Source organism: Cherax quadricarinatus, unplaced genomic scaffold (genome assembly GCF_038502225.1).
Source record: "Cherax quadricarinatus isolate ZL_2023a unplaced genomic scaffold, ASM3850222v1 Contig126, whole genome shotgun sequence".
Lineage (NCBI taxonomy): Eukaryota > Metazoa > Arthropoda > Malacostraca > Decapoda > Parastacidae > Cherax > Cherax quadricarinatus.
In genome coordinates, this window is record NW_027195152.1 from 16233 (window position 1) to 304590 (window position 288358).

General features: G+C 42.8%; 1 protein-coding gene across 2 annotated transcripts; it reads left to right on the forward strand.

The window, feature by feature from the left end:
* The first annotated feature begins 46336 nt into the window (after positions 1–46336).
* LOC128700450 (uncharacterized) lies at positions 46337–162343 on the forward strand. 2 transcript variants are annotated; one of them, XM_070080064.1, is made up of 5 exons: positions 46338–49495; positions 84738–84904; positions 113202–113346; positions 150010–150201; positions 161383–162343. In XM_070080064.1, the coding sequence occupies exons 1-5, from the start codon at positions 46845–46847 to the stop codon at positions 161417–161419; spliced, it is 3192 nt and encodes a 1063-aa protein (XP_069936165.1). In that variant the 5' UTR covers positions 46338–46844; the 3' UTR covers positions 161420–162343. The 2 variants fall into 2 exon arrangements, with proteins under 2 accessions (XP_069936166.1, XP_069936165.1); XM_070080065.1 differs by lacking the exon at positions 150010–150201 and having other exon boundaries at positions 46337–49495.
* The last annotated feature ends 126015 nt before the right edge of the window (positions 162344–288358 follow it).

A 288358-nucleotide genomic window follows, 5' to 3' on the forward strand; every position in this document is an offset into this window, starting at 1 on the left:
GGTTTTTTCGATAATACAAAGACTCCATTTCCTCGGATCAAGTTTTTCTCGAAATCAAAGTCTCCATCTCCTTGGATCAAGTTTTTCTCGATAATACAAAGACTCCATCTCCTTGGATCAAAGTTTTTTCTCGATAATACAAAGACTCCATCTCCTCGGATCAAATTTTTGAGGTTCCCCCTCCCACTGTCACCCCCACCCCAATTTTTTTCGAATTTCATTTTCTTATGATCTCCTCGGATCAAGTTTTCTGGATTATCCCCTCTGGGGGTAAGATTCAAAATGGACTCCCACTTTCACCCATCCCAAAATTTTTCCTCCATCTCCTTGGATCAAGTTTTTCTCGATAATACAAAGACTCCATCTCCTTGGATCAAAGTTTTTCTCGATAATACAAAGACTCCATCTCCTTGGATCAAGTTTTTGGATTCCCCCCTCTCAGGGCAAGCATTCAAATGAACTCCTCCTATGGGGCATGATACTTTCTCTTACTACAGGTCTAAACATGTGTGACGTCACCCCACCTGTGTTTACTCGGCGGTCAGTGACGTCACATGATGACCTCACACATACAGGCTGATTCTTGTCGACTTCCCCCTATGTCAGTGACGTCACGTGATGACCCCGCACACAGGCTGAATCTTGTCGACTTCCCCATCTCAGTATTACACATTTCATATACAACATAGGGAAAACATTTTCACTCTTAACCCAGGGTAACCCAAATAATTTCACATTTTTTCGTTAATACCCACATCAATCCACAATTTCTTTACAAAAGATTCACTCTCCTCAAGTCTAGATATTTTTCTCGTTTTAACTATTTCATCTCAGGTCACTCCCCACGAAGTAACCTTCTCTCTCCTTCTCCCCACCCTTCCAAACCCTCACACTCCCACCAACACCTCACAATTTTCACTCATAACCCACAATTTTTCTCGTTTCAACTATTTCATCAGAAAAAGTCACCACAACACTTATAACCACTTTTCGATTAATTCACTCGTCCCAATTTTACATATTACGAAGTTAATACGCACACACACCTCACTTTACTTTTAATACCTTCAAAACACGCTCATAAATCATTTGAATACTCACAAAAATACCTTTGAACATTTTCCAAACAACACTGAAACACTTCCGAGAAAACATTTTGAGTACTCCCAAATACACCACTGAATACTACTAAAGCACCACTGAATACAGTCAAAACACCACCAAAATCACCGGTAGTCTGGTGGCTAAAGCTCCCGCTTCTCACACGGAGGGCCCGGGTTCGATTCCCGGCGGGTGGAAATTCCGACACGTTTCCTTACACCTGTTGTCCTGTTCACCTAGCAGCAAATAGGTACCTGGGTGTTAGTCGACTGGTGTGGGTCGCATCCTGGGAGACAAGATTAAGGACCCCAATGGAAATAAGTTAGACAGTCCTCAATGACGCACTTACTTTCTTGGGTTATCCTGGGTGGCTAACCCTCCGGGGTTAAAAATCCGAACGAAATCTTATGTTATCTATGATCAACATAACAGACTAACACCAATTTTCACACAAATTCCCTCAAATCACTATAACCAAGACGATTACCAATTTCTATGAGTACACTCACCTCCAACTAAGATATAACATGAACGCAAAAAAAAACATGAACACTTACAACAGTCACTTATTTTTCGGTATCTCTAGTTCGACAACAACACCCACAACCCACAACACCCACAACCCACAACACCCACAACCCACAACACCCACAACCCACACATTTTTCTCGTTTTAACTAATTTCATCAGAAAAAGTCACAACACCCACAACCCACAACACCCACAACCCACAAATTTTTCTCGTTTTAACTAATTTCATCAGAAAAAGTCACAACAACACCCACAACTTACAACACCCACATCCCACAACACCCACAACAACAACCCACAACTTACAATCACTTTTCAGCATCTCTAGTTCGACAACACCCACAACCCACATCACCCACAACCCACAACACCCACAACCCACAACACCCACAACCCACAACACCCACAACCCACAATTTTTTGTTCTCGTTTTAACTAATTTCATCAGAAAAAGTCACAACAACAACCCACTTATAACATCTTTTCGATATCTCTAGTTCGACAACAACACCCACAACCCCCATCACCCACAACCCAAAACACCCACAACCCACAACACCCACAACCCACAATTTTTTGTTCTCGTTTTAACTAATTTTATCAGAAAAAGTCACAACAACAACCCACTTATAACATCTTTTCGGTATCTCTAGTTCGACAACAACACCCACAACCCACAACACCCCACAACACCCACAACCCACAATTTTTTCTCGTTTTAACGAATTTCATCAGAAAAAGTCAAAACATCACCCACACCCCACAACACCCACAACCCACAACACCCACAACCCACAATTTTTTCACGTTTTAATTAATTTCATCAGAAAAAGTCACAACACCCACAACCCACAACACCCACAACCCACAATTTTTTGTTCTCGTTTTAACTAATTTCATCAGAAAAACTCACAACAACAACCCACTTATAACATCTTTTCGATATATCTAGTTCGACAACACCCACAATCCACATCACCCACAACCCAAAACACCCACAACCCACAACACCCACAACCCACAATTTTTTGTTCTCGTTTTAACTAATTTTATCAGAAAAAGTCACAACAACCCACTTATAACATCTTTTCGGTATCTCTAGTTCGACATCACCCACAACCCACAACACCCACAACCCACATCACCATCAACCCACAATTTTTTTCTCGTTTTAACTAATTTCATCAGAAAAAGTCACAACAACCCACTTATAACATCTTTTCGATATCTCTAGTTCGACAACAACACCCACAACCCACATCACCCACAACCCACAACACCCACAACCCACAACACCCACAACCCACAACACCCCACAACACCCACAACAACAACCCGCAACACCCACAACCCACAACACTTACCAATTTATTCACAATTTTTCCTCTTTCGATACAATTTTTCCCCTTCTTTTAATTGAATCTTAAAATGTAATACACATTCCTCCCTACATTATTAAAATTCTAATAAAATCCTCTCCATACTCATCTCTTTGTATCCACATAAATTGATAATATACTCACAACAACTAATCATCTCACTACCCAACTACTGCGACATGTTTCTACACCCTCCATTCTTTTTCCAATGCATCATAACTTTTCACTTCTATAATTTCTTTTAAAATATTCACACATTACCTTTATTTTCAGTAAAATCCCCCTCCCCCTCCATATTTCATTAAATTTCTAATACAACCCTCCCCAAACCCCTCTCCATCTCACCCACATTTCTTCACATCCACTCATCAGTCTCCCAACTCTTTAAAACAAACACAAAAATCACATTTCACATCCACAAATGCATCTCATCACCCATCTCAAATCCACTAAAATCACTGTATCCAAGATATTCACAAAACTCTATGACCACCTAACACACACACACACACACACAAACACACACACACACACACACACACACACACACACATGACGGAAGGAATAGACTCTGAGGTGTCCCTGTTTGCAGATGACGTGAAGTTGATGAGAAGAATTCACTCGATCGAAGACCAGGCAGAACTACAAAGGGATCTGGACAGGCTGCAGACCTGGTCCAGCAATTGGCTCCTGGAGTTCGATCCCACCAAGTGCAAAGTCATGAAGATTGGGGAAGGGCAAAGAAGGCCGCAGACGGAGTACAGTCTAGGGGGTCAGAGACTACAAACCTCACTCAAGGAAAAAGATCTTGGGGTGAGTATAACACCAGGCACATCTCCTGAAGCGCACATCAACCAAATAACTGCTGCAGCATATGGGCGCCTAGCAAACCTCAGAACAGCATTCCGACATCTTAATAAAGAATCATTCAGGACCCTGTACACCGTGTATGTTAGGCCCATATTGGAGTATGCGGCACCAGTTTGGAACCCACACCTAGCCAAGCACGTGAAGAAACTAGAGAATGTGCAAAGGTTTGCAACAAGACTAGTCCCAGAGCTAAGAGGTATGTCCTACGAGGAGAGGTTAAGGGAAATCAACCTGACGACACTGGAGGACAGGAGAGATAGGGGGGACATGATAACGACATACAAAATACTGAGAGGAATTGACAAGGTGGACAAAGACAGGATGTTCCAGAGATTGGACACAGTAACAAGGGGACACAGTTGGAAGCTGAAGACACAGATGAATCACAGGGATGTTAGGAAGTATTTCTTCAGCCACAGAGTAGTCAGTAAGTGTAATAGTTTGGGAAGCGATGTAGTGGAGGCAGGATCCATACATAGCTTTAAGCAGAGGTATGATAAAGCTCACGGCTCAGGGAGAGTGACCTAGTAGCGATCAGTGAAGAGGCGGGGCCAGGAGCTCGGACTCGACCCCCGCAACCTCAACTAGGTGAGTACACACACACACACACACACACACACACACACACACACACACACACACACAAACACACACACACACACACACACACACACACACACACACAAACACACACACACACACACACACACACACACACACCTCACTTTACTTTGAACACCTTCAAAACACTCTCATACATCATTTGAGACCACCTTTGCTCAATATCTCTTAAGAAATATTCACTCATCCACAACCTTTATCATCTCACTACAGAACAACCCCAAGATTACTTCGAACACTCTCATAAATCATTTGATTACTCACATAAACACCTTTGAACATTTCCAAACAACACTGAAGCACTTCTAAAATATCATTTTGAATACTCCCAAATAAGATTTATCATCTCTAATTTATCTACACTTACACATTTCATTAACTGAAATTACAACTCATCCACCATACTACTCCCTCAGCCTCCAGACTTTACAACATTATCACAAAAACTAACTCATACACTTATGACATGAGACATTTTACCAAAACTAACACAAACACACCCACACACACCACACTTTACTTTGTACAACACCAAAAACATCATCAAAACTCCTTTGAATACTCCCAAAACACCACTGAATACTACCAAAACAGCACCGATTACTGCCCAAACAACACTAAAAATCACCAGAAACTAAGATCAACACCACCAACTAACACCCATTTTATAGAAATCCCCTCAAATCACTATAACCAAGAAGATCCCACTCACCTCAAAACCGCTAAGATCGCAGAAAACACTCATTTTTATAAACATTCACACAAAAAATCACAATCACCAACTCCATACAATATCTAATACACTCCTCTCACTACCACCAACACATACCAGCACAGATAGGGATACCTCCCATGACATCACACTCCATCCTGCGTTTACTTGGCGATCAGCGACGTCACACCCCACTTTTACTTCATTTAACTTAACGAGAGGAAGTTACTTGTTTCAACCTGTTATATCTCCAATATCTAAGATCACCACAATCAAGACGTTTACCAAATTCTATAACCCCTCCACTAAGATCACACATTTTTGTACACATTCTCTTAAAACAACATCATAACGAAGATCACTAAAACTATCTATACTTTTACTAAGATCACATAACATTTTATCTTCTCTAACTCACCCACCTATTCACATTCTCATTCACACTTACACATTTCATTAACCGAAATTACATCTCATCCACCAAACTCCTCCCTCATTCTCCAGACTTTACAACATTAGCACAAAAAAAAAAACTAACTCATACACTTATGACATGAGATAATACCATAACTAACACACTGACTAACTTTGAACCAACTCTGAACATCACCAAAACACCACTGATCATCTTCAAAAAATACTCTGCACATCATTTGAACACCTTCAAAAAAAAAAAAACATCAAAACACTACTGATTACTACCAAATCAGCACTGAATACTACCAAGACACCGTCAAAATCACCAGAATCAAAGTTTAGCATCACCAGCTAACATCCATTTCATAGAAATTCCCTCAAATCACTATAACCAAGAACTCCCTCCCCATGGGCGCAAAAAAAAAGAAAAACTTGAACACAAACCTAATACGCAAACACTTAGTACATGATCACCATCAACTGAAAACATATCTTGTACACACATAAATCTAAGACAACCACCAACAACAATCACCCATGTTCACTTACCTCAAAAATCACTAATATCACAGAAAACACTCATTTTTATAAACATTCACACAAAAAATCATATTTGACAATATCTAAGCGCACTCACGTCACTACCACCAACACACGATGTCACACCTCACAGGTCCGGCGAGGTCACCTCCTGTGACGTCACACTCCCATCTGTGTTTACTTGGTGGTTAGTAACATCACACCCAACCCACCTTGTTTCAACCTGTTGTACCCTACATTATCTAAGAACACTATATCCAAGACGATTACCAGATTTTATGACCCCACCACTAATATCACAGAAAACACTCATTTTTATAATTATTCACACAAAAATCACGATCACCAATTCCATATCATGTTTACCTTCATCTATCAACACTCATGACCAAGATCACCAAAAATCTAAGATCATGCATCTCAAAACTACTATGATCACTGAAAACACTTATTTTTTAAACATTCGCACAAAAATAAGACATACACAAAAATACCAAGACACTTCCACTATCATCTATAACATAACATGTGCACTGTAACACATCACCATCACAAAAAAAAAAAATAACAATAATACACAGACATTCACAACTTATACATTTCAAACACAAATTTAATACATGAGACATACACACCAAATCTAAGACATTCACCTCCAACTAAGACACACACATCTTAACTAAGATATACACCAAAACCTATACTTGACATATTTGCGGTATGAATATTCATACCGCATTTATCATTTCTCACCTATGTTGCATATCACATTCCTCATCCACATCTTCCCTGAAACATCCTTCCTTATTCATCCGTATATCACCTAGAGATGTTTTAACCCCGACGACCCATCACGACGTAGGAGCCAGAGCAACCATCACCACTCCAACACCACCTACTACACTCTGGCTCCTAATGTCATGATGGGACGTTGGGGTTGAAACATCTCTAGGTGATATACGGATGAATAAGGAAGGATGTTTCAGGGATGATGTGGATGAGGAATGTGATATGTAGCATAGGTGAGAAATGATAAATGCGGTATGAATATTCATACCGCAATATGTCAAGTACAGGTTTTGGTGTATGTCTTAGTTAAGGTGAGTATGTCTTAGTTGGAGGTGAATGTCTTAGATTTGGTGTGTATGCCTCATGTCTTAAATTTGTGTTTGAAATGTATAAGTTGTGGGTGTCTGTGTATTATTTTTTTTTTTTGTGATGGTGATGTGTTATAGTGCTCATGTTACGTTATAGATGTTGGTGGGAGTGTCTTGGTATTTTTGTGTATGTCTTATTTTTGTGTGAATGTTTAAAAATAAGTGTTTTCAGTGATCATAGTAGTTTTGAGATGCATGATCTTAGATTTTTGGTGATCTTGGTCATGAGTGTTGAAAGATGATGGTAAACATGATATGGAATTGGTGATCGTGATTTTTGTGTGAATAATTATAAAAATTAGTGTTTTCTGTGATATTAGTGATGGGGTCATAAAATTTGGTAATCGTCTTGGATATAGTGTTCTTAGATAATGTAGGGTGTGATGTTACTAACCACCGGCGGTCAGTGACGTCACTGGAGGTGACCTCGCCGGGGCTGTGAGGTGTGACATCGTGTATTGGTGGTAGTGAGGTGAGTGCGCTTAGATATTGTCAAATATGATTTTTTGTGCGAATGTTTATAAAAAATGAGTGTCTTCTGTGATATTAGTGATTTTTGAGGTAAGTGAACATGGGCGATTGTTGTTGGTGGTTGTCTTAGATTTATGTGTGTACATGATATGTTTTCAGTTGATGGTGATCATGTACTAAGTGTCTGCGTATTAGGTTTGTGTTCAAGTTTTTTTTTTTTTTTTTTTGCGCCCATGGGGAGGGAGTTCTTGGTTATAGTGATTTGAGGGAATTTCTATGAAATGGATGTTAGCTGGTGATGCTAAACTTAGATTCTGGTGATTTTGACGGTGTTTTGGTAGTAATCAGTGGTGATTTGGAAGTAATCAGTAGTGTTTTGGGAGTATTCGGAGGGGTTTGGTGTTTTTTTTGAAGGTGTTCAAATGATGTGCAGAGTATTTTTTGAAGATGATCAGTGGTGTTTTGGTGATGTTCAGAGATGGTTCAAAGTTAGTCAGTGTGTTAGTTATGGTATTATCTCATGTCATAAGTGTATGAGTTAGTTTTTTTTGTGCTAATGTTGTAAAGTCTGGAGAATGAGGGAGGAGTTTGGTGGATGAGATGTAATTTCGGTTAATGAAATGTGTAAGTGTGAATGAGAATGTAAATTGGTGGGTGAGTTAGAGAAGATAAAATGTTATGTGATCTTAGTAAAAGTATAGATAGTTTTAGTGATCTTCGTTATGATGTTGTTTTAAGAGAATGTGTACAAAAATGTGTGATCTTAGTGGAGGGGTTATAGAATTTGGTAAACGTCTTGATTGTGGTGATCTTAGATATTGGAGATATAACAGGTTGAAACAAGTAACTTCCTCTCGTTAAGTTAAATGAAGTAAAAGTGGGGTGTGACGTCGCTGATCGCCAAGTAAACGCAGGATGGATCTGTGCTGGTATGTTGGTGGTAGTGAGAGGAGTGTATTAGATATTGTATGGAGTTGGTGATTGTGATTTTTTGTGTGAATGTTTATAAAAATGAGTGTTTTCTGCGATCTTAGCGGATTTGAAGTGAGTGGGATCATCTTGGTTATAGTGATTTGAGGGGATTTCTATAAAATGGGTGTTAGTTGGTGGTGTTGATCTTAGTTTCTGGTGATTTTTAGTGTTGTTTGGGCAGTATTCGGTGCTGTTTTGGTAGTAATCAGTGGTGTTTTGGGAGTATTCAAAAGGAGTTTGATGATGTTTTTGAATGTGTTCAAATGATGTTTTTGGAGTAATCAAAGGTAATTGATGTTGTTTTTGGTGTTGTACAAAGTAAAGTGTGGTGTGTGTGGGTGTGTTTGTGTTAGTTTTGGTAAAATGTCTCATGTCATAAGTGTATGAGTTAGTTTTTGTGATAATGTTGTTGTAAAGTCTGGAGGCTGAGGGAGTATAAGGCGGATGGATGAGTTGTAATTTAATGAAATATGTAAGTGTAGATAAATTAGAGATGATAAATCTTATTTGCGAGTATTCAAAATATTTTGGAAGTGCTTCAGTGTTGTTTTGGAAATGATCAAAGGTGTTTATGTGAGTAATCAAATGATTTATGAGAGTGTTCGAAGTAATCTTGGGGTTGTTCTGTAGTGAGATGATAAAGCTTGTGGATGAGAAAAGGTGGTCTCAAATGATGTATCAGAGCGTTTTGAAGGTGTTCAAAGTAAAGTGCGGTGTGTGTGTATGTGTATATGTGTGTGTGTGTGTGTGTGTGTGTGTGTGTGTGTGTGTGTGTGTGTGTGTGTGTGTGTGTGTGTGTGTGTGTGTTAAGTGGTCATAGAGTTTTGTGAATATCTTGGATACAGTGATTTTAGTGGATTTGAGATGGGTGATGAGATGCATTTGTGGATGTGAAATGTGATTTTTGTGTGTGTTCAGAAGAGGTGTGTTGGGAGATGGGTGAGTGGATGTGAAGAAATGTGGGTGAGATGGAGAGGGTATGGGGAGGGTTGTATTAAAAATTTAATGAAATATGGAGGGGGAGGGGGATTTTACTGAAAATAAAGGTAATGTGTGAATATTTTAAAAAGAAATTATAGAATTGAAAAGTTATGATATATTGGAAAAGAATGGAGGGTGTTGAAACATGTCGCAATAGTTGGGTAGTGAGATTAGTTGTTGTGAGTATAATATCAATTTATGTGGATACAAGGAGATGGGTATGGAGAGGATTATATTAGAATTTTAGTAATTTTAGTAATTTTAGTAATGTATTACATTTAAGATTCAATAAAAAGAAGGGGGAAAAATTTGTATCGAATAAATTGTGAATAAATTGGTAGGTGATGAGGGTTGTGGGTATTGTTGTCGAACTAGAGGTGCTGAAAAAGATGTTATAAGTGGGTTGTTGTTGTGACTTTTTCTGATGAAATTAGTTAAAACGAGAAAAAATTGTGGGTTGTGGGGTGTTGTGGGGTGTGGGTGTTGTGGGTGTTGTGGGTTGTGGGTGCTGTTGTCGAACTAGAGATGCTGAAAAAGTGATTATAAGTGGGTTGTTGTGACTTTCTGATGAAATTAGATAAAACGAGAAAAAATTGTGGGGTGTGGGTGATGTGGGTTGTGGGGGTTGTGGGATGTGGGTGTTGTTGTCGAACTAGAGATACCGAAAAAGTGGTTATAAGTTGTGGGTAGTTGTTGTGGGGGGTGTGGGTGATGTGGGATGTGGGTGTTGTGGGATGTGGGTGTTGTGGGTTGTGGGTGTTGTTGTCGAACTAGAGATGCTGAAAAGTGGTTATAAGTTGTGGGTTGTTGATGTGACTTTTTCTGATGAAATTAGTTAAAACGAGAAAAAAGTCATTCTGTTTCGCTCCATTCTCTCTACATGTCCGAACCACTTCAACAACCCTTCCTCAGCCCTCTGGACAACAGTTTTGGTAATCCCGCACCTCCTCCTAACTTCCAAACTACGAATTCTCTGCATTATATTCACACCCCACATTGCCCTCAGACATGACATCTCCACTGCCTCCAGCCTTCTCCTCGCTGCAACATTCATCACCCACGCTTCACACCCATATAAGAGCGTTGGTAAAACTATACTCTCATACATTCCCCTCTTTGCCTCCAAGGACAAAGTTCTTTGTCTCCACAGACTCCTAAGTGCACCACTCACTCTTTTTCCCTCATCAATTCTATGATTCACCTCATCTTTCATAGACCCATCCGCTGACACGTCCACTCCCAAATATCTGAATACGTTCACCTCCTCCATACTCTCTCCCTCCAATCTGATATTCAATCTTTCATCACCTAATCTTTTTGTTATCCTCATAACCTTACTCTTTCCTGTATTCACCTTTAATTTTCTTCTTTTGCACACCCTACCAAATTCATCCACCAATCTCTGCAACTTCTCTTCAGAATCTCCCAAGAGCACAGTGTCATCAGCAAAGAGCAGCTGTGACAACTCCCACTTTGTGTGTGATTCTTTATCTTTTAACTCCACGCCTCTTGCCAAGACCCTCGCATTTACTTCTCTTACAACCCCATCTATAAATATATTAAACAACCACGGTGACATCACACATCCTTGTCTAAGGCCTACTTTTACTGGGAAAAAATTTCCCTCTTTCCTACATACTCTAACTTGAGCCTCACTATCCTCGTAAAAACTCTTCACTGCTTTCAGTAACCTACCTCCTACACCATACACTTGCAACATCTGCCACATTGCCCCCCTATCCACCCTGTCATACGCCTTTTCCAAATCCATAAATGCCACAAAGACCTCTTTAGCCTTATCTAAATACTGTTCACTTATATGTTTCACTGTAAACACCTGGTCCACACACCCCCTACCTTTCCTAAAGCCTCCTTGTTCATCTGCTATCCTATTCTCCGTCTTACTCTTAATTCTTTCAATTATAACTCTACCATACACTTTACCAGGTACACTCAACAGACTTATCCCCCTATAATTTTTGCACTCTCTTTTATCCCCTTTGCCTTTATACAAAGGAACTATGCATGCTCTCTGCCAATCCCTAGGTACCTTACCCTCTTCCATACATTTATTAAATAATTGCACCAACCACTCCAAAACTATATCCCCACCTGCTTTTAACATTTCTATCTTTATCCCATCAATCCCGGCTGCCTTACCCCCTTTCATTTTACCTACTGCCTCACGAACTTCCCCCACACTCACAACTGGCTCTTCCTCACTCCTACAAGATGTTATTCCTCCTTGCCCTATACACGAAATCACAGCTTCCCTATCTTCATCAACATTTAACAATTCCTCAAAATATTCCTTCCATCTTCCCAATACCTCTAACTCTCCATTTAATAACTCTCCTCTCCTATTTTTAACTGACAAATCCATTTGTTCTCTAGGCTTTCTTAACTTGTTAATCTCACTCCAAAACTTTTTCTTATTTTCAACAAAATTTGTTGATAACATCTCACCCACTCTCTCATTTGCTCTCTTTTTACATTGCTTCACCACTCTCTTAACTTCTCTCTTTTTCTCCATATACTCTTCCCTCCTTGCATCACTTCTACTTTGTAAAAACTTCTCATATGCTAACTTTTTCTCCCTTACTACTCTCTTTACATCATCATTCCACCAATCGCTCCTCTTCCCTCCTGCACCCACTTTCCTGTAACCACAAACTTCTGCTGAACACTCTAACACTACATTTTTAAACCTACCCCATACCTCTTCGACCCCATTGCCTATGCTCTCATTAGCCCATCTATCCTCCAATAGCTGTTTATATCTTACCCTAACTGCCTCCTCTTTTAGTTTGTAAACCTTCACCTCTCTCTTCCCTGATGCTTCTATTCTCCTTGTATCCCATCTACCTTTTACTCTCAGTGTAGCTACAACTAGAAAGTGATCTGATATATATGTGGCCCCTCTATAAACATGTACATCCTGAAGTCTACTCAACAGTCTTTTATCTACCAATACATAATCCAACAAACTACTGTCATTTCGCCCTACATCATATCGTGTATACTTATTTATCCTCTTTTTCTTAAAATATGTATTACCTATAACTAAACCCCTTTCTATACAAAGTTCAATCAAAGGGCTCCCATTATCATTTACACCTGGCACCCCAAACTTACCTACCACACCCTCTCTAAAAGTTTCTCCTACTTTAGCATTCAAGTCCCCTACCACAATTACTCTCTCACTTGGTTCAAAGGCTCCTATACATTCACTTAACATCTCCCAAAATCTCTCTCTCTCCTCTGCATTCCTCTCTTCTCCAGGTGCATACACGCTTATTATGACCCACTTCTCGCATCCAACCTTTACTTTAATCCACATAATTCTTGAATTTACACATTCATATTCTCTTTTCTCCTTCCATAACTGATCATTTAACATTACTGCTACCCCTTCCTTTGCTCTAACTCTCTCAGATACTCCAGATTTAATCCCATTTATTTCCCCCCACTGAAACTCTCCTACCCCCTTCAGCTTTGTTTCGCTTAGGGCCAGGACATCCAACTTCTTTTCATTCATAACATCAGCAATCATCTGTTTCTTGTCATCCGCACTACATCCACGCACATTCAAGCATCCCAGTTTTATAACGTTTTTCTTCTTCTCTTTTTTAGTAATTGTATACAGGAGAAGGGGTTACTAGCCCATTGCTCCCGGCATTTTAGTCGCCTCATACGACACGCATGGCTTACGGAGGAAAGATTCTTTTCCACTTCCCCATGGACAATAGAAGAAATAAAAAAGAACAAGAGCTATTTAGAAAAAGGAGAAAAAACCTAGATGTATGTATATATATATATGCATGTGCGTGTCTGTGAAGTGTGACCAAAGTGTAAGTAGGAGTAGCAAGATATCCCTGTTATCTTAGCGTGTTTATGAGACAGAAAAAGAAACCAGCAATCCTACCATCATGCAAAACAGTTACAGGTTTTTGTTTCACAGTCATCTGGCAGGACGGTAGTACTTCCCTGGGTGGTTGCTGTCTACCAACCTACTACCTTGGAGGGATGAGTTGTAATTTAATGAAATGTGTAAGTGCAGATAAATTAGAGATGTCAAATCTTATTTGGGAGTATTCAAAATGATATTTTGGAAGTGTTTCAGTGATGTTCGGAAATGTTCAAAGGTATTTTTGTGAGTATTCAAATGATTTATGAGAGTACTTATGAAGGTGTTCAAAGTAAAGTGCGGTGTGTGTGTGTGTATTAACTTTGTAATATGTAAAATTGTGACTAGTGAATTAATGGAAAAGTGGTTATAAGTGTTGTGGTGACTTTTTCTGATGAAATAGTTAAAACGAGAAAAATGTCTAGACTTATGTTGTATTTTGTAAAGAAATTGTGGATTGTTGTGGGCATTAACGAAAAAAATGTGAAATTATTTGGGTTATCCTGGGTTAAGAGTGAAAATGTTTTCCCTATGTTGTATATGAAATCTGTACGGGGAAGTCGACAAGATTCAGCCTGTGTGCGGGGTCATCACGTGATGTCACTGACATAGGGGGAAGTCGACAAGATTCAGCCTGTATGTGTGAGGTCATCACGTGACGTCACTGACCGCCGAGTAAACACAGGTGGGGTGACGTCACACTTGTTTAGACCTGTAGTAAGAGAAAGTACCATGCCCCATAGGAGGAGTTCATTTGAATGCTTACCCCCCCCAGAGGGGAGAATCCAAAAAACCTCGATCCAAGGAAATGGAGGAGAAAAACTTGATGCAAGGAGATGGAGACTTTGATTTCGAGAAAAATTTGATCCGAGGAATTGGAGCAAGGAATTTGGGGGTGGAAGGAGGGGTACCCAAAAACTTGATCCAAGGAGATGGAGTCTTTGTATTATCGAGAAAAAAATTGGGATGGGGGGTGAAAGTGGGAGTCCATTTTGAATGCTTACCTCCAGAGGGGGGAATCCAAAAAACTTAATCCGAGGAAGTAGAGTCTTTGTAATATCGAGAAAACCTTGATCCAAGGAATTGGAGCAGGAATATTTGGGGTGAAAGTGGGAGTCCATTTTGAATGCTTACCCCCAGAGGGGGGAATCCAAAAAACTTGATCCGAGGAGATGGAGTCTTTGATATCGAGAAAAACTTGATCCGAGGAGATGGAGACTTTGATTTCGAGAAAAATTTGATCCGAGGAATTGGAGTCTTTGTATTATCGAGAAAAAAAAATTGGGGATGGGGGTGAAAGTGGGAGGGGGGAACCTCAAAAACTTGATCCGAGGAGATGGAGACCACAACAAAATGAAATTCAAAAAAAATTTGGGATGGGGGTGAAAGTGGGAGGGGGAACAATCTCTTACATGAATAAATAGAGCATTGGAATCTTGTCCAGTTCTAATGCTATATTTATGTTGTTTTAATCTTAGTTCGAGATTTTTACCAGTTTGACCGGTAAAATTTGTAAAATTTGCGATAAAGTTTATTACGGTCAAACTGGTAAAAATCTCGAACTAAGATTAAAACAACATAAATATAGCATTAGAACTGGACAAGATTCCAATGCTCTATTTATTCATGTAAGAGATTTTAACCATCCAATTGATTTTCAAAAAGTTGAGAAAGTAGTATCAAGCAAGTCCATGGTCGACAGGAATATAATTGAGACAATAATATGAATATTTCCTTTGGTTTATATAAATTAGATATATTTATAATTAATGGAATTTGGGAAGACTGGACAAAGAAATAGCTTGGGGGTGAGTTGTGCAGGACCTATCCAAGTTGGCTCGCTGCGCGTCACGTGTTTAACCATCTGATAGTGAGGTGCGCGGACCCCTTATATAGCTTGGATGCTTCACTTTCATAGTTCCTTGATAATGTGAGTAGTCACGCGCTTGGAATTTCTCTATTCTTTCAGAGTGGTTGTTTTATATATATATATATATATATATATATATATATATATATATATATATATATATATATATATATATACATATATATATATACATATGATGTGTGATGTCACTGTGGTTGTTTAATATATTTATAGATGGGGTTGTAAGAGAAGTAAATGCGAGGGTCTTGGCAAGAGGCGAATCACACACAAAGTGGGAGTTGTCACAGCTGCTGTTTGCTGATGACACTGTGCTCTTGGGAGATTCTGAAGAGAAGCTGCAGAGATTGGTGGATGAATTTGGTAGGGTGTGCAAAAGAAGAAAATTAAAGGTGAATACAGGAAAGAGTAAGGTTATGAGGATAAAAAGATTAGGGATGGATTGGATATCAGATTGGAGGGAGAGAGTATGGAGGAGGTGAATGTATTCAGATATTTGGGAGTGGACGGGTCAGCGGATGGGTGAAAGATGAGGGAATCATAGAATTGATGAGGGGAGTGAGACTTAGGGTCTGTGGAGACAAAGAACTTTGTCCTTGGAGGCAAAGAGGGGAATGTATGAGAGTATAGTTTTACCAACGCTCTTATATGGGTGTGAAGCGTGGGTGATGAATGTTGCAGCGAGGAGAAGGCTGGAGGCAGTGGAGATGTCATGTCTGAGGGCAATGTGTGGTGTGAATATAATGCAGAGTCGTAGTTTGGAAGTTAGGAGGAAGTGCATTACTGTTGTCCAGAGGGCTGAGGAAGGGTTGTTGAGACATGTAGAGAGAATGGAGCGAAACAGAATGGAGTGTATCAGTCTGTAGTGGAAGGAAGGCTCGGCCTAGGAAGGGTTGGAGGGAGGGGGTAAAGGAGGTTTTGTGTGCGAGGGGCTTGGACTTCCAGCAGGCATGCTCGTGTTTGATAGTGAATGGAGACAAATGGTTTTTAATACTTGACGTGCTGTTGGAGTGTGAGCAGTAACATTTATGAAATTCAGGGAAACCGGCAGGCCGACTTGAGTCCTGGAGATGGGAAGTACAGTGCCTGCACTCTGAAGGAATGGTGTTAATGTTGCAGCTGTAGTGTAAAGCACCCTTCTGGCAAGACAGTGATGGAGCGAATGATTGAAACTTTTTCGGGCCACCCTGCCTTGGTGGGAATCGGCCAGTGTATATATATATATATATATATATATATATATATATATATATATATATATATATATATATATATATATATATTTATGTATGCCAAGTGAGTGTAAAACGAAAGCCTGTAATTGTTTTACATGATGGTAGGATTACTGGTGTCCATTTTTCTGTCTCATAAACATGCAAGGTTTCAGGTACATGTTGCTACTTCTACTTACACTTAGGTCACAGTACACATACATGTACAAGCATATATATATACACACCATTCTGGGTTTTCTTCTATTTTCTTTCTAGTTCTTGTTCTTGTTTATTTCATCTTATCTCCATGGGGAAGTGGAACAGAATTCTTCCTCCGTAAGCCATGCGCGTTGTAAGAGGTGACTAAAATGCTGGGAGCAAGGGGCTGGGAACCCCTTCTCCTGTATTTATTACTAAATGTAAAAGGAGAAATTTTCCTTTTTCCTTTTGGGCCACCCTGCCTCGGCGGGATACGGCTGGTGTGTTGAAAGAAAGAATATATATATATATATATATATATATATATATATATATATATATATATATATATATAAGGTAGTAGGTTGGTAGACAGCAACCACCCAGGGAGGTACTACCGTACTGCCTAGTCACATTTACAATTCACACAGTGTGACTTTGTAAATGGTCCAAGTCTGACCAAAACGTCGTCGTAAGCTCCTCTTATATTGCGTATTATCTGTGTATTGTTCCAGTCACAGTATTGTGCCTTTTTGTTATTAAAATGAATGTAAAACGGAAGCCTGTAATTGTTTTATATGATGGTAGGATTGCTGGTGTCTTTTTTCTGTCTGACAAACATACAAGATTTCAGGTACGTCTTGCTACTTCTACTTACACTTAGGTCACACTACACCTGAATTTACATGTTTATGTTTACAAGCTCATCTATTTTATCTATATTGTTCTTATTTTGTTACTATTCCTTTCATATCCATGAGGAAGTGGAATAAGAATCTTTCCTCCGTGAGTCATGCGTGTTATAAATGTCAACTAAAATGCTGGAGCAATGGGCTAGTAACCCCTTTTCCCCTATAGCTTACTACAAAGAAAAAGAAGAAAATCATGAAAGTAGGATGTTTGAATGTGCATAGACGTAGTGTGAATAAGAAAGAGATGATTGTGGATGTTGTGAATAAAAAGAAGCTGAATGTCTTGGCTCTAATTGAAACAAAGCTGAAGGGGGTAGGAGAGTTTCAGTGAGGAGAAATGAATGGGATTAGGTCAGGGGTTAGAGCTAAGGAAGGGTAGCAATAATGTTGAAAGGATAAGCTATGGCAGGAAAAGAAAGGATATTAATGTATGAATTCAAGGATTAAGTGGAGTAAAATAAAGGTTGGACGTGAAAAGTGGGCTATAGTAAGTGTTTATGCACCTGAAGAAGTGAGAAGTGTAAAGGAAACAGATTTTTTGAAATGAGTGAGTGTGTGGGGAGTTTTGAACCAAGTGAGAGAGCACTTGTGGTTGAGGATCTCAATCCTAAAGTGGATAAAAATGTCGTAGAGGGAGTAATAGATAAATTTGGGATGCCAGGGGTATATGAAAATAGGGAACCTTTAATTGAACTATGTATATGTGAAGGCTTACTCAGCCCTGTAACAACTTCAGACAGTATTACCAAGGCTGGCTCCTCCTCAGGAAAATTAGTGAATAGAAAAAGAAATAATAACAGACAAACATAAACACTTTATTATGTAGAAAATATAAAATATAAAACACTTAAATATGAAATATTAATCCTACATTAAAGAAAATGAAAAATGAAAAATATAAAAGATAACTGAATTCAACGCTAATTTAAAACTTGGGTGTCTGGTGTTGGTGACACTGTGTTGTTGAAATCGTAGCCATTGCTGATGATGGGGGGGTCGCAGGTGTTGGTTACAACCCATCGGTTCGTTCTTCACAGTATAGCCATGAGTATTATATTCCGATGACAGGAAAGCAGGTTCTTTACCACTGCAATGATGAGGGGTTATGTCCTGCAATTTCATACAGGTGCACAGGTAATTAAATCCAAAAAGGGGAAGTCTCAGGACGTTAGTCCATCTCCATCAGTTCTACTCGTTGATTGGCAGGTGACCCTCTCTGTCATCCAAGCTGGAAAGATAGACAGGTTACCCACTGCTTAAGAAATCACTCTCCATGATAAGTACAATACCTAAAAGATGTGGTGATTATTACAACAGTCAACCTAGAGCAAGACTGAAAGGACTAAGTTTATTATTGGTCAAAAGTGAAGCTTTCAACCAATAAATCCACTAGAATAAAAGGCAGACATGTACTTACAGTAGTGCTGGGAGCTGTGAGTCTAGTGATTACTGTTTGGACTGGAGCCCCACACGTCACCTTTCGGGGGGGGGGGAGGGATAGCCGGAGCTAGACTGACCCTACCTTAACAAGTAGCCGGCAATGAAACTATTGTTACTATATACACCCTCGCTACTCCTATCTATTGAAATTTTCCCTCACACTCCCCCATACCAAGACTTATAATCAAGGAGTATAAGAAGAACAGGCAAGGAAAAAGTTCTAACATATGGAAGTCGCGTAAGGCAACAAATCTTCTACTGACTGTCACGACTTAACCAGTCAGAGAAGTAATTGGATGAACCATTGATATACACAATATGGAACTTAAAAGCCTGGAGTGCCAATGTCCACCTCAAGAGGCGACTGTTGGTTCCCTTAAAAGTTTCTAGGTATATCAAATGTTTGTGGTCCATTTCTAAAATGAATTCTTTTCCCAGCAAATAAAATTTAAGTTTGGAGATTCCCAACACAAGGGCCAAACATTCCTTTTCTATGGTGGAGTATCTCGTTTCTGCGGGAAGGAGTTTCCAACTTAGGAAGCATACAGGGAAGGGAGTACCATCATGGTATTGTAGTAGCACTGCACCTAAGCCAGTATTGGAGGCATCAGTTCTTAAACAAAATGTTTTATTAATATCTGAAATCTTAAGTATAGGGTCTTTCGAAAAGATACTTTTAATCTCATTAAACTTTTCCTGAGCTACGTCGGAAAGTTCAAGAGGTTCCTTCACAGACTTTTTAAGGAAGTCGGATAAGATGCCTGTAAGATCAGTAAGGTTTGGGATAAACCGTGCATAAAAATTTACAGAGCCAAGAAAGCTATGCATTAGCTTCTTGGTTTTGGGGAATTTAAATTCTAATAAAGCTTTGATTTTACTGGAGAGAGGCTGCAGAGAGTTATTAGAAAGTATCAGTCCAAGATATCTAATCTTGTTATACCCAAGAAAGCATTTCTTCGTCTTGGCAGTGAGGCCACGTGAGCGTAACCTACGCAAAACTGATGTTAATGTTTGGATATGTTCGCCCCACGTGGATGTCATTACGTAAATGTTATCAAAATAAACAAACATTTGGCATATTACCCAAGACCTTTCTCATCAGTCTCACGTAGGTAGCACAGGCAGTTACCAAACCGAAGGGCATAGTTCTATATTGCATCAGTCCTTCGGTAATATTTCTTAAGGATGTTGATATGATAAAGCTTAGGTTTCCCCTTGACTTCTATGAGGTAGTCAACTTTCCCACAAATTTTTAATACTTTATATGGACCTTTCCATGCTACTAATAATTTATTTGACTTGATCGGCAAAAGTACAAGAACTTCATCCGCTATTTTAAAACTTCTCCTCTGACTTTTGGAATCAAAATAGGTTTTGTACTGGTCCATTGACAAGCTTAGGTTTTTCGAAACTATGTCAGAGGTCTCCTCAAGTTTGGATCTAAGGTCAAGGAGAAACTGGTAAGAAGACTGAACCTCAGCACTCACCTCCTCATTAGTCCATAAGTTATGAAGGATGGACAATGGGCCTCTGGCCTGTCTACCATAGAAAAGTTCAAAAGGTGAAAACCCCAAAGAGTCAGTGGGAACTTCCCTCATGGCAAACAAAGCACAGGGTAGATAACGATGCCACTCCTTAGGTTTAAGGGAGCAAAGTTTCCTTAAAATGGACTTGAGAATCGAATGCTGGCGATCAATCCTCCCATTACAGCTGGGATGATAGGGTGTGGTGAAGAGAGGCTTCACTCCCTGAAGTTGGTATAGATGTTGCATTAAGTCAGATGTGAATTGTCTCCCACGGTCAGACAAAATTTCTCTAGGGATGCCCACTCTGGAGAAGATGGACAAAAGGGCTTCAGCCACCTCTGTAGTGGTTATGGTCTTTAAGGGTATGGCTTCAGGGAAACTCGAAGCATAATCAACTAATGTTAATATATATCTATGTCCCCCAGATGAAAGTGGAGATAAAGGACCAACGATGTCAATAGCTACTCTTTCAAAAGGTACTGTAAAGACTGGCATTTTGACCATAGGTACTCGCCTGGTACCTCGGGAGGATGACAGTTGGCAAACTTTACACGATCTACAATAGGTAGTGATATCTGAGGACATTTTTGGCCAAAAATAGGTTTCCCTAATTTTATTTAAGGTTTTACGATGCGAGAAATGTCCGGCCACTGGCAGGTCATGAGCCATTTTAAGAACAGTCTCTCTGCATTGACTTGGAACAACTAAGATGGAATAGTCTGTCTCATCTGAATTTAATTTGAATACTGACTTGTACAAGATACCTTTTATACATTCAAATTTATATGAAAAGTTTTTCCTTTGGATAACTTGATTTTGTTTAGCGGCATTATGGCAATTCTGAAGAGAAGGGCAATTGCGTTGAAAATTGACAAAGGAGTCCTTCGATATATCTAAAGGCTTAAAGTCAGGGAAAACCAAAGGATGGATAGTAGGAGAAGCCTGGGCTTTGGTCTGAGCCCTAGTCAAGACATTTATGGTATCGGAAGTGATATCTTCACTTTCATCTAACAAGTGAACCGGTGATCCTACTACCTCGCTTTCGAGAGTATTGTCACTGGTTTTTAATCCCACATGAATCTCACGAGACATTGTCTCATCTGAACTTTCGAGGGACTTCTCTGACTCTACAGAAAGAGGATCTGAAACATCTATGTCCATCTTTGGTGATGAAAGGTCAACCTCAGAAGGAAGAATGGCAACTTTTATATTACCTATTAGTACGGAGCAAGAAGTGATGGGAGCTAGTACGGCTTCAGACCAACCTGTGAACCATTTAGACCTAATGTAACAACGGATGGTAGGAAAAGTGTCCGTACGGCCCAAGTAGTTTGAAAGTATAGCAGAGGAATGAGTTTCTTTAAGGTTAGGGAACAGCTTATCAGAAATGACTATACATGTGCATCCAGTGTCTCGTAAAATGGTAGATACATTAAGTCCATTAACCGTTCCTGAACAGAAGGGTGCTTGGTCATTACAGTCTTTAAAACATCTTCCAACTTTTTGGACCTTCTTAGAAGGACAATCTGGACGTTTATGTCCCTTAACACCACACAAATGACAAACTGGAATAAAAGAAGCCATTTTACTTTCCTCTAGAGGCTTTGATTTCTTAAGGTCTGATGAACCCTTGCCCTTAGCGTTCGATTCCTTTAGGTCTTTATAGGAATTGTGAGCCTTAGCATACAGGTCAGCAGCCTCAGCAACTTCCTCAGCTTTAATCAGGTTATGTTCTCTGATGAATGTTCGTATCTGATGGGGAAGAGCTGTCAGGAACTGGTCAGCAACCATGAAGTCTCTAAGAGATTCATAACTGCGATCAATTCCTGAACTCTCTATCCAAAAGTCGAACAAATGAAAGAGTGTTACCTGTAACTGCTGAAAGTTCTGGCCAGGCTGTAAGGTGGCATACCTGAAATCTTTCCTGTAAGAATTAGTTGTTTTTTGATATGCTTTAAGGATTGCCTTCTTCAGTAGGTTATAATTACATATGATATCCTGCGACAAAGTTGCATAGATATTCAAGGCTGTACCAGAAAATAACATTCCTAACCTAGGTGTCAGCAGGCCATTCACAGAGAGTAGCGGTATTTTCAAACCTGATAATGTATGAAGTTATGTCTTCCCCCTCTGTGAAGGGAGGTAAATTAGGTGTTGGAATATGTGCACTAGCTGCATGATGTTTAATTACTCCTTCCTCTAATTGTTGTTGTGTAAGAGCTAACTTTTTAATCTCTAATTCAAGGCGAGATTTTTCGAGCTTGCGATCCTTTTCTCTCTCTATTAACTCAAGTTCTCTAGCTTTTTCCTCATGTATTTTAGCCTGTTCCTCACGTTCCCTAGCTCTTTCTTCTCGATCAAGTCTATCACGCTCTTTTTTGTCTTCTCTTTCTCTTTCTGTCTTTCTTGGGTTTCTCTCTCAATTCTCTCTCTCTCCTTTTTCTCCTGTCTTTCAAGGTTCTCTTTCTCCTATTTCTCTTCTCTTTCGATTCTCTCTCTCTCCTTTTTCTCTTCTCTTTCGATTCTCTCTCTCTCCTTTTTCTCTTCTCTTTCGATTCTCTCTCTCTCCTTTTCTTTTTCTCTTTCCCTTTCTGTCTCTCTTCTCTCTCAATTCTCTCTCTTTCAAGTCTTTACTGGATCTTAGCACTAATGAAAAATTCTAAATTTTTCCATTATTCCTAACTTACTTCCAGCGTTCATCCAAAACTGGTATTCCTCCATACTTGCAAGAATAACTTAAACTATCAGGGGAAATGAAACTGGTATTAAAGAAAATGGAGGGTTCAATTCCTGCTCCACTCAAACTGTAAATAAACCAGAGGGCTCGATCCCTGCTTCAATTAAACAATATGTATTAATTAAAACAAAGGGTTCTATGCCGGCTCCGAGCAAACAGTAAGTAGAATGGGGTCACTTGACCATCCAATCTTCTCACCAACAAATCAAGAGTGTCCTATGACAGTTCCCTTGATATAATAAAGAGCTCAATGAAACAAATTGTCACTGGAAAATCTCGGGTCCCTAGAGTCTAATCCTCCAAAGTGTTTCAAGCTCACACAAAAATAGATGGCAGAATTAACTAGTATTCCTGCCTTGACTTGACTTACAATAAATTGAGACCATAACAATCACCAAATCTTTTAAATACCTATACTGTAGTCCTACCATAGAGAATGGTTACTCATGGCTGGTGGTAACCGTCTGTGGTATGCGGCGTTGAAGCTGAAATGGTAGATTCGAGATGGAGTTGAATTTTGATTCAGTAGAGTTGATCCTGGCAAGCTCGCCACTTGTGAAGGCTTACTCAGCCCTGTAACAACTTCAGACAGTATTACCATGGCTGGCTCCTCCTCAGGAAAATTAGTGAATAGAAAAAGAAATAATAACAGACAAACATAAACACTTTATTATATAGAAAATAGAAAATATAAAACACTTAAATATGAAATGTTAATCCTACATTAAAGAAAATGAAAAATGAAAAATATAAATGATAACTGAATTCAACGCTAATTTAAAACTTGGGTGTCTGGTGTTGGTGACACTGTGTTGTTGAAATCATAGCCGTTGCTGATGATGGGGGGGGGTTCGCAGGTGTTGTTTACAACCCACTGGTTCGTTCTTCACAGTATAGCCGTGAGTATTATATCCCAATGACAGGAAAGCAGATTCTTTACCTCTGCAATGATGAGGAGTTACGTCCTGCAATTTCATACAGGTGCACAGGTAATTAAATCCAAAAAGGGGAAGTCTCAGGACGTTAGTCCATCTCCATCAGTTCTACTCGTTGATTGGCAGGTGACCCTCTCTGTCATCCAAGCTGGAAAGATAGACAGGTTACCCACTGCTTAAGAAATCACTCTCCATGATAAGTACAATACCTAAAAGATGTGGTGATTATTACAACAGTCAACCTAAAGCAAGACTGAAAGGACTAAGTTTATTATTGGTCAAAAGTGAAGCTTTCAACCAATAAATCCACTAGAATACAAGGCAGGCATGTACTTACAGTAGTGCTGGGAGCTGTGAGTCTAGTGATTACTGTTTGGACTGGAGCCCCACACGTCACCTTTCGGGGGTGGGGGGGAAGAAGGAGGGGAAGGGATAGCAGTAGCTAGACTGACCCTACGTTAACAAGCAGCCGGCAATGAAACTATCACTTTCGGGGAGGGGGAAAAAAGGCGGGAATAGCGGGAGCTTGACTTACCCTACCTTAACAAGTAGCCGGCAATGAAACTATTGTTACTATATACTCCCTCGCTACTCCTATCTACTGAACTTTTTCCTCAGAGTATAGAAAGAGGTTTGGTAATAATTAATACATATTTTATGAAAACGAGGATAAATAAGTATACAAGACATGATATAGCATATAATGAATGTAGTTTGTTAGATTATGTATTGGTGGATAAAATGTTGATGGATAGGCTCCAGGATGTACATGTTTATAGAGGGGCAACTGACATATCACCTCATTATCAAGTTGTAGCTACAGTTAGAGTAAGAGGTAGGTGGGATAAAAGGAAAATGGAAACATTAAGTAAGCAAGAGGGGACAGTTTATAAACTAAGGAAGAAGTTAGGGTGAGATACAAGCAGCTATTGGCAGAAAGGTGGGCTAGAGCAAGTATGGGTAGTGGGTGGGGGGGTTGAAGAGGGATTGGATAGTTTTAAAAATGCAGTATTAGAATGTGGGGCAGAATTTTGTGGCTATAGGAGGGTGGGTGCAGGAGGAAAGCGAAGTGATTGGTGGAATGATGAAATAAAGGGTGCAATAAAAGAGAAAAAGGTAGCTTATGATAGGTTTTTACAAAGTAGAAGTGATATAAGAAGGGCAGAGTATATGGAAAGTAAGAGAAAGGTGAAGAGAGTGGTGAGAGAGTGCAAAAAAAGCAAATAATAGAGTGGGAGAGGCACTCTCAAGAGATTTTGCTGAGAATAAGGAATAAATTTGGAGTGAAATAAACAAATTAAGAAATCCTTGGGGACGAATGAATTTGTCAATTAAAAACAGAGTAGTGGAGTTAGCAGATGGTGAGATGGAGGTTTTGGGAAGATGGCGGGAATATTTTGAGGAACTTTTAAATGTCAATGATGAAAGGGAGGCAATAATTTCATGCACTGGCCGGGAAGGTATAACATCTTTTAGGAGTGAAGACAAGCAGGATGTGAGTGTGGGGAAGGTGCATGAGGCATTACATAGAATGAAAGGGGGTAAAGCAGCTGGAACTGACAGGATCATGACAGAAATGTTAAAGCCAGGGAGAGATACGGCATTGAAGTGGCTGGTATTTTTGTTTCATAAATGTATGAAAGAGGGGAAGGTACCTAGGGGACAAAAGAGATTGTAAAAATTATAGGGGAATAAATTTACTGAGTATACTAGGTAAAGTGTATGGCTGGGTTATTATTGAAAGAATTAGAGGTAAGACAGAAGGCATCATTGCAGATGAGCAATGAGGCTTTAAAATGGGTAGGGGATGTGTAGATCAGGTATTTTCATTGAAGCATATATGTGAGCAGTATTTAGATAAAGGTAGGGAAGCTTTCAATGCATTTATGGATTTAGAAAAGGCATGTGATAGAGTGGATAGGGGAGCAATGTGGTAGGTGTTGCAAGTGTATGGAATAGGTAATAAGTTACTAAATGCTGTAAAGAGTTTTTATGAGGATAGTGAGGCTGAGGTTAGGGTGTGTAGGAGAGAGGGATATTACTTCCCGGTAAAAGTAGGTCTGTTGCCTTAGGTAACAGAGAGTTTGCGTCAATGGGGAGTTGGGGTGCTTCACGAGTGGTGTTCTGCAGGGGTCAGTGTTAGGCCCTTTGTTGTTCACAATTTATATAAACGACATTTATGAGGGAATATATAAGGACAAAAACAAGTTTGCTGATGACATCAAAATAGGTCGCCTAATTCATGTAAATGAGCACATTACAGCACTCCAAGAAGATTTGAATAGACTGACGCAGTGGTCAGAGAAGTGGCAGATGTAGTTTAATATAGACAAATGCAAAGTTCTAAACATATGACAAGAAAATACTCATGCCACATATAAACTTAATAATGTAGATCTTAATATTACTGACTGCAAAAAGGATTTGGGAGTTCTGGTTAGCAGTAATATAAAACCAAGACAAAAGTGCATAAGTGTTCGCAGTAAAGCTAACAGAATTCTTGGCCTCATATCAAGGAGTATAAGTAGTAGAAGTCCTCAGGTTGTTCTTTAACTTTATATATCTTTGGTTAGGCCTCATTTAGAATATGCTGCACAGTTTGGTCACCATATTACAGAATGGATATATATGCACTGGAAAACATGCAAAGGAAGATGACAAAGTTGATCCCATATATCAGGAATCTTCCCTATGAGGATAGACTGAGGCCCTGAATCTGCACTCTCTAGAAAGGCACAGAATTAGGGGGGATCTCTTCTTTAAGTGGATGTGACCTGACCTGACAAGGTAGGTTATTGGTTTGACCTGACTAGGTAGGTCATTGGTTTAAGCCGGGAGATGACTTGGACCTGCCTCGCACGGCCCAGTAGGACTGCTCAGTGTTCCTCCTTTCTTATGTTCTATCTGCATTTTACTCTCACTGTAGCTACATCTATAACGTGATTTGATATATCTGTGGCCCCTCTATAAACATGTAAATCCTGAAGCCAAGTAAAGGATTACCTGGTACTCGACACAGCAATCTGAGTATGTTGTAAGTAATACCATCCTCACCAGGCGACGTGGAGTTGCCCTTAGTTAGTGCTGCATCAAGTTCATAATTAGTGAAAGGAATGTTGCAGTCATCTGCCTTGCTGAGCATAAAGCAAACAAGTCTCTCCCTTGCATCATATTTGTCCATTAATTTCGCCTGTGTGGTACTAGGAAGACTGTCATAGCTAGATGTAGCAGCCCAAGCACTGACTAACTCATTCGCCCTATGTAAGGGATGAGGGTGGGCAGATCGCGCACCCTTGCACAGAAGCCCTCCAAACTTTCCTCAGCACTGGTGAACATCCTTCCAGATGGATCGAAAAAAACTGGAACCGACCTCCGCATGAACCAGCTACATGATCTATGTCAAGTTAGACAACAGAGACATTTCCTTGCTCCATGGGATATTATCCCATTCCAAACTACCATTCCTCCATTTCCCCCCAAAACTCTTCTTAAATCACAACCAAAGCTTCGTCTTGAAGCCAAACATGATGCCTTAAGCTGTATTGATAACTTAGTCACACAGAACACTCTTTCACAAATTATTTACGTTGATGGTTCTGTTCACCAGTCCACTGGTGCAGCTGGTAGTGCTGCTGTTGTCATACAGTGATGGCTCTCATAAAGAAATTGGAGCACGCATCAACAGCTGGGCCTCTACCCTTCAAACAGAACTGTTTGCCATACTCTGCACTCAAATGGTTCCATGTATCTAAGGTTGACACTTTAATTGTAACTGATTCTCTGTCATCCATAAATGCTTTCAACTCATTAAGTATAAATTGTGGCATGCTTGTGTCAGAAGCCAGACATAGGTATGGTAAGATTGTGGACAGTGGAGTCAGAGTGCACATGCTGTGGATTCCATCTCACATTGGTCTTCAGATGCATCATAGAACTGATAAATTGGCTAAGCTGTATGCTCTCAAAGAGGGAGTAGATTATAATCTTGGGTTGTCAGTTAGCAGTTTGAGAACAATAATACGAAAAGAACTTTATTGACTTAAGACTTAGGGAGATTGACACAAGTCAGTCCATCTATCATCATTCCATCATGCAGGAGGAGCCACATGTCTATGGTGCATCCAACAAGATAAGCAGACTCTTGGATGTCACTACCGCCCGGCTCCGGCAGGGTTACAAGTATCTTCGGCAGGTTAAAATCACCACCACCAGATGTAGACCAAACGAAATGTAAACTTTGCCAGATGGACTATTGTCACACCTTGCGTCATTATGTACTGGAGTGTGATCAAATTTATAAATATTGAAACAACTCACTCAGAAATGTTCAAGAAATGGCAAAGTATTTTATCCACAGTGGTATATTACAGACCATTCTGGAGAAATACCCTGACTTTGCTAGCTGTAAATAATGCATTACCATGTGTGTGTGTGTGTGTGTGTGTGTGTGTGTGTGTGTGTGTGTGTGTGTGTGTGTGTGTGTGTGTGTACTCACCTATTTGTACTCACCTATTTGTGGTTGCAGGGGTCGAGTCTTAGCTCCTGGCCCCGCCTCTTCACCAGTTGCTACTGGGCCCTCTCTCTCCCCGCTCCATGAGCTTTATCAAATCTCGTTTTAAAACTGTGTATGGTTCCTGCCTCCACTACGTCATTTTCTAGGCTATTCCACTGCCTTACAACTCTATGACTGAAGAAATACTTCCTAATATCTCTCTGACTCATTTGTGTCTTCAGCTTCCAATTGTGGCCTCTTGTTTCTGTGTCCCCTCCCTGGAACATCCTGTCTTTGTCCACCTTGTCTATTCCACGCAGTATTTTATATGTAGTTATTATGTCTCCCCTGACCCTCCTGTCCTCCAGTGTCGTCAGGCCGATTTCCCTTAATCTTTCTTCATAGGACATTCCCCTTAGCTCTGGAACTAACCTTGTGGCAAACCTTTGTACTTTCTCTAGTTTCTTGACGTGCTTTATCAAGTGCGGGTTCCAAACAGGTGCTGCATACTCCAGTATGGGCCTGACATACACGGTGTACAGTGTCTTGAACGATTCCTTACTAAGGTGTCGGAATGCTGTTCTCAGGTTTGCCAGGCGCCCATATGCTGCAGCAGTTATCTGATTGATGTGTGCTTCGGGAGACATGCTCGGTGTTATACTCACCCCAAGATCTTTCTCCTTGAGTGAGGTTTGCAGTCTTTGGCCACCTAGCCTATACTCTGTCTGTGGTCTTCTGTGCCCTTCCCCTATCTTCATGACTTTGCATTTGGCAGGATTAAATTCGAGAAGCCATTTGCTGGACCAGGTGTCCAGTCTGTCCAGGTCTCTTTGAAGTCCTGCCTGGTCCTCATCAGATTTAATTCTCCTCATTAACTTCACATCATCTGAAAACAGGGACACTTCTGAGTCTAACCCTTCCATCATGTCGTTCACATATACCAAAAATAGCACTGGTCCTAGGACCGACCCCTGTGGGACCCCGCTCGTCACAGGTGCCCACTGTGATACAACATTACGTACCATGACTCGTTGTTGCCTCCCTGTCAGGTATTCTCTGATCCATTGCAGTGCCCTTCCTGTTATATGCGCCTGATGCTCTAGCTTCTGCACTAATCTCTTGTGAGGAACTGTGTCAAAGGTCTTCTTGCAGTCCAAGAAGATGCAATCAACCCACCCCTCTCTCTCGTGTCTTACTTCTGTTATTTTATCATAAAACTCCAGACGGTTTGTGACACAGGATTTGCCTTCCGTGAATCCGTGCTGGTTGGCATTTATACTCTTGTTCAGTTCCAGGTGCTCCACCACTCTCCTCCTGATATTCTTCTCCATAATTTTGCATACTATACACGTCAATGACACAGGTCTATAGTTTAGTGCCTCTTTTATGTCTCCTTTTTTAAAAATGGGAACTACATTTGCCGTCTTCCATACCTCAGGTAGTTGCCCAGTTTCCAGTGTGTGTGTGTGTGTGTGTGTGTGTGTGTGTGTGTGTGTGTGTGTGTGTGTGTGTGTGTGTGTGTGTGTGTGTGTGTGGGTGTGTGTGTGTGTGGGTGGGTGTGTGTGTGCGTGTGTGTGGGTGTGCGTCCTTGTGTGTATGCATATATTTGTACGCTCGTGTGCATATGTCTGTGCGTGCGCCCTCGTGTGTGTGTGTGTGTGTGTGTGTGTGTGTGTGTGTGTGTGTGTGTGTGTGTGTGTGTGTGTGTGTGTGTGTGTGTGTGTGCGCGCGCGCTCGTGTGGGTGTATGACCCACTTAATATTTGTATTTATAACTCATTACAATTGTGACCAGGTGTGGACGTATCAGTGGTTCATTACTTTGTAATTTGTTCATGACTGTAACTATGTATAGGAGTGAAGCTGATTCATTACCTCTGTAACTTGCCATGATTGTGACGAGATCTACCTGGAGTTCATTACCTTTGTAACTAGTTCAGCTATCATAACTTTGGGGTCCAGTCCCAGGACCCATTATGTACCTTTGTAATCTTTTGACTACTGCCCACAGGATGGGTATGGGGTGACTACCACCCACAGGATGGGTATGGGGTGACTACCACCCACAGGATGGGTATGGGGTGACTACCGCCCACAGGATGGGTATGGGGTGACTACCGTCCACAGGATGGGTATGGGGTGACTACCCCCCACAGGATGGGTATGAGGTGCATAATAAGGATATTAAACTAACTACCCAACAGTTTTTTATCTACCAATATATAGTCCAACAAACTACTGTTATTACGTTCTACATCGTATCTTGTATACTTAATTATCCTTTTTTCCTAAAATATATATTACCTATAACACTGATCTTCATTTGAAATGCTTTTAATTTTTACTTTTATTCATGGCTGCCATCTTACATATTCTTGAGCTGCTGACTGTAAATGCCTAAACCATGATGCTCTGTTACGTAATGATTATAAATAAAATACAAATTAATGATAATAAAAAACGTGAATTTTTAGTTAATTGTTAATTTATTAAAATTAGGCAAGTAATCATGGAAAAAGCACATTGTATTAGTTTTAAGAACATGTGAATATCCTGATGGAACCGCTCTCCTTGTTCCTCACAGTAGTCCCCTCAATTGTTGGGAAAATAGTCAAGATGTGAGTGCAAAAAGTGCATCTTCACACTCATTCTAGACCCAAGTTGCTGGAAACTTGAAATCAAGTCTTGGATCATTTTTCATATTCTGGGGAGCGTCTGTTTCCCAGGAGGTTGTGGACAATCTGCTTGAATGAAAACCAGGCATTTACCTCGACACCTGTTAATGCTTCATCAAAAATGCTTGTCCTTCATCAATTCCCGAATCTGAGGGTTAACAAAGATTCCTGCCTTTAGCTTGCCTTCACTTATAAGAGAAAACTTTGACTCCAGGTACTTATAAAGCAGTTCCATTCTTGTTCAAGGCCTTCACAAAATTTTTCATAACCCCTAATTTGTTGTGGAGTGGTGGCAGCTAGTGGCACACTTTTCACGTTGTGATTCCGAGTAAGAAGCTGGTTCTTGGTGGCCAATCTTTTTGTTCATAGTGCTGGCTGTCTGCCCTACTATCCCAAAGACACAAACAACAGGGATTCTTGGTGTGTCCGCCTTAAAGACCTAGTAGCAGAGCAATAACTTTTAAATCACCACAAATGAGAAAATTGTGGTACTTGATTGCAGATATTAGTGTCTTAATATTTGCGTAAGTTTCTGACAATTGGACACTATGGCAAAATGGCAAGCATTTTATTTGGTAATATACCACTTTCTCATTTATTACGTTATACGAAAAGAGAAAAGTAACATTTCCGTATAACTTGACAACCTGATGTGAAAGAGATGAATAAAAAACGCAGCGAATCACTATTTTTTATATATATACCGAAAAAGATACCTTAGAGTCAATAAAAAAATCATACAAACCAGTGTATTCAAACCTCTTTCTATACAAAGCTCAAAGGCTTCCCATTATCATTTACACCTGGCACCCCAAACTCACCTACCACACCCTCTCTAAAAGTTTCTCCTACTTCAGCATTTATGTCCCCTACCACAATTACTCTCTCACTTGGTTCAAAAGTTCATACACACTCGCTTAACATCTCCCAAAATTTCTGTCTCTCCTTTACACTCCTCTTTTCTCCAGGTGCATACACATTTATTATGATCCACATTTCGCATCCGATTCTTATTTTAATCCACATAATCCTTGAATTTATACATTTATATTCTCTCTTCTCCTTCCATAACTGGTCCTTCAACATTACCGCTACCCCTTCCTTAGCTCTAACTCACTCATTTATTTCCCCCACCGAAACTCCCCTACCTCCTTCAACTTTGTTTTGCTTAGAGCCAGGACATTCAACTTCTTTTCATTCATTACAAACATTCATTCATAGCAATCATCTCTTTCTTGTCATTTGCACTACATCCATGCATATTTGCACTACATCCATGCATATTTGCACTACATCCACGCACATTTGCACTACATCCACGCACATTTGCACTACATCCACGCACATTTGCACTACATCCACGCACATTTGCACTACATCCACGCACATTTGCACTACATCCACGCACATTTGCACTACATCCACGCACATTTGCACTACATCCACGCACATTTGCACTACATCCACGCACATTTGCACTACATCCACGCACATTTGCACTACATCCACGCACATTTGCACTACATCCACGCACATTTGCACTACATCCACGCACATTTGCACTACATCCACGCACATTTGCACTACATCCACGCACATTTGCACTACATCCACGCACATTTGCACTACATCCACGCACATTTGCACTACATCCACGCACATTTGCACTACATCCACGCACATTTGCACTACATCCACGCACATTTGCACTACATCCACGCACATTTGCACTACATCCACGCACATTTGCACTACATCCACGCACATTTGCACTACATCCACGCACATTTGCACTACATCCACGCACATTTGCACTACATCCACGCACATTTGCACTACATCCACGCACATTTGCACTACATCCACGCACATTTGCACTACATCCACGCACATTTGCACTACATCCACGCACATTTGCACTACATCCACGCACATTTGCACTACATCCACGCACATTTGCACTACATCCACGCACATTCAAATATCACAGCTTATAAAAAAAATCTTCTTTTATTTAGAAGCTTATACATGAGAAGGATTACTAGCCCATTGCTGGCGGCAGTTTAGTCGCCTCCTACAATACGTATGACTTACGGAGACTAGACGAAATAAAGAACAAGAACTGTTAAGAAATGAGAAGAAAAACCTAGATGAGTGTTTATATATATGCATGTGCACGTGTGTACTCACCTAGTTGTACTCACCTAGTTGAGGTTGCGGGGGTCGAGTCCGAGCTCCTGGCCCCGCCTCTTCACTGATCGCTACTAGGTCACTCTCCCTGAGCCGTGAGCTTTCTCATACCTCTGCTTAAAGCTATGTATGGATCCTGCCTCCACTACATCGCTTCCCAAACTATTCCACTTACTGACTACTCTGTGGCTGAAGAAATACTTCCTAACATCCCTGTGATTCATCTGTGTCTTCAGCTTCCAACTGTGTCCCCTTGTTACTGTGTCCAATCTCTGGAACATCCTGTCTTTGTCCACCTTGTCAATTCCTCTCAGTATTTTGTATGTCGTTATCATGTCCCCCCTATCTCTCCTGTCCTCCAGTGTCGTCAGGTTGATTTCCCTTAACCTCTCCTCGTAGGACATACATCTTAGCTCTGGGACTAGTCTTGTTGCAAACCTTTGCACTTTCTCTAGTTTCTTCACGTGCTCGGCTAGATGTGGGTTCCAAACTGGTGCCGCATACTCCAATATGGGCCTAACATACACGGTGTACAGGGTCCTGAATGATTCCTTATTAAGATGTCGGAATGCTGTTCTGAGGTTTGCTAGGCGCCCATATGCTGCAGCAGTTATTTGGTTGATGTGCGCTTCAGGAGATGTGCCTGGTGTTATACTCACCCCAAGATCTTTTTCATTGAGTGAGGTTTGTAGTCTCTGGCCCCCTAGACTGTACTCCGTCTGCGGTCTTCTTTGCCCTTCCCCAATCTTCATGACTTTGCACTTGGTGGGATTGAACTCCAGGAGCCAATTGCTGGACCAGGTCTGCAGCCTGTCCAGATCCCTTTGTAGTTCTGCCTGGTCTTCGATCGAGTGAATTCTTCTCATCAACTTCACGTCATCTGCAAACAGGGACACCTCAGAGTCTATTCCTTCCGTCATGTCGTTCACAAATACCAGAAACAGCACTGGTCATAGGACTGACCCCTGCGGGACCCCGCTGGTCACAGGTGCCCACTCTGACACCTCGCCACGTACCATGACTCGCTGCTGTCTACCTGACAAGTATTCCCTGATCCATTGTAGTGCCTTCCCTGTTATCCCTGCTTGGTCCTCCAGATTTTGCACTGATCTCTTGTGTGGAACTGTGTCAAACGCCTTCTTACAGTCCAAGAAAATGCAATCCACCCACCCCTCTGTCTCTTGTCTTACTGCTGTCACCATGTCATAGAACTCCAGTAGGTTTGTGACACAGGATTTCCCGTCCCTGAAACCATGTTGGCTGCTGTTGGTGAGATCGTTCCTTTCTAGGTGTCCCACCACTCTTCTCCTGATAATCCTCTCCATGTGTGTAGTGTGACCTAAGTGTAAGTAGAAGTAGAAAGCTATATCTGTTATCCCGAGTATTTATAAGATAGAAAAGGGACACCAGCGATCCTACCATCAATTAAAACAATTACAAGTTTCCGTTTCACACTCAAGCAAGGAAGCGAAAATTTGTGTATGCAATAATTTCGCAGAAATTATTCTGAACCTAACGAAAAAATAATGTATTTCACTGTGTTTGTTTATGATTAAATTATTCTAAACTTAATCTAAAATACATTTAGTACGATTAGGCTAAATTAAATTGCACTTGTTAAAATAAGGTTAGGTAAGCTTTCTAAGGATCTTTTGGAAAAAAATTATTAATTTTTACATTAACATAAATGAAAAATATATATTTAAACATACATGAGAAAATTTTAGGAAGGACTTAATTTTAAATTAATTCTTGCTAATTGGCCAGTTTTCTCTATTCAGCACATCATATATATATATATATATATATATATATATATATATATATATATATATATATATATATATATATAGATATGCATCTTTTACAGAGATAAGTTTTACAGGCTAACAGCTGTTACCCTCTCTTACTTCATTTTACAGCCCAGCTCTATCTAAACTATAGTACTACCCTGCAGGGTCAGCCGTTGTAACAAAACATGCACAGTCTTTTCTCCAGTACCGGGGATCGAACCACCGACCACCATTGTGTGAGTATCGTAGGGGTTCTTAAATGGAGATATCGAGGGTTGAAGGTAGACACACTTGTTGGATGGTAACGATATATTGTCAGACTGTGATGATGGGAGGTGGAGCCCAGCCTTCTGCCTTGTCCTAGCCTATGTCAAACGCTGACTGAGGAGGAGGCAGAGGTACGAATGTACACATGCGCATCCCGTGACGTCACACAGACAGTCACAGGCCTAGGGATCTCCTATCTAAAGCACATGGATGATACTAATATCCTGTACAACACAGGGATCAGCAACTATGCTGACAGCTCGGTCATGTTACGTATGTCGTCTCGACATACACTACTATCTTATAGGCTGAACAGGCAGGTGGTTCTGGGCTGATTCTATACAATAATAAATTCATATATAACTTAGAACTAAGGGATGGTATCATAATGGATGTTAACAAAATGAATTTTACGTAATGGGTGTTAACGTAATCACTTTTAAAGTAATGATTTTTAACGTAATGCATTACAAACTATAAGAACAAATCATTGTACAATATGGATGGAATTGATCGATCGATCTGTATTCATGCACTCTACGGATTCTGAGGAAGAATAAATATTTAATTATATACAAGGTGAAATTAACAGCAAAGGTATCTGGTGCACTCAGACTATTACTGTCAAATTCTCAGAATATGAAGGGAACGTGAATACGAAAAAAAAAAATTCTGAAAATCTAATCAGTAAATAACAAAAACAGTTGACAATTTACTTCATCTCGGACATCTAGTTATACAGACTATGTACATTTAAACCCAATTCTGCGAGGGTGAGGTTTACATATGCAGAATGGTTATCATCTCTGGGAGGATCGAATTCCTCTGCAATGGCTAACACATGCCTTGACTGATGGAGATCTGAATGAGTATCTACAAAAGATACTTGTGGGTTTCTCATTACTTGTCGAGTACGCAAGGAGTAATGACATTCAGGTTGGTTATCTGACTGAGCATTTAAGGTAGAGGGTACAGAGTCAAGAGGATTTTCAGCATCAGTCTCATTAGTCTGGGTAGCAATATCATCAACATCGCATACTAATTTCATACAGTCTAAATGCGATTCTTTGTACTTACCAGTACTAATTTCTCTAACCTTATACTTATTACCAGAGATATGTTCTACAACTCGATAAGGTCCGACAAACTTTTGATCGAGCTTAGGCATTGCGGATGTTTTGTTGAAATTTGTCAGCATTACTCTCGAACCTACTTTGACTTTTGATGGCTTAGCATGGCTATTAGTTACTCTAGTAAATTCTGCTGTTGATTTATGAAGTGTTTCACGGATTCTTCTAAAAACACTGAGCCATGCTGGTACGAGTTGCTACGAAATCATCAGGGTTGTAATTAGGTTTCGGAGTGGAATATAACAACTCATAGGGTAAACGCTTGTCTACACCATACAATGCATAATGTGGAGTATCACCTATGGAACCATTGTAAGCAGAATTTATGGCACATTGAACATCTGGTATGACTTCATCCCAAGTTTCACTATTGGGGTTGATAGTGGCTCTCAGGACATCAAGTACTTTCTTATTGGTTCGTTCGGCTAACCCATTGCTGGCAGGATGATGAGGAACAATGGTGGATTTAGAGATCTTGTATAAAGTACACAAATTTTCAAGAATCTCATTACAGAATTCACCTCCATTATCTGTTACTAAGGACTTTGGGGTGGTATGCCTGCAGATAATGCGTTCTTTAAACGCTTTAGCTACTGTCTCTGCAGTCTTATCTGCAATAGGAACTAACTCACAATATCTGGTGAAATGGTCTACCATAACACACAGATGTTTGTTGCCTTGGAGGGAACATTTAAAATTGGTTAACAAGTCAAGGGCAACTCTTTCCCACGGTTCCCTAGTGGTTGGGTACACTTCGATTGGATTAGGACCATTGACATTCCCTTTATGTTGCATACAGACACTACATTTCTTAACATACTCGGAAATGTCAGTTGCCATACGTGGCTAAAAGTATTTCATTCTGGCTTGTTTCACAGAACGATCCATACCAGGGAGTGCAACACCTGGTGCATCATGAACTAGCTGTAGAGCTACGTTTACTAGTGACTGTGGAATTACTAACTGGTACACTCTTCTGCTTGGAGTACCCAACTCGGCTGTTCGATACAGTAATTCATGGCTCATTACAAAGTCACTAATGGGTGCTGGTGGCTTCACAGTAAGAATAAGATCTTCCTGGAGCAGGAATCGAATCACACCAGACCACATGGGATCTGTTCTTTGGGCATTTCTGACATCCTCGACAGTAAATGGAGGATCTGCAGTAACTACACTAAAGTGTCACGATAAAGCATCTGCGACTACATTTGATTTGCCAGATAAATGTTCAAAAGTGGGATTAAACTCTTGGATAGTCAAGGTCTATCTGGTTAACCTTCCAGTAGGCTGTTTGTTCTGGAATAAAGGTATCAGTGGTGCATGGTCTGTCAAGACATGAACAGGGTACTGGTAAATAATGTCTCGGAAGTGCTTTAAAGACCATACTATTGCTAAAGCTTCTTGCTCCGTTACTGTATAATTACATTCAGCCTTCGTAAGGACTCGGCTAGCAAATGCAACTGCGTTGTACTTGCCATCAGTTTTCTGGGCTAGTACGGCACCTATGCCAATTGAACTAGCATCAGTTGTCAGATAGAAGGGCTTAGAAAAATCTGGGAATTTCAAAATTGGAGCAGATGTTAACTTTTCTTTTAGAGTTTGGAATGCTCTTTCTTGACGGAAGGTCCAAACGAAAGGAGCATCTTTCTTAAGCAATTCAGTTAACGGAGCTGCTATTGAAGAAAAATTTGCAATGAAAGATCTGTAGAAACCTGCTAAGCCTACAAAGGATCTTACAGCATCAGTAGTTTTGGGAGTTGGAAAATTTAGTACTGCCGTTACTTTACTTTGATCAGTCGTAACCCCTCTAGGAGTGACTATGTGACCAAGAAACTTAATTTCTGATCTGACATTTGGACAGTTTGATCTTTAAATTGGCTTCTTCAAGCTTGCCAAGTACTATATCAAGTCTTTTCAGGTGTGTATCCACATCTTCAGACATGACGATTACGTCGACTAAGTACATCATAAGTGCTTTACCTGTAAGACCTCTAAAGATATTGGTCATGAGTCTAGAGAACGTGATAGGTGAGGATCGTAATCCAAAAGCCATTTGTAGGAAGTGATAATGACCTGTGGGAGTAGAGAATGCGGTTAACTCTTGGCTGTCCTCGTAAAGACGGACTTGCCAAAACCCTTGTAACAAGTCCAGGGTCGAGAAGACTTTGTTATCTCCGATATTGCGTAAAAGGTCACCTAGTACAGGAAGTGGGAGTTCCGGGGGTCAACGCCCCCGCGGCCCGGTCTGTGAAGCGATCTGGAATGGTTTTCGCATTTAACTTCCTAAAGTCAATCACCGGGCGCCAAGTGCCGTCCTTCTTAGGCACTAGGATCAAGGGCACATTCCAGGGTGTTTGCTATGTGCAATAGCTCCATCATTGAGCATTTGATTGATCAGTTCCTCTGCGACAGCAACTTGGGAATAAGGCATTCTGTACGCAGGTATATAGATAGGTCTAGCACCAGGTTCAAGTGGAATACAATGGGACAATAAGTTCGTTATACCAATCTTCTCACCTGGTAAGGCAATGGCGTTACGACGTTTGTTCAACAAAGTCAACAAACGCTTGACTTCGTCTGGGAAGTCAGTGGGAGCTAAGTCTTTCTCCTCAACTGGTGGAATGGATTGATCCAGCAGAGTGGATGAGGTCTCCACTGTTGAAATAGCACCGACCCACTGGTCAGGTGGCACGTCATCCTGTACTTGAACAGGGTAAGGATAGTGAACTAGGTCAACGAGATTGGTATTTGCTCTGAGACGAACACTGTAACACAAAGAGTTAGCAAGGAATAAATGGATCTTACTCTCTCTTACAATGTGTACCTGGAGTTTACCTGGAGAGAGTTCCGGGGGTCAACGCCCCCGCGGCCTGGTCTGTGACCAGGCCTCCTGGTGGATCAGAGCCTGATCAACCAGGCTGTTGCTGCTGGCTGCACGCAAACCAACGTACGAGCCACAGCCCGGCTGGTCAGGAACTGACTTTAGGTGCTTGTCAAGTGCCAGCTTGAAGACTGCCAGGGGTCTGTTGGTAATCCCCCTTATGTATGCTGGGAGGCAGTTGACACTTATTGTATGGTCTCTTAACGTGCTAGTGACACCCCTGCTTTTCATTGGGGGGATGTTGCATCGTCTGCCAAGTCTTTTGCTTACGTAGTGAGTGATTTTCGTGTGCAAGTTCGGTACTAGTCCCTCTAGGATTTTCCAGGTGTATATAATCATGTATCTCTCCCACCTGTGTTCCAGGGAATACAGTTTTAGGAACCTCAAGCGCTCCCAGTAATTGAGGTGTTTTATCTCCGTTATGCACACCGTGAAGGTTCTCTGTACATTTTCTAGGTCAGCAATTTCACCTGCCTTGAAAGGTGGTGTTAGTGTGCAGCAATATTCCAGCCTAGATAGAACAAGTGACCTGAAGAGTGTCATCATGGGCTTGGCCTCCCTAGTTTTGAAGGTTCTCATTATCCATCCTGTCATTTTTCTAGCAGATGCGATTGATACAATGTTATGGTCCTTGAAGGTGAGATCCTCCGACATGATCACTCCCAGGTCTTTGATGTTGGTGTTTCGCTCTATTTTGTGGCCAGAATTTGTTTTGTAATCTGATGAAGATTTAATTTCCTCGTGTTTACCATATCTGAGTAATTGAAATTTCTCATCGTTGAACTTCGTATTGTTTTCTGTAGCCCACTGAAAGATTTGGTTGATGTCCACCTGGAGCCTTGCAGTGTCTGCAATGGAAGACACTGTCATGCAGATTCGGGTGTCATCTGCAAAGGAAGACACGGTGCTCTGGCTGACATACTTATCTATGTCGGATATGAGGATGAGGAACAAGATGGGAGCGAGTACTGTGCCTTGTGGAACAGAGCTTTTCACTGTAGCTGCCTCGGACTTTACTCTGTTGACGACTACTCTCTGTGTTCTGTTAGTGAGGAAATTATAGATCCATCGACCGTCTTTTCCTGTTATTCCTTTAGCACGCATTTTGTGCGCTATTACGCCATGGTCACACTTGTCGAAGGCTTTTGCAAAGTCTGTATATATTACATCTGCATTCTTTTTGTCTTCTAGTGCATTTAGGACCTTGTCGTAGTGATCCAATAGTTGAGACAGACAGGAGCGACCTGTTCTAAACCCATGTTGCCCTGGGTTGTGTAACTGATGGGTTTCTAGATGGGTTGTGATCTTCCTTCTTAGGACCCTTTCAAAGATTTTTATGATATGGGATGTTAGTGCTATCGGTCTGTAGTTCTTTGCTGATGCTTTACTGCCCCCTTTGTGGAGTGGGGCTATGTCTGTTGTTTTTAGTAACTGTGGGACGACCCCCGTGTCCATGCTCCCTCTCCATAGGATGGAAAAGGCTCGTGATAGGGGCTTCTTGCAGTTCTTGATGAACACGGAAGGAAGGTTCAACAAATAAACTCTTGACCTTGCAGGAATCACTGTCAACTAGGACGTTATCACCATCTGGAACATTAGGAACAACAACAGACACTCTAGTGAGAGCACTAGCTGCAACAGAGATGTCTGTCTGCAGACGGCATGTGACATCAACAGGAGATGGGATTACTAGTTTCAAATAATCGTTTTCCGACAAGGCGTCCCCTGTGGAGAAACTACTACTTGGACTAGCAGACATTGCAGGGATAGGCAGAGCACTCAAAGCAGTCTGAGCGTCCTCGGTCACTTGAGGCAATACACTATCTTGCATATCTGAAGGTGTAGGTGGAACACAGATGTGAGTGACAGAGTTACCAGTGCGTGACCGCTTGGGTACGCTACTGGAGAATGCATTGGCTTGTAAGGACTTAATCCGTACATCATACTCTGCAGCAGTATGACAGATTTCTGATCCAAGCTGGTAACCCCAGAATGGAACGATCAAGTCGATAATTTGGGCATGCCATTGGTACGGGTCGAGCACAATGCGTAAGTCTCGCATGGAAGCAAATTCCAGTAGAAGGTCACCACGGAAAGTAATCTGGTAGACAACAAGAAAAGCAGCAGTAAAGTCTCTTCCTTGGATAGTAAAGGTGAGCAAAGTCTGCCCTCGGACTCACAGAAGAGAACCAGCTACTCCACTAAGGGAGGTTACAGTAGTTGGTTCAACGAGGAGGACACGTCGTAACTGCTTCTCTTTAAACAAGCTAGACCTAATGATATTAACTTGTGCACCAGAGTCCATGAACACATGAACAGGCCCATTATGGACAGATGCTTGTACTAAAGGACCAATCATTTCATTAGGAGTTATATGCAAACAGAAAGGTGGGTTGTCATCGGAGAAGGCATTTTCTACTTCATCCCCAAATTCCTCTACGTCAAAGACGTGTGAAGCAGCATCAACAGCAGGGTTGTCATTCTCAAGGCTGGCTAAGGCTTCATAGGAATTTTGGACTGGGATGGTGTACTCGTTAACACCTACTACTGTCACGACTGGACGAGTAGACTTGGGTGCTCGGATTCCCCCGAATTGGAAGAATGAGCCTGGTTCTGGTTAGTTTGTGAACCATGACATCTGTTTCCTCCCTTGGCTCTGCAGTTGGAATGGCCACTGAAAGATCTAGAGTACTGCAGGTTGTAGAGAGCATTGCACTCAGATGTGTCATGTCCATGAATTCTATGATAAGTATAGTAGGGAAGATCTGACTGGTGCTCATCATCAGTACGATGCTTCTTAGGGTGACTATCATGACAATTGGCCACGGTAACCACAATTGTAGCAAGTTCTTTGACTGTGGGTACTGTACATACTACGGGTGCTACGGGAATGATGGCTCTTAACACTAGCTTTGGATGATGGACGTGAGTGATTAAGGTTGGGAGTTTTGGTAGTAGCACAAACTAGAGGAGGTACAGGAGTAGACAAAGTGGTTGGTGTAGACTTACGATAAGGGAAGGTTCCCTCGGGACACAAATATCGTACATGGATTAGAGCTGCAAGCGGTCCCATAGTAGCATCTAGCGGACTTGAATTGTACACATACATAGATGTCGGTGGCATTAGTTGTTTAATAACTCTGAATGCGGCTAATTTGGCAAACCCATCAAGGGCTGGTTTATCGTTATCTTTAAGGTACTTGGAATTTTGACCTGCTTTAACGAATGAGGACACTAGGTTATTAAGACGAAGAGCAAACTCATCTAATGACTCTTCTGGTCTCGGAGCTGTGCAAACTAATTCTTTGAGAACGACAAACGGATTGGTTTCTTGCACCGGTTCGAGATAGTTGCAAATTAACTGTTCATAATCTTACCACCTGGTTAGATCTTGAAAGTCCTTCATACAAATTAAGTTAAATACATGTGAGGCTGCTGGAGAACGGGCTAGACTCTCCTTTCCGATACTGATTAAACAACTCTCAGATGGAAGACCATCAACTGAAGCATCAGCTCTGGCTCGAACAGTGGTAAACCAACCTTCTAGGTTGTCTGGATTACCTTTGAACAATGGCATAGCGTCATACGGATCACGACAGAAATTACGCAGGCTAGAAGTCTGAGTATGTCTATCGTTTGATAAGGAGTTACTCGAATTCTGGGCTGACGCATTAGTGGTTGTACTAGCAGCATGTGCTGAGGCATCGCTTGAGAAAACTTGAGACATGTTTGCAAAATGTAAAACAAGAATTTAGAGAAACAAAGGAAAACATAACTGAGGAACACACAACACAGTGAACTTAAATGGGAAAAAAAATGGTTAACGATTCTGCATAAGTAATTAAAAATTGACAGGTCACACAGTAAGCAAAGAACTCACAGTCACAGAGAAAATGCTTATCTGAACAAACAACACTTTGAAAATCAAGAGAACTTGTACTTTACTCAAATCTAATTTGCTCAACTTTTACTTTAAATTGAATAAATGGCACAGTGAGTTGTCTTTACTTTCAATGCAATAAGGAAACACACAATAAAATGATAAAATGGACTCAATAAAGCTTGTGCAAAATAAAACAAACTGGGACACAATTCACTGGAATAAAATAAAATGGCTCAGAAAGAATAAAATATTATGCACAGAACAGAGCATATGAAACTGCACTGAAATAAACTGTAGCAATATTGCAAATGACAATTGCTAATTAAAAAGTACTGCACAACACTGCATAAAATTTCTGCAAGAAAAACTTTAATGGCAACACAATATTTGCACACGAATTATTGCAAAATGAGTCAATGTGCAATATTAAAAATTATTACACACACAAGAAAAGAAATATATCAAGGAATGAACTGGGGGAACACTTTGACTCTTAACTGCACTCAAGCAACACTTACAAGCAAAAGAACAATTTACTCTAAAAGAAGAACTTAAAAATTGCACTAAGAGTGAATTTGTTCAATGAAACACGAAAAATAATAGGTGTTAAAACACAGAACAAAAAAATTTGAACACTTACAGTGATGCAGAACACAACACATCAACATAAACACAATACTAGAATTTTCATGCAATGAAACTTGATGTGTGAAAACTTTGATGAGAGAATAATTATCTTGCTTGCACAAAACAATGGCACTATTGTCTGTGGAAATAAGACAAATTAGACACTGACTAAATGAAAAGGATATGAACACAAGAATGTTCAACACACAGGAACAAAACAAGAATACACAAATGCTGGGATGAAAGAAATATATATAACTGAGACAACACTGAGTTGTGATGCAGAATATAACTAAATAAATTACTGAAATACTTCACTAGAATACTGAGAACACTAGGTGATTGTGAAGTGGAAACACAAGTTCTATACTGCTCATATGTTGCATACACAACAAGGAAAAACACTGAGTACTTACTTTAAGTGTATAAAAAGACACACAACACAACAGACATAAGATAATGCACGAAAATTAACACTGAATTAAGGAGATTATCAAATTATTGCAATCAGTATATAATAAACACTGAGTCTGAACAAGAGTCACTGAATGTCACTAAGAAAATCACTGGAACACAAAAGAAATGTCTCAACACTCGCAAATGTCTCTATGAAAAATATTATCGCTGTAACGACTTGGTGAAGAATAAGGTTGATGGTAGTGGAGAGTAGAGGAGACTGGTTGCTGACTACGATCACTGACCTCTCCACACTCGAAGAATTTGTGCTTAAATCGATGATAGACTTCACACAGGAGGCTTTTAACGGTGGCGCCACTGTCGAAGACACACTCTAGCTCTTGACCCCCTACGTTGTCCTTAAAATATGGTGCTATAACCCCTAGTAGTTTACCAAACACAGTGGTAGTGGTTGAGTTTGTGGGTAAACAGGGCTAAGGTGTCTGAGGCCTCGTGGTGAGTTAGTGGGGTTAGCAGGGCTAAGACCGAGACCGCGTGGTGAGACACACGTGGTCGTGGGCCTATGGGTTGAACGGCGTTAAGCCTCACTGATGACACCCACACTGGCACAAAGATATTCTAAGCCGGCTGGCTTAAAATACACCCACGAAATACAACAACACCACAGGGATGAAAAAGAGCACTCAGAATGGCTTGGAGATTGAATCACAAGCGATAAAGACTACTCACTTGGCTTACTTGAGTACTGGGGCAAGACACCTGGGTTAGTTGCTAGCTGGCTTATCTTAACCCTTCACACAGAATAGCTTGATACTTCTCACAATGAGAACAGCAGGGGTGGAAGCTGGCTTGGCAAGCAAAGGAACTGGATGGAGTAGACTAGGCTGGACTGGACTCCCTCACCACAGACTGGAAGCTGGCTTATTTTGCAAACTCGGGTCAACCCCTCGGGAGTGATGCAAATAAGCAGATAACACTAATACAAAGAGACTGACCCGTGAATAATGTAGTAGCTGGTAGAAACTTGAGAGAGTAGCTGACTTGAGGTAGCAGGCTTGGCTAGGTCGGCCTACTGGCGACACGAAATGGCCGTCTTGCTGGTCGAAAGAAATCTCCGTGCATCGGCGTAATTATCAATTTTACGCCCACACCGCTGCCACCATTTATCGTAGGGGTTCTTAAATGGAGATATCGAGGGTTGAAGGTAGACACACTTGTTGGATGGTAACGATATATTGTCAGACTGTGATGATGGGAGGTGGAGCCCAGCCTTCTGCCTTGTCCTAGCCTATGTCAAACACCGACTGAGAGAGTGGCAGAGGTACGAATGTACATATGTGCATCCCGTGATGTCACACAAACAGTCACAGGCCTAGGGATCTCCTATCTAAAGCACATGGATGATACTAATATGTTATACAACACAGGGATCAGCAACTATGCTGACATGAGTTGCGTATGCTACCAACCGAGCCAATGGATACCACATTTCAGCCTTTCTTTTGCAGTTTCACTCATGTTTCATTGTGTCAGTTGTTTTACAGTTTACAGTCTGTTGAATAATTATTCATGTTTCACATTGTTCCATGTAATATTACACGTGTTTCAGTGTGTCACTTTTAATATTAAACATGTTTCAGTTAGTTGTATGTAATATTTAACAAGTTTCAATTATGCCACTTACAATTTTATGTATATTTGAATAATGTCTTATATTTTCAGCTGGTGTGTGTCCTTTACAAAATTTTTAGGAGCGTCTTCAGCAGGAGGACTTTTAACTGCATTGCCTGCAGAAGCTTCAAGTGCATAGTAAGCAGCATTATCTACGTGAGTATCAGAAGCAACGTTAGTAGCATCGTCTGCAGCATTATCTACGTGAGTATCAGAAGCAACGTTAGTAGCATCGTCTGCAGCATTAGCTGCAGAAATATAAGAAGCACTTTCAGCAGAATTATCTCGGCGAGTATCAGTAGATCCACTAGCAGAATTATTAATAGAAGTATCAGGAGATCCACTAGCAGAATTATTAATAGAAGTATCAGGAGATCCACTAGCAGAATTATCAATAGAAGTATCAGGAGATCCACTAGCAGAATTATCAATAGAAGTATCAGAAGATCCACTAGCAGAATTATCAATAGAAGTATCAGGAGATCCGGCACATTATTTATTTCATCACAAGATCTCCCATCTAATGTGCCATGGCTTTAATATCAAAGGAGGAAAATAATGGATTCAGAATTATTAAAGCTTTAAATCAGAGTGGCAGGCGGGTTTTGCATATTATATTTCGCTGGGGGACACCGAATAAAGCTGATCATATAAGGCTGGATGAATACTTGAAAAACTTAAATAAAACATCGTCAGCTAACTATTTAAATCTCAAAAGTAGTCAACGAAAGTTTAACAGAACACAAAAGAAATTGATTGAGAACAGTTCAGATGGAAGAGGGTTTGATGTGCCAATGCTCTGTACAAGTATTAAACTGGCTTGTGAGAACGTGGCACCTTTGAATGATCCAAAATGGAACGATGAGAGCACAGAAATGGAGTTCTACATTACTTCTGTTAAGAACATGAGGAACGATGCTCTTCATAGTAAACTTGCTGTTCCTGATGATGATTATTTTAATACTGTAAGTAAGCTTAGGAAGCTGTTAACTGAGTGTCTAAAGACATCTGGAGTGCGTTATGGGAAGAAAAAGAATGATGTGGAAAAGGAGATCAAGCAGATGAAGGATGATCTGGACTATATCATGAATGAGATTCTCGGAATTGAGGACATTATAAAGTACTGCAGTGATGATATTAAACAAATAATCATAGATGATTGTTGTAATAAACTGAAGGACATCGTCCCAAAAATCACTTATGTCAGCCCAGTGTCTTTCATCATCGAAAACTTTAAATTTGAAGTAGATAAAATTTTTGTCAATATTGAGGTTAAACGTGGAAAACGTAGAGGTGATGGAGAACAAATACATTATCAAGATCTTCTCATACTTGCCCAGACCACATCTGTGTCATCATCTCTGAGTTCTGCTACACAACAACAGAGTCCCTCGGGAAGACCTCGGATACTCTTACTTGAAGGTCTGGCAGGGAGCGGCAAGACCACTCTATCGACGCTGGTAATAAAGGAATGGATAGACGGTGGTCAAGGTCACATCAGAGGCTTAGATAATTACGAGCTCCTGCTGTGGGTACAGTGCAGAGACACTACTATGATCTCCTACCAGGATCTCCTAGACCGACTTTTAGCAGATGTTTCAGCAAAATTCAGAAATTTTTTGCCTACATTAATGAAGCTTTGTAAGATCCTGATAGTAATTGACGGTCTGGATGAATTTAATGACAACTCTAGAAGATTAGTTACAAGTCTTATGCAAGAATTCCGAAACTCTACTTATACTACATTTTTGTGCACCTCAAGACCTGAAAAAGTAGAAATGTTTACGTTGACTATTCCCGAAGACTATGAAGTGATAAATGCTGAACTTCTAGGCATAACCAGAGAACATATGCCAGAGTTTGTACGTCGGACACACCAGGAGATAACTAAAAACAAGAAATGTCACAAAAACGTTGAAGAACTGATAAATAAGGTGATGAAGGTGAGAGGTTTTCAGAAACACTTACGACTGCCAATGAATTTAACATTTTTTGTTTACATCTGGGACCAAGAACCCGATCAGTTAGATGTAATGACCATCACTCAGACAACGCTCTACCATAAAATACATGAACTTTGTCAAAAGAAGTTATTAAAGAGATTGGAAAATTATCTACAGACAAAGACCATGGTTAAAAGTGACCTCGAGTACAGAGTTCAAGATATATTGAGTTTGATATATGTAATATCACTAGAAAGCCTCTCATGTGAACAGATGACCCTAGAAAACGTAACGGTAGAACGACTGATTTCTGCTTGTGAGAAACACTGTTTACCATCCGATGAGATACTTTCTGCGTTCTTTAGTTTGAAGCCAATTTGGACTTGGAATGGTATCGAGGAACGGTATTCTTTACCTCACAAGGGGATCCAAGACTACTTTGGTGCTCTGCATATTGTGATGACACTCAAGCACCAGCTACAGTCACCTGTGCAACCCGTCTCATCTAGCAAGCACTCCACACCACCTGCCAGTATCAGGGGAGTGTTAAAACAGAGCATCAGAGCATCCTGGGTCGACATGACCCTGTACAATAATGTTCTGATGCATGTGGCAGGGTTGTTGTACCTGTTACTTGACCGAGTTCCTGAGGTCATTATTCAGGAAGTTGTCCATCTCCTGTACCAGTCTGGTATGAAGGGTAAGTTGAAAATTGATGCCGTGCAACCAACAACACTGAAGAAAGGTGAGGATGAGTCTTGCATGAGCGACGTGAACGAGGATGCGATGTCTAGCATGGCTAACGAGAACAAGGACTCTTCTAGCACGAGTGATGAGGACGAGTCCTCATTTAGCTTTAACGACGAGGACGACGAGGACGAGGACGACGAGGACGAAAACGAATCTGTAGTGAAGTACAAATGGATCGACCTATTAGAAAACACACGATGCAATTATGACGTAGCTAAGGCAATAGCTCCCTTCATCCACACTCAGGATATATACATTAATGATTATCGTATAGAGTGCTATACAGCTCTTCTACCACATATCAGACCATCAGAGTTACTCATTAGCATCAAGGGTGAGCCTACTTCAGTGCCTGGCTTGCAGCACCTACTGAATATTCTTGCCCGCCCCAATCACCACCGCTGCCTATCACTGGACCTGCACCACCACTACCTTCAGGATAACACAACCATCACTTCTGACGACATCCTACAACTTTTAAAACCTAGGTAAATTTCTGCCATCGTTGATGTTACTGGTGATAACATTGTGTTGACGTTGGGGGTTAGTGTTCCTGATGTCGATGTTGCAAATATTAATGTTAATTTTCACTCTATTGATGCTGTTGGTGTTTATGTTCTTGGTGATATTGATATTGATGCTTTTGATTTTTAGGTTTGTGTTGACAATGTTGGTGTTGTTTTCTGTTGAGAGTGTTGGTGTTGATACTTTTGTTGTTGATGTTGACAGAGTTGGAGTTCATGTTCACGTTGTTGATATTAAAGTTATTGATGTTAGAGTTGTTAGTGTTGATGTTTGTGACATGCTATGAGTATGTTACATTTTATTTGGTGTATGTCGCACACCTTTATAGCCATTCCCTCCCGACCAGCAAAACCAGGTGCTAAGGCACATTCATCACCTTCAAAACTACCATTAGAAAACATCTTATCTCCCTGATACACCCCGTCAACTAACTACACGAATACCACCTGGTGGTTCACACTTACACTCACTCACCCATTTGACCATAAACAGAAATATTAATCTCAATCTTAAAATAATGAATCCTATGATACTCCAATACTGAAACTATATACTGTGCCAAAACAAAAGCATTCACATTGCTAAACTCACAAACTAGTATTTAGTCACTTAGCCATAATACCAACTTACCTCATAATTTGTAATATTTTAAAATAAAGAATTAAACTAAGTCTGCCCGAAATGCCTAGCCATGCTAGGCGTTCTAGTGGTACACTCTGTAATCATTATTTAACTACATGTAAACCACACAACAACCAAATTCTGTAAATTCAACATTGTAATCTTTATAGAGAATAAACTTTGAATTTGAATTTGAATTTGAAGGGTATAAGGAGTAGGGGCTCCCTCGTTACACTTACACCTTGAATCAACCAGTGAAGCCACACGGAACACTCGTGACTTAACCTTGGCAGACTTGCCTCCAAGCTTGGTCAAAGACGGTTCTCACCGTGTTTCTTGTTTCGTTGCCTTACTGTACATATCCTCTATATATACTGTATATACATTGCTTGCTGTTTGGTGAAGAAAATATAAGTCTTTACTCTCGCTACTGCCTTTTGTTTGTTCCTAGTTTCTACCTTGTTATCGTGCTACAACCAGTTGTGCAAGCCACTGGACTATACCTGTGTTTGTAATATGGGGGCCTGTCTGTGATTCTGAGTCTCTGTATTGTCTCAACAAACCTGTCTATAATATTGCAAACCTGCTAAATCGTTGTGTGCTACTGCTTCGTGTAGTGTTGAACGTATAGCAAATTAACATGTTATAGTGCAGCTGGGTTATGCCACCGACACATGTTAGGAGGCATGACTCACGAAATCATAATGACATGATTGCAAACAAACCATACCACGGGCGGGGATAGAACCCGCGATCAGAGTCTCAAAACTCCAGACCGTCACGTTAGCCACTGGACCAGCTGGTCCAGTGGCTAACGCGACGGTCTGGAGTTTTGAGACTCTCTGATCGCGGGTTCTATCCCCACCCGTGGTATGGCATGTTAGGAGGTTGGTGACTGAATGTACCCAACAAAACCTGTCCAGACTATTGCTCGTTTTGTTGGTATAGAGGATCAACGAACTCTCACTTCTGCACAGCTTTGTGAGTGTATATGCAACAAATTAAGGTTCGGCTCGTGTAACACGGCGTTCCAACCTGAGAGTGTAGCTGCTATGGGAACTATTAATCGCGGATCCTCGCTTCAGTACTTTCAAAATAGGGGAGGACAAACTCCGGAGCAACAGGCAAATATCCACCTTGGGAAAACAGGTGGTGAATTGGGGGGTTGTCTTCGGAGGAGTCATCTTCGTTAATATTTGAGTTGGCTAAACTCAATCTTAAGCATACTAGAGAGCAACGCGCCTTTGATAAGGAGGAATTTGATAGGAGAGGAGACAGTTTCGCCGTACTATGGATGACAATTTAAGTGTTCAGAAATCTGTGTTGCTGGTACCTCGGTTTTCTGAGTCTGAGCCTGAGTAATTATTTGAGTCTTTCGAAAATCAGACTTGAGCTTTGTGATGGACAATCGAACATTGGGCAGCACTGGTTCATGCAGCATTATACAGCAAAGTGCAGGAATTTACAGTTGGTTTAAGTGATAAACATTTCGCTAATTACAACGTTATGAAAGCAGGTTCAGAATTTACTGTATGTACTCAGTTGGGTCCGTCCCGTGTGGACTTGTTCGTGGACAGTCAAAAACGGTCACTAAATGGTACAAGTTCACCAGTATCGTGAATTTCATTGGGCTAGTGCAAATGATTCAAATTGACAATCTTCTTGAGTTAGTGGGACCGAATATTAGGGTGTTTTTAGAAAACCGTTCAGTAGCAACTGTTTTGGAGGTGGTTAGACTTGCTGATACATCAGAGGCCAACCACTCCTTTCCGAGCGGTCTTTTAACATTTCTTCCAAGCAGCCTGATATGGACAGAGATCATCATGGACAGACGTCTGAAATTCATCCAATGGTGGAAACGAGAGTTGAAAAACGACGCCTTACTCTTGCCATAAGCCTGGTTATATCAAGGCCACTTACCCAGAGATAAGTAAACCACTACACCAGTACCATTGGGAAAAAATAACTATGCTTCCTACTGAAACAAATCAGCTGAAATAAGATACCAGACCCTCTCTCAGAGGTACCAACCAGACCCTCTCTCAGAGGTACCAACCAGACCCTCTCTCAGAGGTACCAACCAGACCCTCTCTCAGAGGTACCAACCAGACCCTCTCTCAGAGGTACCAACCAGACCCTCTCTCAGAGGTACCAACCAGACCCTCTCTCAGAGGCACCAACCAGACCCTCTCTCAGAGGCACCAACCAGACCCTCTCTCAGAGGTACCAACCAGACCCTCGCTCAGAGGTACCAACCAGACCCTCTCTCAGAGGCACCAACCAGACCCTCTCTCAGAGGTACCAACCAGACCCTCTCTCAGAGGTACCAACCAGACCCTCTCTCAGAGGCACCAACCAGACCCTCTCTCAGAGGTACCAACCAGACCCTCTCTCAGAGGCACCAACCAGACCCTCTCTCAGAGGTACCAACCAGACCCTCTCTCAGAGGCACCAACCAGACCCCTCTCTCAGACCCACCAACCAGAGCCTTCTCTCAGACACACCAACCAGACCCCTCTCTCAGAGGCACCAACCAGACCCCTCTCTCAGAGGCACCAACCAGACCCCTCTCTCAGAGGCACCAACCAGACCCCTCTCTCAGACCCACCAACCAGAGCCTTCTCTCAGACACACCAACCAGACCCCTCTCTCAGAGGCACCAACCAGACCCCTCTCTAAGACACACCAACCAGACCCCTCTCTCAGAGGCACCAACCAGACCCCTCTCTCAGACCCACCAACCAGAGCCTTCTCTCAGACACACCAACCAGACCCCTCTCTCAGAGGCACCAACCAGACCCCTCTCTAAGACACACCAACCAGACCCCTCTCTCAGAGGCACCAACCAGACCCCTCTCTCAGACCCACCAACCAGAGCCTTCTCTCAGACACACCAACCAGACCCCTCTCTCAGAGGCACCAACCAGACCCCTCTCTAAGACACACCAACCAGACCCCTCTCTCAGAGGCACCAACCAGATCCCTCTCTCAGACCCACCAACCAGAGCCTTCTCTCAGACACACCAACCAGACACCTCTCTCAGACACACCAACCAGACACCTCTCTCAGACCCACCAACCAGAGCCTTCTCTCAGACACACCAACCAGACACCTCTCTCAGACACACCAACCAGACATCTCTCTCAGACACACCAACCAGACACCTCTCTCAGACACACCAACCAGACCCTCTCTAAGACACACCAATCAGACCCCTCTCTCAGGCACACCAACCAGATCCCTCTCTCAGACCCACCAACCAGAGCCTTCTCTCAGACACACCAACCAGACACCTCTCTCAGACACACCAACCAGACATCTCTCTCAGACACACCAACCAGACACCTCTCTCAGACACACCAACCAGACATCTCTCTCAGACACACCAACCAGACACCTCTCTCAGACACACCAACCAGACACCTCTCTCAGACACACCAACCAGACATCTCTCTCAGACACACCAACCAGACATCTCTCTCAGACACACCAACCAGACACCTCTCTCAGACACACCAACCAGACATCTCTCTCAGACACACCAACCAGACACCTCTCTCAGACACACCAACCAGACACCTCTCTCAGACACACCAACCAGACATCTCTCTCAGACACACCAACCAGACACCTCTCTCAGACACACCAACCAGACATCTCTCTCAGACACACCAACCAGACACCTCTGTCAGACACAACAACCAGACACCTCTGTCAGACACACCAACCAGACACCTCTGTCAGACACACCAACCAGACACCTCTCTCAGACACACCAACCAGACATCTCTCTCAGACACACCAACCAGACACCTCTCTCAGACACACCAACCAGACACCTCTCTCAGACACACCAACCAGAGCCTTCTCTCAGACACACCAACCAGACACCTCTCTCAGACACACCAACCAGGCATCTCTCTCAGACACACCAACCAGACACCTCTCTCAGACACACCAACCAGACACCTCTCTCAGAAACACCAACCAGACACCTCTCTAAGACACACCAAGCAGACCCCACTCTCTAGACACCAACCAGTCTCTGATCACATAGTGATCTCTCCAAACAATATACCCAGTGTCACCTACATGCTTACAACTCTAACTCCATCCACCTATTCATAATGACCAACCGATATCCAACAACTTGGATGAAGAACACCTGTGAGGGAAAAGTTCAATAGATAGGAGTAGCAATATAGTAACGATAGTTTCATTGCCGGCTACTAGTTAAGGTAGGGCAAGTCACGCTCCCGTTTTTCCCCCCTTTTCTCCCCCACCCCTAAAGTGATAGTTTGATTGCCGGTTGCTTGTTAACGTATGGTCAGTCTAGCTCCCGCTATCCCTTCCCCTCCCTCTTCCACCCCCCCCCCTCGAAAGGTGACATGTGGGGCTCTGGTCAAACAGTAAATCACTCGACTCATAGCTCCCAACACTACTGTAAGTACATGCCTGCCTTGTATTCTAGTGGATTTATTGGTTAAAAGCTTCGCTTTTGACCAATAATAAACTTAGTCCTTTCAGTCTTGCTCTGGGTTGACTGTTGTAATAATCACCACGTCTTTTGAATATTGTACACTACCATGGAGAGTGATTATTTAAGCAGTGGGTAACCTGTCTATCTTTCCAGCTTGGATGTCAGAGAGGGTCACCTGGCAATCAACAAGCAGAACAGGAGAAGGACTAACGTCCAGAGACTTCTCCATTTTGTATTGAAGTACCTGTGCACCTGTATGAAATTGCAGGACATAACCCCACATCATTGCAGCGGTAAAGAACCTGCTTTCCTGTCATCGGGATATTATACTCACGGCAATAATCTGTGAAGATCTAGCCAGTGGTGGTCACCAACACCTGCGACCCCCCCCCCCATCATCAGCAACGGCTACGATTTCAACAACAGTGTCACCAACACCAGACACCCACGTTTTATATACATTTAAATTAGCGTTGAATTCAGTTATCATTTATATTTTTCATTTTTCATTTTCTTTAATGTAGGATTAATATTTCATATTTAAGTGTTTTACATTTTATATTTTCTATATAATAAAGTGTTTATGTTTGTCTGTTATTATTTCTTTTTCTATTCACTAATTTTCCTGAGGAGGAGCCAGCCTGAGTAATACTGACTGAAGTTGTTACAGGGCTGAGTAAGCCTTCACAAGTGGCGACCTTGCCAGGATCAACTCTACTGAATCAAGATTCAACTCCATCTCGAATCTACCATTGGAACTTCAACGCCGCATACCACAGACGGTTACCACCAGCCATGAGTAATCATTCTCTATGGTAGGACTACGGTACAGGTATTTAAAAGATTTGGTGATTGTAATAGTCTCAATTTATTGTAAGTCAAGTCAGGCAGGATATAATAGTTAATTCTGCCACTTTTTCTTGTGAGCTTGAAACTCTTTGGAGGATTAGACTCTAGGGACCCGAGATTTTCCAGTGACAACTTGTTTCATTGAGCTCTTCATTTTATCAAGGGAACTGTCATAGGACACTCTTGATTTGTTGGTGAGAAGATTGGATGGTCAAGGGACCCCATTCCACTTACTGTTTGCTCGGAGCCGGCATAGAACCCTTCGTTTTCGTTAACACATATTGTTTAATTGAAGCAGGGATCGAGCCCTCTGGTTTATTTATAGTTTGAGCGGAGCAGGAATTGAACCCTCCGTTTTCTTTAATACCCATTTCATTTCCCCTGATAGTTTAAGTTATTCTTGCAAGTATGGATGAATACCAGTTTGGGATGAATGCTGGAAGTAAGTTAGGAATAACAGGGAAAAATTTAGAATCTTTCATTAGTGCTAAGATCCAGGAAAGACTTGAAAGAGAGAGAATTGAGAGAGAAGAAAGACAGTTAGAAAGGGAAAGAGAAGAAGAAAAAAAGAGAATAGAAAGGGAAGAGAATAAGGAGAGAGAGAGAATCGAAAGAGAAGAGAAAAAGGAGAAAGAGAACCTTGAAAGACAGGAGAAAAAGGAGAGAGAGAGAATTGAGAGAGAAATCCGAGAAAGACAGTTAGAAAGAGAGCGAGAAGACCAAAAAGAGCATGATAGACTTGATCGTGAGGAAAGAGCTAGGAAACGTGAGGAACAAGCTAAGATACGTGAGGAACAGGTTAAATTAAGAGAACTTGAGGAAAGAGAAAAGGATCGCGAGCTCGAAAAATCTCGCCTTGAATTAGAGAATAAAAAGTTAACTTTTACACAACAACAATTAGAGGAAGGAGTAATGGAACAACGTGCAGTGCACATATTCCAACACCTAATTTACCTCCCTTCACAGAGGGGGAAGACATAACTTCATACATTATCAGGTTTGAAAATACCGCTACCCTCTGTGAATGGCCTGCTGACACCTGGGCTACCAGGTTAGGAATGTTATTTTCTGGTACAGCTTTGAATATCTATGCAACTTTGTCACAGGATATCATATGTAATTATAACCTACTAAAGAAGGCAATCCTTAAAGCATATCAAAAAACCACTAATTCTTACAGGAAAGATTTCAGGTATGCCACCTTACAGCCTGGCCAGAACTTTCAACAGTTACAAGTAACACTCTTTCGTTTGTTCGACTATTGGATAGAGAGTTCAGGAATTGATCACAGTTATGAATCTCTTCGAGACTTCATGGTTGCTGACCAGTTCTTGACAGCTCTTCCTCACCAGTTACGAACATTCATTAGAGAACGTAACCTGATTAAAGCTGAGGAAGTTGCTGAGGCTGCTGACCTGTATGCTGAGGCTTACAATTCCTATAAAGACCTAAAGGGATCGAACCCTAAGGGCAAGGGTTCATCAGACCTTAAGAAATCAAAGCCTCTAGTGGAAAGTAAAGTGACTTCTTTTATTCCTGTTTGTCATTTGTGTGGTGTTAAGGGACATGAACGTCCAGACTGTCCTTCTAAGAAGGTCCAAAAAGTTGGAAGATGTTTTAAAGACTGTAATGACCAAGCACCCTTCTGTTCAGGAACAGTTAATGGACTTAATGTATCTACCATTTTACGAGACACTGGATGCACATGTATAGTCATTTCTGATAAGCTGTTCCCTAACCTTAAAGAAACTCATTCCTCTGCTATACTTTCAGACTACTTGGGCCTTACGGACACTTTTCCTATCATCCGTTGTTACATTAGGTCTAAATGGTTCACAGGTTGGTCTGAAGCCGTACTAGCTCCCATCACTTCTTGCTCCGTACTAATAGGTAATGTAAAAGGTGCCATTCTTCCTTCTGAGGTTGACCTTTCATCACCAAAGGTGGACATAAGTGTTTCAGATCCTCTTCCTGTGGAGTCAGAGAAGCCCCTCGAAAGTTCAGATGAGACAATGTCTCGTGAGATTCATGTGGGATTAAAAACCAGTGATGCTACTCTCGAAAGCAAGGAAGTAGGATCACAAGTTCACTTGTTAGATGAAAGTGAAGATATCACCTCCGATACCATAAATGTCTTGACTAGGGCTCAGACCAAAGCCCAGGCTTCTCCTACTGTCCATCCTTTGATTTTCCCTGACTTTAAGCCTTTAGATATATCGAAGGACTCCTTTGTCAATTTACAACGTAATTGCCCTTCTCTTCATAATTGCCATAATGCCGCTAAACAAAATCAAGTGATCCAAAGGAAAAACTTTTCATATAAATTTGAATATATAAAAGGTATCTTGTACAAGTCAGTATTCAAATTAAATTCAGATGAGATTGACTATTCCATCTTAGTTGTTCCAAGTCAATGCAGAGAGACTGTTCTTAAAATGGCTCATGACCTGCCAGTGACCGGACATTTCTCGCATCGTAAAACCTTAAATAAAATTAGGGAAACCTATTTTTGGCCTAAAATGTCCTCAGATGTCACTACCTATTGTAGATCGTGTAAAGTTTGCCAACTGTCATCCTCCCGAGGTACCAGGCGAGTACCTATGGTCAAAATGCCTATCTTTACTGTACCGTTTGAAAGAGTAGCTATTGACATCGTTGGTCCTTTATCTCCATTTTCATCTGGGGGACATAGATATATATTAACATTAGTTGATTATGCTTCGAGTTTCCCTGAAGCCGTTCCCTTAAAGACCATAACTACTACAGAGGTGGCTGAAGCTCTTTTGTCCATCTTCTCCAGAGTGGGCATCCCTAGAGAAATTTTGTCTGACCGTGGGACACAATTCACATCTGACTTAATGCAACATCTATACCAACTTCTGGGAGTGAAGCCTCTCTTCACCACACCCTATCATCCCAGCTGTAATGGGAGGATTGAGCGCCCGCATTCGATTCTCAAGTCCATTTTAAGGAAACTGTGCTCCCTTAAACCTAAGGAGTGGCATCGTTACCTACCCTGTGCTTTGTTTGCCATGAGGGAAGTTCTCAGTGACTCTTTGGGGTTTTCACCTTTTGAACTTCTCTATGGTAGACAGGCCAGAGGTCCACTGTCCATCCTTCATGACTTATGGACTAATGAGGAGGTAAATGCTGAGGTTCAGTCTTCTTACCAGTTTCTCCTTGACCTTAGATCCAAACTTGAGGAGACTTCTGACATAATTTCGAAACACCTAAGCTTGTCAATGGACCAGTACAAAACCTATTTTGATTCCAAAAGTCAGAGGAGAAGTTTTAAAGTAGGAGATGAAGTTCTTGTACTTTTGCCTATTAAGTCAAATAAATTATTAGTAGCATGGAAAGGTCCATATAAAGTATTAAAAATTTGTGGGAAAGTTGACTACCTCATAGAAGTCAAGGGGAAACCTAAGCTTTATCATATCAACATCCTTAAGAAATATTACCGAAGAAATTCGGTTAACTGCCTTAAAACCTTTGACTTAGTTTTTCCACACGAACTTGATAAGACAACTGAAGAATGTAAAGTGTGCATAATTGACACCTCTAACTTAGACTATGATGAAGAACTACATGACTTGGTGACTCTTGACCACTCGGACGCAACCAACATTAATATTAACGAATCTTTGGATGACCATAAGAGACATGAACTACTTCAATGTGTGAGTAACTTTTCAGACGTCTTTACTGATATTCCAGGTGTTACCTCCACGGTAGCCCATAAGATTGACTTAGTGACGGACAATCCTATCAAACGAAAATTATACCCAGTTCCAGTTCACCTTAGGGATGCATTTGACCGAGAGGTAGACAAATTATTAAAACTAAAGATCATTGAACCTTCAGTATCCTCATATTGTTCACCAGTAGTCATGGTTAAGAAGGAGGATAATTCATATAGACTTGCTATTGACTTCAGAGGTCTTAATGCTATAACTCGGTGGGATGCTGAGCCTATGCCCTTAATAGATAGCGATCTACACAAATTTTTTGACGCTTCCTTCATTTCAGAGATTGATATTGTGCAGACATATCATCAAGTAATGTTAGATCCTTCTTCTAAGCAGTACACTGCTTTTCCTACATACCAAGGACTGATGCAATATAGAACTATGCCCTTCGGTTTGGTAACTGCCTGTGCTACCTACGTGAGACTGATGAGAAAGGTCTTGGGTAATATGCCAAATGTTTCAGTTTATTTTGATAACATTTACGTAATGACATCTACGTGGGGCGAACATATCCAAACATTAACATCAGTTTTGCGTAGATTACGCTCACATGGCCTCACTGCCAAGCCGAAGAAATGCTTCCTTGGGTATAACAAGATTAGATATCTTGGACTAATACTTTCTAATAACTCTCTGCAGCCTCTCCCCAGTAAGATCAAAGTTTTATTAGAATTTAAATTCCCCAGAACCAAGAAGCTCATGCGAAGCTTTCTTGGTTCTGTAAATTTTTATGCACGGTTTATCCCGAATCTTGCTGATCTTACAGGCATCTTATCGGACTTCCTTAAAAAGTCTGTGAAGGAACCTCTTGAACTTTCCGACGTAGCTCGGGAAAAGTTTAATGAGATTAAAAGAATCTTCTCGAAAGACCCTATACTTAAGATTCCACATACTAATAAAACATTTTGTTTGAGAACTGATGCCTCCAATACTGGCTTAGGTGCGTTGTTACTACAATACCATGATGGTACTCCCTTCCCTGTATGCTTCCTAAGCCGGAAACTCCTTCCTGCAGAACAAGATACTCCACAATAGAAAAGGAATGTTTAGCCCTTGTGTGGGGTATCTCTAAACTTAAATTTTATTTGCTGGGAAAAGAATTCATTTTAGAAACGGACCACAAACCTTTGATATACCTAGAAACTTTTAAGGGAACAAACAGTCGCCTCTTGAGGTAGACATTGGCACTCCAGGCTTTTAAGTTCCATATTGTGTATATCAATGGTTCATCCAATTATTTCTTTGACTGGTTAAGTCGTGACAGTCAGTAGAAGATTTGTTGCCTTACGCGACTTCCACATGTTAGAACTTTTTCCTCGTGTATTCTTCTTATACTCCTTGACTATAAGTCTTGGTATGGGGAGTGTGAGGGAAAAGTTCAATAGATAGAAGTAGCAATATAGTAACGATAGTTTCATTGCCGGCTACTAGTTAAGGTAGGGTAAGTCACGCTCCCGTTTTTCCCCCCTTTTCTCCCCCACCCCTAAAGTGATAGTTTGATTGCCGGTTGCTTGTTAACGTAGGGTCAGTCTAGCTCCCGCTATCCCTTCCCCTCCCTCTTCCACCCCCCCCTCGAAAGGTGACGTGTGGGGCTCTGGTCAAACAGTAAATCACTCGACTCATAGCTCCCAACACTACTGTAAGTACATGCCTGCCTTGTATTCTAGTGGATTTATTGGTTAAAAGCTTCACTTTTGACCAATAATAAACTTAGTGCTTTCAGTCTTGCTCTGGGTTGACTGTTGTAATAATCACCACGTCTTTTGAATATTGTACACTACCATGGAGAGTGATTATTTAAGCAGTGGGTAACCTGTCTATCTTTCCAGCTTGGATGTCAGAGAGGGTCACCTGGCAATCAACAAGCAGAACAGGAGAAGGACTAACGTCCAGAGACTTCTCCATTTTGTATTGAAGTACCTGTGCACCTGTATGAAATTGCAGGACATAACCCCACATCATTGCAGCGGTAAAGAACCTGCTTTCCTGTCATCGGGATATTATACTCACGGCAATAATCTGTGAAGATCTAGCCAGTGGTGGTCACCAACACCTGCGACCCCCCCCCCATTATCAGCAACGGCTACGATTCCAACAACAATGTCACCAACACCAGACACCCACGTTTTATATACATTTAAATTAGCGTTGAATTCAGTTATCATTTATATTTTTCATTTTTCATTTTCTTTAATGTAGGATTAATATTTCATATTTAAGTGTTTTACATTTTATATTTTCTATATAATAAAGTGTTTATGTTTGTCTGTTATTATTTCTTTTTCTATTCATTAATTTTCCTGAGGAGGAGCTAGCCTTGGTAATACTGACTGAAGTTGTTACAGGGCTGAGTAAGCCTTCACAACACCAAAAAAATTATTTAGTCAAAAATCCTCATTTCTCTACCATGAAAATCCACAATTCATGGTTTCACTTTAACCAAAATTTACAGTATTTCACTAACTCAGTCATCAAAATCACAGCGCAGTCACCAAAACATTACATCTCAGTCACCAATCTTGGCACCATTTCATTAACAGAAACCACTCATTCAAATACCTTGAGACCGTATCACTAAATTTACACCATTTCACTATACTGATCGTTAAAATTTACACCATTTCACTATACTGATCGTTAAAATTTACACCATTTCACTACACTGATCGTTAAAATTTACACCATTTCACTATACTGATCGTTAAAATTTACACCATTTCACTATACTGATCGTTAAAATTTACACCATTTCACTACACTGATCGTTAAAATTTACACCATTTCACTATACTGATCGTTAAAATTTACACCATTTCACGTTAAAATTTACACCATTTCACTACACTGATCGTTAAAATTTACACCATTTCACTACACTGATCGTTAAAATTTACACCATTTCACTATACTGATCGTTAAAATTTACACCATTTCACTATACTGATCGTTAAAATTTACACCATTTCACTATACTGATCGTTAAAATTTACACCATTTCACTATACTGATCGTTAAAATTTACACCATTTCACTACACTGATCGTTAAAATTTACACCATTTCACTATACTGATCGTTAAAATTTACACCATTTCACTACACTGATCGTTAAAATTTACACCATTTCACTACACTGATCGTTAAAATTTACACCATTTCACTATACTGATCGTTAAAATTTACACCATTTCACTATACTGATCGTTAAAATTTACACCATTTCACTATACTGATCGTTAAAATCACAACTCATTTAACAAACTTTTCATAAACAGTAATTACTCATTCGCCAAAATTTACACCATATCATTAAATTATTTACGAACTTTACTTCCTTCAGCATTATAGAAAATGTTGTTTTACATGTAAGGCAATAACATGGTAGTTTCTCCTCCACACTAACATGGTAGTTTCTCCTCCACACTAACATTGTAGTTTCTCCACCACACTAACATGGTAGTTTCTCCTCCACACTAACATGGTAGTTTCTCCTCCACACTAACATGGTAGTTTCTCCTCCACACTAACATGGTAGTCTCTCCTCCACACTAACATGGTAGTTTCTCCTCCACACTAACATGGTAGTTTCTCCTCCACACTAACATGGTAGTTTCTCCTCCACACTAACATGGTAGTTTCTCCTCCACACTAACATGGTAGTTTCTCCTCCACACTAACATGGTAGTTTCTCCTCCACACTAACATGGTAGTTTCTCCTCCACACTAACATGGTAGTCTCTCCTCCACACTAACATGGTAGTTTCTCCTCCACACTAACATGGTAGTTTCTCCTCCACACTAACATGGTAGTTTCTCCTCCACACTAACATGGTAGTTTCTCCTCCACACTAACATGGTAGTTTCTCCTCCACACTAACATGGTAGTTTCTCCTCCACACTAACATGGTAGTTTCTCCTCCACACTAACATGGTAGTTTCTCCTCCACACTAACATGGTAGTTTCTCCTACACACTAACATGGTAGTTTCTCCTCCACACTAACATGGTAGTTTCTCCTCCACACTAACATGGTAGTTTCTCCTCCACACTAACATGGTAGTTTCTCCTACACACTAACATGGTAGTTTCTCCTCCACACTAACATGGTAGTTTCTCCTCCACACTAACATGGTAGTTTCTCCTCCACACTAACATGGTAGTTTCTCCTCCACACTAACTTGGTAGTTTCTCCTCCACACTAACATGGTAGTTTCTCCTCCACACTAACATGGTAGTTTCTCCTCCACACTAACATGGTAGTTTCTCCTCCACACTAACATGGTAATTTCTCCTCCACACTAACATGGTAGTTTCTCCTCCACACTAACATGGTAGTTTCTCCTCCACACTAACATGGTAGTTTCTCCTCCACACTAACATGGTAGTTTCTCCTCCACACTAACATGGTAGTTTCTCCTCCACACTAACATGGTAGTTTCTCCTCCACACTAACATGGTAGTTTCTCCTCCACACTAACATGGTAGTTTCTCCTCCACACTAACATGGTGTTAGTTTCTCCTCCACACTAACATGATGTATGTTTCTCCTCCACACTAAACATGGTAGTTCCTCCTCCACACTAACATGGTGTTAGTTTCTCCTCCACACTAACATGATGTATGTTTCTCCTCCACACTAACATGGTGTTAGTTTCTCCTCCACACTAACATGGTGTTAGTTTCTCCTAGAGACTAACATGGTGTATGTTTCTCCTCCACAATAATATGGTGTTAGTTTCTCCTAGAGACTAACATGATGTATGTTTCTCCTCCACACTAACATGATGTATATTTCTCCTCCACACTAACATGGTGTTTGTTTCTCTACACTAAAATCGTGCTTGTTTCTCCTCTACTCTAACATGGTATTTGTTTCTCCTAGACACTAACATGGCGTTTGTTTCTCCTCCACATTAATATGGTGTTTGTTTCTCCTCCACACTAACATTGTGTTTCTTTCTCCTCGACACTAATATGGTGTTTGTTTCTCTACACTAAAATCGTGCTTGTTTCTCCTCTACACTAACATGGTATTTGTTTCTCCTAGACACTAACATGGCGTTTGTTTCTCCTCCACACTAATATGGTGTTTATTTCTCCTCCATACTATATGGTGTTTATTTCTCGTCCACACTAGCTTGGTGTTTGTTTCTCAACACTAACATGGTGTTTGTTTCTCCTCCACACTAATATGGTGTTTGTTTCTCCTCTACACTAACATTGTGTTTCTTTCTCCTTCACACTAATATGGTGTTTGTTTCTCCTCCTCACTAATATGGTGTTTATTTCTCCTTCACACTAACGTGGTGTGTGTTTCTCCTCCACACTAACATGGTGTTTGTTTCTCCTCTACACTAAAATGGTATTTGTTTCTCTACACAAACATGGTATTTTTTTCTCCTCCACACTAACATGGTGTGTGTTTCTCCTCTACATTAACGTGGTGTGTGTTTCCCCTCCACACTAACGTGGTGTGTGTTTCTCCTCCACAGTAACGTGGGTGTGTTTCTCTTCCACTAACATGGTGTTTGTTTCTCCTCTATACTAACATCGTGATTGTTTCTCCTGTAAACTAACATCATGTTTGTTTCTCCTCTACACTAACATCGTTTTTGTTTCTCCTCTACATTAACGTGGTGTGTTTCTCCTCCACACTAACATGGTGTGTGTTTCTGTATATTAACATGGTGTGTGTTTCTCCTCTACACTAAAATGGTGTTTCTCCTCTACACAAACATGGTGTGTGTTTTTCCTCTTCATTAACGTGGTGTGTGTTTCTCCTCCACACTAACATGATGTGTGTTTCTGTACATTAACATGGTGTGTGTTTCTGCTCTACACTAACGTGGTGTGTGTTTCTCCTCCACACTAACATGGTGTGTGTTTCTGCTCTACACTAACGTGGTGTGTGTTTCTCCTCTACACTAACATGGTGTGTGTTTTCCCTCCACACTAACATGGTGTGTGTTTCTCCTCCACACTAACATGGTGTGTGTTTCTCCTCCACACTAACGTGGTGTGTGTTTCTCCTCCACACTAATATGGTGTGTGTTTTCCCTCCACACTAACATGGTGTATGTTTCTCCTCCACACTAGCATGGTGTGTGTTTCTCCTCCACACTAACATGGTGTGTGTTTCTCATCTACACTAACGTGGTGTGTGTTTCTCCTCTACACTAACGTGGTGTGTGTTTCTCCTCTCCACTAACATGGTGTGTGTTCCTCCTTCGCACTAACATGGTCTGTGTTTCTCTACACTAACATTGTGTGTTTCTCCTCCACACTAACATTCACACAGTCTTTACCCAGAAAATCATTATACACATTCTTGTCTGTCTCGTGGGCTTCGATAAGTATGTATAGGAGATGGAGGTGAATAGGAGAGTTGTTGAGATAAATTAAGATGATGCAGGCGGTGAAATTTAAAATACAACTTAGTTGGATGCTCCCCCTCCCTTTCCCTCCCCTGGTGATTGATGACGATAATTTCTCCATCTTAGATGAACAGATGGTGTTTAAATAACGTCTGCACCATGTAGAGCAAAGTGTTGATTTAAGAATTTTTTCTTGTCTGAATCACCGGTGATGTGTGAAGTTGTGAGATTTTTGAATGAATTGCAGAGAATATATGAATGTTTTAGTGAATGTTGTGAAGTTTGGTGAAAATTGTGATTCTTCGAGTTGGTTTAGATGAAGAGTCAGTTATGATGATGATAGGGTTTAGCGCTCTTCAAATTGGGGTAAAAAAGAATTTGTGAATTCTTCAGTGTGTTTCGAAAGTGTTTGTGTAATTTGATTGTAAATACTCAATGAAATGTAAATAATTATTTACTGGATAAAATGAGTGTAAATGTGTTTTCTTTAATGGATGTGAAGCATGAGTGTTGAATGTTGCAACAAGAAGGCTGGAGGAGGTGGAAATGTCGTGTCTGAGGGCAATGTGTGGTGTGAATATTATGCGGAGAATCTATTCTCCGTAGCTTTGGAGATTAGAAGAAGGTGCGGAGATTCTGGAAGTATTATTATCTATGGGAGAAGGGGAGAGGAAGGGTTGTTGAGGTGGTCTGGAGATTTAGAAAGGATGGAACAAAATAGAATGACTTGGAGGGCATAAGGGTCATCCTAGGAAAGGTTTGAGAGAGGGAGTAAAGAGCATTGGTGTGTGAGGGGCTTAGACTTCTAGTAAGCATGCATAAGCGTGTTAGGAGTGAGTGAAGGCATATAGCTTTTATGAATTGATATGCTGTTGGAGTGTGAGCAAGGTAACATTTATGAAGGGGTTCAGGGAAACCGGTTAGCCGGACTTGAGCCCTGGAGGTGAGAAGTACAGTGCCTACACTCTCAAGAAGGCTGTTAATGTATTGTAGGTTTTTAACTGTAGTGTAGGAACACCTCTGGCAAGACAGTGATGGAGTGAATGATGAAAGTATTTCGTCTTCGTTAGTGGAAAACGGCCCATGTGTTAAAAAATGTGTTAATGATTTAGTGAAATACTGTAAATTTTGTTAATGTAAATTTTTGAGGAACATGTGAGTACAGTTAATGAAATGGAATAAAGCTTGGTGACTGAGCTATGATTCTGATGTTCAAGTTAATGAAATGGTGTTAATTATAGTGAGTATGATTTCCAGTCATGAAATGGTGTAAATGATTAGAGATTGGGATGTAATTTTTAGTGAGTGACATGTAAATTTCGATTTTCATACGTCGCTCAACCTTTAAGCAGAGAGGACATGCGCTACAGCTGCCCCCTATAGTGGACTGATGGCATTTTATTTTCTCAACATGGCGCTGGCTGGTAGGCGCCGCGTCAATGCTGTGTGCTTCGAATTGACCCGTGAGGCTGTGACTGGGCCATCTACGGTGCTGATATTGCCTGCAATTATCCGTGATACATATGGTATTGCCAGTGAGGACGTATGTGGTGTGGCGTTGAACGGCATGTCGAGGATTTTTGTGAAGTTCTGGACTGCAGGTGTTTATGAGGCTGTCGTAGACAAGCTCCAGGAGGTTAATTTAACGGTTAACCATGCAGTGTCGGTGATGCTACATGATGTCTCACGCTACTATGCATGGGTGAAGATACGTAATGTGCCTTTCAAGGCTGATGTGTCTGATATCCGTGCAGCTCTGGATAAATATGGCACAATACACACAGCTACAGCTGGGAGGTGGTCAGATGGGCCGTATGCAGGGATTCCTGAGGGAACATTTTCTGCAAAGATGACACTACGCCATCCGATCCCATCTTACGTCATCTTGAACGACTTCAGAACCCAGGTGATGGTGTCATATGCAGGGCAACAACGTACTTGTCGTTTGTATGGTGCGTATGGCCATATCGCAGCACAGTGTGTACAGCGACGAGGCACCAGGGAAGAACAGTGACGCACGGAAGCCAGGGAGGGAAGTGCAGTGCAAGATGAGCCTTGTATGCCGGTGCCCCTTCGTCAGGTATGTCGTGGAGTGAAGAGGTCGAAAAGACTGCGATGACTGAGACAGCGTGTGCTATGCTTCCCAGGGAATTGCCATCTTTAGAAGCAGATCCTGTGGTGGGCGAGGTTCTTCCGGACGTGAATGACAGCAACATGGAGGCCTCGATTGCCTCTGTTTTCTATGATTTACTGGCGACGCAGAGCATGTGTCCTGATACGGACACAGCACTAGATCTTGGGTCTGCTGTTGATGCAGGTGTTGAGCATGAAGGTGGGCTGGAGGTTGGTGTTGCAGATGACTTGCTGGTACACTCGGTGGAGGTAGAGGTCCACCAGGACTACCCTACTGATGACATGATGCAGGTGGAAAGTGCGACACGGAAGTGTTCTGCAGCACTTTCAGACTCGGAAGATGTGCTGACACCTGCCCAGCGAACAGGCAAAAAGCCCTGGGCAGAGGTGATGCAGAGAGGTCCCAGTGGCCCTAAAAGACAGGGGTGAGTGAAGGGTAATTCAAAGGGGGGTGGGGGGACAGAGGAGGAATCAAATGGACGGGTGAGAAGATATTGTCAGTGCCACAAGTGAAACCCCCATTTTCCATTTTAAGCGCCTGATTATAAATATTAATGGTTTGAGGTCTGTGAGAAAGTATGGTTTAGAGAATTTTTAGTGTGTTATAGTGTTGATGTTGTGTTCGTCCAGGAACACAACTATAAGCCAGGTTGCGAATTAAGGATAGATGGGTATAACGTGTACGTGGAGCATGCAACAAGGTTGAAGGGAGGTGTTGCCATCATGATTAGGGAGACTAGCCTGTTTGTTATGAGGCACTGTGAGGGGGGAGGGAGGGTGATATGGGTGGAAGGATTATGGGGCAGGGAGAAGGCTGCCTTCATGTGTGTGTGTGTGTATGGCCCAGCAGAGGAGGATGGATGTGTGAAAAATAAATTTGTGAGGGAGGTTTTAGTTTACTATTTGAGGTCCCTTCCAGCAGTGGCAGTCATAGGGGGTGACTGGAACTGCATGCTTAGGCATAAGGATGTTGAACCACGGGGTGTGGGGTATTGCTTGGTGGTTTTGGGGGATTTATTAACTGGGGTGGGGTTGATAGATGTGGGGGGAGGTGGCGCATACTTCTGTACGTCAAGGGTATGCGGCAAGGCTGGATAGATTGTATGTGCCTCGCACCTTAGCAGTTAGGAGTGTACATGTCGTGGATGTGGCTTTTTCTGATCATCGAGGTGTCCTGGTGGACTTAGGGTAGGGGGGATTGCCTAGACAGAGCTAAAGTTACTGGAAATTAAATGTACAACTGTTACAAGGGGAGGAAAGTAGGCAGTCCTTTGCGAAATTGTGGGTGATTTTGTGTGAATGGGCTCCTGGGGATGGTGATTTGGTTCGCTGGTGGGAAACGGTGGCTAAGACACATATTAGGGATCATTATGTCCAAAGTGGGCGGGAAAGTAATCGGTTGGTGTATGGGCTCCTTGGGTGTCTTGAAGGGCAGTTGCGTGATTGTTATGTGGGTGGTGGTGAAGGCTACCCTGTGGCAGAAAGTGAGGGATTAAAGGAACGTATTCGGTTTTTGCAAAACGATCGTTTTAATGGTGCATATGTGTTGGGAGGTATGGAGGAGGTGCTCTGGGGGAATCAGCTTTCGGCTTGTGTTTTGAGGGGACAGTAACAGAGGAGAGCTGCCACTGAGATGATGGGGTTGAACATGCACGTAGGGATGGAAGGGTATCACGAGGGCCAAGTTTTGGTAACGACGGACGGTATAAGTGGATACATTGATGCTTGGTTTAAGTCATACGTGACGAACGTGGGAATAAGCGAAATGGCTTTAAGGAAAATGGGGGTTTGATGCAGTGTGTGCTTGACAGGACAGAGAGGCATTAGGGGGGCCTATTTTGGAGTGTGAGATATGGCAAGCATTGTCGGGAGCAATCTTAGGTAAAGCACTGGGCATAGATGGCCTGCCAAGCGATTTCTATGTCACAAATTGGTGGGTAGTGAGTGAATTTTTAGTCAGGTTGTTTAACATTCTAAAGACTGATGGGGTAATGGGAGAGTTACAACAGATGGCGGTCGTGGTCTTGGTACCAAAGGGGGAACAGTTAACAGTGCAGGATTATAGGGCTATATTGCTCATGTGTGGTGATTATAAGTTGTTTGTGAGAATTTTGGGGAATAGATTGAAAAAGATGATAGATAAGGTTATAGATAGGGGACAATACAGGGTACCAGGTAGGTCTATGTATGATGGGCATGGGATGATCCGAGGTTTTATAGAGAAGTGGCAAGAGTCGAGTTGAGGAGTATTAACCTTGGACTGGAAAGCAGCTTATGATTGTGTAGAAAGGGATGTGTTGTAGCGGTTCACGAGATGGCAGGGTTTTGTGGCTGAAATCGTATCTTGGGCACAGACCTTGTATAAGGGGGTGTGTATGCGTGTGCAGGTAATTGGTAGGATAGGGGCGAAAGTTCAGATGGGTCGGAGTTTGAGGCAAGGTTGTCCACTTTCGCAATAATTCAGGACCCTTTTTATAGGGTGGTTCAGCGGTGTGTGATGGAGGGTCTGGAGGGTAAGGAAAGTGATGGGTGTCCTGGTATTGTGGGTTATGTAGATGACACGGAGGTCTTGGTAGGGGGGAGGTGAGGACTTACAGCGGGTGGGAAGGGTAGTGGATGTGTTCAGGGAGGCTACTGGGATGAAAATTAATGTGATAAAGATGAAGTTCATGGAAATTGGGGATTAGGAACATGAAGTGGGGGGGGGGTGATGGGGGTGGGTGGAGTGTGGTGGATCAACTTAAGATTTGTGGGGTCGTGTATGTGAGGGATCAGAGGGTGGTTTGCGAGGTCAATTCAGTGAGAGTTGTGAATGGTGTGTTGAAGAGACTTGGAGGATTGTGCCCGTCATCTCACACTGCATCAAAGGGTGATTGTGGCTAACGTACTTTTGTATATTAAGTAATGGCATGTGGCGGTCATGTACCCGCTGGTGCAACGAGCGGTCAAAAGATTGATTGTTGCGTGGGGTTTATTTGGGTTTCGGGAAGCAAATGGTTAAGTAAAGGGTTGGTTACACTACCCCTTGGCCAGGGAGGGCTGAGGCTCATGCCATTTGAAAGAAGGTTGACGAGTGTCTACCTTAAAAGGAGTTTTCTAGGGGGGGGTGCGAGGTGGTGGGATCAGGGGGGTGCAGGGTGGTGGGATCGGAAGTGTACATGCAGATATGCAACAATGGTGGGTGGGTAGGGATTTACATGTCGGTGAGGCCGTGTTGAGAGTTTTGATGACAGCGGGGGATCCGGCTCATATTAAGTTGCAGGTACTCGAGAGAGTGGGGGGTGGAGTAGTGGTGGCTATGGTGGAGGGGGCATACCCGATGTATGCATGGAGTGACACATGGATACATCTCAATTAGTTACGTATACGACCGGGCGTATGCGAGGTGATGTTTCGATTTTTACATGGAATTTTGTCGTCTGGGGTTTTATTCTATCGGAAGCTCAGGGAAGGTGGGGAGTGCCGGGCGTGTGAAGGTATGGAAATGATATTCCGTGTGGTTTATTTTTGTGAATGTCTTGGCGTTGTGAGGGAATGGTTCGGTAGCGTAATTTGGCTAGTAGGAGGACTGAGTGTAGTAATAGGGAAGTTTATGGTGAGGGATGGGAGAATGAATTTTTCGGAGGGTAATCGGAAATTTGGGCTGCGGGATCTATGGAATTTGTAAAGTCAAGGGTGGCAATGGGCTAGGCTCCCAGATGGAAGGGTTTAGGAGCATGAGCTTTAGTGGACGAGTATATATTGTGCGACATTAACAGTAGTGGGAATGAAGAGTGACCAACGTTATTCTTGCATATTTTTTATGTTAAGCAGTGTATTCACTGCTGTGTTAGATTTTGTGCGAAATATGGATTCTCTGAAACTGTGACATAAGTGTGTGTTTTGCAATTTTATACACTATGTTCATTGTATGTTCATCCGTGTATGTCACAAGGAATAGTTGTGGTTAGATGTGGTTGGTGTATGTATATAATCTTTTTTTGTATATGGGACTTCTTCCCTTAAGACACAGGTACTAATTCCTTTATGCTTCATGATTGATGGGGTTACTGAAATTCTTAACTATTAAGATAGCTTTCTTATGATGTGTGGCTTAATGTAGACTAAAATCAATAGCGTGGTATTTTTGTAAAGCAATCATTTTTTTAAGAACACATCACAGTCAAGCAATGTTGATTCTGTGAGTGGCTTTTGTAGTGACTATGTGAATCATTTCCTTGTGTAACGTATACTTTGTTTTCTATGTGTATACTATGTATATATATGACAATGTTACTATGGGTACTTTGGGAGTATTTATGTAAAATATAAGTGGCAGTTGGCATGCCTCACAACAGGGGAGAGGGAGGGGATAGTGAGTGTAGAATGTAAGATGTATACTCCGTGGCAGGATGTACACCCTGGAATTAGATGTTTGCCTGAGGGTTGTTAGGTTAGATGTGTTCCAGAAATGGTTGAAGATTCTAAATGGAATGTGTATACTTTTTTTTTTTTTTTGATAAAGAATGTGTAAATGTTTTCTGTGGAAGAGAAATATGCAAGTGATTAAGTAAAATGGAGTATATATTAGGGGGCTGTATCGGCATTAAATGTTGCTTTTTTGTTTACCGTCCGATTTCCTCCAGTTTTGGTGCACAAGACAGTGTTTTCACTCTTTGTAAAAAAAATATTTATCAAAAATATGCCTCAAACAACAACCGAGAAAAGACTGAAAAAGGACTGATTTACTGAAAATGCCCTTTGGCAGGATGGTAGTCCTATATGGGACGACGTAAGGTTGTTTGGACACTTGGTGCCGAGAGAACAATGCTTATACGTTTTATAATTATTACCTTTCCTCTAAATAACTTCTTTATTTCACAAAAAAATAAAGTTTGTTAGTTCTTGGAATGTTGCAAAAAATCTGCTCTTTACTCCCACATAACTCCCAAAGTATTTGGAATATTTCCAAAAATGAATAATGGCAAATTAGAGAAATCATTATTCTACAGGTTAGGTTAGGTTAGGTAAGGTTCGTCAGGAAACAGGACAAATGTTTCCTGACGCGGGTCTTAGTCAGATGATGACCCGCCTTTGGAGCTTTTGGTCATCTGACCGAGGCCTTCCGCTGGCTTACCGGTCCACCCCTTTAAAAATTATGGTCATTTATAACCTATTATTCTACAATTTGTGAATGTTATTACATTTAAGTAATAAAGGCAAACTATGTACCGTAAAGTGAATGAGTTACTTCCGAGATATTGGCGTGGAGCGCTGGTCGGCCCACAGTCTCAAAAAAAAAAAAAAAGCGAAAATCGCGTTTTTTGGGTGTATTTCTTAGTAAACTGATGTTCTACTGCAGTTAACCTCTTCAAAATACCGTTTTCTCTTACTCAGACCAAAGAATACGACATGGAGACGACATGAGATTAGTAACTCATATCGAAGTATTCCCGATGGTCTCTCGCCATATTACGGCTTATTTTATTCAGTCTAGAGTATATAACATGTTTGTATGTTATTTATAGTGTTTATTATATCATATTAGATCAATTCTGATAGATAAATAAGCCGTAGAGTTGATATATAAGCTGATATAAGCGTAATAATGAAGTAATTTCTGCTGGCACTCTCTGGAGCGGGAACACTGCCGAGTGTTCACAAATGGTTCCTGATTGCTCTAAGTCTACGGATAAGCTCCACCTACTGTTTTATGCCAAATAGTCAATTATTATATTAGAAAGAATAATGCAAGAAAATGCGATAAAAAAAACAAGGAAAAAATTCCAAAAAATATATGGGCTGTGAGCAGACGCGCTACCCACATCGCCGTCACCATACCTGATATAAATGACTATAATTTCTTGTAGAAACGTCGTAGAACATTGATTCTTGTACCATTGTTTTGCCAAAGAGTTAAGCTATTTTTCGGTATAAATAATTCAATTTCCATATATTACAACCCAGGAATCCAAATGGCCTGTTATCCCGGGTGTAATGGGAGCAAAATAAACAGCAGAAAAAGTTTAGGCTTATATTATCCTTCAATTTAGAACAGCAATATGTACACTATGTACAGTGATAAGTATAGTGCACTCCATGGTAAGCAAGACAGAAATAGAAGCCACAAGATAGCAGACCGTGCTTCAACCAGCTCTAGAATGGGAATGACAAGGGCAGACAGGAGAGCGGTACCCACATAACCTCTGCGATTGCCAAAACCATCTTCTTATTGGCTAGAACCTGGTCACTAGTTGAACGACGGGGCCCCATCATCAACTCTTAGCAACCTGGTTCGCTGGTTGGAGGAGATAGCCTGTAAATGAGGGTGTGTACATGCGCCGAATAAAGGTTACGTACTCTTTGCATGCCACACCCCCACCCTGAGAAGGCTCAGGATTAGGCTGCCACCTCCCAGTGGTAACCGTGCCGCCATGGCACAAAATAATGGGACTGCCTTTACTCTCCACCATCCAGCTCTTAGATAGAGCTCAGCTTTTTCTCGTGACCAAAAGCCAAACCCTAAACTTAGAGCGAGACAGCAGTCAGACAGGCTAGCATAGGTCCAAGATACAGGCGGACGGTAGTCCGCATCCCCTCACTAAAAAAGTACTTAGTGAAGTGGAGTGACTTTCATTAGTTTCTTTTTCTTGAAATACCAGACGTTACTGTGAATTTCATATAACCTGTAGTTACCAGCGGTCGCAATATACACAACGAGAAGCAATTATTACTACAGAAAAAGCGCCCTTCCTCCAAAATTTGCACCAGTCAACTATAGTGATAATATAGCATTTATTGTGGTGGAGACGGGGAAAAAAAAAAAAATAGAGAAGCTAGATACAGCGATTGATAAACAAAGGTGGAGGCTCGACCGTTCGTCATTGTAGGAGTTGCCAGCAGTCACCGGCTCTTCAACACGCAAGTTATACTTTTGTATCAATCAAATCACATATTACTCGGGTAGATAATTCCCAGTAGATCCTTCATGTGTTAGCTCAAATCACCGACCAGTATGGTTTAAATAAGTGACCCACTGATCAGATCAGATAGACTGGTCCGAACCCTTGACTGGTCCGAACACTTGACTGGTCCGAACCCTTGACTGGTCCGAACCCTGGACTGGTTTCAAACGGTTTCATTGTGCACCACCTAGCAGACTGTAAACGGATGGGGTTGTAGGCACCCTTATAAACACAAACATTAAAAATCAGGAACAAGGTTATTAATAGAATATTCAAGAGGTTGCTAGTAGAATTGCAGTAAATCAACCATTCAAATCATTATGAAGCTGTGTGTAGTCTGTGGTCAGTCAAACAAACGGGCTTCCACATGCATAAATTGTCATTTCTGTGGAAATTGGTGTCACGCCCCTTGTGCAGATATCCAAGAACTAGCTACAAGCAGTATTAAAACAGGGAAGTGTTTTTGGGTATGCCCAAATGAGATAAATCTGTGGACTAAAATCACAAGGGCATTAAAAGAGGTCAACATCAAAGCTGCTTTCATAGAAAACCTGGAAGCTTTCTACAACAGATGGGAACATAAAAAGTCCGGGCTGAATGGTACTGCCCTTGATACTGGCCATGTAGTCAGAAACTGTAAGGCTGGAGATGATGTCCTGGTAGTCAGTAAATGGGGGGCTGATAGTGCTGTCCTGGGAGACAGTAATGGGGAAGCTGGAGGTGCTGTCCTGGGAGACAGTAATGGTGAAGCTGGAGGTGCTGTCCTGGGAGACAGTAATGGTGAAGCTGGAGATGCTGTCCTGGGAGACAGTAATGGGGAAGCTGGAGATGCTGTCCTGGGAGACAGTAATGGTGAAGCTGGAGATTTTGTCCAGGTAGTCGGGAATTATACGCAGGAAGGAATACATATGAATGACCGCATAGGGGACAGGAGCCATAGTAGGGAAACAAGTGTAGTCAAAGATAAGATAAAACCAATATTGCAAACTAGAAATACCGCAGGAAATAGCAAACAAGAGGACTCCACTAGCAATAGTGAGGATATATTACCAAAAACAAATGGTGGGAGCTCCATTGTTGGTGCTAGGGAGGATAGAAGTAAGACAGGGAAACATGCACCAACAGGGAATACAGTCACAGAAACCCAAGGCAAACGGAAACCAAGCCTGTGCACATACTATGCACTCGGTATCTGCTGGCATGGGAAATCTGGAAAAACAGATGGGACGTGCAACTATGACCACCATAGGAAATGCCATGCCCATATGACAACAGGAAAATGCAAACTCCCTTCCTGTAAGCTTTTTCACCCTGAACTGTGTACCTCTTCAGTACAGGAAAGACTGTGCTATAACTTAAATTGCCAGGCATACCATCTAAAGGGGACAAAAAGATACAAAACATCCAGGCCATGGGAAAACCTGGGTAGCCACAGCCACTCAAGAGGGAGAGGTTTTTTAGTGCCAGGAAGGAAAAAAAACTGGCAGGAAATGGCAGAAATCGTACACCAAATCCAGTCATTCCTGGAGTGGAACCACAGTCGATGGCCTCCACTCCAAACCAACAGATACAGATACTAATGCCGGAAAAAAAATCCCCCCCCAGTACCAACAATACCACCAGTCCGATAACATTCTTCTTTGCAAATATACAGGGTCTAAAGCCAGCAACAAACAACAAAATACCTTTCATCCGTGGACTGCTTGCAGAAGCAAAGGCAATGTTCGCGGCTTTCACTGAGACCCACATAAAGGATCACTTGGACAACGAAATATGGATCCCAGGTTACAACCTATACAGATGTGACAGAGTGAACAGGCAAAAGGGGGGGGGTTGGCCTGTACATTGCAGAGTCACTTGTTTGCACAGAACTGCTAAATGCCTCAAATGATGTAGTGGAAGTTTTAGCAGTAAAGGTCGAGAACCAAAACCTAGTCATTGTGATAGTCTACAAGCCTCCGGATGCAACATCCCAGCAATTCCAGGAACAGCTGTTAAAAATTGACCACTGTCTGGAAAACCTTCCAGCTCCTGCACCCAACATCTTGCTCCTGGGGGATTTCAACTTAAGGCACCTAAAATGGAGGAATATAGCAAATAATATTGTTGCAGTAATAACACCAGGAGGCAGCTCTGATGAAAACTCACACTCACGCGAGCTTTTAAATCTCTGCACAAAATTCAATTTAAACCAGCAAATAATAGAGCCTACTAGACTGGAGAATACACTAGACCTCATCTTCACTAACAATGATGATCTGATAAGAAATATCACCATATCAAAAACAATATACTCAGATCACAACATAATTGAGGTTCAGTCATGTATGCGCGGAGCCCCAGACCGACATAATGAGATTAGTCACGAGGGAGCATTCACCAAATTCAACTTCAATAACAAAAACATAAAGTGGGACCAAGTAAACCAAGTCCTAACCGATATAAGCTGGGAAGATATACTAAGCAACACAGACCCCAACTTATGCCTAGAACAGATTAACTCGGTAGCACTCGATGTATGCACAAGGCTTATTCCTCTAAGAAAAAGGAGGAGTAGATGTAAAACAGAAAGAGACAGGCGCTCCCTTTACAGGCGACGGAAAAGAATAACAGAGCGGCTAAAAGAGGTCAATATATCTGAAATGCGTAGGGAGACACTGGTCAGAGAAATAGCAAGCATCGAACTTAAGCTAAAAGAATCCTTTAGGAGTCAGGAATCGCGGGAAGAACTAAAAGCCATAAATGAAATCGAAAGAAACCCAAAGTATTTCTTCTCCTATGCCAAATCAAAATCGAGAACAACGTCCAGTATTGGGCCCCTACTTAAACAAGATGGGTCCTACACAGATGACAACAAGGAAATGAGTGAGCTACTCAAGTCCCAATATGACTCAGTTTTTAGCAAGCCGCTAACCAGACTGAGAGTCGAAGATCAAAATGATTTTTTTATGAGAGAGCCACAAAATTTGATTAACACAAGCCTATCCGATGTTATCCTGACGCCAAATGACTTCGAACAGGCGATAAATGACATGCCCATGCACTCTGCCCCAGGGCCAGACTCATGGAACTCTGTGTTCATCAAGAACTGCAAGAAGCCCCTATCACGAGCCTTTTCCATCCTATGGAGAGGGAGCATGGACACGGGGGTCGTCCCACAGTTACTAAAAACAACAGACATAGCCCCACTCCACAAAGGGGGCAGTAAAGCAACAGCAAAGAACTACAGACCAATAGCACTAACATCCCATATCATAAAAATCTTTGAAAGGGTCCTAAGAAGCAAGATCACCACGCATCTAGAAACCCATCAGTTACACAACCCAGGGCAACATGGGTTTAGAACAGGTCGCTCCTGTCTGTCTCAACTATTGGACCACTACGACAAGGTCCTAAATGCACTAGAAGACAAAAAGAATGCAGATGTAATATATACAGACTTTGCAAAAGCCTTCGACAAGTGTGACCATGGCGTAATAGCGCACAAAATGCGTGCTAAAGGAATAACAGGAAAAGTCGGTCGATGGATCTATAATTTCCTCACTAACAGAACACAGAGAGTAGTCGTCAACAGAGTAAAGTCCGAGGCAGCTACGGTGAAAAGCTCTGTTCCACAAGGCACAGTACTCGCTCCCATCTTGTTCCTCATCCTTATATCCGACATAGACAAGGATGTCAGCCACAGCACCGTGTCTTCCTTTGCAGATGACACCCGAATCTGCATGACAGTGTCTTCCATTGCAGACACTGCAAAGCTCCAGGCAGACATCAACCAAATCTTTCAGTGGGCTGCAGAAAACAATATGAAGTTCAACGATGAGAAATTTCAATTACTCAGATATGGTAAACATGAGGAAATTAAATCTTCATCAGAGTACAAAACAAATTCTGGCCACAAAATAGAGCGAAACACCAACGTCAAAGACCTGGGAGTGATCATGTCGGAGGATCTCACCTTCAAGGACCATAACATTGTATCAATCGCATCTGCTAGAAAAATGACAGGATGGATAATGAGAACCTTCAAAACTAGGGAGGCCAAGCCCATGATGACACTCTTCAGGTCACTTGTTCTATCTAGGCTGGAATATTGCTGCACACTAACAGCACCTTTCAAGGCAGGTGAAATTGCCGACCTAGAAAATGTACAGAGAACTTTCACGGCGCGCATAACGGAGATAAAACACCTCAATTATCGGGAGCGCTTGAGGTTCCTAAACCTGTATTCCCTGGAACGCAGGAGGGAGAGATACATGATTATATACACCTGGAAAATCCTAGAGGGACTAGTACCGAACTTGCACACGAAAATCACCCACTACGAAAGCAAAAGACTTGGCAGACGATGCACCATCCCCCCAATGAAAAGCAGGGGTGTCACTAGCACGTTAAGAGACCATACAATAAGTGTCAGGGGCCCGAGACTGTTCAACTGCCTCCCAGCACACATAAGGGGGATTACCAACAGACCCCTGGCAGTCTTCAAGCTGGCACTGGACAAGCACCTAAAGTCAGTTCCGGATCAGCCGGGCTGTGGCTCGTATGTTGGTTTGCGTGCAGCCAGCAGCAACAGCCTGGTTGATCAGGCTCTGATCCACCAGGAGGCCTGGTCTCAGACCGGGCCGCGGGGGCGTTGACCCCCGGAACTCTCTCCAGGTAAACATTCTCCGTTTTGTAATAGTACTGCCCCAACCCCAGACTCACAAGCATCAACCTGTAATGAAAAAGGTTTGGAGAAGTCTGGAGACAAGAGAATGGGTGCAGTACACAATAATCTTTTTGCTTTATTAAAAGCAGTGTTACAGTCTGAGGTCCAATTAAAGGGAACTTTGTGACTGGTAAGAGAGGTAAGAGGGGCTACAATATCTGAGAAATTCTTACAGAATCTTCTGTAAAATCCTATCATGCCTAGGAAACGTTGAAGAGATTTCCTATCATGAGGAACTGGATAATCTTTAATAGCAAAAACTTTAGCAAGTTTAGGTGCAACTTTACCACTACCTACTTCATGGCCTAGAAAAGTGATAGTGGCCTGGACAAAGGAAGATCTAGATAAATTAACTGTTAAATGGGAACTCTTAAAGGTCTCAAAAAGAGCCTTAAGTCTAAGTAGGTGTTGATCCCAAGTATCAGACACCACAACAATATCATCTAGGTACGCTGCCGTGCCTTCAAGTCCTTTAATAGCCTGATGGATAAGTTTCTGGAATGAAGAGGGGGAATTTTTCATTCCGAAGGGGGTAACTGTATTGATAATGACCTCCTGGAATTACGAAGGCAGAGATTTCCTTCACCTTATCCGTCAAAGGTACCTGATAGTAGCCTTTAAGGAGATCTAACTTGGACACAAAAGTAGCCTTACCCACAAAGTCAATTACGTCATCCAGACAAGGAAGAGGGTAAGCATCTGTAATGGTGACCTCGTTCACCTTACGGTAGTCTGTACACATACGAAACCCTCCATCAGCCTTCTTCACAAGGATGCACGGTGAAGCCCATGGACTAGATGACTCCTCCACTAAACCATGCTTTAACAAAAATTCTACTTCCTGCTGAAGTAGCCTTTGCTTTTCAGGATTAGCTCTGTAGGGGGAGAGTTTAATTGGTTTAGAGTTTCCCACATCTACATCATGATAACCTAACGTACATTTTTTCGGCACATCCGAAAAAATATTAGGATATGACTGTAGAAGCTCAGTTAAATTTGTTGCTTGGGTTTCAGATAATCCCTCCATTAAAGGGCTAGGATCCTTGAGGAGAACAGAATTTGAAAGTTTAATATTAATTTCAGAGATAGAGTGCAAAGAATCAGTCGTCCTCAGAGGTAGAAGCAGAGTCATTACTGGGACTTTATCTGGTGTATGAAAAGCCTTTATTTGATTAATGTGGTAAGTTTTAGTTTTTGAGGTCTTGTAAATTGTGGTAGCTCCCATTGCTATCAGATAATCTACTTACAATCTGCATAGGTCCCGTAAATCTAGCTTTCAAGGTGTGGCCAGGTATAGGCTCCTGCACCAACACCTTGTCTCCTGGATGGAAGGAGCGGAATTGTGCACTTCTGTCATACCTCTGTTTCATCTTACTTTGAGCTGTCTTTAGGTTAGCCTTGGCTAACTGACGTGCCACCTGCAACCTTGAAGACGGGTTGTAGAGTGTTGAGCTAACGTCTTCTCCCATCCATCCTTCTTTGAGCACCCGAAGAGGACCTCGTACATTGTGCCCAAAGATCAGCTCAAACGGACTATACCCTGTAGACTCTTGCACTGTCTCTCGTACTGAGAACAGCAACAAAGGTAGTGATTCATCCCAGTCTGTAGGAAAGTGCATGCAAAAAGTTATCAATGTTTTTAATGTCTGATGGAATCTTTCCAAGGCGCCTTGGGACTGAGGATGATAGGCAGTGGATAAGTTGTGGATTATCCCTAACCTAGTTAATACTTCCCTAAATGCTTTGGCAGTGAAGTTAGTACCTTGATCACTTTGAATAGTTTTAGGAATGCCAAAACAAGAAATGAATTTTGTTAAAGCTTTGAGAAAAGCTTTAGTATTAATACTACGCATGGGAATTGCTTCAGGATATCTGGTTACTTTATCCATAATCGTAAATAAATATTGATTTCCCGACTTTGACCTAGGTAGTGGACCTACACAATCTATAATTAAATCTGCAAAAGGTTCTCCATCAGCAGGTATAGGTTGGAGAGGTGCAGGTTTAATGAAATGTCCAGGTTTCCCTACTTGCTGACCACCTCGGCAACACCTAATATGATTCTTCACATCTTTCTTTAATTTTGGCCAATAAAATTCTTTTGTGATTCTATACAAGGTTTTTGTAATTCCTAAGTGACCTCCTAATGACGTATTATGAGCTATATTTAATATTTGAGGTCTAAACTTAGTTGGAACCACTAACCTGTCATACAATTGCTGGCCCTCTATCTCCTTACCAGTCTCAGTGCAGATCAAATAATCTTTTTTAACTTCATACTTGACCGGATGACCCAAAGAGGATTTACCCATGGCTGCCTCAAAAGCGAATTTTAAAGAAGGGTCCTTTCGTTGTTCCTCCCGGAAGGACAGTCCCTCGGGCATGGAAACAGAGACATCTGGCAATCCTGCAACCTGGGAATAGGAAGGCTTGATCGGGGTCTGTTCACTTGATTTACCAGGCTCCGGCCGGTGTGCCTCATAAAACAACGTGGCTATTCCGAGATCGGAGTCGTCCAAGGATAGGTCAACATTCTCTCCAGACAACCCATGGGATGTTGCCCGAGTTATGGCCAACACCGCAGAAGAATTAATCATTATAGGTTCAGGACACGAACTAACAGTAGTAATGTTATTACCCAGTAATAACATGGCATCTTTCATGGGAAATCCTTTTGAGACACCTACAGTCAAGTACCCAGTGTAATATTTGCACTGTACATAAATTTTATGCAAAGGAACAGAATATATAGCTCCTCCAAATGCTTCCAATAAAACAGAGGAATTCAAGGAAGTGTTCTCTGAAAGGGGTAATATTCCTTCTCTTACAAGTGAGCAATATGCTCCAGTATCTCTAAAGGTCTTTACTTCAATTGTTTCTGAGTTTTCCTGAAGGGAAATAAGACTCTTGCAATAATAAGGGACCATACCTTTTTCTACTTCTCTAGGGGACATGTTGGTAGGGATATTAGAGATTTTCCCAATGGATTGGGGTTTATGGGGGCAGTTGGGACGGATGTGACCTACTTTGTTGCAGAAGAAGCAGACGACAGGCTTGCCCTTTACTCCCTGCTGACGTTGCAAATGGTGTCGTTCTGGCTGGTGTCTCTCTGGATACAGTTGTCGAGATGCACCATGAGTAGTTTGCCTCTCCGCAGGTGGACCATAAGTTGAGAAGCGTGGCTCACCAGGTGACTTAGTTGGCTGACGTAGACGTTCTCCCTCCGGCTGGCACTTCATTCTCCAAGGTTGACGATCTCTGCTCATGCCAGGCTGTTGAAAAGAGAGACGGGACCGCTCGGACAAGGAGCGGTTAGTTTCGAAGGTATCAGCCAACCTGGCTGCCTCCAATGCAGTGGTTAAGTCACGATCCTGCAGAAAGACTCGAACCTCTGGTCCCACAGACTCCAGCAGGTTATCAATCAGAATAAGCTGTACCAGCTCCTCAAAGGTAGAGACACCACTTGCTTTATACCAGCTGGTAAAAGCTTTGGTTTGCTGTCTCACAAAGTCCACTAGGGATTGACCAAGCTGCCGCCTGCTTAATTTAAAATTCTTCCTGTATTTGGCATATACATGTATATGCTCCCAACACTGTGGTCTTCACTACTTGATAATCAGAAAATTCAGCGTCATTTAATACTGACGTAAATTCCTGTGCCTTACCCAATAATGCTGTATGAACCAACGATGCCCAATGCTGTTCCGGCCACCTCAAGGCTCGAGCCTGATTTTCGAAGCTTTCGAAAAATTGTTCTGGTTCGGCCTCATTGAAGCGGGGAACAAGCTGTACTGCTTTTTGTAAACTAAAATCATTTACAGAATGCGAAAACTGCCTCCTTTCTCTTTCCCTATCAAATTCTTCCCTTGCGAATGCTCTCTGTTCCCTAGTTTGCTCAAGATTGATTTTTGCCAGCTCAAGTGCCAACGACGCTGATTCACCCTGAGACAACCCAGCTGCACTATACTGACCATTTTGCTCCGTAGGTGTATCATCTTCCTCCTGCGTGAACATAGGAGTCTTTGCCCTAGCTCCCATAGAGGGAGGAGTCTGATGTGCCATCTCTTCTTCTATAAGTTTATCAGCAATCAGTGAACGCAGTTGCGCAGCTGTGAGAGTGCGTTTGTATTTAATGCCAATGGAACGAGCAATTTGCCAACAATGCTGTAGGGACAATTTAAGTAGGTTATGCAAAGTATATGCCGACACCAGACGTCTGACTCGTCTAGTACGATCGCAGAATACCCCAACGTAACACGTTAATTTGCAGAACACGCTTAGCTATGCACAGTACGATTGCAGAATATGCATACAAGCAAAGCTGACTGCAAAATTCTCCACACCGAACAGGCTAGTAACAACTGAACTGACACGCAAGCTAAGCGAGCTTTGATCACACAATAGCAATGCATAAAGCAGACAGCAAAATTTGTAAAGCTGCAACACAAGTTCCCACTACGAGCTTCACCCTAAGCTCAACCGTTTCTCTAAGTCCAGCTCCAGCTCTCGGACAGGCTACCCATATTACAACCCAGGAATCCAAATGGCCTGTTATCCCGGGTGTAATGGGAGCAAAATAAACACAGCAGAAAAAGTTTAGACTTATATTATCCTTCACCAATTTAGAACAGCAATATGTACACTATGTACAGTGATAAGTATAGTGCACTCCACGGTAAGCAAGGCAGAAATAGAAGCCACAAGATAGCAGACCGTGCTTCAACCAGCTCTAGAATGGGAATGACAAGGGCAGACAGGAGAGTGGTACCCACATAACCTCTGCGATTGCCAAAACCATCTTTTTATTGGCTAGAACCTGGTCACTAGTTGAACGACGGGGCCCCATCATCAACTCTTAGCAACCTGGTTCGCTGGTTGGAGGAGATAGCCTGTAAATGAGGGTGTGTACATGCGCCGAATAAAGGTTACGTACTCTTTGCATGCCACACCATAATTTTTCGTTTTTTTTTTTTCTGAGTGTGCGCGGAAAATTGCTATACAGCCCCCTAAGTGAATGAGTGAGTGAAATTGTTTTAAGTTTAGTGACAGTTGGGATTTTGATGATCAAGTTAGTGAAATTGTGTAAATATAATGAAATGGTGTAAATTTTAGTGAATGTAATATTTTCCGTTAGAGATATGTCAAAAAGTTTTATGACTGAGCTGTTTTTTTTATTATTTTGGAGTTAATTAATGGTGAAATATGAAATTTCAAATTAGTAAAGAGTGTTGATTGAGATCCACTTCTCTTCAAGACTGCCTGGTGTAATATACAGTGTTCAAGTGTAGCTGGTGAGTTTAGTGAATGAAAAAGTGTTACTCATACTTGCTTTATCCTGGTATATTAGTAGCCTGGAAGGCTTCCGGGGTCATCTGAGCAGTGACGTGTTAGAACTGCTTCCTTCCACCCTGAAGTCTCTCTACCTGGTTCTTGTGAACGATGACTACGCTCAACGGCTCCTGCCAAAGTTACGAGTGTTTGTAACTTCCAGTCTACCTCATCTTGAATATCTCGGTAAGTGTTCCACTGTTTCCTGTGTCTTACTGTGTATGACTATTCCTGCCCCTACCACTTTGTTGTCCTCTCTAGCTCCACGAGAGTGGGCACTGGAGAGGAGATAATTGCCGGACAGCTGGTCGAGAAGTGAGAGTTGGGGGAAACAGGTCACTGATACGTTACATTACCCACCTCCATAAGGCGGGTTTAAGCATGGAAGAAAATAAATACCAGCTGATAAGCGTACATACGTTCATTGACCAAGAGTGGGTCGACTTGACCTGGAGTAAAGTAGAAACAAAGGAATCTCATGGGGGCCAAAACTATGGCATCGCACTTTTACATAAGAGGGCGAGCAGGTAAATTTATGCAAATGATTTATGTGCAAGAGGAATGGTATACATAAATGATCCACAATACCAACAAGATAAAGAATTAGACATGTGCGACATCTTCATTTTTAGACGTTTCGCCATCCAGTGGCTTTATCGATAAAATCCAACGAAAAACGTGAAGACTGTAGAACTATGTACAAAAGACGAGGTAATCAGTCCCTCAGTACTGGAGTTGGTGCTGAAAAACTCTGGCCCATCAAAAAGAGGCGGCACACTAGGCTGAAACACTGATTACAAGCAACGCTGGAGGCAGGGTAGTACGGCAGGCAGGGCAGCACAGCAGGCAGGGCAGCATGGTAGCCAGGGCAGCGCAGAAGGCAGGATAGCACGACAGGGATGGCAGAACGACAGGCAGAACAGCACGGTAGGCAGAGCAGCACGGTAGGCAGGTAAGCACTGTATTCAGGACAGTCTACTGTGGGAAGCGCAATGCAGGAGAGCAGCATTGCAGGCAGAACATTGACTATAGCGGAGAGGTAGGAATGACAAGGCATAAGAAAGGCAAACCACGGTACAGGTGGGGATTGAACTTGCGGCAAGTGAGTCTTTAAACTCCAGGACAGCTGGCTACAATAAGAATCACCCAACTAGGTATATTTATACACCATAGGGAGGTTAGCATGGGTCCCACTGACTCCAAATCCAAGTTTTTACAGATGAATTTCCCACCATGGCTATAACGAACTCTAGCTCAAGTCCCTTCAAAACCGTCAACATTTGTGTTGCGGTATGGAGAGTTTAACATTAGGCCACTGATCTCTGATGGGGTATCAGTTGCTAAGTTGGCTATTGTCTAGGGGAGAACTCCATAGCAACAAGGTTTTAGTGCTGCAAATATAGCTTTTTTAATCAAAGACTTAAAACCTTCTTTCTGTAGGATGACCAAAACTCAAGTAAAATCCGTGTCTTTAATAACAATAAAACTTAGTTAGGATCTTCATATTTCTATGAACTATATTTTAATTAAAACAGAGCAATAAAATTACTTTTTCCCTTTACACAAAGGATAGAATTATCTATACAAAGCTATTGTTACGACACAAGAGTTTACTGGGAAGACATAATTCCCACTAGTAGAGTTAAGCAATCAGTATGTGACAAAGTTACTTGCTAACATAATCCTTACCAATCTCTTCTTAAATTTAAATTATCTGGACAGGAAGATTTATCGATGAACAGAGAACACTTAGAAACCAGAGATCAGACTAGGTGGGAGAGTGCTACTCAGAGTGTTGTGAACCTACTGACTGACACAGTGACCATATACCCCCACATGAGGTCGGTCAGGAGAAGCCGGCAGTTAAACTAGCGTCCGGTCATTTACCTGGTGCATCAAGACAATTGCACCATTATTGGGAAACAGTTTCCAGTATTAACCTAACATATTATAATAATAAAAACAGAAGCATTAAGCCGACAAACATATAATGAAATAAAGGAGCACATCCTAGTATAAAAAATGTCGGGTATGAACATATTGGTGACCCGGTGGCCTGGTGGCTAAAGCTCCCGCTTCACACACGGAGGGCCCGGGTTCGATTCCCGGCGGGTGGAAACATTTCGACACGTTTCCTTACACCTGTTGTCCTGTTCACCTAGCAGCAAATAGGTACCTGGGTGTTAGTCGACTGGTGTGGGTCGCATCCTGGGGGACAAGATTAAGGACCCCAATGGAAATAAGTTAGACAGTCCTCGATGACGCACTGACTTTCTTGGGTTATCCTGGGTGGCTAACCCTCCGGGGTTAAAAATCCGAACGAAATCTTATCTTAACAATCTGGGACGACTCAGGCTGTGAGTTTGATCATGGTGAGGTTCGACCCGGGGTGAGAGTTGTCAGCGGGGACGACGGAGAGAGCACATCTTCACTGGTGCTGACATACGTGTTGGCAGAGAATAATCCTACGTCGGAGTCGTCATATATGTTGGTGAACACAGCAGGTCCTCGAATAACGTCATTTCATTCAACATCGTTTAGTTATAACTGATAAAAAAAATCGAATCAATACAACGAATTCAAATTACTGTGAGATAAAAATTCGTAAAGTATACGATAGTCATACAAATGAACTACAATAAACGATGTGGTACGAAAGCGCACAGCGAGCCAGCCATATTTGTTTACCTGGAGTTTACCTGGAGAGAGCTCCGGGGGTCAACGGCCCCGCGGCCCGGTCTGTGACCAGGCCTCCTGGTGGATCAGAGCCTGATCAACCAGGCTGTTACTGCTGGCTGCACGCAAACCAACGTACGAGCCACAGCCCGGCTGATCAGGAACCAACTTTAGGTGCTTGTCCAGTGCCAGCTTGAAGACTGCCAGGGGTCTGTTGGTAATCCCCCTTATGTATGCTGGGAGGCAGTTGAACAGTCTCGGGCCCCTGACACTTATTGTATTGTCTCTTAACGTGCTAGTGACACCCCTGCTTTTCATTCAAATTCAAATTCAAAGTTTATTCTCTATAAGGATTACAATGCTGAGTTTACAGAAATTTCCTTATTGTGTGGTTTACATGTAGTAAAATAGTGATTACAGAGTGTACCACTAGAACGCTTAGCATGGCTAGGCATTTCGGGCAGACTTAGTTTTATTCTTAATTGAAAGATATTACAAATTATGAGGTAAGTTGGTATTATGGCTAAGTGACTAAATACTAGTTTGTGAGTTTAGCAATGTAAATGCTTTTGTTTTGGCACAGTACATAGTTTCAGTATTGGAATATCACAGGATTCATTATTTTAATATTGAGATTAATATTTCTGTTTATGGTCAAATGAGTCAGTGAGTGTAAGTGTGAACCACCAGGTGGTATTCGTGTAGTTAGTTGACAGGGTGTATCAGGGAGATAAGATGTTTTCTAATGGTAGTTTTGAAGGTGATGAATGTGTCTGCAGTTCTAGAGTTCTCAGGTAGGGTATTCCAGATTTTAGGGCCTTTGACATACATTGAATTTTTGTAAAGGTTTAGTCGGACATGGGGAATGTCGTAGAGATGTTTGTGTCTGGTGTTATGCCTGTGGGTTCTGTCACAACTATCAAGAAAGCGTTTTAGGTCAAGGTCGATATTAGAGTTTAAGGCCCTGTAGATATAGATTGCACAGTAGTAAGTGTGGATGTACTGAACAGGGAGTAAGTTTAGGTCTATGAAGAGTAGGGGGGGTGTGTTGCCAGGGATGGGATTTAGTGATTATTCTTACTGCAGCTTTTTGTTGGGTTATTATTGGCTTTAGGTGTGTTGCTGCAGTTGATCCCCAAGCACAAATAGCATAGGTGAGGTATGGATAAATAAGTGAGTGGTATAGTGTGAGAAGGGCATTTTGTGGCACGTAGTATCGTATCTTGGAGAGGATCCCAACCGTTTTGGATACTTTTTTGGTTATATGCTGGATATGGGTGCTGAAATTCAGGTTGTTGTCAAGGTATAAGCCTAGGAATTTGCCCCCATTATTTCTGGTAATTAGAGTGTTGTCAATCTTAATGTTAATTTGTGCATCTCCTGCTCTGCTACCAAACATAATATAGTAGGTTTTGTCAGTGTTAAGCATAAGTTTATTGGCCTTCATCCAAGTCGATATTTTGATCAGCTCCTCATTCACAGTGGTGTTCAGGGTGGCAAGATTAGGGTGAGAGATGACATAAGTCGTGTCGTCAGCAAAGAGAATGGGTTTCAGGTGTTGGGGTACGTTTGGAAGGTCATTGATGTATATGAGGAAGAGCAGGGGACCAAGGACACTTCCCTGCGGAACTCCAGTATCAAGCGGCCGTGTAGCTGATGCTGTGTCTTTAATGGTGACATACTGATACCTATTAGTAATGTAAGATTTGAAATAAGCAAGCGCATGGCCTCTTATACCGTAATGATCAAGTTTGTGGAGTAGGATGTCGTGGTCTACTGTGTCAAAAGCTTTTCTTAGGTCAATAAAAATTCCTAGTGGATATTCCTTATTTTCCAATGCTGTGTAAAGCAGATCTAGCATTTTTATGATTGCATCATTAGTGCTTTTATTTTTCCTGAATCCAAATTGGCAGGGGTTGAGTATGTTTTGAGCCGTTATAAATGAATACAGTCTCCTGTGCACGAGTTTCTCAAAGATTTTGGATAGCAATGGTAAGTTAGATATTGGCCTATAGTTGTTTAAGTCTGTAGGGTCACCACCTTTATGTATTGGTGTAACCCTTGCCATCTTGAGTAGTTTCGGGAAGGTGCTAGTCTCTAGTGACTTGTTAAAGAGTAATGAAATAGCATGCGAAAGGACATGGGCCGCTCGCTTGTACAGTAATGGTGGGACATGAGACAGATTCCCCGAGTTATTTTTAAGTGACTTTATTATCTCGGTGACTTCCGTGGGCTCAGTTGGTGCAAGATAGAAGGAATTAGGGAAATTCCCATCTAGGTAGTCCCCGGCATGGGCATTGGTATGTGGGATTTTACTGGCGAGATTAGATCCTATGGTTGAGAAGAAGTCGTTTATCTTGTTAGCTGTGTCAGTGGGATGTAGTTGTGTTTCATTAGGTTTAGTTAGGACAATATTCTTGGTTTTTCTCAGTTTGTGTCTCCCTAGAATCTGAGAGAGTGTTTTCAAGGTCTTTTTTATATCTCCTCTAGTGTCTGTGAATCTACTGGAGTAGTATAGTTGTTTGGCTTTCTTTATTACTTTGGTGAGAGCTGATGAATAGTCATTAAGAGTATCTTTGTGTATTAAGCCCTGTCTATATTGCTTTTCATATTGGTGTTTCTTGTCAATGGATTTCAGATTGGTGCTGGTTAGCCATGGGCAACCAAGCCGTTTGTTTGTGATCTGTTTTGTTTTTATAGGACAATGTTTGTTGTATAGTCTAAGTAATTTGTTAAGAAAAATGTCTGTCCAGTCATCAATACCATTGGCCTTGGAGAATTCTGTAGGCCAGTCAACAGTCTCTAGGTCAGCTGTGAACTTCCTTACTGAGGCCTCGTCATGGAGTCTAAATGAGACTTTGTTGTATTCAAGTGGTGGTTTACTAATGTTTGTCAGGAGGAAGGTAGGGTAGTGGTCTGTAGTGCTATCTGTGATTATCCCTGATTTAAGGGGGGCTAGTATATTGGTCCATATGTGGTCTATTATGGTTGCACTTGTCTCAGTGAGCCTGGTTGGTTTAGTTATTGTTGGTATGAGAAGTGTGTTGTTCATATTGTTGATGAAATCAGTTACAGGCTAATCATCTAGTAAGCCAAGGTTGATGTTGAAGTCTCCAGCTAAGAGAAGGTGGTGCTTATTCATTTGTCTGTTTGTTATTAGTGACTTTAATTTCTCACTGAAATTTGGGATGTTTGTGTGAGGTATCCGGTAAATGGCACCGATTGTTATAGGCGTCTTAAGGTTTTTTACAGTAAAATTAGCAAAAATGTATTCCCCATATACATCACTAAAGCAAGTGGTGCTAATACAAGATAATTGGTTAGAGTAATAGATTGCAATACCACCCCCAACTTGGTTTGGTCTGCAGTTGTGAATTGCTGTGTATCCTGGTAGAGGGTAGATATCTATTGTGTCCTGCTTAAGCCAGGTCTCAGTAAGAATAATGCAGGAGAAGGGTGTCTTTAGTGATTCAAGGAGTGCTAGGAGGTCATCATAGTGTTTGCTTAAGGACCTGATGTTGTAGTTAAGTACTGATAGACTTTTAGCATTGTTTAGGATAGTGCTGGCTTGTGATGCTGTGTAATAAAGGCAGTTACTTTCCAATAGGTTTTGATTGGGTGTCAGATTATGGAGGTTTAGATCAGGGTCAACGTGATCAATCATCTTCTAGGTTTAAATTATGGTTATTTATATCCTGAGTTGTGTGTTGAGTTCTAGTACTGATATCTGTAGTGGTAGGAAGTTTGGACAAGTATATAGCTAGAGTATTTTGGTCATGTAGAGTATAGTCACTACTACACATAATGAAGTTGATGTTGTCTATGTGATGTGCTGGAATGAACTAAAGTACAACTAGGTATAAACTAGTAATATATAGATACAAATTAAAAATAGAACAAGGCTCTCACTTGTAATTGCACTAAGGTCTAATAATGACTTTTGTGGAGTCTATGTTTTGAGCTAGAATGAGCTATAGTACAATAGGTTTAATCTAATAATATAAAAATACAAATTAATAATAGCACTAGTCTCTCACTAGTAATTGCACTATGGTCTAATATAGTGAATTTGGTATTGACTATGTATTGAGTTAGAATGAGCTATGGAACAACTGAATTTAATCTAATAATATAAAAATGCAAATTAAAAATAGCACCAGTCTCTCACTAGTAATTGCACTATGGTCTAATATAGTGAATTTGGTATTGACTATGTATTGAGCTAGAAAGAGCTATAGTACAACTAGGTTTAGTCTAATAATATAAAAATACAAATTACAAATAGCACCAGTCTCTCACTAGTAATTGCACTATGGTCTAATATAGTGAATTTGGTATTGACTATGTATTGAGCTAGAATGAGCTAGAGTAAAACTGTGATTAATCTAATAATATAATAAAGGCACAAGACTCTCAATTGTAATTGCTTTAAGGGGGGATGTTGCATCGTCTGCCAGATCTTTTGCTTTCGTAGTGAGTGATTTTCGTGTGCAAGTTCGGTACTAGTCCCTCTAGGATTTTCCAGGTGTATATAACCATGTATCTCTCCCGCCTGCGTTCCAGGGAATACAGGTTCAGGAACCTCAAGCGCTCCCAGTAATTGAGGTGTTTTATCTCCGTTATGCGCGCCGTGAAGGTTCTCTGTACATTTTCTAGGTCAGCAATTTCACCTGCCTTTAAAGGTGCTGTTAGTGTGCAGCAATATTCCAGCCTAGATAGAACAAGTGACCTGAAGAGTGTCATCATGGGCTTGGCATCCCTCGTTTTGAAGGTTCTCACTATCCATCCTGTCATTTTTCTAGCAGATGCGATCGATACAATGTTATGGTCCTTGAAGTTGAGATCCTCCGACATGATCACTCCCAGGTCTTTGACGTTGGTGTTTCGCTCTATTTTGTGGCCAGAATTTGTTTTGTACTCTGATGAAGATTTAATTTCCTCATGTTTACCATATCTGAGTAATTGAAATTTCTCATCGTTGAACTTCATATTGTTTTCTGCAGCCCACTGAAAGATTTGGTTGATGTCCGCCTGGAGCCTTGCAGTGTCTGCAATGGAAGACACTGTCATGCAGATTCGGGTGTCATCTGCAAAGGAAGACACGGTGCTGTGGCTGACATCCTTGTCTATGTCAGATATGAGGATGAGGAACAAGATGGGAGCGAGTACTGTGCCTTGTGGAACAGAGCTTTTCACCGTGCCTGCCTCGGACTATACTCTGTTGACTACTACTCTCTGTGTTCTGTTAGTGAGGAAATTATAGATCCATCGACCGACTTTTCCTGTTATTCCTTTAGCACGCATTTTGTGCGCTATTACGCCATTGTCACACTTGTCGAAGGCTTTTGCAAAGTCTGCATATATTACATCTGCATTCTTTTTGTCTTCTAGTGCATTTAGGACCTTGTCGTAGTGATCCAATAGTTGAGACAGACAGGAGCGACCTGTTCTAAACCCATGTTGCCCTGGGTTGTGTAACTGATGGGTTTCTAGATAGGTGGTGATCTTGCTTCTTAGGACCCTTTCAAAGATTTTTATGATATGGGATGTTAGTGTTATTGGTCTCTAGTTCTTTGCTGTTGCTTTACTGCCCCCTTTGTGGAGTGGGGCTATGTCTGTTGTTTTTAGTAACTGTGGGACGACCCCCGTGTCCATGCTCCCTCTCCACAGGATGGAATAGGCTCGTGATAGGGGCTTCTTGCAGTTCTTGATGAACACAGAGTTCCATGAGTCTGGCCCTGGGGCAGAGTGCATGGGCATGTCATTTATCGCCTGTTCGAAGTCATTTGACGTCAGGATAACATCGGATAGGCTTGTGTTAATCAAATTTTGTGGCTCTCTCATAAAAAATTCATTTTGATCCTCGACTCTCAGTCTGGTTAGCGGCTTGCTAAAAACTGAGTCATATTGGGACTTGAGTAGCTCACTCATTTCCTTGCTGTCATCTGTGTAGGACCCATCTTGTTTAAGTAGGGGCCCAATACTGGACGTTGTTCTCGATTTTGATTTGGCATAGGAGAAGAAATACTTTGGGTTTCTTTCGATTTCATTTATGGCTTTTAGTTCTTCCCGTGATTCCTGACTCCTAAAGGATTCTTTTAGCTTAAGTTCGATGCTTGCTATTTCTCTGACCAGTGTCTCCCTACGCATTTCAGATATATTGACCTCTTTTAGCCGCTCTGTTATTCTTTTCCGTCGCCTGTAAAGGGAGCGCCTGTCTCTTTCTATTTTACATCTACTCCTCCTTTTTCTTAGAGGAATAAGCCTTGTGCATACATCGAGTGCCACCGAGTTAATCTGTTCTAGGCATAAGTTGGTGTCTGTGTTGCTTAGTATATCTTCCCAGCTTATATCGGTTAGGACTTGGTTTACTTGGTCCCACTTTATGTTTTTGTTATTGAAGTTGAATTTGGTGAATGCTCCCTCGTGACTAATCTCATTATGTCGGTCTGGGGCTCCGTGCATTCATGACTGAACCTCAGTTATGTTGTGATCTGAGTATATTGTTTTTGATATGGTGACATTTCTTATCAGATCATCATTGTTAGTGAAGATGAGGTCTAGTGTATTCTCCAGTCTAGTAGGCTCTATTATTTGCTGGTTTAAATTGAATTTTGTGCAGAGATTTAAAAGCTCGCGTGAGTGTGAGTTTTCATCAGAGCTGCCTCCTGGTGTTATTACTGCAACAATATTATTTGCTATATTCCTCCATTTTAGGTGCCTTAAGTTGAAATCCCCCCAGGAGCAAGATGTTGGGTGCAGGAGCTGGAAGATTTTCCAGACAGTGGTCAATTTTTAACAGCTGTTCCTGGAATTGCTGGGATGTTGCATCCGGAGGCTTGTAGACTACCACAATGACTAGGTTTTATTTCTCGACCTTTACTGCTAAAACTTCCACTACATCATTTGAGGCATTTAGCAGTTCTGTGCAAACAAGTGACTCTGCAATGTACAGGCCAACCCATCCCCCTTCTTTTGCCTGTTCACTCTGTCACATCTGTATAGGTTGTAACCTGGGATCCATATTTCGTTGTCCAAGTGATCCTTTATGTGGGTCTCAGTGAAAGCCGCGAACATTGCCTTTGCCTCTGCAAGCAGTCCACGGATGAAAGGTATTTTGTTGTTTGTTGCTGGCTTTAGACCCTGTATATTTGCCAAGAAGAATGTTATCGGACTGGTGGTATTGTTGGTACTGGGGGGAATGACTGGATTTGGTGTACAATTTCTGCCATTTCCTGCCAGTTTTTTTTCCTTCCTGGCACTAAAAAACCTCTCCTTCTTGAGTGGCTGTGGCTACCCAGGTTTTCCCATGGCCTGGATGTTTTGTATCTTTTTGTCCCCTTTAGATGGTGTGCCTGGCAATTTAAGTTATAGCACAGTCTTTCCTGTACTGAAGAGGTACACATTTCAGGGTGAAAGAGCTTACAGGAAGGGAGTTTGCATTTTCCTGTTGTCATATGGGCATGGCATTTTCTAGGGTGGTCATAGTTGCACGTCCCATCTGTTTTTCCAGATTTCCCATGTCTGCAGATACCAAGTGCATAGTATGTGCACAGGCTTGGTTTCCGTTTGCCTTGGGTTTCTGTGACTGTATTCCCTCTTGGTGCATGTTTACCTGTCTTATTCCTATCTTCCCTAGCACCAACAATGGAACTCCCACCAGTTGTTTTTGGTAATATATCCTCACTATTGCTAGTGGAGTCCTCTTGTTTGCTATTTCCTGTTGTATTTCTTGTTTGCAATATTGGTTTTATCTTATCTTTGACTACACTTGTTTCCCCACTACGGCTCCTGTCCCCTATGAGGTCATTTATATGCATTCCTTCCTGCGTATGATGTACATTTGTACTGTACTGTACTGTACAGTACATTTGTACTGTGTGATGTACATTTGTACTGTGTGATGTACATTTGTACTGTGTGATGTACATTTGTACTGTGTGATGTACATTTGTACTGTGTGATGTACATTTGTACTGTGTGATGTACATTTGTACTGTGTGATGTACATTTGTACTGTGTGATGTACATTTGTACTGTGTGATGTACATTTGTACTGTGTGATGTACATTTTGTACATTTTCGGCTTTGCAAAGATACAGCGATTTAAGCCTGTTGCAATGAATGCTTAAGGTGCACCCTGATGCCTGGACTTTACCTGAAGTTTACCTGGAGAGAATTCCGGAGGTCATCGCCGCTGGGGCCCGGTCTGTGACCAGGTCTCATGGTGGATCAGGGCCTGATCAACCAGGCTCTTACTGCTGGTTGCACGCAGTCCAACATATGAACCACAGCCAGGCTGGTCATTACTGACTTAACGTGCTTGTCCAGTGCCTGCTTGAAGACAGCCAGGGGTCTATTGGTAATCCCCCTTATGTATGCTGGGAGGCGATTGAATAGTCTTGGGCCCCTGACACTTATTGTGTTTCTTAAATTCATCATACGACGTGTTACATAAAATTGTGCCGCAATTCTTCAGTCATGCTATACTCAAATCGTGCCAGATGAACTCGTGCTAAATAATGGTCTACTGTATATCAGAAATTCTTAAATTAACTAAATTTTGAGCGTCGTTCATGAAATAATTCATTCAGATTGTCGACCCTCAGTCTGATTAACAGCTCACGAAACACTGATTTATATTGGGACTTGAGTATCTTACTCAATTCTTTGTTGTCGTCTGTGTAAGTCCCATCTCATCTATGCAGGGGTCCAATACTGGATACTGTTTTTGCCCTAGATTTGGCATAAGAAAAAAAATTATTTTGGGTTTCTATCAATTTTATTTATTACTTCAAGTTTCTCCTGTGTTTCTTGACACCTCTATGAATTTTTAAGCTTAAGTTCGATATTTTCTATTTCTCTGACCAGTACCTCTTTCCGTATTTCAAACAGACTGGACTCTTTGAGCAGCTCTGCGATTCTTTTGCCATCGCCTGTAGAGAAAGTGTCTCTTTCTTGTCTACATCTTTTTTCTTAGGATAATGTGTCTTGAGCATTCCTGAAGTGCCACGGAGTTAATTGTTTCTATGCAAAGGTTCAGATTTGTGTTGTTTAGAATATCTTCCCAGTATGTTTCGTTTAGGACATGGTTGATCCCACTGTATGTTTCTGTTATTGAGGTTGAATTTGGTGAAGGCACCCTCATAACTGATCTCACATTGTTGGTCAGGAGCCCTGCCCATACACGTCTGTCCTTAGATTATGCTGTGATCCGACTGTATTGCCTTTGATACTGTTAAATTTCGTACCAGATCATCGTCATTAGTGAAGATAAGGTCAAGTGTATTTTTCAGTTTTGTTGGCTCCACTACTTGTTGGTATAAAGGGAATTTGCTTCAGAGATTTCATAGCTCGTGTGTGTGTGAATTCTTACCTGAGTTGCCTCATGGTGGTTTTCACTGCTATAACATTATTTGCCTCATTCTTCCATTTTAGGTGTCTTAAGTTCAAATCACCCAACAACAAGATGTTTAGGGCTGGTGTTGAAAAATTTTCCCGACAGTAGTCAGTTATCAAAAACTGTTCCTTGAAGTTTTGGGAAGCTGCACCTGGTGGCAAGGCTTTGGTTTTTCTGTGATTACTGCCAAAAATTCAGCTACATCATTTGTGGTATTTAGTAATTCTGAGCAAGTGAGAGACTCTATGACATACAGGCAACCCCCCCTTATTGCCTATTCTTTCTGTCATACCTGAATAAGTTGCAACCTGGGATCCACATTTCGTTGTGAAAGTGATCTTTAGTGTGGGTATCTATGAAAGTTGGAAACATTACATTTAATTCTGTGAGCAGTCCACTGATGAAAGGCATTATGCTGTTTGTTGATGGCTCTAGACCCTGTATATTTGTAAATACTATTATCATAATAAATGTTTGCAGGGGGCTTTATTTGCTTTCATTTATATATGTTGTTTTGGAGTGGTTGCCACTGACTGTCTCCACTCCAGCAATGCTCCGAAGTGGTATACCTGGAGAATACTTGGATAGGGGTCTCGGGGGTCAACGCCCCCGCGGCACGGTCTGACACCAGGCCTCGTGGTGGATCAGGGTTTGATCAACTAGGCTGTTGCTGCTGGACGCACGCAAACTGACGTAGGAATAACAGCCCGGCTGGTAAGGTACCGACTTCAGGTGCCTGTCCAATGCCTTCTTGAAGACAGCCAGTGGTCTATTGGTAATCCCCCTTATGTATGCTGGGAGGCAGAAGAACAATCTTGGGCCCCAGACACTTATTGTGTTGTCTCTCAGTGTACTAGTGACGCCCCTGCTTTTCAATGGGGAAATGTTGCATCTCCTGCCAAATCATTTGCTTTCGTAGGGAGTGATTTTCGTGTGCAAGTTTAGTACTAATCTCTTTACAATTTTCCAAGTGTATATTATCATGTATCTCTCTCACCTGCATTCCGGGGAATACAAATCAAGGGACTTCAATCATTCCCAGTAATTTAGGTGCCTTATCGTGCTTATGTGCGCCGTGAAACCTCTTTGTAAACTCTTCAGGTCAGAAACTTCGCCTGCCTTGAAAGAAGCAGTTAGTGTACAGCAGTATTCTTTCCTAGAGAGAACAAGCGATTTCAAGTGAATTATCATGGGCTTGGTGTCCCTAGTTTTGAAGGTTCTCATTATCCATCCTGTCATTTTTGTAGCAGATGCGAGTGATACAATGTTATGGTCCTTGAAGGTGAGATCCTCCGACATGATCACTCCCAGGTCTTTGACGTTAGTTTTTCGCTCTATTGTGTGGTTGGAATTTGTTTCATACTCTGATGAAGTTCTAATTTCCTCATGTTTACCATATCGAAGTAATTGAAATTTCTCATCGTTGAATTTCATATTGTTTTCTGCAGCCCATTGAAAGATTTGGTTTATGTCCGCCTGGAGCCTTGCAATGTCTGCAATGGAAGACACTGTCATGCAGATTCGGGTGTCATCTGCAAAGGAAGACAAGGCACTGTGGTTTATATCCCTGTATATATCTAATATGAGGATGAGGAACAAAATGGGAGTGAGTACTGTGCCTTGCGGAACAGAGCTTTTCACCGTAGCTGCCTCGGACTTTACTCTGTTGACTACTACTCTTTGTGTTCTGTTTGTGAGGAAATTATTGATCCATCTACCAACTTTTTCTGTTATTCCTTAATCACGCATTTTGTGTGCTATTACACCATGGTCACACTTGTCGGAAGCTTTTGCAAAGTCCGTGTATACTACATCTGTATTTTGTTTATCCTCTACAGCATCCAGGACCTTGTCATAGTGGTCTAGTAGCTGGCACAGGCAGGAGCGACCTGCTCTAAACCCTTGTTGCCCTGGGTTTTGTAATTGATGAGTATCTAGGTGGTTGGCTATCTTGCTTCTTGGAACCCTCTCAAAGATTTTTATGTCATATTAGTGCTATTGGTCTGAAGTTCTTTTCAGTTTGCTTTACTGCCACTTTTGTTGAGTGGGGCCATGTCTGTTGTTATTAGTGAGTGTGGGATGACCCCTGTGTCCATACTCTCTGTAAAATGCTGAATGCACGTGACAGGGGCTTCTTGCAGTTCCATGAGTCTGGGTCTGGGGTACAGTGCATGGCCATGTCATTTATTGCTTTTTCAAAGTGTTATAGTGTTAGGATAATTTCCGAGATTTTTGAGATCACCAAATTTTGGGTTTCGTTCATAAAGAATTCATTTGGATTATCCACCATTACTCTGGGTAGCAGCTCGCTGAACAATGAGTCGTATTGGGACTTCAGTATCTCACTCATTTCATGGCTGTCATCTGTGTATGTCCCATCTCGCCTAAGCAGGGGCCCAGTACTGGATGTTGTTTATCGCTTAGATTTAGCTTAAAAGAAGAAGTATTTTTTTTTTTAATTTCCTTTATGGCTTTTAGTTCTTCCTGCGATTCTTGTCTCCTGTAAGATTCCTTCAGCTAAAATTCGATATTTGCAATTTCACTGACCAGTGCCTCCCTTCGTATTTCAGATATATTGGCCCCCCTCAGCAACTCTATGTCTCTTCGTCTTTGTCTGTATAGGTAGTGTCTCTCTCTTTCTAGTTTACATCTTCTCTTACATTTTCCTAGTGGAATGTGCCTTGAGGAGATCTCAAGAATCAGAGAGTTTATTTTTTCTAGGCAAAGGTTCGGATCCATGTTGTTTAGGATATCTTCCCAGCTTGTTTCATTTAGGACATAGTTGACTTGTTCCCATTATTTGTTTTTGTTATTGAAGTTGAGTTTTGTGAAGATACTCTCATGACTGATCACATTTTGCTGGTCTGGAGCCCTGTGCATACATGTCTGTACCTATATTATGTTGTGATCTGAGTGTATTGTCATTGATATGGTTATATTATGTATCAGACCGTCATTGTTAGTGAAGGTGAGGTCCAGCATATTTTCTAATATTTGTTGCTTTAAGGTGATTCTGGTGCAGAGATTTAATAGTTTGTGTGTGTGTCAGTTTTCATCTGAGCTGCCTCCTCGAGTGATCTCTGCTAAAATATTATTTGCTACACTCCTCCATTTTAGGTGTCTCAAGTTGAAATCTCCCAGTAGCAAGATGTCTGAAGCAGTAGTTGGGAGATTTTCCGGACAGTGGTCAATTTTCAAAAGCTGCTCCAGGAATTTCTGGGAAGTTGCATCCGCAGGCTTGTATACAACCAAAGCTTCAACTACATCATTTGAGGTGTTTAGTAGGTCTGAGCAAATGAGAGACTCTGTGACGTACAAGTTAACCACCCCTCTCCCACCTTGTTGCCTGTTTAGTCTATCGCATCTGAAGAGGTTATAGCCTGGGATCAGTAATTCGTTGTCACCATTATCTGCTCAGACGCTGTGCTGAGCGGTCGTCAGTTGTCTCTCCTCAGTCCCGACACCTGGTGGAGGAGCTTTGAGATGACAACAACAATGGCGACTGGTTTTCGAAGGAGAGTCAATACTGTGTGTATTGACCTCATAAAGGGCACAATCCCCAGTGCATCGATTAATGTGTTGGTGCCGATGATCATCCGCGATGTACATGGCATCCAGCGTGAATCCCTGTGTGGCGTTGCCTTAAATGGACTATCCCGGATTTTCGTCAAGTTTTGTGATACCAAGACCTACGAGCAGATTGTCAACCAGTATCAGGATGTTAGCAAGCAAGTCACCCCAGCAGTCACAGTTAAGTTGCGAAACGTGCCTTTTGAGGCTAACGAAGTTGACATACGTGATGCCTTCAAATACTATGGGACGATCCACCAGGTTACTATGGGTCGGTGGTCTGATGACCACTTTGCTGGTTTACAAGAAATGTCTTTCATGTTGAAAATGTCCCTGCGCCAACCAATACCTTCGTACATAAACCTAGAGGAGTTCCGTACCCAGGTGTATGTTACATATCCTGGACAGAGGCGAACTTGTCGCCTTTGCGGCGCATTGGATCACATTGCCAGCTTAACGCATTGTGCAGATGAAGATGAAGTAGTCGAGGACTTACCGTGCCTGAAATCGTGGAGTGATGAGGTGGATCGGGCCATGCTCGTGGAGTCATCCTGTGTGACTCTACCTGGTACGGTCAACCATGATGTGGTAAAACATGGTGGACGTGAGAGCCCTCAAGCAAGAGAGGATGCTGACATGGAAGCTAACATTGTATCGACATTGAGCGACCTTTTAGCTTCGCAGGAGTATGATTCTGTGCTGTGTGTGCCTGCGTTGGAGTGTTCAGATGAGGAGAGAACACAGTTAAAGGATGTCGATCAGTTAATTAACGTGAGGTAGAAGGTCCGAGAGTTCATACTGTTGTGGTAGAAGTTCACAAGGAGAACATTACAGGTCCTGATAAAGCTGAGGATGCTGTTCCTAGGAAGCGTGCGGCTACCTCGCCCGACTCCGATGATGTCTTGACCCCTGGACAACGTTCTGGGAAGAAGACATGGTCGGAAGTCACGGGTGGGGTGTCGCGTGGTTCCAGGACAGCGAGTAATATAACAGAGAATGTACAAGGTAAAGGTGGCGCCTTAGGCGTTAGTCAACGTAAAGGGAAAAAGGGTGTGGTGGTCCCTCGAGGAAAGCCACCGTTAGCAAAGTTAGGTGTATAACCATAAGTATTAATGGTATGAAAAATAACAGAAAGCAAGTGCAGGTTCATGAGTGGTTGCATCGCTTTGCAGTAGACCTATGTTTCGTGCAAGAACATAACCATAAAGTTGGAAGTTCGTTTGCGATAGATGGTTATGATGTTTATATGGCTCACTCGAGTCGTTTGAAAGGTGGTGTGGCTGTGTTAATAAAAGCGACCAGCCCGATCGTGATGAAACATTGGGAGGAAGGGGGGGGGGGGGTCGCGTGGTACGCGTCATAGGTGAGTGGGGTACTCAACGGGTTGGTTTTGTAGGAGTATATGGGCCAGCTGAACATGACGTTAATATTAAAAATACTTATGTTAACGATGTTCTTGTGTACTATTTGAGATCTCTGCCTGATATAACAGTGGTTGGTGGCAACTGGAACTGTGTGGTGCGCCGTAAAGACGTAGAACCGAGGGGAGCGGGTTATTGTTCGATTATTTTGGGTGATTTGTTGTCTGGTCTGGGGTTGGTGGATGTAAGTGGAAGCAGTGACTTAGGGATTGAGCACACTTTCGTGCGTAAGGACTATGCTGCGTGCTTAGACAGGGTTTATGTGTCTCGGCGCGTAGTTGTAACCAAAGTGCGTGTGCTAGATGTGTATTTCTCCGTCCATCGCGGTGTTCTCGTAGAGCTCGACTGGAGAGGTCTCCCGACTCGTTTTAAAGGATATTGGAAGTTAAATACTCGTTTACTTCAAAGTTCGGAAGATAAGACACTCTTCACGCACTTATGGACGTCTATGGGAGTAGACTTCTTGGAAGGTAGTGATTTAGTGCGACAATGGGACGAGGTTATGAAGCCTCGAATTAAGGATTTTTATGTACATCGGGGTAAGGAGGCCTCTCGATTGGAGTATGGATTTTTGAGGTACCTGGAGGGTTCTTTACAGCACTGTTATGCGCAAGGAGAGGTATCTGGAATTTACCCTGTGGACGAGATTGACAATCCAGGTGCTGAAAAATACGGTTTTTGATGGGGCGCGTATTTCGAGTGGAGTCGAGGAGGCTGTGTGGGGTGATAAGCCATCCGCTTGTGTCTTACGTTGTCAGACACAAAGGAGGAAGGAGACCGAAATCGTGAGTTTAGTGGTGCAGGATGGCGTTGAAGGGTATAGTGAGGGTCAGATTGTAACAACAACTGAAGGAATAAGTTATTATTTTAATAAATGGTTTAATCTCAAAATGCTAAATAAAGAAGTAAGCGTGGATGCAATACGGGAACTGGGGCAGAATGTACGATGTGAGTTGAATGATAATGATCACTTTCTCATGGGTGGGCCTATAACTGAAGCTGAGATGTGAGAGGCTTTGCAGGGAATGTGCAAGGGTAAGGCGCCAGGTATTGATGGCATTCCATGTGAATTTTATATTCAACATTGGGAGGTCATACGGACTTTTCTGGTACGTATACTCAATGCGATGAAGGAGGGGGGTCGTTTAGGTTTGTCGCAGAGTACGGCGGTTTTGGTGTTAGTTAAAAAATGTGACATACCCGTATCACTTAAGGATTACCGACCAATATCACTAATGTGTAGTGATTATAAATTATATGCAAAAATTTTAATGAATAGGATTAAGAAAGTGTTTGACAAGGTAATACATAAGGGTCAGTTTGGCGTGCCAGGTAGGACGATGTATGATGGTCATGGGAATATCAGGGAGTTTGTTGAGGAATGCGGAACGAGGGGCGGGGGTGGTGTTTTGGCTTTAGACTGGCAAGCTGCTTTTGATAGTGTAGAAAGGGATGTGCTGTGGAAGTTTATGAGATGGCAGGGTTTTGGTAATGAGATCATCATGTGGGCTCGTTCTTTGTATAATGGTGCTGGGTTTCAAGTACAAATTAATGGGAAGTTAGGAGACTTTGTCAAATTGAATAGAGGCATTCGACGGGGATGCCCTATGTCTCAAATGCTCTTTGCTTGCATGCAGGACCCTTTTTATTGGACAGTTTGTGGGCGGGGAGTAGATTCGTCATGGGGTTCGGGTAGTGAACGACCTGCCATAGTAGGTTATGTAGATGATACAACTGTCCTAGTACGTACGAGGGAGCAGTTGAGTTTTGTGGGAAGACTTGTAATGTATTTGGTAAGGCAACAGGAATGCGGGTTAACAAAGAAAAATCAAAGATTATGAAGTTGGGAGATTGGGCGAGAGGTGGACGGTGGTTGACTGTGTTAACATATGTGGTATACAGTATATGAGAGAGGTTGATAAGACGAGGGCATGTAATTCGGGGAGGGTGGTAAATAGTGTTTTGAGGAATATAAATAGTCTCAGGCCACGACATTTAACCCTACACCAGCGAGCGATAGTAATTAATGTTCTTCTTTATAGTAAAGTTTGGCACGTTGCTGCGCTGCATCCACTAATAAAGGGGGATCTCAAACATCTTTTAAATAGAGTTTATAGATTTTTGTGGGGATCAGGGTGCGACTAGCTCACAACAGCGGTGGTAGAGACACCAATGCGTCAAGGAGGGTTAGGTCTTGTTCCTTTAAGAGTCCGAGTCTTTGCTTGCTATGTGAAACGTCGTTTTCTCCGACTGGGTGACAGGCATGGTGGTTTAACAGAAATGTATCGTGACTTGCGCAGGTGGTGGGGACGGGCAGATGTAATCAGGTGCGATATGATGCTACGTGTGTTACTGTGCATGCGAGACGTGCGGAGCGTTAAATTGAGTACTTTGGAAAGAGTGGGTATGGTGAAAGTTGAGGTGAGAGTTCAGGGAATGTTCCCCATGTACGCGTGGTGTGATATATGGAAGAGGGTTCATCAGTTACGTCTCCTTCCTCGAGTACGCGAAGTGGTTTTTAAATTTTTGCACGGGATTCTGCCGTCCGAGGTGGTGTTGTCTAATCGGCGTATAGAGGAGGACAGGAGTTGTTCAACGTGCGGGGAGGACGAATCAGCGTTTCATGTTGTGTATTTCTGTGAAGATTTAGGTATAGTAAGTGCGTGGTTCAGCAGGGTTTTACGAATGGTTTGGGGGGGGGAGGTTTGTCGGTACTTAGGGCGTTGAGTTTTGATGTGGGTGGGGTTGACATCTGTGTACAACGTGCAGTGTCGTATGTCGTAGCCGATTATATTTGTGTGTCATGGGCTATGAGGTATGTTGAAGGTAATAGCAGAATCCGGGTTTTAGCGGGAACAATTCTTAGAACTAAGTGTCGAAATCAGTTGGTATATGAGGGGAGATGGGAGAAAGATTTCCCGTCTGCATATAGAGCGTTAGAGTTAAAGAGTCGTCAGTGGTCAGTCAGTCGTCAGTGGTCAGTTTGAGTCGTCAGTGGTCAGTCGTCAGTCGTCAGTGGTCAGTCGTCTGTCGTCAGTGGTCAGTCGTCACGTGAGGTCACAGACCCTGAGCTGCTTTGGGGATTAGTGTGGTCGGTTACAAAGCATGGCTTGCTTCTGCAGTGTTTTAAAAATTGAGGTTGGAGAGTTGAAGGAGGTGGTCTTGCTTCTCCAGGAGGAGATTAGGAGGCTGAAGGTCCACCTCAATGGGTCTGGGAGAGAGTGTGAGGTGGCTGGAGTTGTGGGGAATGAGGCTTCTAGCAGTGAGGTGCAGTCTGTCTCTCGCTGTGAGGAGGCTGTAGTTGGGGAGGTAGCAACGGCTACCAGCAGTGAGGTGCAGTCCAGCACCTGCTACAAGTGGCGAGTGGTTCACAGTAATGGAAGGCGCATCAGAGTAAGGAAAGTTAAGAGTGAAGATCTGAAGGTAGGAAATCGCTTCTCTGTTCTTCAGGATGAATGTACTTCAGTGGCCAGTGAAGGTAAGGGTACTACTGCCCCTGCTAATGGAGGTAAGCGCATTCTTGTGGTTGGTGACTCTCAGGTAAGATATACTGACCGTGCTTTTTGTAATAGGAATAAGAAGATGAGAGATAGAGTGTGCTTCCCTGGAGCTGGTGTTGGGGACATTGTCAACAGGCTGGATAATATCATGTCAGGTAATGGGAACAAGCCCATTATCTGTCTCAGTGCTGGTGGAAATGATATTGGGAAGGGTAGGAGAGAAGAGCTGCTAGATAAGTACAGGTCAGCTATAGATTTCATTAAGTCTAAGGGAGGGATCCCAATCATATGTAGCATCTTGCCTAGAAGGGGAGTAGGAAATGAATGGTTGTCTAGGGCAATTGGTGTAAATTGCTGGCTAGACAGATACTGCAAGGAACTTGCAATCCCATTCATTGACAACTGGAACAACTTTTATGGCAAACATGATATGTATGCAAGGGATGGGGTACATCTCTCTGGGGCTGGGGTGGTAGCACTTGCAGACTCGATTGAGAAGGCCATTGGTGAAATGCCTATGATTTTAAACTGATGGAAGATAGAGGTATGGGTGTGTGTGGGAAACAAGCAGGTTGCAACACTTGGGTTGGAAACAGTAAATGTATAAAAGGCATTCAGCATGAAGTTATAAATAAAGACAATAGATCAGGTCAGCAAACAAAGGGGGGCAGCAGAGGGCAGCAAGGGACTAGCTCCCTTAAGGTTTACTATACTAATAGCAGGAGTGTAAGAAATAAGATAGATGAGCTAAGATTAATTGCAAGTGCAGGAAACATAGATATTATTGCTATAACAGAGACCTGGCTCAATCTGAAAGATAGAGAGATGCCCTCTGAATGTCACATACAAGGCTATAAATTATTCCACACTGACAGGGTCAACAGGAAAGGTGGTGGAGTAGCGATGTCAGAGACAATTTAAATTGTTGTGTTAGACAAGATATTAAATTAGAAGCGTCAGCCACTGAATCTGTTTGGTTACAGCTTCTCGAGGGCCGAGAAAAACTAATTTTGGGTGTGATTTACAGGGCCCCAAATCTTGATAGGGAGTGCAGTAAACTTCTATGGGACGAAATTCGTAAGGCATCTACATACGAAAATGTTGTGCTAATGGGAGATTTCAACTATAGACAGATTGACTGGAGCAATTTGACAGGAAATTTAGAGTCAGGTGACTTTCTTGATACGATCCAGGATTGTTTTTTAAAACAGTTTGTGACAGAGCCAACTAGGGGAAATAACCTCCTTGACTTGGTTCTTGCCAGTAGGGAAACACTAATTAATAATCTTGAGGTTAATGATGAGCTTGGGGAAAGTGATCACAAATCACTCAGTTTTAATATATCATGGAATTCCCCTAATAATGGCAATCAAGTCTCCGTCCCTGACTTTCGCTTGGCTGATTTCATAGGACTGAAAAATTACTTAGGTGGGCTGAACTGGAATGACCTGACTAAGGGTCAGGTAGGTGGTGATGGTTGCCGATATGATGCTTTCCAGGGCATAGTTCTAGCTGTTCAGTCAAATTATGTTCCAAATAGGGAAATCAGATCAAACAAAAATTATCCTAAATGGATGAACAATAGATTAAAATATCTGATTGGTCAAAAGAGAGGCATATATAGGCAAATCAACAGAGGAGAGGGGCAATTGAGAAATCGATATATTCAGTTAAAGAGAGAAATAAAAAAGGGAATTAGAAAAGCAAAAAGAGATTATGAGGTTAAAGTTGCAAGAGAATCGAAGACTAACCCAAAAGGATTCTTTCAGGTATACAGAAGTAAGATCAGGGACAAGATAGGCCCACTCAAAAGTTCCTCGGGTCAGCTCACTGACAGTGATAAGGAAATGTGTAGAATTTTTAACACGTACTTCCTCTCAGTTTTTACACAGGAGGATACCAGCGATATTCCAGTAATGATAAATTATGTAGAACAGGACGATAATAAACTGTGCACTATTAGGGTCACAAGTGACATGGTCCTTAGGCAAATAGATAAATTAAAACCTAACAAATCCCCAGGCTCTGATGAACTGTATGCAAGGGTTCTAAAGGAATGTAAAGAGGAGCTTAGCACACCTTTGGCTAATCTTTTCAACATATCACTACAAACTGGCATGGTGCCAGATAAGTGGAAAATGGCAAATGTGATACCTATTTTCAAAACAGGTGACAGGTCCTTAGCTTCGAACTATAGACCAATAAGCCTAACCTCCATAGTGGGAAAATTTATGGAATCAATAATTGCCGAGGCAGTTCGTAGCCACCTTGAAAAGCATAAATTAATCAACGAATCTCAGCATGGTTTTACAAAGGGGCGTTCCTGCCTTACGAATTTATTAACTTTTTTCACTAAGGTATTTGAGGAGGTAGATCATGGTAATGAATATGATATTGTGTATATGGACTTCAGTAAGGGTTTTGACAGGGTCCCACATCAGAGACTATTGAGGAAAATTAAAGCACATGGAATAGGAGGAGAAATTTTTTCCTGGATAGAGGCATGGTTGACAAATAGGCAGCAGAGAGTTTGCATAAATGGGGAGAAATCAGAGTGGGGAAGCGTCACGAGCGGTGTACCACAGGGGTCAGTGTTGGGCCCCTGCTGTTCACAGTCTACATAAACGACATAGATGAGGGCATAAAGAGTGACATCGGCAAGTTTGCCGATGACACCAAAATAGGCCGTCGAATTCATTCTGACGAGGACATTCGAGCACTCCAGGAAGATTTGAATAGACTGATGCAGTGGTCGGAGAAGTGGTAGATGCAGTTTAATATAGACAAATGCAAAGTTCTAAATGTTGGACAGGACAATAACCATGCCACATATAAACTAAATAATGTAGATCTTAATATTACGGATTGCGAAAAAGATTTAGGAGTTCTGGTTAGCAGTAATCTGAAACCAAGACAACAGTGCATAAGTGTTCGCAATAAAGCTAATAGAATCCTTGGCTTCATATCAAGAAGCATAAATAATAGGAGTCCTCAGGTTGTTCTTCAACTCTATACATCCTTGGTTAGACCTCATTTAGATTATGCTGCACAGTTTTGGTCACCGTATTACAGAATGGATATAAATTCTCTGGAAAATGTACAAAGGAGGATGACAAAGTTGATCCCATGTATCAGAAACCTTCCCTATGAGGATAGACTGAGGGCCCTGAAACTGCACTCTCTAGAAAGACGTAGAATTAGGGGGGATATGATTGAGGTGTATAAATGGAAGACAGGAATAAATAAAGGGGATGTAAATAGTGTGCTGAAAATATCTAGCCTAGACAGGACTCGCAGCAATGGTTTTAAGTTGGAAAAATTCAGATTCAGGAAGGATATGGGAAAGTACTGGTTTGGTAATAGAGTTGTGGATGAGTGGAACAAACTCCCAAGTACCGTTATAGAGGCCAGAACGTTGTGTAGCTTTAAAAATAGGTTGGATAAATACATGAGTAGATGTGGGTGGGTGTGAGTTAGACCTGATAGCTTGTGCTACCAGGTCGGTTGCCGTGTTCCTCCCTTAAGTCAATGTGACCTGACCTGACTAGGTTGGGTGCATTGGCTTAAGCCGGTAGGAGACTTGGACCTGCCTCGCATGGGCCAGTAGGCCTTCTGCAGTGTTCCTTCGTTCTTATGTTCTTATGGTCTTATGTTCTTATTTGAGATAATTTGTGTTCGTTCAGTGGTAATCTAACGGGCTGGTCAGCTGCGTTTAACTGTGTGTAAATGTCTTGTGTTTGTGAATGTTGTATGTATGTCTCCAATGTTGTATGTATGTCTCCAATGTTGTATGTATGTCTCCAATGTTGTATGTATGTCTCCAATGTTGTATGTATGTCTCCAATGTTGTATGTATGTCTCCAATGTTGTATGTATGTCTCCAATGTTGTATGTATGTCTCCAATGTTGTATGTATGTCTCCAATGTTGTATGTATGTCTCCAATGTTGTATGTATGTCTCCAATGTTGTATGTATGTCTCCAATGTGATGATGTCATTAATAAAAATGTAAAAATTTGTATGTGCAGAACGTTAAGAGTTTTGACTTTTTTATTCTTGTATACCAATCATTGGTATTTGTATAGATGTGTTTTCCTATTACATGTAATATATGATATTGCATGTAATTGATTACATTATTTGTTGAGATGTAATGTAACACATCGTATTTGTTATATTTGGATGTTTTCGTCGTCGATTCATTAATTCCTATGTCTATGTTGGTGTGTATGAGTGTGCTTGTGTGTGTGTTATTGTGTGTGTTGGTTTTTTAACACAATGATTTATTATACAGTCTATATACTTACCCATGTGTGTTGCCATTTGTATATACAACATAGACATGTTCTTTAATAATGTATAATTGTCAATACTTTGTTTGTGTGTAAGGTGTATTACCATTATATTGTGCGGTATCGTTGGTCGTGTGAGATTATTGTAAAATTAACCGCTTTCTTTTGTGTGTTTTTAATATACATTTATCATTGTGTATCTCACTGTTTAAAATAAAATATAAAAAAAAATTCGTTGTCAAAATGATCCTTTATATGGGTCTCTGTAAATGCTGCAAACATTGCATTTGACTCCGTGAGCAGTCCCTTGATGTAAGGAATTTTGATGCTTATTGATGGCTTTAGACCCTGCATGTTTGCAAAGAGAAATGTCGTTATATTTGATGGAATTTAGGGGAGTTTTATTTGCTGGCTCTAATATCTGTTGTTCTGGAGTGGAGGCCAATGACTGCCTCTGCTCCAGTAGTGTTATCAGTTTGAATAAGATTTCTGTCATTTCTTGCCAGTCTTGCCAGTGTAGTATTTCTGTGTCTTTCTTATTATCAAAAATGGAAAGTACTGTAGTTGTACCAACATATTTAAATGAATGTGAGGCATGAGTTTTGAATGGTCTAATGAAAAGAAGGTTAGAGGCAACGAAGTTGTCATGGAGGAAATGGTATGTTGATACCGACAAGATGTGGAAAAAGACACTTATATACGCCACTATATATACGCGTTTTCTTAGTTTTCTCTATATTAGTGAGATTAAGACACATGTGCAACATCTGGGTATCTTTATTGTAGACGTATCGCCATCCAGTGGCTTTATCAATACAAATTCTAGGACATAACTTGAAGACAGTAGAACTATGTACAGAAGATGAGGTAATCAGTCCCTCAGCCTAGGAGTAGGTGCGACGAGCACCATAGTCGTGGAGATTCTGAAGCAGAAGAAAGGATCCTGGCGCTTATATAGTAACGTCAGGTGTAGCAGACAAGGGCATATTCACTGGTAGGCGGGATTCCCCAGTGGAAGTAGGTCCTTCCCAAAAAGATGGGTTAATGTAGTAGTAGTTGTCGTAGTCGTGAAGGTTATGTGCTTGTCCTCAGAATTAAGATTCCATGATGTTGCAGTGTCTGACAAGTTGTGTACGAATGGTATACAATACCATATTAGTGCTATATTAGTGCTGAAGAAGCCACTCGTGGCGATAGGTTTCCTTTAATAAATGTCCTGAACTGTACATAAGTGTCTTTTTCCACACAAAATTGTCATATTTAAAGCAATATGTGGTGTGAATATCGTACAGAGAATTCAGAGCGTAGAAATTCAAAGACTATGTGTGGTGAGTATAATTTAGATGACAGAAGAGTTGCTGAGGTAGTTTGGTGCATGTAGATAGGTTGGGAAGGAAGTGATTGGCGAAGAGGATGTATTAATCTGGGGTGGAAGGTAGGAGATACAAGGTTGTTGGCGAAGAGGATGTATTAATCTGGGATGGAAGGTAGGAGATACAAGGTTGTTGGCGAAGAGGATGTATTAATCTGGGGTGGAAGGTAGGAGATACAAGGTTGTTTCCGGGAAAGATTGGAGGAAAGGGGTACAAGACATTTATTGTTTCACGTGTTAGAGCATCCATCAGGCTTGTGTGCGCCTGAGTGCCTGCAGACAAGTCATTTTTAAGGCACGTGCTGCTGGAGTGTCAGCAGGGTAACTTATAAGAACATAAGAGCATAAGAAAGAAGGAACACTGCAGCCGGCCTACTGGCCCATGAGGGGCAGGTACATGTCAACCCCGGCTTAGACCAATGGCCTACCCAGTCAGGTCACCTCCACTTAAGGAAGGAGCACGACATCTGATCCAGTAGCACCAGCTAGTCAGGTCCAACTCACACCCACCCACACCCACTCATGTATTTATCTAACCTATTTTTAAAACTACACAACGTCTTAGCTTCTATAACGGTACTCGGGAATTTGTTCCAGTCATCCACAACTCTATTACCAAACCACTGCTTCCCTATATCCTTCCTGAATCTGAATTTTTCCTACTTAAAACCTTTGCTGCAAGTCTTGTCTAGTCTAGATATTTGAACATGCTATTTACATCCCCTATATTCATTCCTGTTTTCCATTTATACACCTCGATCATATCCCCCCTAATTCTACGCCTTTCGAGAGAGTGCAGATTCAGGTCCCTCAGTCTGTCCTCATAGAGAAGATTTCTGATACATGGGATCAACTTTGTCATACTCCTCTGTACGTTTTCCAGTGTATATACATCCATTCTGTAATACGGTGACCAGAACTGAGCAGCATAATCTAAATGAGGCCTAACCAAGGGTATATAGAGTTGAAGAACAACCTAAGGATTTATATTATTTATGCTTCTTGATATAAAGCCAAGGATTCTGTTAGCTTTAGTGGGAATGCTTATGCACTGTTGTCTTGGTTTTAGATTACTGCTAACCAGAACTCCTAAATCCTTTTCGCAATCAGTAATATTAAGATCTACATTATTTAGTTTATATGTGGCATGGTTATTATCCAACATTTAGAACTTTGCATTTGTCTATATTAAACTGTATCTGCCACTTCTCCGACCTGGAGTGCTCTAATATCTTCATTAGAATGGTGTCATCAGCAAATTTGCTTATGTTTCTATTTATTCCCTCATCTATGTCTTTATGTAAATTGCGAACAACAACGGGCCCAACACTGACCCCTGTGGAACACCGCTCGTGACGTGTCCCCATTCTGATTTCTCCTCATTTATGCAAACTCTTTGCTGCCTATTTGTCAGCCATGTCTCTACCCAGGGAAAAATTTCTCCTCCTATTCCGTGTGCCTTAAGTTTCCTCAATAGCTTCTGATATGGAACTCTAATCAAAAGCCTTACTGAAGTCTATATACACAATATCATATTCAATACGATGCGAACTTAAATGAAAGAGTTCAGGAAAACCCGTTAACCGAACATAAGTCCTGGAAGTAGGAAAGACACTTCATTAAATCGGAAGATTATGTAGTAATGTTGCAATCTAGGGGCAGTCTGGCTGTGATGTCAGTACACTTCTGGTAACAAGGTGATTACCTAAATATATGGTGATGAGGATTTTTTGGGGGGAGGATGGGGCAACTCTGCCTCGTTGGAACACGGCTTTTTACAGAAATAATGATATTAAAAATAATAATAATAAAGAAGTAAATATATAGACAAGTGTAATCCCATTTTGGCAGCTGTCTGATAACAATAAGAAAACTTTGTACTACTCCTTAATCAAATATATTACAACAGATATACTTAGAGGAATATGCATAATATTCCAGACATTAATAATAATGACATCAAATACAATCATACATCAACTGAATGAATATATGACAAGAAAAACTACAGATGTTGGTGAGGGTGAGATGTCAGTCATGGTAGGTGGTGATAGTATGATGTCATTCTACAGTGTGTGATGTTCATGGTGTTGACATGCGAGTGATGAGAGATACTGTGAATGGTGACTACATGGTTTACTCAGGTGTGATATTCACCGTGTTGGTAAGATGAGAGAGTGTTGGTGGTAACAGTATAGTGTATTACTACACGTTTGATGTTCATGATATTGGTATGTGTGTGATTATTACAGGTGTGAGAGTACCACCAGGTGTGTCACCGGCAGTGTTACAAGCTCTGCCCAGCACCAGCAGAGTGCAACTATACCTCAGCGGCGTGAGTGACCCTGGAGTGAATAACGCATGTGACGTGGCCATGAAGCTACAACCACCTGGGGGGTGAGTAACACATGTGACGTGGTCCAGGAGCTACAACCACCAGGGGGGGTGAGTAACACATGTGACGTGGTCCAGGAGCTACAACCACCAGAAGGGTGAGTAACACATGTGACGTGGCCCTGAAGCTACAACCACCTGGGGGGTGAGTAACACATGTGACGTGGTCCAGGAGCTACAACCACCAGAAGGGTGAGTAACACATGTGACATGGTCCAGGAGCTACAACCAGCAGGAGGGCGAGTAAAACATGTGATGTGGTCAAGGAGCTACAACCACCAGGAGGGTAAGTAACACATGTGACTAGGTCCAGGAGCTACAACCACCTGGGGGGTGAGTAACACATGTGACGTGGTCCAGGAGCTACAACCACCAGAAGGGTGAGTAACACATGTGACGTGGCCCAGAAGCTACAACCACCTGGGGGGTGAGTAACACATGTGACGTGGTCCAGGAGCTACAACCACCAGAAGGGTGAGTAACACATGTGACATGGTCCAGGAGCTACAACCAGCAGGAGGGCGAGTAAAACATGTGATGTGGTCAAGGAGCTACAACCACCAGGAGGGTAAGTAACACATGTGACTAGGTCCAGGAGCTACAACCACCTGGGGGGTGAGTAACACATGTGACGTGGTCCAGGAGCTACAACCACCAGAAGGGTGAGTAACACATGTGACGTGGCCCAGAAGCTACAACCACCTGGGGGGTGAGTAACACATGTGACGTGGTCCAGGAGCTACAACCACCAGAAGGGTGAGTAACACATGTGACATGGTCCAGGAGCTACAACCAGCAGGAGGGCGAGTAAAACATGTGATGTGGTCAAGGAGCTACAACCACCAGGAGGGTAAGTAACACATGTGACTAGGTCCAGGAGCTACAACCACCTGGGGGGTGAGTAACACATGTGACGTGGTCCAGGAGCTACAACCACCAGAAGGGTGAGTAACACATGTGACGTGGCCCAGAAGCTACAACCACCTGGGGGGTGAGTAACACATGTGACGTGGTCCAGGAGCTACAACCACCAGAAGGGTGAGTAGCACATGTGACGAGGTCCAAGAGCTACAACCACCAGGGGGGGTGAGTAACACATGTGATGTGGGCCAGGAGCTACAACCACCAGGACAGCTAGTAACACATGTGACATGGTCCAGGAGCTACAACCACCAGGAGGGTAACACATGTGACATGGTCCAGGAGCTACAACCAGCAGGAGGGCGAGTAAAACATGTGATGTGGTCCAGGAGCTACAACCACCAGGAGGGTAAGTAACACATGTGACATGGTCCAGGAGCTACAACCACCAGGAGGGTAACACATGTGACGTGGTCCAAGAGCGTGAGTAACACATGTGATGTGGTCCAGGAGCTACAACCACCAGGGGGTGAGTAACACATACCTGGAGATTACCTGGAGGTTATTCCGGGATCAACGCCTCCGCGGCCCGGTCCATGACCAGGCCTCCCGATGGATCAGGGCCTGATCAACTAGGCTGTTACTGCTGGCCGCACGCAGTCCAACGTACGAGCCACAGCCCGGCTGATCCGGCATTGACTTTAGGTATCTGTCCAGCTCTCTCTTGAAGGCAGCCTGGGGTTTATTGGCAATTCCCCTAATGCTTGATGGGAGGCTGTTGAACAGTCTTGGGCAACGGACACTTATGGTGTTTTCCCTTAGTGTACCAATGGCGCCCCTACTTTTATTGGGGGCATTTTGCATCGCCTGCCTAGTCTTTTACTTTCGTAGGGAGTGATTTCTGTGTGCAGATTTGGGACCTGGAGTTTACCTGGAGAGAGTTCCGGGGGTCAACGCCCCCGCGGCCCGGTCTGTGACCAGGCCTCCTGGTGGATCAGAGCCTGATCAACCAGGCTGTTACTGCTGGCTGCACACAAACCAACGTATGAGCCACAGCCCGGCTGATCAGGAACCGACTTTAGGTGCTTGTCCAGTGCCAGCTTGAAGACTGCCAGGGGTCTGTTGGTAATCCCCCTTATGTATGCTGGGAGGCAGTTGAACAGTCTCGGGCCCCTGACACTTATTGTATGGTCTCTTAACGTGCTAGTGACACCCCTGCTTTTCATTGGGGGGATGTTGCATCGTGTGCCAAGTCTTTTACTTTCGTAGTGAATGATTTTCGTGTGCAAGTTCGGTACTAGTCCCTCTAGGATTTTCCAGGTGAATAATCATGTATCTCTCCCGCCTGCGTTCCAGGGAATACAGTTTTAGGAACCTCAAGCGCTCCCAGTAATTGAGGTGTTTTATCTCCGTTATGCTCGCCGTGAAGGTTCTCTGTACATTTTCTAGGTCAGCAATTTCACCTGCCTTGAAAGGTGATGTTAGTGTGCAGCAATATTCCAGCCTAGATAGAACAAGTGACCTGAAGAGTGTCATCATGGGCTTGGCATCCCTCGTTTTGAAGGTTCTCATTATCCATCCTGTCATTTTTCTAGCAGATGCGATCGAAACAATGTTATGATCCTTGAAGGTGAGATCCTCCGACATGATCACTCCATTCCTTCCAAGATTTTCCAAGTGTAGATTATGATATATCTCTCCCTCCTGCGTTCCAACGAGTACAAGTCAAGTGCTTCCAAGCGTTCCCAGTAGTTAAGGTGCTTGACAGTAAAGGTGCTTGGCAGTAAAGGATCTCTGTACACTCTCTAGATCTGCGATTTCACCTGCTTTGAATGGAGATGTTAATGTACAGCAGTATTCCAGCCTAGAGAGAACAAGTGATTTGAAAAGGATCATCATTGGCTTGGCATCTCTCGTTTTGAACGTTCTCATTATCCATCCTATCATTTTTGCACGTGCGATCGTGGCACTGTTGTGATCCTTGAAAGTGAGATCCTCAGACATTACTACTCCCAGGTCCCTTATATTATTTTTTCGCTCTATTGTATGGCCAGAGTCTGTAGTATACTCTGTTATAGTTATTATCTCCTCCAGTTTTCCATAACGGAGTAGTTGGAATTTGTCCTCATTGAACATCATATTGTTTACCGTTGCCCACTGGAAAACTTTGTTTATATCTTCTTGGAGGTTAATCGCGTCCTCAACAGATGACAGCCTCATGCAGATCCTAGTATCATCCGCAAAGGATGATACGGTGCTGTGATGTATGTCTCTATGTCTGAGATGAGGATAAGGACATGGTCCAGGAGCTACAACCACCAGGAGGGTTAGTAACACATGTGACGTGGTCCAGGAGCTACAACCACCAGGAGAGTAAATAACACATATGACGTGGTCCAGGAGCTACAACCACGAGAAGGGAGAGTAACACATGTGACGTGTTCCAGGAGCTACAACCACCAGGAGGGTAATACATGTGACATGGTCTGGAAGCTACAGCCACGGAAAGGTAACACATGTGACTTGGTCCAGGAGCTACAACCTCCAGGGAGGTAAGTAACACATGAAACATGGTCCAGGAACTACAACCACCAGGAGGGTGAGTGCAACATCTGAAGTGGTCCAGGAGCTACAACCACTAGGAGGGTGAGTACATCTGACATGGTCCAGGAGCTACAACCACCAGGAGGGTGAGTACAACATCTGACGCAGTCCAGGAGCTACAACCATCAGGAGGGTGAGTACAAGATCTGACGTGGTCCAGGAGCTACAACCACCAAGAGAGTAACACATATAATGTGGTCCAGGAGCTACAAGCACCAGGGAGGTAACACATGTGACATGGTCCAGAAGCTTCAACCACCAGGAGGGTAACACATGTGATGTGGGCCAGGAGCTACAATCACCAGGGAGGTGAGTAACACATGTGACATGGTCCAGAAGCTTCAACCACCAGGAGGGTAACACATGTGATGTGGTCCAGTAGCTACAACCACCAGGAGGGTGAGTAACACATGTGACATGGTCCACTTCACATTGTTTTGAGTGGCCCATTTAAAGATTTATATGATGTCCGCTTGGAGTCTTGCGGTGTCTTCGTGGAGGTCATTGTCATGACAATTCGGGTGTCATCTCTCTCTTCATCAGATATGAGGATGAGGAATGGAATGGGAGCGAGTACTGTGCCTTGTGGAACAGAGCTTTTCACCGTAGCTGCCTCAGACTTTACTCTTTGTGTTCTATTTGTCAGGAAGTTAAAGATCCATCTTCAAACTTTTCCTGTTATTCCTTTATCATGGATTTTGTGTGCTATTACACCATGGTCACACTTGTCAAAGGCTTTTGCAAAGTCTGTGAATACTACATCTGTATTTTGTTTGTCCTCTACAGCATCCAGGACCTTGTCATATTGGTCCAGTAGCTGGGTCAGGCAGGACAACTGTGTTCAACCAGTAGCTGGGTGAAAATGACAAGGGTGAGAATGTGAGTGGTGGCTGCGTCACCTACACAATTGCCAGTTCCACAATATGATTGACGATGGGGCCCCAAAATCATCAAATCCTTAGCTACCTGGTTTGCTGGTTGGGAGGTAGCCTTTTAAGTGTTCACATGCTCCGACTGAAGGGTACATACTCTTTGCCTGCAACACCCCCACCCCCAATTGGTAACCGTGCCACCATGGCACAATATCATGGGACCACATTTCCTCTCAACCATCCAACCCTTAGGTAGAGCTCAACTTTACTCATGACACAAACCCAAACTCTAAACTCAGAGCGAGACAGCAGACAGTAGGGCTAACGTAGGTCCAAGATACCTGTGGACAGAAGCAGGGGATCCCCTCGCTTAAAAAAAAAAAAAAGAAAAAAAAAAACGCAACAATAAACACTCATTATATACAAAAGGGGAAAAAAAAGAGCTAATTGGTTATGAAAGGTCCCTAACACACCCTAACCTAATACGTTTTTAATATCTTGAAAGACATTCGGCATGTATATTTTCTTTGCCGGATATATGTAGGGTTGCAGCCTCAGACTCCACCTCATGAGCCTCGTATTGTGGTTCTTCATTGCTTGGAGGGTTGTGGTCACTATAGATTGTGACCACCTGCGAAGTTTGGCCCACGTAAACATCGAAGTGCTCCAAGGCCAGTACCAGCACGAGGGTTTCTTTCTCATTTGTAAAGTAGGCCCTCTGGTGAGGCTGGTACTTGGCTGAGAAGTAGGCCACAGGCTGCGGCCCATCATCCCCGGCTTGCAAAAGTACTGCCCCAATCCCAGACTCACAAGCATCAACCTGTAATGAAAAAAATTTGGAAAAGTCTGGAGACATAAGAATGGGTTTACCTGGAGTTTACCTGGAGAGAGTTTCGGGGGTCAACGCCCCCGCGGCCCGGTCTGTGACCAGGCCTCCTGGTGGATCAGCGCCTGATCAACCAGGCTGTTGCTGCTGGCTGCACGTAAACCAACGTACGAGCCACAGCCCGGCTGATCAGGAACTGACTTTAGGTGCTTGTCCAGTGCCAGCTTGAAGACTGCCAGGGGTCTGTTGGTAATCCCCCTTATGTGTGCTGGGAGGCAGTTGAACAGTCTCGGGCCCCTGACACTTATTGTATGGTCTCTTAACGTGCTAGTGACACCCCTGCTTTTCATTGGGGGGATGGTGCATCGTCTGCCATGTCTTTTGCTCTCGTAGTGAGTGATTTTCGTGTGCAAGTTCGGTACTAGTCCCTCTAGGATTTTCCAGGTGTATATAATCATGTATCTCTCCCTCCTGCGTTCCAGGGAATACAGGTTTAGGAACCTCAAGCGCTCCCAGTAATTGAGGTGTTTTATCTCCGTTATGCGCGCCGTGAAAGTTCTCTACATTTTCTAGGTCGGCAATTTCACCTGCCTTGAAAGGTGCTGTTAGTGTGCAGCAATATTCCAGCCTAGATAGAACAAGTGACCTGAAGAGTGTCATCATGGGCTTGGCCTCCCTAGTTTTGAAGGTTCTCATTATCCATCCTGTCATTTTTCTAGCAGATGCGATTGATACAATGTTATGGTCCTTGAAGGTGAGATCCTCCGACATAATCACTCCCAGGTCTTTGACGTTGGTGTTTCGCTCTATTTTGTGGCCAGAATTTGTTTTGTACTCTGATGTAGATTTAATTTCCTCATGTTTACCATATCTGAGTAATTGAAATTTCTCATCGTTGAACTTCATATTGTTTTCTGCAGCCCACTGAAAGATTTGGTTGATGTCCGCCTGGAGCCTTGCAGTGTCTGCAATGGAAGACACTGTCATGCAGATTCGGGTGGCACCTGCAAAGGAAGACACGGTGCTGTGGCTGACATCCTTGTCTATGTCGGATATGAGGATGAGAAACAAGATGGGAGCGAGTACTGTGCCTTGTGGAACAGAGCTTTTCACCGTAGCTGCCTCGGACTTTACTCTGTTGACGACTACTCTCTGTGTTCTGTTAGTGAGGAAGTTATAGATCCATCGACCGACTTTTCCTGTTATTCCTTTAGCACGCATTTTGTGCGCTATTACGCCATGGTCACACTTGTCGAAGGCTTTTGCAAAGTCTGTATATATTACATCTGCATTCTTTTTGTCTTCTAGTGCATTTAGGACCTTGTCGTAGTGATCCAATAGTTGAGACAGACAGGAGCGACCTGTTCTAAACCCATGTTGCCCTGGGTTGTGTAACTGATGGGTTTCTAGGTGGGTGGTGATCTTGCTTCTTAGGACCCTTTCAAAGATTTTTATGATATGGGATGTTAGTGCTATTGGTCTGTAGTTCTTTGCTGTTGCTTTACTGCCCCCTTTGTGGAGTGGGGCTATGTCTGTTGTTTTTAGTAACTGAGGGACGACCCCCGTGTCCATGCTCCCTCTCCATAGGATGGAAAAGCCTCGTGATAGGGGCTTCTTGCAGTTCTTGATGAATACAGAGTTCCATGAGTCTGGCCCTGGGGCAGAGTGCATGGGCATGTCATTTATCGCCTGTTCGAAGTCATTTGGCGTCAGGATAACATCGGATAGGCTTGTGTTAATCAAATTTTGTGGCTCTCTCATAAAAAATTCATTTTGATCTTCGACTCTCAGTCTGGTTAGCGGCTTGCTAAAAACTGAGTCATATTGGGACTTGAGTAGCTCACTCATTTCCTTGCTGTCATCTGTGAAGGACCCATCTTGTATAAGTAGGGGCCCAATACTGGACGTTGTTCTCGATTTTGATTTGGCATATGAGAAGAAATACTTTGGGTTTCTTTCGATTTCATTTATGGCTTTTAGTTCTTCCCGCGATTCCTGACTCCTAAAGGATTCTTTTAGCTTAAGTTCGATGCTTGCTATTTCTCTGACCAGTGTCTCCCTACGCATTTCAGACATATTGACCTCTTTTAGCCGCTCTGTTATTCTTTTCCCTCGCCTGTAAAGGGAGCGCCTGTCTCTTTCTATTTTACATCTACTCCTTCTTTTTCTTAGAGGAATAAGCCTTGTGCATACATCGAGTGCCACCGAGTTAATCTGTTCTAGGCATAAGTTGGGGTCTGTGTTGCTTAGTATATCTTCCCAGCTTATATCGGTTAGGACTTGGTTTACTTGGTCCCACTTTATGTTTTTGTTATTGAAGTTGAATTTGGTGAATGCTCCCTCGTGACTAGTCTCATTTTGTCGGTCTGGGGCTCCACGCATACATGTCTGAACCTCAATTATGTTGTGATCTGAGTATATTGTTTTTGATATGGTGACATTTCTTATCAGATCATCATTGTTAGTGAAGATGAGGTCTAGTGTATTCTCCAGTCTAGTAGGCTCTATTATTTGCTGGTTTAAAATGAATTTTGTGCAGAGATTTAAAAGCTCGTGTGAGTGTGAGTTTTCATCATAGCTGGCTCCTGGTGTTATTACTGCAACAATATTATTTGCTATATTCCTCCATTTTAGGTGCCTTAAGTTGAAATCCCCCAGGAGCAAGATGTTGGGTGCAGGAGCTGGAAGATTTTCCAGACAGTGGTCATTTTTTAACAGCTGTTCCTGGAATTGCTGGGATGTTGCATCCGGAGGCTTGTAGACTACCACAATGACTAGGTTTTGGTTCTCGACCTTTACTGCTAAAACTTCCACTACATCATTTGAGGCATTAAGCAGTTCTGTGCAAACAAGTGACTCTGCAATGTACAGGCCAACCCCTCCCTTTTGCCTGTTCACTCTGTCACATCTGTATAGGTTGTAACCTGGGATCCATATTTCGTTGTCCAAGTGATCCTTTATGTGGGTCTCAGTGAAAGCCGCGAACATTGCCTTTGCCTCTGCAAGCAGTCCACGGATGAAAGGTATTTTGTTGTTTGTTGCTGGCTTTAGACCCTGTATATTTGCGAAGAAGAATGTTATCGGACTGGTGGTATTGTTGGTACTGGGGGGGGATTTTTTTTCCGGCATTAGTATCTGTATCTGTTCGTTTGGAGTGGAGGCCATCGACTGTGGTTCCACTCCAGGAATGACTGGATTTGGTGAACGATTTCTGCCATTTCCTGCCAGTTTTTTTTTCTTCCTGGTACTAAAAAACCTCTCCCTCTTGAGTGGCTGTGGCTACCCAGGTTTTCCCATGGCCTGGATGTTTTGTATCTTTTTGTCCCCTTTAGATGGTATGCCTGGCAATTTAAGTTATAGCACAGTCTTTCCTGTACTGAAGAGGTACACAGTTCAGGGTGAAAAAGCTTACAGGAAGGGAGTTTGCATTTTCCTGTTGTCATATGTGCATGGCATTTTCTAGGGTGGTCATAGTTGCACGTCCCATCTGTTTTTCCAGATTTCCCATGCCAGCAGATACCAAGTGCATAGTATGTGCACAGGCTTGGTTTCCGCTTGCCTTGGGTTTCTGTGACTGTATTCCCTGTTGGTGCATGTTTCCCTGTCTTACTTCTATCCTCCCTAGCACCAACAATGGAGCTTCCACCAGTTGTTTTTGGTAATTTATCCTCACTATTGCTATTGGAGTGCTCTTGTTTGCTATTTCCTGCGGTATTTCTAGTTTGCAATATATGTTTTATCTTATCTTTGACTACACTTGTTTCCCTACTATGGCTCCTGTCCCCTATAAGGTCATTTATATGTATTCCTTCCTGCGTATAATTCCCGACTACCTGGACAAAATCTCCAGCTTCACCATTACTGTCTCCCAGGACAGCATCTCCAGCTTCACCATTTCTGTCTCCCAGGACAGCACCTCCAGCTTCACCATTACTGTCTCCCAGGACAGCACCTCCAGCTTCACCATTACTGTCTCCCAGGACAGCACTATCAGCCCCACATTTACTGACTACCAGGACATCACCTCCAGCCTTACAGTTTGTGACTACATGGCCAGTATCAAGGGCAGTACCATTCAGCCCAGACTTTTTATGTTCCCATCTGTTGTAGAAAGCTTCCAGGTTTTCTATGAAAGCAGCTTTGATGTTGTCCTCTTTTAATACCCTTGTGATTTTAGTCCACAGATTTTCCTCATTTGGGCATACCCAAAAACACTTCTCTGTTTTAATACTGCTTGTAGCTAGTTCTTGGATATCTGCACAAGGGGCGTGACACCAATTTCCACAAAAATGACAATTTATCCATGTGGAAGCCCGTTTGTTTGACTGACCACAGACTACACACAGCTTCATAATAATTTGAATGGTTGATTTACTGCAATTCTACTAGCAACCTCTTGAATATTCTATTAATAACCTTAAATGAAGCTCTAGCTATTTGTATTTCTGTTTCTAACTGTTTTTGTATATTGGACAGCTTACCGTCACGTTCCCGAGTTTTAATGTTTGTGTTTATAAGGGCGCCTACAACCCCATCCGTTTACAGTCTGCTTTATTGTCCAACGAAACCGTTTGAAACCAGTCAAGGGTTCGGACCATCAAGGGTTCGGACCAGTCAAGGGTTCGGCCAGTCAAGGGTTCGGACCAGTCGATCTGATCTGATCAGTGGGTCACTTATTTAAAACATACTGGTCGGTGATTTGAGCTAACACATGAAGGATCTACTGGAAATTATCTACCCGAGTAATATGTGATTTGACTGATACAAAAGTATAACTTGCGTGTTGAAGAAATCGGTGACTGCTGGCAGCTCCTACAGTGACGAACGGTCGACCTCCACCCTTGTTTATCAATCGCTGTATCTAGCTTTTCTATTTTTTTTTGTCTCCACCACAATAAATGCTATATTATCACTATAGTTGACTGGTGGAAATTTTGGAGGAAGGACGCTTTTTCTGTAGTAATAATTGCTTCTCGTTGTGTATATTGCGACCGCTGGTAACTACAGGTTATATGAAATTCACAGTATATGTCTGGTATTTCAAGAAAAAGAAACTAATGAAAGTCACTCCACTCCACTAAGTACCATTATAATACTGGTTAGTTGCTACTACAACACTGTATTCTGCTATTCACTGGTATCACTAGATTATATGCGAGTACACTAGCAGGCCAGGAAGATTATTAAAAACAGCTGACCTGTGGTAAGTTTCTGGCGACTTCTGGCACCTGCCTCTATAGGCTTATCACTTCATTTACAAATTCACCTGTTTTCAAATGACACTTTAGCCTTTATCATCAATATACTAGGGAGCCACTGTAGTATACACTATACACTATATATACACAATGTTATCAGGGAGACTTTCTTTCCTCTGACACGAAAAGTTCAATTATTATTATTTTTTTTCCACACGGGACACAGGCCTATGATTCCCCTCTGGCAGTAAACTCTGCTAGGTAGTGCACACTAATTCTCCTTTTTTGACTTAGTATATAATGTTTTCCGCCCAAGATTGGTTCCAGGCGCTAGAGGGATGTATCGTATAGGATTGATGACACAAATTAAAGTTCTAGCACGTAAGAGCGACCGTGAAAACACCAGAAAACCGGGAGCACAACAAGACACGCTGACACGCAGTACACAGTAATATTTTTGCTTTTGTAAAAGCATTTTGACATTCTGGGGACCAATTAAAGGAACCTTGTGACTGATAAGTGAGGTAAGAGGGGCAACCATATCTGAGAAATTTTTAGAGAATTTTCTGTAAAATCCTATCATGCTTAGGAAACATTGAAGGGATTTCCTGTCACTAGGAACTGAATAATTTTTAATGGCAAGAACGTTAGAAAATTTATGGGCAACTTTGCCACTACTTACTTCATGGCCCAAAAAAATAACAGCCTGGCCAAAGGAAGACTTAGATAAATTAACAGTTAAGTGGGAACTCTGGAAAGTCTCAAAGAGGGCCTTAAGTCTAAACATGTGTTGGTTCCAAGTATCTGACACAAAAATGTCATCTAGATAAGCTGCAGTGCTTTTAAGTCCTTTAATAGCCTGATGGATAATTTTCTGGGATGAAGAGAGGGAGTTTTTCATTCCGAAGGAGGTAACTGTATATTGATAATGGCCTCCTGGAATTAGGAAGGCAGAGATTTCCTTCGCCTTATCCGTCCAAGGTACTTGATAGTAACCTTTAAGGAGATCTAACTTGGACACAAAAGTAGCCTTACCAACAAAGTCGATTACGTCATCCAGACGTGAAAGAGGGTAAGCACTGTAATTGTGACCTCGTTCACCTTACGGTAGTCTGTACACATACGAAAACGTCCATCAGATTTTTTAACAAGGATGCACGGTTAAGCCCATGGACTAAATGACTCCTCCACTAACCCATGCTCTAACAGAAATTCTACCTCCTGCTGAAGTAGCCTCTGTTTTTCAAGATTAGCTCTGTAGGGGGAGAGTTTAATAGGTGTAGAGCTTCCCACATTTACATCATGATAACCTAATGTACATTTTTTTGGCACTTTCAGAAAAATATCTGAGTAAGATTGTAGGAGTGCAGTTAAATTTGTTACTTGAATCTTCGATAGCTCCACTATTAAAGGGCTAGGGTCCTTGAGGAGGACAGAATTTGGAAGCTTGACATAAATTTCAGAAATAGAGTGCAAAGAGTCAGGGACGTCTTTAGTGGTAGATGACAGAGTTATTACAGGGACTTTATCTGGTGTATTAAATGCTTTAATTTGGTTAATGTGGTAAGTTTTAGTTTATAAGGTCTTGTCAAGGGAGACACCACATAATTTACATCAGATAATTTACTTACAATTTGCATAGGTCCCGTAAATCTAGCTTTCAAGGTGTGTCCAGGTATAGGTTCCTGTATCAATACCTTGTCTCCTGAATGGAAGGAGCGAAACTGTGAATTTCTGTCATACTTCTGTTTCATCTTGTTTTGAGCTTCCTTTAAGTTAGCCTTGGCTAACTGGTGTGCCACCTGCAACCTTGAAGAAGGGTTGTAGAGTGTTGAGCTAACGTCTTCTTTCATCCATCCTTCCTTGAGCACCCGAAGAGGACCTCGTACATTGTGCCCAAAGATCAGCTCTAATGGACTCTACCCGGTAGACTCCTGCACAGTTTCCCTTATTGAAAACAGCAACACAGATAGTGATTCATGCCAGTCTGTAGGAAAATGCATACAAAAAGTTCTCATCATGGTTTTTAACATTTGATGGAATCTTTCCAAGGTGCCTTGGGACTGAGGATGATAGGCAGTGGATAAGTTGTGAATTATCCCTAGCCTAGTCAATGCTTCAATGCTTCTCTAAATGCATTGTAAAAGTACCTTTATCACTTTGAATAGATTTAGGAATGCCAACGCAAGAAATAAACTTAGTTAAAGCAGTTCCCATGCGCAGCATGGGAACTGCTTCTGGGTATCTAGTTACTCTATCCATAATGGTAAACAAGTACTGATTTCCAGACTTGGACTTAGGTAGTGGACCTACACAATCTTTAAATAATTCTGCAAAAGGTTCTCCATCAGCAGCTATAGGCTGGAGAGGTGCAGGTTTAATGGAATGTCCAGGTTTCCCTACTTGCTGACATTCTCGGCAACAACGGATATGATTCTTCACATCCTGCCTTAATTTTAGCCAATAGAATTCTCTTGTGATTCTATATAATGTTTTAGTAATTCCTAGGTGACCTCCTATTGAAGTGTTATAAGCTATATCTAATGTTCGAGGTCTAAACTTTGTTGGAACCACTAACCTGTCTGACTGCTGCCTACCCTCTATCTCCTTACCAGTCTTAGTGCAGCTCAAATAGTTTTTTTAAGTTTATATTTGACCGGATGATCTGAAAAGGATCCATGGCTGCCTGAAAAGCGAAATTCAATGAGGGGTCTTTTCGCTGTTCCTCTCAGAAGGACAGTCCCTCGGGCATGGAAACAGAGATATCTGGCAATCCTGCAACCCTGGAATAGGAAGGCTTGATCTGGGTCTGTTCACTAAATTTTCGAGGCTCTGGTCAGTTTTCCTCGTAATACAAATTGGCTATTCCGAGATCAGTGTAGTCCAAGGATAGGCTAGCATTCTCGCCAGATATCCCTTGGGATTTTGCCTGAGTTATGGCCAACATTGGAGAAGAATTAATCATTATTGGTTTGGGATACGTACTAGTAGTGGTAATGTTATTACTCAGTAATAACATGGCATCTTCCATAGGAAATCCCTCAGATACACCTACAGTCAAATATCCAGTGTAATATCTGCACTTTATGTATATTTTATGCAAGGAGACAGAAAAAACTGCTCCTCCAGAAGCTTCTAACAGAACAAAGAATTGTAATGAAGTGTGTTCAAAAAGGGGAATTACTCCCTCTCTTATAAGTGAGCAATATGCTCCAGTATCCTTAAAGGTCCTGACTTCAGTTTTCTCTGAGTCTTCCTGAATGGATATACGACTCTTGCAATAGTAAGGGGCCATACCCTTCTCTACTTCTTTCAGGGTTATGTTAGTAGGGACATTATAAATTTTCCCTAATGCTTGGGGTTTATTTGGGCAGTTTGGGCAGATGTGACCTGATTTATTACAATAAAAACAAACGACAGGCTTGAGCTTAGCTCCCTGCTGACGTTGTAAATGGTGTCGCTCAGGGTACTGTTGTCGAAATACACCACGTTGAGTGGTTTGTCGCTCACCAGGTTAACCATAAGTTGAGTAGTGTGGCTCAGCAGGTGATTTAGTTGGCTGACGTAGACGCTCTCCTTCCTGCTGGCACTTCATCCTCCAATGTTGACGATCTCTACTCATGCCAGGCTGGAAATAAATGGTATAAAATACCGACACAGTGGAAATATAATATCTACCCCAGGTAGATCCGTGTGTGACTTGAAAAAGCCCACTGTGTGGGTGAAACGTTGTCAATAAAGGATCACATTATACTGCATTTGTGTTTATATTTCTCATGCCAGGCTGTTGAAAAGAGAGATGGGACCGCTCGGACAAGGAGCGGTTGGTTTCAAAAGTATCAGCCAACCTAGCTGCCTCCAATGCAGTGGTTAAGTCATGGTCCTGCAGAAAGACTCTAACCTCTGGTCTCACAGACTCCAGCAGGTTATCCACTAAGATGAGTTGAATTAACTCATCGAAGGTTGCGACACCACTAGCTTTATAACAGCTGGTAAAAGCGTTGGTCTGCTGTCGAACAAAGTTCACCAATGATTGACCAAGCTGTCGTCTGCCTAACTTGAATGTCTTCCTATACTTAGCAGGGATACATAGATACGCTCCAAGAACTGTGGTCTTCACCACCTGATAATTACTAAACTCAGTGTCATTTAACACTGATGTAAATTCCTGTGCCTTACCAAGATAAGCTGTATGCACCAAAGACGCCCAATGCTGTTCAGGCCACCTCAAGGTTAGAGCCTGATTTTCGAAAGTTTCGAAAAATTGTTCAGGTTCTGCCTCAATGAAACGGGGAACCAGCTGTACTGCTTTTGGCAAACTAAAGTCATTTACAACTTGAGAAAACTGCCTCCTTTTGTTTTCTCCATCAAATTCTTCCCTGGCATATAAGCGCTGTTCTCTAGGCTGCTCAAGTTTGATTTTCGCCAACTCAAGTGCCAAGAGGTGCGGAAGAGGTGCAAAATTTCGAGGAATTATGAAAAGTGTACAGTTTTAGTAGAAATATGATAAACAGTGTATAGTTGTTAGTACTTACTGTGACAGAGTGACGTATACAGTGTGTGGTAAACCTGTAGTTAGCAGCGGTCTCAATATACACAACGAAACTCATTATTCCTCCAGTAATCTTTATATACTGAAGCCATCGGCGCCCAAACATGCAAGTTATACTTTCTGTATCAAACTCAACACATATTACTCTGTTTAATTTTTTTTCCAGTAGTCCTTTTCATGATCTATTCCAAAATCACCCAGTGAGCCTAATCCGTATCTGCCCGGATTCATCCAGTGACCGGATTCAAACGGATTCGTTGATAACAATGTATCCTCTTACTGGTTTCACTAACTGATGGGGCTCTGCGTGCCCTTATTAAACACTCAAACAGTAACTCCAACATATAGTTACAATACAGTATTGGGTCGCTACTTAAACAAGATGGGTCCTATACAGATGACAGCAAGGAAATGAGTGAGCTACTCAAGCTCCAATATGACTCAGTTTTTCGCAAGCCGCTAACCAGAATGAGAGTCGAAGATCTAAATGAATTTTTTATGAGAGAGCCACAGAATTTGGTAAACACAAGCCTATCTGATGTTATCCTGACACTAAATGACTTCGAACAGGCGATAAATGACATGACCATGCACTCTGCCCCAGGGCCAGACTCATGGAACTCCGTGTTCATCAAGAACTGCAATAATCCCCTATCACGAGCTTTTACCATCCTATGGAAAGGGAGCATGGACACCGGGGTCATCCCACAGTTACTAAAAACAACAGACATAGCCCCACTCCACAAAGGAGGCAGTAAAGCAATAGCAAAGAACTACAGACCGAAAGCACTAACATCCCATATCATAAAAGTCTTTGAAAGGGTCCGAAGAAGTAAGATCACCACCCATCTAGATACTCAACCCGGGCAACATGGGTTTCGAGCAGGTCGCTCCTGTCTGTCCCAACTACTGGATCACTACGACAAGGTCCTAGATGCACTAGAAGACAAAAAGAATGCAGATGTAATATATACAGACTTTGCAAAAGCCTTCGACAAGTGTGACCATGGCGTAACAGCGCACAAAATGCGTGCTTAAGGATTAACAGGAAAAGTTGGTAGATGGATCCATAATTTCCTCACAAACAGAACACAAAGAGTAGTAGTCAACAGAGTGAAGTCCGAGGCAGCTACGGTGAAAAGCTCTGTTCCACAAGGCACAGTACTCGCTCCCATCTTGTTTCTCATCCTCATTTCAGACATAGACAAGGATGTCAGCCACAGCACCGTGTCTTCCTTTGCAGATGACACCCAAATCTGCATGACAGTGTCCTCCATTGCAGACATTGCAAGGCTCCAGGCGGACATCAACCAAATCTTTCAGTGGGCTGCAGAAAACAATATGAAGTTCAACGATGAAAAATTTCAATTACTCCGATATGGTGAACATGAAATTAAAACATCATCAAAGTACAAAACAAATTCCGGCCACAGTTATCATGCCAGAGATCTCACCTTCAAGGACCATAACACTGTATCAATCGCATCTGGTAGAAAAATGACAGGATGGATAATGAGAACCTTCAAAACTAGGGATGCCAAGCCCATGATGACACTCTTCAGGTCGCTTGTTCTATCTATGCTGGAATATTGCTGCACACTAAGAGCACCTTTCAAGGCAGGTGAAATTGCTAACCTAGAAAATGTACAGAGAACCTTCACGGCGCACATAACGAAGATAAAACACCTGGAATGCAGGCGGGAGAGATACATGATTATATACACCTGGAAAATCCTAGAGGGACTAGTACCGAACTTGCACACGAAAATCACTCACAACGAAAGCAAAAGACTTGGCAGACGATGCAACATCCCCCAATGAAAAGCAGGGGTGTCACTAGCACGTTAAGAGACAATGCAATAAGTGTCAGGGGCCCGAGACTGTTCAACTGCCTCCCAGCATACATAAGGGGATTACCAACAGACCCCTGGCAGTCTTCAAGCTGGCACTGGACAAGCACCTAAAGTCGGTACCTGACCAGCCGGGTTGTGGCTCGTACGTTGGTTTGCGTACAGCCAGCAGTAACAGCCTGGTTGACCAGGCTCTGATCCACCATGAAGCCTGGTCACAGACCGGGCCGCGGGGGCGTTGACCCCCGGAACTCTCTCCAGGTAAACTCCAGGTAAACAGACAGATCTACTTATTAGAAAGAAGATATACAGTAATCCACTAACTGGATTCCTCCAGATTCGCTGGATTCTGGTGGATTCAAACGAATTCAAATGGTTTCTTTGGAAATAAAGCCAAATCGGAAGAACTATTACAAAAAATTAAATTCTTCGAGGAATTATAGGCTAGCTAGCTAGGAGAGTTGTATAGTATTGTAAGATGACCACCACCATGAAGATCTGTGTAGTCTGCAGAAAGTGTAAGGGACGAAAGCAGGCCTGGATTGCTTCCCATCTGTGTGGTCAATGGTCCCATAGTATATACAGGGGTTTTAAACCAGTGACCACACTTGACATAAACTCAGAGAGATGTTTTTTGGGGCTGCCCAAACGAGTTACACCTGTATGAGGAAATAACATCTATATTAGATAACAAGATTACCAATAAAACATCCTTCTTGAAAGTCATGTCAGCATGGTATGACAGCTGGGAAAAAAAAGATGGGTGGTCGGGACGGGGCTGTCTTGGACAGTGCTCCTGAGGGTGCTAGTGCTGTCCTGGAGGACAGTGCTGAGGGTGCTAGTGTTGTCTTGGAGGAAAGTGCTCCTGAGGGTGCTAGTGTTGTCCTGGAGGAAAGTGCTTCAGGGAGGGGGGCCTGTATGTCACAGAGTCGCTCATTTGCACAGAACTACTAAACGCCTAAAATGATGTAGTTGAAGTTTTGGCGGTAAAGATCGAAAATCAAAAACCTTGTCATTGTGGTAGTAAACGAACCTCCAGATGCAACTTCCCAGCAATTCCAGAAGCAGCTTGAGAAAATTGACCACTGTTTAGAAAATCTCCCAACTCCTGCCCCAAACATCTTACTGCGAGGAGATTTCAACCTGAAACACCTAAAATGGAGGAGTATACAAACTATGTTTTAGCAGAGATCGCCCTGGGAGGCAGCTCAGATGAAAATTCACACACACACGAACTATTAAATCTCTCCAACAAATTCACCTTAAACCAGTAAACTGTAGAGCCTACAAGACTAGAAAATACGCTGGACCTCATCTGATACGTAATATAACTGTATCAAAGACAATTCAGTTAGATCACAACATAATAGAGGTAGAGGCATGTATGCACGGGACTCCAGACCAGCAAAATCTGAGCAGTCATGAAGGTCTCTTCACGAAATTCAATTTCAATAACAAAAACATACAATGGGATCAAGTAAACCATGTCCTAAATGAAACAAGCTGGGAAGATATCCTAAACAACACGGATCCGAACATTTGCCATGAAAAAAATAAATTCTGTGGTTCTTGAGATCTGCTCAAGACACATTCCATTAAGAGAAAGAAAGAGAAGATGTAAACTGGGAAGAGAGAGACGTTCCCTATACAGACGAAGGCGAAGAGTCACAGAGCTGCTGAGTGGGGTCAATATATCTGAAATACAAAGGGAGGCACTAGTCAATGAAATTGCAAATATCGAACTTAAGCTGAAGGAATCTTATTGGAGACAAGAATCGCAGGAAGAACTAAAAGCCATAGAGGAAACTGAAAAAAAAAAAAAATACTTCTCTTATGCCAAATCTAAGGGAAAAACAACATCCAGTATTGGGCCCCTGCTTAGGCAAGATGGGACATACACAGATGACAGCCAAGAAATGACTGAGATACTGAAGTCCCAATATGACTCGGTGTTCAGCAATCCACTGCCCACTCTAAGGGTCGACAATCCAAGTGAATTTTTTATGAGCGAAACCCAAAATTTGGTCATCCAAAAAATCTCGGGTATATTCTAACTCCACAAGAATTTGAAGAAGCAATTAATGACATGCCCATGCACTCTGCCTCAGGCCCAGACTCGTGGAACTCCGTGCTCACCAAGAATTGCAAGAAGCCCCTATTGCGTGCCTTCAGCATTTTATAGAGAGGGAGCATGGACACAGGGGTCATCCCACACACACTAAAAACAACAGACATAGCCCCACTCCACAAAGGTGGCAGTAAAACAATTGTAAAGAACTACTGACCAATAGCATTAACATCCAATATCATAAAAATCTTTGAGAGGGTTCTAAGAAGCAAGATAGCCAACCACCTAGATACTCATCTATTACACAACCCAGGGCAACATGGGTTTAGAGCAGGTCGCTCCTGCCTGTCCCAGCTACTGGACCACTATGACAAGGTACTGGATGCTGTAGAGGATAAACAAAATACAGATATAGTATACACAGACTTTGCAAAAGCTTTCGACAAATGTGACCATGGTGTAATAGCACACAAAATGCGGGATAAAGGAATAACGGGAAAAGTTGGTAGATGGATCTACAACTTCCTGACAAATAGAACACAAAGAGCAATAGTAAACAGAGTAAAGTCCCAGGGAGCAACGGTAAAAAGCTGTTCCACAAGGTACAGTACTCACTCCCATTCTATTCCTCATCCTCATTCCTGACAGACAGAGATGTAAGCCATAGCTCCGTGTCTTCCTTTGTGGATGACACCCGGATCACCATGGCAGTGACCTCCATTGAAGACACTACGAGACTCCAAGTGGACATCAACCAAATCTTCGAATGGGCCACTCAAAACAATATGAAGTTCAACGAAGAGAAATTTCAACTACTCAGATATGGAAAACTTTAATTAAAAATATGTCAGGGTATACCACAAATTCTAACCATACAATAGAACAGAAAAGTAATGTGAAGGACCTGGGGGTAATAATGTCAGAGGATCTCGCCTTCAAAGACCACAACAATGTATCTACCTCATCTGCTAGCAAAATGATAGGATGGATAATGAGAACCTTCAAAACTAGGGACCCCCAAGCCCATGATGATTCTCTTCAAATCGCTTGTGCTCTCTAGGCTGGAATACTGCTGTACACTAACGACCCCCTTCAAGGCTGACGACATTGCAGACCTGGGAGTGTACAAAGATCTTTCACGGCACACATAAGTACGATAAGGCACCTAAATTTCTGGGAACGGTTGAAGGTTCTTGATCTGTATTTCCTGGAATGAAGGCGAGAGAGATACATGATAATATACACTTGGAATGTCCTGGAGGGATTGGTATCAAGCCTGCACACAAAAATCACTCCATATGAAAGCAAAAGACTCGGCAGGAGATGCAACATTCCCCCGATGAAAAGCAGGGGCTCCACGAATACACTGAGAGACAACACAGTAAGTGTCTGGGGCCCAAGACTGTTCAATTGCTTCCCAGCATACATAAGGGAGATTACCAATAGACCCCTGGCTGTCTTCAAGGCACTGGACAGGCACTTAAAGTCAGTACCTGAACAACCGGGCTGTGGCTCATACGTCAGCTTGCGTGCAGCCAGCAGTAACAGCCTGGTTGGTCAAACCCTGATCCACCATGAGGCCTGGTCTCAGACCGGGCCGCGGGGGCGTTGACCCCCGAAACCCTTTCCAGGTAAACTCCAGGTAAAAAGCAACAGATTCACCTTCAAACAACACTGTCGCATGAGACTGACGGTTTTGCTCAGGTGATGTATCGTTTTCACTTCACTTCTTGACCAGAGGTTTGGTAAGATGGGTAAGGAGGAAGGATGGGTAAGGATAGAAATATTGGAAAAGGATGGGAGGGGGGAGAGAGGTAGGAGATAAAAGGTAAGTGGCCCAACCACTTTGGTGTAATTTAAAAAGTGTATGTGGAATAATAAAATATTCTTGAAGGGGTATAATACTAACCCATCAGAGTCACATAGATATAACATATATATAAGTACATGACTCTGAATTGGTAGTAAATATATAAGTTGCAATTGCCTTTTTTTTTTTTTTTGCGATTGCACAACTGATATTTAAGCGACAATGAAGGCAATAATTTCCTGGCCAGTTCATAAAGAATTACTTTTCACATCAGCTTCTTATAAGGTGGTGTCTAATTGGGGGCGATGATTTTCTTAGTAAACATAGAAGGGTTCTGGTGTTACCCAACCATCTATATCTGCAGGGAGATTGCTCAATATCATTGGTCGATGGTAATCGTCTTTATGGATAAAACGACGGACTCTCTGTGGGAGAGTCATTCTTTGAGTCCTGTTAGGAGGAGTATTGATGATATAATCCGTGTTATTTTCAACTTGGAGAGGATGTTCTCTATCTGATATGTAGAGTTCTTGCATTGCATAGAGTTGTTTCTTCTTCAGGGTGTCAAGGCATACATTTAAGGCAGTAATATCTTGTTGTACGTGTAAATCTGCCATTTTAACTCTGTCTCTCCTCCTGGTACCCGTAATGAAGCGGAGAGCTCTGTTCTTGACCCGTTGCAACCGTAGCATGTTGGTCTTTGTTGTTAATGACATTGGGACACATGGGTATTCGAGTATAGGTCTTATTATCATTTTATACAGATGCTTTTGACATGTGGAGGGGCTTGACTGAATCTAAAGAGACTGTTAAGACCGGCTTTAGCTATGTTGATCTTTTTATTTACATGAGATGTTGAGTGGAGCAGCCTGTCTATTTCATTGGTTGAGGAAGGTCATTCACATAAATGTTGAATAAAACTGGACTAAGACAAGAACCTTGTGGGACACCAGCTGTCGGTATAAAAGGTTCTGTCGACCTGCCGTGAAAGGTGGGAATGATTTTCCTTTGAGTTAAGAAGTTATATATTAATCTGAGAAAGGTCCAGTTATGGTCTGGTAGGTCAATGAGTTTGTATATAAGACCATCATGCCATAAGCTATCAAAAGCTTTATGAACATCTCTGGTGACAATTAAGGCAAGATTGCCCTGATGTTTTAGACTTGCTACAGTGTCGAAAATAGTATTTATTGCATGATTGGTACCTCTATGTGTTCTAAAGCCAAATTGTTTTTCAGTAAAAAGGTGATTAAACTCTTCTCAAGAACTTTTCCAGTGACTTCAAGTAAAGATATAGGTCTATAGTTCCCTGGTTGGTGGATGTCTTTATTGGGCTTAGCAAGAAAGATGATCCTAGCAGTCTTAAAAACCACTGGAAAATGTCCTGAGGCCAAGATGGCATTAAAGATATTAACCAAAGACTGTTTACAATTTCTGGGTAGGAACTTTATTTGTTTCATTGTTATTCCAGAAAGACCAGGGGCTCTACTTCGCATTTTTCCAATAACCTGACTCATCTCGAGTAATGTAATAGGTCTAGTAAGCTGGTGGGTATCTTCAAGAGTTGATGTATCGATAGAAGGTAGTGGTTGTAGATCATCTAAGTTCTCATCTCTCCATTCATTTACCAACTGATAGTGATCATTGTTAAATCGACGACTGTTATTGTGGGAGAGAATTTTCTCCCATACATCACCCATCAAATTAGCCTGGTCCTGTGGATCATCAAGTTTAATCTCAACATCTTCATCATCCTCGTCAGTGAAGGTATGAATTAGGTAGTTAGGAGCCTTGTGCTTTGCCCCTATAAGTTGTCGGATCTTACTCCAAAATTTTGCTGGCTCACGTTTGTATTGATTAGCTTGGAGAACTAGCAATTTCCACAAGTCACGTTTGTGATGACTAATCATGTTAATTAATTCTTGCCTTAATCTGTGCAATGTAGCTACTGGTGGTTGTCGCGTTTGAAGCTGCCTTCGACATTCTGTTTGATAATTTCTCAAAGCGTCTCTAATTTCCCTCGTAGGTTTATATTGTTGGTAGATCTTTGTGGAAGCTAATTGACAGGTTGCATTAGTAGCATCAATTATTCGATTGTGTAGGGACTTGATCGCGTCGTCAATTGCAGTGGAAGGTAGATTTTCCAACGACACAATTTCATCGTCACCCAGAAATGCCCTGAAGGGGTCAAATCCTAGGGTGCTGAGATTGGGTTTAGGAGGTACAGGTATTCTAAATGGAGAAGTTTGTAGTTGTATTAAAACAGGGATGTGGTCAGATCCTACGTTTCCACCAGGAGAGATACGACAATGAAAGAAGTCACAGTCTCTGTTTGTCAGGACTATATCTGGTGTCCCTGGATGAGGACCAATATATGATTTAAAGAATGGACCTTGAAATGACAAGTTTCTGGCTGTCATGATATTAAATAGTTGTTTTCCTTTCAAGTCACCCAGTGGATTACCAGCTCCACAGTTGAAGAGGGCAGGGTGATGAGCATTAAAATCTCCTGCTAGAATTGTTGGAATATTCCTGCTTAATATCCTATGTATAGAAATTGACTCTATATATTGTTGTCTCGGGGGAAAATATCCAGTTACTATCACTAGCTGGCCATGAGACGTTGTTAGTTCTATTGCAAGAATGTTATCTTCATCAACATGAATATTTTTAAATGCATAGCCTAATTTAACTAAGATGGCTACACCACTAAATGGTCCTCTCGATTTCTCCACAGTAGAGTAACCACGGGATTTAATATGTTGATCAACTCTTGCAGCTGTCTCGTTCAAAAGTATAACATCGGGATTGTAATTATGTAGTTCAACCTCAAGAAGGTAACGGTTATTAAAGAAATGTTGAACATTAAGTTGGAAAATTGTAATCCCCATTATTTCTTGCACTTCGCTCGTGTACTGCGGTCTGAACGCCTGCAAGTAATGTCATGTTTGGTATCCACACTATCCTGCTGGACTCGTTAAGGGGAGGAGGGAAGTTCTGAGTAGTGTATTGTGTATTAAAAATGTCACCATTCTCACTAGAATTGGTAATATTAACAGAATCATTAGAGTCATTAGAGTCATCATCATAAAACTGAGGTGTGATATTCCCAGTTTCAGGAAGCAGAGGCTCGTGAGAGTTAATGGGAGACTGTGGAGGCTCCGAGGGAAAATTTGGTAGGTCAGGTGAATTATCCTGGGAAAGTTCCTGTACAACAGGATCAGCTGCAATAGCGGAAGAGTTAGCACAAATCTCTGGGGCATCGTTAGGGTCAGGTATTGACTCATCGGGCTGATGGGAGTTGACAACCTGGGTATGCGAGGTGAGTGATCCCTGGACAAGGGATGAATTAGGCTTATTTGTAGAAGTAGTAGAGCACATACTTCTTGTTATGAGAAGGCTGGGCCATAATAACCTTCACATTATCTGGAATAGTGATGGGAGTGATCCCATTAGCCATTAACAAATCATTTAATATCTTAGAGCAGAGTTGAATGTCACCTCCTGCTATGTCTTTGGGGCCATCATATACATTAGTTGCGCTCTCGTCATATCCCCGGCTGAGGATACCTGAGACATGGGAGGTGAGGCTGAACCTTGTTGTTGCGTTTGTGTATGTTGTAGGTGAGGGTTAGATTGGGGCACTCTAAGAGGGGCAGAATTCCAAACATTGGAACCAGTGGAAGAGACCTGAGGAGTCCCACTAGATCCAGGCAAAGCTGGGAAGGAAGTTTGGGACATTGTTGGAGGTGCCTCAAGAGTGGTCTTCTTTGAAGTGGATAGTTTCTTAGCTTCTAGAATTTTCTGCATTTCCTTTTTCCTCTCGGGACAGATAGCAGAAACGGCATGATGTTTACCATTGCAGAGTACACACTTGGGTTTAGTTTTGTTATCACAAGTTTTGAAAGAATGTTGCCCAGAGCATATGCTGCAAATCAGTGCTTGGCTACTGCATTTGTTGGTGGTATGCCCAAATGCGTAACATTTGTAACACTGTGTAACACTGACAAACCGCTCAAGAGAGATTTGGTCAGGTGTACATCTGGTGCCAAAACATTTGAAGCCATTTTAGCACACTAGTTTGGCTTCTTCAGGTGTCTCAAGTATTAATTTTAATGTTACCTGGTTGTTGCCAGGTTTAGAAAATTTATGTGCTTGGACAGCATGAAATTCTGAATTCTCTGCATTAAAGTCAGCAAGAAGTTCATTCACTGTGCTGTCTCTCATGATGCTGTTAATTCTGACAACAAACACGGTTCGTTGTGCTTGATAGCTTTCAGGTGCAATTGGGTGGATACCCAAAGTCTTCAATTTGTCCAGGACGTCCTGCTTAAGTAGTTGAAGTAACTCTTCTTCAGAAGAGAGGAGAAGTACTACCCCAGCGAGAGTTGTAAAAACATCCACTGGAGCAACAGTTGAATTTGAGCAAATGCATGCCAGAATTTCTTTCCTTGTCTTTTGGTTGTCATCAACCCGTAATCTTACTCTTGTCCGCACCATGATGTCCAGGAAGGTACGTCTGGCACATAAGTTACTTTAACAAAAAGGGTCTTTCCTTAGTGTTAGTCTAACATCCTATTTCAGCTGACTTACGAAGGTCAGCCCCTAAGATAGCCTACCCTCGAGTGGTGAGGGAGAAAGGGCCCAAGGCAAAGATCGGCCGGATTTTAAAAAACCACACGGGCTACCGGATGGTCAAAATGCCTTGTGTTAACTCGCCAAAGCGAAGTTGCCGAAAAAGAAGAAGATAGGAAAGTCAGAAGGATAGCAATGTATGTAGTGTGTTAGTGTGTGGGCCAGTGTAGATCTTTGTGTGAGGGGAGGATGGGGAAGGATGGGGGATGGGGATGAGAGGGGTGAACAAGTAAGCAAGTCACCACCTTACCCTCTTGATGGGATGGGGCTCGAAGTGACTGCCAGCAAGTTTCCTCTCAGCTCTGGTGAAGAACTACTCAGGATAACCCAAGAAAAATCTCGAGTAACAGTGTTCAGAGTTGCTCTGCTCGAGAATTACTCAGGATAACTGAAGAGCAGGAACGACGACGTCTTCTCTCCACGGCGACTGGGCGGCTTCCGTATCGTTTTCCTCCTGCAAAAACATCAAGGTTTTATTCCTGGCGCCCATAGAGGGAGAAGTTTGATGTGCTATCTCCTTTTCTCGAAGTTTGAAATAGTAGACCGTCATTTAGCATGAATTTATTTGGCACGATTTGAGTATTGCACGATTAACGAATTGCGGCACAAATTTATGTAACACGTCGTGTAATTAATATAACACGGTTCAGTTTGTGGGAAGGAGAAAAAAATTCTCTTTTGCTCAAGCGGCCGACATGCTGTGGAGCAGCCATCCCCAGCGGCCGACATGCTGTGGAGCAGCCATCCCCAGCGGCCGACATGCTGTGGAGCAGCCATCCCCAGCGGCCGACATGCTGTGGAGCAGCCATCCCCAGCAACTCCCGGACACCACCCCACCATCCCAGCGTTCGTAATGAATTACGTGTCCAGTCTTTCTCTGCTACAAAGCAGCCGTGTTTGTGAATTATGTTATGATATTTTAATTACTATATCTTGTATCTGCTAAGCAATCATGACACCCAGTAGCCATACCATTATTGCTGAAAGTGGCACAAAGAGGTATAAGTTAACGAAGAAACAAAGACAAGAGATAGACTGTAGCCGTAATGTAATGTTATTTTGTATACAGAAAAAGAGGTAAACATGAGTTTGTGTGACTGACTTACTGAATGACTGACTGAACTGACTTACTGAGTGATTGACTAAATGACTTGACTGACTTACTGAGTGACTTGACTGAATGATTTACTCAATGATTTGACTGACTTATTGAGCGACTTGACTGACTTACCGAGTGACTTAACTGACTGATTTGACTGACTTACTGAGTGGCTTGACTGACTTGCTGAGTGACTTGACTGACTGAATGACTTGACTGACTGAATGACTTACGAGTGACATGACTGGCTTACTGAGTGACTTGACTGACTTACTGAGTGACTTGACTGACTTATTGAGTGACTTACTGACTTACTGAATAACTTGACTGACTGACTGGATGACTTACTGAGTGACTTGACTAACTTACTGAGTGACTTGACTGACTTACTGAATGACTTGATTGACTTACTGAGTGACTTGACTGATTTACTGAGTGACTTGACTGACTTACTAAGTGACTTGACTGACTTGCTGAATGACTTAGTGAGTGACTTTACTGACTTACTGAATGACATGGCTGACTGAATGACTTAAAGTTAGGTAGAGGTTCGGTACCAGAACCTCTACCATCCACCTCAGCCCAGTAGGACCACAACATAACTCTCACTCTCTTTACATTCATCCACAAGCACCAACACCCACAATTTAAGGTAAGAAATACTATTATTTCTGTTACATTTGTAGTCTTAAGCGGTAAAAACAACATAATGCATCACAACAATGAACTACAACTACATATTCACTATTATTTTTGTAAGATGTGGAGGCTAAAAAAAAAGTTGTTTGGCTTTTAGAGGGCCCCCAGGAATGTAACCCTATTTTTCCCATAAGTTCTTCAGTTCATCTCACACGATTTTTTACCTAACACGAGATTTTCAGGAACGTAACTACCGTGCTGTATGACGATCTACTGCATTTATAAGAGTACAAAGCTGCGCAGCTGTGAGAGTGCGTTCGTAATCAATGCCAATGGAACGAGCAATTTACCAACAGCGTTGTAGAGAAAACTTTGGCAAGTTTACTAAAGTGTATTCAGACACTAGACGTCTGACTCGTCTAGGCAGCATACCTGGAATTTAACCATACCATGGGCGGGATTGAACCCGCGGTCAGAGAGTTTACCCGGAGAGGGTTTCGAGGGTCAATGACCCCGCAGCCCAGTCTGAGACCAGGCCTCATGGTGGACCAGAGTCTGATCAACAAAGCTGTTACTGCTGGCCGCACACAAGCTGACGTACGAACCACAGCCCGGTTGGTCAGGTACTGACTTTAGGTGCCTGTCCAGTGCCTTCTTGAAAACAGCCAGGGGTCTATTGGTAATCCCCCTTATGTATGCTTGGAGGCAATTGAACAGTCTTGGGCCCTGGACACTTATTGTGTTGTCTCTCAGTGTACTCGTGGCACACCTGCTTTTCATTGGGGGAATGTTGCATCTCCTGCCGAGTCTTTTGCTTTCATATGGAGTGATTTTTGTGTGCAGGTTTGATATCAATCCCTCCAGGACCTTCCAAGTGTATATTATCATGTATCTCTCTCGCCTGCATTTGAGGGGATACAGATCAAGGACTTATGTGTGCCAAGAAAGTTCTTTGTACACTCTCCAGGTCTGCAATGTCGTCAGCCTTGAAGGGGGCCGTTAGTGTACAGCAGTATTCCAGCCTAGAGAGCATAAGCAATGTGAAGAGAATCATCATGAACTTGGCATCCCTAGTTTTGAAGGTTCTCATTATCCATCCTATCATTTTCCTAACAGATGAGATAGATACATTGTTTTGATCTTTGAAGGCGAGATCCTCTGACATTATCACTCCCAGGTCCTTCACATTACTTTTCTGCTCTATTGTATAGTTAGAATTTTGGGGTATTCCCTGACACATTTTTAAGTTCTTCAAGTTTTCCATATCTGAGTAGTTGAAATTTCTCCTCGTTGAACTTCATATTGTTTTGAGTGGCCCATACCCTAACGTAACATGCTATTTGCAATACACACTCAGCTATTCAGAGTACAATTGCAGAATACTCACATGATAAGGCTGATACATAACAAAGCCGAATGCAGAATACGCACATACAATAGCAAGGCTGATACGCAATAGCAAAGCCAACTGCAAAATATTCACACAACAGCAAGATTGACCATAGTGACGCGAACACAGTTAACAAGCCAATAGCAAGCTGTCAATGATCACATAATAGCAGGCTGACCATAAGAAAGAAAAACGCAAGGCTGACATGCAAAGTTTCGTAAAGCGTTGGCAAAGCTGACACAATACCAGACAGCCAGATGTTCCTGCTTCATCTTCAACTCTAGGCTTAACTCCTGCTCTAAGTCCAGCTCCAGCTCCCGGACAGGCTACCCATATTACAACCCAGAGACAATAAGGCCTGTTATCCTGGGTGTAAAAGGGAGCAGGAGCAGAACAAACACAGCTGAATGACTTTGAATTATATTTTCCTTCACCAAGTGCGATTATAATATATACAAGTATGTACACTATATACAGTTGGAAATGTATGTGTACAACATGGTTAACAAAGGCAAAGACAGTCTGGAGACAAAATGGACATCCTTGTTCAACCAGCAGCTGGGTGACAATGACAAGGAGTGAAAATGTGAGTGGTGTCCACGTCATCCACACAACTGCCAGTTCCACAATATGATTAGCTGAACCTAGGTGCTGATTTGACAATGGGGCCCTGAAATCATCAAATCCTTAGCTACCTGGTTCGCTGGTTGGGAGGTAGCCTTTTATGAGTGTGTTCACATGCTCCGACTAAAGGGTACATACTCTTTGCATGCAACAGATGGGTATCTAGGTAGTTGGCGATCTTGCTTCTTAGAACCCTTTCAGATTTTATGATATGGGATGTTAGTGCTATCGGTCTATAGTTCTTTGCAATTGCTTTACTGCCACCTTTGTACAGTGGAGCTATGTCTGTTGTTCTTAGTGAGTGTGGGATGACCCCTGTGTCCATATTCCCTCTCCATAGAAAGCTGAAGGCAAGTGACATGGGCTTCATGCGGTTCTTGATGGCACGGAGTTTCATGAGTCACAGCCAGGGGGAGAATGCATGGGCATGTCATTTATAGCCTTTTCAAAGAATTGAGGTGATAGGATAATATCCTTGATATACATCACCTGTAGGTGTCATACAACACTTATAGGGTCATACCAGAACCTGTAGGTGGTCATACAGCACCTTTAGGGGTCATACCAGAACCTGTAGGTGGCCATACAGCACCTGAAAGTGTTCTCATATTACTTGTAGGGGGTCATACGGCACCTGCACGGGTCATACAGCATTATAGGCGGTATTACAGCACCTGTATGAGCCATAAAGCACCTGTAGAGGTCATACAGGAGCAGTATGGATCACACAGCACCTGTAGGGGTTATACAGCATATGTAGGCCATCATACAGCACCTTCAGGTGTTCTTACAGAACCTGTATGGATCATACAGCACGTGTAGGTAGTCATACAGCACGTGTAGGTAGTCATACAGCACCTGTAGGTAGTCATACAGCACCTGCAGGGGTCTTTCAGCATATGTATGGGTCATACAGTAATTGGAGGGGTCATACACCACCTTCAGGTAGTCACAACATCTGTAAGGTTCATACAGCAACTGTAAGGGTCATATAGCACCTGTAGATGGTCATACAGCATCTGTAGGGATTATACAGCTCCTGTAGGTGGTCATACAGCACCTGTAGGTGGTCACACAACACATGTAGGTAGTCATTCAGCATCTGTAAGTAGTTGTACAGCACCTGTAGATCATCATGCAGCACCTGTAGGTGGTTGTACAACACCTGTAGGCCCTCATGCAGCACCTGTAGGTGTTCTTACAGCTCTTGTAAGGGTCATGCGGAACCTGTAGGTGTCATGCAGTAACTGTAGGTGGTAATACAGCACCTGTACGTAGTTATACAACACTTGTAGGTGGTCATACAGCATCTGCAAGGGTCAAACAGCATCTGTATGGGTCATAAAGCAATTGTAGAGGTCATACAGCTCCTAAAGGAGATCATACAACACCTGTACCGACTATACAGCACCTGTACAGATTACACAGCAACTGTAAGGGTCATACTGCACCTGTAGATGGCCATACAGCACCTGTAGGGATCATGCAGCAGCTGTATGGATCATGCATCACCTGTAGGGCTCATAGAACACCTGTAGGGTCATCCAGCACCTGTGGGGGGTAATACAGCACCTGTACGGATCAAACAGCACTGTAAGTGGTTATACAGCACTTTTCGGGGTCATACAACACCTATAGACGTCATACGGCACCTGTAGAGGTCATACAGCACCTGTAGGAGTCATAAAACACTTGTAGTTTCATACATACCTGTAGGTGATCATACAGCGTCTTTAGGGGCCATTCAGCATATGTCATACAGCACGAGTAGTGGTCATACGGCACAAGTACGGTTCTCACAGCAATTTATACAGTAATTTCAGGGGTCCAACAGCACCTGTATGGGTCATACAGCACCTGTAGGGATCATGCATAGCCTGCAAGGGCCATACAGCATCTGTACGTCTTCATACAGCACCTGTAGGTGGTCATACAGCACTTGTAGGGGTCATATAGTACCTGTAGAGGTCATACGGCACCTGTACGGGTTATATAGCTCCTGTAGGTGGTCATATAGCACCTCTAACGGTCACAGAGCACTTGTAGAGGTCATACAGCACCTATATTACTCATACAGCACCTGTAGGTAGTTGTACAGCACTTGTAGGGGTCGTACAGCACCTGAAGATGGTCATACAGCACTTGTAGGGGTCGCACCTGAAGGTGTTCATACAGCACCAGTAGATGATCATACAGAACCTGTAGATATCATACCGTACCTGTAAGGATCATACGGCACCTGTACGGATCACACATCACAGTAAGTAGTTATATAGCACCTATAAAGATCATACAGCACATGTATGGGTCATAACACACCTGTAGGGGTCATACAGCTCCTTTAGGTGGTCATACAGAACCTGTAGGGGCCCTGCACCACGTGAACGGTCACACAGCACATGTAGGAGTCATGCAGCACCTGTATGTGGTCAAACAGCACCTCTAGTAGTCAAATAACACCTGTATTTGTCAAACAGCACCTGTACGGATCATACAACGACTGTGGGATGGTGATGCAGCAGTTGTGGGGGTCATACAACAGCTGTAATGGTCATACAGCATCAGTAGGGGTCCTAAAGCAACTGTAGGTAGTCATACAGCACCTGTATGTAGTCATACGGCACCTGTAGGGTCATACAGCACCTGTAGGGGTCATTCAGCACCTATATGTAGTCATAGAGTTCCTGTAGGTGGTCATACAGCACCTGTAGGTAGTCATACAGCAACTGCAGGGGTCATATAGCGCCTGTTGGCGTCATGTAGCATCTGTAGAGGGTCCTAAGGCACCTATCTTTGGTTATACAGCACCTGTAGGTGGTCATCCATCACCTGTCGGTGGTCACACAGCACCTGCGAGGGTCATACAATACCTGTAGCGGTAATACTGCACCTGTAGGGTTATACAGCACCTGTAGGGTTACGCAGTACCTGCAGGGGGTCATACCGCAAGTGTAGGTGGTCATAGAGCACCTGTAGGTAGTCTTACAGCAGCTGTAGGTAGTCATACAGCACCTGTAATGGTCATAAAGCACCTGTATGGGTCATACGGCACCTTTACCTGGAGGGTTTACCTGGAGAGAGTTCCGGGGGTCAACGCCACCGCGGCCCGGTCTGTGACCAGGCCTCCTGGTGGATCAGAGCCTGATCAACCAGGCTGTTGCTGCTGGCTGCACGCAAACCAACGTACGAGCCACAGCCCGGCTGGTCAGGAACCGACTTTAGGTGCTTGTCCAGTGCCAGCTTGAAGACTGCCAGGGGTCTGTTGGTAATCCCCCTTATGTATGCTGGGAAGCAGTTGAACAGTCTCGGGCCCCTGACACTTATTGTATGGTCTCTTAATGTGCTAGTGACACCCCTGCTTTTCATTGGGGGATGTTGCATCGTCTGCCAAGTCTTTTGCTTTCGTAGTGAGTGATTTTCGTGTGCAAGTTCGGTACTAGTCCCTCTAGGATTTTCCAGGTGTATATAATCATGTATCTCTCCCGCCTGCGTTCCAGGGAATACAGTTTTAGGAACCTCAAGCGCTCCCAGTAATTGAGGTATTTTATCTCCGTTATGAGCGCCGTGAAGGTTCTCTGTACATTTTCTAGGTCAGCAATTTCACCTGCCTTGAAAGGTGCTGTTAGTGTGCAGCAATATTCCAGCCTAGATAGAACAAGTGACCTGAAGAGTGTCATCATGGGCTTGGCCTACCTAGTTTTGAAGGTTCTCATTATCCATTCTGTCATTTTTCTAGCAGATGCGATTGATACAATGTTATGGTCCTTGAAGGTGAGATCCTCCGACATGATCACTCCCAGGTCTTTGACGTTGGTGTTTCGCTCTATTTTGTGGCCAGAATTTGTTTTGTACTCTGATGAAGATTTAATTTCCTCGTGTTTACCATATCTGAGTAATTGAAATTTCTCATCGTTGAATTTCATATTGTTTTCTGCAGCCCACTGAAAGATTCGGTTGATGTCCGCCTGGAGCCTTGCAGTGTCTGCAATGGAAGACACTGTCATGCAGATTCGGGTGTCATCTACAAAGGAAGACACGGTGCTGTGGCTGACATCCTTGTCTATGTCGGATATGAGGATGAGGAACAAGATGGGAGCGAGTACTGTGCCTTGTGGAACAGAGCTTTTCACCGTAGCTGCCTCGGACTTTACTCTGTTGACGATTACACTCTGTGTTCTGTTAGTGAGGAAATTATAGATCCATCGACCGACTTTTCCTGTTATCCCTTTGGCACGCATTTTGTGCGCTATTACGCCATGGTAACACTTGTCGAAGGCTTTTGCAAAGTATGTATATATTACATCTGCATTCTTTTTATCTTCTAATGCATTTAGGACCGTGTCGTAGTGATCCAATAGTTGAGACAGACAGGAGCGACCTGTTCTAAACCCATGTTGCCCTGGGTTGTGTAACTGATGGGTTTCTAGATGGGTGGTGATCTTGCTTCTTAGACCCTTTCAAAGATTTTTATGATATGGGATTTTAGTGCTATCGGTCTGTAGTTCTTTGCTGTTGCTTTACTGCCCCCTTTGTGGAGTGGGGCTATGTATGTGTCCATGCTCCCTCTCCATAGGATGGAAAAGGCTCGTGATAGAGGCTTCTTGCAGTTCTTGATGAACACGGAGTTCCATGAGCATGGCCCTGGGGCAGAGTGCATGGGCATGTCATTTATCGCCTGTTCGAAGTCATTTGGCGTCAGGATAACATCGGATAGGCTTGTGTTAACCAAATTTTGTGGCTCTCTCATAAATAATTCGTTTTGATCTTCGACTCTCAGTTTGGTTAGCGGCTTGCTAAAACTGAGTCATATTGGAACTTGAGTAGCTCACTCATTTCCTTGCTGTCATCTGTGTAGGACCCATCTTGTTTAAGTAGGGGCCCAATACTGGATGTTGTTCTCGACATTGATTTGGCATAGGAGAAGAAATACTTTGGGTTTCTTTCGATTTCATTTATGGCTTTTAGTTCTTCCGCGATTCCTGACTCCTATAAGATTCCTTTAGCTTGAGTTCGATGCTTGATATTTCTCTGACCAGTGTCTCCCTACGCATTTCAGATATAATGACCTCTTTTAGCCGCTCTGTTATTCTTTTCCGTCGCCTGTAAAGGGAGCGCTTGTCTCTTTCTATTTTACATCTACTCCTTCTTTTTCTTAGAGGAATAAGCCTTGTGCATACATCGAGTGCCAACAAGTTAATCTGTTCTAGGCATACGTTGGGGTCTGTGTTGCTTAGTATATCTTCCCAGCTTATATCGGTTAGGACTTGGTTTACTTGGTCCCATTTTATGTTTTTGTTATTGAAGTTGAATTTGGTGAATGCTCCCTCGTGACTAGTCTCATTATGTCGGTCTGGGGCTCCACGCATACATGTCTGAACCTCAATTATGTTGTGATCTGAGTATATTATTTTTGATATGGTGACATTTCTTATCAGATCATCATTGTTAGTGAAGATGAGGTCTAGTGTATTCTCCAGTCTAGTAGGCTCTATTATTTGCTAGTTTAAATTGAATTTTGTGCAGAGATTTAAAAGCTCGTGTGAGTGTGAGTTTTCATCAGAGCTGCCTCCTGGTGTTATTAATGCAACAATAGTATTTGCTATATTCCTCCATTTTAGGTGCTTTAAGTTGAAATCCCCCAGGAGCAAGATGTTGGGTGCAGGAGCTGGAAGATTTTCTAGACAGTGGTCAATTTTTAACAGCTGTTCCTGGAATTGCTGGGATGTTGCATCCAGAGGCTTGTAGACTACCACAATGACTAGGTTTTGGGTCATATGGCAACTGTAAAGGTCCACATCACCTGTAAGGCGCATACATCACCTGTATAAGGTCATACAGCATCTGTAGGTGGTGACACAGCACCTGTACTTAATCATACAACACCTGTACGTGGTTATACAGCAGCTGTACGTGATCATACAGCACCTGCATGTAGTCATACAGCTCATGTAGGAAGTCATACAGCACATGTATGGATCATGCAACACTTGTGGGGCTCATACTGCATCTGTAGGGGTCATACATCACTTGCAGGGGTCATATATCTCCTGTAGGAGTCCTACAGCACCTGTAAGTAGTCATGCGGTACTTTTAGGTGGTCATACAGCACCTGTAGCTAGTCATACAGCACCTGTATGTGGTTATAAAGCACCTGTATGTGGTTATAAAGCACCTGTAGGTTGTTACACATGTAGGTAGTCATACATCACCTGTAGGTAGTCATACAGCACTGTAGAGGTCATACGACAACTGTAGAGGTCATGTGGCACCTGTAGGGGTCATACAGCACCTGTAGGAGTCATACGGTACCTGTAGGCGGTCATCAACACCTGCAGCAGGTCATACAACACCTTTAGGTTGTCATATAGCACTTGTAGTTGGTCATACAGCATCTGTAGGTGGTCATACTGCAAATGTATATGGTCATATAGCACTTCTAAAGATCAAACAGTACCTGTAGCAGTCATACATCAGCTGTAGGGTTATACAGCACCTGTAGTAGGTCATACAATATCTGTAGGGTCTTACAGAGCCTCTAGGGTTGTTTTACAGCACCTGTAGGTAGCCATACAGCACCTGTAGGTAGTTATACAGCACCTGTAGGTAGTTATACAGCACCTGTAGGTAGTCATAGAGCAATCTTCCCATCTCACTTTCGTCTGTGTTACTGCTGTTACTGCTCCATGTTCCACATATCCATCACAGCCTGGTTGATCTGGCACCTGGTGAAGATACTTGTCCTGTTTCCTCTTGAAGGCTTTTGCACTTGTTCCAGCCATGTTTCTGACATCTGGCAAGATGAATAGTATGTTGATACAGTGTTCCCTTATCGTGCCCATTGCACCCCTGTTCCTCGCTGGGTTTATTCTGCACTTCCTCCCATATCTCTCACTCCAGTATGTTGTTATGGCAGTGTGGAGATTTGGGACCAGGCTGTCGAGTACTTTCCAGGTATATATTATCATGCATTTCTCTCTCCTCAGCTCCAGTGTTCAAGTGGGACAACATCTGCAAATGCAGGCCTAGCTGACATCAATGACATAATACTATATGGAAAGCCGCTTGTTATGCACAGCATTTCTCGCAAATTTGGTTAATTCTGTCTCCAGGATGCGACCCACACCAGTCCACTAACACCCAGGTACCCATTTTACTGACGGGTGAACATAGACAACCCGTGTAAAGAAACAAGTCCAATGTTTCCACCCTTTCGCCGGGAATCGAACCCGGACCCTCACCGTGTGAGGCGAGAGCTTTCGCCACCAGGTCACGGGCCACATCACTGCTTCTGACACTTAATAACTACACCACATCCCTGCTGCTGACACTTGATAACTGCATCCCATCACTGCTGCTGACGTTTTATAACTGTATCATATCAATGCTGCTGACACGTGACTGTTGCATTTCATTACTACTAGATACAGCTAGTATTATTCACCACTACAAGTGTTATGTCACAACTATAATGCATCAGTGTTGGTAAAACTGCTCCTTCTGATGGTGACAGTAATTAATGGTGGCAACATTTATAGCTGTGGTGTCAGCAATGATAGCAACTGTGATAATAATGTGTTGCTTACAGTAGTGATGAGGGAGGTGTTGAGCAGGTAACTACAGGTGTGTCATAATCAACAGGTACTGTAGGATCAGGTTTGAGATGAGCACACTGACAGAGGCGGGCATGCAAGAAGTGATCCAGGGGCTGAGTGACCGCAGTGTGACAGTGAACCAAACGTTAACAATAGACACCAAGAACTCCATCGCACAGGATCTGCAGAATCAGATAAGCACGAAGTCTTTGACAACCCTCGGTTGCAATTTTACCATGTGAGTATGGCATTTGTGTCATCCAGGAAGGTAGGTGCCATCACGCTGCTTACTGGCTCATCATCCATGCATACCCAAGGTACTTCTTAATGCTGTTAAACTGCTCTTTGACATCACGCATCTCTCTCTAAGGCCTACTTTAACTGGGAAATAATCTCCCTTTCTCCTACATACTCTAACCTGAGCCTCACTATCCTCGTAAAAGCACTTAACTACTTTCAGTAACCTACCTCCTAATCCATACATATGCAACATCTGCCACATTGCTCCCCTATCCACCCTGTCATACGCCTTTTCCTAATCCATAAATGCAACGAAAACCTCTTTACCCTTATCTTAATACTGTTCACTTTTATGCTTCTCTGTAAACACTTGGGTCTACACACCCCCTACCTTTCCTGAAGCCTCAATGTTCATCGGCGATCTTGCTCTCCGTATTATTCTTAATTCTTTCAATAATAATTTTACCATATACCTTACCTGGTATACTCAACAGGTTTATTTCCCTGTAATTATTGCTCTCTTTTGTCCTTTCTGTTTTTATACAAAGAAACTGCGCATACGGCCCCCTTCAAGGCTGGCGACATTGCAGACCTGGAGAGTGTACAAAGAACTTGCAAGGCACACATAAGTACGATAAGGCACCTAAATTACTGGGAACGGTTGAAGGTCCTTGATCTGTATTCCTTCGATCGCAGGCGATTGAGATACATGATAATATACACTTGGAAGGTTCTGGAAGGATTGGTACCAAACTTGCACACGAAGATCACTCCATATGAAAGCAAAAGACTCGGCAGGAGATGCAACATTCCCTCGATGAAAAGTAGGGACGCCACGAGTACACTGAGAGACAACACAATAAGTGTCCAGAGCCCAAGACTGTTCAGTTGCCTCCCAGCGTACATAAGGGGGATTACCAATAGACCCCTGGCTGTTTTCAAGAAGGCACTGGACAGGCACCTAAAGTCAGTACCTGACCAACCGGGCTGTGGTTCGTACATCAGCTTGCGTGCGGCCAGCAGTAACAGCCTTGGTGATCAGACCGTGTTCCACCATGAGGCCTGATCTCAGATCGGGCCGCGGGGGCGTTGACCCCCGAAGCCCTCTCCAGGTAAACTCCAGGTATGCTTTTTGCCAGTCTCTAGGTACCTTCCCCTCTTTCATACATTTTATAAATGAAAGCACCAACCATTCCAAAACTATATCCCCACCTGCTTTTAACATTTCTGTCTTGATCCCATCAATCCCAACTGCTTTACTCCCTGTCATTCTACCCATTGCCTCATGCATTTCATCCCACACTTACAATTGTCTCTTCCTCACTCTTAAAAGATGTTATACCTCTCTTTCTATTGCATGAAATCATAGCTTCCCTATCTTCATCAACATTTAACAGTTCCTTGGAAATTCCCTCCATTTTCCTAGTACCTCCAGCTCTACTCTGCCATTTGTAACTACCAAATCTATTCGTTCCTTTGGCTCTCCCAATTCATAAATTTCACTTCAAAGCTTTTTCTTCTCATAACAATTTGCTAGCAGCATCTCACTCTCTCATTTGCTCTCATTTTGCATTCCTTCACCACCTCTCGTTTTCTCTCCATAAACTCCTTCCTCCTTATATCACTTCTGCTTTGTAAAAAACTTCTCATGTGCTAACTTTCCCTCATACTACTCTCTTTACCTCCTAACTCCACCAATTGCTCCTCTCCCCTCCTCCACTCACCCTCCTATATTCACTAACCTCTGATGAACACTATATTCTTAAATCTACCCCCATAACTCTTCAGCCTCAATGCCTATACTCTTACAAGCCCATCTCTCCACCTGTAGTTGCTTATATCTTACCCTAACTGCCTCCTTTAGTTTATATACCTATACTTCTCTCAGTCTTATTTTCTGATACCATTCCTCCTGCACTCCATCTAACCTTTACCCTCACTGCGGCTACAACTAAAAAATTATCTGATGTATCTATTTATCTATATATATATATATATATATGTCGTGCCGAATATGTAAAACTGGTCAATTAGCAAGAACTCATTTAAAATTAAGTCCGTTCTAAAATTTTCTCTTATACGTTTAAAGATATATTTTTTTCATTAATGTTAATATAAAAAATTTTAATTTTGCACCAAAAGAATCTTAGAAAACTTACCTAACCTTATTATAACAAGAACAATTTATTTTAGCCTAACCCAACTAAATATATTTTAGATTTGTTTACAATAATTTAATACTAAACAAACACAGTGAAATATATTTTTTTCGTTAGGTTCAGAATGATTTTGGCGAAATTATTGCATACACAAATTTTCACTTGTCCAATATGGCAAGATGAGCATTGCTATTTAAGCCAAGATCGCAAATTCTGCCTATTCGGCACGACATATATATATATATATATATATATATATATATATATATATATATATATATATATATATATATATATATATATATATATAGGGAGGTACCACCTCTAGAACTGTCCTGGGGACCCTCATCCTCAGAGAAAAGAATAAACTTGCTTCAGGTAAAACTCAAGGTTCTCCCTGAAGTTGTTGAGAATTTTCTCCTACCACCCCCTATATTTAATATATATTTTATTTAAAAACATTGACAAAACATTTACAAAAATACAATAGAAAGTAAAACAACCTAGATAACAACTCAGAGCTACATCTCGAATACTTCGTCCAGCTCCCCGGCAGTGGGCCGCATGCCCAAAATGCTGCAGGCATTTCCTCTCTGGATCACGAAACTGAGTCTCTAAAAGAGGAATCTGGTCGCCCTGTGGTCCTTGGTTTCTATGATGAGCTTTTCACCCAGCTTTTTGAAGAACTTTAGAGCGCACTTACCCTATGCTCCAAGGGTCTCCGACCCTATTGGGATGAAGTTATAACAAGGGGGAAGGTCTTCATATTTGCGGATCTTCTGGGTCTCCCTGTGGCTGGCAGCTCCACCCCCTTCAGCTATGGAGTATAGCAAGTAGGTGTTTGCCAATGTGGCAGCACAGGTGTAGTCCCAGGCAATCTGCTTTCCATCCTTCCAGGGTAACATAGTGGGTCCATCAGGACGCTTTTGACTTTCGTCAGACCTCTGCACTTGGGGTTTCCGTTGAGCTGGGCAATGGGCTGTGGCGAGGCTTCTCTTTATGTCATTGACCTCCTCATGTCTGGCATACTTTCCTTCTGTTGTGTGACACACGAGACCATGAAGTCCGAATTGATCAGCTGTCACCCTGCCACAAATACACCTATGTTCGGTGAGGATGGGGATGGCTAAGCGAAGAGCAACACCAATCCGAATGGCCTGTGGGTCGAGTCGAGTGCCCAGGGAGGAATTGGGAACAGCTAGAAGGAAATCTTCTGAGTGTGGTGCTTTCACCGCCAGGAGACAAGCTTTGTTCTTTCCTGAAGCGTTGGTGAGCATTGTGTTGGCGATTTTTTCCATGATTGGTTTGTCCCAGTGGGACTGTTTGTGCTCTCTGGGAGGAGCTGGTCTACTGGAGGAGACTGCAAGGGTGTCCCACCGCATTGCTGCTTCAGTAAACCTGGGGTCTTGAGCTCCTACCATGTCTCTCAAGCGTTTGGGGACAATCTTGGCTAATGCACTGGAAGCCAAACACGAAGACAGAAAAGCTGGTAAAGCTACATGCATTGTTTTGTGCACCCCTATACCTCCCAGTCGCATTAGGAGGGATTCCTAATCCCATTGCTGATCCTCTAGTGACAGGTTCAGGGCCTTCTTAAAGGTTGATCTCAGGTGTGCATCATATTCGTCGAGCGTTGGGTTGTCAAAAGAGGGTGCACACCTCAGGAAGCGAGTCTTGGCATAGTAAGACACCTTGTGAGGAGATACAGAGCATCATGGGCATCAAGACCGCTTATTCTCTCCTCCATTCTCATCAGGCCATTCAATTTTTCCTTGAGGACAGTGTCGATGGCCTGGTGACTCAGCGATGCTCCCAAGAGGGTACTGTTGGACGGAGTGGTAGTAGAGACGTCCGGGAGGATTATTCGCATGGCATTGATTATTTCCTGATTCGCTGTGATGATTTCACACTTTGAGGGATTGAGGATGAGTCCCAAATCTTCTGTGTTTTTACCAGTTGTAGGTCTAACAGGGACTCTTCAGTACCTGCCAGAGTGCCATCACCCAGGTACCAGATGTTGAGCTCACTGTGCAGGCTGGTAGTTCTCTGACTGCCAAGCAGAAGAGAAGTGGAGCGATTGCGTCACCCTGCTGAACACCTTCTGATGAGAGAATTTCAGGTTCTCCAAACAAAAGAATTGAGGGTTTGCTATAGCCAGCTGAAATGAAGGTAAAAAGGCTGGGGAACCAATTTGGAGCAGCCAGCAAGACATCTCTCTTCACCATATTAAAGGCATTTCTAAAATCAGATTAGACTATGGCGTTGTCTCCTGGTAGGTCCCTGATGTAGCCCATTGCCACACGAGCTGTGGCTTCACTGCCTTGAGAGACCCCAAAGCCCAGTTGGTGTGGCTGGAGTAAACTGGCAGCTTCTAGGCGAATGTTTCTTACTGCTGCTTTGGCAACAAGACAGCGAAGAGTGTTACCAACAGCAATGAGTCTGATTCCACCATCCTTCTTCTTCAAAGCACACAGTGAGGCTCCAAAGAAGAAAGGTTTAATTTCTTCTGTAATTCGCCCAGCCAGGCAGTTGTTGACGAAAGTTGTTAACTCGGTGAGAAGAATTGATGCAGATGCACCTAATACTAGATTTACCATCTCTTTGAGGTGTTATAGTCGAATTCCAGTGTAACCGCCTGCAGATCCTGCTGGAAATGACACAATCGCCTTATAGACTAATGATTCTGGCAAAATTAATTGTTCAGTGATGGGGTCTTCCTCAGGGTTGTTGTTGATGGCTATGGTGTCCCTGGTTGGATGCTTGTCTCTTAGTGCTTGGGCTGTGGTCTCATCTTTAGGGGCTACAGAGTCATCACTTGTAATTATTCTGATTTCTCCCACTGTGTTACCTTCGATTTTTTTGCTAACCTGTGCTCAAATTTTCTCGTTTTCAGTGGGACTTTTCTTGGGTCTACCTCTGTGATTATTATTATTATAATCAAGGGGGAAGCGCTAAACCCGGAAGATTATACAGCGCCTGGGGGGGGGATGTGGAAGGAATTCAGGCTTAATTCGGGGAACTGGAGCACAGATCCAATTCCCTAAATCAAGAGCCCCTCACCAACATCAAGGAACCTTCCTTGAGGGGTACCTCTGTGATTCCTGCGATGATGGGGCAGAGGGACACAATTATCTATTCTTGGGTAATTGTGTACTGCCTTGATGACTGCTGTTGTTAGCAGTTTGCCTCGTCTTTCAGGAACTGCAAGACAGACATTGCCGAACAGGATTAGGTTGTGCCATGATTTGAAAGTGCCTCGGGCTTCTAAGTTGGTGGAACCTCCAATCACCTGCTTAAGAAGGTCTGTGAATTTCCCTGCTGCATATGGGCGAACCACTTTAGGGGTGTGGGATAGGGTACTGCTAGCAGTGGATTTGAATGCCAACAGGTTATTGCAAGTGAAGAGGTTGCCATTGGAGTTGTCATCTGCCTGTGGAGGCTGTGGGCTGTTCTCTGCTGGGGGCATATGTGATCCCACACGCCCATGGTGTGCATGAATAAGGCCATCCCTGTTGTGTGCTCGAAACACTCCACACACCTGACATGTGCCTCTTCTTTCATTGTTGGGTGCACTGTTTCTGGCTTTGTGGCTGGCTGGCTGCATCATCTGTCATACCTCAAACTGTGTGGTAAGCCCGGGCTGAAGAGAAAATGGCACATGGCACATATTGCATGTGGTTCATGGTGGTGGTGGGCAGGGGGAGGAGAGAGGTCTCCCGTCCTTGTGGTGGGAGGTGGAGGAAAGGGAGATGTGGAAGATGTGTGAGGAGGCAGAGTAGGGCACTCACTCCCTCCCAGACACGTCACTTATAGTGACGTGATCTGACGTCACTATGCTTTGTGCACAGCCCCCAATATATACAACACACTGCTATACACTACACATGCTATGCGCATAGCATGTGCAGTTAGAATGATAACAAATTCTCACTATAGGCAGCACACTCCACCAATATTCAATACACTAAACCTCCTCACCATACAAAACATCCATACTTACTACTGCACCTATTACATACATAGAACACTTAACTCTGATATTAACCCTCCCCTCAAACATCTCCTTGCCAACCTCAACAGAACACATGACCATAACACAAGGCACAGATCACTCTTTGATGTTCCTCGTGTCCATCTCACACTATGTAAAAACTCAATGCACATAAAAGGCCCTAAAATCTGGAATTCATTACCTGTAAATATAAAAGAAACACTACCTGTTTATAAATTCAAGTCTCTTCTCAAAGATCACTTACTCACCCAAAACCAAATAAATACTGAATAACTGAACCTTATAAATTGTATATCTTAAATGTTTCTCACAATTATATCACATAAATGTTAAACCTAAAACCCAATCTAACTTTATTATTTTTTAAATACACTACCTAACAGAATACTCCATTCTACTGAATGTACAACAATGCATACAACCATATGACCTGTCTTTGTAATACTCACTTGTGCTTTATAGTAACCTGTTTACATTAATGTTTTATCACTGATTTCATCATTGCTTAGTTAATCTTAAGTTAATTTTAAGCCAGCCCGTAATGCTATGCATAGTATAAGTGGCTTTGGCATACTGCTCTTACCTGTATTTGTTGTACCTCTGTATGTGTGCTCAAATTTTTAAATAAATAAATAAATAAATAAATAACTAAATACCATGATCATGCTAAGCACATACTATGCACTATGATTACGCACTGTGCGCTGCAGGATTTTTTTTTATACTGTGCACACAGTATTTACGTGTTTACACGGTCGCTCTTACGTGCTAGAACTTTAATTTGTGCCATCAATCCTATACGATACATCCCTCTAGCTCCTGGAACCAATCTTGGGCGGGAAATATTATATACTGAGTCAAAAAAGGAGAATTAGTGTGCACTACCTAGCAGAGTTTACTGCCAGAGGGGAATCATAGGCCTAGTGTTCCGTGTGCAAAATAATAATAATAGAACTTTCTTTGTTAGAGGAAAGAAAGTCTCCCTGATAACATTGTGTATACATAGTGTATAGTGTATACAACAGTGGCTCCCTAGTATATAGATGATAAAGGCTAAAGTGTCATTTGAAAACAGGTGAATTTGTAAATGAAGTGATAAGCCTATAGAGGCAGGTGCCAGAAGTCGCCAGAATCTTACCACAGTGGTCAGCTGTTTTAATAATCTTCCTGGCCTGCTAGTGTACTCGCACATAATCTAGTGATACCAGTGAATAGCAGAATACAGTGTTGTAGTAGCAACTAACCAGTATTATAATGGTACTTAGTGGAGTGGAGTGACTTTCATTAGTTTCTTTTTTCTTGAAATACCAGACATATACTGTGAATTTCATATAACCTGTAGTTACCAGCGGTCGAATATACACAACGAGAAGCAATTATTACTACAGAAAAAGCGTCCTTCCTCCAAAATTTCCACCAGTCAACTATAGTGATAATATAGCATTTATTGTGGTGGAGACGAAAAAAAAAAACTAGAAAAGCTAGATACAGCGATTGATAAACAAGGGTTGAGGCTCGACCGTTCATCATTGTAGGAGCTGCCAGAAATCACCGGTTCTTCAACATGCAAGTTATACTTTTGTATCAATCAAATCACATATTACTCGGGTAGAAAATTTCAAGTAGATCCTTCATGTGTTAGCCCAAATCACCAACCAGTACGTTTTAAATAAGTGACCCACTGATCAGATCAGATCGACTGGTCCGAACCCTTGACTGGTCCGAACCCTTGACTGGTCCGAACCCTTGACTGGTCCGAACCCTTGACTGGTCCGAACCCTTGACTGGTTACAAACGGATTCATTGGACAATAAAGCAGACTGTAAACGGATGGGGTTGTAGGCGCCCTTATCAAACACAAACAATAAATATAAATCAGGAACGTACACGGTAAGCTGTCCAATATACAAGTACAGTTAGAAATAGAAATACAAGTAGCTAGAGCTTCATTTAAGGAGGTTATTAATAGAGTATTCAAGAGGTTGCTAGTAGAATTACAGTAAATCAACCATTCAAATCATTATGAAGCTGTGTGTAGTCTGCAGTCAATCAAACAAACCGGCTTCCACATGGATAAATTGTCATTTTTTGTGGAAATTGGTGTCACGTACCTTGTGCAGATATCCAATAACTATCTAAAAGCAGTATTAAAACAGGGAAGTGTTTTTGGGTATGCCCAAATGAGATAAATTTGTGAACTAAAACAACAAGGGTATTAAAAGAGGATAACATCAAAGTTGCTTTCATAGACAACCTGGAAGCTTTCTACAACAGATGGGAACATAAAAAGTCTGGGCTGAATGGTACTGCCCTTGATACTGGCCATGTAGTCAGAAACTGTAAGGCTGGAGGTGATGTCCTGGTAGTCAGTAAATGCGGGGCTGATAGTGCTGTCCTGGGAGACAGTAATGGTGAAGCTGGAGGTGCTGTCCTGGGAGACAGTAATGGTGAAGCTGGAGGTGCTGTCCTGGGAGACAGTAATGGTGAAGCTGGAGGTGCTGTCCTGGGAGACAGTAATGGTGAAGCTGGAGATGCTGTCCTGGGAGACAGTAATGGTGAAGCTGGAGGTGTTGTCCTGGGAGACAGTAATGGTGAAGCTGGAGGTGTTGTCCTGGGAGACAGTAATGGTGAAGCTGGAGGTGCTGTCCTGGGAGACAGTAATGGTGAAGCTGGAGGTGCTGTCCTGGGAGACAGTAATGGTGAAGCTGGAGGTGCTGTCCTGGGAGACAGTAATGGTGAAGCTGGAGGTGCTGTCCTGGGAGACAGTAATGGTGAAGGAGTGAGGAAGAGCCAGTTGTGAGTGTGGGGGAAGTTCGTGAGGCAGTAGGTAAAATGAAAGAGGGTAAGGCAGCCGGGATTGATGGGATAAAGATAGAAATGTTAAAAGCAGGTGGGGATATAGTTTTGGAGTTGTTGGTGCAATTATTTAATAAATGTATGGAAGAGGGTAAGATACCTAGGGATTGGCAGAGAGCATGCATAGTTCCTTTGTATAAAGGCAAAGGGGATAAAAGAGAGTGCAAAAATTATAGGGGGATAAGTCTGCTGAGTATACCTGGTAAAGTGTATGGTAGAGTTATTATTGAAAGAATTAAGAGTAAGACGGAGAATAGGATAGCAGATGAACAAGGAGGCTTTAGGAAAGGTAGGGGGTGTGTGGACCAGGTGTTTACAGTGAAACATATAAGTGAACAGTATTTAGATAAGGCTAAAGAGGTCTTTGTGGCATTTATGGATTTGGAAAAGGCGTATGACAGGGTGGATAGGGGGGCAATGTGGCAGATGTTGCAAGTGTATGGTGTAGGAGGTAGGTTACTGTAAGCAGTGAAGAGTTTTTACGAGGATAGTGAGGCTCAAGTTAGAGTATGTAGGAAAGAGGGAAATTATTTCCCAGTAAAAGTAGGCCTTAGACAAGGATGTGTGATGTCACCGTGGTTGTTTAATATATTTATAGATGGGGTTGTAAGAGAAGTAAATGCGAGGGTCTTGACAAGAGGCGTGGAGTTAAAAGATAAAGAATCACACACAAAGTGGGAGTTGTCACAGCTGCTCTTTGCTGATGACACTGTGCTCTTGGGAGATTCTGAAGAGAAGTTGCAGAGATTGGTGGATGAATTTGGTAGGGTGTGCAAAAGAAGAAAATTAAAGGTGAATACAGGAAAGAGTAAGGTTATGAGGATAACAAAAAGATTAGGTGATGAAAGATTGAATATCAGATTGGAGGGAGAGAGCATGGAGGAGGTGAATGTATTCAGATATTTGGGAGTGGTCGTGTCAGCGGATGGGTCTATGAAAGATGAGGTGAATCATAGAATTGATGAGGGAAAAAGAGTGAGTGGTGCACTTAGGAGTCTGTGGAGACAAAGAACTTTGTCCTTGGAGGCAAAGAGGGGAATGTATGAGAGTATAGTTTTACCAACGCTCTTATATGGGTGTGAAACGTGGGTGATGAATGTTGCAGCGAGGAGAAGGCTGGAGGCAGTGGAGATGTCATGTCTGAGGGCAATGTGTGGTGTGAATATAATGCAGAGAATTCGTAGTTTGGAAGTTAGGAGGAGGTGCGGGATTACCAAAACTGTTGTCCAGAGGGCTGAGGAAGGGTTGTTGAGGTGGTTCGGACATGTAGAGAGAATGGAGCGAAACAGAATGACTTCAAGAGTGTATCAGTCTGTAGTGGAAGGAAGGCGGGGTAGGGGTCGGCGTAGGAAAGGTTGGAGAGAGGGGGTAAAGGAGGTTTTGTGTGCGAGGGGCTTGGACTTCCAGCAGGTATCCATGAGCGTGTTTGATAGGAGTGAATGGAGACAAATGGTTTTTAATACTTGACGTGCTGTTGGAGTGTGAGCAAAGTAACATTTATGAAGGGGTTCAGGGAAACCGGCAGGCCAGACTTGAGTCCTGGAGATGGGAAGTACAGTGCCTGCACTCTGAAGGAGGGGTGTTAATGTTGCAGTTTAAAAACTGTAGTGTAAAGCACCCTTCTGGCAAGACAGTGATGGAGTGATATATATATATATATATATATATATATATATATATATATATATATATATATATATATATATATATATATATATATATATATATATATAGGTAGCTACTATGTTTGATTTGCCTCTTTGCCTATGGCCAGTAGTTAGTAGTTACTTTATTAATCCTTCAGAAAGCAAGTACTGTAGCTTTTATATTTATGCTGCAGAAGGTTGGAAACTACTACATTTACTTTTAATAAGGCTGTTAGAACTATATTTAGCCTCCAGTAAGGTAAATATAGTCCTAAATTTACCCTGCTGAAGGTAGATATCTAATATTTTTACGTAGCAGATGGCAGATGTTACTATATTTTTCTTATTTCCTACATAAGAATGTTCAGTTCATTTTTATGAGTGTCACTTACCCTCTTTTATTTGCTTGTTTCTTGGAGTGAATGGGGACATATGTTAAATGCTATTTAGGTATTTTTTTTTTTAGTTAGCTCTTCTGTATTTACGAGTAATTTTTATTTTTTCAGATATGACCAAGGATTTTTTGCTGAGAAAACGTCTTAAATCGATGTCTGAAAAATCTGTCTAGGTCAGCGTAGCCTGGAAATTGTATCCTGAGCACGGAGTCTGGGAAATTTGTCTATACCTTTATTAGTGTTATTATATTCATTGAGAAGCACTAAACCCACAGGGGATGCACAGCTCATTCAGATCAGGAAGCATACAATAATTTGCCGAGATCAGAGACCTGGATAACTTGCTGAGGCCATGAGGCCCTCATATGTTCTCATCTATATATAGTGTGTTACATTGTCTACATTTATTTATAAAACTAATGATAAAAATATCAATTACCTGTTTTCTTCAACCGCCATGTCAATTTCTAGATTTCTGTATGACATAAACTAGCACTATTCTAGTTTAGGTTGGGACCAAATCCCTGGACCCATTATGTGCCTCTATAATCTTTTGATTACTACCCACACCATGGATATGGGGTGTATAATAAAGTTGTTTTTTTCTTATCTACTATGAAAGTAGATATTACATAAGACAATAACTGTTATTGATGGCTGGCCATTATTAGCCAAATTACTTCAAAAAGACTTGAAAAATAAAATAAATCGAGTATTGTGGCAGTCTGGGAGAGAGGAGGCTCCCACGTCATAGTGCAGAAGAAGATTATGTTGGTTCCTTGGTCCGGCTGACCTATTTATATAGACCTTGGCTTTTCTGTAGAAATATAAAAGCTTAAAATACTTCGGTGTTAGACTAGTGTGGGTCGCATCCTGGGGCAAAACTACCCTAATTTGCCCAAAATGCTCTGCATAACAAGGAGGTTTCTATAGAGTAGTAGTAGTATGTCACTGATGTCAGGTAGGCCTGTGTACCTTGTACATGTACTTGTAGTAAATAAAGATATTATTGTAATAAAGTTGGTAGAATTACCGACAATATGTAAAGTAAAAGGACACAAGTGCAACTAATGTGACATTTATTGTGGCAACGTTTCGCTCTCCAGGAGCTTGATAAAGTTCCTGGAGAGCGAAACGTTGCCACAATAAATGCCACATTAGTTGCACTTGTGCCCTTTTACTTTACAAAGATATTATTATATTGTTATACAGAGCATTCCGGGCATATTAGGTCAATATTTGTCCCAGGATGCGACCCACACATATTAGGTCAATATTTGTCCCAGGATGCGACCCACACATATTAGGTCAATATTTGTCCCAGGATGCGACCCACACATATTAGGTCAATATTTGTCCCAGGATGCGACCCACACATATTAGGTCAATATTTGTCCCAGGATGCGACCCACACATATTAGGTCAATATTTGTCCCAGGATGCGACCCACACATATTAGGTCAATATTTGTCCCAGGATGCGACCCACACATATTAGGTCAATATTTGTCCCAGGATGCGACCCACACAATTACACTAACACCCAGTTAGCCATTTTAGTAATGGGTGAGCAAGGACAGCAGGTGTTTTAAGGAAACACGTTCTAATGTTTTCCAGCCGTACACTGAGGTCGATTCCGAGACCTCAGTATGTGAGCTGAGTGCACTAGCAACTGAGCTTTGGCACCAAATCAACCATATTCTACATGAAACAAGCTGGGAAGATATCTTAAACAACACGGATAAAAACCTTTGGCACTTGACGTATGCTTAAGGCACATTTCTTTAAGTAAACTAGAAAGAGAGAGATGCTCACTCTACACTCTAGCACGTTAAGAGACCATACAATAAGTGTCAGGGGCCCGAGACTGTTCAACTGCCTCCCAGCACACATAAGGGGGATTACCAACAGACCCCTGGCAGTCTTCAAGCTGGCACTGGACAAGCACCTAAAGTCAGTTCCGGATCAGCCGGGCTGTGGCTCGTACGTTGGTTTGCGTGCAGCCAGCAGCAACAGCCTGGTTGATCAAGCTCTGATCCACCAGGAGGCCTGGTCACAGACCGGGCCGCGGGGGCGTTGAACCCCGGAACTCTCTCCAGGTAAACTCCAGGTAAACAGGCCAAGGCAAAGAATCACAGAGCTGCTGAAAGGGGCCAGTATATCTGAAATACATTATTATTATTATAATCAAAGGGGAAGCGCTAAACCCGTAGGATTATACAGCGCCCGGAGGGGGGATGTGGAAGGCATTCAGGCTTAATTCGGGGAACGGGAGCACAGTTCCAATTCCCTAAATCAAGAGCCCCTCACCAACATCAAGGAACCTTCCATGAGGGGATCTGAAATACAAATTTAAGCATTAGGAATCTTACAGGAGCCAAAAAACATAGGAAGAACTTAAAGCCAAAGATAAAATTTAAAAAATATAAGTATTTCTTTTCTTATGCCAAATTTTGTGCAAAAACCGCATCCATTATTGAACCCCTACTTAAACGAGATGGGATTTACAAAGATGACAGCAAAGAAATGAGCGAGATACTGAAGACGCAAAATGATTCAGTGTTTAGTGAGCCATTAATCAGACTAAAGACACGATAAAGAAGAGTTACACTTTGAGGATGTTTTGGAATTTGGAGAAGTAGAGGGGCGAAGGGGAGGTGCTGTTGTGTGAGGTCTTGTAGACTTAGAAACTTGTGAACAAGAAGATGAAAATTTGAGAATAGTATGAGGTGACGAGGTGAGGACCTCGGAATCTAGGACTGCAAAAGAGTTAGATATGGAGGTGACTGTAGAAGGTGTGACTGCAGGGAAGACCGAAGGAGTTGGGATCCCAGACGTTGCAGGCCTCTTAACTTGAGAATAAGAAATATGGGGAGGTCTCCCCTGGAGGCATAGATGAGCGACTGCCATGGCATAAGTAAAGCCTTCTGCTTCTTTGAGACAACGGCATATTAAAGGCATATTCCCTTAAGGAAAAGGAGAAGATGTAAACTAGAAAGAGAAAGGCACTCCCTACACAGGCGAAGGCAATGAATAACAAAACAGCTACAAGAGGCCAACATATCTACAGTATGTAGGGAGACAATGGTAAGAGAAATAGCAAACAGCAAACTAAGGCTAAAGGAACCTTACAGTCAAGAAACACGGGAAGAACTAAAAGTCATAAATGAAATTGAAAGAAATTCAAAGTATTTCTTTTCTTATGCCAAATCAAAGTCGAGAACAACATCCAGTAATGAACCCCTACTTAAAGGGATGGGTCCTACACAGATGATCGCAAGGAAATGAGTGAGCTACTCAAGTCCCAGTATGACTCGGTTTTTAGCCAGCGGCTAACCGGACTGTGAGTCGAAGACCTAAATGAATTTAGGAGAGAGACACAAAATTTGGAAGACAAATGACGCCAAATGACTTCGAAAAGGCGATAAATGACATGCCCATGACCTCTGCCCCAGGCCCAGACTCATGGAACTCCTTGTTCATCAAGAACTGCAAGAAGCCACTATCATGTGCATTTAACATCCTATGGAGAGGAAGCATGAACAATGGGATCGTCCCACAGTTACTAAAAACAACAGACATAGCCCCACTCCACAAAGGGGGCAGTAAAGCAATAGCAAAGAACTACAGACCGATAGTGCTAACATCCCATAGCATAAAAATCTTTGAAAGGGTTCTAAGAAATAAGATCACCACCCATCTAGATACACATCAATCACTCAACCTAGGACAGCATGGATTTAGAGCAGGTCACTCCTATCTGCCCAAACTACTGGACCACTACAACAAGGTCCTGGATGCTCTAAAAGAAAACAGAATGCAGATGTAATATACACAGACTTTGCAAAAGCCTTTGACAAGTGTGACCATGGTGTAATAGCGCACTAAATGCATGATAAAGGAATAACAGGAAAAGTTGGATCCATAATTTCCTAACACATAGAACACAAAGAGTAGTAGTCAACAGAGTAAAGTCTGAGGTGGCTATTGTGAAAAGCTCTGTTCCATAAGGCACAGTACTGGCTCCCATCTTTTACCTCATCCTCATATTGGACATAGACAGGGATATAAGCCACAGTGCCATGTCTTCCTTTGCAAGATAACACCCAAATTTGCATGACAGTGTCTTCCATTGAAGACTCTGCAAGAGTTCAGGCAGACATCAATCAAATCTTTAATTGGGCTGCAAAAAACAATATGAAATTCAATGATGAGAAATTTCAATTACTCTGATATGGAAAACGTGAGGAAATTAAAACTTCATCGGATTATAAAACAAATTCTAACCACACGATAGAGCAAAAAACTAATGTCAAAGACCTGGGAGTGATCATGTCAGAGGATCTCACCTTCAGCAACTGTTTGAAAAATGACAGAATGGATAATGAGAACCTTCAAAACCAGGGATGCCAAACTCAAGATGACACTCTTCAGGTCGCTTGTTCTATCTAGGCTGGAATATTGTTACACACTAAGACCACCTTTCAGGGCATATATTATTATTATAATCAAAGAAGAAGCGCTAAGCCACAATTCAGGGCATGTAAAACTACTGACCTAGAAAATGTACAGAGACCCTTCACGGCACACAATTGCGATAAAACACCTAAATTACTGGGAACGCTTAAAGTTCCTCAACCTGTACTCCCTAGAATGCATGCGGGAGAGATACAGTTGGAAAATCCTACAAGGATTAGTACCAAACTTGCACACGAAAATCACTCCCTATGATAGCATAAGAGTTGACAGATGGTGCAACATCCCCACAATGAAAAGCAGGGTGCCACTAGCAGGATAAGAGACAACACAATAAGTGTCAGGGGCCCCAAGACTGTCAGTAGACCCCTGGCTGTCTTCAAGAAGGTGCTGGATAGGCACTTAATGTCAGTACTGACCAGCCGGGCTGTGGTTTGTATGTCGAGTTGCGTGTGGCCAACAGTAACAGCCTGGCTGATGAGGCACTGATCCACCATGAGGCCTGGTCACAGACCAGGCCGCGAGGGCGTTGACCCCCGAAGCCCTCTCCAGGTATACTCCAGGTACGTATACATAAGCTATAGCCAAGTTATCAAGTTTGAGTCATAACCAAATATTATATGAGCGCACCTCAGCTGCCATGGCTTAAGCTAGTGTGCCATTGTTCACAAGTCACTGTGGACGGTTCCACACATACATTCGATTCAATTTGTATTATTCCATTGTTTTTAGTGCTTGTAACTGCTAAATAAGTCATCATGGGCCCCAAGAAAGCTTCTAGTGCCAACCCTGTGGTAAAAACGGTGAGGTGTACAATTGAATTGAAGAGATAATCACAAAGTATGAAAGTGGAGTGCGTGGCTCCGAGCTGGCCTGGTTGCACTACAAACCCAAATCAACCATCACTACTATCTTGGTCAAGAGAAAGGCAATCAAGGAAGCTGTTGTTGCAAAAGGAGCAAGTATACTTAAAAAACAGAGATCGCAAATACTCGAAGATGTGGAGAGACTGTTATTGGTGTGGATCAACAACAAACAATTATCAGGAGAAAGTGTTTCACAGACAATCATATGTGAAAAGGCAAGGTAGCTGCTTGACGATTTAATTAAAAAAATGCCTGGAACTAGTGGTGATGTAGTGAATTTAAGGCCAGCAAAGGCTGGTTTGAGAGATTTAAGAATCGTAGTGGCATACACAGTGTGATAAGGCATGGTGAGGCAGCTGAAAAATATGTGCTTAGACACTGAAAAATTAAAACCCCAACAAGTGTTTAATTGTGACGAAACAGTCCTGTTTTGGAAGAAAATGGCAAACAGGACTTAAATTACACAGGAGGAAAAAAGCACTGCTAGGACATAAGCCTATGAAAGACAGGCTAACTCTAATGTTTTGTAGTAATGCTAGTGGGGATTGCAAAGGGAAGCCTTTACTGGTGTATCACTCTGAAACTCCCAGTGTGTTCAAGAAAAACAGTGTCATCAAGGCTAATTTATGTGTGATGTAGAAGGCAAACAGTAAGGCATGGGTCACTAGGGACATTTTCCATGATTGGTTTTATGTGTTTGGCCCCACTGTGAAAAAATATCTCCTGGAAAATAAATTGGACTTCAAGTGCCTCTTGGTATTAGATAATGCTCCTGCTCATCCTCCAGACTTGCCAGAGCGAATTGCGGGGGAGTTGAGCTTCATCAAAGTGAAGTTTTTGCCTCCTAATACCACTCCTCTCCTCCAGCCCATGGACCAGTAGGTCATTTCAAATTTCAAAAAGCTGTACACCAAAGCAGAGTTTCAAAAGTGCTTTGAAGTGACCTCAGACACTAAATTAACCCTAAGAGAGTTTTTGAAAGATCTCTTTAGTATCCTCAGTTGCATAAATCTTAGATGGTAAGGCTTAGGAGGGAGTGACTTGCAGGACTTTAAGGGATTTTGAATGGTTTGGGGCTAACCCTGAGGAGCCTATACTAGTTGTGGAATCTATTGTGTCACTGGGGAAGTCCATGGGGTTGGAGGTTAGTGGGGAGAATGTGGAAGAGTTGGTGGAGGACGATGATGAAGAACTAACCAATGATGAGCTGCAAGACCATCTGTAACAACAAGAGATCACAACTGAGGAAATTGCTTAAGAGGAGGGGAAAGAGAGATGGAGGAAGTTGCCTTCTTCAACGATTAAGGACATTTGTACAATGTGGACAAAGGTGCAAGCTTTTATGGAAGAACATCACCCTGACACAGCTACTGCAAGCCGTGCTGGTGACTTTTATAATGACAATGTTGTGGCCCATTTTAGGAAAATCTTAAGATACAGATACAGAGCTCTACGGACAGATTTTTGGTGCAACATAGGTCCAGTGACTGTCAAGTTGTTCCCAGTGGCATTAAAAAAAGGGAAGTAACCCCAGAAAAGAATTTGGTACCTAAAATACTTATGGAATGGGATTACCCCTCCAAACAATAATACACCTCCATCATCTCCTCTCCTCCCATCTCATCACTCATCAATAAATCTTCAATAAAGGTCAGTGTCATTTATTCTTCATGTAGTATGTATTCTGCAGGTACTGTAGTATTTATTCGTCATGTATCATTGTTTTCTGTGTAGGAAATTGTATATTTCATGTGAAAAAAAATTTAATACTTTTGGGTGTTTGGAATGGATTAATTGGATTTCCATTATTTCTTATGGGGAAAATTAATTCGGTTAACGATAAAATTTGTTAATTAAGGACAAGCTCTCTGGAACGGAATAAAATTACCCGAGGATCCACTGTACCTCCAAGTTGTGTCATATGCCTTCTCAAGGACAAATAAGATGGCGATAACTGAGTGGTTATTGGCAAAGGCATTACGAACATACGTATCCAAGCATAGTAAGGGGTCAATTGTAGGACAACCCTTATGAAAGCCATATTGACTATGGGAGAGATTATTGTCTCTCTTTAAATACCACATAAAATATCGATTTACCAGACTCTCCATCACCTTGCATACTGCACTGGTAGGAGCAATCTGACGATAGTGTGAAGTATCATGTCCCAAAGTACCTGGTTTATGAAAAGGCAGATTTCCACAGCTGGGGAACAACTCCATGCCACCAAATAAGACTGAAAAGACATACGAGGACTGCAAGGGCCGTCGGATGCAAATGCTGAATAATATAAATATGAATTCCATCAGGCCCAGCTGCCGATGATTGGCAAGCAGAAAGTGTTGACTCTAGTTATAGAAGTGTAAAAAGCACATTTTAAGGTTCTTCTATGCTTGAAGAAAAGGCTAAGGGCAGAAACCCTCTGGCAGGCTTGGTGGAAAGAAATGAGGGATATAAACAGAGCCATTTAGAGATACAGACAAGACAATATCCGATCTTCGTGGCAAACTCAAGAGAGGTTGCAACACTGACACTGGCAACCCAAAGAACAGGAGCAAGGTCCAGAGAGTACTTGCGACTCAATTTCTGTATTATTTTAAAAACTTCACTGATAGATGAAGCCGAAGTAACAGTAGAAACATAATCATACCAACAAGTGCATTTAGCTTCATAATGACACATCAGGAGACCACTTTTGCCTGTTTAAAACCAAGGAGACGCTCTGTGCTCCTACTGTATGATATCGACTCCAGGCAGCACGTTTCAAACATACTGAACGAGCTCAAGCAAGAGACCACCAAGGCATGCACTTTAGAAAATGCCACCTCAAGGTTTGAGGTATAGAATGTGAAGCTGTGGTTAAAACTGAGGTTTACAATAAGTGTAACAGTTTATCAGGAGAGGATGTAAAAGGGTCATCACTACAAGCAATTTGGTGCAAGTTCAAATTGCCAACGTGGACTTCAAGGAGGGTGAGAATACGAATGGGAAGTAAGGAGGATAGTTAAATGATTGTCATGTAAATATGGGAGCACAGACCAGGTCAAGTCGAGTGCAGTTGATGAGCAAACTGAGAGATCAATGGAAGGGAGAGGGATTGAGGTCAAAATAGATGGAGTACCTGTATTTAAAACATGGAGGGGAAGAGAAGTGAGAAGAGCATCTAACTGGTTGCCTCGAGTCACAGTGAGACCCCCAAAGAGGAAATGATGTGCATTAAAATCACCTAATAACAAAATAGGTAGCGGTAAGGAAGAAACCAGAAACACAACACACAACATCTGGGATAGACACTGTATGACCCTGGTAGGTTTAGCATTTCCATATGATAATAATAACTGGGATAGATAAGGCTTGAGGAGATACAAAGAACAGTGTAATGCAGTGAAGTATGAACAAAGATCTGATGGAATGGTATACAGGTGCATATGAGAAGTGCACTTTCATTATAAGTTCCATCGGGAAAAGGATCTGATGAATGCAATAAAACAGCCCAACATGGGATGGATAACAACAGAGTGTATTATTATTACTATAAAAAAGCGCTAAACCTACAAGGGTCATACAGCGCAGACAACAGAATGTAATTTAGGTTCTAGCAAAGAGAGACAAACGGGAAAACTGGGAGAGCAATACCTGAAGCTCACTCAAATTACTGGAGTTTACCTGGAGAGAGTTCCGGGGGTCAACGCCCCCGCGGCCCGGTCTGTGACCAGACCTCCTGGTGGATCAGAGCCTGATCAACCAGGCTGTTGCTGCTGGCTGCACGCAAACCAACGTACGAGCCACAGCCCAGCTGGTCAGGAACCGATTTTAGGTGCTTGTCCAGTGCCAGCTTGAAGACTGCCATGGGTCTGTTGGTAATCCCCCTTATGTATGCTGGGAGGCAGTTGAACAGTCTCGGGCCCCTGACACTTATTGTATGGTCTCTTAACGTGCTAGTGACACCCCTGCTTTTCATTGGGGGGATGTTGCATCGTCTGCCAAGTCTTTTGCTTTCGTAGTGAGTGATTTTCGTGTGCAAGTTCGGTTCTAGTCCCTCTAGGATTTTCTAGGTGTATATATTCATGTATCTCTCCCGCCTGCGTTCCAGGGAATACAGGTTTAGGAACCTAAAGCGCTCCCATTAATTGAGGTGTTTTATCTCCATTATGCACGCCGTGAAGGTTCTCTGTACATTTTCTAGGTCAGCAATTTCACCTACCTTGAAAGGTGCTGTTAGTGTGCAGCAATATTCCAGCCTAGATAGGACAAGTGACCTGAAGAGTGTCATCATGGGCTTGGCCTCCCTAGTTTTGAAGGTTCTCATTATCCATCCTGTCATTTTTCTAGCAGATGCGATTGATACAATGTTATGGTCCTTGAAGGTGAGATCCTCTGACATGATCACTCCCAGGTCTTTGACGTTGGTGTTTCGCTCTATTTTGTGGCCGGAATTTGTTTTGTACTCTGATGAAGATTTAATTTCCTCGTGTTTACCATATCTGAGTAATTGAAATTTCTCATCGTTGAACTTCCTATTGTTTTCTGCAGCCCACTGAAAGATTTGGTTGATGTCTGCCTGGAGCCTTGCAGTGTCTGCAATGGAAGACACTGTCATGCAGATTCGGGTGTCATCTGCAAAGGAAGACACGGTGCTGTGGCTGACATCCTTGTCTATGTCGGATATGAGGATGAGAAACAAGATGGGAGCGAGTACTGTGCCTTGTGGAACAGAGCTTTTCACCGTAGCTGCCTCAGACTTTACTCTGTTGACGACTACACTCTGTGTTCTGTTAGTGAGGAAATTATAGATCCATCTACCAACTTTTCCTGTTATTCCTTTAGCACGCATTTTGTGCGCTATTACGCCATGGTCACACTTGTCAAAGGCTTTTGCAAAGTCTGTATATATTACATCTGCATTCTTTTTGTCTTCTAGTGCATTTAGGACCTTGTCGTAGTGATCTAATAGTTGAGACAGACAGGAGCGACCTGTTCTAAACCCATGTTGCCCTGGGTTGTGTAACTGATGGGTTTCTAGATGGGTGGTGATCTTGCTTCTTAGGACCCTTTCAAAGATTTTTATGATATGGGATGTTAGTGCTATCGGTCTGTAGTTCTTTGCTGTTGCTTTACTGCCCCCTTTGTGGAGTGGGGCTATGTCTGTTGTTTTTAGTAACTGTTGGACGACCCCCGTGTCCATGCTCCCTCTCCATAGGATGGAAAAGGCTCGTGATAGGGGCTTCTTGCAGTTCTTGATGAACACGGAGTTCCATGAGTCTGGCCCTGTGGCAGAGTGCATGGGCATGTCATTTATCGCCTGTTCGAAGTCATTTGGCGTCAGGATAACATCGGATAGGCTTGTGGCTCTCTCATAAAAAATTAATTTTGATCTTCGACTCTCAGTCTGGTTAGCGGCTTGCTAAAAACTGAGTCATATTGGGACTTGAGTAGCTCTCTCATTTCCTTGCTGTCATCTGTGTAGGACCCATCTTGTTTAAGTAGGGGCCCAATACTGGACGTTGTTCTCGACTTTGATTTGGCATAGGAGAAGAAATACTTTGGGTTTCTTTCAATTTCATTTATGGCTTTTAGTTCTTCCCACGATTCCTGACTCCTATAAGATTCCTTTAGCTTAAGTTCGATGCTTGCTATTTCTCTGAGACCTTGAATATTTCACTGTATGTCAGTCATGATTTGCATGAAGTATACCGGTAACATGAAGAAGTAGGTGTCTATGGACTCGCAGGGTTATTAAATTCTATGTGTGGAGGGAGCAGAACATCAATACGCAGCAAAGGACTGGAATGCTGCCAACAAAGCTGTGCAGATGGTTTAGATAAGTGAGGAGGGAGGGGGTAGGATAAGAGAGTAGGGTTAACGTGGGAGGGGAGAGGAGAGGAAGGAACTAGGGATGGGACAGGAGAGAAGAGAACTTTACTAGGGGGAGGGTAAACCTCCACACCCATAACCGAGACAGCAAGAGGTAAAGTATGTACTACGCACAGACACTGGAAAGAAAAAATTGTTTAGGAAAGAGATGTGAATGAGAGTTTAAAGGACATTTGAATTTAGGGGAGATTTGGACTTTGGAGAAGTAGAGAGACAAATGGAAAGTGTAGTTGTGTGAGGTCTTTCAGACATTGATACATTCGAATGAGATGACTCAAGGGCAGGATGAGGCGATGAAGTAGGGACCTAAGGGGCCAGGGCTGCAAAAGTTAGAAATGGAGGTGACATTGCTAGTTGTAACCACAGAGGAGATTGTGGGAGTAGGTACCACTGAGGTTGGAGGGCATTTAGTAACTCGAGAATAAGAAAGTCGTGGAAGTTTCCCTTGGAGGCAGAGATGAGAGTCTGCCATGGTGAAAGCATTCAGTGAAAGCTTTCACTGGTCACCTCCTAAATCCTTGAGTATAGGTGACCAGACTGGGTGGGTCATTGGGCTAATCTGGGGGGGTCACTGATCTAATCGGGGGGGGGACATGGACCTGCTCCGCATGGGTCAGTAGGCCTGTTGCAGTGTCCCTTCTTTCTTATGTTCTTATGTTCTTAATCTACAACAAGAACACATTCCTCACCGGCAATACGTGACGAAGCCTACAGATCAGCCTTGGTTTGGCTTTCGTTGTAGAGAGGCTGCTACTGCTAAGTACAAAGCATGGCGAAAGTATAAGAGACATCCTACCACCTATAACAGGAACTGGCACAGGCAAGCCTGTAGGCATATGGGTGACGTTCAAAAGTGGGCCATTGCTAAATGGGAGGTGGACACAATAAGAAAGCTAGCATCAGTTAGGGTGGGCTCCAAAACCTGGTGGTCCCTGGTCAAGGACAGACAAAGTTATCTGCCTGATGAACTCATTCCACCTACTAGTAGTCAAGAGAAGGCGGACCTCTTTGCCGAACACTTTGCTACCAAAATGCAAGTTCCTGATCTAGCAAGGGACCCTCCTGGGCTAGCTGCAAGAACTGTGTCAAAACTGTCAGTGGTGACAATAAGGCAGGAGGAGGTGCATTTCCTTCTTAAATCGCTTGACCAAGAAAAGGCTGTGGGCCCAGACAAGTTGAGGCCAAGATTGCTGAGAAGATGTGCAGACCAGCTAGGAGCACCTCTAACTCGCATCTTTCAGCACTGCCTAGTACAGTGTAAATGGCCCTCTCTGTGGAAAGAGGCAAATGTAGTCCCTGTTCGCAAAAAGAAGAGCAGAGCAGAAATCAGCAACTACAGTCCAGTGTCACTCCTGTCAATCACTGGTAAGATCCTTGAGACAATAATCTCAAGACAAATGACAGAGTTTTTTGACTACCACTCACTACTTTGTGATCGTCAATGTGACTTCAGGAAAGGTTACTCTGCTGCTGATCTGTTGTTAAACCTCTCCACTAAGTGGCACCAGTCATTGGATGAATCCAAAGTCAGCTGAGTGGTAGCACTGGACATTGCTGGTGCTTTCGACCGGGTGTGGTTTCAGGGCCTCTTAGCAAAACTTCAAGCACTGGGAATTGCAGGCTCTACGCTATGTCTCCTAAGTGATTACCTTCATGGTAGATCTCTAAGGGTAGTTCTCAATGGAATGGAATCAGCATGCTGGGACCATTGTTATGGAATGTCTACTTCAACGACCTTCTTCATCTCATCCCAGAATCCCAGGCATATGCAGACTGACATTCACTTATCCAAGAAAAGAAATGCCAGCTGCTCTAAGCTACATCAATCACCAGCTAAGAGCTTTATCAGCTTGGGGAAAGAGATGGCAAGTAACATTTGCACCTGAGAAAACGCAATTGATGATGGTCTCTAGGCACCATGATGGTAATGCTGGTGCAGTAGTAAGGATGAATGGGAGGGTGTTGGCACCTGGAGAAGTTCATATCCTTGGGGCGAAATTTGACTCCAAACTAACCATGAGGAACCATGTTGTAAATCTTGCAAACAAGGCAGCCAGGAAGCTTACAGCACTTCGCCGTATCTCGCACCTGCTTGACAGTAGGGGTTGTAAGATTCTGTATGAGGCACAAGCACGCTCACACCTTGAGTATGCTCCACTTTCTTGGTTTGCCTGCCCGCCCCTTTCATCTGCGACTGCTTGACAGAGTAGAGAACAGAGCAAGACGTCTCATCTCTCGCCTGGACCCATCCTGGATAGATCTGTCATTTCAGCAGAGCCTTCAACACAGGAGAGATGTGGGTGGCCTTACTGTTATGCACAAGGCCAATATTGTCAAAGTACCACACTTGGATCCACTTCGAAAACAGCGTGAAACAAGCTTTTATGCCACAAGACGGGCAGAAAGCAGCAACTTCACTCTGGCTGTACCCTTCTCCAGAACATCACTCCATCTGAGATCATATATACCCAGGATGACTCGAGTATGGAACACATTCGTACAGCATAATGATGTCAACGAGATAAAGTCAGTTGATCAAATGAAAATGCTGGCCCACAGATGGCTCCAACTTCATCCTGTTTCCTACTTGTATGTCTCATAACAATAAAAATGCTTTCAAATGAGCTGATGTAGGTAACAGCTCTTAGCTTGACAATAAAGTTAGGAATCCTTAACCTGTGAATAGCTTGTCAATAAAGCTAGGGATCTTTAACCTAGCCTTGTCAAACCCTGTGTAAAAAAATAAAAAAAATGAAGCCCAATTTCTCTTTGAGACAGTGTATTTCTCGTTCCTACAAGTAAACCTGGCAACAATGAGAATGTGCAGGGTGAGCCTCAATAAAATTTAAGTTTTGGGAGATAGGCTGTATGATGCATCAGTATGGGCAGCAGTTCCACAAACTGGGCATTCTGTTGTCAGCATAGTTGCTGATCCCTGTATTCCCAGTATTATATAGCATAGCATATTAGTATCATCCCTGTGCTTTAGACACGAGATCCCTCGTAGGCCTGGCTTTGTGTGACGTCATGGGGATACACATGGGCAGTGATCCCCCTGTCCCGCCCTCACTCGGCGGCAGTCCATACAGGCGTGAACAGGCTAGGCACTGGGCCCCATCTTTCATCTCAGTCTGACAATACATTTACCATCCTACAAGTTTGTCTACTTTCTACCTACGATATCTCCATTCAAGAACCCTTACGACAAATGGTGACAGCGGTGGGCCTGTAATTCTGACGATTACAGCGATTTCTGGAGATAAAGTTGTCGACCAGCAAGACGGCCATTTCGTGTTACCAGTAGGCCTACCGAGGTTCACCCCATCCAGCTACCTCAAGACAGCTACTCTACCAGCTTCTACATTATTCACTGGTCAGTCTCTTTGTATTAGTGGTTATCTGCTTTTGCATTACTCCCGAGGGGTTGACCCGAGTTTGCAAAATAAGCCAGCTTCCAGTCTGTGGTGGGGGAGTCAGAACACCCGAGCCCAGTCCAGCCTAGCCTACTCCATCCAATTATTTTGCCTGCCAAGCCAGCTTCCACCCCTGCTGTGCTCCTCGTGTGAAGTTATCAAGCTATTCTGTGTGAAGGGTTAAGATAAGCCAGCTAGCAACTAACCCAGCTGTCTTACCCCAGTACTCAAGCAAGCCACATGAGTAGTCTCCATCACTTGTGATTCAAGCTCCAAGCATTCTGAGTGCTCCTTGTCATCCTTGTGGTGTTGTAGTATTTCGTTGGTTTCTTCTAAGCCAGCCGGCTTAGAATTATCTTCGCGGCAGTGTGGGTTTTCTCAGTGAGGCTTACGACGTTCAACCCATAAGCCCAGACACTCACGATCACGTGTGTCGCACCATTGCCGGTCTCAGACGCCTCGCTCAGCCATTACCCACAAACCCAACTACAGTCGGCCATTACATCTCACCTACCTCATCAGTGTTTTGGTGCACTGCTAAGGGTTGTAGCACCATATTTTAAGGACCACATAGGGGGTCAAGAGCTAGAGAGTGGCGCGCCATCTTTAAAAGCCTCCTGTGTGTTGTCTCTCGCCGATTTAAGCGCAATTCTACGATCATCTGTGCAGAGGACAGCAGCAAGACGATATAAACAATCCATCAGTCGCATTCTTCAAGTTGTTACAGCTATAATATTTTTTTTTAGAGACATTTGCGAGTGTTGAGACTTTTCTTTTGTGTTCCCAGTGAATTTTTCTCTTAGTGACATTCAGTGACTCTTGATCAGACTCAGTGTTTATCATGTACTGATTGCATTCATTTCTTTTAATCTCCTTAATTCAGTGTTAATTTTCGTGCATCATTTTATATCTGTTGTGTTGTGTATCTTTTTATACACTTGAAGTAAGTACTTAGTGTTTCCTTTGTTGTGTGTGCAACATATGAGCAATATAGAACTTGCGTTTAAACTTCAGAATTCCAGTGAATTAATTCAGTAATTTTTCACCTCATATTTTGCATCACAACTCAGTGTTGTCTGTTATTTTTTTCTTCCCAGCATTTGTGTAATTTTATTTTTGTTCCCTGTGTGTTGAACATTCTTGTGTTCATATTCCTTTATTCAGCCAGTGTTTAATTTGTCTTATTTCCACAGACAATAGTGCCATTTTTAAAGTCCCAGCAAGAGCTCACATTTACAAAATTTTTCACATATCAAGTTACATTGCAAGAAAATTCTAGTACTGTGTTTATGTTGATGTGTTGTGTTCTGCATCTCTGTAAGTGTTGTATTCCTTTTTGTTGCGTTTTTTTGCACCTATTATTTTTCATGTTTTATTGAACAAATTCACTCTTAGTGCAATTTTTAAGTTCTCCTTTTAAAGTAAATTGTTTGTTTGCTTGTTGTTTAAGTGCAGTTAAGAGTTAAAGTGTTCATTCCTTGATATATTTCTTTTCTTGTGTGTTATAATTTTTATTATTGCACATTGACTCATTTTGCAATAATTCTTGTGCAAATATTGTGTTGCTATTAAAGTTTTTCTTGCAGAAAATTTTATGCAGTGTTGTGCAATACGGTTTATTACAGTGCAGTTTCTTATGCTCTGTTCTGTGCATAGTATTTTATTCTGTCTGTCATTTTAATTTTTATTTCAGTGAATTGTGTGTTTGTTTTAATTTTTGCACAAGTTTATTGAGTCCATTTTATCATTTTATTGTGTATTTCCTTGTTGCATTGAAAGTAAAGACAACTCACTGTGCCATTTATTCAATTTTAAGTAAAAGTTGAGCATATTAGATTTGAGCAAAGTACAAGTTCTCTTGATTTTCAGTGTTTGTTAAGTTGCATATTTTTTTTTCTTGTGTGAGTTCTTTGCTTACTGTGTAACTTGTCAATTTTTAATTACTTATGCAGAATAGTTAAGCATTTTCTTCCATTTAAGCTTATTGTGTCATTCTCTCCATTTTTCTTGACTTATGCCCTTCAGTATTTTCACTGAGAAGATGTCCCAGTCACTTTTGAACGTTCACATAGTGTATCATTCCAGTCAAAGTCAATATGAATCAGTCCACAGTACCAACATTCCCTTACTGACTGAAAGACAATATCTAGCCCTTGAGCAATGTGTTTGTTCTCACAGCTTGTATCTGAGATTTGTTAAAGTGCTGCGAAATGTGAAGTTCAGATTAAGTTCCTATAGATCCATGAATTACTTATTAACGTAGCCGAGCGGTCAGGCACTAGTAATTCTGTCATTCCCGTCTGTGTTCCACCTATACCTTCAGACTTGCAGGATAGTGTTCCGTTGCCTCAAGTGTCCGAGGACACTCAGACTGCCTTGAGTGCACAGCCTATCGCTGCAATGACTGCTAGTTCGAGTAGTAGTTTCTCCACGGGGGATGCCTTGTCAGAAAACGATTACTTGCAACTAGTAATGCCATCTCTTGTTGATGTGACATGCTGTCTGCAGAAAGACGTCTCTGTTACAGCTAGTGCTCTCACTAGAGTGTCTGTTGTTGTTCCTAATGTTCCAGATCGTGATCCCATCCTAGTTGACAGTAATCAGTGCATTGTAAGAAGTTATTTCTCGAGTAACTTTCACATGTTAACGTTTGTAAGTGTAGTTTCTTTATAGCTGATACCTCGTGTCACTGTGTGCGACTCAGATTGAATATCAGCATTGTTCACCGTGTTCATTTCTTTTCTCCTGTGCTTGCAGTTGAGATAGTAGATTCGTTCTCCCTTGCTCATATTGCGTGTTATAGCGTTAATTTTTTCAACCGGGGGGAGTCATCCACTCCACCGAGTTTGTTCTTTCCTCCAGTAAGGAAGAACTGTTACCTTTATTCCAGAACAAACAGCCTACTGGAAGGTTAGCCAGATGGACCTTGACTATCCAAGAGTTCAATCCCACTTTTGAAAATTTACCTGGCAAGTCGAATGTAGTCGCTGATGCTTTATCGCGACACGTTAGTGTAATTACTGCAGATCCTCCATTTACTGTCGAGGTTGTCAAAAATTCCCAAAGAACCGATCCCTTGTGTTCTGGTGTGATTCGATTCCTGCTCCAGGAAGATCTTATTCTTACTGTGAAGCCACCAGTACCCATTAGTGACTTTGTAATGAGCCAAGAATTACTGTATCGAATAGTCGAGTTGAGTACTCCTAGCAGACGAGTTAGTAATTCCACAGTCACTAGTGATTGTAGTTGTATCTTTTGTAGATACTCGTTCAGATCTCTCTCAGTCAAGGCATGTGTTAGCCATTGCAGAGGAATTCGACCCTCCCAGAGATGATAACCATTCTGCATACGTAAACCTTACCCTCGCAGAATTGGGTTTAAATGTACATAGTCTGTATAATTAGATGTCCGAGATGAATGAAATTGTCAACTGTGTGTTTATTATTAGCTGATCAGTTTGTCAGAAATTTTCGTGTTCACGTTCCCTCCGTATTCTGAGAATTAACAGTCTAGATTTGAGTGCACTGAATCTGCCTTTCTGTTAAACACTTCTTTGTATATAATTATTCTTCCTCAGAATCCGTAGAGTGCATGAATACAGATCGATCGATCAATTCCATCCATATTGTATAATGATTTGTTCTTATAGTTTGTAATGATTACGTTAACACCCATTACGTCAAAATCATGTTGTACCAACCATTAGTTCTAAGTTATACATAAATTTGTTATTGTATAGAATCAGCCCAGATCCGCCTGCCTGTTCAGCTTATAGTATAGTAGTGTATGTCGGGACGACATACGTAACATGACCGAGCTGTCAGCATAGTTGCTGATCCCTGTATTCCCAGTATTATATAGCATAGCATATTAGTATCATCCCTGTGCTTTAGACACGAGATCCCTCGTAGGCCTGGCTTTGTGTGACGTCATGGGGATACACATGGGCAGTGATCCCCCTGTCCCGCCCTCACTCGGCGGCAGTCCATACAGGCGTGAACAGGCTAGGCACTGGGCCCCATCTTTCATCTCAGTCTGACAATACATTTACCATCCTACAAGTTTGTCTACTTTCTACCTACGATATCTCCATTCAAGAACCCTTACGACACTGTCATAGACCTGCAATATTTCTCTGGATGGCCAAAATGCCAGCAACTTCTACACTGTTGTGTGGGGCTCACACTGTCCCAGTGTCCCACAATGTAAACTGAGAATGGAAGCTCACTGCAGTCAAAAGTTAAGTGGGCTACATTGCAAGGGTAGCATCTCCACCCGAGGGCAGGCAGTACATAAGAATCCACTTTGAGAATAGGGAGGTCTTGGACCTCACTTTGCTCCAGAATGTCATCGTCACATGTCTGGTAATCATGCTGAGCAATGGTATGAAGCAGAACAGTACAGTAGGGCCCCACTTACATGTCAGGTGTGGTATGCAGAGAGTATGTAACCTTTATAAGGTGCATGTACACACCCTCATTGACAGACTATCTCCCCCAACCAGTGAACCAGGGGCTAAGGGTTGACGATGGGGCTCCATCGTTCAATCAATACCCAGGTTCCAGCCAATGAGAAGATGGTTTTGGCAATCGCAGAGGTGATGTGGGTATCACTCACCCATCTGCCCTTGTCATTCCCATTCTAGAGCTGGTTGAAGCATGGTCTGCTCTCTAGTGGCTTCTATTCTGCCTTGCTTACCGTGGAGTGCACTAATACCTATTGTTGTACATAGTGTATATAGTGTACATACTTCTGTTCTAAATTGGTGAAGGATAATATAAGTCAAAAGTTTTTCTGCTGTGTTTATTTTCCTCCCTTTACACCAAGGATGACAGGCCTTTGGGACTCCTGGGTTGTAATATGGGTAGCCTGTCCGAGAGCTGGAGCTGGACTTAGAGCACAGGTTGAGCCTAGGGTGACGCTGGAAGCAGGGACATTGTGTAGCTTGATGTCTGGGATTGCATTAACTTTGCCAACGCTTTACAAACTTTGCGTGTCAAATGCCTTGCTATGGTCAGCTTTGTTGTTGTATGATCGTTCAACAGCTCACTACTAGCTTGTTTGGTGTGCTCACTTTGCTACAGTCAATCTTGTGTGAAGATTTTGCAGTCAGCTTTGCTATTGTGTATCCACCTTGTAAACGTATGTGCGTATTCTGCAATCGTACTGTGCATAGCAAATAACTTATACGTTGGGGAATGCCACCTAGACGACTCAGACGTCTGATGTCAGCATTGTTGGCAAATTGCTCGTTTCAATGGCATTGATTACGAACGCACTCTCACAGCTGTGCAACTGCGTTCACTGATCACCGACAAACTTCGGGAAGAGGAGATGGCACATCAGACTCCTCCCTCTACGGGAGCCAGGAATAAAACTCCGATGTTCTCACAGGAGGAAGATGGTATATCAATGGAGCAAAATCGTCAGTCTAGTGCAGCAGGGTTGTCTCAAGGTGAATCAGCAGCGTTGGCACTTGAGCTGGCAAAAATCAATCTTGAGCAGACTAGGGAACAGAGGGCATTTGCCAACGAAGAGTTTGATAGGGAAAAAGAATGAAGGCAGTTTTCACAACTTGTAAATGACTTTAGTTTACAGAAAGCAGTACAGCTTGTTTCCCGCTTCAATGAGGCCAAACCAGAACAATTTTTCGAAGCTTTCGAAAATCAGGCTCAAGACTTGAGGTGGCCAGAACAGCATTGGGCATCGTTGGTACACACAGCATTGTTTGGTAAGGCACAGGAATTTACGTCGGTATTAAATGACACTGATTTTTCCGATTATAAAGTAGCGAAGACCACAGTTTTGGGAGCATATACATATATCCCAACTAAATACAGAAAGATCTTTAAGTTAGGCAGACGACAGCTTGGTCAATCCCTGGTTGATTTTGTGCGACAGCAGACCAAAGCTTTTACCAGCTGGTATAAGGCAAGTGGTGTTGCTACCTCCGATGATCTTGTGCAGCTTATTATGGTTGACAACCTACTGGAGTCTGTGGGACCAGAGGCTAGAGTCTATCTGCAGGATCGTGACTTAACCACTGCATTGGAGGCAGCCAGGTTGGCCAATACCTTTGAAACTAACCGCTCCTTGTCCGAGCGGTCCCATCTCTCTTTTCAACAGCCTGGCATGAGCAGAAATCGTCAACCTTGGAGGATGAAGTGTCAACCGGAGGGATAACGTCTACGTCAGCCAACTAAGTCACCTGGTGAGCCACGCTACTCAACTTATTGTCCACCTGGTGAGAGATAAACCACTCAACATGGTGTAGCTCGACAACAGTATCCAGAGAGACACCAGCCAGTGACACCAGTTGCAACGTCAGCAGGGAGTAAAGAGCAAGCCTGTCGTCTGCTTCCTTTGTAATAAAGTAGGTCACATCCGTCCCAACTGCCTCCACAAACCCCAGCCTATTGGGAAAATCTATAATATCCCTAGTTACATGTCCCTGAAAGAAGTAGAGAAAGGGGTGGCCCCTTATTACTGTCAGAGTCTTATTTCCCTTCAGGAAGACTCAAAAACAACTGAAGTCATAACCTTTAGAGGTACTGGAGCATATACCTCATTTATAAGAGAGGGAATATTACCCCTTTCAAAGAACACCTCCTTGAACTTCTCTGTTTTGTTGGAAGCATTTGGAGGAGCAATATTTTCTGTCCCCTTGCATAGAATTTATGTACATTATTATTATAATCAAAAAGAAGCGCTAAGCCACAAGGGCTATACAGCGCTGCAGGGTAGGGAAGGAAGCGAGGTATTGGATGGCAGAAGGGAGGAGGGATGATCAGTAGGTTACAGAAAACAGCAGGGCAGGGGATAGTACGGGGGTAGAGGGTAGCAAGAGATTGAAGTAGAAAGGGCTGAAGGGATCAGAATTTGTGAAGTCAGTCAGTTGTTGTCAAAAAGTCAATGAGAGAGTCTGGATGAAAGGTGGGTCCATCAGCGAGAAGGGAAGGTAAAGAGAGAGCAGCGGAGCGAAGACGACGACGGAGGTAAATTCTGCGTGCTCGTTGATAAAGTGGGCAGTCCAACAGAATATGGCTAACTGATAATGGAACTTGGCAATTCTCACAGAGAGCAGCAGGGCGCCTCTCCATGAGATATCCATGAGTAAGACGAGTATGGCCAATGCGAAGACGGGAGAGAGTAGTCTCCCACCCTCGACACTGGTGATAAGAAGATGGCCAGTAACCTATACTCGGTTTAATAGATTGAAGTTTGTTGCCGAGCACAGTAGACCAACGTTGTTGCCAACGGGTGTGAAGTTGGGAAGATATTGCAGCAAAATAGTCCGTAAATGGAATATCTCTACTTGAAACTGGTAGGTCATGTACTGCTGACCGCGCAGCAGTGTCTGCCTGTTCATTGCCCTGTACGTCAACATGACCAGGGACCCAACAAAAAACAATATCTATATGCTTGGTAAAGATGCGGTGTAGCCAAAGTTGGATACGGAGGACTAAGGGGTGAGGTGTATCAAATTTCTGTATAGCCTGTAAAGCACTAAGGGAGTCTGAGACAACCATAAATGATGACACAGGCATAGATGCAATACGGATAAGTGCTGTAAGGATGGCATACAATTCAGCAGTAAAAATACTAGCCGAAGATAGTAAATGCCCTTGTACGACACTGTCCGGAAACATTGCTGCGAATCCTACGCCGTCAGAAGACTTAGAGCCATCTGTGTACACAGCAATGGCATGAGAATGAGAGTGAAAGTGGTCAAGAAAAAGAGACCGGGAAGCGACCGTAGACAGTTGGGCTTTCGAGCAAGGGAGAGAGAAAGAACAGACTCGAGCAGCTGGAACTTCCCAGGGGGGTAGGGAAAAGTGAGATGCTACATGTACATAGAAAGGTGGTAATTGAAGAGAAGACAAGAGCGAATGAAGGCGAAGAGAGAAGGGACGGAGTAAACAGGGGTGGCGAACAAATAAAGAATGTCTACTAATATCAGTGACCATTCTATAAATAGAAGGATTGAGGAGATCATGAGAGCGTACATAGTAGCGAAGGCAAGGGGCATCATGGCGATCGGATAAGGATGGAACGTTCGCTTCTGCATAGAGGCTCTCGACAGGAAAAGAGCGAAAAGCACCAAGGCATAAACGTAATCCTTGGTGATGAATGGGGTTAAGGCTAGAGAGAGTAGCAGGAGATGCCGCTGAATAGATCTGGTCACCATAATCAAGTTTCGATAAGATAGGGTGGAATGTAGGCAAAGGAGGGTTCGACGATCAGCTCCCCATGAAAGATGAGCAAGGGTTTTAAGAAGGTTCAGCCGGCTGTGACAAGTTGCCTTCAGAGAGGTAATGTGAGGTTTCCACGATAACCTACGCTCAAAGAGGAGGCCCAGAAACTTGACTGTATCTCGTTCAGGGATACGGGAGCCATAGAGGTACAAAGGATGATCGGAGATGACAGAGCGTCTAGTGAAAGTAATTTGGTGGGTTTTAGTGCTGGAAAATTTAAACCCACGTGTGGTTGCCCAATTGGAAACACGGTCGACTGCATGCTGGAGAGAAACTGTAATAAGGTGACAGTGCCTGCACAGGCAATAGCGATGTCATCAACATAGAGTGATGACCAAATATTTGATGGAAGACTAGAGGCCAAATCATTAATAGCAAGGAGAAAAAGTGTTGTGCTCAGAACACATCCCTGGGGGACACCTTCAGCTTGGATAAAGTATGGGGAGAGCACGTTATTAACCCGAACACGGAAATGCCTGTCTGTTAAAAAGTTCTTATGGAAGGATGGTAGATTGCCTCGAAGGCCTAAGGAGTCGGCTTGGGCTAAAATATTATACCTCCAAGTTGTGTCATATGCCTTCTCAAGGTCAAAAAATATGGCAATAACTGAGTGGTTATTCCCAAAGGCATTACGAACATACGTATCCAAGCGTAGTAATGGGTCTATAGTAGAACGTCCCTTACGAAAGCCATATTGACGAGTAGAGAGACTGTTGTGTGTCTCTAAATACCACACTAAACGTCTATTTACTAGGCGTTCCATCACTTTGCAAACTGCACTGGTAAGAGCAATGGGACGATAGTGGGAGGTTTCATGTCCCGTAGTGCCTGGTTTGCGGAAAGGGAGAACAATGGCGGATTTGCACAGCTGTGGAAGAACTCCTTGTGACCAAATAAGATTGTAAAGGCGTAATAGGACTGCAAGGGCTGACTGATGTAAATGTTGTAGCATACGAATATGAATGTCGTCGGGCCCAGCTGCCGATGATCGGCAAGCTGAGAGTGTTGCTTCCAGTTCTTGAAGTGTAAAAGGCACATTATACTGTTCTTCTCTGAGAGAAGAAAAGTCCAAGGGTGCTAACTCTCTGGCAGACTTTGAGGAAAGAAATGAGGGGCATAAATGGAGTCCCTGAGAAATACGGACCAGATGATTGCCAATTTCATTGGCAACATCTAGTGGCTTTGCTATATCAACACCGGCAACCCGCAGAACAGGAGCCGGGTCAGGAGAATATTTACCACTCAGTTTTCGTACTTTTTTCCAGACTGCACTCATAGAGGAAGCAGAGGTGATTGTGGAGACATAATCTTGCCAGGAAGTGCGTTTAGCGTCACGGATGACACGGCGAGCGATCGCACGCTTCTGCTTAAGATCAAGAAGTCTCTCTGTGGTTCTATTGTACCCGTACCTGCCCCATGCAGCGCGTTTCAAGCGTACTGCACGAGCACAAGCAGGAGACCACCAAGGCACGCATTTCTGAGAATGCCTGCCCGAAGGTTGGGGTATAGAATGAGAAGCTGCGGTTAAAACGGAGGACGAGAAGAAGTGTAAAAGCTTATCGATGGAGGACGAAGAAGGAACCTCTCTAAAAACAGTTAGGTGTGAGTAAAGCTTCCAATTTGCCTGGTCAAATTGCCAGCGTGGGATGCAAAGAGGTGGTGAATATGAAGGGAAAGTAAGAATGATTGGGAAATGATCGCTGTCATATAAGTCTGGAAGAACAGACCAAGTGAAGTCTAATGCAGAGGAGGAAGAGCAGACTGAGAGATTGATGCAAGAGAGAGTGTGAGTCCGAGGATCAAAATGGGTGTGAGTACCTGTATTTAAAACATGGAGGGGGTGGGTGGAAAGAAAAGCCTCTAACTGAATGCCACGGGAATCACAGTGAGACCCCCCTCCCAGAGGAAATGGTGGGTGTTAAAATCACCAAGTAACAGAATCGGTGGTGGTAATGACGAAACAAAAAAGGCAATATCCGGAATAGATAATGCCCGAGAACGGGAGAGATATAAAGAACAGAGCATATACCACCTATGCAAGTGGATACGGGCTGCTGTGTAATGCAGCGAAGTATGAACAAATAGCTGATGGTATGGAATATCAGTGCGTAGAAGAAGGACACTTTCATTAAAGGTCCCATCAGGAAAAGGATCTGAAGAATACAATAAATTATAGCCTGAGATGGGAGAGATAACAGCAAAGTGTAATTTTGGTTCCTGTAAGCAAACACCAACAGGGGAAAACTGGGAGAGTAACATCCGAAGCTTACCCCGATTACCCCTGAGGCCGCGTATATTCCACTGTAAATAGGCCATGATTGGCAATGATAAAGATACCTGAAATCCGCAGGTAAGAGTTCCTACGGACTAGAGGGGTTAGAAAAGTCCACATGCGGAGGCAGTGGAAAACGTTCAAGGAGTGAAGGAACGGTGCGCTGTGAAGAAAGGAGTTGCGCAGATGGAGTAGAGGAGAGAGAAGGAGCAGAGGGTGGATCAGTGTCCATTGATGGTTTGGTCTCTGCAATATATTCAGAGATTGCTTCAAGTGCTTCAGAATTCAGAGACGTCATATGGGAGACAATAATGGAAATAGTAGGGGTAGGATGAGTAAAGATTGGAACTGTAATGGACTGTACCAAGGTAGGGGGGGCGAAAGGGTGGAGGGAACTGTAGAAGCGTGGAAGGGGACAGAAGAGGCAGAAACCTGGGAGGTGGCAGAAGAGGAAGAAACTTGGGAGGGAACAGGGGAGGAAGGTACGGTACGAGGAGGAGGATAAGAGATAAGATAAGAGATAAGATTTTGTTCGGATTTTTAACCCCGGAGGGTTAGCCACCCAGGATAACCCAAGAAAGTCAGGGCGTCATCGAGGACTGTCTAACTTATTTCCATTGGGGTCCTTAATCTTGTCCCCCAGGATGCAACCCACACCAGTCGACTAACACCCAGGTACCTATTTGCTGCTAGGTGAACAGGACAATAGGTGTAAGGAAACGTGTCGGAATTTCCACCCGCCGGGAATCGAACCCGGGCCCTCCGTGTGTGAAGCGGGAGCTTTAGCCACCAGACCACCGAGTCACCGATGAACCTCTACACTAGTAACAGAGCCAGTGAGAGGGGGAGAACCAGGTACAGAGACAGGGAATGGAAAATGAGGAGGTGGAAGATGGGTAGGAGGTGTTAACGGACCTTTTTTTGACTTTTGAGAAATAGAGGGACGATTGGGAGGAGGTGTCATACGAGATCTCGTCACTACTGAGGCTTGTGAGAGAGAACACGAAGAAGCAAGATCAGACTGAGACGTTGAAGTAGGGACGTCTGAGCCGAGGACAGCAAAAGAATTAGCTACAGGAGTGACTATGGGAGAGGTAATCACAGAGGTGGGTGCAGAAGATGGGATACCAGAAGTGGGGGGGACGTTTTGAAACACGGGAATAAGAAACACGAGGTAGCCTCCCTTGGAGGCAGAGATGAGAAACTGCCATGGCATAAGGGAGACCTTCTGCCTCTTTGAAGTAACGGATTTCCCGCTCGTTTAAGTAGACTTGACAATGGCGAGAGTACGAAGGGTGAGCCTCATGACAATTAAGGCAAGAGGGAGGTCGATTGCAAGACATATTAGAATGGTCATCGGCATCACAGACTGGGCATTCGGTGATAGATCTGCAATATTTCGCTGGATGGCCAAATCGCCAGCAATTTCTACACTGTTGCGGTGTAGGGATCACCTTTCGAACTTGTAACCGATGTCCTGCTACATAAACTGAGGATGGGAGTTCACGGCTGTCAAAAGTTAAATGAGCCACATTGCTAGGGTATCATCTCTGCCTGCGGGCAGGAAGAACGTAAGTGTCAACCTTGAGGATTGGGAGATCTTGGAGTTCCAGCTGTTCAAGAATGTCAGTGCCACATGTCTGGAAATTTTGTTGAACTATGGTATGAGGCAGAATGACGGTACCACTACAAGAATTGAGGGAATGATGCTTTTCAATAGTTACAGGATCAGTATCGATATGGGAAAGACGAGAAAGCTCATGAGCCTGGGTAGCATTCTGTATGGTGACGATGCGCGTACCGCTCTTAAGAGCATGAAAAGAAATACCTTTACCAACATGGCGTAGGAGTGCCTTGCCAATACTGTGGTCAGAAAGATAGGCAGTAGAGGAAGTCAGTTGTAAAGTGAAGAATTTAGTCCATTGTGCAGTCTGAAACTGAGCGTGGAAAGGTAGTGAAGGACGTGTCGATCTTTTCTGAGAAGAACGAGAAGGTGGAGAAGTATCATCAGCAGGTAATTGTCGTTGTCGTTTAGGCGTGGGACCAGAGTTGGTCCGACGTGGAACGGGCCGGCGATTCGAAAATTGCTGCACCGTAGAGGAAGAGGCCGGAAGCATAGTAAGAGGAGAGCGAAGGTCAGATAAATCGAAAGTCAGTCGAGGCCTCAGTACCTGAAGTGGGTGAGGAAACAGCACCGGCAAGAGGTACAGAGGCATGAGGAGTGTCCGAAGAGTGGTTCAAAGACGAGGCGGGGTCAGAACGGGGTGCGGTATCAAGAAGGGGCCCGGGGGTAGCAGGTTCATGGACTAGGGCTGCCATGTTTAGGTTACTTCTTTCTTTTTGTTTTTACGAAAAAAAAGAAAGAAGAAAAGAAAATAAAAGTAAAAAAAAAGAATAAAAAAAGGGGGGACCGGGGAGGGATAGTTCCTAGGAGGAATGAAAGGGCCAGAAATCTCCCTCCGCACCCAAGAGGACCTCAGCACCGCAAGTAGCGCAGATGCAGCATGGAACCCGTGCCATACCCTACCCATCATTCCAGTAAACCAGCAATCCGGGATAGCAACCTCACATCTGCCGAGCTACCTTGGTGGACAAAAGAGATTGCGGCCGGAAATCTGCCACAAAGCATACCTCCTTCGGCCACCATCCCCGGAATCCGAAAGGTGGCTTCCAGAGATATACCCGTCGCCCGAGAGACACCCAAAGCCACCCTCCGGGATACCGGAGAGGGATCAGGACATCCCCAGGCAATCCAGATTCCACGGCAAACTACGCCACCGCCAAGAACCTCAACGGAATGGGATGGACCCCGGTACCCTTTCCCCTATCTAGGAACTAGCGTGCCTGTGGGAAAAAAAAAAGGCCAAAAAGGAAGGGCAAAAGGGAGGGGTGGGGAGGAGGAGGAGGAAAGGAAAAAGGGGAGGATGGGGAGGATGGGATAGGGAACGGGGGATTGGGGGGTAATTAGGTTCGGTCTAAAGTAGACCGACAGGTCTAATTCCTCAGACCAAGAGCCTCTTCACCACGCCAAGAAGCCTCCCTTGAAGAGGAATTTATGTACAGTGCAATTACACTGGGTAATAACATTTCCACTGCTAGTATATGTCCTGAACCCATAATGATTAATTCTTCTCCGGTGTTGGCCATAACTCGGGCAACATCCCAAGGGTTGTCTAGCGAGAATGCTGACCTATCCTTGGACGACTCCGATCTAGGAATAGCCAATATGTTTTATGAGAAAAACTGGCCAGGACCTTGTAGATCAAGTGAACAGACCCAGATCAAGCCTTCCTAATCCAGGGTTGCAGGATTCCCAGTTATCTCTGTATCCATGCCCGAGGGACTGTCCTTCAGGGAGGAACAACGAAAGAACCCTACTTTGAATTTCGCTTTTCAGGCAGCCATGGGTAAATCCTTTTTGGATCATCCGGTCAAGTATAAACTTAAAAACGACTATTTGAACTGCACTGAGACTGGTAAGGAGATAGAGGGCCGGCAACTGTCAGACAGGTTAGTGGTTCCAACAAAGTTTAGACCTCAAATATTGAATATAGCTCATAATACTTCATTAGGAGGCCACCTAGGAATTACTAAAACATTATTTAGAATCACAAAAGAATTCTAATGGCCAAAATTAAGGCATGATGTGAAGAATCATATCCAGTGTTGCCGAGAATGTCAGCAAGTAGGGAAACCTGGACATTCCATTAAACCTGCATCTCTCCAACTTATACCTGCTGATGGAGAACCTTTTGCAGAATTAATTATAGACTGTGTAGGTCCACTACCTAAGTCAAAGTCTGGAAATCAGTACTTATTTACCATTATGGATAGAGTAACTAGTAACCCTGAAGCAATTCCCATGTGCAATATTAATACTAAAGCTATTCTTAAAGCTTTAACCAGATTTATTTCTTGTTTTGGCATTCCTAAATCTATTCAAAGTGATCAAGGTACTAACTTCACTGCCAAAGCATTTAGGGAAGCATTAACTAGGTTAAGGATAATCCACAACTTATCCACTGCCTATCATCTGCAGTCCCAAGGCGCCTTGGAAAGATTCTATCAGACGTTAAAAACCATGATGAGAACTTTTTGTATGCATTTTCCTACAGACTGGGATGAATCACTACCTTTGTTGCTTTGGGCACAATGTACAATGTTCTCTTCGGGTACTCAAAGAAGGATGATGGGAGAAGACGTTAGCTCAACCCGTCTTCAAGGTTACAGGTGGCACATCAGTTAGCCAAGGCTAACCTAAAGGCAGCTCAAAATAAGATGAAACAGAGGTATGACAGAAATGCACAATTCTGCTCCTTCCATCCAGGAGACAAGGTGATGGCACAGGAACCTATACCTGTCCACACCTTGAAACCTAGATTTATGGGACTTATGCAAATTGTAAGTAAATTATCTGATGTAAATTATGTGATATCTCCCCTTGATAAGACCTCAAAAACTAAAACTTACCTCAATAATTAATTAAACTCTTTTCATACACCAGAGAAAGTCCCAATAATGACTCTGTCCACTACCTCTAAGGACGACTCTGACTCTTTGCACTCTATTTCTGAAATTAATGTCAAACTTCCAAACTCTGTCCTCAAGGACCCTAGCCCTTTAATGGTGGGGCTATCTGAAACTCAAGCAACAAGTTTAACTGTACTTCTACAGTCATACCCTGATATTTTTTCAGATGTGCCGAAAAAATGTATGTTAGGTCATCATGACGTATAATTATTATTATTATTATAATAAAAAAGAAGCGCTAAGCCACAAGGGTTATACAGCGCTGCAGGGTAGGGAAGGAAGCGAGGGTATTGGATGGCAGAAGGGAGGAGGGATGATCAGTAGGTTACAGAAAACAGCGGGGCAGGGGATAGTATGGGGGTAGGGGGTAGCAACAGATTGAAGTAGAAAGGGCTGAAGGTATCAGAATTTGTGAAGTCAGTTGTTGTCAAAAAGTCAATGAGAGAGTCTGGATGAAAGGTGGGTCCATCAGCGAGAAGGGAAGGTAAAGAGAGAGCAGCAGAGCGAAGATGACGACGGAGGTAAATTCTGCGTGCTCGTTGATAAAGTGGGAAGTCCAACAGAATGTGGCTGACTGATAATGGAACTTGGCAATTCTCACAGAGAGGAGCAGGGCGCCTCTCTATGAGATATCCATGAATAAGACGAGTATGGCCAATGCGAAGACGGGAGAGAGTAGTCTCCCAATCTCGACACTGGTGATAAGAAGACGGCCAGTAACCTATACTCGGTTTAATAGATTGAAGTTTGTTGCCGACCATAGTAGACCAACGTTGTTGCCAACGGGTGTGAAGTTGGGAAGATATTGTAGCAAAATAGTCCGTAAATGGAATACCTCTACATGAAACTCGTAGGTCATGTACTGCTGACCACGCAGCAGTGTCTGCCTGTTCATTGCCCTGTACGTCAACATGACCAGGGACCCAACAAAAAACAATATCTTTATGCTTGGTAAAGATATGGCATAGCCAAAGTTGGATACGGAGGACTAAGGGGTGAGGTGTATCAAATTTCTGTATAGCCTGTAAAGCACTAAGGAAGTCTGAGACAACCACAAAAGGTGACACAGGCATAGATACAATATGGATAAGTGCTGTAAGGATGGCATACAATTCAGCAGTAAAAATACTAGCCGAAGATAGTAAATGCCCTTGTACAACGCTGTCTGGAAACACTGCTGCGAATCCTACGCCGTCAGAAGACTTAGAGCCATCTGTGTACACAGCAATGGCATGAGAATGAGATTGAAAGTGGTCAAGAAAATGAGAGCAGGAACCGACCGTAGACAGTTGGGCTTTCGAGCAAGGGAGAGAGAAAGAACAGACTCGAACAGCTGGAACTTCCCAGGGGGGTAGGGAAAAGTGAGATGCTACATGTACATAGAAAGGTGGTAGTTGAAGAGAAGACAAGAGCGAATGAAGGCGAAGAGAGAAGGGACGGAGTAAGCAGGGGCGGCGAACAAATAAAGAATGTCTACTAATATCAGTGACCATTCTATAAAGGGAAGGATTGCGGAGATCAAGAGAGCGTACATAGTAGCGAAGGCAATGGGCATCATGGCGATCGGATAAGGATGGAACGTTCGCTTCTGCATAGAGGCTCTCGACAGGGGAAGAGCGAAAAGCACCAAGGCATAAACGTAATCCTTGGTGATGAATGGGGTTAAGGCTAGAGAGAGTAGCAGGAGATGCCGCTGAATAGATCTGGTCACCATAATCAAGTTTCGATAAGATAAGGGTGGAATGTAGGCGAAGGAGGGTTCGACGATCAGCTCCCCATGAAAGATGAGCAAGGGTTTTAAATAGGTTCAGCCGGCTGTGGAAAGTTGCCTTCAGAGAGGTAATGTGAGGTTTACAGGATAACCTACGATCAAAGAGGAGGCCCAGAAACTTGACTGTATCACGTTCAGGGATACGGGAGCCATAGAGGTACAAAGGATGATCGGAGATGACAGAGCGTCTAGTGAAAGTAATTTGGTAGGTTTTAGTGCTGGAAAATTTAAACCCACGTGTGGTCGTCCAATTGGAAACACGGTCGACTGCATGCTGGAGAGAAACTGTAATAAGGTGACAGTCAGCGCCTGCACAGCCAATAGCGAAGTCATCAACATAGAGTGATGACCAAATATTTGATGGAAGACTAGTGGCCAAATCATTAATAGCAAGGAGAAAAAGTGTTGTGCTCAGAACACATCCCTGGGGGACACCTTCATCTTGGATAAAGTCCGGGGAGAGCACATTATTAACCCGAACACGGAAATGCCTGTCAGTTAAAAAGTTCTTAAGGAAGGATGGTAGATTGCCTCGAAGGCCTAAGGAGTCGGCTTGGGCTAAAATATTATACCTCCAAGTTGTGTCATATGCCTTCTCAAGGTCAAAAAACATGGCAATAACTGAGTGGTTATTCGCAAAGGCATTACGAACATACGTATCCAAGCGTAGTAAGGGGTCTATGGTAGAACGTCCCATATGAAAGCCATATTGACGAGTGGAGAGACTGTTGTGTGTCTCTAAATACCACACTAAATGTCTATTTACTAGGCGTTCCATCACTTTGCAAACTGCACTAGTAAGAGCAATGGGACGATAGTGGGAGGTTTCATGTCCCGTAGTGCCTGGTTTGTGGAAAGGGAAAACAATGGCGGATTTCCACAGCTGTGGAAGAACTCCTTGTGACCAAATAAGATTGTAAAGGTGTAATAGGACTGCAAGGGCTGACTGATGTAAATGTTGTAGTATACAAATATGAATGTCGTCGGGCACAGGTGCCGATGATCGGCAAGCTGAGAGTGTTGCCTCCAGTTCTTGAAGTGTAAAAGGCACATTATACTGTTCTTCTCTGAGAGAAGAAAAGTCCAAGGGTGCTAACTCTCTGGCAGACTTTGAGGAAAGGAATGAGGGGCATAGATGGAGTCCCTGAGAAATACGGACCAGATGATTGCCAATTTCATTGGCAACATCTAGTGGGTTTGCTATATCAACACCGGCAACCCGCAGAACAAGAGCCGGGTCAGGAGAATATTTACCACTCAGTTTTCGTACTTTTTTCCAGACTGCACTCATAGAGGAAGCAGAGGTGATGGTGGAGACATAATCTCGCCAGCAAGTGCAAAAGCTCATCGATGGAGGACGAAGAAGGAACCTCTCTAAAAACAGTTAGGTGTGAGTAAAGGTTCCAATTTGCCTGATCAAATTGCCAGCGTGGGATGCGAAGAGGTGGTGAATATGAAGGGGAAGTAAGAATGATTGGGAAATGATCGCTGTCATGTAAGTCTGGAAGAACAGACCAAGTGAAGTCTAATGCAGCAGAGGAAGAGCAGACTGAGAGATCGATGCAAGAGAGAGTGTGAGTCCGAGGATCAAAATGGGTGTGAGTACCTGTATTTAAAGCATAGAGGGGGTGGGTGGCAAGAAAAGCCTCTAACTGAATGCCACGGGAATCACAGTGAGACCCCCCCAGAGGAAATGGTGGGCATTAAAATCACCAAATAACAGAATCGGTAGTGGTAATGACGAAACAAGAAAGGCAATATCCGGAATAGATAATGCCCGAGAACGAGAGATATAAAGAACAGAGCGTATACCACCTATGCAAGTGGATACAGGCTGCTGTGTAATGCAGTGAAATACGAACAAATAGCTGATGGTACAGAATATCAGTGCCTAGAAGAAGGGCACTTTCACTAAAGGTCCCATCAGGAAAAGGATCTGAAGAATACAATAAATTATAGCCTGAGATGGGAGAGATAACAGCAGAGTGTAATTTTGGTTCCTGTAAGCAAACACCAACAGGGGAAAACTGGGAGAGTAACATCTGAAGCTCACCCTGATTACCCCTGAGGCCGCGTATATTCCACTGTAAATAGACCATAATTGGCAATGATAAAGATACCTGAAATCTGCAGGTAAGGGTTCCTACGGACTAGAGGGGTTAGAAAAGTCCACATGCGGAGGCAGTGGAAAACGTTCAAGCAGCGAAGGAACTGTGCGCTGTGAAGAAATGAGTTGCGCAGATGGAGTAGAGGAGAGAGAAGGAGTGGAGGGTGGATCAGTGTCCATTGATGGTTTGGTCTCTGCAATATATTCAGAGATTGCTTCAAGTGTTTCAGAATTCAGAGACGTCGTATGGGAGACAATATTGGAAATGGTAGGGGAAGGATGAGTAAAGATTGGAACTGTAATGGACTGTACCATGGTAGGGGGGGACAGAAGGGTGGAGGGAACTGGAGAAGCGTGGAAGGGGACAGAAGAGGCAGAAACCTGGGAGGTGGCCGAAGAGGAAGAAACTTGGGAGGGAACAGGGGAGGAAGGTACAGTACGAGGAGGAGGGTGAACCTCTACACTTGTAACAGAGCCAGTGAGAGGGGGAGAACCAAGTACAGAGACAGGGAAGGGAAAATGAGGAGGTGGAAGATGGGTAGGAGGTGTTAACGGACCTTTTTTTGACTTTTTAGAAGTAGAGGGACGATTGGGAGGAGGTGTCATACGAGATCTCGTCGCTACTGAGGCTTGTGAGAGGGAACACGAAGAAGCAAGATCAGACTGAGACGTTGAAGTAGGGACGTCTGAGCCGAGGACAGCAAAAGAATTAGCTACAGGAGTGACTATGGGAGAGGTAACCACAGAGGTGGGTGCATAAGATGGGATACCAGAAGTGGGGGGACGTTTTGAAACACGGGAATAAGAAACACGAGGTAGTCTCCCTTGGAGGCGGAGATGAGAAACTGCCATGGCATAAGGGAGACCTTCTGCCTCTTTGAGGTAATGGATTTCCCGCTCCTTTAAGTAGACTTGACAATGGCGAGAGTACGAAGGGTGAGCCTCATGACAATTAAGGCAAGAGGGAGGTCGATTGCAAGACGTATTAGAATGGTCATCGGCACCACAGACTGGGCATTCGGCGATAGATCTGCAATATTTCACTGGATGGCCAAATTGCCAGCAATTTCTACACTGTTGCGGAGTAGGAATCACCTTTCGAACTTGTAACCGATGTCCTGCTACATAAACTGAGGATGGGAGTTCACAGCTGTCAAAAGTTAAACGAGCCACATTGCTAGGGTATCGTCTCCGCCCGCGGGCAGGAAGAACGTAAGTGTCTACCTTGAGGATTGGGAGATCTTGGAGTTCCAGCTGTTGAAGAATGTCAGTGCCACATGTCTGAAAATTTTGTTGAACTATGGTATGGGGCAGAATGATGGTACCACTACAAGAATTGAGGGAATGATGCTTTTCAATAGTTACAGGAACAGTATCGATATGGGAAAGACGAGAAAGCTCATGAGCCTGGGTAGCATTCTGTACGGTGACGATGCGCATACCGCTCTTAAGAGCATGAAAAGAAATATCTTTACCAACATGGCATAAGAGTGCCTTGCCAATACTGTGGTCAGAAAGATAGGCAGTAGAGGAAGTCGGTCGTAAAGTGAAGAATTTAGTCTATTGTGCAGTCTGAAACTGAACGTGGAAAGGTAGTGAAGGACGTGTCGATCTTTTCTAAGAAGAATGAGAAGGTGGAGAAGTATCATCAGCAGGTAATTGTCGTTGTCATTTAGGCGTGGGACCAGAGTTGATCCAATGTGGAATGGGCCGGCGATTCGAAAATTGCTGCACCATAGAGGGAGAGGCCGGAATCATAGTCAGAGGAGAGCGAAGGTCAGATAAATCGAAGGAGTCAGTCAAGGCATCAGTACCTGAAGCGGGTGAGGAAACAGCACCGGCAAGAGGTAGAGAGGCATGAGGAGTGTCCGAAGAGTGGTCCAAAGACGGGGTGGGGTCAGAACGGGGTGCAGTATCAAGAAGGGGCCCGGGGGTAGCAGGTTCATGGGCTAGGGCTGCCATGGTTAGGTTACTTCTTTCTTTTTGTTTTTAAGAAAAAAAAGAAAGAAGAAAAGAAAATAAAAATAAAAAAAAGAATAAAAAAAGGGGGGACCAGGGAGGGATAGTTCCTAGGAGGAATGAAAGGGCCAGAAATCTCCCTCCGCGCCCAAGAGGACCTCAGCACCGCAAGTAGCACAGATGCAGCATGGAACCCGTGCCATAACCTACCCATCATGCCAGTAAACCGGCAATCTGGGATAGGAACCTCACATCTGCCGAGCTACCTCGGTGGACAAAAGAGAGGGCAGCCGGAAATCCACCAAAAAGCATACCTCCTTCGGCCACCACCCCCGGAATCCGAAAGGTGGCTTCCAGAGATACACCCGTCGCCCGAGAGACACCCAAAGCCACCCTCCGGGATACCGGAGAGGGATCAGGACATCCCCAGGCAATCCAGATTCCATGGCAAACTACGCCACCGCCAAGAACCTCAACAGAATGGGATGGACCCCGGTACCCTTTCCCCTACCTAGGAACTAGCGTGCCTGTGGAAAAAAAAAAAAAATGCCAAAAAGGAAGGGCAAAAGGGAGGGGTGGGGAGGAGGAGGAGGAAAGGAAAAAGGGGAGGATGGGGAGGATGGGATAGGGAACGGGGGTTTGGGGGGTAATTAGGTTCGGTCTGAGGAAGTAGACCGACAGGTCTAATTCCTCAGACCAAGAGCCTCTTCACCACGCCAAGGAGCCCCCCTTGAAGAGGTCTTCATTCCAGAAACTTATCCATCAGGCTATTAAAAGACTTGAAGGCATAGGAGCGTACCTGGATGATGTTGTGGTGTCTGATACTTGGGATCAACATATATTTAGACTTAAGGCTCTTTTTGAGACCTTTCAGAGTTCCCATTTAACTGTTAATTTATGTAAGTCTTCCTTTGGCCAGGCCACTGTTACTTTTCTAGGCCATGAAGTAGGTAGTGGTAAAGTTGCTCCTAAATTTGCTAAAGTTCTTGCCATTAAGATTATCCAGTTCCACATGATAGAAAATCTCTTCAACATTTCCTAGGCATGATAGGATTTTACAGAAGATTCTGTAAGAATTTTTCAGATATTTTAGCACCTCTTACCTCTCTTACCAGTCACAAAGTTTCCTTTACTTGGACCCCAGATTGTCAAGGTGCTTTTGATAAAGCAAAAAGATTATTGTGTACTGCACCCATTCCTTTGTCTCCACGCTTCTCCAAACCTTTCTCCTTACAGGTTGATGCTTGTGAGTCTGGGGTTGGGGCAGTACTGTTGCAAAACGGGGACGAGATGTAGCCTGTAACCTTCTTTTCTGCCGAGTTCCAGCTGCATCAGAGGGCTTGCTCTACCATTGAAAAAGAAGCTCTCACGCTGGTACTGGCTTTGGAGCACTTCGATGTTTATGTGGGCCAGACTTCACATGTGGTCACTGTCTACAGTGATCACAACCCTCTAGCATATCTCCAAGCCATGAAGAACCACAATACGAGGCTCATGAGATGGAGTCTATGGCTGCAACCCTACTCTCTCAGAATATTACACATTGCTGGCAAAGAAAATATGTTGGCAGACTCCTTTCAAGCTCTTTTTTATCCCCTGGTGCGAGTTTTTTTTTAGTGAGGGGACGCGGGCTACCGTCCACCCGTGTCTTGGACCTATGTTAGCCCGGCTGTCTGCTGTCTCGCTCCGAGTTTAGGGTTTGACTTTTTGTCAAGAATTAAGCTGAGCTCTAAGAGTTGGATGGTTGATAGGAAAGGCAGTCCCATTATTTGGTGCCATGGCAGCACAGTTACCACTGGGAGGTGGGAGCTTAATCCTGAGCCCTCTTGGGGTGGGGGTGTGGCATGCAAAGAGTATGCAACCTTTATTCAGCGCATATACACACTTTCATTGACAGGCTATCTCCCCCAACAAGCGAACCAGGGGCTAAGGGTTGACAATAGGACCCCGTCGTTCAATCAGTACCCAGGTTCCAGCCAATGAGAAGATGGTTTTGGCAATTGCAGAGGTGATGTGGGTACCACTCACCCGTCTGCCCTTGTCATTCCCATTCTAGAGCTGGTTGAAGCACGGTCTGCTCTCTAGTGGCTTCTATTCTGCCTTGCTTACCGTGGAGTGCACTAATACCTGTTGTTGTACATAGTGTATATAGTGTACATACTTCTGTTCTAAATTGATGAAGGATAAGTCAAAAGTTTTTCTGCTGTGTTTATTTTGCTCTTTTTACACCCAGGATAACAGGCCTTTGGAACTCCTGGGTTGTAATAGCAGGATAGGCTCCAGGCTACTGCCGGAAAGCAGAATGCCATTTTTTCCACTTATAAATGCATATAAATGCCAGATAACAAGTTTGCACTACCATATATTAAGTTAGCTGTAGTACATGTATGCATAAGAGTGCCTTGCTGATACAATGGTCCAAAAGACAGTCAGAGGGAACTGTCGGTTGCAAGTTGAAAAACTTACTCAATGTGTATTTAAATATCTAGTGTGTAAGGGGAGCAAGTGTCATACTGGTCTCTTCTGGGAAGAGTGCAATGTAATTGTATCAGTGTCATCTATTAATGGTAGTGGTCATTTTGGTGAGAGGCCAGAGGAAGTCTGTCCTGAGATGGGTTGGGTGATCTGAAAATCATTGCACCATAGAGGGGGAGTCAGGCAGAGCCTTGGAGAGGGTGATGGAATGCTACCAACAGAAGGTAAAGTGGCATTAGAAAAGGTCCATAGAATGGTTCAGTAACGAAGTACGGTTGAAGAGGATGCAGCAGCAGAAAGGAGCCTGGGAGGAGCAGTTCCTTGTTTTAGAAAAAAAGAAAGGAAAAGGGGGGAATGTGGAGGAATAGCTCCTAGGAGGAATGAAAGGGCCATAAATCCCCCTCTGCATCCAAGTGTTCTTTAGCCAATATACGATATATTCGTATATTATTATTTGTCTTAACTTGTATGATATATATAGACACTTCATTAAAATAAGACTTATTGAAGAGTATTATTTACATCCCAAACTCTCTGACCATAATTGTTATGCCCTAACTAGAAGTAAACTTTCTGGCTTGAAATAAAACTTGGGGGCCTGTGTCTGGGAGCATACAATCTTAGGTGGACTTTGCCAGAGAAAAGCTCTCAGTTCTTGTGAAGGCTTACTCAACCCTGTAACAACTTCAGTCAGTATTACCAAGGCTGGCTCCTCCTCAGGAAAATTAATGAATAGAAAAAGAAATAATAATTCACAAAGATAAACACTATTAATTAATGCAAATATAAAACAATGAAACATGAAGAGATATCCTATTTGAAAGAAAAATGAAAAATGAAATGAAAAAAATGACATTAGAATTCAACGCTCAAATATATAAGTAATCTGGGGTGTCTGGTTGATGTTGACACCGTCTTGTAGAAAGTGCAGCCGTTACTGATGATGTGTGGGACGGGGGGTCACAGGTGTTGGTGACAACCCAACGGCCAGTTCTTCACAGAGTCTATAGCTTTGAATAGTCAGTCCAAATGACAGGAATGCAGGTTCTTTACCACTGCAAAGATGAGAGGTTATGTCCTGCAGTGACGCACATATAAACAGGTACATAGAGAGTGACGTCTCTTGGGCTGTTTCAGCCCATCTCCTTCAATACTTCTCGTTGGTTGGCAGGTGACCCAATCTGTCATTCCAAGCTGGAAAGAGAGACAGGTTACCCACTGCTTAAGAAATCACTCTCCATGATAAGTACAATACCTAAAAGACATGGTGATTATTAAAACATCTAACAGAGATCAAGGCTGAAAGGACTAAGTTAATTATTGGTCAAAAGTGAAGCTTTCAACCAATAAGTCCACTAGAATAGGAGCAGGCTTGTACTTACAGATGTGCTGGGAGCTGAGAGTCGAGTGATTACTGTTTGGTCGGAGCCCCACACGTCACCTTTCGGGTGGGGGGGAAAGGGGGGGGATAGCAGGAGCTAGACTTACCCTACCTTAACAAGCAGCCAGCAATCAAACTATTGTTACCATATACTTGCTCGCTACTCCTATCTGTTGAACTCTTCCCTCACAGTTCTTGAGTGTTGGTGTAGGGCAGCAGGAGCCTCCTCTGTATTGTCACTTTCCCAGCTGATATTACATAAAGACCTTTTCTAAATATTTCCCAGAGGGTTCATACATATCTATCAGCATAGTTGCTGATCCCCTTATATGTGTTGTATAGATTAGCTGAGTATCATAGTACCATCCATGTGTTTTATACAGAAGATCCCTATTAGGCTGAGTGACTGTATGACGTCACGGGATACAGCATGAGTGAGTGAGAGGTGGTGCCTCATCCTCACTCCATGGTTAGACATACAAGAAGGCAGAACAAGGCAGGCCTTGGCTCCAATCACAGTCTGACAATATAGTGTTACCATCCACAAGCGTGTTTACCTACAGCCATCATATCTCCTACCGAACCCCCACGACATTTTGACATTTCCTACTACTAACTTGTTAGATACTGCTACCCATGCAGATCATTTTGAAATTTCCCATGCTATAACCGTTGAAATGGCTAAGACCCCAGAAAAGAGATCTACCTCCCAAAGTTATAGTTCAAAAATGTCTGTTAAGAAAGCACCAGCTTCCAAACCTTAGAAGGAGGCACTTTCAGGGGAAAAACAGGTGACAAATGGGTCTCTTTCCAGAGATTACCCTAAAGAACAACTACCACCTTGCCTCTTTTGTATAGGCAGTTCCAGTGTCGGCATAAACAGTGGGAAGATAAAACCCAACCAAGACTGAGATATCCTACTCGGGTAATAAATTCCTCTTGGAAGCCTAAAACTCTGGATGATAAGTCTTTACCATTACAGGCCTCATCTAGTGGTCTGTCTTATAGATGACTGCACCACGGTAGTACTTCAGAAGAAATGGTCCGAGCAGGTATGGAACCCTACTTTTCCAAAGGAAAGTTTGGACTCAGTAAAGAGAGGTTAGTAAACATCAGTACCTTTCGAGATACAGGCAGCTGTCTCTGTTAAGATCAAACCTGGCAAAGTTACCTAGTAGTAGTGAACCGTGGCTGGACGTATTATTAGAGGTATATGGAGGCAATATAATAAAGGTCCTCATTATAAGGATTTGTGTAGAACGTCCTGGATATAAAGGCTGGATTGTGGGACTTTCCGACAGTGAACCCCGGCTGGACGTATTATTAGAGGCATATGGAGGCAATATAATAAAGGTCCTCATTATAAGGATTTGTGTAGAACTTCCTGGATATAAAGGCTGGATTGTGGGACTTTCCGACAGTGAACCCCGGCTGGACGTATTATTAGAGGCATATGGAGGCAATATAATCAAGGTCCTCATTATAAGGATTTGTGTAGAACTTCCTGGATATAAAGGCTGGATTGTGGGACTTTCCGACAGTGAACCCCGGCTGGACGTATTATTAGAGGCATATGGAGGCAATATAATAAAGGTCCCCATTATAAGGATTTGTGTAGAACTTCCTGGATATAAACGCTGGATTGTGGGACTTTCCGATAAACCTTTCCCCATATCTGGCATAGATCTATTAACTGAGAATGAGACTGATCACTTAGAGATACCCAAAGAACCCCTAGTTTTAGACAATCCCTGCAATGTAAATTATGCATTAGAAGCTTCTGAGGCAGGACTAGATTTATTTCCTCTTAGTGTGATCACAAGAGCCATGGCTAAAGATTCTAAACATATGGATAGCCCACATCTATAAGAATCCAACGAATTAGGTTTAAACTTCCTGTTTAGTGAAGAAATTCAGACCGGAGACAAAGGTGACATTAAAAATGTTTTGCTGGTCCCTGCAGACCTAGCTAGAAAATGTAATAAAGAGGAATTTCTTCAAGCTTTAAAAGAAGATATGTCTAATCAACAGGAATAGAGAAGGTTTCTTTTTAGATGAGGACAGTTTTCTTTGGAGATGATGATAATTCTATTTCAAAAGGAAACTTGTTGGTGGTCCCCTCATCCTTGAGCAGTATGGTATTTTAACTAGCAGACAATGATCCCCTGGAAGGTCATTTAGGATCCCGTATAACAGAGAAGATTCAGAAATATTTTTATTGGCCCCTGATGAGGACCTATATTGCTGACAAACTACGAAGATGCCATGTTTGTCAAATAATAGGCAAAACGGCGCACAATCCCACGTCAGCCCCTTTACTTCCAATAAAAAGTCATGAAGAGCCTTTTGAAAGATTAGTTATTGATTGTATAGGACCTTTGTCCCGAACAAAGAAGGGTAACAAGTATATCTTCACTATCATGGATATGGCAGTGCTGTATCCGAGGCTATTCCAATGTCAAAAATTAATTCCAGAAATAAAGTACACTCTTTGATATGCATCTTTGCACAAGTGGGCATACCACATGAAATTCCATCAGATCAAGGTTCGAATTTTACATCAAAGATTTCTAAAGAGGCCATGTCATGTTTAGGAGAAAGACAGATCCTATCTATGACATATCACCCCAATCACAAGGGGTACTGGAGAGATTCCACCAAAGCCTTAGCCCTTTCAGGGTTGGTGCTGTACTAGTACGGCTTGCACGCCAGGGTTGGTGCCATACTAGTACACATAAATTCTAGCGGCTTCAAATTAAGCTGGAAACAGCTGGTAGGCCTAGATGTGAGAGAATGGGTCTGTGCGGTTGGTGTGCATGGTAGAAAAAAATTCTGGGACCCAGTGGTGCATTGTGGGAATACCATCTTAGTACACAATGTCGACCATGCCTCGCGGTAAGAAGCTCTTCACTCCTCAGCGAATTGGGACACTTTTGTTCCCCAGTGACAGTTCTAATACAGATGGAAGTGCCAGTGAAGATGAGTTTCAAGGTTTTGGTGAGGTTGTGATCGAAACTAATGACCATAATACCGCTAATAGTGAGTGTTACGGTTCATGGTCAAGAAGTTCAAAGCTCCCGGACAGGCCCCCACTTGACCAGGGCTAGCTAATGGGCTCTCATTACACGAATCAGGTGGTACGTTGTCCCGAGACATAGCCTCTGCTCCCAAAGTGAGGCCTTCAAATGAAGCCACCAAATGAGCTACTCCAAGGGACAAAGATTCCTCCGAGGGTGTCTTGCCATGCGAGTCCAACCTCGGGACAGTGTCAGAGGGCTGAGAAAACAGTATGTTCTGTATTATAGAATGGACAGTACTCGCTATATAACGATTGTTATATGAAACTCCTAAGTATCTAGCAACTTGCCAGCATTGTTGTAGTGGTAAAGTCTTCAGCGTATCTGGAGTCAGGTCCTTCACCAACTGTGATATTATCGCTTCCTCAATAGTAACATTATTTGTGTGCAAGTACATATATTGAGAATTAACACTTTTTCTGAGTAACTCCGATGTCATGAAGGAATATACTGTATATGGCAGTTCACTCTCTCTGCTGACTCAGTGTGCATTGACTGAGCTACCCTCCTAGTACTCCGCCTTATTCTCACTTGGATGCTGGTGGTGGTGGTGGTGGTGGTGGTGGTGGTTGAGATTTTGGCCTTACCTGCTGTGTTTATTATAACTATATATAATGAACACTTAGCTGATAAATGACAGCAAATCGTCTACACAGCCGCCCCTGCAGACGAGGTCTAGAAGCTGTCGAAACCATCACAACATTGGGTTGTCAATAGATACAATTTGTAAGTATAAATTACCCCTAGGGGGTGTTATGTCAGCATATTTCATTCGATGATGGCTGACGAAATACCTACTTGTTTGGACTCAAAAGTCCACACCTTACTGCCGATTATAGGTTGATTACAAACTCCTTGTGACTCAAGAATTGCGCAATCCCCCAATCTACAAGAAATTCGTAACATACCTTGCTCTTTGTAACGTGAGCTATGGTGTTCTCAACACCTTCGACAGGTATCGGTGACTTGATAGAAGCTGAAGTGTCCTTGGATGTCCACGTCTTCCATTGTCTAGGAAACGCACACTGGTACACTATGTTCCACAAGATTTGTCTTTATTGTTCACAATGTATCACAAGAGAAGCTGTTCACACTTCTCTTAAGTGTTTATTGTGTTTGAGACACTTGTTCACACTAACGCACAGATCAGTATCCTGGCGTCAGTGTCACTCTCCCTAGAGTCAAAGATAGTCTGGCCTCGCCACACCGCCCCAAGCCGTCACTGCTCTAGCACAAAAAAAAAAAAACGCTGACCTAGTACCTTGCATCCTTGTCACCTCCTCGATGAAGCAAAGCAGAATGTTTGTTTCTTGCTGTCTTAAGCATAGACAACAATGTACACTATTTTTACTATGGTAATAAAGTGGGAGCAGGATTTTCCTTAATTGTCCTGCTAAGTAAGAGATGTACTGTCTCTTATAAAAATACACTTTGCAACACCGCGGCAAGGAGCAGAGGTCACTTGACTACGTGGCATAGCATCTGTGATCAATTACTCACTCTAGCAGTAAACAAGACGCTCGCCCCTTCTGAGGGCTTGGCCACTCAGGGCTGAAAGGGGCTGAAGGGGCTGAAAGGGCTGAAGGGGGCTGATACCCCCCTCCTGGAGAAAATTTCTCCACACTGGGGGGGCGGCGGAGGTTCGCTGCAGGTGAACTATTCATCACTTAACATTAATTTAATTTTCTCACTCGCCACCACTGCTGCTTGTCTTTTCTGAACAGCTTTAGTCTGTGTGGTTTCTGGAGAATCACTAATTTTGTTTTCAACACTGTGTAATTCTAACGGCACTAGTTTGTTTATTGTCAGCTTATTCACTACACCTTTGCTCAAAACATCAACTGTCCTGATGATTCCATTTGCATCAGGATATATGGTCACAATTTTTCCAAGTGGCCATTGGGACCTCGGACCATCATTGTCGATAATCACTATGTCACCAGGTCTTAAGGACTTATGATTTTCAGGAACACCAGCTCCATAGAAGTGTTCTCTCAATGAGGTGAGATAGTCTTCTCGCCAAATTTTCTCCCAATGTTCAATCACTTTATTAAGGTGTTTGAATTTACGTCTGAGTTGCTCAGGTTCGTAATAAGTAGGATCCTCTATGATTTCTTTATCATTCATGGGAGGAACAGGTTCGAGCCTTCTGCCATGGAGTAAATGAGATGGACTTAACACTTCTAAATTGTCCAGATCATGGGTAACATAAGTTAGAGGTCTGTTGTTGACTCTATTTTCTATTTCAGTCACAACTGTACGGAATTCTTCTAAGTCTATTCTCTGACGATGAAGAGTCTTCCTTAAACAACGCTTTACAATGCCGATCATTCTTTCATAAAATCCGCCGTGCCATGGAGATTTAGGAGGAATGTATCTCCAACGACATCTGCGTTGATTCAGCATCTGTTGTACTTCTGGTTGATCAAAGATCTTGCTTATATAAGCAGCACCAGCAACAAAGTTCGTTGCATTATCTGAAATCATCAGTCTGGGACATGCCCTTCTGGCTGCAAACCTTCTGAATAATTTGATAAAGGTTTCAGCAGACATGTCAGTGGCTACTTCTAGATGTACTGCTCTAGTTGTAGCACAAGTGAACAAACAAATGTACACCTTGATGGGAACTTTGTCAACTGTTTTGGTTAAAATTATTGGTCCAGTTTAATCTACACCTGTCACCTCAAATGGAGTGATATGACAAACTCTTTCAGAGGGATATGGAGGTGGACTTGGATACTGACATACTCGCATATCGTAGTGACGACAAGTAATACAGTCATTTATTTGTTTTTTCACACTTTGTCGACCTTGAGGTATCCAGTAGGATTGTCGTATATGACAAAGTGTGTCGGCTACCCCACCATGTAACACGTTACTGTGGGCGTTTTGCACAATCAGTTTTGTTAGCCAATGATTCTTGGGGATCAATATTGGATGTATGGCTTCTTTAGGTAGTGAAGAATTATGAATTCTTCCTCGACATCTTATAATCTTTTCTGAGTCGAGATAAAGTCCTAAAGAATTAATCATAACAGGTTTCTTTGGGGATTTATCTTGTGTTTCTAGAAATTTATATTCTGTAGAGAAAACATCTTTCTGTATTAGTTTCACCCAGTATTTAATGGGTTCAAGACATTCATAATCAGGTTTAATTCCTTTAATGAATTTAAAGACAAGAGCTGTAACTCTTAATAGTTTACCCAAAGATGAGTATTTAGATACATCAATGACTATTTCTGTTGTGTCTGCAGTATTTACACAACTTATTTCTGCTGTATTCAAGCAGACTGTTTCTTCTGGCATAATGTGATCTTTTTGCTGAGGCCAGTTATTTCCATTAGAGAGCCAGTTCGGTCCGTGGAGCCATAATTTATTATTCACAAATTTCTTTAGTGGGACACCACGTGACAACATGTCAGCTGGATTCTCTTGGGTAGAGACGTGGAGAAAGAGATAATCTCTCTGCATCTCTTTTATTTCTGCTACTCTGTTCTGTACATAGACCAACTTACTCTTATTATTTCTTAACCACTGGAGAACTGCATCATTATCACTCCAGATCACGTTTTTTTCAGTAGTGAGATGATCAAGTACTTTGAGATAGACAGCTAATTTTGTACCTACATAGAGTGCTGTCAGTTCCAATTGTGGTACCGTTCTGACCTTCAAGGGTGCTACCCTGGCCTTTGAAGTAATTAGTGTACTTCCTTCAGCATTACTCATGTAAGCTACAGCGCCATAACCTCTGGTTGACGCATCACAGAACACATGTAATGTGTACTTGTTTCCCTCTTGACCTATTTGTCTGGGAAATTTAATTTGATGAAGTTGTTTAAACTCCCTGGATATTTCATCCCATGCTTGACTCATTTCTAGAGGCAAGTTCTCATCCCATCCAATTTTGAGTTTCCATGCATCTTGCATAAGCATTTTACCCTTTATGGTAATTGGTGAGACGAGTCCTAGAGGATCAAAACATTGTGATACCTCTGACAGTAAACTACGTTTAGTGAGTGGACTGCATGATTTATTGTTTATCTTTTTGAGACTCAGAGTATCTTCCTGTGTGTTCCAATTAAGTCCCAGCATATTGTTGCAATCAGGAATTTCAGTTTCAGGGAAATCTTCTTTGATAAGTTCCCTTAATTGCTTTGAATTTGTATTCCACATCCTTAGAGGCATATTTGCTTCTTTCATCTCCTTGTTAGCTTCTCTGTATAAGGATTTCAAATCCTCCTCTTTATTCACAGTACCTTGAAGATTGTCCACATAGAAACTTTTCTTTAAGACTTCTTTGAAGGGACTTTCAGATTTCTTCAAATGTGTATTTAGAGTAGCTTCTAGTAAGAATGGAGAGGATGTTGCACCAAATAATACTGATTTGAAACGATAAGTTTTCACAGGACTTTGAGGATCATGTGGATTTTCAGGCCACAAGAATCGAGTATAATCTCTATCTATTTCTTGTAGTCCTACTCTTAAGAAAGCCTTGGAAATATCAGCCGTGTAGGCATATGGGTTTGTGCGAAATTTCATAAGCACGTCTCCAAGCTTCTCAGTTAGTGAGGGTCCGGTCATCAGACAGTCATTAAGACTTGCTACATCTTTATTTGCACGTGCGCTGCAATTATATACAACACGTAGTGGAGTGGTTTCAGAATCTTTTCTGACTCCATGGTGCGGGAGATAATGAGCGTTTGTCTTCAACTTGTCTTCGACTATTTCCTCAATGAATTTATTGTCCAACTGTTCTTGTATGATATTATCATAGACAGTCAGTAGCTCTGGATTCTTCCTGAGCTCATGTATTTGTGCTTTCATCTGTCCGAAAGCCATGCGATAATTGCTAGGCAGATGTGGTGGATTTAATTTCCATGGTAACCCAACCCAATACTGTCCATCTTTATATTTGACAGTGTCCAAATATTGGTTATAAGTCTGAGACTCTTGTGGGCTTGGTTTATTTACATCAATACCTATCGCATCTAAATCCCACAACTTATCAACTGGTTCATTCATTTCTTCCAGTAATGATAATTTTTGCTGTGGTACATGATCAGCGGTTATTCTCGTAACTAGTACATTTTCCACTGAATCAATATCAGCTTTTTTCCCACTTTGAGAGGGAATGGGACCACATATCATGTGGCCTCCTGCTGTTTTCAGCAAGTGAACATCATGTTTACTTACTATATTTTGCACAAAACAGTGATAATAATCACTTCCAATGATTAAATCAATTGGACTAATTGTGTCCATCTGTATGTCAGGACAGGCTAACTTGACCTTAGCTGCTTTCAGTGCAGCAACTGTTTCTTTTAATCCCTGGATCTGCACAGACTTAGGCAAATCATCTACTACCACAGCTTCTACTGTCTTTTTCCTGTTTCCTAGACCAACAGTGATTCTGGCTAGGTCATATGTCTGTTTACCAGAAATGTGGAAAAAAACAGCTATATCTAACTGTATTTTGGCATAGGGTTGTTTATTCAGTTTCTGCAACACTGATCTTCTTATGAAGGACCTTTGTGAGCCTTGATCAAATAGTGTTAGCACATTGGTTTTGTGTAATTTATTAGATAACTCAACTCGAGCTATCGGGAGAGCAGTTGCTTTAAACTTATCTCTCACATTTAATGCTGTTGCTTGTTGACTTCCTGATTCTGTGGAAGTCTGCTGCTGTTCAGCAAAAGTATTTGGGCATAATGCTGTATGATGCATACCCTTGCATTTAAAACACTTCTTCAGTGAGCATTTTCCTCCCTTGTGTTCACCTAAACACTTGATGCATCTTTTCAGCTGATGAACACGTTGTTTACGTGCCTCCATTGATGTGTATTGAATACAATACTGTGCCCAATGTGTTCCATCACAAAGTACACATTTTGGAGTACGTTTATGTGTGACAGTTTGTTTACTGTCTGTTGTATTCACAGCTTGATAAATGCCTATATGGGATTTCCCATTATGTGGTTTAGTGGGAGTAGTTATACTCTTTTTATACTGAGTTGAAGGTTTATTATCCACTGGATTTGTAGATTTTTCATCTTGTCTCGTTGCTTGCATGCATGAAACTATTGTTTGTAAACCATTGCTAATTTCTTCACAAGTGAAATAGCGTTTATTGAACATAATATTTAATCGTTCAATAGTTTGTGGTGACAACTTATCTTGTACAATACCACTGATAAACCAATCACATTGTCTTAGGTCATATTTAGCATCTAGAGATCTGAGACTATTGTCTAATGTAATTCTAAATGCCTGTAAGTCTGAAAAACAATGTTTGGGTGGCTTCAAGCTTGATATTAAGACTGCATGTCTAACTCTGGCCTTGTCAGCATCGAAGTAATTGTCTGCTAAGACACGTAAGGCTATTTGATAATTACCTTTAACCACCGGAAATGACTTAATCAGTTCATAGGGTTCTCCCTTCACAAGACATTTAAGATAATTGAACTTAGCAATCTCATCTATGTCAGTTCGTGAATTTACTATGGATTGAAAACCACTAATGAATTCTTCATAATTATGACCTTGGAAAATAGGTAATGACAATGTAGGTAAGCTTGGTAATGGGACACTTGTTGTTGTTACAGGTGTAACAGGTGGTTGCCCACTAGTTATAGTAGGTCTCTGTGACAGAGTTTTACGGCAGATAGCCTGTACTCCTGTCCACCTTAATTGTTGATCACTAAAAGTATCCAAAACATTTTTAATTTCATCCTCAGATGGATCTGATTCAAGAAATTTATTTTCATAATGAGTATAGTCTGAATTATTTATTTTCATACGTTGTGTAAATAATCCAAACTTGACCTCAAGATCATCAAAATCTATGTTTGTATCTTGAGTTAATCCTATACAGACTGAAATTAGATTTTCTAATTGTGTAATCTTAGTCTGTAAAGACTGAAACTGAGTTTTCAAACAAGCCATTTTAATGGTATACTGAAAATTCTAGCACCACACTTAGAGTGTTTAAAAAACACTGTACTGCTATAGACAGCTGAGTTTTTGTTATGCTTAAGTCAGCAATAATCGAGTCAGACACTACTGACCCACTAAGCTTAACCTCAGGGTCAATGACCATGAAGGGTACAGCGTACATGTGGCTGGTGTTTATGGCTTAGAGTTTGCCGTGTCAGCCTGACCATGATGATTAATCGTAAATAACGATGTTATACACTTCATTCACTATACACTATAAATGTCACTGTATAACTGTAAATCACACGTGAATATTACTTACACATATATAAATTTCACTGTTAATATATATTTGAAAGCTTACACTTTATATATAAGTTCCTTTAATATAACAGGTAGATCTATAAGAAACAAACTTTAACACAATCTTGTCTCTTAATTTCTGTCTATAAACATTATAAACACTGTGTATATATATACACTCAGACAAACAACATCACTAGGGTTGCTGTTGTCTTAATCAGCATTTTCTCGAGATTGGAGCAGTGGGTGCAGGATGTGGGCGAGTCACCAAGCTCCCGTTTTCTTTGGGTGTCCGCTGGGTGAGCGCCCATTTTCTTTTGGGTGAACGCTGGGTGAGCGCCCATTTTCTTTTGGCTGCCCATTCTCTGTGATTGAGTCTGGAGGGACTCATTTATACTGATTTATATTGTAAAACACTAGTTTTACATCTTTTTTCGAAGGACCTTGGCTCATAGGTTATTTGTACACTGTAGTACAACATATTTGGACCACAGAGTGGTCTTTATCCGGTTCGAGCACGACCAAATTCTGTTGAGATTTTGGCCTTACCTGCTGTGTTTATTATAACTATATATAATGAACACTTAGCTGATAAATGACAGCAAATCGTCTACACAGCCGCCCCTGCAGACGAGGTCTAGAAGCTGTCGAAACCATCACAACATTGGGCTGTCAAGAGATACAATTTGTAAGTATAAATTACCCCTAGGGGGTGTTATGTCAGCATATTTCATTCGATGATGGCTGACGAAATACCTACTTGTTTGGACTCAAAAGTCCACACCTTACTGCCGATTATAGGTTGATTACAAACTCCTTGTGACTCAAGAATTGCGCAATCCCCCGATCTACAAGAAATTCGTAACATACCTTGCTCTTTGTAACGTGAGCTATGGTGTTCTCAACACCTTCGACAGGTATCGGTGACTTGATAGAAGCTGAAGTGTCCTTGGATGTCCACGTCTTCCATTGTCTAGGAAACGCACACTGGTACACTATGTTCCACAAGATTTGTCTTTATTGTTCACAATGTATCACAAGAGAAGCTGATCACACTTCTCTTAAGTGTTTGTGTTAGAGACACTTTGTTCACACTAACGCACAGATCAGTATCCTGGCGTCAGTGTCACTCTCCCTAGAGTCAAAGATAGTCTGGCGTCGCCACACCGCCCCAAGCCGTCACTGCCCTAGCACAAAAAAAAAACGCTGACCTAGTACCTTGCATCCTTGTCACCTCCTCGATGAAGCAAAGCAGAATGTTTGTTTCTTGCTGTCTTAAGCATAGACAACAATATTTTTACTATGGTAATAAAGTGGGAGCAGGATTTTCCTTAATTGTCCTGCTAAGTAAGAGATGTACTGTCTCTTATAAAAATACACTTTGCAACACCGCTGCAAGGAGCAGAGGTCACTTGACTACGTGGCATAGCATCTGTGATCAATTACTCACTCTAGCAGTAAACAAGACGCTCGCCCCTTCTGAGGGCTTGGCCACTCAGGGCTGAAAGGGGCTGAAGGGGGCTGATACCCCCCTCCTGGAGAAAATTTCTCCACAGTGGTGGTGGTGGTGGTGGGGGGGGGGTGCCGGCCGTGAAGCACCAGCAATAGGCCATGCTGCCACCCACGCCGCTGCCTCAGCTGATCTACAACAAAGGCCACCATCCCCCACCCACCCACCACAACAGCCTTCACAACCACAACCACCTGTCAATGTCCAGTACCCACCAGCAGACCGCACCTAGGATTGGCAGGAAGCTGCCAATTTTGTTCCCAATCCCCATCACTTTGACGAAAGTCAAAGTGGAATACGGCCATCTTGTACACTTGGGAACAATGCCACTGAACTGGAATGTTTCGAGTTATTCTTCGACGAACCCCTGATGGAAATTATTGTCAGGTAAAGCAACAGATACAACGAGTACACCATGGCAAACACAATACTTTCACCAATCTCACGCCTACACTAGTGGAAGGAGACAACTGTGGCTGAGATGTATCTTTTGTTTGCCACAATAATGCTTATGCCACATGTGTATAAGCACAGTGTGAAATCATACTGGTCAACAGACCGCCTGATTGCAACCCCAGGTTTCAGTGATATAATAGGAGTGAATCGATTTGTGCTACTATTACGTATGCTTCACTTCTCAGACAAAACCAGGCCTGACAGAAACGACAGGTTATATAAGATTAGGAATGTGTTCATGTATCTGAAACAGAAATTCAATATATATTTTTATCCCTTCAGGAAGCTTGTTATTGATGAGTCTTTGATTCTGTTCAAAGGAAGACTCATTCAAGCAATACATACCAAGCAAAAGGAAATGCTTTGGTATAAAATTGTTTGTGCTTTGTGATTATTACAGTGGTCTTGTATTGGATATAATTGTGCACACTGGAAGTAATACATTGCGAGATACTAGGAAGTTACTGGGTATCTCCGGTGATGTTGTTAGAACAATGATGGAACCATATCTTGGTAAGGGACATATTTTATATATTGACAACTGATACACAAGCCCCTTACTCAGTGATTTCTTGTGAGTGAACATGACAGATGTGTGTGGCACAGTGCGTGCAAATCATAAACATATGCCCAGGTTCGATGCTAGCACTCATAGAGGTGAGGTGCAAGCCTTTGCTGCCAATAACATCATGGCATTTCGGTGGCATGACAAACGAGATGTCACACTGTTGTCATCAATTCACCCTAATGAAATGGCAGACACTGGCAGGCAGCATAGAGAAAGCAATGAACATATTCTAAAACCTGCAGCTGTGATTGACTACACCCTCAACATACGTTCAGTGGACAAATGTGATATGCAGATTGGGTTTGCTGATTGTGTTCGCAAGAGTTATAAGTGGTACATAAAACTCTTTCCATCTTCTGGACATTTCCATGCTTATAATATATATAAGATGAGGACCAGAAATAAACCACCATATGGCGAATTTTGTTTGTCATCAGACAAATAATAATCAAGATCAAGGAACAGCACCTGCAATAGAAAACCGCCCACGTAATTATCAACATGGTGATCACTTCCTAACAAAACTGCCTGCTACTGCTTTCAAGAAAATAACTCAAAAGAGGTGTTACGTTTGTGCACATACAAAAAAATGCCCACAACAATGCAGAAACACTCGTTTTATGTGTGAGGAGTGTAAAACACCATTGTGCATGACACCATGTTTCAAAAACTTCCACAGGCTGCAGAACTTCTAAAAACATGTCCTGTGACTGTATATGTGTGTATAAAATATAGAAAAATAGTAATAAACATTTTGCATTGTTTGTGTAAATATATTTTGTAAACAAAACAGTGACAACAGTGTTTATGCAGTTATTATGTAGTATAGAAAAAGAAATGACTTACAAAATAGTGCTCATATTGGTCTCACAGGCCATAAAAGTTACCTGGAAAAAAGTTTAAAAATAATAGAAAATAGTACCTAAAAAATAAAGTAATACTGGGTGACTGGCAGTCGGCGATGTTACCGACTGACGGTCATTTTCTGTCAACTTCACGCCTCCATATCTCGGTAAGAATTGATGGTAAAAAATTTTTGTTTAGCCTATAAAATTCAGAAAAAAAACTATCTTTTCATAAGAAAAAATAATTTTTTTTTTTAATTTTTACTGACCCTGAGAACAGGTTTGGGAGAGGGCCTGCCGACTCTGAAAGAGTTAAATCTGCTTACTGCGAACAATATTCCTGTGAATGGGATGAAGGTTTACTCTTCCTTCTCTTTGCCCTCCGGGAAGCTGAACAGGAAAGTACTAAATACTCCCCCTCTGCCTTGATTTTCGGATATCATGTATGAGGACCTGTAGCCATATTACGAGACTCTTGGATAGGGAAAAGAGGACCTCTTCATCCCAGTCCTCTGCTTTGGAAGGAACATCTCTCCAAATTGAAAAACTTAGCTGCTGTGAACCTGACCTAAGCTCAAGCCAAATGAAAGAATTATATGACCAAAGATCTAAACCACATTCATTCTATCCCAATGAATTGTTAGTTAAAAACTTAACTCTGGGACATCTTAAAACCTTGATATTTGGGGCCTTATGAGATAATAGGCAAAAAAATTGAGGTGAATTATCTGGTTGGTGAACCAGGACATCGCAAGAAAGTTAAGAGGTATCACATAAATAACTTGAAGTATGAGTATAACCCTCTTCCTACTAATATCACCTCTATTCAACCTACTGCCTCTGAAATTAGGAATAATACAGTAGGGGAAGTGAAAGAATTTCAACTACATAATTCAGAAATTTTGAAACAACTAGACCTTTTCCTAGAAGTTCTTCCTACCATCCAAAAATCACAAATACAAGAATTGATCACTAAATATAACTCCATATTCCAAGATATCCCTACTCCTTGTACCTTGGGTTTTCATGATATTGAATTGTTAGAAGATAGTTCGATAAAGTAATCCCCTTACAGGATCTCCCCTGCTAAACAAGAATTAATTCAACAATAAACACCTTACTGGAATATCACTTGATAGAACCCAGCTGGATGCCTTGGGCCTCTCCCTGTTTATTGGTCCCAAAGCCCAATGGTACCGTGCACCTATGCACAGATTATCGTAAGGTAAATGCAGTCACTAAGCCAGATGAATTCCCATTACTCTGGATTGACAACCTAATTGATGCAGTGGATGGTGCCAACTTTGTGACCAGATTAGACTTATTGATTATTATTATAATCAAAAAGAAGTGCTAAGCCACAAGGGCTATACAGTGCTGCAGGGCAGGAAGGAAGCGAGGGCATCAAGTGGCAAAAAGGAGGAGAATGAGAAATAGGTTACGGATAACAGCGGGGCAGTGGATGGTGAAAGGGTAAAGGGCAGCAAGAGACTGAGCTAGAAAGGGCTGAGGGGAGTGCGTAAGGTATCATCATCAGAGTTTGTGGAGTAAATCAGTCGTTGTCAAGAAGTCAAAGAGAGTCAGGATTAAAGGAGGGTCCATCAGCAAGAAGGGAAGGTAAAGAGAGAGTAGTAGAACGAAGACGGCGTTGGAGGTAAATTCTGCGTGCTCGTTGATAGAGAGGGCAGTCTAACAGAATGTGGCTAATCGATACTGGAACTTGACACTGCTCACAGAGAGGAACAGGGTGCCTCTCCATGAGATACCCATGAGTAAGACGAGTGAGGCCAATGCGAAGGCGGGAGAGAGTGGTTTCCCAACCATGGCACTGATGACAAGAAGACGGCCAGTAACCTATGCTCGGTTTAATAGAATGAAGTTTGTTACCAAGCAGAGTTGACCGACGTTGTTGCCAACGGGTGTGAAGGTGGGTAGTTATTGCAGCAAAATAGTCCAGAAATGGAACACCTCTATAGGAAATTGGTAGGTCACATACTGCTGACCGCACAGCAGTGTCTGCCTGTTCATTGCCCTGTACGTCGACATGACCAGGGACCCAACAAAAAATATCTTTATGCTTGGTAGAGATACAGCGTAGCCAAAGTTGGATACGGAGAACTAGGGGGTGAGATGTATCAAATTTTCGTATAGCCTGTAGAGCACTAAGGGAGTCTGAGACTACCACAAATGATGACACAGGCATAGATGCGATACAAATAAGTGCCACAAGAATGGCATACAATTCAGCAGTAAAAATGCTAGCTGAAGATAGTAAATGCCCCCGCACGACGCTGTCCGGAAACACTGCTGCGAATCCGACGCCGTCTGAAGACTTAGAGCCATCTGTGTATGCAGCCGTGGCATGAGAATGGGAGTGGAAGTGATCAAGAAAAAGAGAGTGGGAAGCCACTGTAGGCAGTTGAGCTTTCGAGCAAGGGAGTGAGAAAGAACAGACCCGAACAGCTGGAACTTCCCAGGGGGGTAGGGAAAAGTGAGATGCTACATGAACATATAAAGGTGGTAACTGAAGGGAAGACAAGAGTGAATGTAGGCGAAGAGAAAAGGGACAGAGCAAACAGGGGTGGCGAACAAATAAAGAATGTCTACTAATATCGGTGACCATTCTATAAATGGAAGGATTGTGGAGATCGTGAGAGCATATATAGTAGCGAAGGCAATGGGCATCACAGCGATCAGACAAGGATAGAACATTCACTTCTGCATAGAGGCTCTCAACAGGGGAAGAGCAAAAAGCACAAAGGCACAAACGTAATCCTTGATGATGGATGGGGTTAAGGCTAGAGAGAGTAGCAGGAGAGGCCACTGAATAAATCTGGTCACCATAATCGAGTTTCGATAAAACGTGGGCTGAATGTAGGCGAAGCAGAGTTCGACGATCAGCTCCCCAGGAAAGATGAGCAAGGGTTTTAAGAATGTTTAGCCGGCTGTGAGAAGTTGCCTTCATAGAGGTAATGTGAGGTTTTCAGGATAACCTACGGTCAAAGAGAAGGCCTAGAAACCTGACTGTATCACGTTCGGGGATACAGGAACCATAGAGATACAAAGGATGATCGGAGATGACAGAGCGTCTAGTGAAAGTAATTTGGTGAGTTTTGGTACGTGAAAATTTAAACCCATGCGTGGTGGCCCAGGTGGAAACACGGTCGACCGCATGCTGGAGAGAAACTGAAATGAGATGACAGTCAGCGCCTGCACAAGCAATAGCGAAGTCATCAACATAGAGTGATGACCAAATATTGGGTGGAAGAACAGAGGTCAAATCATATATAGCAAGGAGAAAAAGTGTTGTGCTTAGAACACATCCCTGAGGGACACCTTCAGCTTGGACGAAGTCCGGGAAAAGAACATTATTGACTCGAACACGGAAATGTCTGTCAGTTAAAAAGTTCTTAAGGAAGGATGGTAGATTGCCTCGGAGGCTTAAGGAGTGGGCCTGGGCCAAAATATTATACCTCCAAGTTGTGTCATATGCCTTCTCAAGGTCAAAAAATATGCAATAACTGAGTGATTATTCGCAAAGGCATTAAGAACATACGTATCCAAGCATAGTAAGGAGTCTATGGTAGAACGGCCCTTACGAAAGCCATATTGATTAGCGGAGAGACTGTTGTGTGTCTCTAAATACCACATTAAACGTCGATTTACGAGACGTTCCATCACTTTGCAAACTGCACTAGTAAGAGCGATGGGACGATAGTGGGAGGCATCATGTCCTGTAGTACCCGGTTTGTGGAAAGGGAGAACAATGGCAGATTTCCACAGCTGGGGAAGAACTCCTTGTGCCCAAATAAGATTGAAGAGGTGTAAGAGGACTACAAGGGCTGACCGATGTAAATGTTGTAGCATACGAATATGAATGTCGTCAGGCCCAGCTACCGATAATCGGCAAGCTGAGAGCGTTGCCTCCAGTTCTTGAAGTGTAAAAGGCACAATATACTGATCTTCTCTGAGAGAAGAAAAGTTCAAGGGTACTAACTCTCTGGCAGACTTTGAGGAAAGAAACGAGGGGCATAGATGGAGCCCCAGGGAAATATGGAACAGATGTGTGCCAAGTTCAATGGCAACGTAGAGAGGGTTTGCTACATCAACACCAGCAACCCGTAGAACAGGAGCCGGGTCAGGAGAGTATTTACCACTCACTTTTTTCCAGACTACACTCATAGAAGAAATAGAGGTGATGGTGGAAACAGTCTCACCAGCAAGTGCGTTTAGCTTCACGGATGACACAGCAAGCGATCGCACGCTTCTGCTTAAAATCAAGAAGTCTCTCAGTGGATCTATTGTACCGGTACCTGCCCCATGCAGCGCGTTTCAAACGTACTGCACGAGCACAAGCACGAGACCACCAAGGCACGCACTTCTGAGAATGCCTGCCTTAGGTTTGGGGTATAGAATGAGAAGCTGCGGAATAAACTGACATTGAGAAGAGGTGTAGGAGCTCATCAATGGAGGATGAAGAAGGAACCTCACTAAAAGCAGTGAGTTGCGAGTAAAGATCCCAATTTGCCCGATCAAATTGCCAGCGAGGGCTACGGAAAGGTGGTGAATAGGAAGGAGAAGTATGAATGATTGGAAAATGATCGCTGTCATGTAAGTCCAGTAGAACAGACCAGGTGAAGTCTAGTGCAGTGGAGGAAGACCAGACTGATAGATCGATACAAGAGAGAGTATGAGTATGAGGATCAAAATGGGTGGGAGTACCCGTATTTAAAACATGGAGGGGGTGAGAGGCAAGAAAAGCCTCCAACTGGATGCCACATGAGTCACAATGAGACACCCCCCCAGAGGAAATGGTGGGCGTTAAAATCACCAAGTAACAGAAGTGGTGGTGGTAAGGATGAAACAAGAAAGGCAAAGCCTGGGATAGAAAATGCTTGAGAAGGAGAGAGATATAAAGAACATATTGTAAACCACTTATTCAAGTGGATACGAGCTGCAGTGTAATGCAGCGAGGTATGGACAAATAGTTGACAGTACGGAATATCATTGTGTAGAAGAAGGGTACTTTCATTAAAGGTCCCATCTGAGAAAGGATCCGAAGAATGCAATAAATTATAGCCTGAGATAGGTTGGAAAACAGCTGAGTGTAATTTTGGTTCTTGTAAGCAAACACCAACAGGGGAAAACCTGGAAATCAACATCTGAAGCTCACCCCGATTACCCCTGAGGCCGCAGATATTCCACTGTAAATAGGCCATGACTGGCGATGAAGAAAATACCAGGAATCCGTAGGAAAAGGCACCTACGGACTAGAGGGGTTAGAAAAGTCAACATGTGGTGGCATTGGAAGATGTTCAAGCAGCGAAGGAATGGAGTGTTGCGAAGAATGGGGTTGTGAAGAGGGAGGAGAGGGAAGAGAAGGAACAGGAAGTGAATCAGTGTCCATTGAAGGTTTAGTCTCTGCAATATATTCTGAAATGGCTTCAAGTGTTTCTGAATTCAAAGATGTATGGGAGACCATATTGGAGATAGAAGGGGGAGGGTGAGTAAAGATTGAGACAGTAATGAACTGTACCAAAGTAGAGGGGGAGGAAAGAGTGTAAGGGACTGGAGATGAAGTGTGGGGGGGACAGAAGAGGCAGAAACCTGGGAGGTGGCAGAAGAGGGAGAAACTTGGGAGGGGACGGGGGAGGAAGGCATAGTACGAGGAGGAGGGTGAATCTCCACACTTGTAATAGAGCCAGAGAGAGGGGAAGAACTAGGCACAGAGACTGGAAAGGTAAAGTGTGGAGGTGGAAGAAGGGAAGGAAGGGGCAAAGAAGATTTGAGCAATGTGGATTTTTTGGACTTCTGAGAAGTAGAGGGGCGATTGGTATTAGGTGTCGTACGAGGTCTTGTCGATACTGGGGCTTGTGAGGAAGGACGCGAAGATGTGAGAACAGACTGAGTCGTAGTCGGGACGTCAGAGCCAAGGACAGCAAAAGGAGTGGCTATGGGAGGGGTAACAACAGAGGAGGCTGCAGAAGATGGGACCCCAGATGTGGGGGGATGTTTTGAAACACGAGAATAAGAAACACTGGGTAGTCTCCCTTGGAGGCAGAGATGAGTATCTGCCATAGCATAAGGGAGACCTTCTGCCTCTTTGAGGCAACGGATTTCACGTTCATTTAAATAGACCTGGCAACGGCGGGAGTACGAAGGGTGAGCTTCATTACAATTAAGGCAAGATGGAGGTTGACTGCAAGATGAATTAGAATGGTCGTCGGCACCACAGACTGGGCATTCGGCCATACATCTGCAATATTTCACTGGGTGACCAAAACGCCAGCAATTTCTACACTGTTGTGATGTAGGTATCACCTTTCGAACTTGTAATCGATGTCCCGCGACATATACAGAGGACAGGAGTTCTCGGCTGTCAAAAGTTAAATGAGCCACATTGCAAGGGTAACGTCTCCGCCCACGGGCAGGAAGGACATAAGTGTCTACTTTGAGGATTGGGAGATCCTGGAGTTCCAGCTGTTCAAAAATGTCATTGCCACATGACTGGATATTTTGTTGGACTATGGTATGGGGCAGAATGACAGTACCACTACAAGAATTGAGAGAAAGATGTTTTTCAATAGTGATAGGAGTAGTATCGATATTCGAAAGGAGAGAAAGATCATGAGCTTGGGTAGCATTCTGGACAGTGACGATGCGCGTACCACTCTTGAGAGCATGAAATGAAATATCTCTGCCAACATGACGCAGGAACGCTTTGCCAATACTATGGTCAGAAAGATAGGCAGAAGAAGAAGTCGGTCTTAAAGTAAAGAATTTAGTCCATTGTGTGGTCCGAAACCGAGCGTGGAGAGGGAGTGCATGACGTGTCGGTCTTTTCCGAGTAGAATGGGAAGGTAACGAAGGAGCATCATCAGGAGATTGACGTTGGCATTTAGGAGTAGGACCGGAGTTGGTCTGGCGTGAAATGGGCTGGCGACTCAAAAATTGCCGAACCATAGAGGGAGAGGCCGGAAGCATAGTCAAAGGAGAGCGGAGGTCAGACAAATCGAAGGAGTCAGTTGAAGCCCTGGTACCTGAAGCGGGTGAGGAAACAGCACCAGCAAGAGGTACAGGGGCATCAGGAGTGTTGGAAGAGTGGTCTAAAAACAAGGCAGAGTCAGAATGGGGTGCGGTATCAAGAAGGGGCCCGAGGGTAGCGGGTTCATGGATTGGGTTCTCCATGGTTAGGTTACTCCTTTGCTTTTTGTTTTTAAGAAAAAAAAAGAAAGAAGAAAAGAAAATAAAAATAAAAAAAAGAATAAGAAAAAGGGGGGAGCAGGGAGGAATAGTTCCCAGGAGGAATGAAGGGGCCGGAAATCTCCCTCTGTGCCCAAGAGGACCTCAGCACCGCTAGTAGCACAGATGCAGCATGGAACCCTTGCCATACCCTACCCTTCATGCCAGTAAACTAGCAATCCGGGATAGCAACCTCACATCTGCCGAGCTACCTCGGTGGACAAAAGAGAGGGCGGCCGGATATCCACCACAAAGCATACCTCCTTCGGCCACCACCCCCGGAATCCGAAAGGTGGCTTCCAGAGATACACTCGCCGCCCAAAAGACACCTAAAGCTACTCCGGGATACCGGAGAGGGATCAGGACATCCCCAGGCAATCCAGATTCCACGGCAAACTACGCCACCGCCAAGAACCTCAATGGAATGGGATGAACCCCGGTATCCTTTCCCCTACCTAGGAACTAGCGCGCCTGTGGGAGAAATCCCAAAGGCCAAAAACAGGAAGGGCAAAAGGGAGGGGTGGAGAGGAGGAGGAGGAGGAAAGGAAAAAGGGGAGGATCTGATAGGGAGGGGGGGATTGGGGGGTAATTAGGTTCGGTCTGAGGAAGGAGACCAACAGGTCTGATTCCTCAGACCAAGAGCCTCTTCACCACAACAATGAGCCCCCCTTGAAGAGGTTAGACTTACTGAGAGGTTATTGCCAGGTGCCGTTAGCTCCTAGGGCACAAGAGATTTCCTGGTTTGTGGTTAAGAATGGACTATTTATGAATAAGGTTATGCCTTTCAGCTTGTGCAATACCGCGTCCGCTTTCCAAAGAATTATGAACATTTCAGTCCAACCCTTAGGTTAGAGGCATACTTGGATGATTTGGTGGTTTTTAGTGATGATTGGCAATCTCATTTAGAAAGGTTGGAGGAACTACGGAAAGCATTGCAGAAATACTTCACTGTAAATTTACAAAAATGTGACTTTGGTAAAGCCCAGATTAAATATCTTGGTTTTAAAATAGGGAGGGGACTAGTAGCCCCCGACCAATTAAAGGTCTAAGCAATTTTAAATTTTCCGATGCCTCAAGACAAGAAAGCCCTCCAATGGTTTTTGGGGATGGCTACTTACTACAGATGTTTCTGCCCAAACTTTGCTCAAGTTGCCTCTCCCCTCACTAGACTAACAAGTTCTAAATATAAATTTAATTGGGATGAGAATTGTGAACTAGCTCTTGAGTATTGAGAGCACCCAATTTCCAAGGTCCTTTCACCCTGCACATTGATGCAAGTGATGCTGCTATCATTGCTATGTTACTACAATCTTTTCAAAACAGTGATATATTACATCCAGTATGTTATTTCTCCTATAAATTGAAAGAATATCAAAGATCCTATTCAACCATAGAAAAAGAAGCCCTGGCTTTAGTCTTATCCTTGGAACACTGATATATACCTCAGCTATTCTCCTCAGGTGATCAATATTTACTCAGACCATAATCCACTTACATTTATAAATTCTATGAAATAAAAATATGTTAGAATCTTACTTTGGGCTTTAAGGATCCAACCTTATCGGATCTTAATTTTTCACATAAAAGGTTCTAGTAATGTTTTAGCTGATGCTCTCTCTCTGTCCTAATGTATTGTCTAACTGCCGAAATTCTTTGCAGTCTAGCAGTATTTCTGATCCGGTTCTAGGAACCGGATTGCTGAGGTCTGGGCGAAAGACAGATCTCCATCTCCCTGAGTCATCCCTTATACCAGGCTGAAGGTTCCTTCTACACTAACAGCAACTAAAATGCAGAGATATTTTCTTGCGGGCCGGGGTGTTATACCTCTACTACGTTGCCCCTATTATTACCCTTTCTTTAATATTACATTGCAGTCGTTCCCTTTAATAGCTCAATTGGAAATGAACGCCCTTGTATTATTAAGGCGTATTATTACTTATATGTTATGGCCATGATAGGTTTAGTTAAAGGTACTGTATAGTCAAGTACCAATTGGTCTGTGTACCGGTGTAAGGTTAATGTGTGGTGTTCGATGGTTATATTGTCCCCCCCCCTTTCCCCTTTTGTTCAAATGCTCTACTAACTGTTGGTAAGTCACGTCACGTGATGCACCTGACCTGTAAGCTCATGGTTGAAGGAGAAGCAGTGAGAAACTACCAGCCAACGAATCAACACTCCTGCTCCTCTCTTGTAAACTGATAGTGGTTGGTTGTCTTGCCTTGGCTTATTCTGTTAAAATAATCAGATTCCAAATTGGAAATTAGATATTACACTGACGTAATCTCTGTACATATGTTATATCCATGGTCTCTTTCTGACCATGTATTTTAAGGCTTATATATTATTCTGATAATATAGAACAAACATTTGTGTTCTTAGCCAATAAAAGATATATTTGTATATTATTATTTGCCTTAAGTTGTATAATATATATATAGATACTTCTTTAAAATAAGATTTATTGAAGAGCATTATTTACATCCCAAACTCTCTGACCATAATTGTTATGCCCTAACCAGAAGTAAACTTTCTGGCTTGAAATAAAACTTGGAGCATAACAGTAACTGCCTTACTGTTTCTTTCTCACAAAATAACTGTCCACAGTCGTCTGTTTCTGTCTCACAAAATACAGTGGACCCCCGCATACCGTACGCATTGCATACTGTACAATCCGCATACCGGACGCTTTGATCGCTAAAATTTTGCCTCGCATACCGCCCAAAAACCCGCTCACCGCCCTTCGTCCGAGACGTGTCCAATGTGCGGCCTGAGCCAGCCTCGTATGTTCCGCCGGTGGCATTGTTTACCAGCCAGCCTCCGCGGTAACATCCAAGCATACAATCGGAATATTTCGTATTATTACAGTGTTTTCGGTGCTTTATCTGGAAAATAAGTGACCATGGGCCCCAAGAAAGCTTCTAGTTCCAACCCTACAGCAATAAGGGTGAGAATTCCAATAGAGATGAAGAGATCATTGATAAGTATGAAAGTGGAGTGCGTATCGCCGACCTGGTCAGGTTGTACAAGAAACCCAAATCAACCATCTCTACTATTGTGGGCAACAGAAAGGCAATCAAGGAAGCTGTTCTTGCCAAAGGTTTAACTGTGTTTTCGAAACGGAGATCGCAAGTGATGGAAGATGTTGAGAGACTCTTATTGGTGTGGATAAATGAAAAACAGCTAGCAGGAGATAGCGTTTCTCAAGCGATCATAAGCGAAAAGGCTAGGAAGTTGCATCAGGATTTAATTAAAAAAATGCCTGCAACTAGTGATGATGTGAGTGAATTTAAGGCCAGCAAAGGTTGGTTTGAGAGATTTAAGAAGTGTAGTGGCATACATAGTGTGATAAGGCATGGTGAGGCTGCCAGTTCGGACCACAAAGTGGCTGAAAAATGTGCAGGAATTCAAGGAGTACATAGAGACTGAAGGACTGAAACCTGAACAAGTGTTTAATTGTGATGAAACAGGCCTGTTTTGGAAGAAAATGCCAAGCAGGACCTACATTACTCAGGAGGAAAAGGCACTCCCAGGACATAAGCCTATGAAAGACAGGCTTACTCTTCTCATGTGTTCCAATGCTACTGGTGATTGCAAAGTGAAGCCTTTATTAGTGTATCACTCTGAAACTCCCAGACCGTTCAGGCAAAAGAATGTCCTCAAGGAAAATTTGTGTTTGCTGTGGAGGGCAAACAGTAAGGCAAGGGTCACTAGGGACTTTTTCTATGACTGGTTACACCATGCATTTGCCCCCAATGTGAAAGATTACCTAACTGAAAAGAAATTAGAACTTAAGTGCCTCCTGGTGTTAGACAATGCCCCTGGTCATCCTACAGACGTGGCAGAGAGACTTTATGGGGACATGAAATTCATTAAGGTGAAGTTTTTGCCTCCTAATACCACTCCTCTCCTGCAGCCCATGGACCAGCAGGTTATTGCAAACTTCAAAAAACTGTACACAAAAGCTCTGTTTGAAAGGTGCTTTGTAGTGACCTCAGAAACTCAACTGACTCTAAGAGACTTTTGGAGAGATCACTTTAATATCCTCAATTGTATAAACCTTATACGTAAGGCTTGGGAGGGAGTGACTAAGAAGACCTTGAACTCTGCTTGGAAGAAACTGTGGCCAGAATGTGTAGACAAAAGGGATTTTGAAGGGTTTGAGGCTAACCCTGAGAGGATTATGCCAGTTGAGGAATCCATTGTGGCATTGGGAAAGTCCTTAGGGTTGGAGGTTAGTGGGGATGATGTGGAATAGTTGGTGGAGGAGGACAATGAAGAACTAACCACTGATGAGCTGATAGATCAACTTCAACAGCAAGAGGCCAGACCTGAGGAAACTGGTTCGAAGGAGGGGAGAGAGAAATTGAAGAAATTGCCTACTACAAAGATTAAGGAAATCTGTGCAAAGTGGCTTGAAGTGCAAACCTTCATGGATGAAAATCACCCTCACACAGCTATTGCAAGCCGTGCTGGTGACTATTACACTGACAATGTTGTGAAACACTTTAGGGAAGTCATAAAGGAACGAGAGGTACAGGCCACTATGGACAGATATGTTGTGCGAAAGAAGTCCAGTGACTCTGAAGCTGGTCCTAGTGGCATTAAAAGAAGAAGGGAAGTAACCCCAGAAAAAGACTCGACACCTCAAGTCTTAATGGAAGGGGATTCCCCTTCTAAACACTAACACTCTCTCTCCCCTCCTCCCATCCCATCAATCATCACCAGATCTTCAATAAAAGTAAGTGTCATGTAATTGTGCATGCCTTTTTCAGTTTGTGTGTATTAAAATTAACATTTCATGTGGTAAAAATTTTTTTGTTTCATACTTTTGGGTGTCTTCCACGGATTAATTTGATTTCCATTATTTTTTATGGGGAAAATTCATTCGCATACCGAACATTTCGCATAACAGCCAGCCCTCTTGCACGGATTAAGGTCACTATCCGGGGGTCCACTGTAACTGTCCACAGTCCTCTGTACATCCTGGCAAGCTCAACAAGTCTCACTCCAATCTCATACTTCTGTATTATTTCCTTCTTCACATCTATGGTGTTTCTCACTTTCTTTGGGCCCATGGCAGCTTATTTCACAGCCCCACAAGCACTAAACACAATTAAATAATCGTAAAATGTGTGAATGAGATCGCAGGTTAGTGTTCACGGCGCCTGCGTGGGGACGTGGAGAGAGTGGGCCAGTGGACAGGTCTCGTACCCGGCGGTCCGAAAATAGGGGCGCGTTCGATAATAGGCACACAGTTTGTCCAAAAAAATGGTCTTATTTTCGAAACGTTCCATATGTGATACGTTCGATTTTTGAGGTTCCACTGTACTAACTTCTCTACACATATGCTGCTATGTATGTTAATCTATGTAACTGTATTTGTGTATACCTGAATAAACTTACACACTGTCTTCCCCACCACCCATGCTGTCTTCTCTTTTCACTATCTGTTCCTGATGTAAGGCCACAGGATGTACAACAGATGTACTCCTTCCCCTTAGAATAGCATATGGCATACTACCAGAATGCATGGAGTGTTGTATAAATTGATGCATCACTGGAAAATATTTCTCTTCATTGTCGCTACTGGAATTGTAATCAAGAGCTTGAAAATCACAATCAGTATCACTATTGTGACCTCTGCTCACATACGAGTCCTAGACATCGGAAAATATGAGTTTCCTCTTTCACCGCACATGGTACAACTGAACATGAACGAGATGACCCAGCACCAGATGTGGAAAGTTGAAAGTGGTCTGGGTTTTCAACACAAACTCCTGAAAACCATGATATTCATCTTCATGACACTTCCATGTTAGAACTATTACTTGGGAAGAGTCCCAATTTGCCAGGGAGTGAGATATTCCTTACTGCTAGGGATGGTGAACAAGGCATACTGAATTGGCACTCCTATAAAGCACTGCAGCCTCCCCAATATTTTTTATACTGTGCACATTGAGCACACCAACTCAATCTCTCACATGTAGGCCTACCAGCTTTATTCTGCCAGATCTGCAGCTGCTAGAATTTTATAGCAGTATTACGGGACAGCCACTGGCTTGAAAGCCGTAATGTTATGGACCAACAGTGAAAGGTTTAAAATCGCCAAGTAAGGGAAGCAAAGGCAGTAAGGAAGAAACCAGAAATGCAACATCTGGGATAGATAATGCCCAAGAAGGAGAGAGATACAAAGAACAGATTGTATACCACTTATTCAAGTCGATGCAGGCTGCAGTGCAATGAAGTGAAGTATGAATAAAGAGCTGATAGTATGGAATATCGGTGCACATATGAAGTGCACTTTCATTAACCTTTTCAGGGTTTTGGTCGTACTAGTACGGCTTACGCTCCAGGGTCCTTGACATACCAGTACGCAAAAATTCTAGCACCTTCAAATCCAGTGAAAGCTGATAGGCCTACATATGAAAGAATGGGTCTATGTGGTCAGTATGTGCAATATAAAAAAATCCTGCAGCACACAGTGCGTAATGAGAAAAAAAAAACTTTGACCGTGTTTTTGGATTAAAACAGCGACTTTGCACTGTATTTTCGTATGGTATTTATTGTTGTATTCTAGTTTTCCTGGTTTCATTTTATAGAATGGAAGACATATTACAGAAATTGAGATGATTTTGACTGGTTTTACAATGAAAAGTACCTTGAAATTGAGCTCAAAGTAGCAGAAATGTTCGATTTTTACCAAAGTTCAAAAGTAAACAAATCATGCTATGCATCCAATACACGTCAACTGGTGAGTCTAATATTCTTTTACAAGTGCACTAATATTATTTATACCATTTCTACACTAATGCAGTAGTCTGCATAACAGTAAATCTTTTTTGTGAGAATAAAAATTCAAAGTGGAAAGCAAAAGAATGTAAGAGCGGAGTGAGGATGTGACTAATGAACAGAGGAAATGTGATTTTAGTGCCAGGAGTGTCTTTCTTATTTATTCTGGAGCCTATTCAGAAATTGGCATCTTTTGAAATTTGTGTGAAATTGGCAAAATTGCAAAATTCTGACCACTTTATTGGATAGTTGTAATTAGTAAATGGGTGGTTTCTAATACTCATTCGATAGAAAAAATGGAGTTCTAGCAAAATAGTTATGATTTTTGTCGACTCATACACTGGAATTGGCCAAAAATAGGGCTCAAAGTGGGCAATATCGCCGATGTGTAAACATCGTCGAGACCGCTAACTTTGCGAGAGCATAATTCCATAAGTTTTCCAGCAAATTTCATACTTTTGGTGTCATTATGATCGGGAAAAGATTCTCTATCTTTTCATAAGCAAAAATATTTTTTTTTTTTTTTTAAATTTGGGGGACCCTGAGAACAAGTCTCTGAGAGGGCCTGTGGACCCTGAAAGTCTTAAAGATTCAATAGGGAAAAGGATCCCATGATTATAATAAAACATAACTCAAGATGGGATGGATAACAGTGGAGAGTAATTTGGGTTCCTATGAACAACCACAAATGGGAAAACCGGGAGAGCAACACATGAAGCACACCGCAGTTACCTCTGAGGCCACGGACATTCCACTGTAAATAAGCCATGATTTGCTAAAGAGAAAGATACAAGAAAGCTGAACGTAGAGGTATCTACGGACAAGAAGTTAGAAAACTCCACATGGAGGCAGCAGAAAATGCACACGCAGCGAAGGATTGGGATGCTGTGAAGAAAGTTGTGCAGACTGAGAAGAATGAAGAGAAGAACAGGAGGTGGATCGGTGTCCATAAATGATTTAGTCTCAATATATTTGGAGACAGCTTCAAGTATTTCTGAGATCAAGAACATTGTATATGAGACGATATTGGTGATGGGAGGAGGAGGGAGAGTATTACAACCCAGGAACAATAAGGCCTGTTATCCTGGGAGCAGAACAAACAGCTGAATGACTTTTAATTATATTTTTCATTACCAAGTGCGATTATAAGTATTTACAAGTTTGTACACTATATACAGTTGGAAATGTATGTGTATAACACGGTTAACAAAGGCAAAGACACAGCCTGGAGACAGAATGGACAACCGTATTCAACCACCAGCTGGGTGAAAATGACAAGGGTGAGAATGTGAGTGGTGTCCACATCACCTTCACAATTGCCAGCTCCACAAAATGATTGGCTGAACCTAGGTGCTGATTTGACAATGGGGCCCTGAAATCATCAAATCCTTAGCTACCTGGTTAGCTGGTTGGAAGGTAGCTTTTTATGAGTGTGTTCACATGCTCCGAATAAAGGGTACATACTCTTTGCATGCAACACCCCATCCTGAGAAGGCTCAGGATAAGGCTTCCACCTCCAATGGGTAGAAAGTACTGCCATGGCAATGTATGGAACTGCCTTTCCTCTCAACCATCCAACTCCTAGGTTGAGCTCAACTTTATACATGGCATAAAGCCAGATTCTAAACTCAGAGCAAGGCAGCAAACAGTAGGGCTAACGTAGGTCCAAGACAAATGCGGAAACAGTGTTCCCTCACTAAAAAAAAACCCACAGAAATTAAATTGCTCAGTATATACAAAAGGGGGAAAAAAAGAGCTATATCTACCCAAGATCCCTAACACATCCTAACCTAAGACATTTTTAACACCTTGATAAAGAGTTGGCAAGAATATTTTCTTTGCCGGCTATATGTATGATTTGTATCTGATAGGGCTCCAGCATGAGACTCCACCTCATGAGCCACATATTGTGGCTCTTCGTTGCTTGGAGATACACCAGAGGGTTGTGGTCACTATAAATTGTGACCATCTGCGAAGTTTGGCCCACATAAACATCGAATTGCTCCAAGGCCAGTACCAGCATTAGGGCTTCGTTCTCAATTGTAGAGTAGGCCCTCTGGTGAGGCTGGTACTTGGCTGAGAAGTAGGCCACAGGCTGCAACCCATCATCCCTAGCTTGCAAAAGTACTGCCCCAACCCCAGACTCACAAGCATTAACCTGTAATGGGAAAGATTTGGAAAAGTCTAGAGACAAAAGAATGGGTGCAGTACAAAGTAATCTTTTTGCTTTCGTAAAAGCATTTTACCATTCTGGGGTCCAATTAAAGGGAACTTTGTGACTACGTTAGCCCTACGGTGAAAAGCTCTGTTCCACAAGGCACAGTACTCGCTCCCATCTTGTTCCTCATCCTTATATCCGACATAGACAAGGATGTCAGCCACAGCACCGTGTCTTCCTTTGCAGATGACACCCGAATCTGCATGACAGTGTCTTCCATTGCAGACACTGCAAAGCTCCAGTCGGACATGAACCAAATCTTTCAGTGGGCTGCAGAAAACAATATGAAGTTCAACGATGAGAAATTTCAATTACTCAGATATGGTAAACATGAGGAAATTAAATCTTCATCAGAGTACAAAACAAATTCTGGCCACAAAATAGAGCGAAACACCAACGTCAAAGACCTGGGAGTGATCATGTCGGAGGATCTCACCTTCAAGGACCATAACATTGTATCAATCGCATCTGCTAGAAAAATGACAGGATGGATAATGAGAACCTTCAAAACTAGGGAGGCCAAGCCCATGATGACACTCTTCAGGTCACTTGTTCTATCTAGGCTGGAATATTGCTGCACAGTAACAGCACCTTTCAAGGCAGGTGAAATTGCCAACCTAGAAAATGTACAGAGAACTTTCATGGCGCGCATAACGGAGATAAAACACCTCAATTATTGGGAGCGCTTGAGGTTCCTAAACCTGTATTCCCTGGAACGCAGGAGGGAGAGATACATGATTATATACACCTGGAAAATCCTAGAGGGACTAGTACCGAACTTGCACACGAAAATCACTCACTACGAAAGCAAAAGACTTGGCAGACGATGCACCATCCCCCCAATGAAAAGCAGGGGTGTCACTAGCACGTTAAGAGACCATACAATAAGTGTCAGGGGCCCGAGACTGTTCAACTGTCTCCCAGCACACATAAGGGGGATTACCAACAGACCCCTGGCAGTCTTCAAGCTGGCACTGGACAAGCACCTAAAGTCAGTTCCGGATAAGCCGGGCTGTGGCTCGTACGTTGGTTTGCGTGCAGCCAGCAGCAACAGCCTGGTTGATCAGGCTCTGATCCATCAGGAGGCCTGGTCACAGACCGGGCCGCGGGGGCGTTGACCCCCGGAACTCTCTCCAGGTAAACTCCAGGTAAACTCCAGGTGAGTGAGGTAAGAGGGGCTACAATATCCGAGAATTTTACAGAATCTTCTGTAAAATCCTATCATGCCTAGGAAATGTTGAAGGGGTTTCCTATCATGAGGAACTGGATAATTTTTAATGGTAAGAACATGAGCAAATTTAGGGGCAGCTTTACCACTACTTCATGGCCCAAAAAATTAATTGTAGTCTGGCCAAAGGAAGACTTAGATAAATTAACAGTTAAATAGGAACTCTGGAAAGTCTCAAAGAGAGCCGTAAGCCTAAACATGTGATGATCCCAAGTATCTGACACAATGACAATGTCGTCTAGATAAACTGCAGTTCCTTCAAGTCCTTTAATAGCTTGATGGATAATTTTCTGGAATGAAGAGGGGGAATTTTTCATTCCAATCGGGGTAACTGTATATTGATGACCTCCTGGATTAATGAAGACAGAGATTTCCTTCACCTTATCTGTCAAAGGAACCTGATAGTAACCTTTAAGAAGATCTAACTTGGACACAAAAGTAGCCTTACCAAAAAAGTCAATTACGTCATCCAGATGAGGAAGAGAGTAAACATCTGTAATTGTGACCTCACTCACCTTACATTAGTCTGTACACATTTGAAAGCCTCCATCAGCTTTTTTAACAAGGATCCACGGTGAAGCCCATGGACTAGATAACTCCTTCAATAACCCATACTCTAACAGAAATTCTATATCCTGCTGAAGTAGCCTTTGTTTTTCAGGATTAGCTCTGTAAGGGGAGAGTTTAATAGGTTTAGATTTCCCACATCTATGTCATGTACATTTTTTGGGCACATCAGAAAAAATATCAAGGCAAGATTATAGAAGCACAGTTAAACTTGTTACTTGAATCTTTGATAGCCCCACTATTAAAAGGCTAGGGTCCTTGAGGAGGACAGAATTTGGAAGCTTGACATTAATTTCAGAAATAAGAGTGCAAAGAGTCAGGGACATCTTCAGAGGTAGAGGACAGTCATTACTGGGACTTTATCTGGTGTATTAAATGCTTTAATTGGATTAATGTGATAAGCTTTAGTTTTTGAGGACTTGTCAAGGGGAGACACCACATAATTTACATCAGATAATTTACTTATAATTTGCATAGGTCCCGTAAATCTAGCTTTCAAGGTGTGGCCAGGTATAGGTTCCTGTACCATCACCTTGTCTCCTGGATAGAAGGAGTGAAACTGTGAATTTTTGTCATACCTCTGTTTCAGCTTGTTTTGAGCTGCCTTTAAGTTAGCCTTGGCTAACTGGCGTGCCACCTGCAAACTTACAGAAGGGCTGAAGAATGTTGAGCTAACGTTTTCTCCCATCTATCCTTCTTTGAGCACCCGAAGAGGACCTCATACATTGTGCCCAAAGATCAGCTCAAACAGACTATACCCAGTAGACTTATTGAAAACAGCAACAAAGGTAGTGTTTCATCCCAGTCTGTAGGAAAATGCGTACAAAAAGGTCTCATCATGGTTCTTAACATCTGATGGAATTTTTCCAAGGCACCTTGGGACTGAGGATGATAGGCAGTGTTTAAGTTGTGAATTATCCCTAGCCTAGTCAATGTTTCTCTATATGCTTTGGCAGTGAAGTTAATACCTTTATCACCTTGAATAGATTCAGGAATGCCAAAGCAAGAAATAAACTTAGTTAAAACATTAATAATTGCTTTAATATTAATGCTGCACATGGGAATTGCTTTTGGGTATCTAATTGCTCTGTCCATAATGGTAAAGAAATACTGATTCCCAGACTTGGACTTAGGTAGTGGACCTACACAATCTATAATTACTTCTGCAAAAGGTTCTCCAACAGCAGATATAGGCTGGAGAGGTGCATGTTTAATGTAATGTCCAGGTTTCCCTATTTGCTGACATTCTCGGCAACAGCGGATATGATTCTTCACATCCTGCCTTAATTTTGGCCACTAGAATTCTTTAGAGATTCTAAATAAAGTTTCAGTAATTCCTCCTAATGAAGTGTTACGAGCTATATTTAATATTTGAGGTCTAAACTTTGTTGGAACCACTTACCTGTCTGACTGTTGCCTACCCTCTAACTTCTTACCTGTCTCAGTGCAGATCAAATAGTTGTTTTTAAGTTTACATATGACCGGATTATCTGAAAAGAATTTACCCATGGCTGCCTGAAAGGCAAAATTCAATGAAGGGTCTTTTCACTGTTCCTCTTGGAAGGACAGTCCCTGGGGCATGGAAACAAAGACATCTGGCAATCCCGCAACCCTGGAATAGGAAGGCTTAATCTGGGTCTGCTCACTAGTTTACGAGGCTCTGGCCAGTTTTTCTCGTAAAACAAACTGGCTATTCCAAGATCAGAGTCGTCCAAGGATAGGTTAGCATTCTCACCAGATATCCCTTGGGATTTTGCCCAAGTTATGGCTAACATCAGAGAATTAATTGTTATTGATTCGGGACACGTACTATTAGTGGTAATGCTATTACCCAGTAATAATGTGGCATCTTTCATAGGAAATCCCTCAGATACATCTACAGTCAAATATCCAGTGTAATATCTGCACTCTATAAATATTTTATGCAAGGAGACAGAAAAAAATTGCACCTCCAAAAGCTTCTAACAGAACAGAGGATTGTAATGAAGTGTATTCAGAAAATGGAAGTACTCCCTCTCTTATAAGCGAGCAATATGCTCCAGTATCCCTAAAGGTCCTGACTTTAGTTCTCTTTGAGTCTTCCTGAAGGGATATACGACTCTTACAATAGTAAGGGGCCATCCCTTCCTCTACTTTTTTCAGGGTCGCTCACCAGGTTGACCATAAGTTGAGTAGCATGGCTCACCAGGTGACTTAGTTGGCTGACGTAGATGTTCTCCTTCCTGCTGGCACTTCATCCTCCAATGTTGATGATCTCTGCTCATGCCAGGCTGTTGAAAAGAGAGATGGGGCCGCTCGGACAAGGAGCAGTTGGTTTCAAAAGTATCGGCCAACCTGGCTGCCTCCAATGCAGTGGTTAAGACACGGTCCTGCAGAAAGACTCTAACCTCTGGTCTCACAGACTCCAGCTGGTTATCAACTAAGATGAGCTGAATTAAGTCATCGAAGGTAGCAACACCACTTGCTTTAAACCAGCTGGTAAAAGCTTTGGTCTGCTGTCGAACGAAGTCCACCAATGATTGACCAAGCTAGCTATCATCTGCCTAACTTGAATGTCTTCCTATACTTAGCAGGGATACATTGATACACTCCAAGAACTGTGATCTTCACAACCTGATAATTACTAAACTCAGTGTCATTTAATACTGATGTAAATTCCTGTGCCTTACCAAGAAAATCTGTATGCACCAAAGATGCCCAACCCTGTTCAGGCCACCTCATGGTTCGAGCCTGATTTTTGAAAGTTTCAAAAAATTATTCAGGTTCTGCCTTAATGAAACAGGGAGCCAGTTGTACTGCTTTTTGCAAACTAAAGTCATTTACAAATTGAGAAAACTGCCTCCTTTCTTTTTCTCTATCAAATTCTTCCCTTGCATATATGCGCTGTTCCCTAGTCTGCTCAAGATTGATTTTCACCAACTCAAGTGCCAACACAACAGATTCACCTTCAGACAACCCTGTCGCATGAGACTGACGGTTTTGCTTAGGTGATGTATCGTTTTCCTCCTGCGAGAACATTGGGGTTTTATTCCTGGCTCCCGTAGAGGAAGGAGTATGATGTACCAACTCCTCAAAGTTTGATACTTATAAGAGTACGAAGCTGCGCAGCTGTAAGAGTGCATTCGTAATCAATGCCAATGGAATGAGCAATTTGCCAACAATGCTATAGAGAAAACTTTGGCAAGTTTACTAAAGTGTACTCAGACACTAGATGTTTGATTCATCTAGGTGGCATACCCCAATGTAACACACTATTTGCAATACATGCTCAGCTATGCACAGTATAACCGCAGAATATTCACATAAGGCTGACACGTAACAAAGCTGAATGCAGAATATGCACACATAATAGCAAGGCTGATACGCAATAGCAAAGCCAACTGCAAAATATTTACACAACAGCAAGATTGACCACAGCGAAGCGAGCACAATTAACATGCCAATAGCAAGCCATCAACGATCACACAATAGCAGGCTGACCATAAGAACAAAAAAAAACGCAAGGCTGACAAGCAAAGTTTCATAAAATATTGGCAAAGCTGACGCAATGCCTGACAGCAAGCTATATGATGTTCCTGCTTCAGCTTCAACTCGAAGCTCAACTCCTGCTCTAAGTCCAGCTCCAGCTCTCGGCCTGTTATTCTTTGTGTAAAGGGGAACAAGGAGCAGAACAAACACAACTGAATGGCTTTGAATTATATTTTCCTTCAACAAGTGCATTGATAAGTATATACAAGTATGAACACTATATACAGTTGGAAATGTATGTGTACAACATGGTTAATAAAGGCAAAGACACAGTCTGGAGACAGAATGGACAACCGTGTTCAACCAGCAGCTGGGTGAAAATGACAAGGGTGAGAATGTGAGTGGTGTCCACATCACCTTCACAATTGCCAGTTCCACAATATGATTGACTGAACTTAGGTGCTGATTTGACAGTGGCACCCCAAAATCACCAAATCCTTAGCTACCTGGTTCGCTGGTTGGGAGGTAGCCTTTTATGAGTGTGTTCACATGCTCCGAATAAAGGGAACATACTCTTTGCATGCAACAGTAAGTAAAGATCAGGGCGATGATGGAATTTACCAAAGTAGGGTTGGACAAAAGGGTAGAGGGAACTGGAGAAGAAGCTTGAGAGGGGACAGGAGAGGAAGCAACCTGGGAGGGGACAAAAGAGGAAGAAACTTGAGAGGGGAGAGAGGAGGAACAAACTGTACAAAGAGGATGAATCTCCACACTCACAGCAGAGCCAGTAAAAGGTGAACAGCCAGGTATAGAGACTGGAAAGGAAAAATGTGCTGGTAGAACAAGGCAGAGGGGCGATGGGGAGTCATTGTATGAGGTCTTGTAGACACAAACTTGTGAGTGAAAAGAGGAAGAGGTGAGAGAAGATGAAGTGTAGAGGTATGTAAAGTAAAAGGACACGAGCGCAACTAATGTGACATTTTATTGTGGCAACATTTCGCTCTCCAGGAGCTTTATCAAGCCATTACAAACAATACATGGACACAGAGGGTATATAAAGGCTCAGAGTGAGGTGCAATACTAGTGAGGTACCATTTCGATGTTCACTAGTGGTAGTAGTAGTAGTGACAAAAGTAATGCAATATGGTGGAGCAATTAATTCGTACATGAGTAAAAGGATATAAAAGCTATTACTTGGGTAACATAAAAATAGGTTGGACAAATATAGACTGGAAAGAGGCAGCTTGTTTCAGTGTTCACTCTCTGTAATGTGCTTTGTGTAGTATAACAAGAGAGACTATGTGATGGCAGGGTTTACTGTTTTCAGGAGGATTCTTGCTAAGACTCTGGAGATGGTGAAGCTGCCGTTGTTTTGTTTAATTGTATTCGAAACAGCGATCAGTGCTGATTCGAGGCACTTGCGTCTGCGAAAATTAGTTTCTTTTATCACTTATTGGGCGTCAGCACATTACAGAGAGTGAACACTGAAACAAGCTGCCTCTTTCCAGTCTATATTTGTCCAACCTATTTTTATGTTACCCAAGTAATAGCTTTTATATCCTTTTACTCATGTACGAATTAATTGCTCCACCATATTGCATTACTTTTGTCACTACTACTACTACCACTAGTGAACATCGAAATGGTACCTCACTAGTATTGCACCTCACTCTGAGCCTTTATATACCCTCTGTGTCCATGTATTGTTTGTAATGGCTTGATAAAGCTCCTGGAGAGCGAAATGTTGCCACAATAAAATGTCACATTAGTTGCACTTGTGTCCTTTTACTTTACATATTGTCGGTAATTCTACCAACTTTATTACAAGTGTAGAGGTATAGACATCTGAGTCCAGGACAGCAAAATAATTAGAGACAGGGGTAACTGTTGAAGGGGTGACCACAGAGGAGGCTGTGAAAGGTGGGACCCCAGAGGTGGGGGGTTGCTAAGCAACTTGAGAATAAGAAATACAGGGAAGTCTCCTCTGGAGGCATAGATGAGAGACTGCCATAGCATAAGGAAAGCCTTCTGTCTCTTTGAGACACCAAATTTCTTGCTCATGTAAGTAAACCTGGCAATGGCGAGAGTAAGATGGGTGAGCCTTACTACAATTAAGGAAAGAGGGAGGTAGATTACAAGATGTGTTGGTATGGTCATTGACACCACCTACTGGGCATTCAGCCATGGACCTGCAATATTTCACTGAATGACCAAAACACCAGCAATTTCTACACTGTTGTGGTGCAGGGATCACCTTTTGAACTTGTAAATGGTGTCCCACAATATAAACCGAGGACAGAAGCTTAGAGAGAGTCAAAAGTTAAGCGAGCTACTTTGGAAGGGTATCGTCTCTGCCTGTGAGCAGGGAGGACGTAAGTATCTACTTTGAGGATTGGGAGGTCTTGGAGCTCAAGCTGTTCCAAAATGTCATCACCAGATGTCTGGAAATTCTGTTAAACAATGGTATGAGGTAGAATGGCAGTGCCACTATAAGAATTGAGGGAATGATGTTTTTCAATAGTCACAGGAATAGCATCTAGGGTTGTAAGGAGAGAAAGATCGCAAGCTTAGCTAGCATTCTGTACCATGATTATGTGTGCACCACTCTTGACAGCATGAAAATATAAATCTTGAATAAAGTGGCATAGGAACACCTTGCTAATACTATGGAAAAAATAGTCAGGAGAAGTCAGCCGCAGAGTAAAAAACTTAATCCACTGTGTATTTTGAAACAGCATGTAAGGGAAGGGGAGTGTTGTGCTGGTCTTTTCAGGGCAGAATGAGAAGTAAGTGAAGGAGTATCATCTTGGGCATTTAGGTGTGGGACTGGAGTCGGTGTGACATGGGACGGGTGGCAATCTAAAAATCGCCACACCATAGAGGGAGAAGCTGGAAGCATGGTCAAAGAAATGCAGAGGTCAAATGTATCAAAGGAGTCAGGTGTAATCCCAGTACCTGAGTGGGTGATGAAACAGCACCAGCAGGAGGTACAGGGGCATTAGAAATGTCCGAAGAGTAATCAAACACTGAGGTAGGGTCAGAATAAGGTGTGGTACCAGAAAGGGGCCCAGGGGAAGCTGTTTCATGGATATGGGACTCCATGGCTATGTCACTTTTTTCTTTTATAGAAAAAAAATAAAAAAGAAAAAAAAGGGTGGAGGGATATTATAATCAAAGAAAGTGCCACACTGACAAGGGTCATGCAGCACTGCAGGGCAGAAAATAGAGCCGGGGCTATAAACAGCTAGGTGGAGAGGGGATCAGAGGTGAGGGGAGAAAAGGGCTGGAAGGGATGCTAAGGGCTAAGTGTCAAAATTAGCACAGTAAAGCAGTTACTGACACAAAGTAAAAAAGTGGTTGTAAATCAAAGGCAGGGCCATCTGCAGGAAGGGAAGATAAGGTATGAGTGGTAGGGCAGTGGTGGCATTGGAGGTAAATCCTGCGAGCCTGCTGGGTGGCCCGGTGGCCTGGTGGCTAAAGCTCCCGCTTCACGCACGGAGGGCCCGGGTTCGATTCCCGGCGGGTGGAAACATTTCGACACGTTTCCTTACACCTGTTGTCCTGTTCACCTAGCAGCAAATAGGTACCTGGGTGTTAGTCGACTGGTGTGGGTCGCATCCTGGGGGACAAGATTAAGGACCCCAATGGAAATAAGTTAGGCAGTCCTCGATGACGCACTGACTTTCTTGGGTTATCCTGGGTGGCTAACCCTCCGGGGTTAAAAATCCGAACGAAATCTTATCTTATCTTATCTTATCTGGTAAACCTGGCAATCCACAAGAAAGTAAACCAAAATAGGGACCTGACAAATCTCACAGAGAGGAACAGGGTGTCATTCTATGAGATACCCATTGGTAAGGTGGGTATGGCAGATGTAGAGATGGTAGAATGCAGTCTCCTGAGTACAGCAAAGGTGGTAAGACGATGGCCACAAACCTAAAAGTGGTTTAATAGAGTGCAATTTGTTATGGTGCATATCTGATCACTGTTGTTGTCAACAGCCACAAAGACGGGCAGAGATGACTGTAAAATAATCCCTGAATGGAATGCCTTTATAGGAAACAGGAAGATCATGTACCTCTGACCATGCAGCAGCATCCACCTGTTTACTGCCTTGCACATCAACGTGTCCAGGGACCCAACAGAAAATGACGTCTTTGTTTTTGCTAGCCACATGGCATAACCATAGATGAATACAAAAGACTAGTGAATAAGGGGAATCAAATTGTTTAATGGTTTGTAAAGCACTGAGGAAATCTGAAATGATCACAAATGTCCAAGGAGACATATATGTAATACAGAGAAGCACTATGAAGATGGCATACAACTCGGCAGTAAAAATACTAGCCAAGTCTATCAAATGACCTTGGACAACATTGTCAGGGAACACCACAGCAAACCCAACACTGTCAGATTTAGAATGATCTGTATAAACAGCGATGACATGAGCATGCGACTAGAAGTGATCGAGGAAAAGAGAGAACTAGTCGTAGGTAGGAGAGTTTTGGTGCACAACAATAGGGGAGAACAGACACAAACCTTCAGAACCTCCCAACGGGGAAGGGAAAAGGCAGATGCTAAATGAACATACAAGGGAGGCAACTAGAGAGAATACCAGAATGAAAACGAAGAAGAAACAGTTGGAGAAAGCAGAGGCATCAAATAATGGGCTTCTACTAACTTCTGAGACCAACCTATACATAGAAGAAACACGAAGGTCATGAGCGCAGATAAAGTAATGAAGGCAATGAGCATCACGACGATCAGCTAAGGAAGGAACATTCACCTCACCATAGAGGCTTTCAACAGGTGATGAATGAAAGGCACCAAGGCATAAAAATAGATCCTGATGATGAAGGGGATCAAACTTAGAAAGAGTTGTAGGAGAAGCAGCAGAATAGACTTGGTCGCCATAATCCAGCTTGGACAAGACTAGGGTGGAATGCGAATGGAGGAGAGTTCAGCGATCTGCTCCCCATGAATGATGTGCAAAAATTTTAAGGAGATTCAGCCAACCATGTCAAACTGCCTTCAAAGAGGAAATGTGAGGTTTCCATGTCAACTGGCGATTGAAGAGGCCAAGAAACTTGACCGTATCACATTCTGGAATATGTGAGCCATGTAAATAAAATGGAATATCTGGGATAAGATGTCTAGCGAAGGTAATGAAATGGGTTTTCATACTAGAAAATTTAAATCCATGAGAAGTGCCCCAAAGGGAAACTCAGTCAATCGCATCCTGAAAAGAAGCCGCTACCAGGTAACAGTCAGTGCCTGTATAAGCTATAGCAAAGTCATCCATATAAAGTGATCATATAAGCGATGGAAGAATGGAAGGTAGATCATTTATAGCCAAGAGAAAAAGGGTGGTGCTCAGGACACAACCTTGTGGGACACCCTCGGCCTGAACAAAGCCTTAGGAAAGTGAGTCACCAATACGGACATGAAAATGTCTGTCAGATAAGAAAGCAGCAAGGAAGGTTGGCAAATTACCGCAGAGGCCTAAGGAGTGGGCTTGGGCTAAAATGTTATATAGTAGAGCCCCGCTTTATGGCGTTTCGCTTTACGACGTTCCGCTAATACGGTCATTTCAAATTATGACCAAAACTCGCTATACGGCTCCCCCACCTGACTTTCTAATACGGTCACCGCGCCCCACCCAGTTTGTTTACATTCTCTGTGAGATCCGTAAGCACTAAGTCTCTCCATTATGTCTGGAAACTCCAAAATTTTAAGTGTTTTTAAAAGTTTTCATATTTTATATATACTCTGGTAATTATACTTATGTATACCTGTACTTGAATAAACTTACATACTGTGCTGCCATGCAGGTACACATTAAAATCAGTAAGAGTGTCTTATGTCTCCAGACGTCATATTAGTAATGATAATAATAATCATCGAGTCTCATTAAATGTCGTATATTACGTTGATATACATATTTTCATTAATCCATCTATGATATTTTTTCAAAATTATATAATAAACACAATGCATAACATATAAAGATGATAAATACACCCCACAATAGAATAAATAAACATAAATATGAGATGTGGTAGCAGACGACTTGCACAAGTGACGCCATATTAGAAATAATAATAATAATAATAATAATAATAATAATAATAATAATAATAATAATAATAATAATAATCACCGAGTCCCATTAAATGTCGTATATTACGTTAATATACACATTTTCATTAATCCATCCATGATATTTTTTCAAAATTATATAATAAACATGATACATAACATATAAAGATGATAAATACACCCCACAATAGAATAAATAAACAAATATGAGATGTGGTAACCAGATAACTTGTACAAGTGATGCCAAGAATAACATTTTCTCTAATCTAACATAATAGAAAATGTGTTACTGGGGGTAAATGTAGAAAATTATTCCTTTCGTATGTATGTAAGTTTACTCAGGTATACAAAAATACAGTTACATAGATTATCATACATAACAGCATATGTGTAGAGAACCTAGGATAACCCAAAAAAGTCAGAGTGACTTATTTCCATTGCCTTCACTCAGAGCGTCATTTCTTCTCAAAATGATGTTACATGAGAACGGGAGTGTTCTTCTTTATTTATTCTACCGTATCAATGTAGAGACAACCTGTACACAATGTAACTTGTACACAAACCAGACGTGTACACTTTGTTTGTTTATAAAACTTACCTTCGCCTGGTTTGTTTACATAACTCTGCGCCTGTCCTCTCTCATGCACTCATTCTTTCTCTCATTTATTCGTAGTGATGTTTATGTTGGTAGCATGGTGTTTGTAGTGATGTTTATGTTGGTAGCATGGTATTTGTAGTGATGTTTATGTTGGTAGCATGGTGTTTGTTGTGATGTTTATGTTGGTAGCATGGTGTTTGTAGTGATGTTTATGTTGGTAGCATGGTGTTTGTAGTGATGTTTATGTTGGTAGCATGGTGTTTGTAGTGATGTTTATGTGTAGACCAAAGTGAAAAGTAAACATCAGAAGAAAACTTGTATGAACTACATAATAATTCACAATAAAGAAGAACACAGTTCTGTGGTAGAGCTGTCAGACGGCCGACTCTGCTGTCAGCCTCTGCTGTCGGCTTGGCTGACTCTGCTGTCAGCCAGCCTGACTCTGATGCCAAGAGAGTCAGCCAGTCAGTATGAAATTTAGAATGTATTAAGATTGAAGTGTGTGACAGTTGTAATAAATTACTGGAATAGTTCAGGATTTTGTTCATAATGTTTATAAAAGAAGAAAAGAGGAAAAACTTTAAAGAATGTAATAATTATAATGGAATAATAATGTTGACCAGACCAGGTAAAGTGTGTGTCAGAATTATGATCAGTGAAGTGATGGTAAAGTGTGTGTCAGAATTATGATCAGTAAAGTGATGGTAAAGTGTGTGTCAGAATTATGATCAGTAAAGTGATGGTAAAGTGTGTGTCAGAATTATGATCAGTAAAGTGATGGTAAAGTGTGTGTCAGAATTATGATCAGTGAAGTGATGGTAAAGTGTGTGTCAGAATTATGATCAGTAAAGTGATGGTAAAGTGTGTGTCAGAATTATGATCACTGAAGTGATGGTAAAGTGTGTGTCAGAATTATGATCAGTGAAGTGATGGTAAAGTGTGTGTCAGAATTATGATCAGTAAAGTGATGGTAAAGTGTGTGTCAGAATTATGATCACTGAAGTGATGGTAAAGTGTGTGTCAGAATTATGATCAGTGAAGTGATGGTAAAGTGTGTGTCAGAATTATGATCAGTGAAGTGATGGTAAAGTGTGTGTCAGAATTATGATCAGTGAAGTGATGGTAAAGTGTGTGTCAGAATTATGATCAGTAAAGTGATGGTAAAGTGTGTGTCAGAATTATGATCAGTGAAGTGATGGTAAAGTGTGTGTCAGAATTATGATCAGTGAAGTGATGGTAAAGTGTGTGTCAGAATTATGATCAGTAAAGTGATGGTAAAGATATGCGCATCACAACTTATCATCAACCGTCTCTTACCACAGCTCACTACCAAACATCCACTACCAAACATCCACTACCAAACATCCACTACCAAACATCCACTACCAAACATCCACTACCAAACATCCACTACCAAACATCCACTACCAAACATCCACTACCAAACATCCACTACCAAACATCCACTACCAAACATCCACTACCAAACATCCACTACCAAACATCCACTACCAAACATCCACTACCAAACATCTACTACCAAACATCCACTACCAAACATCCACTACCAAACATCCACTACCAAACATCCACTACCAAACATCCACTACCAAACATCCACTACCAAACATCCACTACCAAACATCCAATACCAAACATCCACTACCAAACATCCACTACCAAACATCCACTACCAAACATCCACTACCAAACATCCACTACCAAACATCCACTACCAAACATCCACTACCAAACGTCCACTACCAAACATCCACTACCAACCATCCAATACCAAACATCCACTACCAAACATCCATTACATCCATCCACTACCAACCATCCACTACCAAACATCCACTACCAAACATCCACTACCAAACATCCACTACCAAACATCCACTACCAAACATCCACTACCAAACATCCATTACTAACCATCCACTACCAAACATCCACTACCAAACATCCACTACCAAACATCCACTACCAAACATCCATTACCATCCATCCACTACCAACCATCCACTCCAACCATCCACTTCCAACCATCCACTTCCAACCATCCATTACCAACCATCGATTACCAACCATCCACATTATGTGAAGCAGGACTCATATGTGTCTATACTAGTGTGAACACTATTTAGCGTTTTATGTGAATGTTGGGTATGTGTTCTATTTTTTTTTTTTTTTTTACACAGGGTTTGACTAGGTTAGGTTAAGGATCCCTATCTTTATTGTCAAGCTATTTACAGGTAAGGATTCCTAACTTTATTGACAAGCTAAGAGCTGTTACCTACATCAGCTCATTTGAAAGCATTTTTATTGTTATGAAATATGCAAGTAGGGAACAGGATGAAGTTTGGCTTACATCTGTGAGCCAGCATTTTCATTTGATCAACTGACTTTATCTCTCTCTCTCTCTCTCTCTCTCTCTCTCTCTCTCTCTCTCTCTCTCTCTCTCTATCTATCTATCTATCTCTCTTTCACTCACTGATCAACTGGTTCATTAAATGTTCTAACCCATATCAGTCTGTTCAGTACGTGTTCTTTACCAAATCGACATTAAATGTGAATATAAAATCAGGGAAGTTTTCCAGCCATCTTGAATTTCTAAAGAAAAACCCATCTTGAATTAGTTGCTGGCTTACGAAAATCTTGTCTTAAATCAAGTAATTGATGGGTTCACACAAACTTGCTACATTTTTACTCAAGGGTCCTTCACATTAATTCTACATGGTTACTCATAGGTCTCTCATATCTTCATATCACATTTTTCTTAAACCATCGAGCGGGTCTGCTCATTATTGTCATCTTCGATGACAATCATAATGTTATCTTAGTCAAGCTGTGGTCACCTTGTAGTTGTTGACAAGTGGAAAGGCAACACTAGAAAAATTAACTATAATTAGAAACACAGAGACGTGAAAAGAAAATGTGAGAAGATGTGAGATGATGTGAGAAGAAAATCAAGTCCTTCTGTTTACTTTAAGGACACTACCAAAGATCTGATCTTATACTGATTACTTTAAATTATATGTTTTAAGATAGAAGTTAGCTAGTAGGCTGTGATGATGTATTCTGTACCAAGATTCCATGATACTGATATACAACTTGTCAGACAGAGCAACAACATGAAATCTTGGCGCAGAGTACATCACTACATCCTACTTGCTTACTCCTGATCCAAATATTGGGCGTGACCTACTTGCTTACTCCTGATCCAAATATTGGGCGTGACCTACTTCCACTTGGGAATACTGCCTGCCAGTGACACTGCCTTCGTCTGCTGCAACTCAGTGACTCTAGTATATAAACACCAACCTTCCTAGCTGTGCTTCAGATTTTTAAAGAGTACAGTGCTCATCACCTGCTCCCAGGCTGAGGGACTGATTACCTCATCTCCCACTGTCTGCTGTATATATTTTTACAGTCTTCATATTATGCTCATGTATTGAATTGATAGTCAATGGATGGCGAAACGTCTATGAGATACCCAGATGTTGATAAATGAGACACTTGTGCAACATCTGGGTATCTCTGTTCTAGAAACGTTTCGGCACGCACTGTGGCTTTTTCAGTCCAATGCAGATAAAGGTGGAAGATGAGGAGGAGTTTGAGGTAAATCTTTTATTCACAACCTTCCACTAGTGGTGTTGTCCACTAGTGACTCCGCCTACCACTGCTCCACCTCATCTGCCAACAGTATATAAGTAATAATGTTGGTAGAATTACCGACAATATGTAAAGTAAAAGGACACAAGTGCAACTAATGTGACATTTTATTGTGGCAGCGTTTCGCTCTCCAGGAGCTTTGTCAAGCCGGTACAAACAGTATATGGACACAGAGGGTATATATAGGCTCAGAGTGAGGTGCAATACTAGTGGTGGTGGTAGTAGTAGTAGTGATATAAGTTGTAGTAGTAGTAATAACACAATATGGTAGATAAATTAGACACATGTGCAGCTCTTGGGTATCTTTATTGAGGAAACTAAAATCGGAGATTGCTTTATGTAGCTGATAAAAGAAACTTGCTCAGTAGCTGCACATGAACCTCATTTTAATTTTAATTCACCAGCGTTAAAAATTGAAAACCAATCAAACCAGATTTTCTGAAGTTATTAGTGAAAATTTGGATGGAAAATTGATTGTCTGACAATGACTGTAATATTATATTATAGATGGTATACGATACCGATAAGTTGATGAGTAAAGACAGAGTTGCAAATCCAGGAATCTTTATTGACGAAACGTTTCGCCTGCGCTGCAGGCTTCATTAGTCGAATGCAGAGATGAATCAGAATGCTGGAGGCATCAGCTTTGATGGAAGAAGTAGACGAAGTGGAGAGTTAATCTGAAGTAATCAGTCCTTCACCCTAGGTGCAAACTGATCAGTCTCTTAGCCTAAAAAGACTGATCATTTTGCACAAACGCTGATGTCTCCAGGATTCTGATTCATCTCTGTATCCGTCAGTAAATATTCGTAGCGTCGCCAATGGGATTTACTTATCAACGACTTTAGTTTTCTCCTCTCTGGTGATACATCACAACAACTGAGATGGTATGTTCTCTCGTATGCAGGTTTTGACAGCGGCAGTGTGTGTGTGTGTGTGTGTGTGTGTGTGTGTGTGTGTGTGTGTGTGTGTGTGTGTGTGTGACCCGCGATAGTTGCGTCACTGCCGTCAGGACGGTCACTGTCAGCGGCGTGTTAGCCGCCCCAGTGATGGTGCAGACGTTGTCACTGCGCGAGTGCCCCTCATCTCATACTTGCACAATAAACAACAATTAAGGCAGTGAGGCAGAACATCCCTCTACAAGCAGTGAATACGAAATCATAGGGGATTTATTTTACGTTCAGCCGCAGCTCACACCTTAATACAGTGACTGGGAGAGGAGTTCACCAAGGCTTTATTACGACGTTTCACCCACGGTGGAGCCTTACCAAGATGTTTCATCAGCAGTGACGTTAAATTAACGTGACTATAACAATGGTATATAATACCGACAAACAAATATGTAAGACACATGTGTAGCAGTTAGGTATCTTTATTTTCGGAACATCTGGATAGCCAATGGTCTCTTCAGTCCAGTGTAGAGAACGGTGGAAGATGAGTCGACTCCAGTCTGGAAGACTTATTGCCTCAAGCTCCTCCTCATCCATCGTTCTCTGTACAGGACCGAAGAAGCCACTGGCTGGAGAAACGTTTCCAAAGCAGAGATACCCAAATGTTGCATAAGTGACTCATTATCAACGATGTAATCAGTCCATCACCCTCGAAAACTACGTTTTCGAGGGTGATGGCACAGTCTTCACATTTTTTCCACGCCTCACCTACGGCAGTATATAAGTCTCCATTCTGAAGCTTCAGCTTCAACATTGTTCCAGACTATGAAGCAAGAACTCTCCTCCACGCTGAGCGACTGACCACCTCAAATTATGATAGGTAAGACACACATGCAACAGTTAGGTATCTTTATTTCGAAACGTTTCGCCTACACAGTAGGCTTCTTCAGTCGAGTACGGAAAAGTTGATAGAAGCAGAAGAGACTTGAAGACGATGTAATCAGTCCATCACCCTTAAAGTTTTGAGGTGGTCAGTCCCTCAGTCTGGAGAAGAGCATTGTTCCATAGTCTGAAACAATATGGAGTTGAAGTGACAGGATGGAGCCTTATATAGCGCCAGGAGGTGAGACGTAGGTCACTAGTAGAACGCAGATGTTGGGAGGTCAGGTCCCTGGTTTTGAGAGGGACCTGACCTCCCAACATCTGCGTTCTACTAGTGACCTACGTCTCACCTCCTGGCGCTATATAAGGCTCCATCCTGTCACTTTAACTCCATATTGTTTCAGACTATGGGACAATGCTCTTCTCCAGACTGAGGGACTGACCACCTCAAAACTTTAAGGGTGATGGACTGATTACATCGTCTTCAAGTCTCTTCTGCTTCTATCAACTTTTCTGTACTCGACTGAAGAAGCCTACTGTGTAGGCGAAACGTTTCGAAATAAAGATACCTAACTGTTGCATGTGTGTCTTACCTAACAACCTGTCGGTATTTTATACCATTTTACTGTTCACCTCAAATTACTTCTTCGAGGGTGATGGACTGATTACATCGTCTCTATAACTATACTGCTTCCGCTGCCTCCTCCGTATTCGACTGAAGAGGCCTACTGTGGAGGTTCCCAAAACAGAAGATAAAAAACATTGTTATAAAAAAACTAGAAGAGGAACTAGAAGGAAGCAGAAGACTGCAGATAAGAAGTAGTCGATCCACTGCTTCTCATAATGGAATGTATCAAGCAAACTATGTCTGTGGATAATGTCATAAACTTAGCAGTCTAAACTAAAGCTCGGTTATAAGTATTTTTGGCGGTTCAGTTTGTTTGGAAATGTTAGTCGCATGAATTACAGTGTGTGGACAAAATCAATGAACGCCCAACCATTGAGACACACATTTAAACAAATCCTGCGGGAAATGACAAATCCCTTACTTTTTAAAGATAAAGTGTCTAAAATCTTGAGATTATAGCTATACTTCGCATCGGCTACGTGAATGAGCTGTTATTTGTGAGAATAATCTTGTAAGTGACCAATGTTTATTATTGTAATCGTAAACTCGTTTAGAGTTTCTACGTATTGCAAAGGGTAAATATTTAGCTATGAGATCGTATTATATGAGATCTTACAAAACACCCGTCATAACCTCAGGAATTTTCATTTTTTGCCCAACCGTTCATAAAACAGGCATGGAGTACACAATAAACTAGCCGACAGGCTAGTTTATTATGTCAACTCTTTCAGAGTCAACTGATTCAGCATCCCACAGGACAGATGCATAAACAAAAAAAATAATGTTAGCCAGCTCCACAGTGGTTGTCTCCCAGAAGCAAAACGCAATACTGTAAATCCCACCTACCACTGACTATGCCCTAGTCTGCTATACGTCCTTATCAACAGACGCCTATATAACCGCCAGTCTTCTTACCTTTGCTCCAGATTCTCCTCCACCACGATGCTGTGAACACTAACTCCAAGGCTGAGGGACTGATTGCCTTATCTTTTGTATATAGTTCTACTCTCTTCTAATTATGTCCTGAAATCTGTATTGATAAAGCCACTGGATGGTGAAACGTCTACAATAAAGATATCCAGATGTTGTACACGTGTCTTAACTTTTATACCCCCACTCTGTTTTGTCTTGACATCCAACTTTTCGTGACATCTTCCTCATCATATTTCCGTTTCTTTCTTCGATTCTCCACGAGTGCGTGAATTTGTGGTTACCGTTCTACATGTCTCACCAGAACCGCTCTACTCACTGCTTCACTGTTAACTACCGGTCACCGTAACTGTTTTGCTTCGCTTTTCCTTCAGACACCACAGTTGCTCTGATCAGTGCCCCGATATTTTTCGAAATGCCTTATCTCATATGTTATCTGATCTACAACCCAGCGGTCATCCGCTGTGCTATAAGGGTGATAACTAGTGCCCCAAAAGAAAATGATTTTACTAGAGGTTAGCGCCGGTTACTGCTGCGAATCTAGGAGAGTTACCCTTCCCCCACTAGTAGTTTATAATGCAACCAGCTCTTGTTCCGTCTAGGGAACTTGTTTTAATGACTCTTTTAACACTCGTAATAAAGGAATGTAACATTTCAATAGAATGCCGAGATTTAATCCCTCGGATCATCACTCCTCATGTCTCCAGCCCGGTGAGAGCATTTCGTATTTAAGGAACTAGTAAACACACTCTGCAGTACTGTAGTAGAGTGCTGGACTTGAAATCTGAAGACTGACGAACCTCGGGATCAACTGAGTCTTGGCATTCCTCTTAGTATATAATATACATAGATATATACTCCCTCCAACCCAGGAAGAATTGGAGGGAGGGGGTAAGGGAGATTTTGAGTGCTAGGTGCTTGGATATACAGCAGGCTTTTGTGAGCGTGTTAGATATGAGTGAGCGGAAGCAAGTGGTTTACTTATGATTTGACGTGCTGTTGGAGTGTGAACAAGTTGTCATTTATGAAGATGTTCGGGAAAACCAGTTAGCCAGGCTTGAGTCCTGGAGCTAGGAAGTACAGTGCCTGGACGCTGAAGGAATGGTGAGGATACAGAAATTGAATGAATGACTGTAAAAGCAACAAAACAGTAATAACAAGAAGTTTGCCACACACCTGGAAGACAGATAATATAATCCCAATATACAAATTCTGTGAAAAATCATCGTTTTTAATAAAGTTTACTCTGACCTACATTTAACTGAAAATAAAATGACTGAACTCTTAATCCCCTCATGGAAGGTTCCTTGATGTTGGTGAGGGGCTCTTGATTTAGGGAATTGGATCTGTGCTCCAGTTCCCCGAATTAAGCCTGAATACCTTCCACATCCCCCCCCCCGGGCGCTGTATAATCCTAAGGGTTTAGCGCTTCCCCCTTGATTATAATAATAATGAACTCTTAATATTTTATGCTAAGAGAAAAGTACTGAAATTCTGCAATATTTTCACATTTTTTGGTTTAATTTTACTAACATTATTGATTAGTAACCTAAAAAAAACATACCATATGAGATTAATGAGAAAAAAAAAACAAACATTTAACAAACATAGACTTCATGTGTTTGGAAATAGAAAAATCGTGCCACACAATTCCAATAGATTTACATTATACGGGAAAGCAGACCAGACCAGAGAAAGTTTAGCAAATTGCTTATTCCTAGACTGTAAGGAAGTCTTCGACACATTACTCTACTGATGAAAATTATGAAACACTAATCTCTCATGCTGGAGTAACGTATAAGGTGAGGTAAACACACTTGAAGAAACACTGAAGAAAACTAAAGGATGGTATAGTCTTCAGTATACTAAATCACTAAATCTATTTCGAATCTTGACGACATTCAAGAAGCTGAATGTTCGCTCACACATGTAAGTGGAGACAAATAAGTATGTGTAAATAACAGCCTATAATAAACATTGAGAGAAACATGTTAAAATTATGAAAATCTGTTATTTCTAACTGGACTTGTAGTTAATAAAGTGTTCTTAAGTGATTCAGAAAAGTGAATGTTGAATAATTAACTACAAAACATCAGGTCTCAGTAATACTGTGCTCTCTCGTTATTAGTATGATAAAAGGCAATGCAGAATACAGCACAAATACGTTGTTCAGAACAACGGTTCTATCAGTCAGTCGTTGCACTTCTAGACAATGTGTGAAAATGTGATCCAAACTCACAGTTATTTAGCAAAATATTATCATATAATAAAAGGGAAAAAACGGAATTAATCTCCAGCATTTGAGGGGGACGTTGAGAGCTGTGAACCCCAAACACAGCATTTCCTCAGAGAGGAACTTAACTTGACAAATGCAGCAACCCCATGGAGCCCTGACCACATATGATATTAGAACACAAGTGTTGAAATATCAGTATATACGAGCAGATGTAATTACAGGGGAGGACACACAGAAATCTGCGCCCAGTAAATACACCCACCCGGGTAGGCTAGAAGCATGGTCCAGTCAGAAGAGAGGAACTCCTCTACCTAGACCTCCATGGGGAGGCCGACTGTTGTTCTTCGTATTCGTCTATTTAAATTTCATAGTTTTCTCTGTTATTATATGAGTTTTTCTGCATTTTCGTTCATATAAAAGCGTAATCTCTATATTTTCCAATTTGTAACTGCCTTATCTGTGTATCAGTTTCTGGTGTTATTGTGTTAAACACTGTGATCTTCGTATCACCGGTGTTATTATGTATAAACATAACACTTATATCGCTGATATTGCTGTACATAACAGCGTTTTCTTTGTATTCTTGATATTACTATATATAAAAACGTGATATTTGCTCTTCTAACTTTACTAAGTTGTATAATATTGTGAATATTGTGATCGTTGCACCACTAGTGTTATTATGAACAAGTGTAACATTTATATCTCTGGTATAACTACACATAACCCAGTTATCTTTGTATTTCTGATAGCACTAGCAAAGGTTTCTTGGTAAATGTTATCTCTCCATCCATTTCTTTATTCAACAGTTTCTTGTATAATTACTTTACAGATTATAATTACAGGATTTTGTAGACAGAAATTCAAATTGTTTACCAGGTATTATGTTCAATCAGTAAAAACTTCAGTAAAAACTTTTCCAGTATTGTTATTTCAGTTATCAACGCAGCAGCCTTAGTCTAAACCACCTATCCTGACACTTTTTTTTAACTTTGGGATAATGTGTACCATCTACATATGTACCCTCCTGCAGTGTGTGTGTACTCACCTAGTTGTACTCACCTAGTTGAGGTTGCAGGGGTCGAGTCCAAGCTCCTGGCCCTGCCTCTTCACTGGTCGCTAATAGGTCACTCTCCCTGAACCGTGAGCTTTATCATACCTCTGCTTAAAGCTATGTATGGATCCTGCCTTCACTACATCGCTTCCCAAACTAACTACTCTGTGGCTGAAGAAGTACTTCCTAAAATCCCTGTGATTCATCTGTGTCTTCAACTTCCAATTGTGTCCCCTTGTTGCTGTGTCACATCTCTGGAACATCCTGTCTTTGTCCACCTTGTCAATTCCTCTCAGTATTTTGTATGGCGTTATCATGTCCCCCCTATCTATATGAGTGTGTGTGTGTGTATGTGTGTGTTTGTCTGTCTCCATCAATTAACAAAGGTGAGTCTCGTCTCTCTCAGTATCCTCACCTCTAACTTCCTACATCAATCCCTCCCCAAAATCTTGTGTCCAGGAAGTCGTCCGTCTGTTTATTGGATGTCTTGCCTTCCCCACTTCTCGGAGGTCCCAGACGACTTTGCTGCATTGGAATTATGTCTTTTCCAACTACGGTCGAGACTTTCCAGGTGGAGGAATTATAGAAGACAGAGAAATCTGTGTCCTGTAATTACACCCTCCACCAAAACAGCTATGAGAGTCCACCAAGACACCCAGATATCGTTATTCAATGAAAGTTTTAATCCTACTTATGTGACAGTATCTATAATATATATATATATATATATATATATATATATATATATATATATATATATATATATATATATATATATATATATATATATATATATACAATTATGTAGCACAATAAGCGTATGTGTGAACATTGTATTGTGTGTAAATGACGGACCAGTTCTTAATCTAACTGTTCACCTCCACGAGAAATGTAAAAAATGTTAATATTTCTTTTGTTACTCGTCTTTTGTAATTGCAAAACATGTACAAGGTCATAAATGTACACACACACACAAAAAAAATTAATTAAAAGTTTCTCGGATGAAAACAAGAGCTAGAGACGCGATCATCTGACTAAATGGAGTTTGGAGATCGCTGCTACAACCTGGCCAGTATATCTCTGGGTAAGATGTAAAAGAGATATACCTGGCCAATATATCTCTAGCTAGGTATATCTCCCATACTACGTTGTGATGAACTGTGATTTATGGATATAACCATTTATCGCAAAATGAATTAGGATACAATATATTTCAGTACGCCATGAAGCATGTTGGACAAGAAATGTCGAACTAAGGCGAGAGACAGAAGTCCTTGTTGGGGGAAGTCCTGCCGTGGACGTAGAGACAATGTTTGTGTATACATACACACACACACACACACACACACACTAAGGCGATTATCACACTGGCCGATTCCCACCAAGGCAGGGTGGCCCGAAAAAGAAAAACTTTCACCATCATTCACTCCATCACTGTCTTGCCAGAAGGGTGCTTTACACTACAGTTTTTAAACTGCAACATTAACACCCCTCCTTCAGAGTGCAGGCACTGTACTTCCCATCTCCAGGACTCAAGTCCGGCCTGCCGGTTTCCCTGAACCCCTTCATAAATGTTTCTTTGCTCACACTCCAACAGCACGTCAAGTATTAAAAACAATTTGTCTCCATTCACTCCTATCAAACACGCTCACGCATGCCTGCTGGAAGTCCAAGCCCCTCGCACACAAAACCTCCTTTACCCCCTCCCTCCAACCTTTCCTAGGCCGACCCCTACCCCGCCTTCCTTCCACTACAGACTGATACACTCTTGAAGTCATTCTGTTTCGCTCCATTCTCTCTACATGTCCGAACCACCTCAACAACCCCTATGATTCACCTCATCTTTCATAGACCCATCCGCTGACACGTCCACTCCCAAATATCTGAATACATTCACCTCCTCCATACTCTCTCCCTCCAATCTGATATCCAATCTTTCATCACCTAATCTTTTTGTTATCCTCATAACCTTACTCTTTCCTGTATTCACCTTTAATTTTCTTCTTTTGCACACCCTACCAAATTCATCCACCATCTGCAACTTCTCTTCAGAATCTCCCAAGAGCACAGTGTCATCAGCAAAGAGCAACTGTGACAACTCCCACTTTGTGTGTGATTCTTTATCTTTTAACTCCACGCCTCTTGCCAAGACCCTCGCATTTACTTCTCTTACAACCCCATTTATAAATATATTAAACAACCACGGTGACATCACACATCCTTGTCTAAGGCCTACTTTTACTGGGAAATAATTTCCCTCTTTCCTACATACTCTAACTTGAGCCTCACTATCCTCGTAAAAACTCTTCACTGCTTTCAGTAACCTACCTCCTACACCATACACCTGCAACATCTGCCACATACATATATATATATATATATATATATATATATATATATATATATATATATATATATATTATATATATATATATATATATATATATATATATATATATATATATATAATGTCATGCCGAATAGGCAGAACTTGCGATCTTGGCTTAAATAGCAACGCTCATCTTGCCATATAGGACAAGTGAAAATTTGTGTATGCAATAATTTCGCCAAAATCATTCTGAAGCAAACGAAAAAAAATATTTTTGATTGTGTTTCTTTAGTACTAAATTATTGTAAACGTATTTAAAATATATTTAGTTGGGTTAGGCTAAAATAAATTGCTCTTGTTGTAATAAGGTTAGGTAAGTTTTCTAAGATTCTTTTGGTGCAAAATGAAAATTTTTTTCATTAACATTAATGAAAAAAATATATCTTTAAACGTATAAGAGAAAATTTTAGAAAGGACTTAATTTTAAATGAGTTCTTGCTAATTGACCAGTTTTACGTATTCGGCACTATATATATATATATATATATATATATATATATATATATATATATATATATATATATATATATATATATATATATATATATATATATATATATATATGTGGAGAGAGAGAGAGAGAGAGAGAGAATGTCAGGGGGATGAGGAAGATAGGCAAGATCATCGCTCACAAACTTGGGCATTATTAAAGAACTTTCTCGCAGGAGGGATCAGGTGAGAAACGCTTTTATCCAACTTTTTAAAACAATAATGACTTTACGTCCTAAATCATTCGAACCATTTCAACAGGAACAATCTTCTTTCGTGCCTTGTCTGCAACACTGAACGTTCCGCCTAATCATGTTGTACTCACCTAGTTGTGGTTGCAGGGGGTGAGTCACAGCTCCTGGCCCCGCCTCTTCAGTAGTCGCTACTAGATCACTCTTCCTGTTGTGTTTGTTAATATATTCTAATTTGGATAAATCCACAAATGACGAAGGTGGAAAGGACTAACTGTGACTAATAACTGGAAGAGACTTCCACCGGTACACCAGTGAGTACTACCTGTGATAGATCTGAGCGTTGTGTTGGGCTTGTGAATTTTGGGTTACTTACATACGCGTGCTTATCAGGGATCTGCAGGTAGCAGATAGTTAAATCTTTGTCCTTATGAATAACGTAGCCCAAGATACCACCCAACTTATCTTTTTCAGGAACAGGTAGTAATGCTTCCACACAAGGTCCTCTTGTGCGAGTATGATACAGGGATATACAGTGCCAACAAGTTGATAAGACACGTGTGCAACAGTTAAATATCTTGATTCCAAGATGTTTCGACTACACAGTAAGCTTCTTCAGTCGAATACAGAGAAGGCAATAGAGATGTAAAGACGATGCAATTAGTTCATCATCCACGAAGACGTAGTTTTGAGGTGGTCAGTCCCTCAGCCTGGAGAAGATTTCAACTCTAGTTTGGAAGAATGTGAAGTTGAAGCAACAGAACAGAGACTTATATACTCTCTATAAGTTATTCACCCTCATCGAAATCCTGACACTTCTAACGTTGTCTTCAGCATAACCACTAGCTTGTGCTACTAGGTCTGATGCCGTGCTCCTCCCTTAAGTGAATGTGACTAACCTGACTAGGTTAAGGCATTGGATGGAGAATTGGACCTGCCTCGCATGGGCTAGTAGGCCTGCTGCAGTGTTCTTTCTTTCTTATGTTTTTATGTTCAGTTTGTTTTCTTTTATATTCAAAATTTTTTAGCAAAAAATCGATTTGCCAATGGATTTTTGGTGGTGACGGCTTCCATCAGAGCAGGAGAGATAGAGACTTGGTGGTGACGGCTTCCATCAGAGCAGGAGAGATAGAGACTTGGTGGTGACGGCTTCCATCAGAGCAGGAGAGATAGAGACTTGGTGGTGACGGCTTCCATCAGAGCAGGAGAGATAGAGACTTGGTGGTGACGGCTTCCATCAGAGCAGGAGAGATAGAGACTTGGTGGTGACGGCTTCCATCAGAGCAGGAGAGATAGAGACTTGGTGGTGACGGCTTCCATCAGAGCAGGAGAGATAGAGACTTGGTGGTGACGGCTTCCATCAGAGCAGGAGAGATAGAGACTTGGTGGTGACGGCTTCCATCAGAGCAGGAGAGATAGAGACTTGGTGGTGACGGCTTCCATCAGAGCAGGAGAGATAGAGACTTGGTGGTGACGGCTCCCATCAGAGCAGGAGAGATAGAGACTTGGTGGTGACGGCTTCCATCAGAGCAGGAGAGATAGAGACTTGGTGGTGACGGCTGCCATCAGAGCAGGAGAGATAGAGACTTGGTGGTGACGGCTTCCATCAGAGCAGGAGAGATAGAGACTTGGTGGTGACGGCTGCCATCAGAGCAGGAGAGATAGAGACTTGGTGGTGACGGCTTCCATCAGAGCAGGAGAGATAGAGACTTGGTGGTGACGGCTTCCATCAGAGCAGGAGAGATAGAGACTTGGTGGTGACGGCTCACATCAGAGCAGGAGAGATAGAGACTTGGTGGTGACGGCTTCCATCAGAGCAGGAGAGATAGAGACTTGGTGGTGACGGCTTCCATCAGAGCAGGAGAGATAGAGACTTGGTGGTGACGGCTCAGAGCCTACCATCAGAGCAGGAGAGATAGAGACTTGGTGGTGACGGCTTCCATCAGAGCAGGAGAGATAGAGACTTGGTGGTGACGGCTTCCATCAGAGCAGGAGAGATAGAGACTTGGTGGTGACGGCTGCCATCAGAGCAGGAGAGATAGAGACTTGGTGGTGACGGCTCCCATCAGAGCAGGAGAGATAGAGACTTGGTGGTGACGGCTTCCATCAGAGCAGGAGAGATAGAGACTTGGTGGTGACGGCTCAGAGCAGGAGAGATAGAGACTTGGTGGTGACGGCTTCCATCAGAGCAGGAGAGATAGAGACTTGGTGGTGACGGCTTCCATCAGAGCAGGAGAGATAGAGACTTGGTGGTGACGGCTTCCATCAGAGCAGGAGAGATAGAGACTTGGTGGTGACGGCTTCCATCAGAGCAGGAGAGATAGAGACTTGGTGGTGACGGCTTCCATCAGAGCAGGAGAGATAGAGACTTGGTGGTGACGGCTTCCATCAGAGCAGGAGAGATAGAGACTTGGTGGTGACGGCTTCCATCAGAGCAGGAGAGATAGAGACTTGGTGGTGACGGCTTCCATCAGAGCAGGAGAGATAGAGACTTGGTGGTGACGGCTTCCATCAGAGCAGGAGAGATAGAGACTTGGTGGTGACGGCTTCCATCAGAGCAGGAGAGATAGAGACTTGGTGGTGACGGCTTCCATCAGAGCAGGAGAGATAGAGACTTGGTGGTGACGGCTTCCATCAGAGCAGGAGAGATAGAGACTTGGTGGTGACGGCTTCCATCAGAGCAGGAGAGATAGAGACTTGGTGGTGACGGCTTGCCATCAGAGCAGGAGAGATAGAGACTTGGTGGTGACGGCTTCCATCAGAGCAGGAGAGATAGAGACTTGGTGGTGACGGCTTCCATCAGAGCAGGAGAGATAGAGACTTGGTGGTGACGGCTGCCATCAGAGCAGGAGAGATAGAGACTTGGTGGTGACGGCTTCCATCAGAGCAGGAGAGATAGAGACTTGGTGGTGACGGCTGCCATCAGAGCAGGAGAGATAGAGACTTGGTGGTGACGGCTGCCATCAGAGCAGGAGAGATAGAGACTTGGTGGTGACGGCTGCCATCAGAGCAGGAGAGATAGAGACTTGGTGGTGACGGCTTCCATCAGAGCAGGAGAGATAGAGACTTGGTGGTGACGGCTGCCATCAGAGCAGGAGAGATAGAGACTTGGTGGTGACGGCTGCCATCAGAGCAGGAGAGATAGAGACTTGGTGGTGACGGCTTCCATCAGAGCAGGAGAGATAGAGACTTGGTGGTGACGGCTGCCATCAGAGCAGGAGAGATAGAGACTTGGTGGTGACGGCTGCCATCAGAGCAGGAGAGATAGAGACTTGGTGGTGACGGCTGCCATCAGAGCAGGAGAGATAGAGACTTGGTGGTGACGGCTTCCATCAGAGCAGGAGAGATAGAGACTTGGTGGTGACGGCTTCCATCAGAGCAGGAGAGATAGAGACTTGGTGGTGACGGCTGCCATCAGAGCAGGAGAGATAGAGACTTGGTGGTGACGGCTTCCATCAGAGCAGGAGAGATAGAGACTTGGTGGTGACGGCTGCCATCAGAGCAGGAGAGATAGAGACTTGGTGGTGACGGCTGCCATCAGAGCAGGAGAGATAGAGACTTGGTGGTGACGGCTGCCATCAGAGCAGGAGAGATAGAGACTTGGTGGTGACGGCTGCCATCAGAGCAGGAGAGATAGAGAGAGCAAACAAAGTATTTTAAATTTCCAGGAACGCCTCAAAATTTTGAATCTTTACTTCCAGCATTTAGAAAGATACTATTAGAAGAAAGTCGTTCTTCGGATTATTACTCGTCTGGGAACAATGACGAGGATGTGGTATACTTATATGAACACGGGGACGACTTCCTTGTCATTGTTCCCAGACAATTTAACTTATGAAACTTGAGACCAGTTACACTGGACTGAGCCATTAATACGGTTTAATTTAGAGGAAGAAGGTGATGATTCACTATCCTTTGTAGATATTTGCCTCACAAAGCAGGAAGAACAATTAATACGGACTCTGTACATGAAGTCCAAAAATGATGATCTCACTCATTACGTCTGACATGATCTTGAGGGCGCTCAAAATCTGCAGTAATAGAACTTCTTAAAATAATTCTAGACTACATAGTAAATACTCTTCTAGGTTTTATGTATCCTCTCTGCAAGATATTCCGATATAAGCGGTAAATGGCAAAAAAGTAAAAAGGGTCTACTCTCCATTAGGACATATAACGTAGATGAATCATTCCTACGGGGATCGTTGCCATTATAGTTTCATTCATCATGTGAAAATCCACTGAAGAAGTGGCAAAAGTCACCATCAAGACCATCAGGGACTTTTTATAAGGACTACCACACCTAACTTGGAACCTAAATACACGAGAGTTTACAGTATACCATGTGGAGTATGTGATCAGATCTACATCGGGGAAACTGTTAGATATTTCCAAGTACGACTGCAGAAACATATATGCTTATAGGATCCACAATTTGAAGAATGTGTCCAGCACCGCGACACCCACTCCCATCTCATGGTATGGGATAGCTTACTATGACAAGATTAGGAAGATGCCTCGATTCTTCTCCCGTAAAACTCATTAACACATTTAAGTAAAACAGTGGCATGTTTATTTTACATAGAGCTCACATAGTGACAGTCCTACCTTGGACCGGCAAGTCTTTTGTAGTACCTGGATGCTTCTAGGACCTCACCCACTCAACACTTGACTTCTAGGACCTCACCCACTCAACACTTGACTTCTAGGACTTCACCCACTCAACACTTGACTTCTAGGACCTCACCCACTCAACACTTGACTTCTAGGACTTCACCCACTCAACACTTGACTTCTAGGACCTCACCCACTCAACACTTGACTTCTAGGACCTCACCCACTCAACACTTGACTTCTAGGACCTCACCCACTCAACACTTGACTTATAGGACCTCACCCACTCAACACTTGATTTCTAGGACTTCACTCACTCAACACTTGACTTCTAGGACCTCACCCACTCAACACTTGACTTCTAGGACCTCACCCACTCAACACTTGACTTCTAGGACCTCACCCACTCAACACTTGACTTCTAGGACCTCACCCACTCAACACTTGACTTCTAGGACCTCACCCACTCAACACTTGACTTCTAGGACCTCACCCACTCAACACTTGACTTCTAGGACCTCACCCACTCAACACTTGACTTCTAGGACCTTACCCACTCAACACTTGACTTCTAGGACCTCACCCACTCAACACTTGACTTCTAGGACCTCACCCACTCAACACTTGACTTGTAGGACCTCACCCACTCAACACTTGACTTCTAGGACCTCACCCACTCAACACTTGACTTCTAGGACCTCACCCACTCAACACTTGACTTCTAGGACCTCACCCACTCAACACTTGACTTGTAGGACCTCACCCACTCAACACTTGACTTCTAGGACCTCACCCACTCAACACTTGACTTCTAGGACCTCACCCACTCAACACTTGACTTCCAGGACTTCACCCACTCAACACTTGACTTCCAGGACTTCACCCACTCAACATCTGACAACACAACCTGGATGTACAATATAAACAACAACTTTTGGCATTTTATGTACTTGATTAAGCCAATTTTGAGGTGAAACTTTTCTATCAAATAAGATTCCTCTGTAATTAGTGTCTAACCATAATTGCGACGCGTCGCTTTTATTCTGCAAATTAAAAATGTTGTTACCCAGGTACTTATTTTGACATCCCAAAACACTCGCTGTCTTACCATAATAGTGATTTTGTGACCCAGACACTCAGTGTTACCAGTCTTTATCTAGGTAATGCAAAAATGCCTTTAATTAGACAACGCTGAACTCAAGGAGACCTTTATCAGTATTTCCAAAGCTCTCACTAATAAACGATGTAAAAAGAGATTTTACTTACGCTATGTTACTTAATTAGGTATCCCCACCTTTGGGAATACCTAATTGACTGTCAGATTTTTTTCCTTTTTTTTTTTCGTCCTCCAAGTTTCCGTTTTACCTTTCTCAAAAAAGCGTCAAATTTTCAATACTGATGTGCTTTAACTAGGGCAAAATTCTGACAACAATTGGTAGGGGCCTTAAGACCCATTCCCAGCAACCTGGAATGGCTCCGATAATTTCGACAAAACCCTCAGTGGCGTAGCTTCTAAAGTTCAAGGAAAAAATGAAAGATGCTCCCGAACTCGGCGAAGGAGAAGAGCGAATTTCAGGTGTGTGGGATCACACCTGCGAAGTCTGTATAAAATTGTGTGACATTCTGATTGCCGTTGAATCACGCTAAAAAAATATTTGAGTTTCCTTCTTCTGGGAGGCTGGGCATCTTACTGGGCATCTTACGGCCAAAACAGCATCCATTAAGTTTAGTTTGTGATAGGGCAAATTTGTCACTGCATTAAATTCCTAAAAAAAGAAGAAAAAAAATAGAATCATCGGAGTCCGTGGGTTAGCTCGAGAATGCCTCTTCCGATCTGGCTTAAATTTTCGGCTTTATTGTTTCCCAGAAAGCAAAGTTCGTGCTGAAGTTGGGCTGCACAAGTCCCAATTTGAGAGTTTTATTAAGAAAATAGTGAAACTGATTTTCATTCAATAACTAAAGAATGTCTCGTCGTATCGGCTACAAAATATATATACTGATGCATTCCATCAGAAGGAAGACACTAAGTTTAGACTTGTAGGCTTTCACCACATAAGTTTAGACTTGTAGGCTTTCACCACATAAGTTTAGACTTGTAGGCTTTCACCACAAGTTTAGACTTGTAGGCTTTCACCACAATAGTTTAGACTTGTAGGCTTTCACCACATAAGTTTAGACTTGTAGGCTTTCACCACATAAGTTTAGACTTGTAGGCTTTCACCACAAGTTTAGACTTGTAGGCTTTCACCACAATAGTTTAGACTTGTAGGCTTTCACCACATAAGTTTAGACTTGTAGGCTTTCACCACAATAGTTTAGACTTGTAGGCTTTCACCACATAAGTTTAGACTTGTAGGCTTTCACCACAATAGTTTAGACTTGTAGGCTTTCACCACATAAGTTTAGACTTGTAGGCTTTCACCACAATAGTTTAGACTTGTAGGCTTTCACCACATAAGTTTAGACTTGTAGGCTTTCACCACAATAGTTTAGACTTGTAGGCTTTCACTACATAAGTTTAGACTTGTAGGCTTTCACCACAATAGTTTAGACTTGTAGGCTTTCACCACATAAGTTTAGACTTGTAGGCTTTCACCACAATAGTTTAGACTTGTAGGCTTTCACCACATAAGTTTAGACTTGTAGGCTTTCACCACAATAGTTTAGACTTGTAGGCTTTCACCACATAAGTTTAGACTTGTAGGCTTTCACCACAATAGTTTAGACTTGCAGGCTTTCACCACATAAGTTTAGACTTGTAGGCTTTCACCACAATAGTTTAGACTTGTAGGCTTTCACCACATAAGTTTAGACTTGTAGGCTTTCACCACAATAGTTTAGACTTGTAGGCTTTCACCACATAAGTTTAGACTTGTAGGCTTTCACCACAATAGTTTAGACTTGTAGGCTTTCACCACATAAGTTTAGACTTGTAGGCTTTCACTACAATAGTTTAGACTTGTAGGCTTTCACCACATAAGTTTAGACTTGTAGGCTTTCACCACAATAGTTTAGACTTGAGTTTAGACTTGTAGGCTTTCACCACATAAGTTTAGACTTCTATGCTCTCACCACAATAGTTTAGACTTGTAGGCTTTCACCACATAAGTTTAGACTTATAGGCTTTTACCACAATAGTTTAGACTTGTAGGCTTTCACCACAATAGTTTAGACTTGTAGGCTTTCACCACAATAGTTTAGACTTGTAGGCTTTCACCACATAAGTTTAGACTTAAAGGCTTTCACCACGAGTTTAGACTTACAGGCTGAAAGATATCTTTCTCTTGAAATAAATCTTGGCTATCACTTTGAGCTATGTAAATTGAAAATTGCTATTTTATTTATTTATTATTTCTCAGAGAATTTTAATTAGAATTCCACCCCCCCAAAAAAAAAAAAGATAATAAATACTGAAAACCCACGTTTTTTTTTATTACTCTTATATTTCTTATTTCCAGTAGTTAATTGAAACCTTGAAACCTTTGTGCCATTCAGTATTTCCTTAATTTCCATCAAGAACACGTTTTCCGATAGGCTTCAAATTCCTCAGCCTAGGCAAACTGTTACTAGGTGAAGGTTAGTGTAACAGTTGTCATATGCAGGTGCATTCTGTTCAGTCTTAAATAGACTATTCCCGAAAACGTTGATTACGTCTCCGCAAATATTACTCGCTCGACAATACGCTAAAATCAGTCGTATCGTAAATACCCAGAAATCTTTATTATTAATACAAGAATCAAAATTCCGACGATATGTACATTAATATGATGACGGCTGTGTTGTGGCGCTTGACGCGCCTATATATCTCAATTCAGATTTTAGATTTTGTTTTTTTGGGGGGGAGAATAGTAATTTGCATAAAATTTAGACTGATTTCTCCGCTGATCCTTGAGAGGCTTGTGTGACAGGAAGTGAGGGGGGGGGGCGGGGAGCGGGGGGCGGGGAGCGGGGGGCGGGGGGCGGGGAGCGGGAGGAGGGGGGGGAGCGGGGGGCGGGGGGCGGAGGAGAGATACGACGCGAAGGGAAAAATGTATATCACAGTAATTTACTGTTGAATAAAATAGCAGGAATGTTTGGTGGGTTTTGTTGACGATTGTGGTGGAGGCTTCGAGGGATGTCGGTGGAGTCTCATTGGGTTGCTAGTGGTGCGTCAGTGTGCTACTAGTGGTGCGTCAGTGTGCTACTAGTGGTGCGTCAGTGTGCTACTAGTGGTGCGTCAGTGTGCTACTAGTGGTGCGTCAGTGTGCTACTAGTGGTGCGTCAGTGTGCTACTAGTGGTGCGTCAGTGTGCTACTAGTGGTGCGTCAGTGTGCTACTAGTGGTGCGTCAGTGTGCTACTAGTGGTGCGTCAGTGTGCTACTAGTGGTGCGTCAGTGTGCTACTAGTGGTGCGTCAGTGTGCTACTAGTGGTGCGTCAGTGTGCTACTAGTGGTGCGTCAGTGTGCTACTAGTGGTGCGTCAGTGTGCTACTAGTGGTGCGTCAGTGTGCTACTAGTGGTGCGTCAGTGTGCTACTAGTGGTGCGTCAGTGTGCTACGAGTGGTGGTACGTCAGTGTGCTACTAGTGGTGCGTCAGTGTGCTACTAGTGGTACGTCAGTGTGCTACTAGTGGTGCGTCAGTGTGCTACTAGTGGTGCGTCAGTGTGCTACTAGTGGTGCGTCAGTGTGCTACGAGTGGTGCGTCAGTGTGCTACTAGTGGTGCGTCAGTGTGCTACTAGTGGTGCGTCAGTGTGCTACTAGTGGTGCGTCAGTGTGCTACTAGGGGTGCGTCAGTGTGCTACTAGTGGTGCGTCAGTGTGCTACTAGTGGTGCGTCAGTGTGCTACTAGTGGTGCGTCAGTGTGCTACTAGTGGTGCGTCAGTGTGCTACTAGTGGTGCGTCAGTGTGCTACTAGTGGTGCGTCAGTGTGCTACTAGTGGTGTTAGTGTGCTACTAGTGGTGCGTCAGTGTGCTACTAGTGGTGCGTCAGTGTGCTACTAGTGGTGCGTCAGTGTGCTACTAGTGGTGCGTCAGTGTGCTACTAGTGGTGCGTCAGTGTGCTACTAGTGGTGCGTCAGTGTGCTACTAGTGGTGCGTCAGTGTGCTACTAGTGGTGCGTCAGTGTGCTACTAGTGGTGCGTCAGTGTGCTACTAGTGGTGCGTCAGTGTGCTACTAGTGGTGCGTCAGTGTGCTACTAGTGGTGCGTCAGTGTGCTACTAGTGGTGCGTCAGTGTGCTACTAGTGGTGCGTCAGTGTGCTACTAGTGGTGCGTCAGTGTGCTACTAGTGGTGCGTCAGTGTGCTACTAGTGGTGCGTCAGTGTGCTACTAGTGGTGCGTCAGTGTGCTACTAGTGGTGCGTCAGTGTGCTACTAGTGGTGCGTCAGTGTGCTACTAGTGGTGCGTCAGTGTGCTACTAGTGGTGCGTCAGTGTGCTACTAGTGGTGCGTCAGTGTGCTACTAGTGGTGCGTCAGTGTGCTACTAGTGGCGCGTCAGTGTGCTACCAGTGGTGCGTCAGTGTGCTACTAGTGGTGCGTCAGTGTGCTACCAGTAGTACGTCAGTGTGCTACTAGTGGTGCGTCAGTGTGCTACTAGTGGTGCGTCAGTGTGCTACTAGTGGTGCGTCAGTGTGCTACTAGTGGTGCGTCAGTGTGCTACTAGTGGTGCGTCAGTGTGCTACTAGTGGTGCGTCAGTGTGCTACTAGTGGTGCGTCAGTGTGCTACTAGTGGTGCGTCAGTGTGCTACTAGTGGTGCGTCAGTGTGCTACTAGTGGTGCGTCAGTGTGCTACTAGTGGTACGTCAGTGTGCTACTAGTGGTGCGTCAGTGTGCTACTAGTGGTACGTCAGTGTGCTACTAGTGGTACGTCAGTGTGCTACTAGTGGTGCGTCAGTGTGCTACTAGTGGTGCGTCAGTGTGCTACTAGTGGTACGTCAGTGTGCTACTAGTGGTGCGTCAGTGTGCTACTACCAGTGGTGCGTCAGTGTGCTACTAGTGGTGCGTCAGTGTGCTACTAGTGGTGCGTCAGTGTGCTACTAGAGGAGCGTCAGTGTGCTACTAGTGGTACGTCAGTGTGCTACTAGTGGTGCGTCAGTGTGCTACTAGTGGTGCGTCAGTGTGCTACTAGTGGTGCGTCAGTGTGCTACTAGTGGTGCGTCAGTGTGCTACTAGTGGTGCGTCAGTGTGCTACTAGTGGTGCGTCAGTGTGCTACTAGTGGTGCGTCAGTGTGCTACTAGTGGTGCGTCAGTGTGCTACTAGGGGTGCTAGTGTGCTACTAGTGGTACGTCAGTGTGCTACTAGTGGTGCGTCAGTGTGCTACTAGTGGTGCGTCAGTGTGCTACTAGTGGTGCGTCAGTGTGCTACTAGTGGTGCGTCAGTGTGCTACTAGGGGTGCGTCAGTGTGCTACTAGTGGTGCGTCAGTGTGCTACTAGTGGTGCGTCAGTGTGCTACTAGTGGTGCGTCAGTGTGCTACTAGTGGTGCGTCAGTGTGCTACTAGTGGTGCGTCAGTGTGCTACTAGTGGTGCGTCAGTGTGCTACTAGTGGTGCGTCAGTGTGCTACTAGTGGTGCGTCAGTGTGCTACTAGTGGTGCGTCAGTGTGCTACTAGTGGTGCGTCAGTGTGCTACTAGTGGTGCGTCAGTGTGCTACTAGTGGTGCGTCAGTGTGCTACTAGTGGTGCGTCAGTGTGCTACTAGTGGTGCGTCAGTGTGCTACTAGTGGTGCGTCAGTGTGCTACTAGTGGTGCGTCAGTGTGCTACTAGTGGTGCGTCAGTGTGCTACTAGTGGTGCGTCAGTGTGCTACTAGTGGTGCGTCAGTGTGCTACAAGGGGTGCGAAAGTTCGTTACACAGTTGTTCTGGGGAGGCAACAACTGACATTAACCACAGCTTTGCTAAATGCAATAATAACGACATTTTGCAAGGTATAGTCTTGCAGGCTTACATGGTCCGTGTACATACCCTCAACCTGGAGTCGATGTGTTCAGTCCATTAATCTTGTAGAATGTACAGCATAGGGCCGTAGACGTGGCTTATATACTGTAGTGAGGTGACGTGAAGCAGATGGAGGCGGGGTCATAGTGGTACCATCCACTAGTCGAAGTAGGTCTTCGTCCAAAGGTTGAACAAGTGTTGAAGAATTCTTTGTAACAAGACCCCATGATGCTGCCGTGTCTGACAGTTGTGATGAATGGTTTGAAAAACCGACAAGTTGAAGATTGAGACACTTATGCAGCATATGGGAATCTTTATTCAGGAAACGTTTCGCCACACAGTGGCTTCATCAGTCCAGTACAAAGAGGAAGGGGTCTTGTTACAAAGAATTCTTCAACACTTGTTCAACCTTTGGACGAAGACCTACTTCGACTAGTGGATGGTACCACTATGACCCCGCCTCCATCTGCTTCATGTCACCTCACTACAGTATATAAGCCACGTCTACGGCCCTATGCTGTACATTCTACGTCCGTGTACATACATGGTCTGAATGTTTACATACTCACATGGTCCGTGTACATTTATGGTCTGAATGTTTACATACTCACATGGTCCGTTTACATACATGGTCTGTGTGCATACATGATCTGATTTTGTATATACTCAGTTGGTCTGATTGTGAACATGCTCAGTGGTCTGATTGTGAACATACTCGCTGATTTGATTGTGAACATCTTCACTGGTCTGATTGAGAACATCCTCACACACTGAGGTCCCGAGATCGAATCCCCGGTACTGCTGGAAAAATTAGAACGCGTTTCCTTAAGACATCTCATGTCTATGTTCACCCATCAGTAAAACGGGTACCTGGGTGTTAGTCGACTGATGTGGGTCGCATCCTGGGACAAAACTGACCTAATTCGACTGAAATGTTCAGCATAACAAGCGACTTCCTTTATGTCACTGATGTCAGTTAGGCACAGCTGTATACCTTGTACTTGTAGAAATAAAGATATTATATTCACATAGATAGTGAACATACAGGGCAAGATTATCCACATACTCATATGGTTTAGCTAAGTGGAACTTGGTCAAACTCTCCCTGGGGGTCAGAAGCCGCTTAAGGCCTGGATACCTACTGTGTACCAGCTTGCTGAAAGTGTGTGTGTATATGCTTACAGGAGAAGCGTGTGCATGTGTACATGCTTACAGGGAGAGGTGGTGTACATGCTTACAAGAGGTAGGTGTGTGTGTGTGTGTGTGTGTGTGTGTGTGTGTGTGTGTGTGTGTGTGTGTGTGTGTCTGTCTGTATGTGTGTGTGTGTGTCTGTCTGTATGTGTGTGTGTGTGTGTGTGTGTGTGTGCGCGCGCGCGCGTGTGTACGTGTGTGTATTGTACTCACGTAATTGTGGTTGCAAAGGTCGGTTCATAGCTCCTGGCCTTTCCTCTTCGCTTTAATCATACCTCGTCTTAAAGCTATGTATGGATTCTGCCTCCACTACGTCACCCTCTAGACTGTACCACTTCCTAGCATCCCTGTGACTCATCTGAATCTTCAACTTCCAATTGTGACATCTTGTTGCTGTTTCCCATCTCTGAAACATTCTGTCCCTACCCCCCTTGTCAATTCCTCTCAATGTTTCATATGTCGTATCATGTCCCTCCTCTCCTCCAGTGTCGTGTCGATTTCGTTTAACCTCTCCTCGTAGGACATACCGCTTAGTTCCGGGACAAGTCTTGTTGCAAACCTTTGCACTTTCTTTAATTTCCTGACGGGTGGGTTCCAAACTGGTGCTGCATACTCCAATATGGGTCTGACGTACACGGTGTACGGAGTCTTGAACGATATCTTAATGAGGTGTCGAAACGCTATTCTTAGTTTTGCCAGGCGTCCACATGCTGCACCATTTATTGGTTGATGTGCGCCTCAGGAAATGTTCTCAATATTATATTCACCCCAAGAACCTTTTTCTTGAGTGAGGTTTGCAGTCTTTGGCCCCCTAGCCTGTACTCTGTCTGCGATGAACATCAAAATGGTATACAATACCGACAGGTTGGTAGGTAAGACACATAGGCAACAGTTAGGCAACTTTATTCCGAAACGTTTCGCCTACACAGTAAGCTTCTTCAGTCGAATACAGAAAGTAGGCAGGAACAGTAGAGATGTGAAGACAATGTAATCAGTCCATCACCCTTGAAGTCGTAGAATTTGAGGTTGTCAGTCCCTCAGCCTGGAGAAGTTCAGTTCTATAGTCAGGAACTATCTGAAGATCAAGCGACAGTGCGGAGACTTAATATACTGACAAACCAGGTCGAGCCCAAAGCATGGAGTGTCGTGTGTGAGAGAACATCCATCTGTTATCAGAAAATTGGTATAAATCTGCTTTCTTGTTTCAGATAAATTTAATGCCTCCCAAGATGTAGTATAATCACATGACAGTTTATAAGAAATCGAAATTGTCATTATTATTATTTGCGACCAGTGTCAGCCTCAGAGTTATTTCTGAGTTACCAGACCTTGCCACGTGGAGGCGACTTACTGTGTTTTTGAAGTTTTCCCCAGGTCCATGTGTCCAGGAGTCCATCTGTGTCCCCTCAGATATTCTCCTTTCCTCACTTCCCCAAGGTCTGCCTCAACAATCAGTATCGTCATCTTTCCCAGGTCCATGTGTCCAGGAGTCCATCTGTGTCCCCTCAGATATTCTCCTTTCCTCACTTCCCCAAGGTCTGCCTCAACAACCAGTATCCTTGCCTTTCCCAGGTTCATGTGTCCAGGAGTCCATCTGTGTCCCCTCAGATATTCTCCTTTCCTCACTTCCCCAAGGTCTGCCTCAACAACCAGTATCCTCGTCTTTCCCAGGTCCATGTGTCCAGGAGTCCATCTGTGTCCCCTGAGATATTCTCCTTTCCTCACTTCCCCAAGGTTTGCCTCAACAACCAGTATCCTCGTCTTTCCCAGGTCCATGTGTCCAGGAGTCCATCTGTGTCCCCTCAGATATTCTCCTTTCCTCAGTTTCCCAAGGTCTTCCTAAACAACCAGTACCCTCGTCTTTCACAGGTCCATGTGTCCAGGAGTCCATCTGTTTCCCCTGAGATATTCTCCTTTCCTCACTTCCCCAAGGTCTGCCTCAACAACCAGCATCCTCACCTTTCCCAGGTTCATGTGTCGAGGAATCCATCCGTGGGCCCCCGGATGTCTCCCCTTCCTCACTTCCCTTAGGATATCTTTCAGTCTCAGCCTTCCCCAGGTTATGTATCCCGGAGTCAGCTCAGCCACCCTCCGTGATCTAGCTAGATGAGAACGAGGCCTTGTTTAGCTGGTCTACGGTAGAGACTGTCCAGGTGGGTGGAATTACAGGAGGGGACACACAGGAAACTGCGTCCTGTAGTTACACCACCAAGATAGTCTAGACCGTAGGTCAGCCAGACGCAGCCAAGCTACCGTCCAGTTCGGCCACCAAGGCCTGGCCACTCAGTGAAAATTTGGGAGTTCTATTTATATTATACAATTCATCAACATTAAAAATAAGTTTCTGTACTTAATTATCAGTTTAATTGTGTTTGTGAATGTTTTATTATGTGTTGATGAGTGTTGGTGTGTTAATGTGTTTGTTCACCTCCACCAGAACTGTAATAGGTGTTCAACTTTTTTAGTTTTATTTGGTTATTTATCTTGTGTATCTGCGAAACGAGACACAATAGAAGTAAGTCACTTTATCTGACTTTTTTGGGGTTATCCTGGGTAATTTACACATATGTTACTATGTAGATAATTTGTATAACTGTTTTTACGTGTACCTGTACCTAAATAAACTTACTTACACACAAACACTTACTTTTATGGTCATTTGCGCATTTTTACAAACACAGCTTCTTGATTCACCAACATATATACAAACACAGAACTATGCACGTGCGCGCGCGCACACATGTGTAAAACACACTCATCGCCTCTTACACTAATATGCATGTAATCACATACATACACAGACACACACACACACACACACACACACACACACACACACACACACACACACACACACACACACACATACACACACACACACACACATACACACACACACAAGCTGATTCTCAGGACGGAAACAGTGCGGAACAGGATCCTCCAAGAGAAACCACGATTGAAATACTCGGAAGAGTACAAGAGGGTGTTCCTAGACAGAGACAGAACAAAATCAGAACGACAGGAGCTGAGGGAGAGGACAAAAAAGCGAAAGGAGCTAGGAAAAGAGACAAGGATGGAACCAGCAGAGGTCAGTCAGAGCAGAACAGAACAGCAAGGGCAAGCACACACACAACTATTCTCAGAACCATACAACCTATCACACCATCCCAACACACTACAGTCCATACCCACAGCCTCCACCCAACACCGAGCTATAGAATCCCACAGTATGCCACCAGGTCTCCCACCCTCACAGGCCCCCCAAACCACAGTGTTGGAAAGGAAACTGAAGGTATGGTACACAAACGCTGATGGAATAACAAATAAGTGGGAGGAGTGGCATGAAAGAGTCAAAGAAGCATCACCGGACATCATAGCTCTCACAGAAACCAAGCTTACAGGTATGATAACAGATGCCATCTTTCCAACGGGATACCAAATCCTGAGGAAAGACAGAGGGAACAGGGGGGGTGGAGGAGTGGCATTGCTGATCAAAAATCGCTGGAATTTTCATGAGCTGGAGAGAGGAGACAGCGGAGAAGAAAGTGATTACATAGCGGGAACGCTTAACTCTGGAGGTCCCAAGGTGGTAATAGCAGTGATGTATAACCCACCGCAGAACAGCAGGAGGCCAAGGCAAGAGTACGACGAGAGCAATAGAGCGATGGTTGACACACTGGCTAGAGTGGCCAGAAGAGCTCTTGCATGCAGGGCAAAGCTCCTGATCATGGGTGACTTTAACCAAAAGGAGATCGATTGGGAGAACTTGGACCCACATGGGGGCCAAGATACATGGAGGGCTAAGATGATGGAGGTGGTACTGGAAAACTTCATGTGCCAACACGTAAGGGACACTACAAGAGAGAGAGGAGAAGATGAACCAGCAAGTCTGGACTTAGTATTCACCTTGAGTAGTGCAGATATCGAGGACATCACATATGAAAGACCCCTTGGGGCCAGTGACCATGTGGTTTTAAGCTTCGAATACACAGTAGAGCTACAAGTGGAGGGAGAAGCAGGAAGGCCAGGACGAATGAAGCCAAACTACAAGAAAGGGGACTACATAGGAATGAGGAACTTCCTGAACGGGGTTCAGTGGGACAGAGAACTGGCAGGGAAGCCACTTAATGAGATGATGGAATATGTAGCAACAAAATGCAAGGAGGCTGAGGAGAGGTTTGTACCCAAGGGTAACAGGAATAATGAAAAAGCTAGGATGAGCCCATGGTTTACCCAAAGGTGCAGGGAGGCAAAAACCAAGTGTGCTAGGGAATGGAAGAAATATAGAAGGCAAAGGACCCAGGAGAATAAGGAGAGCAGTCGTAGAGCCAGAAACGAATATGCACAGATAAGAAGGGAGGCCCAAAGACAATATGAAAATGACATAGCAGCGAAAGCCAAATCTGACCCGAAACTGTTGTACAGCCACATCAGGAGGAAAACAACAGTCAAGGACCAGGTAATCAGGCTAAGGAAGGAAGGAGGAGAGACAACAAGAAATGACCGTGAAGTATGTGAGGAACTCAACAAGAGATTCAAAGAAGTGTTCACAGAGGAGACAGAAGGGACTCCAGAAAGACGGAGAGGTGGGGCACACCACCATGTGCTGGACACAGTGCACACAACCGAGGAAGAAGTGAAGAGGCTTCTGAGTGAGCTAGATACCTCAAAGGCAATGGGGCCAGATAACATCTCCCCATGGGTATTGAGAGAGGGAGCGGAGGTGCTATGTGTACCCCTAACAACAATATTCAATACATCTATCGAAACAGGGAGATTGCCTGAGGCATGGAAGACAGCAAATGTAGTCCCAATCTTTAAAAAAGGAGACAGACATGAAGCATTAAACTACAGACCAGTGTCACTGACATGTATAGTATGCAAAATCATGGAGAAGATTATCAGGAGAAGAGTGGTGGAACACCTAGAAAGGAATGATCTAATCAACAGCAGCCAACATGGTTTCAGGGACGGGAAATCCTGTGTCACAAACCTACTGGAGTTCTATGACATGGTGACAGCAGTAAGACAAGAGAGAGAGGGGTGGGTGGATTGCATTTTCTTGGACTGCAAGAAGGCGTTTGACACAGTTCCACACAAGAGATTAGTGCAAAAACTGGAGGACCAAGCAGGGATAACAGGGAAGGCACTACAATGGATCAGGGAATACTTGACAAGAAGACAGCAGCGAGTCATGGTACGTGGGGAGGTGTCAGAGTGGGCACCTGTGACCAGCGGGGTCCCACAGGGGTCAGTCCTAGGACCAGTGTTGTTTCTGGTATTTGTGAACGACATGACGGAAGGAATAGACTCTGAGGTGTCCCTGTTTGCAGATGACGTGAAGTTGATGAGAAGAATTCACTCGATCGAAGACCAGGCAGAACTACAAAGGGATCTGGACAGGCTGCAGACCTGGTCCAGCAATTGGCTCCTGGAGTTCAATCCCACCAAGTGCAAAGTCATGAAGATTGGGGAAGGGCAAAGAAGACCGCAGACGGAGTACAGTCTAGGGGGCCAGAGACTACAAACCTCATTCAAGGAAAAAGATCTTGGGGTGAGTATAACACCAGGCACATCTCCTGAAGCGCACATCAACCAAATAACTGCTGCAGCATATGGGCGCCTAGCAAACCTCAGAACAGCATTCCGACATCTTAATAAGGAATCATTCAGGACCCTGTACACCGTGTACGATAGGCCCATATTGGAGTATGCGGCACCAGTTTGGAACCCACACCTAGCCAAGCACGTAAAGAAACTAGAGAAAGTGCAAAGGTTTGCAACAAGACTAGTCCCAGAGCTAGGAGGTATGTCCTACGAGGAGAGGTTAAGGGAAATCAACCTGACGACACTGGAGGACAGGAGAGATAGGGGGGACATGATAACGACATACAAAATACTGAGAGGAATTGACAAGGTGGACAAAGACAGGATGTTCCAGAGATTGGACACAGTAACAAGGGGACACAGTTGGAATCTGAAGACACAGATGAATCACAGGGATGTTAGGAAGTATTTCTTCAGCCACAGAGTAGTCAGTAAGTGGAATAGTTTGGGAAGTGATGTAGTGGAGGCAGGATCCATACATAGCTTTAAGCAGAGGTATGATAAAGCTCACGGCTCAGGGAGAGTGACCTAGTAGCGATTAGTGAAGAGGCGGGGCCAGGAGCTCGGACTCGACCCCCGCAACCTCAACTAGGTGAGTACAACTAGGTGAGTACACACACACACACACACACACACACACACACACACACACACACACACACACACACACACACACTATGAATGTTATGGGTTGAAAATAAAAACTATCAGCTGGGATATTCGATCCTTTGACAGAAGTAATTAAGATGGTGGCTGGTGCAGACTGGACAGTACGACTCTGTCTAACATACTATGTTATGTTCTAATGTTTTGTGATGTGTGAATGTCAGTTAAAATGTAAAATTAATACTGTGATGTAATGTATTGAGATGTTTAAATGTTAACATGTGTTATACCTTGAATGGTGTGGCACACAATGTTATTTCTTCAATCCTAATGTTTATACTATAAGTAATACTTAACGTTAATGTTTAGGTGATGTTTAAGTAGTAACTGAACATTATTCTGCTCATAGTAATTAAAAGTAGGAAACTTCCATTTATGAATAACTATTAACTCTCTGATAACCATTATTGTAAATGTAACACCTGAGTGATTGTCAGTAAGGTGTTACTAGTTATGTAACACCTGAGTGATTGTCAGTAAGGTGTTACCAGTTATGTAACACCTGAGTGATTGTCAGTAAGGTGTTACTAGTTATGTAACACCTGAGTGATTGTCAGTAAGGTGTTACCAGTTATGTAACACCTGAGTGATTGTCAGTAAGGTGTTACCAGTTATGTAACACCTGAGTGATTGTCAGTAAGGTGTTACTAGTTATGTAACACCTGAGTGATTATCAGTAAGGTGTTACTAGTTATGTAACACCTGAGTGATTGTCAGTAAGGTGTTACCAGTTATGTAACACCTGAGTGATTGTCAGTAAGGTGTTACTAGTTATGTAACACCTGAGTGATTGTCAGGTGTTACCAGTTATGTAACACCTGAGTGATTGTCAGTAAGGTGTTACTAGTTATGTAACACCTGAGTGATTGTCAGTAAGGTGTTACTAGTTATGTAACACCTGAGTGATTGTCAGTAAGGTGTTACCAGTTATGTAACACCTGAGTGATTGTCAGTAAGGTGTTACTAGTTATGTAACACCTGAGTGATTATCAGTAAGGTGTTACTAGTTATGTAACACCTGAGTGATTGTCAGTAAGGTGTTACCAGTTATGTAACACCTGAGTGATTGTCAGTAAGGTGTTACTAGTTATGTAACACCTGAGTGATTGTCAGTAAGGTGTTACTAGTTATGTAACACCTGAGTGATTGTCAGTAAGGTGTTACTAGTTATGTAACACCTGAGTGATTGTCAGTAAGGTGTTACTAGTTATGTAACACCTGAGTGATTGTCAGTAAGGTGTTACCAGTTATGTAACACCTGAGTGATTGTCAGTAAGGTGTTACTAGTTATGTAACACCTGAGTGATTATCAGTAAGGTGTTACTAGTTATGTAACACCTGAGTGATTGTCAGTAAGGTGTTGCTAGTTATGTAACACCTGAGTGATTGTCAGTAAGGTGTTACTAGTTATGTAACACCTGAGTGATTGTCAGTAAGGTGTTACTAGTTATGTAACACCTGAGTGATTGTCAGTAAGGTGTTACCAGTTATGTAACACCTGAGTGATTGTCAGTAAGGTGTTACTAGTTATGTAACACCTGAGTGATTGTCAGTAAGGTGTTACTAGTTATGTAACACCTGAGTGATTGTCAGTAAGGTGTTACCAGTTATGTAACACCTGAGTGATTGTCAGTAAGGTGTTACTAGTTATGTAACACCTGAGTGATTATCAGTAAGGCGTTACCAGTTATGTAACACCTGAGTGATTGTCAGTAAGGTGTTACCAGTTATGTAACACCTGAGTGATTGTCAGTAAGGTGTTACCAGTTATGTAACACCTGAGTGATTGTCAGTAAGGTGTTACCAGTTATGTAACACCTGAGTGATTGTCAGTAAGGTGTTACCAGTTATGCAGTACCTGAGTGATTGTCAGTAAGGTGTTACCAGTTATGTAACACCTGAGTGATTGTCAGTAAGGTGTTACCAGTTATGTAACACCTGAGTGATTGTCAGTAAGGTGTTACCAGTTATGTAACACCTGAGTGATTGTCAGTAAGGTGTTACCAGTTATGTAACACCTGAGTGATTGTCAGTATGGTGTTACCAGTTATGTAACACCTGAGTGATTGTCAGTATGGTGTTACCAGTTATGTAACACCTGAGTGATTGTCAGTATGGTGTTACCAGTTATGTAACACCTGAGTGATTGTCAGTAAGGTGTTACCAGCTATGTAACACCTGAGTGATTGTCTTTAAGGTGTTACCAGTTATGTAGTACCTGAGTGATTGTCTTTAAGGTGTTACCAGTTATGTAACACCTGAGTGATTGTCAGTAAGGTGTTACCAGTTATGTAACACCTGAGTGATTGTCAGTAAGGTGTTACCAGTTATGTAACACCTGAGTGATTGTCAGTAAGGTGTTACCAGTTATGTAACACCTGAGTGATTGTCAGTAAGGTGTTACCAGCTATGTAACACCTGAGTGATTGTCTTTAAGGTGTTACCAGTTATGTAGTACCTGAGTGATTGTCTTTAAGGTGTTACCAGTTATGTAGTACCTGAGTGATTGTCAGTAAGGTGTTACTAGTTATGTAACACCTGAGTGACTGTCAGTAAGGTGTTACTAGTTATGTAACACCTGAGTGACTGTCAGTAAGGTGTTACTAGTTATGTAACACCTGAGTGACTGTCAGTAAGGTGTTACTAGTTATGTAACACATGAGTGACTGTCAGTAAGGCGTTACTAGTTACGTAACACCTGAGTGACTGTCAGTAAGGTGTTACTAGTTATGTAACACCTGATTGACTGTCAGTAAGGTGTTACTAGTTATGTAACACCTGAGTGACTGTCAGTAAGGTGTTACTAGTTATGTAACACCTGAGTGACTCTCAGTAAGGTGTTACCAGTTATGTAACACCTGAGTGACTGTCAGTAAGGTGTTACTAGTTATGTAACACCTGAGTGACTGTCAGTAAGGTGTTACTAGTTATGTAACACCTGATTGACTGTCAGTAAGGCGTTACTAGTTACGTAACACCTGAGTGACTGTCAGTAAGGTGTTACTAGTTATGTAACACCTGATTGACTGTCAGTAAGGTGTTACTAGTTATGTAACACCTGAGTGACTGTCAGTAAGGTGTTACAAGTTATGTAACACCTGAGTGACTGTCAGTAAGGTGTTACTAGTTATGTAACACCTGAGTGACTGTCAGTAAGGTGTTACCAGTTATGTAACACCTGAGTGACTGTCAGTAAGGTGTTACTAGTTATGTAACACTTGAGTGTTAAGCAAAAATGTGGGATAGCTGGGGGCTTGATGAGAGAAGTAAGGTTGCTGTTACCCTTGATGAGAAAAGGAAGGTTGCTGTTACCCTTGATGAGAGAAGGGAGGTTGCTGTTACCCATGATGAGAGAAGGGAGGTTGCTGTTACCCTTGATGAGAGAAGGGAGGTTGTTGTTACCCTTGATGAGAAAAGGAAGGTTGCTGTTACCCTTGATGAGAGAAGGGAGGTTGCTGTTACCCATGATGAGAGAAGGGAGGTTGCTGTTACCCTTGATGAGAGAAGGGAGGTTGCTGTTACCCTTGATGAGAGAAGGGAGGTTGCTGTTACCCTTGATGAGAGAAGGTAGGTTGTTGTTACCCTTGATGAGAGAAGGGAGGTTGCTGTTACCCTTGTTGAGAGAAAGGAGGTTGCTGTTACCCTTGATGAGAGAAGGGAGGTTGCTGGTTCCCTTGATGAGAGAAGGGAGGTTGCTGTTACCTGATGAGAGAAGGGAGGTTGCTGTTACCCTTGATGAGAGAAGGGAGGTTGCTGTTACCCTTGATGAGAGAAGGGAGGTTGTTGTTACCCTTGATGAGAAGGGAGGTTGCGGTTACCATTGATGTGGAAAGGAAGCTTGCTGTTACCCTTGATGAGAGAAGGGAGGTTGCTGTTACCCTTGATGAGAGAAGGGAGGTTGCTGTTACCCTTGATGAGAGAAGGGAGGTTGCTGTTACCCTTGATGAGAGAAGGGAGGTTACTGGTTCCCTTGATGAGAGAAGGGAGGTTGCTGTTACCCTTGATGAGAGAAGGGAGGTTGCTGTTACCCTTGATGAGAGAAGGGAGGTTGCTGGTTCCCTTGATGAGAGAAGGCAGGTTGCTGTTACCCTTGATGAGAGAAGGGAGGTTGCTGTTACCCTTGATGAGAGAAGGGAGGTTGCTGGTTCCCTTGATGAGAGAAGGGAGGTTGCTGTTACCCTTGATGAGAGAAGGGAGGTTGCTGTTACCCTTGATGAGAGAAGGGAGGTTGCTGTTACCCTTGATGAGAGAAGGGAGGTTGCTGTTACCCTTGATGAGAGAAGGGAGGTTGCTGTTACCATTGATGTGGAAAGGAAGGTTGCTGTTACCCTTGATGAGAGACGGGAGGTTGCTGTTACCCTTGAGGAGAGAAGGGAGGTTGCTGTTACCCTTGTTGAGAGAAGGGAGGTTGCTGTTACCCTTGATGAGAGAAGGTATGTTGCTGTTACCCTTGATGAGAGAACGTAGGTTGCTGTTACCCTTGATGACAGAAGGGAGTTTGCTGTTACCCTTGATGAGAGAAGGTAGGTTGCTGTTACCCTTGATGAGAGAAGGGAGGTTGCTGTTACCCTTGTTGAGAGAAGGGAGGTTGCTGGTTCCCTTGATGAGAGAACGTAGGTTGCTGTTACCCTTGATGAGAGAAGGGAGGTTGCTGTTACCCTTGATGAGAGAAGGTAGGTTGTTGTTACCCTTGATGAGAGAAGGGAGGTTGTTGTTACCCTTGATGAGAGAAGGGAGGTTGCTGTTACCATTGATGTGGAAAGGAAGGTTGCTGTTACCATTGATGTGGAAAGGAAGGTTGCTGTTACTCTTGATGAGAGAAGGGAGGTTGCTGTTACCATTGATGTGGAAAGGGAGGTTGCCGTTACCCTCGGTGAGGGAAGGGAGGTTGCTGTTACTTTAGATGTGGGAAGGGAGGTTGCTGCTACCTTTGATGTGGGAAGGAAGGTTGCTGCTACCCTTGATGTGGGAAGGGAGGTTCCTGTTACCTTTGATGTGGGAAGGGAGGTTGCTGTTACCTTTGATGTGGGAAGGGAGGTTGCCGTTACCTTTGATGTGGGAAGGGAGGTTGCTGTTACCCTAGATATGGGAAGGGAGGTTGCTGTTGCCCTTGATGTGGGAAGGAATGTTGCTGTTACCCTTGACGTGGGAAGGGAAGATGCTGTTTCCCCGTTGATGTGGGAAGGGAGGTTGCTGCTACCTTTGATGTGGGAATGGAGGTTGCTGCTACCTTTGATGTGGGAATGGAGGTTGCTGCTACCTTTGATGTGGGAAGGGAGGTTGCTGCTACCTTTGATGTGGGAATGGAGGTTGCTGCTACCTTTGATGTGGGAATGGAGGTTGCTGCTACCTTTGATGTGGGAAGGGAGGTTGCTGCTACCTTTGATGTGGGAATGGAGGTTGCTGCTACCCTTTGATGTGGGAATGGAGGTTGCTGCTACCTTTGATGTGGGAATGGAGGTTGCTGCTACCTTTGATGTGGGAAGGGAGGTTGCTGTTACCCTTGATGTGGGAATGGAGGTTTCTGTTACCCTTGATGTGGGAATGGAGGATACTGTTACCCTTGATGTGGGAATGGAGGTTGCTGCTACCTTTGATGTGGGAATGGAGGTTGCTGCTACCTTTGATGTGGGAAGGGAGGTTGCTGTTACCCTTGATGTGGGAAGGGAGGTTGCTGCTACCTTTGATGTGGGAATGGGAGGTTGCTGCTACCCTTTGATGTGGGAAGGGAGGTTGCTGTTACCTTTGATGTGGGGAGGGAGGTTGCTGTTACCCTTGATGTGGGAAGGGAGGTTGCTGTTACCCTTGATGTGGGAAGGGAGGTTGCTGTTACCCTTGATGTGGGCAGAGAGGTTGCTGTTACCCTTTATGTGGGGAGGGAGGTTGCTGTTACCCTTGATGTGGGAAAGGAGATTGCTGTTACCTTTGATGTGGAGAGGGAGGTTGCTGTTACCTTTGATGTGGGGAGGGAGGTTGCTGTTGCCTTTGATGTGGGGAGGGAGGTTGCTGCTACCTTTGATGTGGGAATGGAGGTTGCTGCTACCTTTGATGTGGGAAGGGAGGTTGATGTTACCCTTCATGTGGGAAGGGTGGATGCTGTTACCCTTGATGTGGGAAGGGAGGTTGATGTTACCCTTGATATGCGAAGGGAGGCTGCTGTTACCCTTGATGCGGAAAGGGAGGTTGCTGTTGCCCTTGATGTGGGAAGGGAGGTTGCCGTTACCCTTGATGTTGGAAAGGAGGTTGCTGTTACTCTTGATGTCGGAAGGTAGGATGCTGTTACCCTTGATGTGGGAAGGTTGGTTGCTGTTACCCTTGATGTGGGAAGGTTGGTTGCTGTTACCCTTGATTTGGGAAGGTGGTTTGCTGTTACCCTTGATGTGGGAAGGTTTGTTGCTGTTATCCTTGATGTGGGAAGGTTTTTGCTGTTACCCTTGATGTGGGAAGGTTGGTTGCTGTTACGCTTGATGTGGGAAGGTTGGTTGCTGTTACTCTTGATGTGGGAAGGTTGGTTGCTGTTACCCTTGATGTGGGAAGGTTGGTTGCTGTTACCCTTGATGTGGGAAGGTTGGTTGCTGTTACCCTTGATGTGGGAAGGTTGGTTGCTGTTACCCTTGATGTGGGAAGGTTGGTTGCTGTTACCCTTGATGTGGGAAGGTTGGTTGCTGTTATCCTTGATGTGGGAAGGTTTTTGCTGTTACCCTTGATGTGGGAAGGTTGGTTGCTGTTACCCTTGATGTGGGAAGGTTGGTTGCTGTTACCCTTGATGTGGGAAGGGGGGTTGCTGTTACCCTTGATGTGGGAAGGTTGGTTGCTGTTACCCTTGATGTGGGAAGGTTGGTTGCTGTTACCCTTGATGTGGGAAGGTTGGTTGCTGTTACCCTTGATGTGGGAAGGTTGGTTGCTGTTACCCTTGATGTGGGAAGGTTGGTTGCTGTTACCCTTGATGTGGGAAGGGGGGTTGCTGTTACCCTTGATGTGGGAAGGTTGGTTGCTGTTACCCTTGATGTGGGAAGGGGGGTTGCTGTTACCATTGATGTGGGAAGGTTGGTTGCTGTTACCCTTGATATGGGAAGGTTGGTTGCTGTTACCCTTGATATGGGAAGGTTGGTTGCTGTTACCCTTGATATGGGAAGGTTGGTTGCTGTTACCCTTGATATGGGAAGGTTGGTTGCTGTTACCCTTGATATGGGAAGGTTGGTTGCTGTTACCCTTGATATGGGAAGGTTGGTTGCTGTTACCCTTGATATGGGAAGGTTGGTTGCTGTTACCCTTGATATGGGAAGGTTGGTTGCTGTTACCCTTGATATGGGAAGGTTGGTTGCTGTTACCCTTGATGTGGGAAGGTTGGTTGCTCTTACCCTTGATGTGGGAAGGTTGGTCGCTGTTACCCTTGATGTGGGAAGGTTGGTTGCTCTTACCCTTGATGTGGGAAGGTTGGTCGCTGTTACCCTTGATGTGGGAAGGTTGGTTGCTGTTACCCTTGATGTGGGAAGGTTGGTTGCTTTTACCCTTGATGTGGGAAGGGAGGTCGCTGTTACCCTTGATATGGGAAGGTTGGTTGCTGTTACCCTTGATGTGGGAAGGTTGGTTGCTGTTACCCTTGATGTGGGAAGGGAGGTCGCTGTTACCCTTGATATGAGAAGGTTGGTCGCTGTTACCCTTGATATGGGAAGGGAGGTTGCTGTTACCCTTGATATGGGAAGGGAGGATGCTGTTACCCTTGATATGGGAAGGTTGTTCGCTGTTACCCTTGATGTGGGAAGGTTGGTTGCTGTTACCCTTGATGTGGGAAGGGAGGTCGCTGTTACCCTTGATATGGGAAGGTTGGTCGCTGTTACCCTTGATATGGGAAGGGAGGTTGCTGTTACCCTTGATATGGGAAGGGAGGTTGCTGTTACCCTTGATGAGAGAAGGGAGGTTGCTGGTTCCCTTGATGAGAGAAGGCAGGTTGCTGTTACCCTTGATGAGAGAAGGGAGGTTGCTGTTACCCTTGATGAGGGAAGGAGGTTGCTGTTACCCTTGATGATGGGAAGGTTGGTTGCTGTTACCCTTGATGATGGGAAGGTTGGTTGCTGTTACCCTTGATGATGGGAAGGTTGGTTGCTGTTACCCTTGATGATGGGAAGGTTGGTTGCTGTTACCCTTGATGATGGGAAGGTTGGTTGCTGTTACTTGATGTGGGAAGGAAGGTTGCTGTTACCCTTGATGATGGGAAGGGAGGTTGCTGTTACCCTTGAGGATGGGAAGGTTGGTTGCTGTTACCCTTGATATGAGGAAGGGAGGTTGCTGTTACCCTTGATGATGGGAAGGTTGGTTGCTGTTACCCTTGATATGGGAACGTAGGTTGCTGTTACCCTTGATGGGAAGGGAGTTGCTGTTACCCTTGATGTGGGAAGGTTGGTTGCTGTTACCCTTGATGTGGGAAGGGATGTTGCTGTTACCCTTAATGTGGAAAGGTTGGTTGCTGTTACCCTTGATGTGGGAAGGTTGGTTGCTGTAACCCTTGATGTGGGAAGGTTGGTTGCTTTTACCCTTGATGTGGGAAGGTTGGTTGCTGTTACCCTTGATGTGGGAAGGAAGATTACTGTTACCCTTGATGTGGGAAAGGAGATTGCTGTTACCCTTGATGTGGGAAGGTTGGTTGCTGTTACCCTTGATGTGGGAAGGTTGGATGCTGTTGGGAAGGTTGGTTGCCTTTGATGTGGGAAGGTTGGTTGCTGTTACCCTTGATGTGGGAAGGGAGGTTGCTGTTACCCTTGATGTGGGAAGGGAGGTTGCTATTACCCTTGATGTGGGAAGGGTTGTTGCTTTTACCCTTGATGTGGGAAGGTTGGATGCTGTTACCCTTGTTGTGGGAAGGGAGGTTGCTGTTACCCTTGATATGGGAAGGGAGGATGCTGTTACCCTTGATGTGAGAAGGGAGGTTGCTGTTACCCTTGATGTGAGAGGGGAGGTTGCTATTACCCTTGATGTGGGAAGGGGTTGCTGTTATCCTTGATGTGGGAAGGTTGGTTGCTGTTACCCTTGATGTGGGAAGGGTTGTTGCTTTTACCCTTGATGTGGGAAGGTTGGATGCTGTTACCCTTGTTGTGGGAAGGGAGGTTGCTGTTACCCTTCATGTGGGAAAGTTGGTTGCTGTTACCCTTGATGTGGGAAGGGTGGTTGCTGTTACCCTTGATGTCGGAAGGTAGGATGCTGTTACCCTTGATGTGGGAAGGTTGGTTGCTGTTACCCTTGATGTGGGATGGGAGGTTGCTGTTCCCCTTGATGTGGGAAGGGTGGTTGCTGTTACCCTTGATGTGGGAAGGTTGGTTGCTGTTACCCTTGATGTGGGAAGGTTGGTTGCTGTTACCCTTGATGTGGAAAGGGAGGTTGCTGTTACCCTTGATGTGGGAAAGTTGGTTGCTGTTACCCTTGATGTGGGAAGGTTGGTTGCTGTTACCCTTGATGTGGGAAGGTTGGTTGCTGTTACCCTTGATGTGGGAAGGGAGGTTGCTGTTACCCTTGATGTGGGAAGGTTGGTTGCTGTTACCCTTGATGTGGGAAGGTTGGTTGCTGTTACCCTTGATGTGGGAAGGTTGGTTGCTGTTACCCTTGATGTGGGAAGGTTGGATGCTGTTACCCTTGATATGGGAAGGTTTGTTGCTGTTACCCTTGATGTGGGAAGGTTGGTTGCTGTTACCCTTGATGTGGGAAGGTTGGTTGCTGTTACCCTTGATGTGGGAAGGTTGGTTGCTGTTACCCTTGATGTGGGAAGGTTGGTTGCTGTTACCCTTGATGTGGGAAGGTTGGTTGCTGTTACCCTTGATGTGGGAAGGTTGGTTGCTGTTACCCTTGATTTGGGAAGGTGGTTTGCTGTTACCCTTGATATGGGAAGGTTTGTTGCTGTTACCCTTGATGTGGGAAGGTTGGTTGCTGTTACCCTTGATGTGGGAAGGTTGGTTGCTGTTACCCTTGATGTGGGAAGGTTGGTTGCTGTTACCCTTGATGTGGGAAGGTTGGTTGCTGTTACCCTTGATATGGGAAGGTTGGTTGCTGTTACCCTTGATATGGGAAGGTTGGTTGCTGTTACCCTTGATATGGGAAGGTTGGTTGCTGTTACCCTTGATATGGGAAGGTTGGTTGCTGTTACCCTTGATATGGGAAGGTTGGTTGCTGTTACCCTTGATATGGGAAGGTTGGTTGCTGTTACCCTTGATATGGGAAGGTTGGTTGCTGTTACCCTTGATATGGGAAGGTTGGTTGCTGTTACCCTTGATGTGGGAAGGTTGGTTGCTGTTACCCTTGATATGGGAAGGTTGGTTGCTGTTACCCTTGATATGGGAAGGTTGGTCGCTGTTACCCTTGATGTGGGAAGGTTGGTTGCTGTTACCCTTGATGTGGGAAGGTTGGTTGCTGTTACCCTTGATATGGGAAGGTTGGTCGCTGTTACCCTTGATATGGGAAGGTTGGTCGCTGTTACCCTTGATGTGGGAAGGTTGGTCGCTGTTACCCTTGATGTGGGAAGGTTGGTCGCTGTTACCCTTGATATGGGAAGGTTGGTTGCTGTTACCCTTGATATGGGAAGGTTGGTCGCTGTTACCCTTGATGTGGGAAGGTTGGTTGCTGTTACCCTTGATATGGGAAGGTTGGTTGCTGTTACCCTTGATGTGGGAAGGTTGGTTGCTGTTACCCTTGATATGGGAAGGTTGGTTGCTGTTACCCTTGATATGGGAAGGTTGGTTGATGTTACCCTTGATGTGGGAAGGGAGGATGTTAAATATTATTTCATATTGTATAATTTCAAATAATTCGACAAAACTATAAATTTCCACTATTGCTCATCTGGAGATGTTTTCTTCCTGAAGTTCCTTTTTATTTTGTGGAGGTGATGATAGTGACGGACTTGTGCTGAATGAACCACCAATTGTGAAACTTACTTTGATTAACAACCGTTTGTTTTAAGCAAGTCTGATGACAAAATACAGTTGATTCAGTCTTTCAGTACATTCCAGTAAGTCACACAGTGCTCGCGTGTCAGACTCAGTTTAGTATTTGTTTTCGATGTTGACTTTTTTAGTTAAATTTGGACAAAGATGCCACATAACTTTTGTTGTTTTTGTGTAAGTCTGACTTTTCTCTTCCAAAAGTGTTATAACTACTCTAATTTATGAACGTCTATCACCTATATTTTGGCTGTAAAATTGGAGATCAGGTTAAGAGCTGGGCCCCACGCTGGGTCCCACGCTGGGCCTCACGCTGGGCCCCACGCTAGGCTCCACGCTGGGCCCCACGCTGGGCCCCACGCTGGGCCGCACGCTGGGCCCCACGCTGGGCCGCACGCTGGGCCGTACGCTGGGCCGCACGCTGGGCCGCACGCTGGGCCGCACGCTGGGCCGCACGCTGGGCCGCACGCTGGATCCCACGCTGGGCCCCACGCTGGGCCCCACGCTAGGCTCCACGCTGGGCCCCACCCTGGGCCCCACCCATATAATGTACTATTTATACAACAAACCTTTGCCAGTGGTTGTATCAGAATAAGAAATGTATCTTTTTACAATGTCAAAGGTGTGGAAGGAGCCAACAGACCATGTAAGTAATTGTTACTTCTGGTTGGTGCCTCCAGTCAAGACGTATTAGCAAGAGAAAAAAGTGGACTGTACATTATCCTAATGTTGCTTCTCCTATATGTACATACCTCATGTACATATGTACATACCAAACTCATTCTCCCTCGAGTCAAAGGAGAAGGATAACGGATCCCGCGAAACATGTAAGTCTTCAACTACACAAGAACCTGAATGTGTTCATAAATTGACAGCTTTCAAACTGCACATGATATTAAACAACCTTATCAGAGTTTTATAACTGCCACGAACGAAGTCCGAGCCGTTGGGCTCCAGAATGCAGCGGTGAAATATCACCGCTGATGATGTTAGTGTAAGTTTCATGACCTCAAAAAGATTTCATTCTATGCTTTATCATGGAAAGTGACCTTGTAGCCTATAACAACATCGATGGTCCCGGCAACAATATAAGTATTATTCATAATCCAGATTAATAGAGACTGTCCATTGATTCATCTTGTAAATGCTCCTTGTTACATCTTAACAACATTTTACCAGCATTTCTACTTGGTTGTGCAGCCTAAAGTACGGAAGTATACGACAACATAAAATACATTTTGAGCTTCATAAACTACAACAAACATCAATGGCAGCTTTGTGGCGACTGAAGTTGCTATTTTGCTTGTACTGCAGCTAGGATACACTAAATATTGTTATTTTCTTTGTGAATGGGATATCCGGAAGAGGACTTCTCATTACATCAAAAAGTATTCGCCACCCTGACATTCACTGAACCCTTGAACAAAAAATGTTCAGTATCCTCCACTTGAAGACTCGAGAAGGATTTTGTTACGATCCTTACACGTTAAAGTTATAGACAAAACAGCGGCAGCATTATAGAACCTCAGTGGTAAATCCTCGAGGCTCAATGATGCAAAAATTAGCGTGGGGTGAATTTGTTGTCCACAGATTCGCGAGCTTCTTTGAGATGAGGAGTTTAGCTATATACTAGTCTGTGGGTAGGAAAATGCGTAGTATACTTTATGGTTATTTGCAAAAAAAAAAGATTCTCGGAAATGCCAAAGCTGACAGCTACAGAGAGCAAGTGGAAAACCTGCCGTTGTCCTGTCAACGAGTGGGATGCAATATGCATTTAATAATACAATTTTTCAATCCCACCCAGAGCTGTCAGCGATGAAGATGGTGAACTGTCTTCGAGGAACGTTACCAGAGGTAGTACAGTGCTCTCAGTGGTGCTGACAGTGACAATAACCAACAGTGGTAAACACACAAGTAGCACAGTGCTCTCAGTGGTGCTAACAGTGACAATAACCAACAGTGGTAAACACACCACAAATAGCACAGTGCTCTCAGTGGTGCTAACAGTGACAATAACCAACAGTGGTAAACACACCACAAGTAGCACAGTGCTCTCAGTGGTGCTAACAGTGACAATAACCAACAGTGGTAAACACACCACAAGTAGCACAGTGCTCTCAGTGGTGCTGACAGTGACAATAACCAACAGTGGTAAACACATCACTGGTAGCACAGTGCTCTCGGTGGTGCCAACAGTGACAATAACCAACAGTGGTAAACACGCAACTGGTAGCACAGTGCTCTCATTGGTGCTGAGAGTAACAATAACCAATAGTGGCAAACACATCACTGGTAGCACAGTGCTCTCAGCAGTGCTGACAGTGACAATAACAGTGGTAAACATATCACTTGTAGCACAGTGCTCTCAGCAGTGCTGACAGTGACAGTAACAATGGTAAACACATCACTGGTATCACAGTGCTCTCAGTGGTGCTGAAAGTGACAATAACAGTGGTAAACACATCACTGGTAGCAGAGTGCTCACAGCACTGCTGTCAGTGACAATATAACAGTGGTAAACACATCA

Excerpts from the sequence above, each read along its gene's own strand:
- LOC128700450 (XM_070080064.1), top strand. The coding sequence starts at position 46,845 with ATGGCTTTAATATCAAAGGAGGAAAATAATGGATTCAGAATTATTAAA. Across the intron at positions 49,496-84,737 it reads CTACAACTTTTAAAACCTAG|TAGCCTGGAAGGCTTCCGGG; the intron begins GTAAATTTCTGC and ends CTGGTATATTAG. Across the intron at positions 113,347-150,009 it reads AAGCTACAACCACCTGGGGG|GTACTGTAGGATCAGGTTTG; the intron begins GTGAGTAACACA and ends CATAATCAACAG.